The sequence below is a fragment of the Jaculus jaculus genome, chromosome 4 (assembly GCF_020740685.1).
Source record: "Jaculus jaculus isolate mJacJac1 chromosome 4, mJacJac1.mat.Y.cur, whole genome shotgun sequence".
Lineage (NCBI taxonomy): Eukaryota > Metazoa > Chordata > Mammalia > Rodentia > Dipodidae > Jaculus > Jaculus jaculus.
The window spans coordinates 37,479,211-37,767,568 of NC_059105.1; the positions used below are offsets into that span (position 1 = coordinate 37,479,211).

The 288,358-nt window shown below is 41.3% G+C and overlaps 1 protein-coding gene and 1 non-coding gene across 2 annotated transcripts; one reads left to right on the forward strand and one right to left on the reverse strand.

The window, feature by feature from the left end:
* The first annotated feature begins 31,403 nt into the window (after positions 1-31,403).
* Positions 31,404-31,510, forward strand: LOC123460379. Its single transcript, XR_006636944.1, has one exon. It is a non-coding gene; the product is annotated as a U6 spliceosomal RNA (small nuclear RNA).
* Positions 31,511-40,400: 8,890 nt separating this feature from the next.
* Positions 40,401-225,028, reverse strand: Bmpr2 (bone morphogenetic protein receptor type 2). Its single transcript, XM_004653578.3, has 13 exons — positions 224,233-225,028; positions 155,340-155,510; positions 151,160-151,330; positions 90,346-90,456; positions 89,067-89,158; positions 85,337-85,567; positions 83,352-83,466; positions 77,998-78,158; positions 76,120-76,267; positions 66,472-66,608; positions 56,397-56,569; positions 49,582-50,858; positions 40,401-47,883 (listed from the first exon to the last, which is right to left on the reverse strand). Exons 1-13 carry the CDS (start codon positions 224,306-224,308, stop codon positions 47,633-47,635), a joined length of 3,114 nt encoding a protein of 1,037 aa, XP_004653635.2. The 5' UTR covers positions 224,309-225,028; the 3' UTR covers positions 40,401-47,632.
* Between the last annotated feature and the right edge of the window lie 63,330 nt (positions 225,029-288,358).

Genomic DNA, 288,358 nt, shown 5'->3' on the forward strand with positions numbered 1-288,358 from the left:
TTCCTACTAAGTCTTCTTTGCTGGATTTCTCCCTCCAATGTAAGACTAAATCGTCTGCTAACCTATAACTTGCATAGGTCTGGTGAGGTTGTGGTGGTTTGAATGTAGGATGCCACCCATAGCCGCATGTGTTTGTGATTAAGCCTCATTACTGGTGGAGCCTTTGGGAGAAAGAACCTTGCTAGAGGAGATATGTCACTGGGGGTGGGCTCCTCTTGCCAGTGCTAGCTAATTCACTCTTCTTTTTCCTCCCTGCTGCTGGAGAGATGTGACGCCCAGCTGTCTGCTCCTGCCACGCTGGCACTTCTCCTCAAACTGTAAGCCGGAAATAAACCCTTTCCTTCCATAGGCTGCTTCTGGTGGGGTGTTTTGTCCCAGCCACAAGAAGGTAACTGCTACAGAGGCTAAGTTCATCTCCACTCCATGAAAGGACCAGGGGAGTGGCTGCATTTCCATTCACCAACAGCACTGCCAATGACTACTTAGGTAAATTACACAAAGTGAAAACTTGATATGCGGAGTCTTAAACCCAGGTAACCTTTAATTGCTTTATAACATTATAACTTAGGTGTTGCCCTTTTTTTTTTTTTTTTCCCCAGCAGTACCTGTTTTATACACAAATTGCTCAAACTACAAAAGTAGAGGAAAGGCATCCCTCAAAGAAAATAACCAGGGCAGTAGGGCCAGCCTCTGAAACAGTAACAGCCTGTAAGCGGGGGAAATGCCTATAGCCAACCCCCTATCAATGAAGCAAGAGTAGGTCCCCTTCTGTCACCAAAGCTAGGCACACAGACCAGGAGACCAGGAGACCAGGAGACCAGGAGACCAGGAGACCAGGAGACCAGGAGACCAGGGCTCTGTTACTTACCCTCCTTTTTTTTTTTTTTTTTTTTTTAAGAAAATTCACTACATTTTTAAATTTTCTTCCCAAGTTAGAAAATAAGCGTTCAGAGCCTCTCTGATCATATGTCCTAAACCAAAGTTAATCCTTCAGTTGTAATGTCACTGGCTTTAGCGATGTGTTGTGATTAAGCAAAACCCCAGTAGCTTCTAAGTAGAAATAAAAGCATACCGAGCACTTTATCCCACAGTACATGAGCTGCTATTACCATATAGGGGTAAACAGGAGCAGTGCCAGACACCCAGTAAGTTTTCCCAACCCTCTGAAACTCAACTTAGCAACCGCCAAGCAGAAATGACTAAGGAAGGGCTGGAGAGATGGCTCAGCAGTTAAGGCACTTGCCTGCAAAGCCTAAGGGCCTAAGGGCCCAGGCTCAATTTCCCAGGATCCATGTAAGACAGATGCACAAGGGCACATGTGGTTCATTTGCAGTAGCTGGAGGTCCTGACATGTTTATTCTCTTTCTATCAACATCTCTCTCTGTCCTCTGTCTCTTAAATAAATAAAAACAAACAAATAAAATAAATGACTAAGGGAAACTACACGCAGAGAACCTTGCTCCAAAACATGCTTCATGGATGGTTGGGGAAGATTTCCTCTCCTCCTTTCCCTGCCCACCTCCCCCTTTTTAAGCTGTGTTTGTTTGTTTCTGAGGTAGGGTCTCACTGTAGCCCAGGCTGACCCGGTACTCACTCTGTAACACCAGGCTGGCCCCAAACTCACAGCGATCCTTCTAAGTGCTGGGATTAAAGGCATGCACCACCATACCCACTCCTTTTAAATTATTTTTTCTTTTTTGTTTTTTGGTAGGGTCTTGCTCTAGCCCAGGCAGACCTGGAATTCACTATGTAGTATCAGGATGGCCTCCAGCTCATGGCAATCCTCCTACCTCTGCCTCTGGAGTGCTGGGATTAAAGGTTTGTGCCAGCATGCTCAGCTCTTGTTTGTTATTTTTTTTTTAAATTTTTATTTATTTATTTATTTGAGAGCATCAGACACAGAGAGAAAGACAGATAGAGGGAGAGAGAGAGAATGGGCGCGCCAGGGCTTCCAGCCTCTGCAAACGAACTCCAGACGCGTGCGCCCCCTTGTGCATCTGGCTAACGTGGGACCTGGGGAACCAAGCCTCGAACCGGGGTCCTTAGGCTTCACAGGCAAGCGCTTAACCACTAAGCCATCTCTCCAGCCCTTGTTTGTTATTTTTGAGACAGGGTCTCATAGTATACCCCTGACTGGCCAGGAACTCACTGTGTACCACAGGTTGATCTCAAACTTGTGGTAATCCTCCTCCCTCAGCTTCCCCTCCCTTCCTTTTTCCCTTCCTTTCTTGCTTCCTATGTATGTGCAGGCACATGTGTGTATGGAAGGGTTCTTTTAAAATGTTACACAGAGGCTGGAGAAGATGGCTTAGTGGGTAAGGTGCTTGCCTACAAAGCCAAAGGACCCTGGTTCGATTCCCCTGGACCCATGTAAAGCCATGCACAAGGCCCATTCTCTCTCTCTCTACCCCTTTCTCTCTCTCAAACTCAAATAAGTAAAATATATTAAAATGTTGCACAGATGTAGTGTGGGGATGTAAAAATTTACAGCCAAGAGTCCAGGAAGATAGCTCAGTAAAAATGCTTGTCTTGAAAGCTCGAGGACTTGGATCTGTTTGACCCTCTGTATGTACATAAAAATGCTGGGTAGGGTGGCCGACAAACCCAGCGCTGAGGAGGCTGAAGGAGTAAGTAGTGCGGACAATAAGCCTAACCAAATAAACACACATACACATGTATAGGCAAACAATAAATTAAAAATAGAATAAACGTGCTAGGGAGATGGCTCAGCACAGCACGTAAGAGCACCTGCCACACAAGCGTGCGGACCTCAGTTAGATCCGTAGCACCCACATATAAACACCAGCTATAGCCGCCCATGCCTGTAATGCCAGCTCCGAGGATGGGGCAGAGGCAGAAAGATCACCAGGGCTCACTGGTTAGCCAGTCTAACAGAAAAACAGGGAGCTCTGGGTTCAATGAGAGACTGTCTCAAAAGAGATAAGGTTGGCTCTGTACTGCCTGACCTCCCCTGAACTTCCAGCTATTGGTGAGTTCCTCCTTGGCTGGGTCCAACTGGGCAGAGGCAAGGGGAGGCCCCCCAGCCCTCACTTTCCACGTGGGCTCTTTATCCACAAGCCTCAGGTTTTCCTGGCTCCGCCTCCGTTGTTGTAGGTGTGCTGGGATCGCAGATGCATGCACCACTTAGTATGCAGCTTTACACGGGTGCTGGGCAGTTGAACCTGGGCCAGCAGGCTTTGTAAGCAAGAGCCTTTTACCACTGAGCCATCTCCCCACCCCTGCTATACCATTACTATGAGGTATCATTTATTTCTATTTTCAAAACAGATTTTATTTAAGAGAGAAAGAGGTAGAGAGAGAGAGAGAGAGAGAAGAGTAAGGGAGAGAATGGGCACACCAGGGTCTCTGGCCATTGTAAAGGAACTCCAGACACATGTGACACCTTGTGCATCTGGCTTTTGTGGGTACTGAACCTGGGTCCTTAGTCTTTGCAGGCAAGCGCCTTAACTGCTAAGCTATCTCTTCAGCCCATGAGGTATTTTTTTTCATTTTCAACCTCGTTTCTCTAATTCATACTCATAGAGTCATATAATATAATATATATATATATATATATATATATATATATATATATATATATATCTTTTTTTGGTTTTTCAAGGTAGGGTCTCACTCTAGCCCAAGCTGACCTAGAATTCACTATGTAGAACCCATGGCGATCCTCCTACCTCTACCAAGTGCTGGGATTAAAGATGTGTGCCACCACACCCAGCTTATATTCTTAAATTTTTTTATTGACAGCTTCCATACTTACAGACAATAAACCATGATAATTTCCTCCCCTCCCCAGGTTTTCCCTTCACATATTCACACTCCATCATGAGATATAATTTAAAAAATCTATTTTTGTTTAGTTATTTGCAAGCAGGGAGAGATAGAAGAGAGGGAGAGAGAGAGAAGAAGCACACCAGGTCCTCCAGCCACTGCAAATGAACTCCAGATGAAGTCTTTGTGCCTCTGGTTTTATGTGGGCACTGGGGAATCAAACCCAGGTCGTTAGGCTTTGCAGGCAGTCCCTTAACCACAGGGCCATCTCTCCAACCCTGAGTTATTATTTTAAGTATCTGTAAGTTTTGGTATTCTCAGTGGTCCTGAAACCAGTTCCCCACAGGCAGCAAGGGGTGACTCTATTGAAAATTCATAAATGCACCATAGTGTGTGTTTGAACCATTGTGTGACTGCAGCAAAATTTAATTAATTCCATGTTCTTGGACTGGGTCACATTATGTTTTATTATTTATTTATTTATTTGCAGTAAGAGACAGAGACAGAGAGAACGAGAGTGCCAGGGCCTCCAGCCCCTGGAAAGGCATGTGCCACTGTGTACCTGGCTTTACATGGGTACTGGGGAATTGAATCCTGAGATGTTAGGCTTTGCAGGCAAGCTCCTTTAACTGCTGAGCCATCTTCCCCCAGCCCCTGGGTTGCATTATGAACTGAGTTTTGTCCCCCTCAAACATTGGTATGTTTATGTGCTAACCCCCATCCTGTAACTCAGGTTACGACTGTATTTGGAGATGGATTTTAAAGAGGTAATTAAGTTCAAATGAGTGCATTCGTGGGTCCTAAGCCAATGAGACTGGTTTCATAAGAAATTTGGACCTAGACCATGTGATGATACAGGGAGAAGATGGCTGTATGCAAGTCTGTGAGACCTCAGAAAAAACCACTTCTGCTGACTCCCTTGATCTTGGCTTTCAAGTCTTCAGAGTTGTGGGAAATAGACTTCTGTTGCTTAACCTGCATGGTCTGGGGCTCTTTGTCATGGCAAGCCTAGTAACTGTACAGATTGTTTCCAATTTTTTTCCAGTTGGAACGTCTCTGTACTTGTGTGACTCTCTGGGCTCACATCCAAATGTTTTCTTGGGATATATTTCTAAATGAAGCTTGTTGGGTCAAAGGGTGAGTACTTTAGGCTTCTAGTATATTTTGTCAAATTGCTCAGGCCAAAGGGTGTGGTTTCAAGAAATTCTCAAGGTCTCTGGTCTTCCTGGTGGCAGAGCTTTTCCCTTTTTTTTTTTCTTCTAGTTATTTGTTTTCCATTAGGAATAGATGTTGCTTTTCTAATAATAAATATACTCCTTCAAAAGGGAAAGAGACCTGGCATGGTGGCGTACACCTTTAATCCCAGCACTTGGGATGCAGAGGAAGGAGGATCACCATGAGTTCCAGGCCACCCTGAGACTCCCTAGTGAATTCCAGGTCAGCCTGGACTAGAGGTAAACCCTACCTCGAAAAACAAACAAAAAAAAAAAAAAAAAGGAAGAAGAAGAGCTTTACATCATATAAAGGGTTTCTTTATTTGACTGAATTGATTGATGCTATTGTACAGTTTGAGTTCTCCAAGATATAAAAATCTATGCAGATGATGGTAGTGATGTTGGTACAATATCAGGAGTATATTGACTATCATTAAACTGCACACTTAAAAATGGCTCAGACCTAGGGCTTGGATGTAGCTCAATGGTAGAGTGCTTGACTAGTGAGCATGGGGGTCTGGCTGCAATACCTAGCACTGAAAAATAAGAGTTAAAATCTAAGCCAAGTATGGCAATGCAATGCTTGTAGTCACAGCTACTCAGGAAGCTGAAGGAGAAAGATCTCTGTGACCAGCCTTGGCAATATAGCAAGACAAACTTTATGTTATGTGTAGTGGCACATGCCTATAATCATGTACCACTACATTAGAAGGCTGAGGTAGGAGGATTGCTATGAGTTTGAGGCCAGCCTGGGTGACATACTGAGTACCAGGCCAGCCATGGCTACAAAATGAAACTTTGTCTCAAAATACACACACACCAAAAAAAAAAAAAAAAAAAAAGGAAAGGAAGGATAGGTGATGGATAGGCTGATGATGTGGTTCAGTTGGTGCTTACACGAAGCCCTGGGTTCAATCCTTAGTACCACATAAAACTGGGCATGGTGGCACATGCCTATAATCTCAGCATTCAAAAGGTGAAGGCAGGAGAGTCGTAAGTTGAAGGCTGTGCTACAGAGATGGCTTGGAAGCTAAGGTGCTTGCTTGCAAAGCCTGATGGCCTGGGTTCAATTTCCCAATAAAGCCAGATGAACGAAGTCATGCATGTATCTAGAGTTCATTAGCATTGTCAAGATGGGGTACCCATTCTCCCTCTCTCTTTCATAAATAAATAAATAAAAATAATTTTAAAAAAGAAGTTGAACATCATCCCTTACCAACATAATGAATTCCAGACAAGACTGGCCTAGATGAGACCTTGTTTCAAAAAAGAAGATGGATGGAAGAAGAGAAGGAGGAAGAGGGAGGAAAAGGAAGGGAAGGTGTTGTGGACAGCTTCATGTTGCTGGAGTGAACATCGAAATCAGGTACAGTTAAGGGAGGTAGGGATTTACTTCAAGCTTACAGACCCAGGAGGAAGTTCCATCAGTGGTGGAAGAAGCTTCCATACATCCAAGCAGAGAGAAACCATCACCAGCCAGCTAACACCAAAAACAAGCACAAAACTGGAGCAAACAGCAGGGTCCCTGCCAGAGTTCACATCTCTCTGTATACCTTTTGCGTGGAATTCATATTTAACTCCAACACACATTAAGGCTGGAACCCAGGTCTGCCCCCAGTGACACCTCCAGAGATCCAAGTTACAAATTTAATTAAAATCCCTGAGTATGCTGGGTGTGGTGACACACACCTTTAATCCCAGAATTTGGGAGGAAGATGTAGGAGGATCACTGCAACTTCAAGGCCACCTTGAGACTACATATTAAATTCCACATCAGCCTGGGCTAGAGTGAGACCCTACCTTGAAAAACAAAACAACAAAACAACCCTGAGTCTATGGAAGACATACATTCAAACTTCCACATTCTGCCCCCTGGCCCCCAATAGACTCATGACCATTGTAAATTGTATTCAGTCCAACTCCTTAAGGCCATATAGTTTTTGTCAACTTTAAGATTATTCCTAAGTCCCAAGGCACATCTGAGATTCAAGACTGTCTCTTAATTGTGAATTGTGTAAAATCAAACAAGTTATATACTTTCAGCATATAATGACACAGAGTAAACATTTCTGTTGCTATAAGACATAACAAGGAGAGACTGGACCAATGCAAACTCAATAACCATTAGGCAGACATCAGATATCTGCAGTTCAAGTCTGACATCAGTAACCAAGTGACAGTCAGGCTGGAGAGATGGCTCAGCAGTCTCTGAATTTTCCAATTCCACCATTTAAGCTGGGCTGAGTAGCCAGGGAAAACTTCCAACCTGAGCCAACAGCACTCCATGGTAGCCTCTGCAAATTCCCGATACATCCAAAGCATCTTTGGTTGTTCATTGCAAACCATGGTCTATCCTACAATGGCTTCATCATTCTCTGTATCAGGAACATCATGCTCTGCCTCATTTGCTGTGCCTCAGCAGTGGCTTCTGAACCTTGTGCACTTCATGACCCACTTCCATGCATTTTTTCATGTTTCCAAAACCAATCCTAGGTGTGCAATAATGCAGCAACTTTGAGAAAATAAGTTGTGATCTTGAAGAGCATAGGATCTTTTAGTCATCTCCTTTCAAGAGTTTCCATTCCTATTCATTCAGTCTTTCCTGGGTGAAAGTACCGCAGTCATCCTTTCCATTGTTTCAGTGTAAAACAGTTGGCCATCCTTAACAATAGCAACTTTAGAAACTAGTCTTAAACTTAAATTTTTCCAACTTTAAAATTTTTTTCTTTTTCTTTTTTTGGCTTTTCAAGGTAGGGTCTCACTCTAGCCTAGGCTGACCTGGAATTCACTATGTAGTCTCAGGGTGGCCTCAAAATTATGGTGATCCGCTCACCTCTTCCTTCCAAGTGCTGGGATTAAAGGCATGAACCACCATGCCTGTCACCAACTTTAAATCTTGTACCTCTCAGTTCTATGTCTTCCATCCAGCACATTAGTTCATTACTGTCAAATTCAAATTTGATCAAATTCTTAGGGCATGGGCAGAAGAACACAGCCAGTGTTTATGCCAAAGTTCTCTGAAGTCTTTTTCCCCTTTGAATGTTCACAAGGAAAGCCTTCAAATACAATTATGTCTTCAGTTAGCATTTTCAAACTCTTACCAGAATAGCCTATAAAACTTTGCTTACCACTCTGGAGGGCATCTTCAGTTGCAAATACCAAGTCCATTCCCATTTGTCTGGAACAAAAGTTCCAAAATACCCAAACGCACATGTTTCCATTGGAGCAACACCCCACTCCTGGTACCAAATTTCTGTTGTAGTAGCTTCGTGTTGCTGGGATGAACATCCAAACCAAGCACAGTTTAGGAGAGGAAGGGATTTATTTCAAGTTTAAAGATCCAGGGGGAAGCTCCATCAGTGGCAGAGAGAGAACCCATCACTAGCCAGCAAACACCAAAAACAACAAGCACAAAACTGGCAGAAACAGCATAGACCCCATCAGAGCTCAGACCTCTCTGCATACCTTTTGGCTGGAATTCAGATCCACCAGCACACGTGTGGGCTGGACTCCAGGATCCACCCCCACTGACACCTCCTCCAGCCAGGTGGCTAGAGATCCAAGTTACAAGCTTTAATAAAATACCTGAGTCTATGGTGACTTACATTCAAAACTACCACAGAAAGGAAGGGAAAGAAGGAAGGAATTGAAGGAGGAAAGGAGGATGGAAGACTTACAGGAAACATTAATTTGAAGAAATTAAAACTGAAAGCTCATTGAATGAGAAGACAGTTCATAGCTTTGAATATTTGAAGACAACTGATATAAGATTGTTATCCAAATATCTAAGAACTCCTAAAACTGATTTAGAAATGAATAAAATATGGGCTATAGAGGTAACCCAGTGAGTAAAGTGCTTGCCTTGCAAACATAAGGACATGAGTTCAATCTCCAGAACCCATGTTTTCAAAGAAATCTGAATGTGGTGGCCCACACCTGTAATCCTAGCATTGGAGAGGCAGAGTCATAAGATAACACGGGCTCGATGGCCAGCTAGAGTCGACTTGGAAAGTCCTCTGGCCTCCACATGCTTGTGTGTGTGCACGCACGCGCTCTCACACACACAAAAGTTTAAAAAAATGAGAACTTTATTTCTTTAAAAAGATGAGTGGGCTGGAGAGAAGGCTTAGCATTTAAGGCATTTGCCTGTGGAGCCTAAGGACCCAGGTTTGATTCCCCAGTACTCACATAAGCCAGATGCACAAAGTGGCACATGTGTCTGGAGTGCATTTGCAGTGGCTGGAGGCCCTGGTGTGCCTATGCTTTCTATCTGCCTCTTCCTCTCTCCCCACTATCAAATACATGAAGAAATAAATAAAATATTTTTTCATGAGAGAGTGAAAGAATTGACACACCAGGGCCTCCAGCCACTGCAATGGAACTCCAGATGTGTGCACCACCTTGTGCACATGTGCGACCTTGTGCATATGTCACCTTGTGCATCTGTCTTACGTGGAATCTGAGAAGTCAAACATTGGTTCTTAGGCTTCACAGGCAAGCATCTAAACCACTAAACCATCATTTCAGCCCTAAATAAAAATTTTTTTTTTTTTAAAGTGCCAGGCATGGTGGTGCACACCTTTAATCCCAATACTTGGAGGCAGATGTAGGAGGAGTGCAGTGAGTTCAGGGCCACCCTGGGATGACATAGTGAATTACAGGTCAGCCTCCAGCCTCCATCCTGGGCTAGAGCAAAACCCTACCTCAACACACACACACACACACACACACACACACGAATAAAATAACCAGGCATGGTTATGGTATATGCCTGTGATCCCAGACTCTCAGGAGGTTGATGCAGGAGAATTACCACCAGTTTGAGGCTATATAGAGAGTACTAGGAGCTATATAGCAAGATCCTGTCTCTAAATAATAAATACAATTAATTCAATTAAAGTGTCAAAGGCTTGAACAGACTCCTCACCAAACAATATAGAGAGATGACAGAAGACAGACTGCTAGCAAATGCACAATGCCGAGATGAAAAGACACTCGACACCAGAGGTTATTAGGGAAGAGCAAATTCGAATAATGAGATCCTAGGAGGGCATGGGGGTTCGCATCTATAATCCCACACTTTGGAGGCTGAGACAGGATTGCCCCCACAAGTCTGAAGTCTTATCTCAAATCCACCCCTCCTCCCAAAATATCAATGAGATCCCAGTACAAAACCAGACAGTGGAAGCAAAAAACTGACACCTCCAAATGCTGTAACTGGAGGACTAACAACTCTTCTTTATTGCCAGTGGGATTGCGAAGTGGGACAGTCACTCGGTGGCTTCTTACAAAGGAGACATTTTTCTCTCTCTCTCTCTCAACAGGGTCTTGCTCTATAGCTTAGGCTGGCCTCGAATTTGTCATCCTTCCTTAGTCTCTGGAGTGCTAGAATTATAGGTGCAGCCACATCTGGCTCATTTCATTGTCCATTTTTTTTTCTTTTTTGAGGTAGGGTCTTGTTCTAGCCCAAACTGACCTGGAACTTATTCTGTAGTGTCAGGCTGGCCTTGAACTCACTGTGATTCTCTTACCTGTGTCTCCATAGTGCTGAGATTAAATGAATGTGCCACCATGCCTGACCTCGTTATTCTATTTTTTTTTTGTTTGTTTGTTTTTAGAGGTAGGGTCTCACTCTAGCCCAGGATGACCTGGAATTCACTATGGAGTCTCAGGGTGGCCTCAAACTCACAGTGATCCTCCTACCTCTGCCTCCCAAGTGCTGGGATTAAAGGCATGCGCCACCACGCCCAGCTTCATTATTCTATTTTTTGAGGGAGGAAAAGCAGGGTACCATACTGTGGACCAGGCTGGCCTCAGACTGGTGGCAATACTTCTGCCTCTGCCTTCCAAGTGCTAGGATTACAGTTATGAGCCATCACACAGTTTCCTTATTCATTGTTATTATTTTTTCCAGGTATGGTCTTGCTGTAACCCAGGCTGACCTGGAACTCACTCTTTTCCAGTGATCCTCCCACTTCTGCCTACTGAGTGCTGGGATTAAAGATGAACACCACCATGGCTGGAAGCTTCATTATGCTTAGAATACTAATAAGAATAAATTGAGGGCTGAAAAGATGGTTCAGCTTGCCTGCAAAACCTAATAACCTGGGTTTGATTCTTCAGTATCCACATAGAGGCCCTAGCATGACCATTTTCTCTCTCTGCCTCTTTCCCTCTCCTTATCTCTCTCAAGTAAATAAATAATAAAATTTAAAAAAAAAAGAAACGAAAGCCAGGCATGGTGGCGCACGCCTTTACTCCCAGCACTCAGGAGGCAGAGGTGGGAGGATCACCATGAGTTTGAGGCCAGCCTGAGACTCCATAGTGAATTCCAGGTCAGCCTGGGCTACAACGAGACCCTACCTCAAAAAAAAAAAAAAAAAAAAGAAAGAAAGAAAGAAAAAGAGCACTGCCTGTTTACCAGGAGATGGCCACCTCCATCCACCTCCCTGCCAGGGCCCAGATGTCTTGCAGGGGAAGCGGTGACATGAATACTGCTCTCCAGGCCAGTCTGAAAACCAGTTCCAGGGAGATGGCAACAGACACTGAGGTCACTCAAACCTCTCTAAAACAGAGTTCCAGAGCCTACAGAGAAAGCAACACTAAATGAGATCTCTGTCTTGCTCAACAAGGCTCAGGGAACATCAGAAAAGGGGGTACAAAGACTGTAAGAGCCTCAGGGTGGGTAGGAATAGCCTGAAATACTATGTTTCCCCCACCCCTGCAGACACTGACTGAGGCCTGTTGGTCCCCATGATGAACACCAATAACCCCACCAAAGAAGACCCTCAGCAGAATTGGGGTAGAGGAGAGAATGTCTATACGTGCAACCTCTTATAAAAATTAATACTTTTTTTTTTTTACAAAAGAATAAATTGAGGGCTGGAGAGATGGATCAGTGGTCAAGGTGCTTGCCTGCAAAACCTAATGACCCAGGTTCAATTCCCCATGTAAAGCCAGATGCACAAAAGTGGAGCATTCATCTTGGGGCATGCATCTTGGTTGGTGCATACATCTGAAGTCTGTTTGCAGTAGCTGGAGGCCCTGCACTCATCTGTCTCTCTCTCTCTCTCTCTCTCTCTCTCTCTCTCTCTCTCTCTCTCATATCTCTCTCTGCTTGCAGATAAATAAACATTAAAAAAAATCAATGTTGGAGAGATGGCTCAACAATTAAAGCCATTTGTGGGCTGGAGAGATGGCTTAGCGGTTGAGGCACTGGTCCGAGAAGCCTAAGGACCCATGTTTGGTTCTCCAAGACTCATGTAAACCAGGTACACAAGGTAGTACATGCATCTGGAGTTCATTTGCAGCAGCTAGAGACCCTGGCATGCCTGCCCATTCTCTCTCTCTCTACCTCTTTCTCTATCTCTCAAATAAATAAACAAAAATTTTAAAAATTGCTTTAAAAATAATAAATAAATAAATAAAAATTAAAAAATAAAAGGCACTTGCCTGCAAAGCAGGCTGGTTCAGTTCAATTCCCCAGTATCAAGGTAAGAAGTTAGATGAATAAAGTTGGCACATGCATCTGGGGTTTATTTGCAGAGGTAAGATGTCATGGTGTCCCCGTACTCTTTCTCTCCTCACAAAGAAATAAATAAAAATCTTTAGGGCTGGAGAGATGGCTTAGCAGTTAGAAGTATTTCCTGTGAAGCCTAAGGACACAGGTTCAATTTCCCAGTACACATGTAGGACAGATACACAAGGTGGTACATGTGTTTGGAGTTTGTTTGCAGTGGCTGGAGGCCCTAGTGCACCATTCTCTCTGTCTGCCTTTCTCTCTCAAAATAAGTAAATAAATAAATAAATAAATAAAATGTTTTTAAAGGGCTGGAGAGATGGCATAGTGGTTAAGCACTTGCCTGTGAAGCCTAAGGACCCTGGTTTGAGGCTCGACTCCCCAGGACCCATGTTAGCCAGATGCACAAGGGGGCCAATGTGTCTGGAATTCGTTTGCAGTGGCTGGGGGCCCTGGCACACCCATTCTCTCTCCCTCTTTCTATCTGCCTCTCTCTCTCTCTCTATAGCTCTCAAATAAATAAATTTTAAAAAGTTTTTAAAAATCTTTAAAAAATAAATTGTATCAGGACTAGGAAGATGGCTCAGTGGTTAAAGGCAGTGCTTGCAAAGCCTGTAGGTGCAGGGTTCAACTTCCTGAGCCACCCACATAAAGTGGAACAAGAATTCAATTGCAGTGGCAAGAGACCCTGGTGTACCTATACATACACACACATGCGCACACATGAATACACACAGAGACATGTGCATACACAAATAAGTAAAATTGTGTGAGGAAAACTGAAAAATTACCTACTCTAGGTTACAAATATGTTATATATAGCAAAAAGGCAGATGCTCAAGAAAAATTTGTTGAAGGTACGAATTAGCCAATTTTAAAAGAATTTGAAGTAAAATAAAAATAAATAAAAACATTTTAATTGACTAGGAAAAAAATAATTTAACTCCTTTCCGACATACCAGCCTATCTGTGTTCAGTGGCCCGTACCTATAATCCCAGCATGGAGAGGAGGAGGCAGAAGATCAGGAGTTCAAGGACTGCTGTGGCATAGCAAGTGGAGACTAGGCTGGGGTTAATGACACTATGTTAAAAAAACAAGCAAACAGAGCTTAACCTTAGCGGTTAAGGCACTTGCCTGTGAAACCTAAGGACCCATATTCGACTCCCCAGAACTCATGGAAACCAGGTGCCCATGCATCTGGAGTCCGTTTGCAGTGGCATGCCCATTCTCTCTGTCTGTCTGTGTCTCTCTTGCTCAAACAAATAAACAAAAATAAATTTAAAAAAAAAAAACACCAAGCAAACAAAAAGCTGGACGTGGTAATTCTCGCCTTTAATAATAGCACTTAGGAGGCTGTGGTAGGAGGATCGTTGTGAGTTCAAGGCTAGCCTGGGACTACAGAGTTCCAGGTCAGCCTGGGCTAGAGTGAGACCCTGCCTTGAAACAAACAAACATACAAAGAAACAAACAAACAAAAAAACCCCCACAAAACAAAATAGCCAGCCTAGAGAATAATGCATAGGGGTATGTATGATAAAAGTTTCTTATATATGTATTAAAATGTTATAATTAAAGCTATTTTATTATATAATTAATATGTGCTAATAAATAAAGAACAATAATAATAGAATATATACACTGACAATTTTATTTCTAGTTGGTAATTTTTTGTTTGTTTGTTTGTTTTTGTTTTTCAAGGTAGGGTCTCACTCTGGTCCTGGAATGAACTCCGTGGTCTCAGGGTGGCCTTGAACTCATGGTGATCCTCCTACCTCTGCCTCCTGAGTGCTGGGATTAAAGGCGTGAGCCACCACGCCCAGCTCTAGTTGGTAAAATTTTTTAAACAATATTTATTTGCACTAAATATGTCCATATCTACTAAAAATGAATTAAAAAATATTTACTGGGCTGGAGGGATGGCTTGGCAGTTAAGGCATTTGCCTGCAAAGCCAAAGGTTCCAGGTTCGATTCCCCAGGACCCACATTAGCCAGATGCACAAGAGGGCGCATGCATCTGGAATTCGTCTGCAGTGGCTGGAGACCCTGGCACACCCATTCTCTCTCTCTCTCAAATAAATACATAGAATATTAAAAAAAATAGTTATTTGCAAGCAGAAAGAAAGACTGAGAAAGACAGTAAGAGTGTAAATGGACATGCCACAGCCTCCTGCCACTGCAAACAAACTCCGGATGCATGCACCACTTTGCGCATCTGGCTTTTCATGGGTACAGGGGAATCGAATTTATGCCATCAGACTTTGCAAGCAAGCACCTTTAACTAGTTTGTCATCTCTCCAGCCCCCAGCTGATAAAAGCTATTTACTCGTACCAGATACAAGGCCAGACAACTCAATTTTTATGTGTACGCGTGTGTGTACAGTATGTGTAGTATGTATGTCGTGATATTTGGTAGGTATTTGCATACAGATGCATGAGCCCCATGTGCACTTGTGGAGACCAGAGGACAGCATCAAATATCTTCCTCTGTTCCTTACCTACTGTCTCCTTGAGGAGTCTCTCACTAAAACCAAAGCTATCACTTTTCAGTAAGACTGACGGGCAAGTCCCAGCGATCCTCATCTCTGCTTCCCACAGGACAGGGTATGAGGCTATATACTCAGTCGTTCACATAACTTAACCTTCACTTAACATTCTTGTTGCTGGGACAAAACACCCAACCAGAAGCAGAAGCAGCTTGGGGAAGGAAAGGGTTTATTTCTGGCTTACAGTTCTGAGGGGAACGTTCATCATGGCAGGGAAAGCCTGGTAGGAGCAGACAGCAGGATGGCCTGCCTCCACATTGGCAGGGAGAACGTGGAGAAAGTGAGCTCAGTGCAGCAAGTGGGGCTGGGCGACAACACCCCAAGGCCTACCTCAGCAACGCACCTCCTCCAGCAAGGCTGGACCTCCTAAAGGCTCCACTAGCTGAGGATCAAGTATGAGGCTGAATCACAAACACATGAGGCTGTGGGGGATGTTTTGCATTCAAACCACCACAGTGTGGGTGCTGGGAAATTGAACTGAGGGCAAATCAAGCCCGTTAAGGCCTTCATGCTTGCACATCATGCACTCTACCCACTGAGAAATCTCCCTAGCCCCTCAAATCAAAATATTTAAAAGCAATGGGCTGGAGAGATGGCTTAGCGGTTAAATGCTTGCCTGTGAAGCCTAAGGACCCCGGTTCGAGGCTCGATTACCCAGGACCCAAGATAGCCAGATGCATAAGGGGGCACATGTATCTAGAGTTTGTTTGCAGTGGCTGGAGGCCCTGGTGCACCCATCCTCTCTCTCTCTCTCTCTCTCTCTCTCTGCCTCTTTCTCTCTCTGTCACTCTCAAATACATAAGTAAAAATAAACAAAAAAACTTAAAAGCAAAACATACATACCCATGAGACAATGGAGTCAAGGTTTGGCCTAGACTACTGTCACAAAGGAACTATTTTTAAAAAATATTTTATTTATTTGTTTGACAGGGAGAGAGAGAGAGAGAGGGAGAGAGGGCATGCCAGGGCCTTCAGCCACTGCAGACAAACTCCAGACGCGTGCGCCCCCTTGTGCATCTGGCTAACGTGGGTCCTAGGGAATCGAACCTAGGTCCTTCGGTTTTGCAGGCAAATGCCTTAACTGCTAAGCCATCCCTCCAGCCCACAAAGGAACTATTTAAATTGACCTGCTTTGGGGTGTAGCTCAGTGGTGATGTACCTACCTAGCAAGTATGAGGGTCCTAGATTTATCCCCAATAAGAGAGAGAGAGAGAGAGAGAGAGAAGACTATAAACTCCATGAAGTAAACTTTTCATCTCAGAAATGCAGGCTCTTGAGCTTACCAGACAAAGGTGTAGAGCTGGTGGTTACAGCACTGGGGAACCTGGGCCTGTGCAGCGAATCCTTGGGAAAATGAAGGATTTTGTTTTTCAGCCAAAAGAGTGGGGAGCCCTACTGTACCCCACCCGCTTCTTTTACTCTTGTGCCAGTAGTTTGCTGCTATGGGTCTAGGACAGTAAGTTCCCTGTGTTTTGCCACTTTTGGGTAACAATGTACTTGAGATGGAGTTTCGACTGCTCTGGGGATCAAAGGGAACTGGGCTGTGAGCTTCATACATTCCCGACACTGTCTTGTTTGCTCAGTTTGGTTTGTCTGTTTCTCTGGTTCCATCCCCTCACACACAGAGACATGGACAGGGAAATATTGTTCCCTAATCCTAGCTACAAAAGGGCTTTGGCTATCGATTTATATCTTTGAGATGCCAGTGTTAGCAATGGTAGAGCTTCTCTGAAAAATTCAAGGAACTGTTTAAGTTTATAAGGAGAGGTTTTACTTTGTCTGTTTTTTTGGTTTTTCTTTTTCGAGGTAGGGTCTCACTCTAGCTCAGGCTGACCTGGAATTCCCTAGGTAGTCTCCAGGTGGCCTCGAATTTACGGTGATCCTCCTACCTCTGCCTCTGAGTGCCGGGATTAAAGGCGTGCGCCACCATGCCGGGCTACTTTATCTGTTTTAGTTAAATGTAATGTTTTAAGACACACACATTTATTATTATTTTTTTTTCGAAGTAGGCTCTCAGTCTAGCCCAGGCTGACCTGAAATTCACTCTGTAGTCTCAGGGTAGCCTCAAATTTATGGCAATCTTCCTACCTCTGCCTTCTGAGTGCTGGGATTAAAGGCATGCACCACCACGCCCAGTTTACACACACATATTCTTAGGTTCAAAGTCCAAGGGCTGAGGAGATAGATGGCTCAGTGGGTAAAGCACTTGCTGTGCAAGCATGAGGCCTGGAGTTTACATCCCCAGAGCCCTTATAAAATGCTAAGTGTGGTGACATAGGTCTATAATCCAAGTGCTGGTGAGGCAGAGACAGGCAGATTCGCAGAACTTGCTGACTTGCTTCTCTAGCTGAAGTGATGAGCTCTGGGCTCAGTGAGAGACCCTCTGAAAAATTAGATAAGAGGGGGATGGGCAGAATGCTCAAGTGGTTAAAGGCACTTTCTTGCAAAGCCTGATAGTCCAGATTTGATTTCCTAGTACCCATGTAAAGTCAGACCTACCAAGTGGCACATGTGTCTGGAATTCATTTGCAGTGGTAGGAGGCCCTGGCATACCCATACTCTCTCTTTTCTTTTCTTTTTTTTCAATGTAGGGTCTCACTCTAGGCCAGGCTGACCTGGAATTCACTATGTAGCCTCAGGGTGGCCTCGAACTCATGGTGATCCTCCTACCTTTGCCTCTCAAGTGCTGGTATTAAAAAGGCGTGCACCACCTCGCCCGGCTCATTTTAGTTTTTATTTATTTGAGAGAGAGAGTTGGGTATGGTGGTGCACGCCTTTAATCCTAGCACTTAGGACACTGAAGTAGGAAATCGCTATGAGTTTGAGGCCACCCTGAAGCTACATAGTGAATTCCAGGTCAGCCTGGCCTAGAGTGAGACCCTACCTCAAAAACAAAACAAAACAAAAAAAGCTAAAATGAAGGGCTGAGATGTCATAGCAGTTACAGATACTTGCTTGCAAAGTCTATCAGCTCGAGATTGAATTCCCTAGTACTTGTGAAGCCACATGTACAAAAGTGGTGTGTGTGCCTCTCTCTCCCTACAAATCAATAAATAAAAATAAGGTGAAGAGCGATTGAAGAAGATATAATGTGTCCACATCAGGTGTCCACAGGTATTTTCTCTCTCTCTCTCTCTCTCTCTCTCTCTCTCTCTCTCTCTCTCTCTCTCTCTCACACACACACACACACACACACACACACACACACACAGCAAACATTTATGGACAAATACCCTGCACACATGCACATGTGAAAAAGAAGATTTCAAAGTCCAAAGCATTTTCATTGTTTCAAAGCTTAAAAAGAGAGTGATAGAAATGGGTATAGTTTTTCCTTTTTAAAGTTCATTTCCTTTCTGTTTATCCACGCTCTGTCTGGGGAGGAGTTCACTTAGGCTGGGAGAAAACACATATGAAGCCCTTACCTTTGCTCTTGGGTGGAGGTGCGTGAAGAAAGATGCAGAGAGGAGTTACCCAACACAGGCCATCTTGTCACCTTCTATGAAATTGGCAGTTCTTACCCTGATTCAGTTGCACAGGTTTTCTTTTCACTCTCTCAGAATGACACGAGTACATGTTGATTTCCACGATAAGTGTCTGGCTGAAAAGACTATTTGTATTAGAGGAGAGCCTATTCAAAAAAAGTGGTAGTGAACCCTTTTCATTGAAGAGTCACTTTCTGTGTAGAAAGCCACAGGTTTTCAGGTAGCAGATTTATTTCAAGGGGGCACACCTAGATGCTCTATAATGGAATACAAGCTTCGAATTCTAGCCTAAATTTCCCTCATATTTTGTCTAGAAAGTCAGTTTAACAGGGTTAATAGCACCAATAACTTTCACAAACGTGAAATTGTAAATTGTCTGTTTTGTACCAAAGCTACATATGTTGAAAGTCAGAATCAGGTATGGTGTCATATGCTTGAAATCTCAGCGCTTTGTTAGCTGAGGCAGGAGGATTGCCTCACTTGAGTGACATCCTGTCTCAAAAAAAATCAAAACTGGAGATAGGGGAAATTGCTCAGTGGTTAAAGGCACTTGGCTGCCAGCTTGCTGGCCTAGACTCAGTGCAATTCATCAGAACCCACGTAAACCCAGACATAAAATGACACAGGCATCTGTTTTTTTATTTTTTTCAAGGTAGGGTCTCACTTTAGCCCAGGCTGACCTAGAACTCACTATGTAGTCTCAGACAGAGCCAGGAGAATCCAAAAGGTGGTGGGTCTGCTAGGCTGGCTTACATGCAGAAGCAAAAACACAAGGGAGACTCTGTTTCAAACAAGGTGAAAGGAAAGGACAAATAGTTTAAGGTCCTCAGACTTTTACATGTGTGTCATGGCTCATGCATGCCTATATATATATGCACACACACATATCATATCCATCCATACATACATACATGCAAAAAATAAGCTGGGCGTGATGGCGCACGCCTTTAATCCCAGCACTCGGGAGGCAGAGGTAGGAGGATTGCCATGAGTTCAAGGCCACCCTGAGACTACAGAGTTAATTCCAGGTCAGCCTGGACCAGAGTGAGACCCTACCTTGAAAAACCAAAAAAAAAAAAAAAATAATAATAATAATAATAATAAACAAATTGAATTAAACAAAAAGTCAAATATGGGCCATCAAAACTCCTGAGCCAGGAGTGGTGGCACATGCCTTTAATCCCAGCACTTGGGTTGCTGAGGTAGGAAGATCTCTGTGAGTTTGAGGCTAGCCTGAGACTACCTGGTGAATTTCAGGTCAGCCTAGGCTAGTATGAGACCCTACTTTGAAAACAACAATAAGAACTTGGGTGAAAACAAATCAGCAAATTTAACAATAAACAGGGAGAGCATCTAGCAGTAATATGTATGAGAAGGGGGCTAAAAGGAAGGGGGATTTTGTCATTTGGAAAAGAAAAACAGTAGTGGAGAGTTTTCATTAACTTTAAAAATTACATCTAAGCATATCCTTGCTACTTTCTTTGACAGAAGCCACTGAAAGAATAGCTATGAGTTAGAAGAAAAGAGAAGCTGTGGGTGGACTGGAGAGATGACCCAGAAGTTAAAGCGCTTGCTTGCAAAGCCTTTTGGTCCAGGTTCAATTTCCCAAGCACCCACATAAAGCCTGATGTAAAGTGTCAAATGTGTGCACGCCCCCCCCTTCTCTCTCTCTCTCTCTCTCTCTCTCTCTCTCTCTCTCTCTCTCTCTCTCTCTCACACACACACACACACACACACACATTAATAATTTAAAGAGGAAAAAACCGTGGGCGAGAAGCAATACCTGAGTCTTGGCTGCACAGGTGAAGGGCCCGGAGGTAGGTTTCCCAGAGGGTGGGCGCACACGGATGCACACTGCTCTTGCTTTTTTGCTACAAAGTGGGTGGCTTTACTAAAGCCAAGATTTCTGAATGCTTCTCTTGGCTCTGCCCTTCTAAAAGGCTGACTTAAAACCCCTTTTGTCTCATTTTCCTTTCTCAAATGACTTTCCTTTTCTGCTTTTCCTGACCAGTTATCTCCATCCATTTTTGTTATTTGACGGCTTTCATTGCTTTAGGTGGTTGGGATTACAGACACGTGAGCCACTTTGTGTCTGGCTCTATGTGAGCGCTGAGGAGGATCAAACTGGGGTCAGACTTGAACCACTGACCCATCTCCCCAGTCTCAGAATGATTTGTTTTGTTTTGTTTTTGTTTTTCGAGGTAGGGTCTCACTCTAGTCCAGGCTGACCTGGAATTCACGATGTATTCTCAGGGTGGCCTCGAACTCATGGTGATCCTCCTACCTCTGCCTCCCGAGTGCTGGGATTAAAGGCATGTGCCACCACACCCAGCTTGGTCTATTTTTAAATTATTTATTTATTAAGGAGAGAGAGAAAGAAAGGGAGAGAGAAAGAAGGGAAGAAAGAAAGAAAAAGAGAAACGAAGGAAAGAAGGAAGGAAGAGAAAATGGGCACACCAGGGCTTCTAGCCACTGCAAATAAACTCTAGATGCATGTGCCACCTTGTGAGTCTGGCTTTATTTAGTTACTAGGGAATCAAACCAGAGCATTTAGGCTTTGTAAGCAAGCATCTTAACAGCTGAGCCATCTCTCTAGCCCTTAAATAATTAATTAATTAATTTGTTGTTTTTGAGGTAGAGTCTCACTCTCTCTCTTTCTCTCTCTAGCTAGGCTGACCAGGAACTCACTAGATAGTCTCAGGCTGGCCTTGAACTCAGTGATCCTCCTACCTCTGCCCCCCGAGTGCTGGGGTTAAAGACAAGCGTCACCACCCATGCCAGGCCAGAACCATCTATCTCTTGTTGTTGGTTATTTATGGTGCTATAGGAATTGACCCCAAGACCTGTGCCTGCCAAGCAAATCCCCAAACACTCAGCTCTACCTCCAGTCCCTAACTGCGTGCTTTTTGGTTTAAGGTGAGTAGTTTTGGGGACAGGATAAAACAAGTGTGTATGTGTGTGTGTATGTGCTTGTGTGTGTGTGTTTTAATTGGTGACTATCCATAAAGGAGTGCTGGGTCCTATTTATGTGCAGATCTCAAAGAGATACCATGGAAGAGCAGGGAAACAGCATAACAGTGGGCTTCCCAGGAGGAAGAGAAGGGCTCAGCTCAGGAACAGAAGGAACAAGCAAGCTGTCTGCTTCAAAGCAGGAGGCTGGCTCTCCTCTCGTGATTCCAAAATGCCAAGCATTTCCTCCAGGTCTTTGTAATCATGTTATGACTGGGATAAAAACGTTCTTGGAGCATGTACAAACCAAAAGTTCATAAGGATTTGGAAGGTAATCTAAATGGGTAAATCCTGGGCAGTCTAACAGAAATGGGAGTTGCTAGGTTTGGGGAGAGTACAGGTCCCACCTCCAAGGCATTCACACACAAACAACTGTGAACTATTCTGCAAGCCAGACAAAACGCGGCCGGCTAAGTTCAGCTCCGTGCTCATCACACTGCTCTGCTCTTAGAGCATGCAGGCCAAAGTTTTCTCTCTCTTGTGCCACATATGTAAGTGATGAGATAAAAAAAAGATCCCACGTTATTGAGAGGGTGGTCTAGATTAAGGGGCACAATGTGCTAAAATTCTCTATACCTTGGGAGAGGCTATTTCTAGAATTCTGTTCACACTATGAAGTGAAGAATCCTGATTCTGGTATTCTGTTTGAATGCTTCAAATCCGCTTTGGGTTGAGAATATAAAATATATCTTTATAGGCTGGGCGTGGTGGCACACGCCTTCAATCCCAGCACTTGGGAGGCAGAGGTAGGTGGATCACCGTGAGATCGAGGCCACCCTGAGACTACAGAGTTAATTCCAGGTCAGCCTGGACTGGAGTGAGACTCTACCACAACCCCCCTCCCCCCAAAAAACATGTACATATCTTTATAAATCTTTTGGAAACAATGGAGTTGTCCTTTACCCATAGGTCAAAAGTCAATTGTTGAATTAGATATGATCTGTGATAGGTCAGCCCTTTCTCATCATTTAAGGTATTTTGGTTTATGAAGAGAGATATAGTGATTGATGTCTTATTTTTTGTTTTGTTTTGAGGTAATGCACTCTAGTCTCAGGGTGGCCTTGAGCAATCCTCCTACCTCAGCTTCCCAAGTGTTGGGATTAAAGGCATGTGCAACCACACCCAGCTTCTTTTTTAATTTCAAAAATCTTTTGCATGTAAGTAGGTGCTTGTGGGTGTAGCACGTATATGCTGCAGCGTGCATGTAGAGGCCAGAAGCCAATCTCAAGTGTTGGTCTTTGCCATTTACCTGTTTGAGGCAGTCTCTTTCTTCTTTTTAAAATATTTTATTTTTATTCATTTATTTGAGAGGCAGAGAGATAAATAGAGGGGGGATGAGGGAAAGAGAGAGAATGGGCACACCAGGGCTTCTAGCCACTGCAACTGAACTCCAGACTCATGTGCCACCTTGTGCATCTGTCTTACGTGGGTCATGGGGAATTGAACTTGGGTCCTTTGACTTTGTAGGCAAGTGCCTTAACCACTAAGCCATCTCTCTGGCCTGAGGTAAGCTCTCTTGCTTGCCAGTGGGTATGCTAGGATGGCCTATAGGCTTCTAGGGATCCTCCTGTCTCAGCCTCTCATCTTTGCCAGAGGCACTCAGGATTAGAGATATACCCTACTATGCATAGTTTTACATGATTCTGGGATCCAAACTCAGGTACTCATGCTTGGGCCACAAGTACTTCATCCATCCAGCACCTCCCCAGTGCTGCTATCTTATTTTTTGATCTAAAAGTCCCAAATAAACTCTTGTGCCTGGAGAACTTCTTATTTCCTACATCTGAAGTTATCTTAATGGAAATGTAAAGACACAAACAGTTTATAGCAACAGGAAGACATCTTTTGTTCTACTTATGATAATATACAGAGTAACAATGAAGGCTTTTTGTTAGAGTTTGATGGGTTGGGGAGATGGCTCAGTGGTTAAAGGTGCTTGTTTGAAAAACCTGCCAGCCCAGGTTCAATACCCCCAGCATCCATATAAAGCTGGATGTAAAAAGTGGCGCGTAGGCTGGAGAGATGGCTTAGTGGTTAAGGTTCTTGCCTACAAAGCCTAAGGATGCACGTTTGAATCTGCAGGTCCCAGGTAAGCCAGAGTCATAGTGATGCAAGTGCACAACGTCACACATGTGCACAAAGGGGGCGCACACATCTGGAGTTCCTTTGCAGTGGCTGCAGGTCCTGGTGCACCCATTCTCTCTGTCTCTCTCTGCCTCTTTCTCCCACTCTCTCAAATGAATTGTTAAAAAGTGGCACATGGGCTGGAGAGATGGCTTAGCGGTTAAGCACTTGCCTGTGAAGCCTAAGGACCCCGGTTCGAGGCTCGGTTCCCCAGGACCCACGTTAGCCAGATGCACAAGGGGGCGCACGTGTCTGGAGTTCGTTTGCAGAGGCTGGAAGCCCTGGCGCGCCCATTCTCTCTCTCTCTCCCTCTATCTGTCTTTCTCTCTGTGTCTGTCGCTCTCAAATAAAAAATAAATAAATAAAAATTTAAAAAAAAAAAGTGGCACATGTGGGCCAGAGAGATGGCTTAGCAGATAAGGCACTCATCTGCAAAGCCAAAGGACCCAGGGTCAATTCCCCAGGACCCACATAAGCCAGATGCCCAAGGTGGTATGTCTGAAGTTCATTTGCAGTGGCTGGAGGCCCTGGCACACCCATTCTCTCTATCTGCCTCTTTCTCTCTCCCCAATAAATAAATAAGCAAAATATTTTTTTAAGAAGTGGCACATGCATCTGGCACTTATTTGCAGTGGCAACAGACCTTGGTGTGCCCATGCCCATGCATAAATAAATAAATAAGTTTATTTTAAAAGGCTTGGTGGTCAGCCCAAACATAACTTGAAACCAAGTGTATGGGCAGTGACTCGGGTCTGTAATTAACCACCCTTGGCAGGCAGTTTGTGGGAACCCTGATGGAAAAGGAGGGGAAAGGCTGACCATGTGCTCAGTGGTCGAGTGATGCCCTGATGGGTTTCCATCACCAGTACATCTGTGAGATCCATTTGGATAAGCTACCTAAATTAATGTTTGATTAACCGCAGGTTGTTAAACATTACATTAGACTTAAAAATACAGGTTTTTAGCTAAAATAAAATAAAATAAAATAAATGAAATAAAATAAAATAAAAGGCTTGGTGGTTAGAGCCTGAATGAATGTCCTCCAAGGGTCCAAGAGTGCTGGTCCCCGAGTGGTGCTTTGGGCAGTGATGGAACCCTTGAGAGATGTGGTCTAGTGAGAGATGTTGAGGTCACTGGGGTATGCCCTGGAAGAAAGGGTTTTGGGAGCCTGGTCTCTTAGTCTCCTCGGCCTTGTGGCTTGAGATACAAATGGTTTGTCTCATTTTAATGCAATAATAGAGAGCTGGCTAATACACGTCATGATTCTTTTCATAGCTACAATTGTTTTGTGTATGTATGTATGTGTACATGCATGTGGACACGTGTGGGGGGAGGACTTTCATGCACCTGTGCACACATGGAGGCCAGAAATCTTCCTTAGTCTCTACCTTATTTTTTTTTTAATTTATTTATTTCTACCTTTTTTTTTTTTGAAGCACGGTCGCTCACTGAACCCAGACCTCAATTACCGGGCTAAACTAGCTAGCCAGGAATCTTCCCTAGCACCAGGATTATAGGTGCATGTGGCCATGCCTGACTTCTGTGTGGATGGTGGAGAGCCAAACTCAGCTCATTTTCCCGCTGAGTCATCTTCCCAGCCCTGTTCAATGATTCTTAGTGTTGGTAAGAATATAATTTTAGGGGCTGGACACATGGCTTAGAAGACGCTTACCTGCAAAGCCAAAGGACTCAGGTTCAATTCCCCAAGACCCACATAAGGCAGATGCACAAGGTGACGCATGTATCTGGAGTTCGTTTGCGGTGGCTAGAGGCCCTTGCATGCCTATTCTCCCTCTTTCTATGTCTCTGTGTGTGTGTGTCTAATAAATAAGTAAATAATAATAAATCTTTTAAGAAAGAATGTAATTTTAAGGTCAAAAGTAACCTAAGAGGAAAAAATAATACAGTTATAATAAATTGCTTCTCCCCAAATTAAATATTGAGGAAGCCATAGTCAAATAATGTTTCAAAAACTGAAACCTAGTGGGGCGTGGTGGTGCACGCCTTTAATCCCAGCACTTGGGAGGCAGGGGTAGAAGGATTGCTGTGAGTTCGAGGCCACCCTGAGGTTACAGAGTGAATTCCAGGTCAGCCTGAGCTAGGGTGAGACCCTACCTCGAAAACCAAAACAACAACAACAAAAAAAAACCCTGAAAACTTGCCAGGCATGGTGGCACACACCTTTAGTCCCGGCACTCTGGAGGCAGAGGTAGGAGGATCATCATGAGTTCAAGGCCACCCTGAGACTACAGAGTGAATTCCAGGTCAGCCAGGGCTAGAGTGAGACCCTACCTTGAAAACCCAAAAATAAAAATAATAAAAAACTTAAAACCTAACTTTGCTAATAAAATATCTTCATAGAACTTGGCTAAACATTAATATAATCCTGCCAGATTCTGGGATTCCATGAAAGACAGCTCTTCTGATGTGTCATAAACTATAAAAACTATACATTACATTTCACTGTGGAGCTAAAGTAAATAGGGTGGATAGATAGCATCATGTGTAATAAGGTCTGGTTTTAGTACAGATCAAACTTCATCCAGGGGAAATCACTGGACTTTTAAAGTATAAACTGTGCCCTAGGGACTGTCCTGCTGAGTAATCATAATCAATTTTTAAAAAGTGTGAAACAAATTTGACAATAGTGTCAAATTTTTGAAAGAAATGGAAAGGCCTCCAGCTATTATAACATGAGATGAAAGAGCCACCTAGTGGTCAAAGTGGTGCAAGAGTCACTGCGCTGTTGCTACTGTAAAGGAGTAAAAACGCTGTGGTTACAATAGTTTTATTAATGTTTTTTTTTTTCTTGCTTTTTTGAGGCAGGGTCTTGCTCTAGCTCAGGCTGACCTGAAACTCACTCTGTAGCTCAGGCTGGACTTGACCTCATGGCGATCCTCCTATCTCTGCCTTCTGAGTGCTGGGATTAGAGACGTGCGCCACCACGCCTGGCTTCTAATGTAATTAATTTTTAATTATAATAATAATTTATGATGTTACATGCCTTTAATACTAGCACTCGGGAGGCTGAGGGAGGAAGATCACAATAAGGTCAAGGCCAGTATGGGCTAAAGAGTGAGTTTCAGGTCAGCCTGGGCTAGAGTGAGACTGTGCCTCAAAACAATCAAATAATAATTTAAAAATATTTTATTTATTTACTTGAGAGAGAAGGAGGCAGATAGAGAGAGAGAGAAAGAGAGAGAGAGAGAGAATGGTCGCACCAGGGCCTCTAGCCACTGCAAACATGTGCCACCTTTGCATCTGGCTTATGTGGGTACTGGAGAGTCGAACCTGGGTCCTTAGGTGTTGCAGGCAAGAGACTTAACCAGTAAGCCATCTCTCCAGCCCTAAAATAATAATTTTAAAAAATAACACATTTTATGAGACTGGAGAGAGGGCTCAGTGGATAAAGCACTTGCTGTACCAACGTGAATACTTAGGTTTGGATTCCCAGGACCCACAATGAAGCCTGACGCTGTCACAAGCACTGGTAAGCCCAGCGTGCTTACTACAAGAAAGGAGGCTGAGACAGAATTTCTCCAGGCCAGCTATCCTGGCTAATGCCATGGTGACAACAACAAGGAGAGTCCCTGCTTCAAACAAGGTGTAGGTGAAGACTGAAACCCGAAGTTATCTTGTGGCTGCCACGTGTTGAGGCATGCGCACCTATGCTCAAACACCAAAAACAACAAAACAAAACAAACCATTTTACTAAGGAACCTGTTTCCAAACTGACTCTTTTAAAAGCCATGGTGCTGAACCCAGGGTCTCATGCTGAAATACAGCTCCAGAAGCCAAAAGATTATTTTGGTATCAGCAGAGCAGTCAATTAAACCCTGGTCCTTTAGGGCTGGAGATATAGCTCAGCTGTTAAGGTGTTTGCCTGCAAAGCCTAAGGACCCAGGTTCGATTCCCCAGTACTCACATAAAGCCAGATGCACAAGGTGGCGCATGCTTCTGGAATTCATTTGCAGTGGCTAGAGGAGCTGGCATACCCATTTTTTTTTTCTCTCTCTCAGATAAATGAATAAATATAAAGCTGGGTACTTTAGAGACAGAAAACTGATAAGCTTCTTCCACAAAAGGCTGACAATCTAGAGAGGGGATGAAGTAAACAAACACTGTGAGGAGGGAGGATAATACTGGAAAGCATGTGGCTACAGCAGGTGGGAATTTCAGGCTGAAGAGTTTGAACCTGATGATCTGGTGAGAGTACTGACAAGGCCGACTGCTAGTAAGGTCTAGAATTGCTTGGAGTTGGGAGAAAATAGAAAAGAAGACCGAGTGTCTGTCCTTATGGCTCACAGGCTCACAGTTTAAACTCAACTGAGAGAGATGAGCAAGATTTAAGAAGGCAGGGCTTAACGGTTAAGGTGTAAAGCCAAAGGATCCCGATTCGACTCTCTGTGACCCACGTTAGCCAGATGCACAAGGGGGCGCACACGTCTGGAGTTCATTTGCAGTGGCTGGAGGCCCAGACGTGTCCATTCTCTCTCCCTCTCTCAAATAAATAAATAAACAAAAGTATATTTAAAAAAAACTGAAAAGAAAAGATTTAAGAAGGCAGATGTGCAGTCTGGTGGTGCACACTTTTAATCCCAGCATCCAGAGGCAGAGGTAGGAGGATCATTGTGAGTTCGAGACCAGCCTGAGAATGCATAGTGAATTCCAGGTCAGCCTGAGCTAGAGTGAAACCCCACCTCAAAACACCAAAAAAAAAAAAAAAAAAGAAAAAGAAAGAAAGAAAGAAAGAAAAGAAAAGAAAAGAAAAAGAAAGAAAGAAAAGGCAGATGTGAGAGTTTTTACTTACCTTCCTTTTGTGGTCCTGGAGATTGAACCCAAGGCTCTGGGGCTCTGGTGCTTAGTCACATCCTCAGCCTTGTAAAAAAAAAGTTTTATTTGTTTATTTGGCCATTGTGGGTGTCATAGCTTTTCATTAAAGCCATGTTTCAACCCATCTAGAGAATAAACATGTTATTATGAGCACATATTCATACACCATGGAAACAGATATGTTTAAGGTCTATTTGGAGATGCTCAAAACCATGGTTCCAGCCCAGGCCTCTTTTTGTGTGTGTGTGTGTGTGTGTGTGTGTGTGTGTGTGTGCGTGTGTTTGCTTTTGATCTTCACAAGTTAGTAACAGGTGAGGCCTGCATTTGCCACATCTTCTGTTACACTGAAAGTTTTCCATCAGTGTTTGAAATTATGTCAATTTGTCATTTCCGGAATGAGTATTATTCCTTTCAGTTTTTTAAATTAAAGTATTATGTTTATTGAGGGAAGTGCAGAACCAAGGGAAGGAAAATGAATACACTCATGTGATCTGAAAGCCCATGTGGTGGACCTGGAAAAACCATCAAAAGAAAGTTAAAGAGGAAAGAAAAGAAAGTAAAAAGAGCTCCTGCTATGTGAAGGGCAGGAGAATCCTTTCAGTGTTTAATCTGTGTTATAGACCCAGTCTCTTAGAGATTTAAAATCTTGCTAAGTTTCCAGACTGACCTCAAACTTGGTATTCTCGTGTCTGAGTCTCTCAAGTGTTGGGATTCTGGTTTACTAACATCATGCACAGTTTTTTCTTGCTTGCTTTTCTTTTATTTTCTTTTCTTTCTTTCCTTTTTTGTTTTTGTTTTTCGAGGTAGGGTTTCCCTGCAGCTCAAGCTGACTTGGAATTCATTATGCAGTCTCCCGGTGGCCTTGAACTCTTGGCGATCCTCCTACCTCTGCCTCCCAGATGCTAGGATTAAAGGCCTGTGCCACCACACCCGACTTCTTGCTTGTTTTTCTAAAAACAAAATCATATGACTCTTAGAGGATTTTATAGTTTGAATGTGGAACGCCCCCCTAGGCTTATGTGTTTGAACCCTTGGTTCCCAGATGGCAATGCTGTTTGGAGAGGTGGTGGGACCTTTGGGGCGGGGCTAGCTGGAGGAAACAGGTTACCAGATCCAGGACTGAAGGGTTCTAGCCAGTCCCAGTCCAGCCCCACTTCTTGACTTCCTGGTCCAGCAAGGTTTGAGCAAGCGCCACCACAGGATCCCACAGCCAGGGACAGGAGCTGGTTCCCCTGCCAAGCCTGTTCCACCCAGAAACAGTGAGCCAAAATAGATCTTTCCCCCCTGTGGCAGTTTGATGCAGGTGTCCCCCCATATACTTAGGTGGTTTGAATGCCAAGTTCCCAACTGATGGAGATTTGGGAATTAACACCTCCTGGAGGGAGTGTATTGTTGGGTGCAGGTTTATGGGTGTTATAGCCAGTTTCCCCTTGACAGGGTTTGGCATGCTCTCCTGTTGCTATGGTCCACCTTATGTTGGCCAGGGGTGATATCTGCTTATGCCATTGTTTTCTCCCGCCATCGTGGAGCTTCCCCTTAAGCCTGTAAGCCAAAATAAACGCTCTTTTTCCCACAAGCTGCTCTTGGTTGGGTGATTTCTGCCAGCAATGCGAACCTGACTGCAACACGCCCTTAAGCTGCTTCTTCTCAGTCCCTGGTCTCAGCAATGACAAAAACATCTAGTACTGGGTGGGGGAGGGGCAGAGAGCTGGCTCAGTCTATAAAACATTTACCAGGCAAGCATGAAGACCGGAGTTCAGATGCCCAGCCCTCCTGAGGCAAAGACAGAGGGTCCCCAGGGCATGTTGGCCGGCTCTGCCAGCTGAATCTGTGAGGTCTGCGCGCACCATGTCAATGTGGCACAGCGAGGCACCCTGTGTCAATAGGTGAAAAGCAAGTGAAGAAGATACTCTATGTCTGGCGTGCACACACATGCCCATATGCATACAAATGTGCACACACACGTGCATGCTCTGCACACACACACACAAAGGTAAGGTAGGAGCTGCAAAGATGGTTCAGCAGTTAAGGCGCTTGCCTTCAACACCTAACAACATGGGTTCATTCCCCCAGTACCTACGTAAAGCCAGAGGTACAAGGTGACCATGTATCGAGTTTGTTTGCAGTGTCTGGAGGCCCTGGCATGCCCATTCTCTATTTCTTCCTCGCTCTCTATCAGCTGGCAAATAAGTAAATAATTTTTTTTTAAGGAAAAAAAGTAGTGACTGGAAAGATTGCTCAGTGGTTAAAAGCTTGCTTGCAATGCCTGCAGACCTGGGTTCAATTCCTCAGTACCCACATAAAGCCAGATGCACAAAGGGGCTCATATATTGAGTTTGTTTTCAGTGGCAGGAGGCTCTGGCATGCCCATACTCTTTCTCTCTCTCTCTGTGCCTTCCTCTCTGTTTCTCTCTCAAATAAATAAGATTTTTTTTTTAAAAAAGATGAGTGGTCTGGAGAGATGGCTTAGTGGTTAAGGTCCTTGTCTGTGAACTTTAAGGACCCAGGTTCAATTCCCCAGAACGCACATAAGCCAGATGCACAAGATGGTATATGCATCTGGATTTTGTTTACAGTGGCAAGAGGCTCTGGCATGCCATTCTCTGTCACTCTCTCAAATACATAAGTAATACAAAAAGTTTAAAACCTTAAAAAAAGATAAAAAACAAATGACTAATACCAAGGATATCACCAAATGTCACTGGTGAGCCAGTTTAACACTTAAAAATAAAGAAAAAGAATAGAATGTATTTCCTTGAATTCCTTTTCTCTTAGGATTTTTTTTTTTTTTTTGAGACAAGGTTTTACTCTATAGCCCTGCCTAGCCCTGAGTGCTGAGATTATAAGCATGAGCCACCACAACTGGTTCCTTGAGAATTTAAGCATTTTGTGCTCATTTCTGCAGCACATATACTAAAATTGGAATGATACAGAAAAGATTAGCATGGTCCCTGCATAAGGATGGCATGCAAATTCATGAGGTGTTCCATATTTTTATAATTATAGTAATCATTAAATTGTAGAGAAACAGTAAAATATCCAAAGGAAAGAAAATAATTTTTCCCATAGCATCTTACATAAGCCATGGCGAGTTTGTTCCTCACTGCAAGGCCGGCAAGCAGAGGACGGCTGGCCTTTTGTCTGCTCCGTGCATCACAAACAATCTATCACACACACAAAGGATGCTGGCTTCCAGCATGGGTCTTCCTCTTCCCAAGTGAGTGGGGAGGGAAGGAAGAGGCCCAGGGTTGGAAAGTCAAGCTGGGTGATTGAGGAACTGGTGGGAAAGAGATGTAGCAGGCAAGAGAAAAGTGGTTCTTTTTTTCTTTTAAGTTTTTTTTTTCTTTTCAAAATTTTTAATTAACAACAAAAAGAGTGGTTCTTTTTAGAAGATACCCACTCACATGGACTACCTACTCTACCATCTTCAGCAACACTTTGCCGATGCCACTTTAGGACATGTTTTTATTTGTGCTGGTCTTCTTCCTTCCTTCCCTCCTGCCCCTCCTTTCTATTTTTCAAGTACCGAAGATGGACCCAAGGGCCCTATGCATGCCAGTGCTTAAGCTGCATCTGCAAAACCCTGCTGCTCCTTGTAAAGCTGGATTTTTTAAGCCAGCGGCATGGTACTCCAGCCTGGCCCGGTACATGTGTAGCTCGGGCTGATTCTAAAGCTGCTCTCTCTCTCTCTCTCTCTCTCTCTCTCTCTCTCTCTCTCTCTCTCTCTCTCTCTTTGAGGTAGGGTCTCACTCTATCCCAGGTTGACTTGGAATTCACTATGTCGTCTCAAGGTGGCCTCAAACTCACAGAGATCCTCCTACCTCTGCCTGAAAGGTCTGGAATTTGTTATGTAGACCAGGCTGGCTTTGAATTTACAGCAATCCTCCAGTTTTTGCCTTCTGACTTTTGGAGCTATAAGCATGCTTTATCATGCCCAGTTTTATGCTGGTGGACTGTTGTGGACTATCATTCTTATAAAGCCAGCACAGGGCCTCCTCCAAATGTCCCATTGTAACAGTATGTGAAATCAGCTAATCTAATAAAGCATTCATCAGAAAAAAAAAAAAAAAAAAAAGCAAGCCACGTGTGGAGGCACTTTAATCCCAGTACTCAAGAGGCAGAGGTAGGAGAATTGCTGTGAATTCAAACCACCCTGGGATTATAGAGTGAGTTCCAGGTCAGCCTGGGCTAAAGTGAAACCCTACCTCGAGAAAAACAACAACAAAAATAAACTAACTTTTGGTGTAGCTTACCCAGAGAAGCTCTATTCTTGAAGCATTTCTACAGAAGTAACAGGGGAATGGTATCTAAGTAGATATATACTTGGAATGCAAAATTTGAACATGTGACATAAGAAGATAGAATATATCAAAACTGTCAGCGTTTAAGATCTTATAAACGGTGGGCCCCTCTGTCAGCTGCACAGGCTCTGAGATTTTTTTTTTTTTTTGTTAATGTATGTTTATTTATTTGAGGGAGAAGTGAGAGAGAACGGGCACCCCAGGGCTTCCTGTCACTGCAAAGGAACCCCAGATACATGTGCCACTTTGTGCATCCGGCTTTATGCAGGTAGTGCAGGTAGTAGTGAATCGAACCCACCCTGTCAGGCTCTGCAAGCAAGCTGCTTTAACTGCTGAGCCATCTCTACAGCTTCCCACTTGTTTTTTTGTTTCTTTTCACCATTTTTATTAACATTTTCCATGATTATAAAAAATATCCCATGGTAATACCCCCCCCCTCGCACTTTCCCCTGAGATTTTTCATTCTTCTGAGGGTTGATTAGATTGCCACATCAGATCCAGGAAACCTGGTTCCACGGATTCCCTTTAACCCTGACTCAATTTGCTGCTGCCTCCCTGCCTTCACTGACTCAGCCTTGGCACAGGCTCTCGTCGCTTGCCAGTGCTCGTTCACTAGTCCACATGATGTATTTATTCACAGTGCCTCCCTCTCAGCCCCTTCCTTATATTCCAATAGCATCACCTCAGTTGAAACTCCCTGATTAGCAGATAATTCCATTGACTCCCAAGGCAGATTCAAACGCATGGCTCTGCGGTCATAGCAGCCTTCCTGTGACTGCTAGGTGGTCATCTGCCCTTGATGGCCTCTACCCCTGGCCCTGCAAAAACTGAACTCTTAGTTTTCCAGGGTTGTGTGCTTTGTGGCAACTTTGCCTAGAGGTCCGTTGCTCATCGCTTCACTCATTCCTTATATCTTAAGACAATCATGCAATTTATCTCAAAAGGGGAAGTTGGGGGCTGAGAAGATGGTTCAGCAGTTACAAGTGTTTGCTTGCAAACCGTGCTGGCCAGGGATTCAATTCCCAGGCCCCCCCATATATGCCAGAATCAAAAATGTGATACAAGAACCGGGCGTGGTGGTGCACACCTTTATTTAATTCCTGCAGTTGGGAGGCAGAAGTAGGAGGATTGTGAGTTCAAGGCCAGCCCTAGTCTACATAGTGAATTCCAAGTCAGCCTGTGCTAGAACGAAACCCTACCTCAGAAAAGAAAAATGTGATGCAAGCTTCTGGTGTTCCTTTGCAGTGGCAGAAGACCCTGGTGTACACCCCTGCAGAAATAAATAATAAAATGAATAAATAAATGTAAGTGGTGTTTTGCCCCTGATTCTTTAAGATTAGAGTAGGTATCTTTGCCCTGATTTCCCGCACCACCATTGGCTTTCATTCCCATATTTACAATTTGTACTACAATCTCCAAATCTCTTCTTGTGGAGAGCAGGACTGGTTTCATCTCTAGTACAGTGCTTAACATACGTTATTCTTTTGACCCTTTTTGTTTATTATTTTTATTTATTTATTTGAGAGTGACATAGGGAGAGAGAAAGAATGGGTGTGCCAGGGCCTCCAGCCTCTGCAGATGAACTCCAGACGTGTGTGTGCCCCTTGTGCATCTGGCTAATGTGGGTCCTGGGGAATCGAGCCTCGAACCGGGGTCCTTAGGCTTCCCAGGCAAGCGCTTAACTGCTAAGCCATCTCTCCAGCCCCTTTTTTGACCCTTTTTGAGGAGGGGCTTGGTGATCAGTTTCTCTCATGTGCCCAAGGCCAATCATGCACTCCCTCATTTGTGCTTGGACTAAAGGTATGTGCCACCATGTCTGACTCCTAACTTATTTTTAAAATTTTTATTTATTAATTTGCAAGGGAGAGAGAGAGAGACACTCACCAGGGCTTCTAGCCACTGCAAATGAACTCCAGATACACACACTACCTTGTGCAGCCAGTTTTATGTGGGTACTGAGGAACCTAACCCGGGTCATTTAGGCCCTGCAGGCAAGTGTATTGTAACCACTGAACCATCTCTCCAGCCCTTTCAAACTTCTGTACACAGCTTCTATGAAGAGACCCTTCTCTCCTTAGAAACTTTAGTCTCCTTCTTGCCTGTCTATGACAAGAAACGCCTGGATCTGGTGTTTGCTTCATTTAGCTCTATTACCAAATAGTCTACATTTACTTCTCCTGTTGAAATCCTTGCAAAATCCTGCCCAATCATGATTCCCTCAGCTAAAGTCTTCCTTGGTTTTTCAAACACATATTGGGACTACAGCTTACCATTTATTTAGGGCTCAGGTACCACTTTGCCTGGATGCGACCATTTCCTTTTGCTGTGTCGTAGCTATTTCCTCCTTGTATGGCACAACCATTGGCCAGTACAGAGCAGAGGCTGTTGGGGTAACCTACAGAGTACCTTGGTCGCTCAGTCGTAGGAATGAAATAAGCAAAACAGTGATAGATAGGTCTGTGGTTAATGATAATGAAGCGGTTAACATTGTCTTGGAGAAGGAGGGGTCGCCAGCCCCTCACTTAGGATTCTATTCACCGCTGCCTCCCAACTGCAGGTGGCCTTGGAGATTCTGGTACATGGAAGCTAACTGAGGATCAGGCAGCTTTAATGAGATGTCATTTATGCTATGGTGGGCTTTTCAGTCATGTTGCTGCTGGGTTTGAGTTCCCGTAAAGACCCCCAGTAAACTCTGGCTCATCAAACTATACTTGGGTGGAATTGTGTCTCTGGTCCATTGGTATCCTGTCAAGAGAACTGGCATCGCTGGGCATCTCCCTAGGAAAAGCCACACCCCTGTGTGCACCTGAGGAGGAATCACATCACACTTTTTTTTTTTTTTTTGCTATCGCTCAGTTTAGTTTTCCAGTTTTGAGAAATCAACTGTGTCAGTTAATTCAATAAAAGCTAGAAAGGTAGAATGTGGCCTTTAGGGTAAAAGGCACTCGAGCACAGAGGAAGACCCCCAGTGGAAGATCCTTGCAGAAAAGAATCTAAGCTGGGGAGGTAGAGCAGGTAGTTTCAGGTGTAAAGGAGAGTAAGTTTACTTGTGGGAAGTTATTGAACGGTTCATACACAGTTCCCCCAGGCCTCATACTTCCTCTAAGGACACCTGGAATACTATGTAGTCCTGTACTGAAGTGCAGTGGTACTAAAGGAGGAAGGAGAAAGCTAGTTTCCTTTAGGCCATTTCAGGCAGAAATTGAGGTCTAGAGAGAATCAGGAGGTGCCACCCCACATGCCACCTCACCCTGGCACAAGACTGGAACTCTTGGCAGAAATGGAACTTGCCTCTGATGGGAGACTGATCTACAGCATCTTCCCCCGCCCCCAACCGGGCTGCTGCCCAAATTCTAGTGTGCTACCTGGATGGGCTGGCCCAGGTGGGTTGACTCGGATCCACCCTCCAAATCTACAAACCACTGGGGTCTTCTTTCCCTTGCATGCCTGAACCTGGGGCAGAGTTTGGCCTCTTCCCACCATCTCTGCAATTCTCTCTGGCTTCTGTCTCTTTCTCCCTGGGGCCACAGGGACACAGTGAGTCTGGCTTCCTTCTTACCCAGCCTAGCTGGGGCGGTGGCAAGAGTATAATACAGTTCCTTGGTCTGGTACAACTTTTCTATTTGCCTCTGCTTTATAGTTTGGGGTAACTTCTCACTTTGACTACATGCATGATTTTCCTCTGGTCTCTGAATCTACCACATATTCCCTTACACCCCTCTATATCTGCCATGTGGGGGCTCTCACTAACGCCAGGCCTGTTACCTGTGTAAGTTCCTTAAATTCGGGATAACCATGAGTGTAACTCTCTTTATTATTTCTCCTCTAAATTTCTTGATCTCTGCTTTGATATTTTCCCTTGAGCCTCACCACTTTCCTTCTCACCTGCCCTCCATAGGAAAGCGCACAGCAGATGTCATGCGTGCTCCTTCTAAGTTTTTACATAAGCGCCTAAATTCTGTCCCCCACGTGTCTGCAGTTCTTCTCTCTTGAAAGGCTTCAGGTTCTTAAGCCCCATGCTCCCCTTAAATGAACCCCACGATTTGGGATCTCCCCTAAATAAACTTAATAATTCAGATTAAAAAAAATTTTTTTTTGAGGTAGGGTCTCATTCTAGCCCAGGCTGACCTGGGATTCACTATGTAGTCTCAGGGCACCCTCAAACTCATGGCATTCCTCCTACCTCTGCCTCCCAAGTGCTGAGATTACAGGTGTGTGCCACCACACCCAACTTTAATAATTTATCTTTCTTGAGAATGTCTTTATTAATTCTTTATTAAAGGTAGGACAGAACGTAAAACTTTGGGTTCATAAATTCTGGAGGACCCCTCCTGAACCCCCAAATCCTGCATCAATACCTTATAACAATGTGCCAAACTGTAAATTTAGATCTGTGTATCAAAAGGTGGGGAAGAGATGCTTCAAATCTACTATCCCTAAACTAAGTATCTTTTTTTTCCCCCAAGGTAGGGTCTCACTCTAGCTCAGGCTGACCTGGAATTCACTCTGTAGTATCAGGATGGTCTCAAAATCTCAAAATCAGCAATCCTCCTACATCTGCCTCCCGAGTGCTAGGATTAAAGGCGTGCACCACCATGCTCGGCCTTAAGTGTCTTTTAAGATGAGTATAAGGCCTATAGGAAGCTACATTTGTTCTTCCAACAAACATTCTATCACTGTCTGGATAAAATATAACCTCTTAAACATGCTTGTCCTATAGACAGGTACAGCATCCTGCAAGATACTTAGTCTACACATCGGATTAATCTAGAGACAGCTACAATGTGTTGTCCTTGCAAACTCATGTTCCATTTGAAGCAGGTGTTCTAGATGGTACAAACTTGTAGTGTAAGCTACTCTGGAGGCAGAAGCAGGGCAATATAAAAAGAATGGAGATGGGAAGGGAAGAATGGGGAGGCAATAGCCTTCTAAAACCACAAAGATCTGGCCTGCCCTGGAAAGGGGGCTGCCCTGTCGCCCATCACGCAACCCAAGCCTGGCACTGCACCGTTTGTTCTCCACCTGCTTCTGAGTCAGGGTTTCACACCTAGCAGGGCAGCTCCCTTACTGCCATCTATTGAAGTTAGCCCTCAACACAAGGCAAATTAGAAAAAAAAATACAAAAATATAACAAATAAAAACACCCAAAATAGGGCTGTAGCAATAGCTTAGCGGTTAAGCGCTTGCCTGTGAAGCCTAAGGACCCCGGTTCAAGGCTCGGATCCCCAGGTCCCACGTTAGCCAGATGCACAAGGGGGTACACGCGTCTGGAGTTCATTTGCAGTGGCTGGAGGCCCTGGCGTGCCCATTCTCTCTCTCTTTGCCTCTCTCTCTCTCTCTGTCGCTATCAAATAAATAAATAAAAACAAACAAAAAAACTTTAAAAACACCCAAAATAATACAGAACACTGCCAGTGCTCTTGGTTGTCCACCAGAACTAGCTGGTTGAGACCATATTGCTGAAGACACCACATACTTCAATTACAGGACACTGAGAGGTCACGCTGGAACTGAGCTGGAAGCCTCTTCTCTGTTGGCTGCTTGGCTGTGCTATACAGGATGCTGGGGGTGAAAAATCACTAACAGTCCTAACCAACATCCTCTTCCACAATGTCCCCTGACCCTGCCAGGTGTGATTAAGATGTCTCAATGCTATAGGTCAATCCTCATCACTTTGATGAATTTTGAGTCTCCACAGTAGTCACTGCCATCTGTGAAAATAAAGTGGGAACAGCTCTACTATGTGAGCATAAACTTGAGTAGAAGGAATTTGATGGGCTTAACATCCATCCAGCCAAACAACAGTAGTAGCTTTCCTCCTGGGGCCTATGTCCTTCCAAGTCATAGGCTTTAGACTAGGTTTTCTGTTCCAGGTATGAAATCTGTCCCATGGAGTGGGCCTCAAATCCAATCAGAACACAGTTGGTTACCCCCATAACACTCATGCCACTATTGCAGCGGGCACATCTTGCCCAGTTGTGCAGCTTATAGAGTCCACTGTTGGTTAGGACTGTTAATAACCAGAGTTTGATTCCCCAGTACCCATGTAAAGTCAAATGCACAAAGTGGTGCACACCTTTAATCCCAGCACTTGGGAGGTTGAAGTAGGAGGATCACTATGAGTTCGAGGCCAGCCTGAGACTACATAGTAAATTCCAGGTCACCCTGGGCTAGAGCGAGACCCTACCTCAAAAATCCCCCCTCTAAAAAGCAGTAAAGTAGGGCTTCTCAATTCCTTGGCAGCTCATGTAGGGCAAATGGTGTAAAATACTGGGGAGAACCAGGAAACATCAATCAATCAAGAGAGAGCTGACTTTCACGAGATTGGTCACTACCACCTCATCTGCTTGGGTTTAGAAGCATTATAGAGAAAAGTAGTGACATGAATAATGTTTTCACAGCTGGCCAGTTCCAGGGAAATGGTGATACACACTGTGGTCACTCAAACCTCATCAAACCAGAGATCCAGAGGCTACAAAGAAAGCAACACTAAATCAGATCCCTATCTTGCCCACCAAGGCTCAGGGGACTTTGTGGAAGAGGGGGCAGAAAGACTGTTAAGAGCCTCAGAGTGAGTGGGAAAAGCCAGAGGCACCGTCTTCCCCACCTTGAGACTGACTAAGGCCTCTTGATCCCCACAATTCATACCAATAACCCCACCAAAGAAGATTGGGTTGGGGGGAGATGGTCTAAGTACAACCTTTTTATAAATATATATATATAGATAGATAGATAGATTTTTTTGGCCTAGAGAGATGGCTTAGTGATTAAGGCGCTTGCCTTCAAAGCCAAAGGACCTAGGTTCAGTTCCCCAGGACCCACATAAACCAGATGCACAAGGTGGCACATGCATCTAGAGTTTGCTTGCAGTAGCTGGAGGCCCTAGCATGCCCATTCTCTCTCTATCTGCCTTCCTCTCTTTCTCTCTCTGCTCCTTTCACACTCTTTCTCTCAAATAAGTAAGTAAAAATAAATTAAAAAAAATTTTAAAGTAAAATATATATAAAATTTAAATTATGATAATCAAATTAAAAAATAAAGATCACTTAACTACGAAAAACACAACCACAATATTAGGTGACTAGAAATGGTTGCATACCTAGTAGCTTCAGGTGCCCTTAAATTACTAATCCTATTTAGCACTCTATAAGCCATTTTCATTTCTGTTTTGGGGTTTTCCTTGCCATAGCCAAGTCTGAAAGCTATAGTTCAAAGTAAAATGGAAAACACATTAGGATCTCATTTCATCACTTACTAGCTCTGTGACTGGATAATTTAATTTGACCTGGCCTTCCGTTTTTTTCACTTATAAGAGGGAGAATAGATATAATTTTACTTACTTACAAGGAGAAAGAGAGAATGGGTGCACCCCATTCTCAAAACTCTCAAAAATGAATCCTGAAAAATACAAGGTAGACGGGCGTGGTGTGCATGCCTTTAGTCTCAGCCCTCAGGAGGCAGAGGTAGGAGGATTGCCATGAGTTCAAGGCCACCCTGAGACTACATAGTGAATTCCAGGTCAGCCTGGGCTAGAGTGAGACCCTACCTTGAAAAACAAACAAACAACAAAAAAATACAATGACTATTGTCATTAATATGATCTTTAATAAATGGAATAACGCACCATTTTACAGCAAGCCTTTTTATACCTAAAGAACTGTCTTAAAATTTCCTTCTCCAATGTCTCTGTCTCAATACAATCTTTTTTATTTAGGTTTATATATATCAAAGCATTTACTTACACTTATTCATAGAAAACTCTTTAGTGGCTTAATGTCAGCTTTCATAGTGGCATCCATAGATAATACAAAAGTGATTTGCTTTATTTCATACTCACACTGACCCATCAAACACAACTTATACAGCATAGCAAGGTCTCTGACAGCTTATACAAAAGCAAAATAACTGAAATTATTCATAAATTCATATACGATATTCTATCTGTAAGGTAAGAGCAAAACACACCAACAAAAGATACCCGTTAACAAGAAAGAGGGCTCTGAGGATGTGCCAATATTTTCAGCCTTTCATTTTCCAGAAAAAAACATCCTCAGAAATGAGTACTCTAGCTTGTTTCTCCTGTCCATTCAGAAAAAGTATGGCAGCTACACATCTGCATGTTTCAGCTACAACACCCGAAGAGTTAGTGTACTTTACAGTTATCCATGTATATTCATTTGAAAAATTATCAACAGAAAATTAAGGATGATTCCAGCTTACACAAACACACAATATACTTTCTATGGAAACGAAATGACAAAGGTATACAAAAATTGCTTCAATAAATAAATGTGACCAGGAAACAAACAGCCACGGAAGTCAAGCAATTCAACATTAAATCAAAACCTAAGTATATCTGAATTGCATCTGTTAGTCATTTAGTTTTCTTAAGGTCAAGCCTCTTTAAAAATATGTTTCTTTTACATACTGAAGAGGGCTGGTAACAAGGTGAGGAGCCTGAGACAAGAGACTGGTGACAAATAACTTCACGGCTAAGATTTAGACATGCAGCATACCAATTCAGAACTTGAGTTTGTCTAATTCAGAGGAAAACACTGGCTCTGACAGTGTGATAAATAGGTTACCATAGGTTACCTTCTCAAAGCCACCCAAGTTATTACTAAAGCTATAGACTCATTAGTTCACTTTTAGAAGCAAGTTTTATAATGCTAATTACCACTTAAAGAAATTCTATCTCAGAATTACTTTCTTAAGTCCTGTCATTAAAAAAAAACAAAAAAAAAAAAAATGAAGCACTTTGTCCCATCATGTACAGCCGTAGAATCAAAGAACAGAAAGTGTTTAAGCTGGTGCTGTAACTTCAAGGCCTAAATTTGCTGTAACATGCAGCCAGTCAGTTGAGTCACTTCTATTCAGTAATTATACAATGGGGCAAGTTTTCTATGACTAATGAAACCAGATATTATATCCATTTGAATTAAGTCAAATAATAAGATGAAACATTAAGTGAATTGCGTAACAAACGCTTAAAATATTCAACTGCATTTAATTGCTTGTCTGCTACCAACTGAACTTTTTCAGTGCATGAAGGGATGAAAGGGGCCCTGAGTTTTTAAGTAATATTTTGTCTAGTAATTCTAAAAGATGAAGATGTTTCTGAAATACAAATAAAATGGGGAAGACTGTGCCTTTTGAAACTAAAAAAAAAAAAAGGCAATTGTAATTTTAAATATAGAAGTTTTCTAAAAAAATGTTATCATAAACTGGGCATCCAAGTGAAGTAATTTAGTTCTGAATTTTTTTTTCTGATCAACATTAATATGATAGCTTTATTTTAGGAATAATTTTAATATACTGTATAAATTCTTAAGTTTTTTTGGAGACAGGTTCCAAGTAGCCAAGGCTTGCCTCAAACTTGCCATGTAGCTGAGGATGACCATGAACTTCTGATCTTCCTGCCTCCCACTCTCGAGTGCTGGAGTCCAGGCATGTGCCTTCAATGCCCAGTTTTATGTGGCACCAGGAATTGAAGCCAGGGTTCCATGAATGCTAGGCAGGTACTCTACCAATTAGGATATATTCCCAGCCCTTCTTAAGTATTTACATTCAAATGTATCTACCAGCCAACTTTAATCACTTAAAAGTTAAATGAAAATGTTATAGTCCAATCTATGTTGCAAAACAATGTCAAGCATTTCAAAAGTGGTCTACAAAAATATTAATTGATAATACCTTTTTTTTGTTTGTATTTATTTATTTATTTTGGTTTTTCGATGTAGGGTCTTACTCTAGCTCAGGCTGATCTGGAATTCACTATGTATTCTCATGGTGGCCTCAAACTCATGGGGATCTTTCTACCTCTGCCTTCCAAGTGCTGGGATTAAAGACGTGCACACCACGCCCATCTACCTTGTCTTTTTTAGGATTTGTCTTTGAGAGTTAATCTTGCTTTTAGGGTTTAACACAGTAATTGAGAAAAATGTAAAACACTGTGGTTCAATCAACACTAAGGTCATTGAAATAAAGACTAAAAAATTTAATGGCAAAATGAGACATAATTATGTATACATGGCTTTAGTTATAACTAATGAAAACATAAGATCATGAAACACAATTTAATGTTAGTTAATACAAAAATTAAGTGCTTATTTTCTGGTGGTCTGATGGTTGAATCTAATGCCAAATAATAACATCTTAACTCTCGAGTCTATGAAACTATTGTACTATAACTGGAGTAATTAATTTGAATATAACATAGTATATAGTTTTATGTGTTCTTAAATATAAAATAAAGTCATTAAAATTGATCTGAGGAGGAAAAGATAAAGGAACTGAAACTACTTTATCTGATGAACTCAGATGGCAACTGAGAAGCCTGAAGTATACTGCAGAACTTAGGGAGAAGGTGGCCATTCATTCTCTATTTTCCACGTAGGTAAAGAAATAGACTTAAATGAAACAAGACAGAGAACAGATATGAAGAAAACTTTACTGACACAAATTGCAAGTTAGATAGTTGGATGACAGACAGTCAGCTATAAACTGAGGGAACTGAAGAAGAGTGATGAGTGGGTGCTACCACCTCCTGGGCATGCTGGGATTTCCTTTTGAGTGTTAATATGAAAACCTGTAGAAAAGCCTTCTTTCCACCATAACTTCTGTGGAAGTAGTTCAAATAGTGACTTACCAGATTTACACATCAGTGAGCATTGACAGACAGGAGGGGATCACGTAAGGTAGTTTTGAACAAAGCTTATGTTGCTCATAGTCTAAAAGTTAAGATGCAACTTCATCTGCTGAAAGTAAACATACTGAGGCATCTGAATATTTAGAATGGTCCTGGTCTAGAAGAGACTAATGGGGTATATGTGGGGGTGGTACACAATTTCTAGAAAAACTCAACTAGGAAATCAACTAGTATGTGTACAGAGTTTTTTAAGGTATTAAGAAGGTAAGGATATATATAAAAGTATCTAGGAAGTTATGTAATAACATATATATGACTGGTAACAAGTTCAACATAAATTTACAAAATATGATACAAAAAGAAACATAATGTAACTCAAGTTCTAGTAGTTAATGGCCCTCAATGAAATATTCATGCCCATACATATGAACAAAAAGAAACAAAAGTTTACTGACATATCTTTTCCATTTTAAATGGCTTTCAAGATAGACGTACAGCAACTAAAAGTTCAGTATAGCAGCCAAAGCCTATTGGGTATTCTATTTGGCTTTTGGAAGCCAAACTTGAAAACATTTTAAATACAAGTATCTGTTAAAATTTGTGAGAATTCCAACTGAAAGACTACATGCTTCCTCTCTACTTGCATGCTCAGAACCAATAGTTTCTGGAATAAGTAGATACATGTCATGAAGCTATATAAAATTATCTTCTCAAAAGGACATTATCCTTGTATCTTATATTGTAATTAATTCTGTGGTTTAACACATTTTTAACATTCCTAAGAGAAGAAATTTTGAAGATGGGCTCATCGAGGATTAAGAAGATTGAACTTTTATGTTAATTTACTTTTCCCAAATCTAGTATGGAACCACTCAACTCTGCACCTACCTACCTTTACTCTTTCATTAAATTTACTTTACCTTTCCTTCTGCAGTACAAGGTTAGGAGCTAGGTGAAATGAATTTAAGATTCATGATGGCAGATGCAGATTGAATTTTATCTGAGTTAGTAATTGTTTCTTAAGCAATACTGAACATAGACATTTTGTTAGTGTAACTATTAAAATTATTAAGGTATCTGGTTCGGCTATGTACAGACAACTGTGCTGGAGTATAATAACTGAGTTTCTTACCAAATGTTATTATATCCACATCCTGTCACACAGCCTACAGGCAGTGTAATGTGGATTAAAGAGATGTGGGGAGGTAAACCTAGGCTAAAATCACAGCTTTGTCTATCAGTAGATGTGAACCCTGGGCACATTATTAACTAGTTTCTTTTAGCTTTTGTTCACTAGTTTGTAAAATCGGAATAGTAATAAATGCTCATGTGGTTGCTGTGAGGATGAAAAGAAACTGTGTGTATGTATACCTCAACATTCAGTATATGCCTTCTTATAACTTTCTATAGTATAGTGTTTTTATCCAATTATACATTTAGAAAAATATTTTAGGATTCATATTTAAATCATCTTAGTCTAAACTTAATTCAAACTAAGTTCTTCCAATGACTTAATTTTGGCATACAACCAGGACTTTCTTAAAGGAAATAATGTTAGGTCCTTACTACCTATACAATGTCTTTAAGATTATTTTACTGTCAAGAGAAATTTTAACATTTTTAAATTAAATGAACTTTTATTCAAAATGCCCCAAATTAGTTTCTACATGTAAAATTTTGTGACACATTCAATATCAGCTTGAAGAAACAGTATCAGATAAATAAAGTTAACAATTGTATAATTTAAATCATTTAACATGATTCTACTTGCTTATATATCAGAGTTTAAAAAGATGAAATATAAGTTAAAATTTATTAAAATGATCTACACTTTCTACTTTCCTACTTTTTCAAGCATTACTAAAATAATGGGAAGAATAGAAATTATTTAAGCATATTTGGATGAAATGGGAAGTTATACAAATTTATTTTAATATGGTATGTTACAATTTTAAGAGAATTTTATTATTAAGCATCAAAAAATTGAGAAACTTGTAATCAACTAGTCCAAAACCAAAGAATATCAGAATGTAAGATAATTCTTTTGACAGGAAAAGATCAGTTGAACCATAAATGGTCATTTATTCCTAGTGTTTCAAATTGAAGCTGGAGTATAATTTATTTTGATTCAGTTGTTCCACAATTGTTTGAAAAAAAAATATCCTACAATACATTTGAAAGCCATTTAGACAGAGAAATAAGTCAAAATTTACCAGGAAAGATACAAATAATTTGTTTTATAGATAAAAGATAATGACCAAATGAAAAAATTACATTCTAGACAACGAAAACAATATTAAAAGAGTCTGAATCAAGAGAAGGGTTGATAGAACATAAAAAGCATGAGTCCTGTGCACTAGTCAAATCTTAACACATCACTGAGAACTGGTCAGCAACCCAGTTGGATAAATGATAAATGTAGCATTTCATACGATTCACAGCAAATGGCAAGTAAGAAAAGGCTTATATACAAGTAAGTCACAAGTATTTTGGATAGCAAATTGGGAAATTTAGGATGTCTTTAATTAAATGATGAAGGTGGAGGACTACAGATGAGAAAATACTGCTCAGGGGACAAGAACTTAAACCAGAAATTCAGGAATTTGTATTTTCCTCTTAACTTTATCACCTCCCAAAAAAATCTTAGAACTGAATGTATATTAAGTACTCTGAGAATCTAAAAAAAAATGAGATAGAAATAATTTCTTTAGAAAATTCCCTTATTTGACAGAAAGTGCTTTATTAGAAGATGCAGAGGTTGTTGTTTTACATTATTAGTAAGGAAAGAAGCAAAGGAATCCTTACCAATATGATTTCAAGGGCATGCTATCACTGGAAGACACACTACAATATAAATAACAGATGCTGTTTATAGATCAAAGATCATGTGAAAAACTGGCAAAAAGAGAAATTATAAAAACAAGAGGAGAAAACAAACAGTTTTGAAAAGAAAAAGGGTAAATTTCAGTCTGCGCAAGAGTTTTCTAAGTTTGGCAGCAATCCTTCCTTCCACAGGGATTTGGCATGCCAGTTTCCACAGTGCTTTAGGTCATGGGAAGAGGAATCATTTTCAGATAAAGTCATCAGGCTTCACTGGGGAACAGAATAAAAGGTACTATAAGTTTAAAACTTTAAGAGTACTTTTGAAGTTATTATTAATAGGAAATGTAATTTTATCTGTGATGTCCTATTCAGAGAATGAAAGTTATAACACTATATTGTCTTACTCATCTACTTACTTAAAAATTCCATGTAAGCTTAGCTCTATAAACTTTCTGATAAAAATGTATTTCTTAAATAAATGAATATGGAACATGGACATACATAGAAAAATAAAATGGAAAAAGGCTAGTATTTCATTTATTTTGTTCTACGCTCTCTTATGAACTCCCAAAACCAGAACCAGGTATGTTCATCAAAATGCCTGGAAGGAACATTTAGGATTTGGAAGGATAAAAGAAATGGCATTTCAAAAAAGGTTTTGGTAGTTCCTTTTTTAGAGCCCTTTGGACAATATTTATACATTCTCCATAAGGAGAAAGCAAGAACATGTTCATATGATGGAAGAATGGGGGAAAATGTTCATATTATGGAAGAATGTGTGCCCTGCTAGAAAGACCAATAAGAAAGCTGGTTTGTGGTCTACAGACTATTGCACATTCAAACAAAATACAAGAGAAAAGAATGTCCAACAGATAGTACGTTTAAGAACATATCAACACATAAACTAGCTTGTGCCCAGAAACAAAACATGGATACCAGACACCACTGTAGTCGAACCTGTCTTAATTTGCTTCTGTTTTAATGACCTTTAGAAAATGGTCCAAACTGATTATCAGCAATACACTGTTTTTGCTTTTTTTCTTAAAAAAATATTTTGAGACCACTTTTGATACACACACATATAATTCTGTGGTCATAACAAATATAACTTTAGCAAGACTAAACAAAAGTGCAAAACTTAAAAAACAAAATTAAAAAATATGGAAGCATAAGCTAAAATTTTCTGCATAGCTGAAATCTATTTAAAGCAAGTCCTTGTTGCAGGGATGGGAAGGGGTGCTGACAGGAGGATAAAGCAGTTTTCTGGTTTTTGTTTTGTTTTAAATGTCTTTCTGCATGTTTAAATGATGCAAAAAATAATTTCACTCCATAAACTTGCGCACACCTCACAGACAGTTCATTCCTCTATCTTTAGACACCATGGTGGTGGCGGTGCCTCCTTCTGCAAGGTAGACAGCGGTGCTGGATTTGGAATGAACTGCCCTCTCGCTGCCGTTGTTGTTGACCTCACAGTCCAGTGGCTCAGTGGAGATGACCCAGGTGGAAGGGCGCCACCGCTTCAGAGAGTATGGAGTTTTCACACGTTTCTTGATCTTTTCACCTGATCCTGATTTGCCGTCTTGTATTGACTCACCTACTGAAAATAAAAGCACAGGGAATGAATTGTGTATTCAAAAAAGTCAAATCAATATCTATAGAAGCTACTAATGGACATTTCATGAAATACATGATGCTAGGCAGTGTTTTCCTACACAAAATTCAACCAACTTATTTCTTCAAGCCAAGTATTTTAATAATTAATTGAATTATATTATTGGGCAAAGAAGAAAATTTAGAAAAAGACACAAGAATAGAAAGAAAAAATCCAAGTTCTTAGCTGCAATCTCAAATCCTTTTGTTCTGGTAGGGAATCCAACTTGACAGAATCCATTTAATCATTCTAAGTGCTCTCACTACTCTAAGTGAGCCAGGTATGGTGGCCCATGCTTATAATCCCAAGTGTTCAGGAGGCTGAGGCAGGACTGTGAGTTCAAGGACCTTGGGTGCCACTAGGGTGTCACATAGTGAGCCCATCTCAAAAAGACAAACAAAAATCCTGAAAGTGGACCAAATTATAAAGGCAACTAATATATTTTTTAAGAAGAATGACAGAAATAGAGTATAATTTTTCTATTAGTTACTTGTACTCATACCTGACAAGATATTTTACATCTGATATAGAGCAATAAAGGCATGCAAACTGGCTTATACTATAAGCCACTCAAGCAAAGGACTAGATTTTCTTTTACTTTTTTTTGTGATGCCTTGTGTATGCTAGGCTATGCTTTTTTTTTTTTTTTTTTTTTTTTAAATGTAGAGTCTCACTCTAGTCCAGGCTGACCTGGAATTCACTCTGTGGCCTCAGTGTGGAACTAACGAGGATCCTCCTACCTCCCGAGTGCCGGGATTAAAGGCGTGCACCACCACACCCGTATTAGGCTATCCTTTTTTATTTTCTTTTGTAAATGCCGGCATTCTAAAAGATAAACCATTTTATACAATGATGACTGTTAGAGGTTTAGTAAGATTTCCTGTTTTGTGTTGTAATCCTTTTAGGGCAAGAAACTGAGCAACAACCTGTTATTTGTTTAAGTTGCCATGGGGCCCAGAGTACAATACTATTTGGTATATGAGACTCAATCCATAACTTTAAAAAGATGACAGTAAGAAACTAAGAACAACTGTATAGTTTCTTTATAGTCTCTTCTGAATTTTTTTCTGTACTTTTAAGACTTACTAAGGTTAAAATCTACATGCAGATATATGACATTAATACACACAGGAAAATATTTCAGAAGTTAAATTGGCATAATATTACTATTTGGTGCTTTTAAGCTGGTGAGTATGTAATTTCATTTGTTTGTAGTAAGTTTGTGAATCTATTATCAAGTAGCCATCACACAAAACATATTAAATTGGTAATTCTGATTGTGACATTAGCTTTCTATTTCTAATTATCAATGACCCAAAAAACTTCCTTTTTAACAATATAATTATATTTGTGGCCCAATGAAATGTCTTACTTTATCTTCAAAAGTGATAAAGGTGAGCAGAGTGTGGTGGCGCACACCTTGAATCCCAGCACTTGGGAGGCAGAGGTAGGAGGACCGCCAAGAGCTCGAGGCCACTCTGAGGCTATTCCAGGTCAGCCTTTGCTAGAGTGAGACCCTACCTCAAAAAGCAAAAACAAAACAAACAAAAAGTGATGAAGGTAAATAATCACCAGTTGAACACAATCTGATTCTATTAGTTATTTCAATGGTCCTGGAGGTGGGCATGTGATTCCTCAACTTACTCTGTGTACTGCCATCCAGGAGATTTGTGGCTGACAGATCCAGAGAATTTGGTCTCTGTGCTCTTCTGGGCTTTGACGGCCCAGGATCTGCTACTGTGCTTGCAACACCCTGTGTAAGAAGATCTTGTTCTGAACATGGATTGCTGTTGTTGTTATTAGAATTAGTTCGGCCACCTTCTAGTGGCCGTTCCCTCCTGTCTACTAGACGATCCAGAACACCTTCATCGTGGCCAGCTTGTTGCTCTCGTCTCAGTAAAGGTTCATGCTCATCAGGGCTGGAATTAATATTCAGTCGGGTGTCCTCACCAATAAATTGATTCTGCAACATCTCTTGGGCCCTGTGTGCCACTATGCTGGCTGTCTGGCTGGATGGTACTACTCCATTGACATACTGTGTTGTGGAGGCGTGGGAGTTAACACTGTGGTTTCTACCTGCCACACCATTCATGGTTACTGTCACTACATGAGGTTCTGCTGCATTGATTGTATTCATCTTGGCAACTCCAGTTTCGACTTGTTTCAAGTTTGATTTGTGCTTGCTGCCAAATTTTAGCCGGGGTTCCTTGGTGGAATTTTTGGTGTTCAAAGGCAAACTAGTAGGTCTCTTAGGAAGATTCTGCTGCTTAGGGAGAGGATAGATTTGAGCAGGTGGAACATCAGGAATTAAACATGCCTGGCCATTTGCAGCTTGTGTGAAGTCCTGCTGTCCAGTCACTTCTACTGCAAGCTTTATGAGTGGGTAGAGCAAGCTAGAACTGGTACTGCTCAGTGGGTCTGGTCCACTGAACTGTTTAAGAGAGTGCTCCATGAGATTCTCATCAGAGCTTTCCTTGAGGTTCTTGTCAACTTCTTTTGGGTCTAGCTTGTTGGTCTCCAAGTCTTCTTCGGTCAGCTGTAAGCAGACAGGGGTTGGCCCAATTGAATGTGCAGCATTTGTGGCATGTAAATTTGTTTCATCTGGGTATGGCAACTCAGATATAGTGGTCATGCCAGTACTTGGAGTGAGGCCAGTGGTGTTTGTGGTAGTTGTGTTTGCAGACAGGCTGGTGACGCTTGTTTCCGGGCTGGGGATTCGAGCTTGTGCTTGCTGTCGTTCATAATTAATTGAGTTTCGGTTCTTTTCTCCTACAGCCAAAGGTGTGCTGGACATTGAATGCTCAGAGGGAATATTCTTCACAATGCTGTCAGTATGATGGATGGAATCTTCAATGTAGGAGGAAGATGAATAATCTGGATACGGGCCAATTTTTGGCCCACGCCTATTATGTGACAGGTTGCTTGAAAAAAGAAAAAAAAAAGTGTGACATTGAGAATGTTAATTTAAAACAAACTGTCTCTTTCAAGTATAATACCATTGACTTTAAGCCTGAGCTTTTTATTCTTTTAATTTTTTTAGATTTTATTTTTATTTATTTATTTGAGACAGAGAGGGGGAGAGAGAATGGGTGTGCCAGGGCCTCTAGCCACTGCAAACGAATTCCAGATGTATGCACCACCATGTGCATCTGGCTTACATGGGACCTGGAGAATCAAACTGGGGTCCTTAGGTTTCAAAGGCATGTGCCGTAACCACTAAGCCATCTCTCCAGCCCCTAGCTTTTTATTCTTAACCTTTAGAGGTCACTTAAAAAGCCTAATCAGGTATTAATAACTGGCCAGATATAAATTTTGTGTAAATGAAGTCTACTGAAAATCTATAGGGATCTAGGTAAAATTTTTATAGAGGCCATTATTTTAGTTTGTAACTTAGTTCTGAAATCTTCCCTAGAAATTTATAGCATCACCTTTTATATCCCTTATGAACTATATACTTACATAGTTAGTTGTTTTGTGAGTGGAAGAATTATGGAATAGGTTTATCCTGTACTCCTATAGCCCTAGATCCATGATGTCTACTCAACTGATATGTAATAAACTAGTTTCTAATGGGCAAGTAGAGAAAAGAGCATGAGATTTTTGTACTGTTCCAAACTGTCCCCACTTAAGAGGAACAGTCTAATAATGGAATAGATCTCTCTGGGTAGCCAATATTGGTGCAAGTCCTAGACTTATGGTATGAGGCACATTCAGAATTGCTCTCCAGTCATCAAGAGTGCTTTATAGTCAGCATGATTCCTTGGCAGTGATGGCTCACAGACCATCATGTTAAAATATATTTACACTCACTTAAAACCTCATTGCAGCAAGTACCAGAGATAGCTTTCACTGAAACAGTCATGGTATGGGGTCAGTAACTGACGAAAGTGTTAGAGAACACTACCTACACAAGACCTGCATAATAGGAGAGGGGAAATGATGACATTAAAACAGAAGGGAGTGCTAAGTGAGGTGGCCCAGAAAGTCAAATATCCCTAATATGTGGATCCTGGCTACAAATGTGTAGAATAGTATGTGAGTTGGAGTAAAGGTCCCTAGCCGAGGCCAGGAAGCTAGAAAGGTGCTATGAGGGAGGAAGGAGAGGGGAGGGCTTAAGGGAAGAGTATTACAGATATATAAGGGAGAATATTAGATATATAAGTAGAGGGACAGATTAGTAGGGGTAGAATGGTCTAAGTGGGATCAGGGGAAGAAATGGAGGAAAGAAAGGGTGGGAGGAGGGTTAATCAAAATGTAAGATACAGGGCTTGAGAGATGGCTCAGCGGTTAAGGACACTTGTATGCAAAGCCTGATGGCCTAGTTCAATACCCTGGTGCCCATGTAAAACCAGATGCACAAAGTGACACATGCTTCTGGAGTTCATTTCAGTAGCAGGAGGCTCTGGTATGCCCATTCTCACTCACTCTCTGTATCTGCTCCTTTTTCTCTGTCTTAAATAAACATTTAAAAATGTAAGGTGTTATGAATAAGCCATATGGCAACCTACTTCTTTGCTAGCCAATAATATGTTAAAAAGAGAGAGAATTTGGGCAGAAGTATTCTTTGGGCATGGATAATGGTGCACCTAGAAGCCAGAGATTGTTATTAGAAAAATTTCAGTGACAGGGTGAGATACCTTTCTTTGAGTTGTTGACCAGTGAAGCTCCTAATGCCCTAAAACCTTATAGGCCATTGCCAAGGCTTTTGGTTGTCACCAGAACTAGACAGTGAGACACACTGCTGAAGACGCCACATGCTTCAGCTGCTAGTCACTGAGAAATCTCCTCTCTGTTGACTAGCTGTCAGAATGTTAGAAAGAGCTATGCTGCATGGCAGCCTTTTGAGAAAGAGAAGTCACCAACAGTGCTAAACAGCTGTGGACCCTACAAGCCTTATGGCTGACCAGCCAGGCCACATGTGCCAACTGGGCAATAGTGACGTAACTGTTATGGGGGATACTAACTGCTCTCTGATTGGACTGGAGGCCCACTCCATGGAGGAAATACGTGCCTGGTACTGAAAACCTAGTCAAAAGCCTATGGCAGGGGAGGTCAAAGTCCTAGGGGAGTAACGACTACTACTGTCTGGCTAAATACATACATTATGCCCACCAAACTGCCCTCTGAACATTTGTGTTTATTTCCATATGTTAATGCTACTCTTACTTTTGGTTAGAGAAGCTTCTGTTCTCAGATGGCAGTGACCACTGGGTCACCATACTGATGAAAAGAAGTGACAGTGGAGTGTTCAGCACTGAGACATATATATCACACCCTTAAAGGCTCAGGGTCCATTACAGAAGAGGTGGCAGAAAGAATGTAAGAACCAAAGGAATGGGGGGGGGGGGTTACTGCTTACAATACTGTCATCCAGACACAAAGTAGCCTTGATGTTCATGACCTCACAGTACCTGATGATACCTACACAAGGTCTTTAATAATAGGAGGGGGAAAATGATGGCATCAAAATAGAAGAGAGACTAGTTGGAATAAAGAAGGGATTCAGTAGAGAGGATTGGAAGGGCGGTAAAATGGGATTATGATCATGGTCTATATTTATGGAAGTTGTCAATAAACAGTTAAAAAAATAGAAGAGTAGCTAATTGCAAAGAAGGTACTTAGTGGAGTGTGTACAGGGAAGGGGAAACAGTGATGGAAAGGATTATGAATAATTATAAAGTGAGGGAGAACAATAGTAAGACTTTCTTTGGCAAGACATGGTAGCACAAGCCTTTAATTACAGCTCTCGGGAGGCAGAAGTAGGAGGATCACTGTGAGTTCAAGGCCACCCTGAGACTACACAGTGAATTCCAGGTCAGTCTGAGCTAGAGTGAAACCCTACCTCGGAAAACAAAAATTAAAAAAAAAAGACTTTCTTCTTCTTACTACTCAGAAAAAAAATCAAAATCATTCAAAGTAAAAAAGCTTCAGCTGACTATTTAAAGATATTATGAATTTCATATGTTTTACATATTACATGGCATTTAGCTGATTCTTTAAAGATACATGACTTTTAAAATGGCCTCGATATCCATGACCTCACAGTGCCTGACACTACCTAAAGACAGTCATAAGAGGAGGGAAAGATCATGACATCAAAATAAAAGAGAGACTTACTGAAATGGGGAAGAGATATGATGGAGAATGGAATTTCAAAGGGGAAAAGGGGGGAGGTATGGTATTACCATGGGATATTTTTTATAATCATGGAAAATGTTTAAAAATTGAGAAAAAATAAAATAAGATTTAAAAAGATACATGAATTTCATATATTTTACATACTATATGGCATATAATATAGAATGAAGAGAGACAAAAGCAAGATTATCCTCCTGTACTTGTAAAGTGAAAATTTTATGTTTAGAATAGCTAGTCCGCACCTTGCTGTACTTTTTCTTTTTTCTTTTTGTAGGGTCTCTCTCTAGTTCATGCTGACCTGGAATTCACTATGTAGTCTCAGGGTGGCCTTGAACTCATGGCGATCCTCCTGCCTCTGCCTACTGAGTACTGGGATTAAAGGCCTGCGCCACCATGCCTGGCCTTTTGCTGGACTTTTTGAGGTATAAAGGATATATGTTGAAGCTCATGCAATGTGTGTGTGTGTGTGTGTGTGTGTGTGTGTGTGTGTGTGTAGTAGTAGTAGTAGTAGTAGTAGTAGTAGTTCATAATGCAAACTATTCTTAGAAAGGAGAACAGTAAAAACTAGTGAAGAGGGTTGGAGAGATGGCTCAGCAGTAAAGATGCTTGCCTGTAGAGCCTAGACCAAGTTTGATTCCCCAGTACCCACATACTGCCAAATGCACAAAGTGACATGCATCTGGAGTCTATTTGCAGCAGCCAGAGGCCCTGATGCACCCGTATTCTCTCTCTGCTTGAAAATAATAAATATTTTTTAATTAAAAAAAGCTAGTGAAGAGAACAATTCAAGATTGAAGTTTATTTTTAATTTTCATATCCCCGGTAACATTTTTCTCAACATCTTTCTGAAAATTTAAAAATATATATTAGATAAAAGGACATGTTTGGGCTGGAGAGATGGCTTTGTGGTTAAGCGCTTGCCTGTGAAGTCTAAGGACTCCGGTTTGAGGCTCGATTCCCCAGGATCCACATAAACCAGATGCACAAGGTGGTGCATGCATTTGGAGTTCGTTTGCAGTGGCTGAAGGCCCTGGTGCACCCATTCTCTCTCTCTTTCTCTGCCTCTTTCTCTCTCTGCCCATCACTCTCAGATAAATAAAAATAGACATGTTTGTTGTATTTTACCACAAAACATAGAATTACATGATTGATACTCATCATTCTGGAAGTGTCAAGTTGTATGTGTATGTAATTTATTATTATTTTTGTTTGTTTGTTTGTTTTTTATTTTCTGTTTTTTCAAGGTAAGGTCTCACTCTAGCTCAGGCTGACCTGGAATTCACTATGTAGTCTCAGAGTGGCCTTGAACTCATAGCGATCCTCCTACCTGTCTCCTAAAGGCTGGGATTAAAGGCATGTGCCACCATGCCTGGCTTATTATTATTATTATTGCTTTGTCTTGTTTTGTTATTTTGAAACAGAGTCTTACTCTGTAGCCCAGACTGGTCAGAAACTTACTATGTAGTCCAGGCTGACCTTAAACACATGGCAATCTTCCTGCTTCAGACTCCCAAATAAAAATATTTTTATTTATCTATTTGACAGTAAGAGAGACTGGGAGAGAGAGAGTTACTCCAGGTGCATGAGTCACTTTGTGCATATGGTTTTATGTGGGTGCTGGGGAATTGAACCCAGGCCTTGAGGCTCTGAAACAAGCACCTTTAACGCTGAGTCATCTCCTTTTAACATTGTTAAAAAAGCCTTTTCAGCTGGGTGTGGTGGCGCATGAGTTAATCTCAGCTCTTGGGAGGCAGAGGTAGAAGGATCGCTGTGAGGTCGAGGCCAGCCTGTAACTACAGTGTGAGGCAAAACCTTGAAAATACAAATAAATAAATAGTCCTACCAAAGGAAACGAAATGTATCATAAAACAATATTCCTTGTGGAACAGAAAGACTTGTGGGTTGCATTAGTGTAAAAGTATCAGTATATTCTAACAGAAAGAGCACTGAACAGGAGTCTGTAAGATTTAGCGTTCAGTTAAGTAGCAGTTAGATACTGAGGAAAATTCAGAGTTCCATTTATTTAAATAAAAAAGAAAGAGGGGAAGGAAGAACAACAAAGGATAAACTAGACAATATAATAGAAGGAATTATAAATTTTTTACAGCTATGAAAACACAATACTGTCACCACAGTAAGAAAGCTGAAGCACTGATAAAGGCTAATTTCCTTTACTCTATCTTTAGATACAAAAAATCTAGATTTCACCTTGAAGGGGACTCTCGTAAGAAAAAAAATATAACTTTACATGATATGAGTTACCCCATTATAGGCTGTTTCTTCTCAGCTTCCAAACTGACGCCAAACCCCTGGGATCTTACCGCTCATTCTGCATAGCAGTAGACATTGGATTGACGGTTGGGCTCACAGATTTGTTTCTTTCCCATATCATCATAAGCTCAGCCATCCTCTCCTCAGCACACTGGGCAGTAAGCCGGGCCTCTGCATCCTGATCCCAACAATCTTCGATTGTCTCCTTGAGTGACCTCACTGCCTATAACACAAAGTACACGTCAAAAAGTGTGACTTTTAAGAAAATGTACTGAGCCTTTTATCTTAAAACATTCAGTTAAGAGATGGATGTGGTGGCACACACCTTTAATCCCAGAACTCGGGAGGCAGAGGTAGGAGGATTGCTTTGAGTTCGAGGCCACTCTGAGACTACATAGTGAATTCCAGGTCAGCCTGGGCCAGACTGAGACCTTACCTTGAAAAACCAAAACAAACAAACAAAAAAAAAACAATTCAGTTAAAAAAAAAAAATCAGGTTTGGGGCTGCAGAGATGGCTTAGTGGTTAAGGCACTTGTCTAAAAAGCCCATAAGGAGACAAGTTCGATTCCCCAATACCCATGTAAGCCAGATGCACAAGGGGGTGCGTGTCAGGGGTTCATTTGCAGTGGCTGCATAACATGGTGTACCCATTCTCTCTATCTGCTTCTCTCTGTCTGTCTGTCCCAGGTTTTCTAAACCAAGATTTTACAAAGCTATAATTAAATATTTTAGACTTCAGAGATTTATAGAAATGTTTCTCAAAATGTGAAAACATGAGGAATTCTCAAAAGGTGAGAAGCAAGTAAGCAAGCTTTAATTTAACTCCTTGAAGAATTCTCCCCATTAGTTACAGGTATTTTTTTAAGCCATGGGTTTATGCCACAGTTGTTGATTTGCAGCCCTGCTGTTTCTAAAAGAAGCTTTGGAATTTTGCCATTTGGCTATCTTCTGTCTCCAGGTGAGCTTTTTTTCCTTTACATCTAACCAGGTGTACTTCTTACCTTAAACTTAAAATAGTCTCCTTCTATAGTACCAACAACAAACAGCAACAGTCTTCCTTTGGGGAAAACTTAACTTTAACTCATTTTATAAAATAAACATTGGAGCTCAGTATGGTGGTTAACACAGATTTAATTCTAACACTGGTCAGGCAGAGGCAGGGAGATCACAAGTTGGGTAGTTTGGTAAAACATAATTAAGAATCCTCTAGACTTATTTTTGAATTATTTTATTTTATTTATGTATTATTTTTTTTACTGAGGTAGGGTCTCACTCTAGCCTAGGCTCACCTGGAATTCACTATGTAGTCTCAGGCTGATCTCGAACTCACAGTGATCCTACCTCTGCATCCCAAGTGCTGGGATTAAAGGTGTCTTCCACCATGACCAGCCTGAAATTTTTTATTAGGCTTCAAGTTTTATTTATTTATTTGAGAGAGACAGACAGCAGTGAAAGTGGGATGGGGGGGGGAAGAATGGGCATGCCAGGGCCTTTAGCTATTGCAACTGAACTCCAGATGCATGCATTACTTTGTGCATCTGGCTTTACGTGGGTACTGGGAAAATCAAACCTGAATCCTTAGGTTTTGTAGGCAAGTGCCTTAACTGCTGAGCCATCTCTCCAGGACCCTACTTTTTAAAATCTGTTTTGATATTTACACTTCCTTTATCAGTTTCTAAAAGATGTTACAGACTATGGCTAACAGATTTAGCAATGAAAATACAGGATACCAATTTAAACTTGATTCCAAATGAGTAAGAAATGTTTAGTACATGTATGTACATGTATACATGAATGTATATACACACACATATTTACCATGCAATATTTAACTGGATATTTTACCTAAGAGCTTATTTTAGGATAATTTTTGCTGTTGTTGTTATTGTTTTGAGGTAGGGTTTCACTCTGGTCCAAGTTGACATGGAATTGACTACATAGTCTCAGGGTGACCTCAAATTCACAGCAATCCTCCTACCTCTGCCTATTGAGTGCTGGGATTAAAGACATGCACCACCATGCCTGGGTAGGATAAATTTTTAAAAAATATTTTATTTTATTATCTGAGGGAGAAAGAGAGACAGAGAGAGAGAAAGAGAGAGAGAGTGCAAACATGCCAGGGCCTCCTGCACATGAACTTCAGACATATGAGCCACTTTGTGTGTCTAGCTTTTATGTGGTGAATCAAACCTAGGCTGTCAGGCTTTGCAAGCAAGCACCTTTAACCATTCACCTCTCCAGCACTGGGATAATCTTTCTGAAATCTTAAATGTTTACTAATAATTTGCATTGTATAACAGACTAATCCAAACCTTGAATTTGCTACATATGATCACTGCATAATGGACAAGAAAGGTTTTGAAAACCCTCATATGCTGGGAAACCTAGAAATCTATGTATCTATGTGGCAGGAAAGATGTGAGAAGACTAGAAACTTCCACAGACAGGTGATCATTTAGGCTCAGTGAGAGTAGGAAGTGAAGCCAGCAGCAGAACAGAAACAGTCTTGGGTAATCATTAAAGGAAGGCCCAACATAGAGCCAACCTACAAAGATTTGGAGATTATTGTTTTGTTTTTTTTTGCTATCTATGGTGGTTTGATTCAGGTGACCCCATAAACTTAGGTGTTCTGAATGCTAAGTTCCCAGCTGATGGTGATTTGGGAATTAGTTGGGGGCGGGCTTATGGGTATTATAGGCAGTTTCCCCATATCAGTGTTTGGCACACTCTCCTGTTACCTGATGGCCCATCTGATGTTGGCCAGGGGGTGATGTCCACTCTCTGCTCATGCCATTGTTTTCCCCTACCATCCTGAAGGTTCCTTTTGAGTCTGTAAGCCAAAATAAACCCCCTTTTCCTAAAATCTGCTCTTTGTCAAGTGATTCCTGACAGTAACGCGAATCGGACTGCAACACTATCACAATATTCAAAATGTCTGACTGACTGCAATGCTGGAGACTGAAATGAGCTACATTTTCAGCCCAAAAGTTTAAAATTAAAAATCGCAAAGCTGGGAATGGTAACACATGATTTTAATCCCAGCACTCAGGAAGCAGAGGTGGGAGGATCGCTGTGAGTTTGAGGCCATCTTGAGACAACACAGTGGATTCCGGGTGAGCTTCGGCTAGACCAAGACCCTACCTTGAAAAACCAAATAATGCCCATAAACATAGAGATAAAATTTAACAAACTATCTGAGGAAGCATAGACTTTACATGAACCAACCATCTTAAATATGCACATAGTACTAAGGAAAGCATGGACAAAAAACTAAAAGATATAAAGAAAATGAGGTCTCAATGACAAGGGAATAGCAATAAAAAGAAAAAAAAAGTTATATAAAAAAGAATAAGCAAGATTCTTTAGAGCTGAACAATACAAACACAGATCACAACATTCATTGGAGTGGTTCAACAGCAGATATGAGCTGAAAGAATCTACAATTTGAAGATGAGGAAAATAAAACTGGTCAGCTGAGGAACAGAAACAAAAAGAATGAGAACAAAGGGTCAGAGGATTTGTGAGACACCATCAACTATTCAAAATGTGCGTAACAGGAACACCAGAAGGGGAGGACAAAAGGGCAGGAAGAACATTTGAAGATATGATTCAAAGCTCCTCAAATTTAATAAAAGTAATGAATCCACACACAGGAGACTTGATGAATTCTAAAATAGTTAAATAACCAAAGTGCCAAAAGCCAAAGATGAAGATAGAATCCTGACAATAAGCAACTACAAAAAACCAAAAACACTACATAGTGAATTCCAGGTCAGCCTGGGCTAGAGTGAGATCCTACCTAAAAACAAAACAAAACAAAACAAAACTTCAGTAAGATTAATAGGGCTGGAGAGATGGCTGAGTGGTTAAAGGCACATGACTACAAAGCCTGATGGTCTTGGTTTAATTCCTTAGTGTCCATGTGAGGCCAGACACACAAGGTGACGCATGTGTCAAGTCCATTTACAGTAGCAACAGGCTGTGGTATACCCATATTCATTCTTTCTTTCTTTATGCATATACATAGTAATAAATTAAAAAAAAATAAATTACCATGGAATCCAGAAGGCCTGAGTATATTTAAAATACTGAAAGGAAGCAAATGTTAAACAAACTGCATCAAGTAAAATTATCATTCAAGAATGAAGAAACTGAGGTGGGAGAGACTGCTTAGTGGTTAAGACTCCTGCCTGCAAAGCCAAAGGACCCTGGTTCAATTCCCCAGTACCCATGTAAAGCCAGATGGACAAGGTGGCACATGTATCTAGAATCTGTTTATAGTGGCTGGAGGCCCTGGTTACCCATTCTCTCTATCTGCCCGCCACCCCCCTCTCATTCTGTCACATAAATAAATTTTTTTAAAATTTTTATTAACATTTTCCATGATTATAAAATATATCCCATGGTAATTCCCTCTCTCCCCACCCCCACACTTTCCCATTTGAAAATATTTTTTTTAAAAAATGGAAAATTAGAGCTGGAATGAAAAGATAATAAACAATAGAGGTTAAAAGTAATTACACTAACTAGAAAATGTATTTTTTATTTACAGCTGTTTTTCTTATGTAAGAGATTACTGCATAAAGTAATAACAATATGTGTTAGTAGACTCAGTAATAAAATCTTAATTCTTAAGTTGATTTACAGATTGAATATAATTTCATTAAGAATCCAAGGAGGTTTTTCTATAGAAATTGATAGAGGTTTATAAAAATCATATGGAGGGCTACAGAGATGGCTCAGTGGTTAAGGCACTTACCTTTGAAGCCTAAGGACCCAGGTTTGATTCCTTAGGACCCATGTAAGCCAGATATACAAGGTGGCACATGCATCTGGAATTTGTTTGCAGTGGCTAGAGGCTCTGATACACCCATTCTCTCTCTCTCTCTCTCTCTCTCTGCCTTGTTCTCTGCTCTCTCAAATAAACAAATAAAATAAATAAATATGTTTGTTAAAAAATCTTATGGTAATACAACCAATCTAGAACAGCCAGATTCCTGTTCCTGATTCTGAAATTCATATGGAAATGAAAAGAGACTGGAATAGTAAAATGTCTATAAAAAGAAAACGGGGCTGTCTGGCTAAATGTATATACTATGCTTATCAAACTGCCCAATGAGCACTTCTCTTAATGTTCATACCCTTACATTAATGCTACTCTCACTTTTGGTTAGAGAATCTTCTCTTTTCAGATGACAGTGACCTTGGGATGACTCAGAAGGCATCATGGTGCTGGAAAGAAATGACAGGAGTGCTCAGGCTGAGAGTCCTGGCACACCCATTCTCTCTCTTTCCCACAGACACACAAAATAAAAATGATTTAAAACAAAACAGAAAAAAGGAAATAGATGACAAAAACATAAGACAGGTTCTGGGGCTGGAGAGATGGCTTAGCTGTTAAGGCATTTGCCTACAAAGCCAAAGGACCCAGGTTCAATTCCCTAGGACCCATGTTAGCCAGATGCATAAGGGGACAAACACATCTGGAGTTCATTTGCAGTGGCTGGAGGCCCTGGCACAACCATTCTCTCTCTCCCTCTTTCTCTGTCAAATAAATTAAAAAAAAAAAAAAAGGTTCTGGGGAGATGGCTCAGTGGTTAGATGTGCTTGATTGTAAAGTCTGCCAGCCTGTATTAATTCCACAGTTCCCACATAATGCCAGATGCATAAGGCACATATATCTGGAGTTTATTTGCAGTGGCAAGAGGCTCTGAAGCACCAATACACACACACACACACAATCTTTCTCAAGTAAATAAAAAATATTAAAAAAACAACGTAAGGGCTGGAGAGATGGCTTAGCAGTTAAGCTCTTGCCTGTGAAGCCAAAGGACCCCAGTTCGAGGCTTGATTCCCCAGGACCCACGTTAGCCAGATGCACAAGGGGTCGCACGTGTCTGGAGTTCATTTGCAGTGCAGTGGTTGGAGGCCCTGGTGCACCCATTCTTTCTCTCTCTCTCTGTCGTTCCCAAATAAATAAATAAAAATGAACAAAAATATTTTAAAAAATGTGAGTGAGAAATGGTGCACCAGGGTCTCTAGCTATTGCAAACGAACTCCAGACACATGTGCTATAATGTGTATCTGGCTTACATGGGACCTAGAGAATCAAACCTGAGTCCTTAGGCTTCGCAGGCAACCACCTTAACTGCTAAGCCATCTCTCCAGCCCCTCACTCTTTCTCTCTCCATCTCTCTCCCCCTCTCTCTAACAAATAAATAAAAAAAAATAAATCAGAAAAAAAAAGATAGACAGCAATAGAAAGACGGGTATGGTGGTGCATGCTTTTAATCCCAGTACTTGAGAGGCAGAGGTAGAAGGATCACTGTGAGTTCAAGGCTACCCTGGGCTCTAGTGAGACCCTACCTCACAAAACAAAAAAAAAGCAATGGAGGGGTGGAGGAAAAATAGCTCAATTGGTAAAGTGCTTGTCTTACAAGCATGAGAACCTGAGTTCAATCCCTAGGACCCAGGTAAAATGCTGGGTGCGGTGGTGCACTCCTGTAATCCCAGTGCTGGGTAGGCAGAGACAGGAGGCCTCCTGGGCTTGCTGGCCAGCTAGTCTAATTGGTGAGCTCTAGGCCAATGAAAGACACTGTCTCACAGAAGGTGAGTAACATTTTTGAAGATGACACATGCAGATGTCCTCTGGTCTCCACACAAATGAACGCATATGTGCTCTTGTATACATACACACACAATGGAATAAGACTGGTTCATATCAGAATTCTCTCATCAAGACTGGAGAGTGAAGGACAATAAATAATGGTTTCAACATTTGTGAAGATGATTTTTCATTTCTGAAACCATTACTCAGCCAATGTATTACTCATGTATAATGAAATAGAAACATTTGTTTTGGGGTGTGTCTGTGCAAAGCCACACTGCATGTGTGGAGGTCAGTGGACAAGTTCATGATGTCAGTCCAACATTGCTTAAAACAGGGTCTCTGTTTGTAGCTGTGTATGCTATACTAGCTAGTCCATGAGCTTTGAGATTCTGCCTCTCATTTCAGAAGGCACAACAGGATTACAGACATGTGTGTCACTGTGCCTGGTTTTATGCGGGTAGGTTCTGGGGACCTGAACTCTGGATTTTAAGTTTGTGTAATGTTTATTTATTTTACAGAGACAGCATGAGAAAGAGAGAGAGAGAACACAAGAATTGGCACGCCAGGGCCTCAGCCACTGCAATCTAATTCCAGATGCTTGCCTAATCTAGTGGGCATGTGTGACCTTTCACTTGCTTTACCTTTGTGCATGTGGCTTATGTGGGATCTGGAGAGTCAGGATCCTTACATTACCCAGGCAAGTGCCTTAACCACTGAGCCATCACCTCCAGCCCCACATAAAGTGTTTTTAACCAGTCATCTTCCAGGCCTCTAGAAATGTTTTTTTTTTTTTTTTAAGAAATGTTTTTTAAATATGCAATGAGTCATAATGTTAAACACTTAACACATAATAATATGTGTTACTTAAGAAAGAACATCAAAGAAAAAAATTATAAGAAAGTAATAAGAGTTCTAATACTGTTGTTTCTGTGTAAAACCTAGAAAGAAGAAATTAAAAGAAAGATGACAAGAAATCAGAGCATCTATTGGATAATAATTTTTTTTTTTTGAAGTAGAATCTCACTCTAGCCCAGGCTGTCCTAGAACTTTGTAGTCTTAGGCTAGCTTTGAACTCAGTGATCCTACCTCTTCCTCCCTAGTGTTGGGATTGAAGGTATGTGCTAGCATGCCCCCCCGGATAGTGATTTTTAAAAATATTATTTACTTATTTATGAGAGGAAGAGGCAGATAGAGAGAGAGAAGTTGGGTGTCATTGCACACACGTTTAATCCCAGCACTTGGGAGGCAGAGATAGAAGAACTGCTGTGAGTTTGAGGCCACCCTGAGACTACATAGTTAATTCCAGGTCAGCCTGGACCAGAATGAGACCCTACCTCAAAAAACAAAAATTAATAAATAAATAAAATAAGAGAGAATGATTGAGTATACCAGGGCCTCCAGCCACTGCAAACGAACTCTAGATGTATGCGCCACCTTGAGTATCTGGATTATGTAGTCACTGGGGAACTGAACCTGGGTTCTTAGGCTTCACAGTCAAGCACCTTAACCATTAAGCCATCTCTGGATAGTCTTTTTTTTGGAGGTAGGGTCTCGCTCTAGCCCACACTGACCTGGAATTCACTGTGTAGTCTCTGGGTAGCCTCAAATTCATGGTGATCCTCCTACCTCTGCCTCCCAAGTGCTGGGATTAAAGGCGTGGGCCACCACGCCTGGCTTCATTTTTTCTTTAAAGCAGTCTTTGCTAAATATCAGGAACTTAAAGCAACTAATTCAAATTTTTATTTTCTATGAGACCAAGCTCAGTTCTTTGTTATCCAGGGAATGCTTGTATAAACACACTTCTGGTGATTTTATTTAACTTTTTAGTTCAATATGGAGACAAAACCTATTTTATTTAATAGTAAATGGAATATTATAAAACTGAGAAAGGTTTCAAGAGAAATACCTTTTTTCTTAATTTTTAAATTTTTATTAACATTTTCCATGATTATAAAAAAATATCCCATGGTAACTCCTTCCCTCCCCGCCCCCGACAAAGAGAAATATCTTAAGAAAAAAGAGTAAAGTATTAAAATGGTAATCCCTGGAAGATGAAAAATTCCCATAAGATTGTTAAAGGAAGTGGTAAGATGAGAAAATATGCTTTTTTGTTTATTTGTTTGGTTGGTTTTATTCTTGTTCTACCTGAGGCTTACCTGGAATTCACTATGTAGTCTCAGGCTGGCCTTGAACTCCTACCTTTGCCTCCCAAGTGCTGGGATTAAAGACATATGCCACCATGCCCAGTGAACTATATTCACACACATATATATAATTTGTTTTTATTTTTTTTAAGGTATGGTCTCACTCTAGTCCAGGCTGAGGTAGAATTTACTGTGTAGGCGAAAGCTGGCCTTTAACTCACAGCAATTCTTCTACCTCTGCCCCCCCAAGTTCTGGGATTAAAGGCATGTTCCACAATACCAGGCCTATCTAAATTTTATTAGCCACCAGATACATAGGTCTGTAATACTTAACATTTTTGGTATTATTCTCAAGAAAGTTAGATGAAATTTCAAAAATGCTTAAAATATTAACATCTTAATATTCCAACTGTTACCCAATCTAGTGAATTGGATTTAAGTAGTGTATGTGTGTGTGATCCCCCCAGATGTAGGGTCTCACTCTAGCCCAGGAGGACATGGAATTCACTATGTAGTCTCAAGATGGCCTTGAAATTGTGATCCTCCTATATCTGCCTCCCAAGTACTAGTATTAAAGGTGTGTGGGCTGGAGAGATGGCTTAGTGGTTAAGTGCTTGCCTGTGAAGCCTAAGGACCCCGGTTCGAGGCTCGGTTCCCCAGGTCCCACGTTAGCCAGATGCACAAGGGGGCACACGCATCTGGAGTTCGTTTGCAGAGGCTGGAAGCCCTGGCGCGCCCATTCTCTCTCTCTCCCTTTATCTGTCTTTCTCTCTATGTCTGTCGCTCTCAAATAAATATATTTTAAAAAAAATTTTAAAAAAAAGGTGTGTGCCACCATGCCTGGCTAAGTATATATATTTGTAGAAAACGGAAACTGTACTGTGAGACTTTAAATATCAAAAGTGTATATATAAACCACACATGGTGGCTCACGCCTTTAATCCCAGCACTTGGTAGGCAGAGGTAGGAGGATGGCTGTTTGTTCAAGGCCACACTGAGACCACATATCCAGGTGAGTCTGAACTAGGGTGATACTCTACCTGAGGGAAAAAAAAAAAAGTGTATATATAACATTACAAATCTCATGTAAGTTAGGTTTTGGCAATAGATAACTCTAAAAACTATCTATCTATCTATCTATCTATCTATCTATCTATCTATCTATCTATCTACCTACCTACCTACCTACCTACCTACCTACCTACCTACCTGTCATCTATCTTTTTTGACACAAGATTTTAGAGTCCAAGCTGGCTTCAAACTTGTGATGACCCTCTTGCTTCAATCTCCAAATACTTGGAATTACACATGTGAACTACAGCTGGTTTCTATTTTTGCTTTAAGAACATGTGTATCCTCTTTTGTCTTACCAGGCTATTTTCTTTCCAGGCTTCTGGGAACTTGGGTCTCTGTTTTTCCCTAGACACAAGAACCTGCATATCCTCAAAAGTAGGATGATTTCCAACTTCTGTCTGAAAAGCCATCTGGTATTCTGGTACAGATTCACCTGTGTATTTATAGAAAAAAATGACAGTTATAAATTACAGAATATCAGAGATATTTCTGATATCAAATAAACATGGAAATTATACACATTAAATCCTTTCAGGCATATTTGAAAATGTCAAGCAGATTTTCTTGTTGTCTAAGTATATTAGTAGTAATACTTTACTCAGAATGGAATTAAATTTTATTGGTAAGTAAAACAGTGGTTTTCACATGCTTTGGCTGCAATGAGAAATCAAACTGGAGCTGAGCTGAAAGCTCCTCCCTCCCTGTTGTTTAGCTGTCATAGTACTGGAAGGTGCTATGCAGCCTGCTGGGGGAGAAAAGTCATGAATGGGTTTAACCACCACATACCCTGCACACTATATGGTTGACCAACCAAGCAAAAGGTGCCAATTGGTACAATGGTGGCATGTCTATTATGAGGGGAACAAATTGCTCTGAAATTGGATTTAAGACCCACTCCATGGGAGAAATTCACGTCTGGTATTAAAAACCTAATTAAAAGCTAATGACTTAGAATGTCATAAACCTGGAAAGGGGGCAAGCTACTACTACTGTTTGGCTAAATGGATATATTACACCTACCCAAATACCCTGTAAACTTATGTTTATACCCATATATTAATGCTGCTCTTACTTTTGGTTAGAGGAAGCTTCTCTTTTCAGATGGCAGTGACCACTGGGGAGGTCAAGTCTCATCCAAATGCTACAGTGGAGTGTTTAGCACTGAGAAACATCTCTATGACACCCTCCAAAGCTCAGGGACCATTGTGGGAAAGGTGGCAGAAAGAATGTAAGAGCCAAAGGATGGTGTGTGTGTGTGTGTTGGGCACAATGCTCTGAAATGTTGTCTTCCAGATACAAAATGGCCTTGATATTCATGATATTACAGTGGCTGACACTACCTACACAAAATCTGCACACTATAAGGGCAACATGAATGGAGGTTGTCAATAAAAAGTTTTAAAAACTGAGTGAAAGCTCAAAAAATGGTGCTTTCAATGACACACAGAAATTTATTTAACTTATTATTTAGTGCTGGGGATTGAACTGAGAACTGTATGCATGCTAAGCATGTACTTTGTAAGTTATAGTTAGCACTGGGCAATTATATGAGATATGTGCTTTACCATGAAGCTGTCTCCCAGACTGGACAGGTACTTTAAAATGATTTCTATTGCTACTAAATTTAAAAGGAAAAAGATTATAAAGTATACTTAACACTTAAAAAAGATGCTTGAGGGGCTGAAGGGATGGCTTAGCAGTTAATGCATTTGTTTGCACAGCCAAAGGATCCAGGTTCAATTCCCCAGGACCCATATTAGACAGATGCAGAAGGGAGCACACGTGTCTGGAGTCTGTTTGCAGTGGCTGGAAGCCCTGGCACGCCCATTCTCTCCCTCTCTCTCTTCCTCTTTCTTTGTCAAATAAATAAAAAAAATATTTAAAAAAGATGCTTGAATTCTGATCCCATAAGAAGATACAGAAAAATTTGCTCTAATCTAGTTCAAAGTACATTAAATATCACATTTCTGTGATATTTAATGTGTGTGTGCATACATGTTCTTATGTGCATATATACATATGTACATGTATGTGTATGCATGGAGGCTGGAAGTTGATATCAAATTGTCTTCTTTAATCACTCTCTTACTTTATTCTTTTGAGACAAGGTCTCTTGCTGATTTAGAGCTCACCAATTTGGCTCTCCTAGCTGACCAGTAAGCCCCAATGATCCCATTATTTCTGCCTCCTAGTGATGGGAGCAGAGGTGCACACTCAGGCATACGGCTTTTATGTGGCTGCTGGGGATCAGGCCTCAGGTCCTCATGCTTATACAGCACGCATTTAGTGACTACGCCATCTCTTCACCCTCACTGTGACTCCTCCTTTTCCTCCCAGGTATCCCAGGCTTGGCTCGTACTCATTACATAGCTGAGGATGGCCTTAAACATCGGATGCTCCTATTTCCACCTTCTCATGTGCTGGGATTACAGGCATGCCCCACCTTGGTTTGTGTGGTACTGAGGATGGAACTCAAGGATTCATGCATGAAAAGCAAGCACTCTACCAACTGTGCTAAAACCTCAGCCACCAAAATAATTGTATTAGTAAGTATATTGAGCCATGTAGTAGACCCCTGAGACCAATGCTTAGAAAACCAATGCTCTAGTACAAATTTGCAAAGAACACAGAAGAACTAGACTCTTCCTGGCTCCATAACCCTCCTCCACCCTATTAAAATGACAGGATCAATTAGAAGGAAGAACAGCAGGATAGACATTAGGACATTCAGGTTCTAATCTTGGCTTGATCTGTACTTGGGAAAAGTCATTTAACTCTTCTGTGCTTTACTCTTCCTGTCAGCAATTACTCTTCCTGTCAGCAAAATGACATCTGCCTTCCTTATCTCACTGGCATAGGAAGAATGGTTACAATTACTCAGATGAAAATATACTACAAAATGTGACATTTAAGCTTCATGTTTCTAGTTGAATATTCAAAATAATCCATATATTCTTGCCCTCCACTAATATTTTAAAGATTTACAAAAATTAGTTCTATATTTCATCATCTTTGCAGAAGAGCTCAAGTTATTAGACTACTGTCCTACCCCAAAACACAGGAAATATTTTCACACACTATAAACATGTAGAGAGACACTTGGTTTTGATCAGTAACCATCAACACTGAATGTGAGAAACAAAACTAAAGGATTTAAAGATGCTAGTTAGTGGGCTGGAGATACGGCTTAATGGTTAAGTGCAATTCCTGCACAAACATGAGAGCCTGGGGGGGACGACTGACACTGTCTAAGTTCAATTCTTCAGAATCCATATAAATAGCTGAGCATGGCCACACAGGGCTGTAACTCTAGTCCTGTCGGGTGTGGATCCTAGAGAATCACCAGGGCTTGTGAAGAGCAGCTCCAGAATCAGCAAGACTATCATCAAAAAAACAAAACAACAAAAAATAAAAATGGGAGATGGAGGGGGACACCCAATGTTCTTCTGCAATTGCACAGGGTACCACATCAGTTCATATATGTGCATACACCACACCATGCCACACATACTATGCACATGCAAAAACAATGATAAAATATTGAGAATATAAAAAAATAAAACTGCTAGTTTGTACAGTACTTTCTTCCTTGAAACTTTCTTTTTTTTTCTTTCTGGGAACAAGAGGTTTATTTTGGCTTACAGGCTTGAGGGGAAGTTCCACGACAGCAGGGGAAAATGATGGCATGAGCAGAGGGTGGACATTAACCCCTTGCCAACATAGGTGGACAATAGCAACAGGAGAGTGTGCCAAACACTGGCACGGGGAAACTGCCTATAACACCTCCCCCAACAATACACTGCCTCCAGAGGTGTTAATTCCCAAATCTCCACCAGCTGGTGATCTAGCGTTCAGACTACCTAAGTTTATTGGGGACACCTGAGTCAAACTACCACCGCTAGAGTGTAGGAACATAGTCTTGAAACTTTCTTTATAGAATTTCAAATCATAATGGAATTTCAAAGGGGAAAGTGTGGGGGAGGGGAGGGAGGGAATTACCATGGGATTTTTTTTTTATAATCATGGAAAATGCTAATAAAAATTTAAAAAAAAGAAAAAAAAATTTCAAATCATATCATCTGTGAACTGTTAATTTACTAACATATTGATCTGTCTCTGAGGCACCAACATGATACAAATACATAGTTCTGAGGTGTTACTTATTGGTTTTTTCTTCAAATGTTGGTTTAGCAGACTTAAAACTGCATTATTTTATGTGTTTGAAATAAGGTCACATAAATTATAAGTACAAAACTTGGCTAAAGCGCCACATGTTCTCTCTCATATGTGGATCCTAGCTACAGATGACTGGGCTTTTGCGTGAGAATGAAAATACTTAGTAGCAGAGGCCAGTAAGTTAAAAAGGAGACATAAAGGGAAGAGAAAGGAAGGGAGGAGGATACTTAATAGGTTGATATTGTATATATGTAATTACAATGATTGTAATGGGGAGGTAATATGATGGAGAATGGAATTTCAAACGGGAAAGTGTGGGGGTGGGGAGGGAGGGAATTACCATGGGATATATTTTATAATCATGGAAAATGTTAATAAAAAAAAAAAAAACTTGGCTAAAGGAAATTGATGTACAATCTTGTGTAAGTGCAATGGCATTACGAATTAGCATAAAGGGGCTGGAGAGATGGCTTAGCAGTTAAGCGCTTGCCTGTGAAGTCTAAGGACCCTGGTTCGAGGCTCAATTCCCCAGGACCCACGTTAGCCAGATGCACAAGGGGGCACATGTGTCTGGAGTTCCTTTCAGTGGCTGGAGGCCCTGGCGTGCCCATTCTCTCTCACTCTCTCTCTCTGCCTCTTTCTCTGTCTGTCACTTTCAAATAAATAAATAAACATAAAACAAACAAAAAAAATTTAAAAAAAAGAATTAGCATAAAGGAGCTATGGAGATGGCTTAGCGGTTAAGGCACTTGCTTGCAAAGCCTAAGGACACAGGTTCAATTCCCTAGGACTCATGTAAGTCAGACTCACAAGGAGGCACATATGTCTGGAGTTTGTCTGCAGTGGCTAAAGGCCCTTGTGTGCCCAATCTCTCTCTCTCTCTCTCTCTCTCAAGTAAATAAAAATTTAAAAAATATATTAAAAAGAACTACTAAATAAAGTTCCATTAACTATTCATGATTCTAAATCTAGTTGTTCAACAGACTTAGATGTTTAGAGCTAACTTACTTTCCCCACTGGAGACATATAGATGTTAACAATGAACCTGTCATCATGGAAGATGTTAGTCTGACCAGATTTTCTTAAAACTTTAAAATCACTAGATTGTTCATGGGAATTTCTACAATTTTTTCAAACTGTCCATAATAGATCAAATAGCTAACACTATCATTTAACATTTCTTTCCTCTGGCCCCATTTGTCATTTGCTAACTATATCTTTACATCTTAGAAAGTTTTTTTTTTAATTTAAAGATTTTACTTTTATTTATTTGAGACAGAGGCAGAGAGAGAAAGAGAGAGAGAGAATGAGTATACCAGGGCCTCTAGCTACTGCAAATGAACTCCAGATGCATGTGCCACCATGTGCATCTGGCTTATGGGGGACCTGGAGAATAGAACCTGGGTCCTTAGGCTTCACAGGCATGTGCCTTAACCGCTAAGCCATCTCTCCAGACCACTTAGAAACATTTTAAATTCACTTCTCACTTATGTTTTATTTCTTGCCTCTTATTTTATTTATTTATTATTATTAGTATTTTGAGGTAAGGCACTCTAGCTCAGGCTGACCTGGAACCCACTATGTAGTCTTAGGGTGGCCTTGAGCTCATGGAGATCCTCCTACCTGTGCCTCTGGAGTGCTGGGATTAAAGGCGTTTGCCCCCATGTCCAGCTTATATTTTTTAAAAAATATTTTATTTGGGCTGGAGAGATTGCCCAGTGGTTAAGGTACTTGCCGGCAAAGCCAAAGGGCCCAGGTTTGATTCCCAGTGCCCAGATGCACAGGGCGGCACATGTGTCTGGAGTTCATTTGCAGTGGCTAGAGGCCCTGGCACTGCCCAATATTTTTCTGTCAGCCTCTGTAACACATAAATAAAATATTAATTTTTAAAAAGATTTATATGCAAGCAGAGAGATACAGACCTTCAGAGAGAGAGAGAGAGAGAAGAGAAAGAAAAGAGAGAGAGAGAAGGAGAGAATGGGCATGTCAGGACCTCCAGCCACTGCACTTGAACTCGAGACACATGTGTCCCCTTGTGCACATGTGCAACATTGTGTGCTTGTGTCACTGTGTGTTTGGCTTATGTGGGACCTGGAGAGTTGAACATGACTCCTTAGGCATCACAGGCAAGTGCCTTAACCATTAAGCCCATTTCTTCCCAGACCATTTTTCTCTGTTTTTCTTCCTTCCATGTTAAAAATTCAATTCAGCACCTCACACACATTAGGCAAGTGCTCTAACTTAGAGCTGCATTCCAGCTCTAACAATTCTGTTCTTAATTTTCTCATTATTACCTTTATTCTTTTAAATTCTCTAAAAAGAAGTTATTCAGTTGTCTATAAATACATTATTCAAATATCTCTATAATTAAATCATTCTTCCAATGGAAAGCTGCTACCCTACCTATTTCTCTTAATTCCTTTGCTCCCATTCTGACAGCAACTAACTGGAACCACACATTCATTCATTGCATTTTCTCTCAATCTGCCTCTTTATATCCATTTCCACGTCAAGATTATTATGATAGTTAATCTTGATTATCAACTTGACTGAATTAAGAAAACCAAGGAAATTTACTCTGGATGTGAGGGCACCTCCAGAGATGAGATCCTGAGAGCTCTGAAATAATGAATAATTAAGCCTTTGATGTATTCATAACATGATGGCATCACTGGAAGGTGGAGGAGGAAGTAGGTCATGGGGTGGTGGAGGTTGGGGATGTCCGTGGAGGGGTCAAAATAATTCCTTTATTTTCTCAGTTGTCATAGTGATTTTAAGAAGTAGCTAATACAGGTATCTTAATGTAATTCTCTTCATTTCCTTTATTTTTTTTGAATGTGTGTATATGTGTATGCATGTTCATGTGTGTGGAGGCCAGAAAACAACTTTGGGTGTTATCCTTAGGAATGCCATTCACCTGTTTTTAAGACAGAGTCTCTCACTGGTGCTAACCAATTAGGCTAGACTGGCTAGCTTGCAAGCTCTGAGGATCCTCCTGTCTCTGCCTTGACAATGTTGAGATTATAAGCATGCACCTTATGGTGGTTTGAATATAAAATGGCCCTCATACTTTCATGTGTTTGTGATTAAGTTTCATACTTAATCCCCAGCTGGTGAAGCCCGTGGGAGTTGGGCCCTGCTAAGAAAGTATCCCTGGGCTTTATTAGCCTTGAGTTTATTAGTCCAGTCCCACTGGGTGTATAGCTCACTCTCTCTCTTTCCTCTCTGCTGATGTGTAAAGATATGATGACAGCTATCTGCTTTTGCCATGCTTTCCCCACCATAATAAAACTTTTTCTTGAAACTGTAAGCCAGAAATAAACTCCCTCCTTCCATAAGCTGCTTCTGACCCAGTGTTTTGTCCCAGCAATGAGAAGGCACCTGCTACACACCTCTATGCCTGGCATTTTATGTGAGCCCTTGAAATCAAACTCAGGTCATTATGTTTGCAAGGCAAGCACTTTACTCACTGAGCTATCTCCCTAGATCCTTCCTTTTTTATTGTGGCAAAATAATATATCAAATAAAATGTGGTGAGTTAGAGAGATTGCTCAGTGGTTAAGGCACTTGCTTGCAAAGCCTTACAACCTGGGTTTGGTACCCCACTACCCATATAAAGCCAGATGCACAAAGTAGTGCAGCATCTGGAGTGCATCTGCAGGGGTTAGAGGCCCTGGAGCACCCTTTCTTTCTCTCTGTCTCTCTTCTATCTCTCTCTGATTGCAAATAAGTAAAAATGTAAAAATAAAATAAAATAAAATTTCGTGCTCTAATCATTTCTGAATGTACAGTTCTCTGGTACAAGGTAAATTCACACAACTATCACCATTATCCCTCTCTAGAATCTTTCCATCATCCTAAACTGAAACTCTGTACTAGTTGAACAATAACTTAACATTTTTCAATTTTACCTCTTCTAATTCTTTCTTATTTTTCATTTTTATTACTTTTTCAAATTAGCAGACAAAGTAATGTTTCATTGTGCAACTGTTATACATACTTTGTCCTTATTTCTCCTCCTTCCTATTTTTCTCCCCTGCTTTCTCCTATTCATTCCCTCCCTTCCCTTTAATAATCTATCTTCTGCTTTCTTGCCACATGCATTCCATTACCTTCCCTCTCTTTTTGTTCTCCTTCCCCCTTCTCTTGAGATCTCTTCTTCCCCTCTCATGGGTCTCCTTACTAGTTTCATGACTTACCCACCGCCATATGTAAAAATTAAAATCCAGGGGCTGAGGAAATGAATCAGTGGTTTAAGGTACTCACTTGCAAAGCCTGCTGGCCCAAATTCAATTCTCCAAACATCCACATAAAGCCACTCACAAATAGTTCAAATATATAGTGTTAGTTTGCAGAAACAAGAGATCCTGGTGTAACTACATACATACATACATACATACATACGTGCATACATACACACACACATTCAAACAAATAGTTTAAAAAATTAAAATTTATGACACACACATACATATATGGGAGAAAACATGTAGCATTTGTTTTGAACTATCTTGTTTAATGTAATAATTCCAAGTTCCATTCTTTTCCTACATATCAAATGATTTCATTTTTCTTCACAGTTGAATAAAATTCTATTGTGCATATATATATATATATATACCATATTTTCTTTATTAATCTATTAGCTACTATGAATACTGTAATGCAGTAATAAACAAAGAAATGTAAGTTTCTCTATCATAGGCTTTAGAGTCCTTTGGATATATACCCAAAAGCAGAACATTAGGACTATCATTCCATTTTTTTTTTATTAACATCCATATTATTTTACATAGTGGTTATGCGCCACCATGCTCAGCCAGTTAAATGTTTTTATATAATAATCTTAACAAAGGGATAAAAACTATATACTCACTATTTCACTCAGACCCCAAATAAGAAACATAAATGTAGCCTGTTTTAAATGTTTAGAGGGTACATTAGGAAAATGACGACTGATAGAAATCAGAGATCAAACTAAACACAATTAGACAACCTATTTCTGGTAATGAAATTATACTCAGATGAAAACCTAGAGTTCCTTTTAACAAAAACATTTCTTTCTTTCTTTCTTTTTTTTTTTTTTTTTTGGTTTTCCAAGGTAGGGTCTCACTCTGGCCCAGGCTGACCTGGAATTCACTATGTAGTCTCAGGGTGGCCTTGAACTCACGGCGATCCTCCTACCTCTGCCTCCCTTAGAACACAATTCTAAACACAACCACATTCAATCTAACAAGGCCACAGAGAAAATTATATAGAAATGGCTTTTGTGGACACAGATTCTATTTGTATGTGTGGTGTGTTCTCCACCCATTTTAATTTTGGGGGGAGTGCTGGGATTAAAGGCGTGTGCCACCATGCCCAGCACAAAAACATTTCTTGATTCACATCTTTCTGCTAATAATACTTCTGAACACTAGATGGCAATGAATTACAGGTTTAATTTTAAATAAAATAAAATAATTATTGGATAAAATCAACATATCTGAGTAAGAAATAAAATATAACTGTCACTTCAGTATTTATAAATTTATTTTTGAACAGAGTTCATGTATCTCAGGCTGGCCACAAGCTCACTATGTAGCTGAGGATAACCATGAACTCCTCATTCTTCTGTATTCACCTCCCAAGTGTTGAGATTACAGGCATTAGACCATCACATCCAATTTATGCAGCACTGGGAATGGAACCTAGGGTTTTGTGCATGTTAGACAAGCAAACTGAACTACATCCCCAGCCCTTAATCAACCTTAGACAGTAGTTCTTACCTGGGAAAAGGTCTGTACATCTCATAAATATCTCCCAGTAGATTAGTCCAAGTGCATACATGTCTACTTGTTTCAAAGCTGATTCACAGTCCCTCAAGTTCACAGCTCCTTCTAGCACTTCTGGTGCCATATATCTAATTGTTCCAACCTGATAAATAAGAGTGATTCAAAAATAGAATGCAACATATTCTGAAGGTCAGTCATTAGAGCAAAAGTCTAACATAAATTTTAGCCATGCTAATGATATATGATTTGACCATAAGCATGTCACTGAACCTCTTTCTTAAAAAATATTTTATTAGGGGGCTAGAGAGATGGCTTAGTGGTTAAGTGCTTGTCTGTGAAGCCTAGGGACCCTGGTTTGAGGCTCAAGTCCCCAGGACCCATGTAAGCCAGATGCACAAGGTGGCACATGCATCTGGAGTTCATTTGCAGTGGCTGAAGGCCCTGGCATGCCCATTCTCTCTCTCTCAAATAAATAAATAAAAAGAAACAAAAAAAAAAATCTTTAAAAAATTTTATTAGCCGGGCGTGATGACGCACGCCTTTAGTCCCAGCACTCAAGAGGCAGAGGTAGGAGGATCGCCGTGAGTTCTAGCCCACCCTAAGACTACATAGTGAATTCCAGGTCAGCCTGGACTAGAGTGAAACCCTACCTGGAAAAAAAGTTATTTATTTATTGGGCGAGGAGCAGATAGATCAAGAATGGGTGGCCAAGGCTTCTGGCCCCTGCAAATTAGTTTAAGACACATACACCACTTGGTGCACCTGGCTTATGTGGGTACTGGTGAATCAAACCTGGGTTCTTGGCTTTGCAGGCAAGCACCTTAACCGCTAAGCCAACTCTCTAGCCCCAACCTTTCTTTTTTATATGTAAATACTCACTCTGAATAATTAAGCTGCAGCAAGTCTGTGCCAGTAAATACTATTCATCCATCAAAACAATGAACTAGATGTTCCAATGTCTATAATTATTATCCAATCCATTGCCCCCTTGCAATATATGTAATAAAAATAAAACAAAAATTATGAGATAGTGAGAAAATTGCCAAGCAATGTATATCACTTAATGTTTTGTAATTCACAACTTTTTATGTATGTATATATATGTATGAAAAATAGAAAAACAGATCAGGGGCTAGAGGGATGGCTTAGTGGTTAAGGCACTTGCCTGTGAAGCCTAAGGACCCAGGTTTGATTCCCCAGTATCCATGTGAGCCAGATGTACAAGGGGGTGCATATCTGGAGTTCATTTGCAGGGACTAGAGGCCCTAGCATGCCCATTCTCTCTCTCTCTCTGTGTGTGTGTCTGCCTCTCTTTCTTTCTCTCAAATACATAAATAAAAATTTTAAAAAGGATCAGAAAAGAAATGTTTGACATTGTACTGGTGAGTACCAAGGTAGACTGTCCTAACTTGGTAACTTTACTCTTGCTTTAAAAAAAAAAAAAAAAAATCAATTCTTGGCTAGGTGTGGTGGTACATGCCTGAAATCCCAGACCTCAGAGGACTGAGACATGAGGATGGCAAATTCAAGGTCAATCTGAATTACACAGAATCTGTTTCAAACAAAACAAGAGAACAGCGAATGTAATAAATCCTCCTTTATAAAAAGTCTCTCCCACACCCAAAGTTGGAGAGCAAGCAACAAAGAAATTAATTCCTATATACATTCTTCCTGATGTTTACCAAAATGAGCTGGAATGATGGTAATTTTCAAAGTGAAGAGTGAACTTGACAAGGGTCTTTATGTAATGTATTTGGCATTTTGTAATTCTGTACCTTCTAACATTCTATAGTTGGCCATATATAAGGATTATAACTATTGTGAACATCATAATTCAAACTATGTCAGTATGATCCTTTTTTATACACTCACCTCACTTATGGCTGCATTATCTTCTTCCCCTGGGCGCACCAGCCTATTTCCAGTCAGCCTCATAGACAACCCAAAGTCACTAATCACACAGGTTCCATCATTTTTTACCAAGACGTTTCTGCTGTTTAAATCTCGATGGGAAATTGCAGGTTTATAATGATCTGTTTGGATAATTTCAAAGACTTATTAATACTTAAATAGAACTACTAAGGATGAAATTAACATGCAAGCAATAAGAACTACATACATGTAGAAGAAAGTGCTATTTTTATGCCCAATAATTTTTTGATAATAAAAAAAGACACAAGAAATCTGGATCCTGGCATGGTGGTGCATGCCTTTAATCCCAGCACTCAGGAGGCAGAAGCAGGAGGATCACTGGAGTTCCAGGCCACCCAGAGATTACATAGTGAATTCCAGGTCAGCCTGGGCTAGAGTAAAACCCTACCTCAAAAAACAAAAAAACAAACAAACAAACAAAATCTGGTTGTCATAGCTAATGGCTAGAATCCTAGCACATGGAAAGAAGAGGCAAGAGGTAAGCTTGAGATCACATTGGAAGACCCTGTCTCAAATAAAAAACAGAACCTAAAATTTCAATTTAGCCTTATTTTCTAATGTATTTTACAGTGTAGTTGCCTGTTGAATATACAATTAATCAAGTACTGAACCTCCAGATGATCTATAGCAAACATGCTTTCGTGTTTGTTAAATGTTGAACTTTCTTAAAAATGTATTTATTTGCATGCATGTTTATACATGTGAGCTGGGAGGAAGTGGGGATTCTTGCTTCTGCAAGTAAACACTAGACACATGCACCATTTTTTGCACCAGGCTTACTTGGGAATTGAACCCAGGCAAGAAAGTTGTGCAAGCAAGAGTCTTTAGCCACTGAGCCATCTTCCCAGCTTCTGCTTTCTAATAGTTTTTTTTTTTAAATATTTTTTGTTCATTTTTATTTATTTATTTGAGAGTGACAGAGAGAGAGAGAGGGAGAGACACAGAGAGAGAAAGAATGAGCGCGCCAGGGCTTCCAGCCACTGCAAACGAACTCCAGATGCGTGCGCCCCCTTGTGCATCTGGCTAACGTGGGTCCTGGGGAATTGAGCCTCGAACCGGGGTCCTTAGGCTTCACAGGCAAGCGATTAACCACTAAGCCATCTCTCCAGCCCTCTAACAGTTTTAATACACACTTGGTTTATTTATGGTTTTGGTAGGGAGGAGGTTTGAGGCAGGATCTTATGTAGTTCAGGTTGGCCTCAAATTCTATGCAGCTGAGGATTACCTTGAACTTTTGATCCTTCTATGCCTCGACTTCCCCAAATGGTGGGATTTCAGGCTTGTGCTACCACAGCTCTCTCTTGTCTAGAACAAGTATCAATGGAAAACTGTGGTTTTAAAGTTTTATTTTTTTAATATTATCTATTTATTTATTTGACAGAGGGAAAGGGGTGGGGAGAGAGAGAGAGAATGGGAGCACCAGGGCTTACAGCCACTGCAAACAAACTCCAGATGCATGCGCCACCTTGTGCATCTGGCTTACCTGGGTACTGGGAAATCGAACCGAGGTCCTTTGGCTTTGCAGGCATGTGCCTTAACTACTAAGCCATCTCTCCAGCCCCTTAAATTTTTAAGAAATATTATATTGTTCTCCTATATCTTAACAGATCGAACCTGTGACTGCACATCCCAGTTCTGCCTGAGGTTATCCATGGCTCTAAGCCCATCCCAGCTCTTCAAGACTAACTAGAAATAGTTTACAATGGACTTGGAAAACAAGTGAAAGAGCTGGCAGTATCCCCTGGCAAGATATCAAAACTTGTTCTTAGCTGGGTGTGGTGGTGCACACCTTTAATCCCAGCAATTGGGAGGCAGAAGTAGGAGGACTGCTGTGAATTCAAGGCGACCCTGAGACTACATAGTGAATTCCAGGTCAGCCTGGGCTAGAATGAGAACCTTCTACGTAAAAAACAAACAAACAAACAAACAACAACAAACCCCAAAAAACTTGTTCTCTGTCTTTACAGACGCGAAAGTGTGTTCACATGTGAATGAGAATGCAGGTGAGCACATACTAGTTACCATGTGGTCGGAGGACAACACTGGGTTGGACCTAGCCTTTCTACCTTATCTGAGGTAGTTTCTCTCTCTACATCTTGCTTTGCATTGTAACCACTCATGTTATTTGCTGTTGTAACCCCTGTGAGCTGGAGAAGTTCTCCTGTCGCCACCTCTACGCTCTTAACCTGCTAGGATTATAGAGATTCTCTACAAATTCTAGCTTTTAATGTGGGGCCTGGGGAGGATTGAACTTGGGTTCTCAGGCTTGAGCAGCAAGCACTTTATCCACTGAGCCATCTCCCCAGCCCCGAGGTAGGGTCTCACTCTAGCCCAGGCTGACCCGGAATTCACTACTTAGTCTCAGGGTGGCTTCAAACTCGTGGCAATCTTTCTACTTCTGCCTCCTAAGTGCTGGGACTGAAAGCGTGTGCCACCATGCCTGACTGTTATTCTTAATTTTGAGAAGGGTCTTGCTGTTGTAACCTAGATGGCTTCAAACTCTGACCTTCCTGCTTCAGCACCTGGAGTGCTGGGATGACAGGTATGCATGCAATGCCACATCTGACATTAGTATTATTTCTTACTGACTAATTTCTACTCTAAATGATAACATTACATTTGAAGAAAAGAATTTTCTGGAAGGACACATTAAATATTATGAAATATTGCACTTGAAAATATTTGTAAGCAATTAGGTAAAACTGCAAATTCAAAACTGTAATACTGAAAACAATTTAAAGGTAGTAATGTTATTAGCTAATGTTTGAAGTAACAGCTCTGTTTAAATAAAAAGTTTAGCCAATGTTTGACTTGAAAGAGTGCTGAATCATGGAAACCTTAAAAGAGGAATTAGGGTGGTATTTTAAATTCTGCTTTAAGCCAGCTTCTAAAAGGAGTCATGGTATTTAGAAGGAAGGGAACGGAGTCCAGTGGCTAATGTGCTGAAGCACTAAAGGAAGAGTAGCAACTTGCTGACACGGGCAATAACAGGTCAGCTTTGTACTCTGGAAAAGCAAGATGTCAAGATAAATGAGCTAATAAATTATTCAAGAGAAATCATTTATATATGAAGCATCAGCTAGAAAAGATGATCCAAGCTATTATACAGTGAACAAAGTTCTAAGAAACTGATACATTAAAGTCCTCTTCACTAAAGAGGTCAGAGAAACGGGAAAAAAATGATGGGGTTACAGTATGACAAGAAATATGGTACAGGGGATGAAAATCTGAGAAAGCACACAGAATTTTCACAGCCAAGCTAATTTAGGGGTGTCTGTGATGTGGCTATATATTGAAACAAAGCGAGAAAGCAAATATATTTTTAAAAAGATGCTTTGAACTAGAAAAAATGTGCAGACTGAAGCTGAAGACTGTAGTTATGATAAGGAATACAATGCAACTCCAAAACACTGGTCAAGACTGACTCCCTACCATGCAATCTCTCTTTTCTATTTAACAAGACCCACACCATATGAAGCAAGTCACTCAGCAAGAAACAAGGGGCTGGGGAGATGACTCAGTGGTTAAAGGGACTCAGGCACAAAGCCTACTGATCTGAACTGGAGCCAACTCAGTACTCACATAAAGCCAGACACAAGGTGGTGTGCGTCTGTGATCCCAAATGTTTAACTACAAGGGAAGACAAAAGCAAGCTAGGGGAATCCAAAGCTTGCAGTCCAGCTAGACTGGCTTTTGTTTATAGCAGCAAAAGATCCTGACTCCAAGAAACTGGAAGAAGAGTACAGATACCATGAAATTGACCTTTGACCTTTACATGCACACTCTGGCACATGTATTCGTGCTTTACCACACCTCATATTCCTAGTCTCCTTAGCTGGGAAGTATGAATTAGTTCTAGGAAGCAAAACACAAGCATGAGACTCCTTCTTCTTTTTCCTTGTTATCTGCTGTCTTGAATATAGTATGATGGACAGGGAGGTAACTTTGAAAATCAAAGCTGCAGATAAAAGATAGTGATGAAGGACTGTGGGCACCTTGAGCCCAATGATAATACAATGGTGCTGCCAAACACATCCTAGACAGTTTCTCTTTACATTCCTTTTTTTTTTTTTTAATGGGCACTGGGGATTGAGCTCCAGGGCCTCATACATGCTAGTCAAGTGGTCTACTCCTGACCATCAGTCCTCTTTTGATATAGGGTCTCACTGTATGTCTCAGGGTGGCTTTGAATTTGCTATGTAGCCCAAGCTGGCCTTAAACCATGATACTCCTGCCTCAATTTCTTGAGTACTGGAATTATAAGCATGTGCCACCTCACTTGCTCTGTTTTTAGATTTCTTTGTGAAAATGGGGGAAAAAAGCCACTGCAAAGCTCTAGATGCATTCTCTACCTTGTATATTCTCCACCTTTATATAGGTACCTGGGAATTGAACTTGGGTCCTTAGGCTTTGCAAGTAAGTGCCTTAAGCACTGAGTAATATCTCCAGATCCCCCCCACCAATCTTTCTTAATAAGCCACTGTTATCCTCCCCAACCACTCCCCCAAACAGATTTGGCCAAATTTATTTTAGCTAACAGAGCATTGGTTTACTTTAAAAAGGGGGCTGCAAAGATGGTTTAGCGATTAAGCACTTGCCTGAAGCCTAAGGACCCCGGTTTGAGGCTTAATTCCCCAGGACCCACGTGAGCCAGATGCACAAGGTGGTGTACGCATCTGGAGTTCATCTGCAGTGTATGCCCATTCTCTTTCTCTCTCTTTCTGCCTCTTTGTCTGTCATCACTCTCAAATAAATAAAAATAAACAAAAAAGAGACATGCTTGGGTATTATACTAAAGACCAGCCAATGGAATAAAAATCCTTATTACATCAAAACTAAACAAGTAATTATGCACTGTAGTTTATTTACACAAACAAAATAAATACAAAAGAAAGGAAAACAGCTAAGGGATTCTTAACCTAATGTTCATAAACAGACAAGAGGTTTTTCTTGTTTTGACTTCTGTTAGTAGGGATTGAACCGAGGGCCTTGCACATGCCAGGCAAATACTCTACCACTGAGTGACACCCCAAAGCCCCAAAGAATATTTTTCTAAGAATAGCTATATGAATATATTTGGGGAAGAGAGCCTTCATATTCTTAATGGGATCCACGCCTTCTCTGGAGTTTTCTTATTCTTCCTGTTGGATTTCAAATATGTCTCCTCATGCTGGCTCTTTCAAACAATTGGTTAATATTAAATCTCTAGTAATATGAACCATATTTTTCCTTTAAAGATATGATTATAATTTCTCTGTGAATTCTGAACCCACATGGGTAATAATTCATCTTACCTCCTCGTGGTAATTCAGTGTGAAGATAAGCCAGGCCTCTAGTCACAGAATGAGCCAGACGGCAAGAGCTTACCCAATCACTTGTATGAAGACTCAAATATTTGCACAGAGATCCCTATAAAAAGGAAAAATACACATAAAAGGCGAAATTAATTTAACAAGAACAAGTAAGTTAAGCAACCTTATGGAGCATTTACATAGGCTAGGGTTCCAAGTGTTATTACTGTGGTATTTCTGAAGAAACAAGAAGATAGCATGGAAGGAAAGAATTTAAATATCAAATTTTATGTTTCAAATATTTAGTTTATGAATGGTTATTTCCCTTTAAGTACTTCTTTAGTATATCAAATTAACTTGGAAAAAAATACCTCTTTTTAAAACTTAATTAAACCAATTCATTTATTAGAGAGAGAGAGAGAGAGAGAGAGAGAAATGGGAAGGCCAGGGCCTCTAACCACTACAAACGAATTCCAGATGAATGTGTCGCCTTGTCCATCTGGCTTACATGGGTACTAAAGAATCGAGCCTAGGTCCCTTAGGCTTCACAGTAAAATGCCTTAACTGCAAAGCCATCTCTCCAGCCCAGGAAAAATATATCTCTTACCAGTACAAATGCAAACTACACTGTTATGACTTACAAGTAAAGCATAGAAGGCTTTTTTAAGTCTCTATAGTCAACCCTCAGAACCTGCAGGTTCCATCAACCAGATAAAAAACATTCAGAACATTCAGAATTGTGCCTAACATACAAAGGCCCTGGGTTCCATTTCCAACACAGTCAAGAAAAACAATCCCCATCCCCACAAAAAACCTACCAAAGCCTACTTTTTTCCTGTCATTAGTCCCTAAATAATACAGCAAAACAACTATTCTACATTATATAATCAAAAGATTATGTGTATGAGTTATATACAAATACTACATACATTTTATGTAAGGGACTTGAATAGCTACTAATTTTGATATTTTCATGGTATAGTGGCAGGGCGATGGGAAGGGAGCTATCTATAAGCAATTATTGAGATATTGAAGACTGTATGTAGCAGTCAAATTCAAACACTTATCTACAAGTTTCTACCTGCTTCTGATGAGATAAGGAGTTTATACCAGAATATCAATTAATTAATGAATATCAATTAATATACCTTTGGTTAGAAAAATCCTATACAGAGAGAAAGCAATGGGGGGAGGGAGGAGAGGAGGAGAGGAAGGGGATAAAGAAGAAAAGAGAGAGTGTGAGAGGAGAAAGCTGAATAAAGAGATTAGTGATTTTTTTTTTTTTTTTTGAGACAGTGTCTTACTTAATAGTCTAGGCTGGCCTTGATTCACAATTCTCCTGTCTTAGCCTTCAGAGTGATAAAATTATAGGCATGCACTATTATGCCTGAAAGAATGATGTATTTGTTTCAATTCTGGCAATGAGATCCTTACTTCATTGCAGAACATTAATAACTAGTTTACGAACCAGCAACACTCTATTATTCTGGTCTTCCCAAAATTCTGACCAACAGCTATGAAAAATTTCTTTTTTATGGGCTATAGAGATCTTAGTGGTTAAGGTGCTTGCATGCAAAGCCAAAGGACATAGGTTTGATTCCCCAGGACCCATGTAAGCCAGATGCACAAGGTGGCACATGTGTCTGGAGTTTTGTCTGCAGTGGCTGGAGGCCCTGGTACACTCATTCATTTTCTCTCTCTCTCTCTTTCTCTCTCTGCCTCTTTCCCTCTGTCAAATAAATTAAAATAATTAAAAATTTTTATTTAAAAATTTCTTTCTGAAGGCAGGGTAAAAAATTCTTTTTTATGAAGAACTTACACTGAGCTAGGCTTGGTAGTATACACCTTTAATCTCAGTACTCAGGGATCTGAGGTAGGAGGATTGTTGTGAGTTATAGGCCAGCCTGGAGCTACAGAGTGAGTTCCAGGTCAGCCTGGGCTAGAATGAGACAGTTCCTTAAAACTCCACCCCCAAAGTAAGAACTTACATTGGGATAATATTCCATCACAAGCAAATATTCCATGCGTCCATCTGCAGTGAGTCTCTCGTCCCCAACTATAAAGCGAGCAATGTTGTCATGTTCCATCAAAGGCACTCTGTAAATGTTTTTTTCATTTATAAAATTCTGACGGTTTGCAAAAGAAAACACTTTTACAGCAACTGGATGCTCATCCAAGGAACCTTTATATACTGCTCCATATCGACCCCGTCCAATCAACTGCAAGTTTGTTTTAAAAAAGACAAAATGTTAATTCATATTAAAATTGAACAATTAAAACTACCAAATTAAAAAAATACCAAATAATAAAGTAACAATCCCTATGATATGCTACAGCTCTCTATTGCCTTCAGTTAACTCCATTATCAAGAGACAAAATATGTCTGATACGATAGAAAAAGCTCCTATGTGACCTAGATAACAAAAAAATTAGAAACAAAACCAAAAAGACCTAAAAGCACTGAAGAAAAAACAAAAGCAGATCAACTCTAAGAGGTATCAAGGGTTAGAAGAGGCTGTGGCATGATTTTTTTTTTTTTTTTTTATCTTGAAGGCAGGCTAAAATGAGCTCTGAGCAGCAGAGCTTAAATGGAGAGAGGGGCTTTTCTGGCCCTATGAAGCAGAAGGCATAATAATTTGGGAGCAATTAGAGCTTTTGGAAAATAAGGGGAAATTTTGAAATGAAGAAAGTCACAGTGGGGCACTCAATGAATACACGGGATAGAGTCTAGCTAAATATAAAATAACAAAACTGAGCCGGGCATGGTGGCACGTAACCCACTCTCTTCATTATTGGCTTCTGAGGGTTTTCACTGAAATCAACTGAGGATTCAACATTTCTTTAAGGATGTTTGTTCTTTAATCATTATTTCTAGGTTAAAAATTAACATTCAGACAAATTTCCCTCTAAAAATTTATCAAAATAATTTAAATAAAATCCTGAATAAAACTATTTGCGGGCTGGAGAGATGGCTTAGCAGTTAAGTGCTTGCCTGTGAAGCCTAAGGACCCCGATTCGAGGCTCGGTTCCCCAGGTCCCACGTTAGCCAGATGCACAAGGGGGCGCACGCGTCTGGAGTTCGTTTGCAGAGGCTGGAGGCCCTGGCGCGCTCGTTCTCTCTCTCTCCCTCTATCTGTCTTTCTTTCTGTGTCTGTCACTCTCAAATAAAAAAAAAAACAAAAAACTATTTGCACTGGTATTTGTTTCAAGTTAGCAAACTACACATTCTTTTCTTTCCTTCCTTCCTTCCTTCCTTCCTTCCTTCCTTCCTTCCTTCCTTCCTTCCTTCCTTCCTTCCTTCCTTCCTTCCTTCCTTCCTTCTTTTTCTTTCTTTCTTTTTTTCCCAAGGTAGGAAACTCATTCAAGCCCAGGCTAACCTGGAATTCACTATGTAGTTTCAGGGTGGCCTCGAACTCATGGTGATCCTCCTACCTCTGCCTCCCGAGTGCTGGGATTAAAGGCATGCACCTCGATGTTCTTGTTTTGTTTTTTGAATCAGGGTCTCACTCTAGAGCCTAGGCTGACCTAAAACTCACTCTATAGCTCCAAGCTGGCTTTGAATTCATGGTAATCCTTTTACCTCAGTCTCCCCAGTGCTAGTACTAAAGGCATGTGCCACTATGCATGGCTTACACATCTTTCTTTTATCTAAAATTTTATTTACCAGAGAGAGAGAGAGAGAGACAGACAGAGAGTATGGACATGTCAGGGCCTCTTGCAACTGCAAATGAACTCCAGACACGTGCCACTTTGTGCATCTGGCTACTAGGGAATACATAGGTACTAGGGAATTGAACCTGGGATGCCAGGCTTTGAAAACAATCGCCTTTAACTGTTGAGCCATCTCTTCAGCTCTACATGTCTTATTGTACATTTACGAGCTATACTTAAATCATTTATGAACTGGAAGTTCATTTGTTTATTTTTGTTAACTACTTGTTTCATACAGCTTTCAACTAACTACTTATCAATTCTTAATTTATATGTTGATTTTTTTTTTTTAAGTTGGGATCCAGAGAGATGACACAAGGATTAATGGTGTTTGTTTGCAAAGCCTGATGGCCTGGGTTTGATTTACATAAAGCCAGATGTGCAAAGTACTAGATGCATCTGGAGTTCCTTTGCAGTGGCAGGAAACCCTGACATGCCCATTCCCTATGTTCCTCCCTCACTCTCCTTCAAATAAATGAAATGGTCTTTTAACCTTCTCTCTCTTTCTCTTGGTTTTCCGAGGAAGGGTCTCACTCTGGCCTAGGCTGACCTGGAATTCACTCTGTAGTCTCAGGGTGGCCTTGAATTCATAGTGATCCTCCTACCTTTCTGCCTCCCAAGTGCTGGGATTAAAGGTATGTGCCACCACACCTGGCTTTTTTTTTTTCTTCTTCTTTTTTGAAGTAGGATCTTACCCTGGCCCAAGTTGACCTGGAATTCACTACGTAGTCTCAGGGTGGCCTCAAACTCATGGCAATCCTCCTACCTCTGCCTCCTGAGTGCTGGGATTGAAGGCATGTGCCACCATGCCCGGCTCTACTGTATTCCTCTTGCTAGGAAGGTGTATGTATAATGTGGGTGTATGTGTGCATGCATTGCCATAGCATACATATGAAAGTTAGAGGACAACTTCAGGTGTTGGTGCTTGCCTTCCACCATGTTTAAGGCAGAGTCTCTCATTCACAGCTGCGTTTGCCAGGCTAGCTGGCCTCCTGGGTGATTCTCCTGTCTGCCTTCCCTTCTGGCTTTAGTGTGCTGGGATTACAGATAACAGGGATACAGCGTCAAGCTTTACATGGGTTCTTGGGATCTGACACCGGTACTCACGCTTGCGTGGTAAGCATTTTATTCATTGAGCCATCTCCCCAGTCCTAGAAGGTTCTTAAAAATGTTTCATATAGCCAAATCTCTCATATCTATTGTTTAATACTTAAGAGATCATAGTTATTAAGTCATTACTAATAAAGATCATAAAATTAATCACCACAACATCACAGTAAGACTTTTTTATTTTTTTCTTGAGATAGGGTCTTGTTATGTAGCTCTGGATGAACTTGCTATATAGACTAGGTGGCCTGGAATTTGCAGCAGCTCTCCAACTTCTGCATCCTATGTGCAGAAATTACAGGTATGCATTACCATACCCAGCAGCATACTGTGTATATGTGTGTGATATAGTGTTATGTGTGTGTGTGATTTGCACATCCCATACACATGCATGTAGAGGCCAGAGGAGAATGTCTGTATCCCTCTCTTATCACTTATCCATGTATTTCCATGAGATGGGGTCTCTCCTTCAACCCAGAGTAGCTGACCACCATCAGTGAGCCCCAGAGAAGGATTCTCTGGTCTCTGCACCCCACCACCACCTGGACTGGGGTTACAGGCATATGTGGTCATGTCCAGCTTTTTTGTTTTCAAGGTACAGTCTCACTCTAGCCCAGGCTGACCTGGAATTCACTATGTAGGCTCAGGGCTGCCTCAAACTCACAGCGATCCTCCTGCCTCCAACTCCCAAGTGCTGGGATTAAAGGCGTATGCCACCATGTTTGGCATGTCTAGCTTCTTATATGGGTTCTATAGAATTGAATGTGGCAGTCTCTGGCCTGAGAGACCCTCATGCCTAAGTGGCAAGTGCTCTTAACCAGTAAGCCACCTTGCTGACTTCCAGCAAGACTTTTAAAATAGTTTCTGAGATATTACCAAACAATCTAAGAACAACCTTACCTCTAACAGCTTCAGATTATCTAAGTCAAGAGAGGGCTCTGATGCTGCTGCCTCCATCATGTTCATACTGTGAAGACCTTGTTTACGGTCTCCTATAGGAGGAAGAAAAATAATTACTAATGTGTGATTCTCTTAAAATTTTTATCACATTTTTTGTGTGTGGTGTACATGCATATATACGTGCATGTGGAGGTCAGAGGCTGACATGGTATCTCCCTTAATTGCTTTCCTTCTTATAGTTCAAGGCAAAGTCTCTCACTAAACCTGGAGTTCACCCACTCAGCTAGTCTTGTTACCCAGCTTGCCCTGGAAATCCACCTATATTTGCCTACCAAGCACTGAACTGTAGGCATATGATACTATGCTTTGCATTTACACTGGTGCTGGGTATCTGAACTCAGGCTCATGCCTGCATGGCAAGCTCTTCACCAACTGAGTCATCTCCTCAGTTCCTTTATCACTTTCTTTTTTCTTTTTGTTTTTCAAGGTAGGGTCTCACTCTAGCCCAGGCTGACCTGTAATTTACTATGGAGTCTCAGGGTGGCCGCCAACTCACAGCAATCCTCCTACCTCTGCCTCCTGAATGCTGGGATTAAAGGCATGTGCCACCATGCCTAGTTTATCACATTTTTAAAATGTGATAAAATGGAAGTTGCAGAAAGTGGCAAAATATTTACAAACTAGGAACTACTGATAAATGAAGATGAATAATGAGCAGCATGAAAGCTGAATTCTGTGAGGCATTTTCATAACAACTTAAGTTTAAAATCCTACGAAATTTTGTAAAAACGTTCAAGGAGATTTTGTTAGAATTATCCAAGTGAATGAAAGAATGGGTGCTGATTTCCTAAACAATGTATCATATCTAAAGTTCAATGGCTCACTAGATGTTTGATGAGGACTTACCATAATTTTTTTCAGATGTGAAGATAGCATTATGATTGTATATCCTCAAATCCTTATGAAGTATTTACAGAAGCACAGTATACGTGTTTTCATTCAAAATACTTCGTTGGTATGAAAGGGGATAGGGAGTGGGGATTTAAATGAAAAAAATATTGCCCACATGTAATAACTGTTAGAGTTGGGTGCCTTTTTGCATAAATTTGAAATTCTTTGTAAAAACTTAGAAAAGTATGTTGTAGAAGACAAATATGGGAGCTGCTATAATGCAGAGTTTGTTTCTTTTAGCATTTTCCACAAAGATTTTTAAAAGAAGATAAATTCTATATAAATGGCATGTTTAATAAATGACTGGACAAAAGTGTTTAGTTTTTACCTGTCAACATTCTGTATCCGAAACATAAGGCAACTATTAAAACAGCTAACACAGAGACTGATGCCAAAGCAATGATTATTGTCTCATCTCGGTTAAATGAATGAGGTGGACCTAAAAGAAAACAAATTTAGAAACATTGTCATCCTTCCCCTTAAAAGTATTTTGTTAAATATTGACAGAATGCCTTTTCAAAAAGTATCAACATATAATCAAATCAGGAATATTTTTGCATGGAAGGAAAAATTTGAAGTAGAAAGATTATATTTACTAGAGTTATTCAAAATATACTTTTCCATATTATTAAAACAGGGCAGGAGAGTAAATCATACAAACAATAAACATTTATACTATTCTATAAAAAATAAAATTTTGTAATTATATATTACATGTTTTAGTCATATAGGTTACTTTATACAGACTTGAAACACTTGTCAGTTATATACTTAATTATTAAAATACCCATTAAGTAATGAAACAAAACAGGCAAGATAGTTTTTTTTTGTTTGTTTGTTTTGGTTTTTTGAAATAGGGTCTTGCTCTAGCCCAGGCTCATCTGGAATTCACTATGTAGTCTCAGGGTGGTCTCGAACTCATGGTGATCCCTCTACCTCTGCCTCCCGAGTGCTGGGATTAAAGGCATGAGCCACCATGCTGGTCTCAAGATAGTTTATTTAAGTACACAGTATTTAGGATTACAATTTTTTGTTTTGTTTTTTTTAAAGATAGGGTTTGCTATACAGCCCAGGGTGACCTTGAATGTATATATTCCTTCTGCCTCGGCCTCCCAAGTATTGGGATTCCAGCATGGGCAACCAAGCCTGGCTTCACATTTATTTTAAGGTTATAGGTCTAAGCCACTCATTCAGAGGGCTTTAGCAAATTATTTTACTTTTGTTACTCATTTCCTCATTTGTTAAAAAAAAAGAAATAGCTGGGCATGGTGGTACATAGGTTCAAGGCCATCTTGAGACTACATAGTGAATTAAATTCCAGATCAGCCTGGGCTAGACCAAGACTCTACCTCAAACAACAACAACAAAAAGAAAATAATCAGTTATGAGGCTTAGATGGAAGTCTTCATCGTTACAAAAGTGTGAAGTATATCCTCTATGCAATCTAATCAATGGTAGTTAAATTCATCAATACTAATATCATTAATAATGAAGCTCAGTTCTTCCAACTAAAAAAATTTTTTCCCATTTGAGCCCAAGTTTACTCAACTGCAGAATGGAAACAAAGGTTTCTAAATCACTATTTGTAATGTCATTATTTCATTATTTGTGAAATATCCCTTCACATCCATTAGAGTAGTGTTGATGAGGATATAGAAAAATAGGAACCTTCAATCACTGCTGGTGAGAATGTAAAATGGTGCAGTTGTTTTTAGAAAACAGTGAGGCAATTCCTCAAAAAGTTAAATGTGGAATTATCATTTGTCCTAAGATCTCCACTTTTAGGTTTCTAAATCACAGGGCCATCAATATGTGACCCAGGTATGGCCAATCTTTTAAAGACATTGTGACTTGACATTGTCATATGCAAAGCTCATACTTGAGAACTATGTAACTGAGCTACCAAAAAAAAAAAAAAAAGTCTCATCCTGTTTTTAGTAGTTTATGGTTCTGTGTTGGTAAGCATTCATAGCTATCCTCAGCTACTTATCTAGAGGAAACGCCACTTAGGGTGGATGTCCACAGCTTGAGCTTATCTACAAGAGAACAGGTACAATAATGAAGATTTATGGTAAGAAAAAATAATTGAAGTATTTTATGTAGAAAAAGAGAAAAATTTAAGGATGTATGGTGTTTTGAATAGCTAGAGAGAATGACTAGATCCAATTAGTGTATGTTCAAATCAATGAACACTAGCACAGAATACAGAACTTACAGCTTATAAATAAAGAAGTCTGAAGCAGAGTGAGTTTCTCCATGAAATAGCTATTTTGCTAGAGGTTTGCATGCAATGCTTGACCAGAGGCAAGGTTGGATAAATGCTGCTATCCTTACATAATCATTTTAATATTCAATCAGAATCAAGTATACTGTATTTTAAAACTTACTTGGGTTAGTATGATTGCATGTCTTCAAACTAGAACCAACCAATCTACCTACCTTCCTTCCCTCCTTCCTTTTTTTTTGGGGGGGGGGGTTCTTACTATAGCTCAGGCTGACCTGGAATCCACTATGCAATCTCAGGATAGCCTCAAACTCACAGTGATCCTCCTACCTCGACCTCCCAAGTGCTGGGATTAACAGCATATGCCATCATGCCTGGCTAAACTAGAACTTTTCTATGGCAAAGGAAGTTCCTCTATGGCAGCCAATTCCTCTGATGGGTATTCCTGTTCTAAATACATTTATCTCAACTTATGCATAGCTGTATAAATAAGTATCAATAACAATATTTCTTCCACAGAAGAGAATTCATGCCTGGTATTGTACACCTTGCCACAAATCTATGACTAGGGACATAGGCCCTATGGTGGAATCTCTGACTATAGTTATGCTAAATGGACAGCATGGTAGTTTGATTCAGGTGTCCCACATAAATTTAGGTGTTCTGAATGCTAAGCTCCCAGCTGATAGAAATTTGGGAATTAACACCTCCTGGAGGCAGTGCATTGTTGGGGTGGGTTTATGGTTGTTATAACGAGCTTCCTCTTGCCAGTGTTTGACACATTCTCCTGTTGCTATGGTCCACCTGATGTTGGCCAGGAGGTGATGTCCACCCTCTGCTCATGCCATCATTTTCCCCTGCCATCATGGAGCTTCCCCTCAAGTTTGTAAGCCAAAATAACCCCCCCCCCCACACACACACACACAAGCTGCTCTTGGTCAGGTGATTTCTGCCAGCAATGCAAACCTGACTGCAACAGACAACATTATAAGTCTTTTAAGCAACTGTATTTGTTCCCACAGCTTAGTGCTGCTTGCAGTCTCTATAAGAGAAGCTTCTTATATCAATGGGCATGGTTAATACAAAGATGCATAGTTGGCAAAATTGCTGAAAATAAGTGACTACTAATGAGCTCATCTTCAAACAGCACATCTAGACCACTCCTTTCAAGGTTTATAGAACTTCATGAAAGAGGGGGCAGAAAGAATATAACAGGAGAATGGGGAGGGCTGAAAAATGCTGTCTGTCATCTGAATGCAACATGGCTGTTACATTCATGAACTCACACCAGCTGTGGTTTCCAACACAAGACTGAGCCTGCTGATACTTCACCACTGATGAGGGAAGGACATGAGACTCCAGACCTCCCAGACTACCTAAGTGGCAGCTAATGGCTGCTAGGAGAAGGGGAGTCAGGTTCATTCATCAGTGGTGCAGTCACTGGTAAGTTGCCCATTTCACATTAAATAATCTTCTACCCACGATCATACAAGCAACCCTAACGTAACTCAATGGGTTAAAAAAAAGGCATAAAAATTAGATGGGAGTTAATGAGGAATGAAAAAAGGTGTTGATGGGAGAGGATAAATGAGGGTAGCTGGAAGAAATAAGATATACATTTATATACATGTATGAAATGTTAAAAATGGAAAAAATGAATAAAAAGATTTAAGGAAATTAGTATTTCTAGAGAAGAATCTGTTGCAGCATTGAAATATTCTTAAGTTCAGGAAAATTATTAGATATTAATAGACCCTAACATATTGATAATTGTACTTTTAATATACATAGTAACTTATAGACAGAAAAGTTGCATATAAAAATTCATCCTGGGTTAAAGATATAGTTCAGTGACAGAGTGCTTGCCTAGCATGTGCAAGTCCCTGCGTTGAAAAAAAAAGAGAGGGGGTCTGGAGCTAAGATGGCTTAGCTGTTAAGGTGCTTGCCTATGAAGCCTAAGGGCCTAGGTTTGATTCCCTAGAACCCACATAAGGCAGATGCACAAGGGGGCGCAAGCATCTGGAGTTGGTTTGCAATGGCTAGAGGCTCATTCTTTTTCTCTGTCTGCCCCCCCCCCAATAAATAAAAATAAAATAAAATATGAAAAAAGAGAGAGGAAAGAAGGGAGAGATAGATATAGTGAAAAAACAAGAACACAACCACACAATAACAACAAAAGCTTACTTCATCTTACTTTAATGGGATGAAAAATTAGACCTCTTATATATTGCTTCTGGTAAGACTATGAAGTGATAGAAATGTAATAACCAATGTAGGGGGTTCTCAAAAAGTTATCAGAAGAGGGCTGCAGAGATGGCTTAGTGGTTAAGGCATTTGCCTGAGAAGCCTACGGACCCAGGTTCAATTTCCCCAGTACTCATGTAAGCCAGATGTACAAGGTGGAGTTTGTTTGCAGTGGCTAGAGGCTCTGGCATGCCCATGTTCATTTGTTTCTCTCTCTCTCTCTCAAATAAAATGTTTAAATAAGAAAGTTATCAGCTGGGCATGGTGGTGCACACCTTTAATCCCAGCACTTGGGAGGCAGAGGTGGGGCATCGCCATGAGTTCAAGGACACCCTGAGACTGCATAGTGAATTCCAGGTCAGCCTGAGCTAGAGTGAAACCCTACCTCAAAACAAACAAACAAACAAAAGTTATCAGAGGAGGATTACTGTAAATATGAGACCAGCTTGGGACTATAGAGTGAGTTCCAGGTCAGCCTGGGCTAGAGTGAGACCTTCCCTCAAAAAATAAATTAAAAAAAAATTAATTAATTAATTAAAATAATTTTTCTTAGCCAGTCATGGTGGGGTACGCATTTAATCCCAGCACTCAGGAGGCAGATGGAGGAAGATCGCCATGAGTTCAAGATCACCTTGAAACTACATAGTGAATTCCAGGTCAGCCTGGGCTACAATGAGACCCTAGCTCAAAAGCCACACAACCACCAAAAAGTTATCAGGATTTCTGTAAGACCAGTAATTCTATCCCTAGGCAATAGATTTTCAAACAAAAACTTCTACACAGATGTTCACAGCCCTACACTGCACAACAGCTACAAGTGGGAATGTAAATGCTCATGCACTGATGAATCAGTAAACAAGATACAGCGTATCTATACAAATGACATGCAAAGAGTAGCATGTTCTAAGATCCCACTTCTATAAAATATCCCAAGCAGGCAAATCCACAGAGACAAAAGTAGACTAGCAGTTGCTAGGCATGAGCAGAGGGAAAAGGGAGTGAGTACTTACTAGATACAGGATTTCCCTTGTGGGGTGATGACAATGTTTTGGAACTACAAAGAGGTAATGGTTGCCCAGCATTATGAAGGTACTAAATAGTGCATTTTACCCTGGTTAATTCTGTCTTAAAATTGTGCTACTATTTTTTTAAAAAAAATAATCATTTTAGAATTTATTAAATCCACTCATATTCAATACATTTAAACACAAAATAAAATAATTTATGACTTTTTAACATTAATATTTTAAGTGCTTACAGATCACCTTCTCTTATCATTAAAACTATCAAATACAGTACCCCATCCATGGGGTACATTACAAGATGCTCAGTGGACACCTGAAACCTCTAATAGCACTACACCCTACATAGTTGGTTCTCCTTATTCATAGGTTCCATGGTATGAACAGGTTGGAAAAAGATAGGATTCGTGTCTCATGTGGGATAGCATGACACAGTGTTCGATTTCATCATATTACTCAGAATAACACACAATTAAAAACTTATGAATTGTTCATTTCTAATTTTTTTTCCTGTATAATAGACCAAAGTTGATTGTAAGCAACTGATAGCTTAGACAAAACCAAGAATAAAGTGTGGGGAGGGGGGAACAACATTAAAAAATTTTTGAGCTGGGTGTGGTGGTACACACCTGTAATCCTAGCACCTAGAAGATGGAGGCAGGAGGATCAGGACTTCAAAGACATCTCTGGCTACACAGTGATTCATGGCCCCCCTGGGCTACAGCGTGGGACACTGTCTCAAACACAAAAGTGGGAGTGGGAGGGGGGATAAGAGAGGACAAAGAGAGATGAATACAGCCAGATACACAGGAGGCGCATGTGTCTGGAATTCACTAGCAGTGGCTAGAAGCCCTGGCTTGTCCATTCTCTCTCTGTTTACTTGTTTCTTTCTCTCCTAAATAAATAAATATGTTTTTTTTTAATTTTTATTAACATTTTCCATGATTATAAAATATATCCCATGGTAATTCCCTCCCTCCCCACCCCCACACTTTCCCGTTTGAAATTCCATTCTCAATCATATTACCTCCCCATTACAATCATTGTAATTACATATATACAATATCAACCTATTAAGTATCCTCCTCCCTTCCTTTCTCCACCCTTTATGTCTCCTTTTCAACTTACTGGCCTCTGCTACTAAGTATTTTCATTCTCACACAGAAGCCCAGTCATCTGTAGCTAGGATCCCCATATGAGGGAGAACATGTGGCGCTTGGCTTTCTGGGCCTGGGTTACCTGACTTAGTATAATACTTTCCAGGTCCATCCATTTTTCTGCAAATTTCATAACTTCATTTTTCTTTACCGCTGAGTAGAACTCCATTGTATAAATGTACCACATCTTCATTATCCACTCATCTGTTGAGGGACATCTAGGCTGGTTCCATTTCCCAGCTATTATAAATTGAGCAGCAATAAACATGGTTGAGCATGTACTTCTAAGGAAATGAGATGAGTCCTTTGGATATATGCCTAGGAGTGCTATAGCTGGGTCATATGGTAGATCAATCTCTAGCTGCTTTAGGAACCTCCACACTGTTTTCCACAATGGCTGGACCAGATTGCATTCCCACCAGCAGTGCAGAAGGGTTCCTTTTTTTCCACATCCCCGCCAACATTTATGATCATTTGTTTTCATGATGGTGGCCAATCTGACAGGAGTGAGATGGAATCTCAATGTAGTTTTAATCTGCATTTCCCTGATGACTAGTGACGTAGAACATTTTTTTAGGTGCTTATATGCCATACGTATTTCTTCCTTTGAGAACTCTCTATTTAGCTCCTTAGCCCATTTTTTGATTGGCCTGTTTGATTCCTTATTAGTTAACTTTTTGAGTTCTTTGTATATCCTAGATATTAATCCTCTATCAGATATATAGCTGGCAAAGATTTTTTTACCATTCTGTAGGTTGCCTCTTTGCTTTTCTCACTGTGTCCTTTGCGGTGCAAAATCTTTGTAATTTCATTAGGTCCCAGTGGTTAATCTGTGGTTTTATTGCCTGAGCAATTGGGGTTGTATTCAGAAAGTCTTTGCCAAGACCAATATGTTGGAGGGTTTCCCCTACTTTTTCCTCTAGCAGTTTCAAAGTTTCCGGTCTGATGTTAAGGTCTTTAATCCATTTGGACTTAATTCTTGTGCATGGCGAGAGAGAAGAATCTATTTTCATCCTTCTGCAGATATTTATCCAGTTTTCAAAACACCATTTGCTGAAGAGGCTGTCTCTTCTCCAATGAGTATTTTTGGCATTTTTATCGAATATCAGGTGGCTATAGCTACTTGGGCTTACATCTGGGTCCTCTATTCTGTTCCACTGATCTACATGTCTGTTTTTGTGCCAGTACCATGCTGTTTTTGTTACTATGGCTCTGTAGTATAGGTTAAAATCAGGTATGGTGATACCACCAGCCTCTTTTTTGTTGCTCAGTATTATTTTAGATATTCGAGGTTTTTTATGATTCCAAATGAATTTTTGGATTGTTTTTTCTATTTCCATGAAGAAAGCCTTTGGAATTTTGATAGGGATTGCATTAAATGTGTAGATTGCTTTAGGTAAGATTGCCATTTTCACGATATTGATTCTCCCAAGCCAGGAACAAGGGATGTTTCTCCACTTTCTAGTGTCTTCTGCAATTTCTCGCTTGAGTGTCTTAAAGTTCTCATTGTATAGATTCTTTGCTTCCTTAGTTAGGTTTATTCCAAGGTATTTTATTTTTTTTGATGCAATTGTGAATGGGAGTGATTCTCTGATTTCATCCTCTGTGTGTTTGTTGTTAGCATATATGAAGGCTACTGATTTCTGTGTATTTATTTTGTATCCTGCTACATTGCTGTAGGTTTTGATTAGCTCTAACAGCTTGCTAGTAGAGTCTTTAGGGTCCTTTATGTATAGAATCATGTCATCTGCAAATAATGATAACTTGATTTCTTCCTTTCCAATTTGTATCCATTTTATGTGTGTCTCTTGCCTTATTGCTATGGCTAAGACTTCCAAAACTATATTAAATAGAAGTGGAGACAGTGGACACCCTTGTCTTGTTCCTGATTTTAGTGGAAAAGCTTCCAGTTTTTCCCCATTTAGTAATATGTTGGCTGTAGGCTTGTCATAAATAGCCTTTATTATATTGAGATATGCTCCTTCTATTCCCAGTCTCTGTAGGACTTTTATCATGAAGGGATGTTGGATTTTGTCAAATGCTTTCTCTGCATCTAATGAGATGATCATGTGATTTTTGTCCTTCAACCCATTTATGTAATGTATTACATTTATAGATTTGCGTATGTTGAACCATCCCTGCATCTCTGGGATAAAGCCTACTTGGTCAGGGTGAATGATCTTTTTGATATACTCTTGTATTCTGTTTGCCAATATTTTGTTGAGAATTTTTGCATCTATGTTCATGAGGGAGATTGGTCTGTAATTTTCTTTTTTTGTTCTATCTTTGCCTGGTTTTGGTATCAGGGTGATGCTGGCCTCATAGAAGGAGTTTGGTAGGATTCCTTCTTTTTCTATTTCCTGGAAAAGCTTAAGAAGCAATGGTGTTAGCTCTTCCTTAAAAGTCTGGTAAAATTCAGCAGTGAATCCATCCGGGCCTGGGCTTTTTTTAGTTGGGAGATTATTGATAACTGCTCGGATCTCCATGTTTGTTATAGGTCTATTTAAGTGATTAATCTCATTTTGATTTAATTTAGGTAGGTCATATAGATCAAGGAAATCATCCATTTCTTTCAGATTTTCATACTTTGTGGAGTATATGCTTTTATAGTATGTCCCTATAATTTTTTGAATTTCTCTGGAATCTGTTGTGATGTTACCTTGTTCATCTCTGATTTTATTAATTTGTGTCTCTTCTCTCTTTCTTTTGGTCAGATTTGCTAAGGGTTTATCAATCTTGTTTATCCTTTCAAAGAACCAACTCTTTGTTTCATTAATTCTTTGGATTGTTCTTTTTGTTTCTATTTCATTAATTTCTGCCCTAATCTTTATTATTTCTTCCCGTCTACTACTTTTTGGTTTGCCCTGTTCTTCTTTTTCCAAGGCTTTAAGGCGAAGCATTAGGTCGTTTACTTGCGACCTTTCTAATTTCTTAATATAGGCACTTAAGGCTATAAATTTACCTCTTAGAACTGCCTTCATTGTGTCCCAGAGATTTTGGTATGTTGTGTTCTCATTATCATTTGACTCTATAAATTTTTTGATTTCCTTTTTGATTTCTTCATTGACCCACTCATCATTTAGTAATGTATTGTTTAGCTTCCATGATTTTGTGTATGCTCTATAGCCTTTCTTGCTACTGATTTGTAGTTTAATTCCATTGTGGTCAGATAGAATGCAAGGAATTATTTCAATTTTCCTGAATTTGTTAAGATTTGCTTTGTGTCCTAATATATGGTCTATTTTAGAGAATGTTCCATGTGCTGCTGAAAAGAATGTATATTCTGCAGCCTTTGGATGAAATGTCCTGTATATATCTGTTAGGTCCATTCCTTCTATGACCTCATTTAGTCCAGATGCCTCTCTGTTTATTCTTTCCCTGGATGACCTGTCAATTGATGAGAGTGGGGTGTTAAAGTCACCCACCACCACCGTGTTTGGTGTTATCTGTGACCTTAGTTCTAATAGTGTTTGTTTGACGAATTTGGGAGCCCCCATGTTAGGTGCATATATGTTTAGGATTGTAATGTCCTCCTGTTGGAGTGTGCCCTTAATCAATATAAAGTGACCTTCCTTATCTTTTTTGACTAACTTCGGACTAAAGTCCACCCTGTCTGATATTAGGATAGCAACCCCTGCTTGTTTTCTAGGCCCATTTGCTTGAAACACCGTCTTCCAACCTTTCACCCTAAGATAATGTCTATCCTTTGTAGAAAGGTGAGTTTCTTGAAGACAACAAATTGTAGGATCCTGCTTTTTAACCCAGTCTGCAAATCTATGTCTTTTCGTTGGGGCATTGAGACCGTTGATATTAAGAGATATTATTGAAAGGTGTGTATTTATGTTTGCCATTTGTGTGTGTGTGTGTGTGTTACTTGTTCTACCTGTGCTCTCTTCTGTTAACTGGTATTTGAGTATGGCTGGTTTTTTCTAGGTTCCTTATATGTGTGCTTTTCCTTTTGTTCAGCATGGAGGATTCTATCAAGTATTTTCTGTAGAGCTGGTTTTGTCTTCAGATATTCCTTTAACCTGCTTTTGTCATGGAATGTCTTTATTTCTCCATCTATTTGGATGAATAACTTTGCAGGATAAAGTAACCTTGGTTGACAGTTGTTATCTTTCAGAACTTGGAATATATCACTCCAGGCCCTTCTGGCTTTAAAAGTTTGTGTTGAATAATCTGCTGTAATCCTGATGGGCTTGCTTTTGTAGGTAACTTGATTTTTCTCTCTAACTGCTTTCAATATTTTTTCTTTGGTTTGTGTGTTTGGAAGTTTGAGTATAATGTGGCGAGGAGAGTTTCTTTCTGGGTTTTGTCTGGCTGGGGTTCTAAAGGCTTCCTGTATCTGTATTGGCACCTCTTTCCCAATTTGGGGAAAATTTTCCTCTATGATTTTGTTGAAGATGCCTACTATGCCTCTGGAGTGGAATTCTTCTCCTTCTACTATGCCCTGAATTCTTATATTGGATCTTTTCATAGTGTCCCGAATATCTTGAAATTCCCACTCATACTTTTCTATAAGTTTGTCTTTCTCTTTGTTGGACTGCATTAGGTCTGCCACCTGATCTTCTAGCTTAGATATTCTGTCCTCTCCCTCATCCATCCTACTGGTGAGATTTTCTACAGAGTTTTTTATTTCATTAACTGTGTTCTTCATTGCTAGTAATTCTGACTGGTTTTTCTTTATTATTTCTATTTCTCTATTTATGTCTTGTATTGCCTTCTTTATTTCATTAAATTGGTGTCCTGCCTCTTCTTTGATTCCTTTGATTTCCTCTTTGATTTCTTCTATTGTTTTCATGTGTTCTTTGACCTCTTTGAACATATTTATAATTATTCTTTTGAACTCTTTCTCAGGCATTTCCTCTAACTCTTTCTCACTGGAGGACATTTCTGATGCATTAATACTTTTAGGTGGATTTATATCGTCTTGCTTTTTAGTGTTTCTTGTGTTATAATGTATATATTTTTGCATCTTGGATTAAGTTAATGCTTGGATTTTCTAGCTAGCTGTGTATTCTTAGCTGTATCAATTGATTTGATGTAATATATTTTCAGGGTAGGACCTTAAGGTATTAGGTGTGGCTCTTAAGACTCTCAGAGTATCTACAAAGATGTTCTTAGGGGTTGAGTTTCCCTGCTATAGGAGTATTCAAGCAGGCTGAGTGGAATAATATACTGGTAGATTCTAAAATTTAGCTAAACACTGTACCCATTCCATCAAAAACAGCCCCGAGTATGTATGCAAGAGTAGTTATTATAATGACCAGATCCTCTATCAACAAAGAGGTTTAGATTTCTGGTCTGTTGAGGTATCCAAGTCAGCTTGTGACCAAGTGAGACCCTTCCCTGGTGCAATCCCAGTTACCTTGGGTGATTGTGGTCTCAGTCAAGTTGCTGCCTGGGTCGTCGGGCTGCTGTTCTGATTTCTGGAGTTGGGCACTTGCTTTTCCTACGGGGCAAACTGAGCCGCTGCTGCCGCCTCTGCAGCTGTTGTAGGTGCCACCCCCGGAGCCCCCACCGCTGCTGAAGCTGCCGTTGCCGTGTCCACCGCTGCTGCTCACCCCGAAGCCGCTGCTGCGGGATCTGTCACCGCTGCCGCTCCTGGGTCCGCTGCTGCTGGGGCCACTGGTACCGGTGCTGGAGCCGCTGAAGTTGCTGCCGAATTCTGCTCCTGCTTGGGTCCCGCCGTCAGCCCAAGTTGGCGTGGCCGGGTCCCGGGCCGCTGCTGTGTTCGCTGGAGCTGGGTTCAGGCGGCGGGGGAGGGGAGGGAGCCGCGGCTGCTCTGGTTGTATCGTTTCTCCACATGTGCTTTTACCTCGCGGTCTGCTCCTCCCTCCGTTGCTCGCTGCCGCTCCCCCCTCACGTTTCCCGAGTTGCGGAGAGCGTGGTGTGAGGGGAAAATCCCGCACCTGGCTTGTCCTGCGGCTCGAGCCGAGAGTCCGGCGGTTTTCTGCCGCTCCGCGGTTGCGGCAGGTAGCCGAGCCGCCCCGGAGCCGCTGTTCCCGCCTGTGCAGGCTCTGGATGCTCTATAACTCTTCCACTTCTCTGCTGCCGCCTCAACTTCCTATACACCTCACTTTTTAGTAAAAGTGTGTATTTTGCTGAGTTTTTTTTGGTCTTTCCCCCCCCAGGCTGTTTTGGCGTGGTACCTACGCCGCCATCTTAACCGGAAGTCAATAAATATGTTTTAAAGTGGGATAAATATGTTCAAAAATATTGTTTACATGTAAGAAACTTTAAAACATAAAAATTATTTTCAGGAAACACAAAAAATAAGTAAAATAAAATTTTAAGAAGAAAATATTTAGACACTTTTCAAAGTCAGAACAAGAACTTGGCACTCATTGATCCATTTCTTCACTTATTTAGATAGGATCTCCTTTAGCTCAAGTAATAGGAGAGGCCTGGAACTCAGTATGTAGCCAAGGATGACTCTAAACTTCTGGCCTTCCTGGCTCCACCTCCTGAGTGTACAGGTGTGTAGCACCATACTTGGTTTATGTAGCACCCTGCAATGAAACCCAGGGCTTCCTGCAAGCAAGGCAATCACTCTACCAAATAAACTATATTCCCAGCCCAGCACTTTGTTTTAAATATTATCAAATAATACTCATATTTTGTTTTATTAGAGTCAAAAGAGGAAAAAAGGTAGAAGATGAAAAGTGAAGGATAAAAAGAAGAAACATGGAGGTAACAAAAATAGTCACATTTAAAACCGAGGCTTAGGGCCTGGAGAGATGGCTTAGTGGTTAAGCACTTGCCTGTGAAGCCTAAGGACCCAGGTTCAAGGCTTGATTCCCCAGGACCGACGTAAGCCAGATGCACAAGGGGGCGCACACATCTGGAGTTCAGTTTGCAGTGGCGGGAGGTCCTGGCGCGCCCATTCTCTCCCTCCTTCTCCCTCCCTCCCTCCTTCCCTCTCCCTCCCTCTCTCTCTCTCTGCCTCTTTCTCTGTCTGTCGCTCTCAAATAAATAAATAAAAATAAAAATAAAACCAAGGCTTAAAGAAGACAGGAAAAGGAAAGACCAAAACTCAAGGGTGAATGCTGACTTGAAGCAGCAGTTTCTTGTCATATTTAGCATTCTGTTAGGTAGAGGTTATCAAAAAAACCATCTAGGGCTGGAGAGATGGCTTAGTGGTTAAGCGCTTGCCTGTGAAGCCTAAGGACCCCGGTTCAAGGCTCGGTTCCCCAGGTCCCACGTTAGCCAGATGCACAAGGGGGCGCACACGTCTGGAGTTCGTTTGCAGAGGCTGGAAGCCCTGGTGTGCCCATTCTCTCTCTCTTCCTCTATCTGTCTTTCTCTCTGTGTCTGTCGCTCTCAAATAAATAAATTTAAAAAAAATTAAAAAAAAACATCTATTTTTAGATTCCTCTGAAACTTAAATTAAGAATCTTTAGTCTTGCCTTTACTATTAATTATAACAGATTTTGGGGGGCTGAAGCGATGGCTTAAGTGATTAAGGCACTTGCCTGCAAAGCCAAAGGATCCAGGTTCCATTCCCCAGGACCCACATTAGCCAGATGCACAAGGAGGCGCACGCATCTGGAGTTCATTTGCAGTAGCTGGAGGCCCTGGCACACCCATCCTCCCTCCCTCCTCCCCTCTCTCTCTCCCCCTTCTCTGTGAAATAAAGAAAAGAGAAAGGAAGGAAGGGAGGGAGGGAGGGAGGGAGGGAGGGAGGGAGGGAGGGAGGGAGGGAGGGAGGGAGAAAATGTCTCACATCAATTATAATAGAATTTTTTGAGGTCTACAGAACAATAACCTGAAAGTTCTGCATTCTTATGCACTACTCTTTACTCACGCCCACAACTTTCTCCTATCATTAGTATCTTTCATTAGTGTGGGCTAGAGAGTAAATTGTGTTCGCTGTCCTCAAAATTCATATCCTAATGTAATGAGATTGGGAGATCAGGCTTGGATTAAGTCATGAAGGTAAGGACTTCATGATGGGATATGTGTCTTATACGAAGATCTATCAAGGGCTGGAGAGATGGCTTAGCAGTTAAGGTGTTTGCCTGCAAAGCCAAAGGATCCCAGCTTGACTCTCCAGGAACCATGTCAGCCAGATGCACAAGGGAGCACATGCATCTGGAGTTTGTTTGCAGTGGCTGAAGGCCCTGCATGCACATGTGCACGCACTCCCACCCCCCCTCAAATAAATAAAATAAAATAAAAGAAGAGCTATCAGACCGTATCACAATAGCCTGTAATCCCAGGACATTGGGGATAATAATGCTATCCTGAAGGAAGAAGCTGATGTTGTGCTGATTAAAAGATACACATGGACCGGGCATGGTGGCACAAGCCTTTAATCCCAGTTTGGGAGGCAGAGAGGTAGGAGGATTGCTGTGAGTTTGAGGCCACCCTGAGACTCCATAGTGAGTTCCAGGTCAGCCTGGGCTAGAGTGAGAACCTACCTCAAAAAAAAAAAAAAAAAAAAAAAAAAAAAAGAAAAGAAAAAGAAAAAAGAAACAAGAGAGAAAGAAAGGAAAGAAAAAAGAAAGAAACATCACCAAACCCAAGTCAAGGAAAAGCACATTCATGGAAACCCATGTTTTTTTTTGTTTGTTTTTGTTTTGTTTGGTTTGGTTTGGTTTTTCTGAGGTAGGGTCTCACTCTAGCCCAGGCTGACCTGGAATTCACTATGTAGCCTCAGGGTGGCCTCGAACTCACAGCAATCCTCCTACCTCTGCCTCCCAGTGCTGGGATTAAAGGCGTGCGCCACCACGCCTGGCTGGGTTTGACGGTATTTCATGTTGAGCAGTCTAACTGGTATATGAATGTGTGGTGTTGGGGATCAAACCCAAAGCCTCACACATGATCTACTACTGTGATACACTCCTAGTTCACGTCTATTTTATATGGAATGTCTATGACTTCTTTTTTATTTTTTACTTTGTGAGAACACGTGTGTTTGTGTGTACACAAGTGTGCATGTACACAGGAGGGCCTCTTGCCACTGAAAACAAAATATTAGACACTTGTGCCACTTTTTGGGTCCTGCTTTATGTGAGTGCTGGGAAATTGAAGCTGGGCTGGCAGCCTTTATAAGCAAGCACCTTTTTCAATTTAGCTATCTTCCCCTCTCTATTTATATATGATGCTCTAATGTAAAATACCTAAATGCAAGAAGTATGCTAAAATGTTAGCAAAGATTTTGGAAAATATGTATTATTCATAGTTTCTAAATCTCTAAAGTAAATGTGCTATTCATTTTGAACAGGAGAAAAGCAATAACCATCATTAGTTTTTAAATATTTTATTTTTATTTTTTTACAATCAGAGAGAGAGAGAGACAGACAGACAGACAATGGGCACACCAGGGCCTCCACCCACTGCAAACTCCAGATGAATGTGCCACTTTGTGCATCTGACTTTACGTGGGTACTGGGGAATCGAACCTAGCTCAATAGGTTTTGAATGCAAGCGCCTTAACTGCTAAGCCATCTCTCCAGCCCAATAGCCATCATTTTGAAAGGACTAGATACTTGTTCTCTAGGAGTTAATAATGTATTAGGTTTCCTATGTAAGCTGTGCCCCTTATTAGTTTGGTAAGTCATTCTTGCTTTGATATCAATGATGAATTATCCTCTAACATCATTTGGGGGATCCCAGCTGTCCTGGAAGTTACAGAGTTTAGAAATACTGGTATCTGGTATGAAAGATTTACTGCATCAGAAACAAAAATTCTACTTAAATTTGCCACTCTTCTTTGAGAAGCCTACACCCATGTTCTTGTGTCTTATACTTTCTTCCTGAGTGTGCTTAAAATCCGTATTAAAAATCTTTTAATGAACCAACTCTGCTTCAAGGAAAATTCTACTCTATGTTAAACAAAATTTACAATAAAATGATTGTTTCCAACCTATTTTTCTTTTTATTTATTTATTTGAGAGAGAGATACAGAGATAGGCAGGGAGTAAGAGAGAATGGGCATGCCAGGGCCTTTAGCCATTGCAAATGAACTCCAGATGCATGTGCCTCCTTGTGCATCTATCTGGCTTGCATGTCCTAGGGAACTGAACCTGGGTCTTTTGGCTTTGCAGGTAAGTGCCTTAACTGCTCAGCCATCTCTCCAGGCCTATTTTTCCTTTATCTATAAAATCTAAACATATCACAGCTATCTAATCGACTTCATGGCCATCTCACATTGTCAATTTAAATCCTAGTTTTATCCAATGGATAAAAGGTTTACCATGCATTTGGAATCTTCTTTCTCCTTATTTCCAAATCTTAAAAGATAAAGTTAAAGTAGGCACATAATTAAGATCCACTGAGGGATGGATGAACATACATCTCAAAATCAAGATAATCAAATGACGTCTTCAGAGCAAACTAAAGAAGTAAACAAGGGAAGGGGAATAAATGATTTAGAAGAACAGCTAAACTGTTTGGCATAGTGTGGGTTGTTGAAAACCATAGACACAGACAGAAGAGACTGACATGAAGCCAAAAGGTCTGGGATGGGGCTGGAGAGATGGCTTAGCGGTTAAGCGCTTGCCTGTGAAGCCTAAGGACCCCGGTTCGAGGCTCGGTTCCCCAGGTCCCAAGTTAGCCAGATGCACAAGGGGGTGCACGCGTCTGGAGTTCGTCTGCAGAGGCTGGAAGCCCTGGCGCGCCCATTCTCTCTCTCCCTCTATCTGTCTTTCTCTCTGTGTCTGTCTCTCTCAAATAAATAAATAAAAATTAAAAAAAAAAAAAGGTCTGGGATGCCCTTTAGGGTTGATCCTGTAGCCAAAACAAGCAAACTGCCAGCAGACTATATGGATGAAATGCAGCTGTACATCAAAGACTACTCTTCAACTGTCTCTGTTCCAACAGCAACCTGTTCTTCATCATCTACATATATTGACTTTCCCAAGCTACAAAGTACTGACTAGCATAAAAATATAATCAGGTGCTAGCTCTTCTTTTGCAAAAGATCCACATTTTAGCCAGGCATGGTGCATGCCTTTAATCCCGCACTCAGGAGGCAGAGGTAGGAGGATCAGTGTGCGTTTGAGGCCAGCCTGGGCTAGAGTGAGACCCTAGCTTGAGAGGAAAAAAAAAAAAAGGCTACCAAGTTGCATAAGAAGCCATCACAGGCCGGGGGTGGTGGTTCACACCTTTAATCCCAGCACTTGGAAGGAAGAGGTAGGAGGATCGCTGTGAGTTCAAGGCCACCCTGAGACTACAGATGAATTCCAGGTCAGCCTGAGCTAGAGTAAGACCCTACCTTGAAAAACAAAAACAAAAAAGAAGCCATCACAGGGCTGGAGAGATGGCTTAGCAATTAAGGTGCTTTCCTGCAAAGCCTAAGGACCCGGGTACCCACATAAGCCAGATGCACAAGGTAGCACATGTGTCTGGAGTTTGCAGTGGCTGAAGGCCCTGGTACACCCATTCTCTCTCTGCCTCCCCTCCACTGATAAAAAAAAACATTTTTTAATTAAAAAAGAAGCCATTTCATCCTGTAGTAGAACTCAATAGATTTTATAATCATTATACCTTCTACTTAAAGAAGGAGACTTGAGCTAGCTAAGATGACAACAGCTAGTCTTTTTTTTTTTAATATATATATTTGAAAATAGAGATAGAAGAGAGACAGAATGGCCTGCTAGGGCCTCTAGCCATTGCAAATGGATTCCAGATGCATGTACCACTTTGTGCATCTGTCTTTACATGGGTATTAGGGAATCAAACCTGGGTTGTTGGACTTTGCAGGCAAGTGCCTTAATCGCTGAGCCTTCTCTCCAACCCCATAGCTAGTCTTAACAGTTGAAATTTTAAGAGGTGTGATTTAAACATGCTTCAAAAAAATAAATAAATAAGGGTTGGTTTTATCTGACATGAGAGGCACAATAACCTTGAGTGGCACCTTTTCCTGTGCATGTGAAATATAGACAAACTATGAGAAATGTAGACACTGCATTCTAGATCTGGGACATTCTTTTTTTTGGGGGGGGACGTTTCTGAGGTAGGGTTTCACTGTAGCCCAGGCTGACCTGGAATTCACTCTGTAGTCTCAGGGTGGCCTTGAACTCACAGCAATCCTCCTACTTCTGCCTCCCAAGTGCTGGTATTAAAGGTGTGCGCCACCACACCCAGCTGACCTGGGACATTCTTTAGGGAACTAATGGCAAAGCCAAAGATTATCTAAACCATTGGTGAAAAGCTGGCACTTTAAAGCTTTATGGATGGCCAGCCAGGCCAAATATACCAACTGGTGCAATGGTAGTGTGTCTGTAATAAGGCAAGTCAACTGCTTTTGATTGGATTTAAAGCCAACTTCATGGGAAGGAATTCATGTTGGTACTAAACATCTAGTTAAAAGCCTATCTTGGGTGTGGAAGCTAATACTATTGTTTAACTAAATGGATATATTATGCTCACCAAACTGCCTTCTAAATGTTTATGGTTATTCCCATATATTAAAGGTACTCTCTCTCACTTTTGGTCAGAGAAGCTTCTTTTCACAGATGGCTGTGACCAGTGGGGAGACTCAAAACTGTCAACATGCTGAGAAGTGACAATTTTTAAAAACATTTTATTTATTTATTCATTTATTTGGCAGAGAAAGAGGGAGGGAGGGAGACAGAGAGAGAGAGAAAATGGGCACGCCAGGGCCTCCAGCCACTGCAAACAAATTCCAGGTGTATGTGCCCCCTTGTGCATCTGGCTAATGTGGGTCCTGGGGAATCGAACATGGGTCCTTTGGACTTGCAGGACAACGCCTTAACCGCTAAGCCCAGAAGTGATTAATTCTTGTGTTCAGCACTGAGAGACATCTTTATCACACCATCCAAGGCTGCAGGACCATTGTGGAAGAGGTAGCAGAAAGAATGTGGAAAGAAAGAAAGGATGCAGAAGGAGTGCTTTAGAATGCAGTCTTTCAAACACATAGTAGCCACTGCATTTGTGACTTCACAATGGCTGACACTACCTACACAAATCTGCCTAATATGTGGGCAAAGAAAAACAAAAAGATGGCATCAAAACAGAAGAGAGACTAGTTGGAAAGAAGGGGTTCAGTGGAAGGAGAAAGGGGAAGGGGTATAAAAGAAGGTGGCGGGAGAAGATTATGAGCAGGGTACATTGTGTATATGGTATGTAAGATAGCCTAAGTTGCTAAAAGTGAATGCAAAGTGTGAGAAACACACAGACTCAAAAGTGTACAGGACTTTCCTGAAAATTATGAGGTTTCATGCAATATCTTGAAGCATCTACCTTGGTAGCTTATAGGACTTTAGTATGCTTTCTGATTTTTGGCTATGTGCCAGACACATACAAACATTTAAGTAAGCTGTTAATATACCATCTGATTCCCCAAATCTCCACTGACTATATTAGAAACCTCAGTGGCATACTTGTTTCCATTTGAAACAAAAAGCTTTAGGGAGACATTTACTTCAAAATAATTCTGTGGTACTAAAGAATAAAGAATGACGCAAAAAGTCTTCTTTTCTAATCTCATATCTACTACTACAGACTTAATATTCTGTCTCCTACAAATTCCTACGTTGAAACTGAAATTTCTACTACGATAGTATTTGGAAGTGGATCTTTTGAGAGGTAATTAAAGCATCAACATGGAGTCCTCCTGAATAGTTAGTGCCCTTAAAAAAGGAGGACATCCAGTATCTCTGCCACGTGGGGATACAATAGAAGACAGTCATTTGCAAACCAGGAAGTGCGCCCTCACCTGACACAAGATCTGCTGGCACTCTGACTTTAGCCTTTACAATCTCCAGAATTAAATCACCTTGTCTATGTTACTTTGTTGGAGTCACTGAAACTAAGATATCTAGGTAAAAAAATTTGTCCTACAGTAGTATATTAAATATTACCAACTATGATGAATAGTGATTTAACTTCAAAATTTAATTAAAGTGCTGGAGATATGACTCAGCAGATAAAGATGACTGCTTACAACACTTGTCCACCAGGGTTCAATTCCCCAGTACTGTGTAAAGCCAGATGCACAATGTTAGTGCATGAGTCTGGAGTTCGTATGCAGTGGCAAGGGGCCCTGGTGCACCCATTCTCTCACTCTCTTTTCACTCTTTCTCTCTAATACATAGATAAATGTTTAGGGCTGCAGAGATGGCTTAGTGGTTAAGGTGCTTACCTGCAAAGCCAAAGGACCCAGACTCAATTCCCCAGGACCCACCTAAGCCAGATGAACAGGGTGGTACATGAGTCTGGAGTTCGCTTGCAGCTGTTGGAGGCCCTAGCATTCCTATTCTCTCTCCTCCTGCCTCTTTTTTTCTCTTTCAAATACATAAATAAAAAATAAATAAAATAAATATTTAAAAAAATAAAATGATTAAATTATTGCAATGAGTATTATAAAATAAGTACTATTATTATTGATAATAATACACTCTTAATATACTACAGGTTGACAGTGCTAAAGTAGCTTAGTGGAAAGCACTCAAAGTTTTATTCCTACTTTAGACCTATAATCAAACTGTGTAACTTATCTGGCCTTTTTCTGTTGGTTTTGAAAAAGGGTCGTACTATTATTTGTCCAAACTGATCTAACTCCTGAATACAAGTGATCCTCCTGCCTTAGCTTCCCAGGCAGCTGGAACTATAAGTACGTCCTGCCATGCCCAGTGTGGGCTCTTGTTTTCTATCCAGAAAGCCAAGTGATTTATAAAATGCCAGCATTACTTCTAGCTTGCCAAGCTCCAGCCAAAGAAGAAAGAGGGTAAGTAAGGAGCTTTCTATAGCATGGTTCATACAAAAAACAGTGGCTGCAAATCAGATGGTGTTAAAGCATCTACTAAGCAACTGGCTATAAAAGCTGCTCACAGGAGAGGGCTTGGTAAAGGATAGAGGAAAAAAACTTCATCAAGAGACCTGGAAGTTTAGCACACTGTGGTATCAGTCCACTGAATTTCAAGTTTTCAAACTTCTACTGTGTGTGATAAGAGAAACTGTTCAGGAACTAGAAGAAAGATTTGTGTATCCTCTTCAAGAAGGCAAAGGACAATTATCTGAGCAACCTGTTTAAAAACACCAACCTGGGCAGGCAAGATGACTTAGCAGTTAAGGTGCTTGCCTGTGAAGCCTAAGGACTCACATTTGATTCCCCAGTACCCACATAAAGCCAGAAGCACAAGGTGGCGCATGTGTCTGGAGTTTGCAGTGGCTAGAGGCCCTGGTGTGCCCATTCTCCATTCCCCTGCCCTGGCTGCCACTCTCTGCTTCTTTCTCTCTCTCAAATAAATGAATAAATTTAAAAAAAAAAATTTAAACACCATCATGCGCTATTCATGATAAAAACAACACTTCTTCCAAAAGATATTCAGCTTGCTCATCACACTTGTGGACATGCTTAAGGATACAATATCATGGGGCTGATGATAAGGTCATGGTAAAGTATTTGCTTTATGTACTCAAGGCAGAGAGAGAGGTAGGTAGGGAGGGGGGAGAGAGGTCATTACAATAGAAAATATTTTATTCTCAAAATAAAATAAAAGCCGGGAGTGGTGGTGCATACCTTTAATCCCACCACTCAGGAGGCAGAGGTAGAAGGACCACCATAAGTGTGAGACTACGCAGTGATTCCAGATAAGCCTGGGCAAGAGTGGACCCTACCTCAAAAAAACAAAACAAAATAAAACAAAACAACAATAACAACAAAAACTGTTTAGGTGTGGTGGTACATGCCTTTAATCCCAGCACTTGGGAGGCAGAGGTAGGAGGATCACCGAGAGTTTGAGGCCACCCTGAGACTACATAGTTAATTTTAGGTCAGCCTGGACCAGAGTGAGACCCTACCTTCAAAAAAAATTACCAAAATTTCTAGGGGTTGAGGGTACAGTACAAGAGTATAGCATAGCACTTTGTCCTGGCATATGAGTCTCCACTACTGGTGAAAAAAATCTCTTCCTGTTATTGGTGGTTCTAAACATTACATATTTTCCCATAAAGCCAAAGGCACATTAAATGCATGACTGAGAATGGAAAAATACAGCATTAAATTCATTGACTCAAAACTGGAGTATGAAAAAGTGTGAAAGAGATTTTTAAACATTTAATACCATCATGGTTAAACATTTAAATTAAAAACATTCCAGGTTATTTTGAATGATCTAAAAACTTGAGATCACTAAAAAACATCTACAAGGAAAAAAAAATGCTTCAATATGTATACGCAATAAAAGAAGCCTTTAAGTGGAAAACTCTACAGTTATTTTTAAAAATCCTTTTTATGTCATATATATAATATATGCTATATGCAAGTTGTATTGTTCCTGAACTCTAATAAACACTCTTTTTCCTCCCTATTAGTTTTTCCAGTTTAATATTCTGCCAAACATAAACATTACTATGTATGCCTGTGTGCAATGGCTGGGCTTGTACAAGCCAGCACTTCCTGAATGCAGAACAGACAGGGAACTGCTGTCTGCCTCATTGGAGCCTGGGATGTTTCTGTTTACAAATCCTGGAGCCAGGCGGGGGCCACTACTGGAGGCATGCTGTCTGCTTCCTTACTATACTCAGCCTTTGTGTGGGTCTGTGTCAAAGAAAGAACAACATTGTTACATGTGTAGCAACCAGCAAAGAGAAGTTTAAATAAAACACAGTAGTGGTTATGTCAATTCCTTAATCTTTTACTACACTGTGCAACAAGGAAAATTGGGGCTTAGATTTTTTTATTGTTTTTTAAGTAATATAACTTTTTATAAAAGTAGAGAAACACATTTTAAATGTCAAAACAATATAATCAGAGTTAAATGAATTCCTTAACTAATAATCCAGATTGCTAAAATATTTCTGTAATATGATATACTATATAATGTTATGTTTCCAGCAAATATTTTTTATAAGAAATAAACATTGATGATTTAATTAATATATTTGGAATGGTACCTATATAGTAACCATAATCATATTAATGTTTATGCCTACTTTCCTAAAAACTTCTCTCTGCTTTGTTTTCCAAACAAATTTTTAATACTGAATGTTTAAGACCAGCTTAAATTTAACTCGCCTCATTAATCATTCTGAATAGTTTTTAGATTATACAAAACAAACATAACAATAAACAAAATCAGACCATGCCTTGCTAATTATCTGATATTGTATCTGATTTATAAAAGGAAACAAGAAGAAAGAAAAGTGTTCTAAGAGAGAAAAGATGTAAAATGCCTACTCTCCATATCTTTTTAATTTTTTAAGAATCTATTCAAAATAGTTATTTTTGTGATTAGAAGAGACTAAATTTCAGCATCTTGCTTCTTTTTAATATAAAAACATTTTTCTACAGTGTTTAGTATAGAACCTCAGGGCCTAGCGCATGCTAGACAAACACACTATCACTGGGCTATATGCCTAGCTTGTTTATTTTAATGAAGAAGAAATTTCAGTAACTAATTACATCTAATTGGAACAAAGTTGCTGCATTAAAAAGTATAAAACCATATTTAAGTAGATTATTTCACTAAGTACAAAAGTAGATGAGGATTAATCTGTAGGCTATTCTGCATTTTAAAAGACCCGTTAAGTATAAAGAAAACAATATTAAATAACTTCCCATGTATTTCTGACATTAATTCTACCAGGTCTTAATTGTCTCGATTATGTTCAATTTTATTTTTGAGACATGATCAAAGAGTGTATTATTCCCTACAGCAGCTTTTGAAAATAATTACTTAATATATCTCAGAGAGTAACAATTGAGTAAGAAAAGTCAGTTTGAGCCTAAATTAACATTAAGAAGAAAATGGAAATCCAATTACTGTAATATTCATTATTTAAAACAAAACAAAAGCAAATTAAAATTCATAAAACTGAGCAGCACTTTAATATCAGCACTTGGGAGATAGAGATAGGAGGATCTCTATGAGTTTGAGGCCACCCTGAGACTACATAGCAAATTCTAGATCAGTCTGGGCTAGAATGAGACCCTACCTCAAAAAACAAACAAACAAAAACTTTCTCATACTACCATTTCCCATCAATAACTCCCTTTAGCAACCTTCTGAGAATTTTTTCCTCTTTTAGGGATTACCATTTTAATGTCAAATACTTTACCCTCATTTCCAGTGATGTTGCCAAGAAATAAACAAACAGGCTGTGCCCACTCTTACTATTTGTAATATTTTGGCAGTAACAAGCAACCAAGGTGGCCAGTTAGTTCCCACCTGTGGCAAGAACACAAAAGATAAAAAGGCTTGGTAATTATAAGATAGAGTGGAAGCTGGGCATGTTGGTGAACGTCTTTAATCCCAGCACTCAGGAGACAGAGGTAGAAAGATTGCTGTGAGTTTGAGGCCATCCTGGGACTATAGAGAGAGTTCCAGTTCAGCTTGAGCTAGAGTGAGACCCTACTTCAAAAAGGTAAAAAAGAGAGAGAGAGAGAGAGAGAGAGAGAGAGAGAGCGAGCCATGCGTGCTGATGCACACCTTTAATCCCAGCACTCAGGAGGCAGAGGTAGGAGGATTGATGTGAGTTCGAGGCCACACTCAGAATACATAGTGAGTTCCAGGTCAGCCTGGGACAGAGTAAGACCCTACCTCAAAACCCTCCCCTCCCAAAAAAAGAGAGAAAGAAAAGAAAGAGGACTAGAAAGATAACTTAGTGGTTAAAGGTGCTTGCTTGTAAACCTTGATGGCCCAGGTTAGATTCCTCAGTACCCACATAAAGCCAGATGCACAAAGAGGTGTATGGGTCTAGAGTTTGTTTACAGTGGCAAGAAGCCATGGCATGCCCATTCTCTCCCTGTCTCTCTCTCTCTCTTTCTGTCTCAAATACATAAATAAGTTTAAAGAGAAAGAGAGAGAGAGAGAGAAGGCCTAGAGAGATGGCTCAGCAGTTAAGATGCTTGCCTGAAAAGCCTAACAACCTGGTTTCGGTTCAGCAGTACCCATGTAAAGCCAGACACACAGGGGTGCATGCACCTGGAGTTTGCAGTGACTACAGGACCCATTCTGTGTGTGTGTGTGTGTGTGTGTGTGTGTGTGTGTGTGTGTGTCTGTCTCTCTTCTCTCTCTCTCTGTGCTTGCAAACAAAATTAAATAAATATTTTAAAAAGAGAAATAAGAGTGGAGAAAAATGTCTTAAATAAAATAGGTAGAACTTTATAAACACTGCTCAGAAAATCATCCTTAATTTCTAAAACCACCAAAATCCTTATTTATATATTCTACCAGTCCTCTTAACCCCAAAGCACCTATTATAACTTGTTTGACGATCTTTTGAAAGGTTCCTACTGAACATTAAGATCTGATTTCTATGAAAGAATATTAAATTGTCTCTATTAGGTCATTATTATTTTCTCTAAAACGGTAATTAAATATTTGCTCCGTTTCTACAAACCACATTTGTTAGATAGTGAAGGTAAAGTAACAATATCTTCATTCTGAGGCCAAGGGGAGCTCAGAATAACTACTGCTGTAATTTACCCTTACTGACACACTTTTCCCTAGTCCCTTTTCCCCTTTTTTTGTTTTGTTTTTCAAGTCAGGGTCTCATTCTAGACCAGACTGGCCTAGAACTTACTGTGGTCCTCCTACCTCTGTCTCTGGAGTGCTGAGATTAAAGGCATGCACCACCATGCCCTTTTTTTTTTTTTAAATAAATCTTTTTCTTTTTTAAAACTTTATTTGCAAGCCGAAGAGAAAGAGAGCTTACACTATCTTTTAATCTTTCTTATGGTCTCTTCTTTCTTCCTGTACATATTCCTGTCTGCAAACTTGTCTCAGAGGCACCCCTATGTCCAGCTTGGAAGCATGGGAAGACTGTACAAGAAGTTCTATTTGTAGTCTAACTCTATTCAGTTTTTAAAATATTTAATTAAATTTATTTATTTGAGAGCAGGAAAGAGTCAGAGAGAGAGAGAGAGAACAGGTGCGCCAGGGCTTCCAGCCACTGCAGACAAACTCCAGATGCATGCGCCACTTTGTGCATCTGGCTCACATGGGTACTGGCAAATCGAACTGAGGTCCTTTGGCTTTGCAGGCAAGCGCCTTAACCACTAAGCCATCTCTCCAGCCCCTCTCCTCAGTTTTAAACTCAACAAATGAAAGTTGTATAACTAAAAACAATAAAAGCCCAAACAGTGAGAACTGTGATTCTTAACACTATGGATACTTTTTGGATGCTAATTCTTACATACAATAACTTTTTAAGTGAGTAATTTATAACATATACATAAAATATATGATAATATATCACTGCTAAAACACATCTGTTAGCACCTATGTATTTAGTACCACATGCGGGTACCTTTGAAATTTAGAAACTAACTTTTTGCTTTTCAAAATTCTCACTTCTCTATGCTGTCATGGCCTCAGGGAAGATGGAGTGTACTTTGCCCCTTGTCTTTGGACTTGGCCATGTGAATTGATCAGGCCAATGGGAGGCTGGAAAATATAAAGTGAGCAGAAATCTAAAACATGCTTGAGTAGTTGCATTTGCATTCCTTGTGATCAGGTAGGAAATCCATTATGAGAACTTGTCCTAAGTAGATGCTGTCCCTTGATCCTGGGCCCCAGACAAAAAAGACACAAACTGATCCAAGAGCCTGGACTGGAGCCACGCCCAGATCTGCCAAGTTCATTTTGTTTAATAAGTGATTTTTAATATTTTATTTATTTATTTGAGAGAGAGAGAAAAGCAGATAAAAAAGCAGATAGATCTGCCAAATTCTAACAGATGTACAGAACTATTATCATGAGGAATAAGTGTTTTCTGCTAAAGACACTGGGCTTAGAACTAGCTTGTTTATGAAACATCATCAGTAGCTGATAAATACATAAATTTATCTACTTCTATCCATATAACATCTGATACAGATGTATATATATGTATCTTTGATTTTTCTAAAGTCAGTTATTTAGAAATGTCTTAGAACAAACATTTCTTGGTCCTGTCCATGTTTTTCACACAACTATAGCCCCATTTTCAAGGCTGCAGACATAACCCAGTGATAGACTGCTTGTCTAGCATAGACACATTACCATCCAAACATAAGAGTCTACAGTAGTAAATAGAAACACATTATTATCTACCAAATTATTTTTGGTTTCTTAAGCATTGGGAACTAAATCTGGAGTCTCATGCATGCTAAGTTAGTGTACTACCACTGGGCTATATCCATAGATCACAGAATAATTTTTTAATATTTTAATTATTCATTTGCAAGCACAGAGACACAGACACACAAAATGAGAGAGAGAGTGAGAGAAAGAGAGAAAGGGAAAGAGAGAGAGAGAGTATATGGGCATACCAGGGCCTCTATTCACTGCAAACGCTAAGTGCATGTACCACTTGTATCTGGCTTATGTGTGTACTGGGGAGTAGAACCCAAGTCATTAGGGTTTGCAGGCAAGCACCTTAGTCACTAAGCTATCTCTCTAGCCCCAGAATTATTTATTTATTTATTTATTTTGATTTTTCTCACTCTGGCCCAGGCTGACCAGGAATTAACTATGTAGACTCAGGGTGGCCTCGAAATCACTGCAATCCTCCTACCTCTGCCTCTTGAGTGCTGGGATTAAAGGTGTGTGCCACCATGACCGGCTAGCCCCAGAAAAAATTTTAAAATAATTTTATTTCTTTATTTGAGAGAGGGAATGATAGATGGGGGGTGGGGCAGACAGTGTATGGGTATACCAGGGTTAGGGCCTCTTGTCCCTGCAAACAAACTCCGGACACATGCACCACTTTGTGCATCTAGGTTTACATGGGTACTGGAATCATTAAAATGCTTTATTTATTTGAGAGAGAGTGAGAGTATGGGTGTAACATTTGCAGCAGGGCTTCCCGCTAATGCAAATGAACTCCAGAAGCATGCACCACTTTGTGCATCTGGATTCATGTGGTCACTAGGGATTCAAACCTGGGCCATCAGGCTTTGTAAACAAGTACCGTTCACCACTGAGCCATCTCCCTAGTCCTAGAATCAATCTTAACCTGGAAATTCTTGGATCAGCTAGAACCTAGTGAATGGAGCAGTGAATAAGGAGAAAGAGGGAGATAGAGAGTGGTAGTGGGAGGGAGAGAAGGGTTGGGTAAGATAAGGAAGGAAAGTGAAGGAAAATGAAAGAGAGGGTCTGGATTTTGATATAGGGTCTGGAGATGGAATCCAAGTTTTCCAGCTTAAATGTTGAGCACTTTTTCCACCATCTCTCCAGCTCCCCCACACACATTCTTTTCTTACAGACAGAGACAAAAGAGAAAGAGAGAGAGAGAGAATGGGTGCACCAAGGCTACCTACTACTACAAACGATTTCCTGCTACACGCACCACTTTGTGCACTGGGCTTTATATGGTTACTGGGGAATCAAACTTGAACCATCAGGTTTTGCAAGCAAGCACCTATAATCACTGAGCCATCTCCACAACCTCCCACCCACTTTTTGAAACAGGGCCTCTCTTGCTGTTTTGCTGCTACTGCATGTAAATTTAATCTCCTGGCTCAACCTACATGTTTATTGTGACGATTAATCTATATTGTCAACTTTACTGGATCCAGAAACCAAGTAAGATGTATGCCTTTGTGGCAGATCTGTGAGTGCATTTTCAGGACAGATGAACTTATCGGGGAGACCATCTTCCAGAGTGGGCAGCGATTCTGGGGTCAGCCCATATATAAACAGGTTCTAAGAAAAAGTGTGGCTTTTGTCTAACCACTCTTGCTCCTTGCTGGTGAGCGCATCTCTCCTGTTGCTGCCATCCTTTGCTGACACTGGAACCTATCTTCTTCAGTTGTCCAACATGGACTGAAGACCAGCAGCTCTCCAGCAATGCCACGGGTCTTCAGCAAGAGATTGGGACTGCCCAGGCATCCAGCCTTGAGGACTGAGCAGCCACCAGGTTCTTAGTCTCTTGAGCCTGCAGACAACCATTTTTGAACTGCTCAGCCTAAATCATGTAAACCAATCTAATAAATTCCCTGTGTAATATATATCATGCTGTCAGTTCTGTTCCTTTAGAGAACCCTGATGTATGTGTGTGTGTGTGTGTGTGTGTGTGTGTGTGTGAGATAAAATCTTAGAATTTCAGGCTGGGGAGATATCTCAAAGATTAAGGTGCTAGCCTGTAAAGCCTAAGGATTGGGGCTCGATTTCTCAGCACCCACCTAAGGCCAGTTGTACAAGGTGGCACACGTGTCTGGAGTTCATCTGCAGTGGCAAGAGGCCCTAGCATGCCCAGTCTACTCCCCTTTCTTTCTCCTTCCTTTTTTCCTTCTTTCTCCCAAACAAATAGATAAATAAATAAAATGTTTTTCAAAAATCCTGGAATTGGAGCTTTTGGGTGTGGAATTTAGCCATAACTCCAAACAATGGCTTGCCTGTGAAGCCCAAGGACCCATGTTCAACTCTCCAGATCCCACGTAAACCAGATGCACAAAGGTGAGGCAAGCTCAAGGTCATACATGTCCACTAGGTGGTGCAAGCGTCTGGAGTTCAACTGCAGTGGCTGAGGCCCTGACGCACCAATTCTCTCTCTCCCTCCCTCTCTCTCCCTCTCTCATGCTAAAATTAAAAAAAAAAAAAAAAACTTGGGCATGGTGATGCCCACCTTTAATTCCAGCACTTGGGAGGCAGAGGTAGGAGGATCACCATGAGTTCAAGGCTACCCTGAGACTACACTGTGAATTCCAGTTCAGCCTGGGCTAGAGTGAGACCCTACCATGAAAAAAGAATCCTCCCCAAAATGGGCTGGAGAGATGACTTAGTGGTTAAGTACTTGCCTGTGAAGCCTATAGACCCTGGTTTGAGGCTCAATTCTCCAGGACCCACATTAGCCAGATGCACAAGGAGGTGCATGTGTCTGGAGTTCATTTGCAATGGCTGGAGGCCCTGGCATGCCTATTCTCTCCCTCTCTCCCTCTGTCTCTCCCTCTCTCTCTGCCTCTTTCTCTTTCTGTCACTCTCAAATAAATAAATAAAAATGAAAAAAAAAATCCAAAAAAATAAATATGAAAATGAGATGCAATTCCAGTATTTTCTGGATGTATGTTTCTGAGTTTTCCTTTTCCATGAGTAAATTAAAGAAAAGAATGTATAATATAAAATGCATTTCAACACTTTCAAACAGTTATTTTTTTTAATTTTTTTTTTTTTTAATTTGAGAGCAACAGACACAGAGAGAAAGACAGATAGAGGGAGAGAGAGAGAATGGGCGCGCCAGGGCTTCCAGCCACTGCAAACGAACTCCAGATGCATGCGCCCCCTTGTGCATCTGGCTAACGTGGGACCTGGGGAACCGAGCCTCGAACCGGGGTCCTTAGGCTTCACAGGCAAGCGCTTAACCGCTAAGCCATCTCTCCAGCCCTCAAACAGTTATTAAACCCAAAGCATACCAATAAAGTAGAACCATCACAGTATGTGTAATACCAACCATGTTCCTAGGAGGTCTGTGAGGTTAACTAAAATATTTGTCCCATTCAGTCTGTAATCACATGGATTATATTCCTATGCCATTACCAAACAATTTCAATACCTGACAAACCACACCAGCACCATGCACTGTATTCACACAGAGCTAATCATTTTATATTTATTGCTTAAAATTTGTCTATTTTGTTAATCTTTTCCCCCTTTAACATTTGTATTGATTTTTTTTGTTTTGTTTTGTTTTTGTTTTTCGAGGTAGGGTCTCACTCTAGCCCAAACTGACTTGGAATTCATTATGTAGTCTCAGGGTGGCCTTGAACTCACAGTGATCCTCCTACCTTTGCCTCCCGGGTGCTGGGATTAAAGGCATACACTACCACACCTGACTTTATTTTTTTAATTTTTATTTAATTAATTAATTAACTTGAGAACAACACACAGACAGAGAAAGAGGCAGAGAGAGAGAGAGAATTGGTATGCCAGTGTCTCCAGCCACTGCAAATGAACTCCAGATGCATGTGCCACCTTGTACATCTGGCTTATGTGGGTCCTGGGGAATCGAGCCTCCAACTGGGGTCCTTTAGGCTTCACAGGCAAGCGCTTAACCACTAAGCCATCTCTCCAGCCCCTTTTTTAAAATAAGGCCATCTGTAATACCATTAAGAGCTTTCCTAGATAATCCAAGACAATTTCCCATCTCAAAATCTTTCAGTAACACCTAAAACAAAACAAAAAACTAGAAAACTTTCCAAACAAGGCAACATTACAGTTTCTAGGTTTCTTTGGGAAACCATTTTTCCAGTCACCCAAATGTTGACTCTGCAACTTAAGAGTATAGAAAGAATGTACAGGAAGCATTTTGCTGGTATAAAGTGTGGCAGGTACTGTTTTGGAATTAGCAGCAGGAGTTTATAGAATGTGGTTTCTTGAGAGTAGCAACATGGTTTTTGAGCAGTTATCTTTCTGAGCAGTTATGTTAACTCCCTTTTTGGCCTGGTTCTGTGGTAAAGCTATAGAAGTCAATCCCAAAGCTCTAGCTAGGATGTAAATTGTGTTTCTCTATCCTAGTAGTCGTCAAAATATAGTCCCTAGAATCAATAGTGTTAACATCACCTAGGAAGTTGGTAGAAATGCAAATTATTTAGACCTACCTAAGATATATTCAGTTATGAAACTCCAAATGAAGCCAGCAATGTTTTTTTTTTAATTTTTATTTATTTATTTATTTGAGAGCAACAGACACAGAGAGAAAGACAGGGAGAGAGAGAGAATGGGCGCGCCAGGGCTTCCAGCCTCTGCAAACGAACTCCAGACGCGTGCGCCCCTTGTGCATCTGGCTAACGTGGGACCTGGGGAACCGAGCCTCGAACCGGGGTCCTCAGGCTTCACAGGCAAGCGCTTAACCGCTACGCCATCTCTCCAGCCCCAGCAATTTGTTTTTAAATTCATTCAGGAGATTCTGATTATGGTAAAGTTTGAGATTTGCTATGCTTTGAAAATGATGTCTCCTGCATAATTCATATTGAAATCTAACCTCTATTATGAGATATCCAGGACCAGAGGAACTCTTTAAGAGGTAATTAAGGCTCTGCTTTATAAATGGAATAGTCCATTCATGTAATTAGTGGATCAGTGGATTAATGAGTGGGTATGCTGTGAAAGTCTGGCTAGGTCTCTAACAAGCTTCCTTGTCTCTTACCATGTTTTGCCCTACACAGGCTTGGGACTCTGCCAACAAGAAAGCCATCACAAGATGAAGCCCTTTGAACTTAGACCAGAACTGTGAATCAAAATAAGCCTTATTTCTTTATAAGTTAGCCACTGTGTGGTTTTGTATTATGAAGAACAGGAGATGAACTCAGACAAGAATCATTATTCAAGTCCTCTTTAACAATTCTGTACCTATTTAATACTTTTTTGTCACTTTGACATAAACTAGCCAGTTTGACCAGTTCAGGAGAGTATAGGAAATCTAAGTTGATTACAGCTGAATGCAACCCAAGTAAACTCTTCAAAACTTGAACATTTGGCTTTAGAGCAATTTTTGGCTTTTTAAAAAATGAGTTATGGGCTAAAGGGATGGCTTAGCGGTTAAGGCATTTGCCTGCAAAGCCAAAGGACCCAGGTTTGATTCCCTAGGACCCACATTAGCCAGATGCACAAGGGGATGCATGCATCTGGAGTTTGTTTGCAGTGGCTGGAGGCCCTGGCACACCCATTCTCTCTATATATCTGCCTCTTCCTCTGTCGCTCTCAAATAAAGAAATAAACAAAAAAATGTAAAAAAAATGATTTATGCTATCTAGACAGTTTCAGAGCTTCTCCTTCACATTATCTTATTTATTTTTGAAGTATAACAGGTTGTATGGAAAGTTGATCATATTTATTAGTGATATAAAACTGAGCTACTAGGCTGGAGAGATGGCTTAGCAGTTAAAGCACTTGCCTGTGAAGCCTAAGGACTCATTGACTCTCCAGGTACCCTATAAGCCAGGTGCAAAAGTGACAAAAGCACACAAGGTTGTACACGCACACAAGGCAGTGCCCACATCTGGAATTCAATTGCAATGGTCAGAGGTCTTGGCTTGCCAATTGTCTCTTCTCTTGCTCTTTCACATTAAAAAGGGGGGGGGGCATGGTGGTGCATACCTTTAATCTCAGCACTCAGGAGGCAGAGGTAGGAGGATTGCTGTGAGTTCAAGGCCACCTTGAGACTACACAATGAATTCCAGGTCAGCCTGAGCTAGAGTGAGACTCTATCTCAAAAAAAAAAAAAAAAAAAAAGGAAAAGGCCACCCTAAGACTACATAGTGAATTTCAGGTCAGCCCTGGGCTACAGCAAGACCCTACCTCGGTGGGGGGGGGTAGGGGGGTGGAGGGATTTCAAAGCCTGGGATGGAGGAATGTCTTAGCAGTTAAGGTGTTTGCCTACAAAGCTAAAGGATCCAGGTTTGATTTCCCCAGAATTCAGTAAGACAGATGTACAAAATGGCACATGTGTCTGGAGTTTGTTTGCAGTGACTAAAGGCCCTAACATGCCATTTTCTCTGTCTCTCTCTCACACTCTCCAATAAATAAAAACAATAATCATATTTTTTAAAGGTCAGTCTGTTGGGCTTGCCTAAAAAAAAAAAAAAAAAGCTGAGGTACCAACTATCCCAAGTAAATAATGATATTCAAATTCTTGCTGGTATTACCTCTGAAGTATGATTCTGAGATTAAAGAAGCTTCTAGTTTTTAGGCTACAAATTCATTTGCTGGTGGTATTCTTTAGCTATTAAGTATCTAGAGTAAGTTCTTTTCAATGTTGGGGAAAATATTCTTTAAAGCAAAATTTAATTATTTTCTTTATTGACAGAACAAGGTTTATTCAAAAGTAAAGACACAGAGAAATAGACTCACCATGTGAGGAGGGAATTCTAAAATTGGAGATCCCTTAATTATGTTCAATCTAGGTACAGAGGCTTACAAATGTCAAGTATTTTTGAGTGAAGTTCTACTTATAGAACTTAATTAAAAAAATATTATCTCATGGTGATAAAAAGTTCTAATTAGAAAGAATACAGGCCTTTTCTAAAATGATAAAAAGAAAAAAAGCACTAATTAAGTGGAAATATCTATTAGTAAAAATATGGAAACCAACTGTGATAATAAATCTGTAGGACACGCATACTCTCAAAAATATAAGAACTATGACAATCCATTAAAATAATACTTTTTTGGTGTGTGCGTATGCGTTCATGTTTGTATATGGGCTTGTGCATACCATGATGTACATGTGAAGGTCAGAGGGCAACTTATGGTGTCTATCCACACATTTCACCTTACTTGCCTTGAAGCAAAGCCTCTCTTTACCACTGTGTTTCCCAGGCTAGCTGACCCATGAGTTTCTAGGGATTCTCCTGCCTTTGGTTCCTATCTCACCACAGGTGTGCTGAGCCAGCTACTCCAGTGTCTGGCTTTACGAGGGCTCTGGGGATCTGAACTCAGGTGCTCATGCTTGTGTGGCAAGCAATTTATCCATGGGCACATCTCCCCTGATTATTTGTTTTTGTTTGTTTTTGAGTTAGGGTCTTACCCTAGCTCAGGCTGACACAGCACTCACTCTGTAGTCTTTAGGCTGACCATGAACTAACAGCGATCCTCTTACTGCTGCCTCCTGAGTGCTGGGATTAAAGGTGTGCACCATCATGCCTGGCTATGATTACTTCTTGAGTGTGAGATAGAACTCAGAATTATCTCCTATAAACCTATAATATGTCTCCTTTTATATGGTGTAAGAGAGTGTCCAGTAAATGTTGTTCATTGGTGAATGCCATTCTTTCCTATTATCAGACATTTAAATGCACACTAAATCACACTGTATGTGGAGTTCACATTTAATTATGGGCACTTTGCTTTCACTCAAGTGGCAATTTTATGTAGTATAATTTTTCCAATCATACAAACCATGTGGAAATAACTGCAAAACTCCATATAGATACATTTACACTATTAGAATTTTGAAATCTACTTACAACATCACATTTTATTGTGTAGTGACATGGTTTGGATGTGACCTCTAATGATCATGTGTTGGAAACTTAATTTCCAACTGTATGCAGATATATTTATACCATTAGCACTTTGAAATCTACTCAATATATTACATTTTATTGTGTACAGCCATTGTTTGAATATAACTGCCAATGTTCATGTATTAGACATCTAATTCCCAATGCACCAGTGTTGAAAGATGAAATCGTTTTTTAAAATATTTTTATTTATTTATTTGTGAGGAGAGAAAGAATGGGCCTGCTAAGACCTCTTGTTACTGCAAATGAACTCTAGACACATCTCACTTTGTACATCTGTGTTGCAGTCCGGTTCACATTGCTAGTAGAAATCACCCAACCAAGAGCAGCTTCTGGGAAAAAGAGATTTATTTTGGCTTACAGGCTCGAGGGGAAGCTCCACAATGGCAGGGAAAAATGATGGCATGAGCAGAGGGTGGACATCACCCCCTGGCCAACATAAGGTAGACCACAGCAACATGAGGGTGTGCCAAACATTGGCATGGGGAAACTGGCTATAAAGCCCATAAGCCCACCCCCAACAATACACTCCCTCCAGGAGGCATTAATTCCCAAATATCCATCAGCTGGGAACCTAGCATTCAGAACACCTAAGTTTATGGGGGACACCTAAATCAAACCACCACAATCTGCCTTTACACATGAGTACTGGGGAATTGAACCCAGGCCAACAGATTTTGCAAACAAGCCCTCTTTTTTTAATTTTCTTTTTCCTTTTTTTTTTGAGGTAGAATCTCACTCTAGTCCAAACTGACCTGGAACTCACTCTAGCCTCTATTGGCCCTGAACTCAAGGCAATCCTTTTACCTCTTGAGTTTTGGGATTCAAGGAGTGATTACATCATGAGGACTCTGCCCTTATAAATGGATTAATGCAGTTATCTTAGGAGCAAATTTCTGATTTAAATAAAAAGAAGAGTTTGGGGGCTGGAGAGATGGCTTAGCAGTTAAGCGCTTGCCTGTGAAGCCTAAGGACCCTGGTTCAAGGCTCAATTCCCTAGGACCCATGTTAGCCAGATGCACAAGGGGGCGCACGTGTCTGGAATTCGTTTGCAGTGGCTGGAGGCCCTGGCCGCGCCCATTCTCTCTCTCTCCTTGCCTCTCTCTCTCTCTGTCACTCTCAAATAAATAAATAAATAAATAAATAATTTTTAAAAAAATTTTAAAAAAGGGGCTGGAGAGATGGCTTAGCGGTTAAGCGCTTGCCTGTGAAGCATAAGGACCCCGGTTTGAGGCTCGGTTCCCCAGGTCCCACGTTAGCCAGATGCACAAGGGGGCGCATGTGACTGGAGTTCGTTTGCAGAGGCTGGAAGCCCTGGCGCGCACATTCTCTCTCTTCCTCTATCTGTCTTTCTCTCTGTGTCTGTCGCTCTCAAATAAATAAATAAATAAGTAAATTTTAAAAAAATTTAAAAAAAAAAGAGTTTGGGGCTAGAGAGATTGCTCAGTGGTTAAGGTGCTTGACTGCAAAGACTTACCACACAGGCTTGATTCCCCAGTACCCATGTAAAGCCAGATACACAAAGTGACACATGCATTTGAAGTCTGTTTGTAGTGGCTGGAGGCTCTGGCATGCCCATTCTCTCTGCTTGCAAACAAATAAATATTTAAAAAAAAAAAAAACGAGTTTTAGCCAGGCGTGGTAGCACATGTCTAATTTCAGTACTCGGAAGGCAGAGGTAGGAGGACTGCCATGAGTTCAAGACCACTCTGAGACTACATACTGAATTCTAGGTTGGCCTGGGTTAGAGCAAGACCCTACCTTGAAAAACCAATCAAAACAAACAACAACAAAATGATGAGTTTTGCCAGGTGTGGTGGTGTATGCCTTTAATCTAAGCACTCAGGAGGTAGAGGTAGGTAGGTTGTCATGAGTTCAAGGCCACCCTGGGATGATATAGTGAATTCTAGATCAGCCTGGGCTAGACCAAGACCCTACCTCAAAAAACAAAAACAAACAAAAGGATGGGTTTGACCCCATTTGTTTCATTCTTTCACAGGATAATGTCAGGGTCCCGTGCTTCTTAATGGGCACCTTGACTGTAATAATATCCAAGTAAGGGACACACCTCTGGTCCCTGTGTGAGGGCATTTCCCAGAGGGATTGAGTCTGAGGGAAAAGCAGTGCCACTTTTGCCTGCCTGCTTGCCTTTGTTCCTTGTTGACTGCATCTACCCTGTTGTTGCCGTCCTTGCTGACACTGGGACCCAGATTCTTCAGCCTGTCAACGCGGAGTGAAGACCAATGGCTCTCCAGGAACCCTCCAGACCATCGGTGCCAGACTGGGACTACTAAGGCACTAAACTTTGTGGACTGAGCAAGCTACTGGGTTCTCAGCCTTCAGACCAGCTACTGTTAGACTACCCTGTCCATACCATATACGCTAATCTAATAAAATCCCTTTGTAATAGATACTCCTTCAACTAGTTCTATTCCTCTAGAGAATTTTGTCTACATCAGTGGGCCAAATAAAATTCTATTGCTTATGAATTACTCAGTATCAGGAATTCTATCATAGGAACACAAAATTGGGTAAGATTGTGTGTGTGTGTGTGTGTGTTTGGCTTTAGCCAGGCTGACCTGGAATTCATTATGCAGTCTCAGGGTGACCTTGAATTCACAGTGATCCTTCTACCTCTGCCTCCCAAGTGCTTGGATTAAAGGTATGCGCCACCATGCCTGGCTATTTCATTATCTTTTTCCTGTCCCCAAATATCTCCATCCCTAAAGTGAAACAGGTATGTTTTCCTCAAAATTAGTATCCATGCCGGGTGTGGTAGTGTGCACACCTTTAATCCCAGCACTCAGGAGGCAGAGATAGGAGGATCACTGTGGGTTGGGGGCCATCTGAGACTACACAGTGAATTCCAGGTCAGCCTGGGCTAGAGTGAGACCCTACCTTGAAAAACCAAAAAAAAAAAAAAAAAAAAGTTAATATCCTTACTACAGCTCTAGCATTTCAAAATTCTTTGTGCAAGTATAAAAATCTATGTTTTTAATTGCTCTCCTCCACGGTGGTGCATGCCTTTAATCTAGTTCTTGGGAGGCAGAGGTAAAAGGATCTCCGTGAGTCCGAGGCCAGCCTGAGACTACATAGTGAATTCCAGGTCAGCCTGGGCTGGAGCAAGACCCTACTACGGAAAACAAAAAAACAAAAAACAAAACGACAACAAAAAAATGTAAGAGCCAAAGGAATGTAGTACTCCTTACAATGCACTCCTCTAGACACAAAATGGCCTGGATGTTTATGACTCTGCAGTGCATGAAACTACCTACACAATACCATCATAATAGGAGGAAAAAATGATGACATCAAAATATAAGAGAGACTGATTGTGAGGGGGAAAGGGTATGATGGAGAGTGGAGTTGCAAAGGGGAAGGTGGGGGAGGGAAAGAATTAGCATGGGTTATTATCTACAATTATGGAAGCTGTCAATAAAATATTAATTAATTAAAAAACAAAACACCAGGGCTGGAGAGATTGCTTAGTGGTTACAGCATTTGCCTGCAGAGCCTTCAGGACCCACATAAGCCAGATGCATAGGGGAACACATGCAGCTGGAGTTCATTTGAAGTGGCTGGAGGCCCTGGCGTGCCCATTCTCTTTCTCTAACCCCCCCCCAACACTTTCTCTTAAATAAATAAATAAATAAATTGAAAACAAAACACCACAAGTATTGGCTTTGGGGGTTACAAATGCATTTTAGCAAGTCAGAGAAGGGAAAAACAAAGAATCCAGGAGTAATAAAAATTAACTATTCATCGTATATATGTAAGTACAATGATTGAGATGGGGAGGTAATATGATGAAGAATGGAATTTCAGAGGGGAAAGTGCAGGGGAGGGGGAGCTATTACCATGGGATATATTTTTTATAATTATGGAAAATGTTAATAAAAATTGTGAAAATAAAAAATATATATTTAAAAAAATAACTATATCTTATTCATTGCTGCTCAGTTTTATAAGAACATGCTTGGGAAAAATAAAGCAAGATATCCACTGTTTCAGGAATAAACAACTTTTTCTGGTTATAAAACATATTAAAAAATAACATCTTTGTTCTGTTTTTCTAGCTACATATTAAGACACAGGAAAAGGAGTATAATTAAATAGGAAAAACTTCAAATAAAAATTCAGAACATAATCTCATGTAAATAAATAAAAACTAGCAGAGGGCTAGAGAGATTGCTTAGTGGTTAAGGTGCTTGCGTGCAAAGCCTAAGGACCCATATTCAACTTTCCAGATCCCATGTAAGCCAGGCGCACAAGGCGATGCATGTGCAAGGTCGTGTGTGGGCACAAGGTGGCGCATGTGCCTGGAGTTCAATTGCAGTGGCTAGAAGCCCTGGCAATTCTCTCTTGGTCTCTCGCTCTCTCTCTCATTTAAAAAAAAAAAAAATAGCAGAAAAGTATTCTTTCTAGAAAAATAAAAATAGAGCTGGAGAGATGGCTTAGCGGTGAACCGCTTGCCTGTGAAGCCTAAGGACCCCGGTTCGAGGCTCGGTTCCCCAGGTCCCACGTTAGCCAGATGCACAAGGGGGCGCACGTGTCTGGAGTTCGTTTGCAGAGGCTGGAAGCCCTGGCGCGCCCATTCTCTCTCTCTCCCTCTATCTGTCTTTCTCTCTGTGTCTGTCGCTCTCAAACAAACAAACAAATAAATAAATAAATAAAAAGAAAAAGAAAAATAAATTTTTCTTTTGACACAAGGTCTCATGCAGCCCAAGCTGGCCTTGAAGTTGCTATGTAGCCAGGGATGACATTGAACTCTTGTTCCTCCTTCTTCTACCTCCAGAGTGCTGAAATTACAGGTGTATACCACCATATCTGGTGTATGTAGTGCTGGGACTCAACCCAAGGCTGAACACTTGCTAGGCAAGCATTCTACTAACTGAGATACATCTCCAGCCCAACTATTAGTCTTTTCTTTAAAGACCTTAAAGACAGTTCTCTCCTAGGAAAACATGTAGTCTGGCTTGGCATGACCCTTCTTCCTCAGCCTCCTGAATGCTGGGACTGATTATAAGCTCATACAATCACACTGGACTAGAATCTTCAGCATTAAAGAATCAATATTTTCCTACGATACATACTTTCATCTCTAAGGATAAAAACATCTTGCTTTTACTATTGATAATAAGCACATGCTTTCAGCCATCCTTATTTCCCATTTTCTGTTTGTTTACTTTAATGCTATCACATGAACAGCAAAAATGGAAACATTACAAACTCATAATAGCTTATAACCCTGCCTGTGGCTCTATGTAATATCAGCTTCACTGAATGTAGGCTTTTTTCCTAACCTAGTATGAGATAAAGATATTTGCTGCCAGGCTAGAATTTTTAATCTTACTAGCACAAAAAAAATTAGAATGTTATTTATTTATTTATTCATTTTATTTTATTTTAATATTTTATTTATTTATTTATTTGACAGAGAAAGAAGGAGAGAGAGAAAATGGGCACACCAAGGCCTCTAACCACTGCAAACGAACTCCAGACGCATGCGCCCCCTTGTGCATCTGGCTAACGTGGGTCCTGGGGAATCGAATCTGGGTCCTTTGGTTTTGTAGGCAAATGCCTTAACTGCTAAGCCATCCCTCCAGCCCTATTTCTTTAAAAAAAAAAAGTTATTGATTGATTTGAAAGAGAGAGACAGATATATATAGAGAGAATGAGTACACCAGGGCCTCTTGCCACTGCAAATGAACTCCAGATGTGTGCCACCTTGTGCATCTGGCTTATGAGTACTGGGGAATCAAACCTGAGCACTTACATTATCTCTCACTCTTTCTCTAATTAATAAAAAAAATATAGAAGGGCTGGAGAGATGGCTTAGTGGTTAAAACACTTGCCTGTGAAGCCTAAGAACTGTTTGACTCTCCAGGTCCCATGGAAGCCAGACACACAATGCCACAAGTATGCAATGTCGCACATGTGCACAAGGGGGCGCACGTGACTCGGATTCATTCACAGTGGCTGAAGGCCTTGGCACACCATTCTCTCCCTCCCCCCTCATGAAGTAAATAAATAAATAATGTTTTTAAAATGTAAAAAAAAAAAAAAAACCTGGGCACTTAGGCTTCGCAGGCAAGTGCCTTAACCATTAAGCCATCTCTCCAGCCCAAGAATGTTATTTCTTAAATCTTGGCTTAGAGACAATTCAAGCTTTGTTTCTCACCAGCCTGGCCCAATATCAAAGTAATGGATAATATAAGTAAAAGAAAATAAAAGGCATTCTACACTTATATCCTGATGTTTACCAAGAACTTCCAAAGGTATATAATGAATAAAGTTTAACTAACACACATGCACAGGGGCTGAAGAGATGGCTCAGCAGTGAAGGCACTTGACTACTTCGCAAAGCCTGAAAGCCTGAGTTCAATTGCTAAGTTCAACTTGTACCCAAGATGCACAAATTGGCTCATGTGTCTGAAGTTCATTTGCAGTGGCAAGAGACCCTGGCATGCCCATTCTCTCCCCATTCTCTACACCCTCCTCTCTCCTTATAAATAAATAAAAATTTAAAAAAAAAACAGGGCTGGCTTAGCAATTAAGATACTTTCTTGCAAAGCCTAAGGACCCAGGTTCAATTCCTCATTAACCCATGTAAGCCAAATGTACAAGGTGACACACACGTGTCTGGAGTTCATCTGCAGTGGTTGAGGCTCTGGTGCACCCATTCTCTCTCCCTCCCTCCCTTCCTCCCCCCCCCCTAATACATAAATAATTAAAAATAAATAAATATTTTTAAAAATGTAGACATTTCTGGGGGTGGGGAGGGAGGGAATTACCATGGGATATATTTTATAATCATGGAAAATGTTAATAAAAATTTAAAAAAATGTAGACATTTCTTTTAAACCCTAGGAATTTACAAACATATGAAAGTTTCTTAAAGGCATATCAAAATTAAAGAATACTATAGATATAAATTCTTTTTTTTCTTTTCTTTTCTTTTTTTTTTTTTTTTTTTTGAGATAAGGGTCTCACTCTAGCTCAGATTGACCTGGAAATGACTCTAGTTCCTAGCTGGCTTAGAACTCATGGTGATCCTCCTACTTCTGCCTCTCAACTGATTTTTGCAGCCAGGAATGGTGATGCCTGCCTTTAATCCCAGCACTTGGAAGGCAGAAGTAGGAGGATTGCCATGAGTTCAAGGCTACCCTGAGACTACAGGGTGAATTCCAGGTCAGCCTGAGCTAGAGTGAGACGCTACATCAAAAAAAAAAAAAAAAAAAAAAAAGTCCAGGCATAGTGACTGTGGTGGTTTGATTTAGGTATCCCCCATAAACTTAGGTGTTTTGAATGCTAGATTTCCAGCTGATGGACATTTGGGAATTAATGCCTCCTAGAGACAGAGTATTATTGGGGGAGAGCTTATGGGTATAATAGCCAGTTTCCCCCTTGCCAGTGTTTGGCACACTCTTCTGTTGCTATGATCCACCTATGTTGGCCAGGGGATGGTGTCCACCCTCTGCTCATGCCATCGTTTTCCCCTGCCATCATAGAGCTTCCCCTTGAGTCTGTAAGCCAACATAAACCTTTTTTATTTTCCCCCAAAACTGCTCTTGGTTGGGTGATTTCTGCCAGCAATGCAAACTTGACTGCAATAGTAAAATTGGTACCGAGGGTGGTGTTGCTATTAGACACTTGACTGTGTGGCTTTGGCCTTTTGGAGCTGATTTTCTAGAGGAATGTGGGAGGATTTGAAACCTTGGCCTAAGAGGCACCTTGCAGTGCTATTAAGCACAGCTTGATGGACTATTCTAGTCAGAGTTAAAAGACCTGAATGCAGTAAGAACTATTGACTGTGAAGTTTGGTTTGTGAGAGCGAGAAAGAGCTTTGCTTGGACTGGGCTAAAAACATAGTTTGTGTGAGAGGCTTGCTGTTATGCCTGTGTCCTAAAAATTTGTGCAGGGTTGCTTTGTGTAGAAATGGACTGGTGTGAGCAGAGGGATATGGCACAGAAAGAAATCTTTGGGCTAAAACTGCTGCCTGTTCAGCTGCAATTGTATGAGAGATTATAACCACTGAGATTGGGCCAGTTGACCTGCACTGGGGCAACTGGAAGAATGTAGACCCTTTGGAAGGGGCCTGAGTGCTCAAGGAGTGTCCTGTTCTTCAAAGTCTGCTTTATTCCCCCTGGATTAGCAAATTGGCACCCTACCTGGTATTGTGCAGTATAAGAAATGAAGGAAAGAGGGCTGGAGAGATGGCTTAGTGGTTACGGCATATAACTGTGAAGCCTAAGGACCCAGGTTTGATCTTCTAGGTCCCATGTAAGCCAGATGTACATGGTGGCACATGCGTCTGGAGTACATTTGCAATGGGTGGAGGCCCTGTGACGCCCATTCTCTCTCTCTCCCTTCCTCTCTCTCTAATAAATATATAAATAAATAATTCTTTTTTTAAAAATGAAGGAGAGAGTCATTGAGTTTGCAATGTAGTCTTGTGTTTTGGAAATAGCCATAGGCAGTATAAGCAGGTTTGCTGGATGTATGCATGGAGACACAATGGAGCCATGAGGATGGACCATGGGTTGCAGTGAAGACCCAGTGGAAATGCCAGGACCACGAGATGGCTGCTGAGGAAAGCTGCTCGCCCCCGATGAGCTTTTCCAGGATTATGAGTAGCCTAGCTGGAAAGGCAGAATTGGAATTTCACAGACTTGTTGCTGATGAGAATTATCAAACTTGAGACTTGTTACTGACTAGAGTTGTTGGACTTGGAGTTACAGAGTTTGATGTTTGCCCTGTTTAAATCTTGTATTTGTTGAACTTTTTTTTTTTTTTTTTTTTTTTTTTTTTTTTGCTATGCCCAGTGCCATCTTTTGCAGTGTGAACATTTATTCTGTGCCATTATGGGTTTTTAGGGATTTTTTTGGTATTATGGCTCAGAAGACCTTGGATTATGAAGATGTTTGAACATCATCAAGATTGGTTAAAAATATAGGGACTTTTAAAGTTGGACTGAATGCATTGCATATTACATCATGAATGGTTATCCATTTATGGGGGCTGGGGCAGAATGTGGTGGTTTGATTCAGGTGTCCCCCATAAACTTAGGTGTTCTAAATGCTAGGTTCCCGGCTGATGGATATCTGGGAGTTAATGCCTCGGGAGGCAGAGTATTACTGGGGAAGGGCTCATGGATATTATAGCCAGTGTCCCCTTACCAGTGTTTGGCACACTCTATTGCTACTGTCCACCTTTCATTGGCCAGGGAGTGATATTAACCACTGCTCATGCCATCATTTTCCCCTGCCAACATGGAGCTTCCCCTTGAAGTCTGTAAGCCAAAATAAACCCTTTGTTCCCCTAAAGCCATTCTTGGCCGGGTGATTTCTGCCAGCAGTGCAAAAGTGACTGCAACAGTTACTAACACTTATAATCCCAACACTCAGAGGAGGCTGAGGTAGGAAGATCATTTAAGTTTGAGGCCAACCTGGACTACAAACTGAGTTCCAAGACAGCTTGGGCTAGCGTGAAGCCCAGCCTCAAAAAAAAAAAAAAAAATTAAAAGCATAATCATATCATAAATGGATAATGAACATAAGAAAACAAAGAATATTATGAGTGTCACTAATAAAATACTAAAAGCCAGGGGCTGAAAAGATAGCTCAGCAATAAAGAGCACTTCGTGTACAAGCATGAGGGCCTAAAATACCAAGTGAGTGAGGACTCAGGACCCATATGGCCATGTGTGTTTTTAATCCCAGTCCTATAGGAAATTAGGGACCCAAGAATCACCAGAGCATGGGAAAATTTGTCAAGCTCCAGGATCAGTAAGAGATTCTTGCTCAAATAAGAATGGGAGGAAGACTAATGGAGCAGGACACCATAGCTACCGTAGGCAAGTGTGCCCAGCTGCAGGTGAGCTTGGTGGCACACGAACACATACACCTGTGCATACACCACACCACACCCCCAACACACACACACAAGTGAAAATCACTCCTCGTAATAGTCCCAGATATTTTACTTGCATAAAACTACTTGGATAAAGATAGGATAAAACATATACTCTCCTATGTCACAGATGGACATATGAACTGTTTCAACCACTGGAAAAGCAATTTGACAATATATGAGGGACTTTAAAACTATTTCTATTGGGTACAGAACTTTCAATTCTTGGATTTATGATATACAGAACTCTAAATATAAAGATGTTCACTATAATAAAGAACTGAAGCCAACTTAAATGTCTTAAAACAAGAGGATAGACAAAGAAGTATCAAATTGATATGAAATAGTATATAACTAATAAAACTAACAACGATGAAGCCAGGCACAATTTGCCTGTAATCCCAGCATATGGGGGTAGAGCCAAGGGAAACAGGAGTTCATGACCAGCCTTGTGAACACAGCCAGTTCAGGTCAGTTTAAGATACATGAGACTACTTCAAAAATAAACAAGTGAAAAATAAATATTCTGGAAATTCTTATATCATACTTAATGAAAAAGTTGGGTATAAAATATATGTATATTACTAACCCAACTATACAAATACTTAAGAGACTGAAAAGAAACCATTTTCTCCTTTTTACTTATCTCCCCCTCTTGCTTAGATGCTGAGGACTTGCTATGTTACACAAGTTGTTCTCAAGCTCTTCAGCTCAAACAACTTCCCATCTCATCCTCCTGAGTAGCTGACACTAACAGGCACCCATTACTGCACTAAGTTTAAGTAATTTTTTCAAATGAACAAGTAAGAATTATTTTAATTACACAGTTAACTAAAAGTTCCCATTTAAAAGATTCAAACAGCTTTAAAACTAAAAATAGGTAAACTTTTTGCACATGATTTTCTACCATTTTTAAGTGATATGTACCATGTTTCTATAGTAATTAAAATTTATTTTAGCAGGACATGGTGGTACACACCTTTAATACCATTTGGGAGGCAGAGGAAATTGGATCACTTTGAGTTTGAGTTTGAGTTTGAGGCCAACCTAGGACTACAGAGTGAGTTCCAGATCAGCCTAGGTTAGAGTGAGACCCTGCCTTGGGACAAAAAAAATTATACACACACACACACACATACATATTCCATATATATATATACATATACATATATATTCTAGGCAAATTTGAAATATTTTAAACTTAGCATAAAAAATAATGGATTTCATTATGATATGTATGTCATTGTACTTTGTTTATATTCACTATTTCTTTCCCCTCCCTCATCACTGGTTTCCTTTCTTACCCTTTGGCTTTATATACATACATACACACTTGTCTCTCTATATATGTAGATATACAGGTAAATATAGGAAAACCTGCAATACCTTAAAGAAGAAGAAAAAAGTCACAATCACCAAATTTTTTATGTACCTGGCAAGAAAGGAAGGAAGGAAGGAAGGAAGGAAGGAAGGAAGGAAGGAAGGAAGGAAGGAAGGAAGGAAGGAAGGAAGGAGGGAGAAAGAAAGAAGGAAGGAAGGAAGGAAGGAAGGAAGGAAGGAAGGAAGGAAGGAAGGAAGGAAGGAAGGAAGGAAGGAAGGAAGGAAGGAAGGAAAGAAAGAAAGAAAGAAAGAAAGAAAGAAAGAAAGAAAGAAAGAAAGAAAGAAAGAAAGAAAGAAAGAGAGAAAGCAGGCAGGCAGGCAGGCAGGCAGGCAGGCAGGCAAAGGCAGGCAGGCAAGCAGGCAAGCAAGCAAACAAGTTCTGCTGGTCTGGGGAGATTGCTCAGTGGCTAATGGCATTTGCTTATAAAACCTGGTGACCCAGGTTCAATTCCCCAGTACCCACATAAAGCCAGATGCACAAAGTGACACACATATCTGGAGTTCATTTGCAGTGTCAGGAGGTCCTGACATGCCTCTCTCTGCCTCTTTCACAGATGAATAAAAGTATTTTTAATTTTTTTTTTAATTTATTTAAGAGCAACAGAGAGAAAGAGGCAGAGAGAGAGAATGGGCACACCAGGGCCTCCAGCCACTGCAAACGAACTCTAGACACGTGCACCCTCTTGTGCATCTGGCTAATGTGGGTCCTGGGGAATCGAGCCTCGAACCGGGGTCCTTAGGCTTCACAGGCAAGCACTTAACCGCTAAGCCATCTCTCCAGCCCAAATAAAAGTACCTTTTTAACTTTATTTATTTATTTTATTAACAACTTCACTGATTGTACACAATATCCCATGGTAATGCCCTTCCTCCCCTCACTTCCCCCCTTGAAACTCTATTCTCCATCATATCCCCGCCCCCTCTCAATCAGTCTCTTTTTTTTAATGTCATGATCTTTTCCTCCTATTATGATGGTCTTGTGTAGGTAGTGTCAGGCACTGTGAGGTCATGGATATCCAGGCCATTTTGTGTCTGGGAGAGCACGTTGTAAGGAGTCCTACCCTTCCTTTGGCTCTTACATTCTTTCCGCAAATAAAAGTATTTTTAAATGCTCTTTTTAAATTCATATTTCAATTTATTACTTTATATTTCAACACTTACTCTATTTAGATTTTAGTTAAACAGTACTCACAAGCTAAATGTAATTATAAGAAAATTTACAAGAACAAAAACAAACCTCATTAATGAAAAAATTGAAAATTATGCTTTCAAAGCAAGCACTCTGCCCACTGAGTCATCTCTCCAGGCATCACTTTAAAGTTAAAAAAAAAAAAAAAAAAAAAAACTTTGGGGATGGAGAGATGGCATAGTGGTTAAGGTGCTTGCCTACAAAGTTGAAGGACTCACATTCAACTCTTCAGATCCCACGTAAGCCAGTCACACAAGGTGACACAAGTGTGCACATGGGGGGGGTGCACATGTCTAGAGTTCAATTACAGTGGCTGGAGGCCCTGGAGTGCCAATTCTCACCCTCCCTCTCACTCACTCACTCACTCATTCTCACTCTCTCATAAAAAAACAAAAGGCCAGTCTGTTGGGCTTGCTGCAAACAAAAAAATTTTTTTTTGATAACTGTGGTGATTTGAATCAGATGTCCCTCATAAACTCATATGTTCTGAATACTTGGTTCCCACCTGATGGCAATTTGGGAGGTGAAGCCTTGCTGGATGTGTCTGGGGTGGCCTAGGGCCAGCTCTCCATTGCCAAAGCTCAGCTCACTCACTTCTTAAAAAATTTTATTGACTTCCGGTTAAGATGGCGGCGTAGGTACCACGCCAAAACAGCCTGGGGGGGGAAGACCAAAAAAAACTCAGCAAAATACACACTTTTACTAAAAAGTGAGGTGTATAGGAAGTTGAGGCGGCAGCGGAGAAGTAGAAGAGTTCCAGAGCATCCAGAGCCTGCACAGGCGGGAACAGCGGCTCCGGGCCGCTCGACTACCCGCCGCAACCGCGGAGCGGCAGAAAACCGCCGGACTCTTGGCTCGAGCCGCAGGACAAGCCAGGTGCGGGATTTTCCCCTCACACCGCGCTCTCCGCAACTCGGGAAACGTGAGGGGAGAGCGGCAGCGAGCAACGGAGGGAGGAGCAGACCGCGAAGTAAAAGCACACGTGGAGAAACGATACAACCAGAACAGCGCGGCTCCCTCCCCTCCCCTGCCGCCTGAACCCAGCTCCAGCGAACACAGCAGCGGCCCGGGACCCGGCCACGCCAACTTGGGCTGACGGCGGGACCCAAGCAGGAGCAGAATTTGGCAGCAACTTCAGCGGCTCCAGCACCGGTACCAGTGGCCCCAGCAGCAGCGGACCCAGGAGCGGCAGCGGTGACAGATCCCACAGCAGCGACTTCGGGGGAGCAGCACCGGTGGACACGGCAACGGCAGCTTCAGCAGCGGTGGGGGCTCCTGGGGTGGCGCTTACAACAACTGCAGAGACGGCGGCAGCGGCTCGGTTTGCCCCGTAGGAAAAGCAAGTGCCCAGCTCCAGAAATCAGAACAGCAGCCCGACGACCCAGGCAGCAACTTGACTGAGACCACAATCACCCAAGGTAACTGGGATTGCACCAGGGAAGGGTCTCACTTGGTCACAAGCTGACTTGGATACCTCAACAGACCAGAAATCTAAACCTCTTTGTTGATAGAGGATCTGGTCATTATAATAACTACTCTTGCATACATACTCGGGGCTGTTTTTGATGGAATGGGTACAGTGTTTAGCTAAATTTTAGAATCTACCAGTATATTATTCCACTACCTTAAGGTCCTACCCTGAAAATATATTACACCAAATCAATTGATACAGCTAAGAATACACAGCTAGCTAGAAAATCCAAGCATTCACTTAATCCAAGATGCAAAAATATATACATTATAACACAAGAAACACTAAAAAGCAAGACGATATAAATCCACCTAAAAGTATTAATGCATCAGAAATGTCCTCCAGTGAGAAAGAGTTAGAGGAAATGCCTGAGAAAGAGTTCAAAAGAATAATTATAAATATGTTCAAAGAGGTCAAAGAACACATGAAAACAATCAAAGAAGAAATCAAAGAGGAAATCAAAGAGGAAATCAAAGGAATCAAAGAAGAGGCAGGACACCAATTTAATGAAATAAAGAAGGCAATACAAGACATAAATAGAGAAATAGAAATAATAAAGAAAAACCAGTCAGAATTACTAGCAATGAAGAACACAGTTAATGAAATAAAAAACTCTGTAGAAAATCTCACCAGTAGGATGGATGAGGGAGAAGACAGAATATCTAAGCTAGAAGATCAGGTGGCAGACCTAATGCAGTCCAACAAAGAGAAAGACAAACTTATAGAAAAGTATGAGTGGGAATTTCAAGATATTCGGGACACTATGAAAAGATCCAATATAAGAATTCAGGGCATAGTAGAAGGAGAAGAATTCCACTCCAGAGGCATAGTAGGCATCTTCAACAAAATCATAGAGGAAAATTTTCCCCAAATTGGGAAAGAGGTGCCAATACAGATACAGGAAGCCTTTAGAACCCCAGCCAGACAAAACCCAGAAAGAAACTCTCCTCGCCACATTATACTCAAACTTCCAAACACACAAACCAAAGAAAAAATATTGAAAGCAGTTAGAGAGAAAAATCAAGTTACCTACAAAAGCAAGCCCATCAGGATTACAGCAGATTATTCAACACAAACTTTTAAAGCCAGAAGGGCCTGGAGTGATATATTCCAAGTTCTGAAAGATAACAACTGTCAACCAAGGTTACTTTATCCTGCAAAGTTATCCATCCAAATAGATGGAGAAATAAAGACATTCCATGACAAAAGCAGGTTAAAGGAATATCTGAAGACAAAACCAGCTCTACAGAAAATACTTGATAGAATCCTCCATGCTGAACAAAAGGAAAAGCACACATATAAGGAACCTAGAAAAAACCAGCCATACTCAAATACCAGTTAACAGAAGAGAGCACAGGTAGAACAAGTAACACACACACACACACACAAATGGCAAACATAAATACACACCTTTCAATAATATCTCTTAATATCAACGGTCTCAATGCCCCAACGAAAAGACATAGATTTGCAGACTGGGTTAAAAAGCAGGATCCTACAATTTGTTGTCTTCAAGAAACTCACCTTTCTACAAAGGATAGACATTATCTTAGGGTGAAAGGTTGGAAGACGGTGTTTCAAGCAAATGGGCCTGGAAAACAAGCAGGGGTTGCTATCCTAATATCAGACAGGGTGGACTTTAGCCCGAAGTTAGTCAAAAAAGATAAGGAAGGTCACTTTATATTGATTAAGGGCACACTCCAACAGGAGGACATTACAATCCTAAACATATATGCACCTAACATGGGGGCTCCCAAATTCGTCAAACAAACACTATTAGAACTAAGGTCACAGATAACACCAAACACGGTGGTGGTGGGTGACTTTAACACCCCACTCTCATCAATTGACAGGTCATCCAGGGAAAGAATAAACAGAGAGGCATCTGGACTAAATGAGGTCATAGAAGATATGGACCTAACAGATATATACAGGACATTTCATCCAAAGGCTGCAGAATATACATTCTTTTCAGCAGCACATGGAACATTCTCTAAAATAGACCATATATTAGGACACAAAGCAAATCTTAACAAATTCAGGAAAATTGAAATAATTCCTTGCATTCTATCTGACCACAATGGAATTAAACTACAAATCAGTAGCAAGAAAGGCTACAGGGCATACACAAAATCATGGAAGCTAAACAATACACTACTAAATGATGAGTGGGTCAATGAAGAAATCAAAAAGGAAATCAAAAAATTTATAGAGTCAAATGATAATGAGAACACAACATACCAAAATCTCTGGGACACAATGAAGGCAGTTCTAAGAGGTAAATTTATAGCCTTAAGTGCCTATATTAAGAAATTAGAAAGGTCGCAAGTAAACGACCTAATGCTTCGCCTTAAAGCCTTGGAAAAAGAAGAACAGGGCAAACCAAAAAGTAGTAGACGGGAAGAAATAATAAAGATTAGGGCAGAAATTAATGAAATAGAAACAAAAAGAACAATCCAAAGAATTAATGAAACAAAGAGTTGGTTCTTTGAAAGGATAAACAAGATTGATAAACCCTTAGCAAATCTGACCAAAAGAAAGAGAGAAGAGACACAAATTAATAAAATCAGAGATGAACAAGGTAACATCACAACAGATTCCAGAGAAATTCAAAAAATTATAGGGACATACTATAAAAGCATATACTCCACCAAGTATGAAAATCTGAAAGAAATGGATGATTTCCTTGATCTATATGACCTACCTAAATTAAATCAAAATGAGATTAATCACTTAAATAGACCTATAACAAACATGGAGATCCGAGCAGTTATCAATAATCTCCCAACTAAAAAAAGCCCAGGCCCGGATGGATTCACTGCTGAATTTTACCAGACTTTTAAGGAAGAGCTAACACCATTGCTTCTTAAGCTTTTCCAGGAAATAGAAAAAGAAGGAATCCTACCAAACTCCTTCTATGAGGCCAGCATCACCCTGATACCAAAACCAGGCAAAGATAGAACAAAAAAAGAAAATTACAGACCAATCTCCCTCATGAACATAGATGCAAAAATTCTCAACAAAATCTTGGCAAACAGAATACAAGAGTATATCAAAAAGATCATTCACCCTGACCAAGTAGGCTTTATCCCAGAGATGCAGGGATGGTTCAACATACGCAAATCTATAAATGTAATACATCACATAAATGGGTTGAAGGACAAAAACCACATGATCATCTCATTAGATGCAGAGAAAGCATTTGACAAAATCCAACATCCCTTCATGATAAAAGTCCTACAGAGACTGGGAATAGAAGGAACATATCTCAATATAATAAAGGCTATTTATGACAAGCCTACAGCCAACATATTACTAAATGGGGAAAAACTGGAAGCTTTTCCACTAAAATCAGGAACAAGACAAGGGTGTCCACTGTCTCCACTTCTATTTAATATAGTTTTGGAAGTCTTAGCCATAGCAATAAGGCAAGAGACACACATAAAAGGGATACAAATTGGAAAGGAAGAAATCAAGCTATCATTATTTGCAGATGACATGATTCTATACATAAAGGACCCTAAAGACTCTACTAGCAAGCTGTTAGAGCTAATCAAAACCTACAGCAATGTAGCAGGATACAAAATAAATACACAGAAATCAGTAGCCTTCATATATGCTAACAACAAACACACAGAGGATGAAATCAGAGAATCACTCCCATTCACAATTGCATCAAAAAAAATAAAATACCTTGGAATAAACCTAACTAAGGAAGTAAAGAATCTATACAATGAGAACTTTAAGACACTCAAGCGAGAAATTGCAGAAGACACTAGAAAGTGGAGAAACATCCCTTGTTCCTGGCTTGGAAGAATCAATATAGTGAAAATGGCAATCTTACCTAAAGCAATCTACACATTTAATGCAATCCCTATCAAAATTCCAAAGGCTTTCTTCATGGAAATAGAAAAAACAATCCAAAAATTCATTTGGAATCATAAAAAACCTCGAATATCTAAAATAATACTGAGCAACAAAAAAGAGGCTGGTGGTATCACCATACCTGATTTTAACCTATACTACAGAGCCATAGTAACAAAAACAGCATGGTACTGGCACAAAAACAGACATGTAGATCAGTGGAACAGAATAGAGGACCCAGATGTAAGCCCAAGTAGCTATAGCCACCTGATATTCGATAAAAATGCCAAAAATACTCATTGGAGAAGAGACAGCCTCTTCAGCAAATGGTGTTTTGAAAACTGGATAAATATCTGCAGAAGGATGAAAATAGATTCTTCTCTCTCGCCATGCACAAGAATTAAGTCCAAATGGATTAAAGACCTTAACATCAGACCGGAAACTTTGAAACTGCTAGAGGAAAAAGTTGGGGAAACCCTCCAACATATTGGTCTTGGCAAAGACTTTCTAAATACAACCCCAATTGCTCAGGCAATAAAACCACAGATTAACCACTGGGACCTAATGAAATTACAAAGATTTTGCACCGCAAAGGACACAGTGAAAAAAGCAAAGAGGCAACCTACAGAATGGGAAAAAATCTTCGCCAGCTATATATCTGATAGAGGATTAATATCTAGGATATACAAAGAACTCAAAAAGATATCTAATAAGGAATCAAACAGGCCAATCAAAAAATGGGCTAAGGAGCTAAATAGAGAGTTCTCAAAGGAAGAAATACGAATGGCATATAAGCACCTAAAAAAATGTTCTACGTCACTAGTCATCAGGGAAATGCAGATTAAAACTACATTGAGATTCCATCTCACTCCTGTCAGATTGGCCACCATCATGAAAACAAATGATCATAAATGTTGGCGGGGATGTGGAAAAAAAGGAACCCTTCTGCACTGCTGGTGGGAATGCAATCTGGTCCAGCCATTGTGGAAAACAGTGTGGAGGTTCCTAAAGCAGCTAGAGATTGATCTACCATATGACCCAGCTATAGCACTCCTAGGCATATATCCAAAGGATTCATCTCATTTCCTTAGAAGTACATGCTCAACCATGTTTATTGCTGCTCAATTTATAATAGCTGGGAAATGGAACCAGCCTAGATGTCCCTCAACAGATGAGTGGATAATGAAGATGTGGTACATTTATACAATGGAGTTCTACTCAGCGGTAAAGAAAAATGAAGTTATGAAATTTGCAGAAAAATGGATGGACCTGGAAAGTATTATACTAAGTCAGGTAACCCAGGCCCAGAAAGCCAAGCGCCACATGTTCTCCCTCATATGGGGATCCTAGCTACAGATGACTGGGCTTCTGTGTGAGAATGAAAATACTTAGTAGCAGAGGCCAGTAAGTTGAAAAGGAGACATAAAGGGTGGAGAAAGGAAGGGAGGAGGATACTTAATAGGTTGATATTGTATATATGTAATTACAATGATTGTAATGGGGAGGTAATATGATTGAGAATGGAATTTCAAACGGGAAAGTGTGGGGGTGGGGAGGGAGGGAATTACCATGGGATATATTTTATAATCATGGAAAATGTTAATAAAAATTAAAAAAAAAAAAAAAAAAAAAAGGGATACAAATTGGAAAGGAAGAAATCAAGTTATCACTATTTGCAGATGACATGATTCTATACATAAAGGACCCTAAAGACTCTACTAGCAAGCTGTTAGAGCTAATCAAAACCTACAGCAATGTAGCAGGATACAAAATAAATACACAGAAATCAGTAGCCTTCATATATGCTAACAACAAACACACAGAGGATGAAATCAGAGAATCACTCCCATTCACAATTGCATCAAAAAAAATAAAATACCTTGGAATAAACCTAACTAAGGAAGTAAAGAATCTATACAATGAGAACTTTAAGACACTCAAGCAAGAAATTGCAGAAGACACTAGAAAGTGGAGAAACATCCCTTGTTCCTGGCTTGGAAGAATCAATATCGTGAAAATGGCAATCTTACCTAAAGCAATCTACACATTTAATGCAATCCCTATCAAAATTCCAAAGGCTTTCTTCATGGAAATAGAAAAAACAATCCAAAAATTCATTTGGAATCATAAAAAACCTCGAATATCTAAAATAATACTGAGCAACAAAAAAGAGGCTGGTGGTATCACCATACCTGATTTTAACCTATACTACAGAGCCATAGTAACAAAAACAGCATGGTACTGGCACAAAAACAGACATGTAGATCAGTGGAACAGAATAGAGGACCCAGATGTAAGCCCAAGTAGCTATAGCCACCTGATATTCGATAAAAATGCCAAAAATACTCATTGGAGAAGAGACAGCCTCTTCAGCAAATGGTGTTTTGAAAACTGGATAAATATCTGCAGAAGGATGAAAATAGATTCTTCTATCTCGCCATGCACAAGAATTAAGTCCAAATGGATTAAAGACCTTAACATCAGACCGGAAACTTTGAAACTGCTAGAGGAAAAAGTAGGGGAAACCCTCCAACATATTGGTCTTGGCAAAGACTTTCTAAATACAACCCCAATTGCTCAGGCAATAAAACCACAGATTAACCACTGGGACCTAATGAAATTACAAAGATTTTGCACCGCAAAGGACACAGTGAAAAAAGCAAAGAGGCAACCTACAGAATGGGAAAAAATCTTCGCCAGCTATATATCTGATAAAGGATTAATATCTAGGATATACAAAGAACTCAAAAAGTTAACTAATAAGGAATCAAACAGGCCAATCAAAAAATGGGCTAAGGAGCTAAATAGAGAGTTCTCAAAGGAAGAAATACGAATGGCATATAAGCACCTAAAAAAATGTTCTACGTCACTAGTCATCAGGGAAATGCAGATTAAAACTACATTGAGATTCCATCTCACTCCTGTCAGATTGGCCACCATCATGAAAACAAATGATCATAAATGTTGGCGGGGATGTGGAAAAAAAGGAACCCTTCTGCAATGCTGGTGGGAATGCAATCTGGTCCAGCCATTGTGGAAAACAGTGTGGAGGTTCCTAAAGCAGCTAGAGATTGATCTACCATATGACCCAGCTATAGCACTCCTAGGCATATATCCAAAGGACTCATCTCATTTCCTTAGAAGTACATGCTCAACCATGTTTATTGCTGCTCAATTTATAATAGCTGGGAAATGGAACCAGCCTAGATGTCCCTCAACAGATGAGTGGATAATGAAGATGTGGTACATTTATACAATGGAGTTCTACTCAGCGGTAAAGAAAAATGAAGTTATGAAATTTGCAGAAAAATGGATGGACCTGGAAAGTATTATACTAAGTCAGGTAACCCAGGCCCAGAAAGCCAAGCGCCACATGTTCTCCCTCATATGGGGATCCTAGCTACAGATGACTGGGCTTCTGTGTGAGAATGAAAATACTTAGTAGCAGAGGCCAGTAAGTTGAAAAGGAGACATAAAGGGTGGAGAAAGGAAGGGAGGAGGATACTTAATAGGTTGATATTGTATATATGTAATTACAATGATTGTAATGGGGAGGTAATATGATTGAGAATGGAATTTCAAACGGGAAAGTGTGGGGGTGGGGAGGGAGGGAATTACCATGGGATATATTTTATAATCATGGAAAATGTTAATAAAAATTAAAAAAAAAAAAAAAAATTTATTTATTTATTTATTTATTTATTTTAATTTTTTGGTGGGTAGGGTCTCACTCTAGCTCAGGCTGACCTGGAATTCACTATGGAGTCTCAGAGTGGCCTCGAACTCACAGCAATCCTCCTACCTCTGCCTCTCGAATGCTGGGATTAAAGGTGTGCACTACCACGCCCGGCTTTATTTTGGTTTTTCAAGGTAGAGTCTTACTCTGTCCCTGACTGACCTGGAATTCACTATGTAGTCCCAGACTGGCCTTGAACTTACAGCAATCCTCCTACCTCTGCTTCCCGAGTGCTGGGATTAAAAGCATGCGCCACCATACCCGGCAGCTCACTCTTCCTGCTTACCACCAAGTGCTGCAGCAAGAAGTGATCTCCAGCCTCTGCCCCAACATCCTTACTCTGCCAGCTCCCATTTGCCAGAATCCAGCTCACTCTCTTGCTGCTGTTTCCACCTGTTTTGGCAGAAATGATGTCCAGCCTCTACTCATATCATGCTTTCCCTGCCATCATAAAGCTTCTCCTCAAGACTGTACACCAATAAAAACTTTCATCCCATCAGTTGCCTTTGGTTGGGTATTTTGTCTCAGCCACAAGAAGATAACTACAACAGACAGTAATATAAACACCATGGTCTTGTATTCTTAAGTATTTCTTCTAAGTATCTTATGAAAATATGGGTAAGCTCTTATGTAAAACTACAGTATTACCAGCATCAGAAAGTTTAACAATGAAGCAATACCTTTTTTGAATCATTCACTTAATTGACACAGCGACCTTCAATACTCTATTTTTTTTTTTTTTTGGCCATTTATGATAGGGCAGTTAGGTACGGCTTAGTCGTCAAGTCTTTTAGCCCCTTTAATCTATACCTTTCCCAAAACTTCAGTTGGTCTTATATGACACTGATATTTTTGCTTTTTTAAAAAAATTTTTATTTATTTATTTGAGAGTGACAGACAGAGAAAGAAAGAGGCAGAGAGAGAGAAGAGTGGGTGCACCAGGGCTTCCAGTCACTGCAAACGAACTCCAGACGCATGCGCCCCCTTGTGCATCTGGCTAACGTGGGTCCTGGGGAGTCGAACCTTGAACCGGGGTCCTTAGGCTTCACAGGCAAGTGCTCAACCGCTAAGCCATCTCTCTAGCCCAACACTGATATTTTTAAAGAAAACTCCCTGTTTGATAACATCTTCCTAACTTATGGTTTGACCAATGTTCTGTCATGAATGGATTTAGATTATGAATTCTTGCCGGAAATACAGTAGGTTCATATAGTAATGTTGCATCCTTCTCTTTGGATCATAATGTCCATCTGCCATTCATTAATTATAGTATTTAAAAAATTTTATTTTGTTTGTTTATGAGAGAGTGAGAGAGGGAGGAAGGGAAGGAGGGTGGCATGCCAGGACTCCAACTACTAAACTCCAGATGCATGTGCCACCTTGTGCATCTGGCTTACATGGGTCCTGTGGGTCATTTGGCTTTGCAGGCAAGTACCTTAACTGCTAAGCCATCTCTCAGCCCTAATTGTAGTAATTTTTAAATATTTCATTTATTTTTATTTATTCATTTGAGAGATAGAGAAAGAATAAGAGAGGGAGGAAAGAAGGGAGAGGGAAAGAACAAACATGCTAGGGCCTCCAGCCACTGTTTATGAATTCCAGACATATGCGCCACTGTGTACATCTGGCTTACATGTGTCCTGGGGAATCAAGCCTGGGTCCTTTAGCTTTGCAGTCAAGCACCTTAACCACTAAGCAATATCTCCTAATTATAGTAATTTGGATGATCCAATAAGATGTTGTCCAATTTCCCCACTTATAATACTAATTTTTCTTTCTTCTTTTCTCTCTTTCCTTCCATTTATTTATTTATTTATAAGCAGAAAGACATAAAAGAGAGCGATAGAGAACATAGGCACACCAGGGCCTCCAGCTATTACAAATGACCTCTAGATGCATGTGCCACAGTGCTTTATACGAGTACTGGGGAATCAAACTCAGGCTTATGTTTTGTAGCCATCTCTCTAGCCCTTCTTTCTTCTTTTTATTAAATTTACCACTTTTATTCTATGATGGAAGACGGAGCTCCTGCCTATAAGAAGGTAAGGACAGCATAAAAGCCCAGAGAACAGAGTTCCTGCCCATAAGAAGGTAGAAGCTGGGTAAAGCCCTTTCTCCTTTTTCATTCTTTCCTTCTTTCTTTCCTTATTTCTCTCTCTTCTTTCCTCCTTTCTCTCCCTCCTTCTCTCCCTCTCTCTGTTCCTTCCTTTCTCCTTTTCTCTCCCAGACAGGGTCTAATGTATCCCAGGCTAGCCTCAAGTTGACTATGTGGCTGGAACTGGCCTTGGACTTCTGATCCTCCAGTCTCCACCTAGTTAGTGCTGGGATTACAGAGGTGCACCACCACATCCAGTTTAAATCAATCTTAATCCCTCCTCAACCCTTTCCCCAACCCCTCCCTGCAGTGCCAGGAACTGAAAGTAGGCCCCTATATAGCACTCTACTACTGAGATACATCCCCAGCCCAATTAAAACTTTTCATTTGCAATTAAGTTGGACATACTTTAAAGCCATCCAAATATGCTCACTCCTCATTGAAACTGCCCCTAGATTTGAGATTGTCTTTGACAGTACTCCTCTGACTGAATCCGTAGTATGAGGACTATGGAATGATGACTTGCTAATTCTAGTTCTCTGACATTTACTAGTTAATACTTGACCTTCCAGTGGGTTACAATTTCTTACTGTATTTAGTTGTTTGTTGTTGTTGTTGTTGTTTGTTTTTCAAGGTAGGGTCTCACTCTAGCTCAGCCTGACCTGGAATTCACTATATAGTCACAGGGTGGCCTCAAACTCATGATGATCCTCCTACCTCTGCCTCCCGAGTGCTGGGATTAAAGGTATGTGCCACCACGCCCGGCACTTGTGTTTAGTTATTTTAGAATGCAAACTGACCCACACTTAGCCAACAGAAATACTTTAAACTGGCTTTTATACGTTATGGTGAGTCTCCATCAAATTTTTGGGCACTACTTACTCTTTGGCATAAGGTGTTTCCAGTTTGTCTTGCATATATTTTGCTCTCATCCTGGATAAGTCATTTTCTCAGGGAGCAATAGATCCTTTTAGTGGAGAACAGTATTACAGACTAAGATCGGGGCATTACAAATGTTCATTGCTACTGGGTACTTTTGCTTCTCTTCCTTTTTAGTGAATAGAAATAAGATATATATATATATGGTATGGTATGGTATAGCTTAGTACAGAGTGCTTGACAAGCATGAAAGAGTCCAGAGTTTGATGCTCATCACTGCAAAGCAAAAAACCAAATACAGGGAGAGGGATGAGGGAACACAGAGGGTGAAGGATTACATACAATAAAGGTATTATGAATAAGCCATATGGAAACCAACTTCTTTAGCTAGTTAAAAATATAATTAGCTGAGCATGGTGGAGCATGCCTTTAATCCCAGCATTTGGGAGGTGAAGGTAGGAAGACCACTGTGAGTTGGAGACCAGCCTGAGACTACATAGTGAATTCCATATCAGCATGGGATAGAGCAAGACCCTCCCTCAAAAATATATATATTATTAGTAGACGGGCATGGTGGTGCATGCCTTTAATCCCAGCACTTGAGAGGCAGAGGTAGGAGGATTGCCATGAGTTCGAGGCTACCCTGAGACTACAGAGTGATTTCCAGGTCAGCTTGAGCTAGAGTGAGACCCTACCTCAAAAAAGCAAAAAAAAAAAAATATATATATATATATATATATATATATATATATATATATATATATATATACACACACACACACACACACACACACACACACACATATATATATATATGTATAGATAGATAGATAGATACACACACACACATATTTTTAGAGAGATTCAAACTTACTTGCTAATATATTAATGCCTTGTCAATTTTGCTAAATGTGTTTAGATTAAGTGTTGGCTACATATAATTTTACAATGCTAGAACTCTCATTTTCACTCTATCCATCTTGAATGATTATTTTATATTCTCAAGCTCTCTACAGAAAGAAGTTACAAACAAGTTACTGTGACTACTTACTGAGTGGTGTTGTATCAGGAGGTGGAAAATTCTCCGTAAAGTTGACATTACATAAATCTGTGCTACAGCAGCAAAAACGGTACGTTCCATTCTGAATCGAGGGAGGGGTGGTAGTTACTACGCATTCTTCATAGTGACACTCTTGGGGATCGCCAATGTGAGACCAACATCCTACAAATCAGTATTACACTACTTAGAAGATGAAGATAAAGAAAACAGCAAACTAAGAAACAATCACAATAAATTGAGAAAGTAAGTATGCATAAGTTATTAAAGTCGAAAGAAAAAAGTCAAAGGGTACAAAGGACATTCCATAGGGCAAAAGCCACCTATGACATGATTACTCACCACTGTTACAAAAATTATTAGGGCAATAGCAAAGTTGCCAACTAAATTCTTCTATATTTAGCTAAATTAGGTTTGAAAAATTATAACATGTAATCATAACAAGAATTTAGTAAGACACACTCCTACAGTGTGAGAATAAATGGGAATTTTGAAGAGATACATGTCAATTTTTATTCAGCACCTTTAAAATAGTCAGATGTTTTACAAACTAATAATTCTACATCAAGGAAACAAAAACAATCAAAACTATATGCTCGAAGTCTGGGTGTGGTAACACAAGCCTTTAATACTAGCACTTGGGGTGCCAAGGTAGGAGGACCTCCATGAGTTCAAGGCCAGCCTGAAATTACATAGTGAATTCCAGGTCAGCCTGGACTACAGTGATACCCTACCTCAAAATATATATATATACACAGATGCTCAATATTGTTTACTTCAGGATTACAAATATTACACTGAAAACATGTTCACAGTGTATAAGTAAACTGATACAGACGTGCATACAGTGAAATATTGTGTAGAGCTTTAAATGTTTTTAATATTTTATTTTTATTTATTTGAGAAAGAGATACAGAAATAGGCAAGTAGAGAGAGAAAGAGAATGGGTGTGCCAGGGCCTCCAGCCTCTACAAATGAACTCCAGATGTGTGCACCCCCTTGTGCATCTGGCTTATGTGGGTCCTAGGGAGTCAAACCTGGGTCCTTTGGCTTTGTAAGCAAGTGCCTTAACTGCTAAGCCATCTCTCCAGACTCCATTTTTTTCTTTTTTAGTAGGGTCTCACTCTAGCCCAGGATGACCTGGAATTCATTATGTAGTCTCAGGGTGCCTTCAAATTCATAGCGATCCTCCTAACTCTGCCTCCCGAGTGCTGGTATTAAAGGCATGATCCACCACACCCAGTGAGTTTTATATTTTTTAAAAAACTTTTTCAGAGAATATTTAAAGACATATAGATTTTTTCTATCATGTTATCCTGACATTGAAAAAAGAAAATGGATGCATATACTTGAGGGTCTGTGGAGCCTGCATGCTTTTCTAAGTTCTACCTCAAAAAAATGTAACATTTCCTTTTCTTCTTTAGCCAAATTCTTAAATATGTTTGCCCAGACTCTGGGGATTTCCTACCATTTTTCTCAATAAATCTTCTTTGTCCTAAAACAAATGGCAGTATGTCTTAAGGTAATAAACTAATAGAATAAAAATATTTACAGGCTGGAGAGATGGCTTAGCTGTTAAGGTACTTGCCTGCAAAGCCTAAGGATCCAAGTTCGATTCTCTAGGTTCCACATAAGCCAGATGCATAAGGTGGCGCATGCATCTGGAGTTTGTTTACAGTGACTAGAAGTCCTAGCGCACCCATTCTCTCTCTGTGTCTCTAATTAATCAATTAAAATATTTATTTATTTATTTTTCTTTTGTTTTTCGAGGTAGGGTCTCGCTCTAGCCCAGGCTGACCTGGAATTAACTATGTAGTCTCAGGCTGGCCTCAAACTCATAACAATCCCCCTACCTCTGCCTCCCCAGTGCTGGGATTAAAGGCATGTACCACCACACCTGGGTAAAAGAAATATTTTCAAGAGCAGGAAATTGTAGACTTTGATTTTTCTAAATATTTCAAACTTCATTCAAGAATGAATAAACATGGGCTGGAGGGATGGCTTAGCGGTTAAGACATTTGCCTGCAAAGCCAAAGGATCCAGGTTCAATTCCCCAGGACCCAACTTATCCAGATGCACAAGGGGGAGCATGCATCTGGAGTTCATTTGCAGTGGCTGGAGGCCCTAGTGTGCCCATTCTCATATTCATTCCTCTCTCTGTCACAAATAAATAAAAATAAAATATTTTTTAAAAAGAATGAATAAACATTACATTAAGAATGATTTTAGGGCTGGAGAGATGGCTTAGTGGTTAAGCGCTTGCCTGTGAAGCCTAAGGACCCCGGTTCGAGGCTCGGTTCCCCAGGTCCCACGTTAGCCAGATGCACAAGGGGGCGCATGCATCTGGAGTTCGTTTGCAGAGGCTGGAAGCCCTGGCGTGCCCATTCTCTCTCTCTCCCTCTATCTGTCTTTCTCTATGTGTCTGTCGCTCTCAAATAAATAAATAAATAATTTTTTAAAAAAAGTTGCTCCACACAAATAAGGGACAGTTAATTTAAAAAAAAAAAAGAATGATTTAAGCTAGGAGTGGTGGCACACGCCTTTAATCCCAGCACTTGGCAGGCAGAGGTAGGAGGATCCCTGTGAGTTCTAGGCCACCCTGAGAATACAGAGTGAATTCCAGGTCGAGCAAGACCCTACCTCAAACCGCGCCCCCACCCCCAAAGAAATGATTATAGCTCTCTCTCCCAAATAAATAATTTTTGGTTTTTCAAGGTTGGGTCTCACTCTAGCCCAGGCTGACCTGGAATTCACTATGTAGTCTCAAGGTGGCTTTGAACTCATGATGATCCTCATACCTCTGCCTCCCAAGTGCTGGGATTAAAGACATGTGGCACCACAACTGGCAAAAATAATTTTTTTTTTTTACAAGGGCTAGAGGGCTGAGATAGCTTAGCAGTTAAGGTGTTTGCCTGCAAAGCCAAAGGACCTAGGTTTGATTCCCCAGGACCCACATAAGCCAGATGCACAAGGTGGTGCATGTGTCTGGAATTTGTTTGTAGTGGCTGGAGGCCTGGTGTGCACATGTATGCTCACTCACCTCTCTCCCTCTCTCTCTCTATTTCTCTCTCAAATAAATAAACAAAAATAAATTTAGTAAAAGAATGAGGTGGCACATGCCTTTAATCCCAGCACTTGGGAGGCAGAGGTAAAGTGGATCGCCATGAGTTTGAGACCACCCTGAGATTACATAGTGAATTCCAGGTCAGCCTGGGCTAAAGTGAGATGCTACCTCGAAAAAAAAAAAGAATGAGGGCTGGAGAGATGGCTTAGTGGTTAAGGCACTTGCCTGCAAAGCCTAAGGACCCATGCTCAACTCTCCAGATCCCACATAAGACAGACACACAAAGGTGAGACAAGTGAAAGGTGGCACATGCCCACTATGTGATGCAAGCAACTGGAGTTCGATTTTAGCTGCTGAGGCCCATGTGCACCAATTTTCTCTCACCCTCTTAAATTTATATATATATACACACACACATATATATATTTTTTTTTGAATAATTTTAGGGGAGGTCCCCCAGTCTAGCCCGGACCTACATGGGCTGAGGTAAGCCTTCAGCACAGAACAATTCTTATGTTCACAAAATGGGGTACCAAGAGTGAACCTTCATAGTTTCTACTGGGCATAGTTTCTTTTTAGAAATGAAGGAAGAATTCCCCCCCATACACTATTTTTTTGGATTTTCGAGGTAGGTGTCACTCTAGCCCAGGCTGACCTGGAATTTACTCTGTATTCTCAGGGTGGCCTCGAACTCACAGCAATCCTCCTACCTCTGATTCCTGAGTGCTGGAATTAAAGGCGTGCACCACCACACCCGGCTAGAGTCCCCCATTTTTGAGCCATTCTTTTGTTGATTCTTCAAATTGCATACAATTTTATAAATATTAAAGAAAAAGTAATGACTTTAATAAGATAAGCTAAAAATAAGTTTTCCTTTATAAATGGAGCCCCTGGGTGAAAGAGGACATAAACAAATCTCCATTTTTTAAATGTATGCTTTTGCTGGAGAGGATTTTCAATTTATGTACATGTCTACTAGATAAACCTCAATTCTTAGAAACAACTGGTAGAGAGCTTGCTTCACATGCATTAGACTTTGGATTTGATTCATGCCCACTACCCCTCAAAAAAATACCCCACAAAGCTATTTTTAAGAAAAGTATTACTTGCCTTGTTTTACAAGATTTATGTCCCCTTTTGATTTCTCCCACAGGCCATAACATGTGCTACCTTTTGAGCACAATATTGTCCCATTTTCGTGAGAGATTCGACTCTCGCCTATCCCAAGGTCTTGTTGATATGGATCTTTGAATGCACACAGCCGCTCTTGATTCTGGGAAGCTAAAAGATAGGAAATAATACAATGATAAATTGATTTATAATAACTTTTATAAAACGTTAAATATTAGGCTAATTTTAGTGACAGTATAAACTTCCCTACTAAATCCTTCAAATTCAAATTGAATAAACTGATAATTTTAATTTATCTCATAACTTCCTTTGGTTGAATTATTTGTAGCATTAAAACAAGAAGCTAATTTTAACACTTATTTCCTAAACACAGTCACCTTATACTCAAATTATACTTTTCACTTCTTCAACTCCTAAATATTTTTGGTGTCCAAAGAAAGAAATATTACCAAAGCAATATCCAAGTTCTAAATCAACCTTTAAAACAAACCTAGAGGCCTAGTAATTCTGGAAAATTCGACAGTATCCATTTTTACCATTTTACAGTCAGTTATTAAGTATGACAAGGCAAAGATGGGAGAATAACTAAAAATGACTGCATGGTTTCTTTTTGGAATAATATAAAAACATATGTATGTATGCACACACGCACATATGTATGTTATAAGATTGTGGTAATGGTTATACAACTCTAAATTTAAAAAATATCTGGGATTGTTCATTCAAAATAAGTGAATTTCTTGGCATACAGATTATGTCTTATTAAATTTGTTTTTAAAACTAAGACTATTACTGAGTAAGAAGAAACTGACATTACATATTGCTTTAATTGCAGGAGATGGACACATGGCAAAGTGCATATGTGGAGGTCAAAGGTCAATTTGCAGGTTGTCCGCCTTATCTGAGGCAGGGTTTCCTGCTCTGGGGTTCACTCACAGGAAATTCTTGTGTCTCTACCTTCCATCTCTCTATCAGCCAAGCGTGCTAGGACTACAGAAGCCTACCTTGGCTTCTAGCTTTTTATGTGATGTCTGGGGACTGAATTTGGTACCTCAGCTTGAGTGGTGAGTCTTTATCCACTGGGCCATCTCTCCAGCCCAACAGTGCATAATTTAACTAGTCAGATAAGGGACTTGGAAGATGACTCAGTCAGTAAAGTGCTTGCCTGGCCAACAAGAAGACCTGAATTTGATCCCAGAATTCATCGAAATGCTGGATGTGGTGGTGTGTACGTGTAATCCCAGCACTGGGGAGATGAAGACTAGCGGCTCCCTGGGCCTCACTGACCAATCAGTCTTGCTTAATTGGTGAGCTTCATGCCAGTCAGCGACTCTGTTTCCAAAGAAGGTGGATAGTATTTCTGAGGAATGACTGAGTGTGTCCTCTAGCTTCCACACACATGAACATGACAGGAATACATATGCACACATACACACATTTAAAAAATAACATTAAGTAAAATAGGTGAAGAAATGTGCAATAGTTCTTTATATGGAAGGGATAGCCTCATGAATTTTAATGCCAACCCATCTTTCTCCACAAACATAATGATTTAACTCATAACTGTATAACATTTGCCATATAAATTATTGGTTAACAAACATTTACCAACACTGCTGAAACTACCAAAGAAGTAAAAGGTTATCAAAGCCAGGCGCAGTGGTGCACACCTTTAATCCCAGCATTTGAGAGGCAGAGATATGAGAATTGCTAAGAGTTCGAGGCCACCCTGAGATTACATAGTGAATTCCAGGTCAGTCTAAGGTAGAGTGAGACCCTACCTCAAAAAACCAAAAAAATAAAAACTAAAAAATAGGGCTGGAGAGATGGCTTAGCGGTTAAGTGCTTGCCTAAGAAGCTTAAGGACCCTGGTTCAAGGCTCAATTCCCCAGGACCCACATTAGCCAGATGCACAAGGGGGCGCATGTGTCTGGAATTCATTTGCAGTGACTGGAGGCCCTGCCATGCCCATTCTCTCTCTCTCTCAAATAAATAAATAAAAATAAACAAAAATTTAAATTAAATAAAATAAAATAACCAAAAAAAAAAAAGGTTATAAAAAGCCAGATTTGATCTTGTTTTAGTTTCTTACAGTAGATGCTCCTAGAGTGTTTAAGTAGCCATAATAATATTTAATGGGACCAATGTATTCCTTACATGTTCTGAATCGGGCATATGAAATGGGTTTGGCATTAATTCAGCACTTTAGCAGATAAGTTATTAAAATAATGCTTCTGAGCAAACTTAAGAACTCTGAAAAAAAATGAAAGCACTAACAACCACATGTCCAAACCAATTTACATAAATAAACCTGTCACACTAATTACTATGTAAAGTACTTTCAAGGTATTGGGCTGGTAACAGAGGGGTCACAAGTAATGGGGAGTTGCAATTCTCAAGCATCTTATACTACAGAAGCATATTCAGGGAGACCAAATCACAGACCTTAACAGGTGAAAAGTAAATGTGGTTTGATGTGTCCATTTTAAACAACTTTAGGAAAACCTCTAGAATCAATCCACCAAGCAACATGGTGCTAGGGCGAATATTACTGGAGTGGTAGGACAAGTGTTTCATTTGGGAAAAAAAAAAAGCAAATCTGAAGAGGAACATCAGAACATAAGGGTTCTGTTTAAATGTTTAACTATAATGGCTGCACAGCAAAAAGAGAATGGAAACTCCAGGTGGTATACCTTCCAGCATGTTGCTGGCCAGGAAGGCCCCTGATGTCCCCCCGCAAACATTACAGGCTATTGCCAAAGGTCTTGGTTGCCCACCAGAACTAAATAGTAAGAGCCTACTGCTGAAGATTCGACATACTTAGGCTGCACATCACTGAGAAATCAAGCTAAAACTAAGCTTGAAGCTTCCTCCCTGTTGATTAGCTGTCAGGATGCTAGAAATAGCTATACAAACTGTTGGAGAAGAAAAGTCATCAATAGCTTAATCAGCAGTGGACCCTACAAGCTGTATCAGCTGGCTAGCTAGGCCAAATGTGCCAACTGGTACAATGGTAGCATGTCTGTTAGCAGGGAAACCAATTGCTCTGATTTGATTTAGGCCTGTTCCTTGGGAGGAAATACCTGCCTGGTACTCAATGGGAATTTGATTCCCTAGTACCCATGTAAAGCCAGATGCACAGAGAGGCATGTGCATCTGCAGCTCACTTGCAGTGGCTTAGAGGCCCTAGTGTTCTCTCCCTCTCTCTCATTCCTTCTCCTTGCAAATAAATAAATATTTTTTTAAAAAATCTGAGGCTGAGGCTGAGGCCAGGCGTGGTGGCACACACCTTTAATCCCAGCACTGGGGAGGCAGTGGTAGGAGGATCACATGAGTTTGAGGCCACCCTGAGACTACATAGTAAATTCCAGGTCAGCATGAGCTACAGTGAGACCCTACCTAAAATAAATAAATAAATAAATAAATAAATAAGATCTGAGGCTGGGGGGCTAGAGAGATGGCTTAGCAGTAAAGGCTCTTGCCTGTGAAGCCTAAGGACCCATGTTTGATCCCCATATAAGCCAGACACACAAGGTGAAGCAAGCACAAGGCTGTACATGCACACTAGGTGGCACCAGCATCTGCAGGTCAAATGCAAGGGCTAAGGCCCTGGCATGCCAATTCTCTTTTTCTCTCTCTCTCAAAAAAAAAGCCAGGTGTGGTGGCACACGCCTTTAATCCCAGCACTGGGGCGGGGTGGGGGGGGGCATAGATGTACAGATGCATCACTACTGTTCTACAAACAGAAGAGACCACTGTGAGAAATAAAGGTTGCTCTAAAGTATAGGTAAATTTAGCAATTACAATTTTCTCTATTTTTATTAGTATACCATCATGTTTTACATCATTTTAAAAAGGAAATATAAGAATTACAGTAAAAATAGTTTTGATTATTTCCTGTGAGGAAGAGAGGGAGGGAGGGGAAAAGGGAGAGAGGGAAGAGTCAGGCCAGGGCTTCTAGCCACTGCAAACAAACTCCAGATGCATGTGCTACTTTGTGCAGCTGGCTTTACATGGGTAATGGGGAGTCAAACCTGGGTCGTTAGGCTTTGCAGGCAAGTACCTCAGCCACTGAGCTCTCTCTCAAACACTACAGTAAAAATATTTACTCCTACATTTGTTACTACTTGCCTGTTCTGGTATTCCTGTCCAAACACCACAGAAAACCACTATTCTCAGCTACTCAGGTATCCTTCAACATTTATTACCACACATTTCCAAGTCAACTAGTTCTAAAAAGTAGATATAACCATTTTTCTGATATTAATACAGAGACTATTATTCTCTAGTTCTCTGAAGATAGCTTCAATTATTTGTTAGTAATTATTTAATCCTGGATTTTTCAACAGAAAGGAATATAAGTAGCCCATCAAATAAAGTACACTGGCTTCAGAGTGGGTCAACTACCAATTTCCTCATCTGCTTCTGTTTGTTTCTTTCTTTTCTGAAGGTGTTCTTCTAGGCCTCTTACTCAATTTTGTATGACAACGTCTGTTCTTTACTTTCTTTAATACTTCTTTTGGATTTTAGTTAATATCCTTTAAGATATCAGTAAAATGGTGTTACCTCCTACCTGTTTGAAAGTACTCTTAAAGTTTTTTTCTCTTAACTGCCTAGATATTCTAATGTCCAACACTTTAAACACTGAAGGGTTTTTTTGTTTTTTTGAGGTAGGGTTTCACTCTAGCCTAGGAATTCCAGGTTGACCTGGAATTCACTATGTAGTCTCAGGGTAGCCTTGAACTCACAGCAATCCTCCTACCTCTGCCTCCTTAGTGCTGAGATTAAAGGCATGCGCCACCATGCCTAGCTAGTCTCTTTTATTTGAATTGGAATATTTATTTCTTACTTCGTGAAAATGTCCTTACTTTACTGACATAGCAAACAATTTTTAAACTTTATTTTTATTTATTTACTTGAAAAGGAGAGGGGCTGGAGAGATGGCTTACCAGTTAAGCACTTGCCTGTGAAGCCTAAGGACCCCGGTTTGAGGCTCGATTCCCCAGGACCCACGTTAGCCAGATGCACAAGGGGGCGCACGTGTCTGGAGTTCGTCTGCAGTGGCTGGAGGCCCTGGCGTGCCCATTCTCTCTCTCTCTCTTCCTCATTCTTTTGTTTTGTTTTTTTAAGATTTATTTATTTATGAAAGAGAAGGGAAAATGGGCACGTTAGGGCCTTTTGCCACTGCAAACTCTAGATGTATGTGCCACTTTATGCATCTGACTTTATGTAGGTACTGGGAAAACTGAACCTGGGCTGACATGCTTGCAAGCAAGTGCCTTTAACCTCTGAGCCATCTCGCCAGCCCTTCCACCTGACTCTTCGAGACAGTGTCTTGCTGAACCTAGTACTCAACAATTCAGCCAGTGAACTCCAGTGATTCCCTGTATCTACCTCCCCAGCAGATCACAGGTGCTCACTACTACACCTGGCAATCTGCTTGGTGGTGAAGATCCAAACAAGTACTCAGGCTTATATGGCATTTTACCAACCAAGTCATCTCCCTGGTCTCTGTTTTAATAGTCTTAGTTTAATTACAAATAATTCCATAGAACCAAGCAAAGTGGAGGGTGCCAACAGTCCCAGCTACTCAGAAAGCTGACAACAGATCACTTGAGGCCAAGAAGTCAAGTCAAGCCTTGGGAATGTAGTCAGATATAGTTTTTTAAAAAAAAAAAAAATTCCAAATACTCTAATTTTAGTTACTTTTGCTTAATAGACATAAGTAGTACTATACAGACAATCATCTTTGCCATAGCTATATAAAAACATGAGTGAGTTTGCAAATAACTAAAAATAGGCAAAAAGAGAAATGTTAGGAATGTAAGAACATCTTGCCTGGTAATAGCTGGCAAAAGGTTTAGTGAACAGGCATCTACATAAACTATAACCTTAGGAAAGACATGAAGACAGTTCACACAATCATTGTGGAAGACTTAAAAGGAGACAGAGGAAAAAAATTTTAGCAAAGAGATATGAGAATTACTTTGTGAATACAAGGTACAATTGCAACAGGACATTAGTCCAATATTTTGAGAAAAGCCTATCCTTTTTGTTTCTAAGATATAACATGCAAGCTAGATTCACAAATCTAAAACTCTAGTAATTAAACATAATTACAGAGTTCTTTATTCAGGTTAACTTTTTAAACATATTTTTATTTATTTATTTGCAAGCAGAGAGAGAGAAAAAAAAAGACAAGAAAGAATGGGTATGCCAGGGTCTACAGCCATTACAAATTAACTCCAGATACATGTGCCACTTTGTGCATCTGGCTTTTACATGGGTACTGGGGAATTAGACTGGGTCATTAGGCTTTGTAGGCAAGCACCTTAATCACTTAATCACTGAGCCATCTCTCTGCCTCACCTTCCCATCTAATCCTAGAAGTAGTATGGATGAATGTAAATTTCACTGATCTTTTGCTACCAATTTTTTTGTTTTTTGTTTTTTTGAGGTAGGGTCTCACTCTAGCTCAGGCTGACCTAGAATTCACTATGTAGTCTCAGGGTAGCCTCGAACTCACAACAATCCTCCTACCTCTGCCTCCTGAGTGCTGGGATTAAAGGCATGTGCCACCACGCCTGGCTCTAGCAATTTTTTAAAAACTCTCCTCTTCTTTTCTTCTCAACCTCCATGGCTCCTCTCCCTCTATTTTGGGAAGTCCAGGCTGGCCTTAAACTCATGGTGATCCTCCAGCCTCAACCTCCGGAATGTTCGGATTATAGACACAAACCACCATGCCTTGCCTTCGAAGGGTTCTTTTAGATCTTCCTGGCCATTCTATATCTAAACAATCCAAGACTCACATAACACTTATTTTTCAGTAGTTGTTGTATATTTATCTGTACTAGAAAAGTCTAAGTGTCTTATCTCTACTCTGGAACAAAGTTCAGGGACCAATTCTGGGTATGCTTGTGTGCCTGGCTTCTGTTTATCTAAGTGTTAAAATGAACTATCTAAAATAAACAACACAGGAACCTTGCAAAAATGGGGCAAATAACTGAGTAACTTAAGCAACAAAATCCTTTTCTCAGAACACAACTGCCCTAGGACAAACATAACTGATTTCAGAGCATCACAATTATTCCGTTATGAAACATATGAAAGAAAAAAATCTTAATTTGACAGAAGTGACTCTATAAAGTTTAATATAAAACCAAAAGTGTAAATTCAATTACAATAAACCAAGCAAGGAAGACCCTTATTTCCAATGTTATGGTGAATTCTTTTATTTTTTTTTTTCATTTTTATTTATTTATTTGAGTGTAACAGAGAGAGAGAGAGAATGGGTGCACCATTCCAGCCACTGCTAACGAACTCCAGACACGTGCACCCCCTTATGAATCTGGCTAGCGTGGGTCCTGGGGAATCGAGCCTCGAACTGGGGTCCTTAGGCTTCATAGGCAAGTGCTTAACTGCTAAGCCATCTCTCCAGCCCAATGGTGAATTCTTTAATAAAGCAGGTAACCTTTTCAAAACTGAAATATTATTACTTCTTTGTGCAATGCTGAGGACTGAAGGTAAGACCTTGCACATACCAGAAAAGTACCCTGCTATTGATCTATTGTATACCCAGATTTCAAGAGATCAAAGCGTCCTTCTGCTGGGCAGTTCCATGATGTCAAAGAAACAGCCCACTAAGAAAAGATGAAACTCTTCAGAAGTGCCTCTGAAGGATTGCCCTGGGCTTGATTTTGTGTTTGGGGTCAGGTGTGGGGGGGGGGGGAAATTCAGAGAACTCAGCACACAATCATCCTCAACTGTGTAATGTATTATAACAGAACCAAGTCAAAATTATACAGAGGAAAAGCCCTAGAAATCTAAGCCTGGAAGAAACAAAGCACAAACTCCCATAAGTTTTCTCCCCATGGCATTACACAGATGTACTTAATTCCTCCAAAACTGAATTCTTGCAACACATGAAAGAAATGCTGTCTAGCCGGGCGTGGTGGCACACGCCTTTAATCCCAGCACTCGGGAGACAGAGGTAGGAGGATCGCCATGAGTTCAAGGCCACCCTGAGACTACAGAGTTAATTCCAGGTCAGCCTGGACCACAGTGAGACTCTACCTTGAAAAACCAAAAAAAAGAAAAGAAAAAAAGAAAAGAAAAGAAAAAGAAATGCTGTCTAACTAAGGAAGCTCATGAGCAACTAGAGTGTCCAAAAGTTTCTATTGGACAGTTGGTCACGTAGGCATCCTTGGACTAGCACGTACCAAAATTCCAGATCCCCAGAAGAGTATCATATTGCTTGCACAAACTATTTAGGCATAGTAAACTACTCTTATCACTTATGGAATAATGGGAACACTCCCAAAATACAAATTCCTATATGCCAGACAACGACCATCTCTGCAAACATGGCTTTCTAAGGATGGCAATCTAAGGTCTGCTATTTTAACTATTTTTGGCACAGTTGTCTAAAACAACCAAAAACTGATAATACACATGTGCACACATACACACCTCAATTTTAAGCTGGCAAAATGTGGTTAATCCTAGCTCCATAGAACAGCAATAAAATATATTGTTCTTCCCTAACTCAAAGCACCAATTAAACTACACAAAAGTAGATAAGACAGACCCAAACCTCTAAGAGGCTTATATATCCTGGAATTGGCATAACAAACAAAAAAAATTGAAGAATGAAATATCTACGAAGTACCCTTTTGTGCCAGACAGCACTCTAGTTCTGGGGATGTGGCAGGAGTAAGATAGTGCCATTCCATCAAGGTGTCTGTGTTCTAGTGATATGAATATGGGCTGGAAAAAATGTCTCAGCAGTTAAAGCTGCTTGCTTGCAATGCCTGACAACCTGGGTTTAGTTGCCCAGTACCCACATACAGCCAGATGCAATAAATAAATAAATAAATAAATAAATATTTAAAAATAGATGTTAAGGGCTGGAGAGATTGCTTAGTGGTTAAGGTAAAATAAACAACACAGGAATTTTGCACTCCTTTAAAAATGTCTTATTTGGCTGGGAGTAGTGGCACAGGCCTTTAAACCCAGCACTCAGGAGGCTACAATATAGATGAATTTTGAATATATTACGTTGGGTAAAAGAAGGCAGACACACAAAAGGCCACATACTGTTATAATCCCATTTAGATAAGTCCAGAGATTGAGAGATGGTTTAGCAGTTAAGAAGCTTGCCTATAAAGCCAAAGGACCCAGGTTCAATTTCCCAGGACCCACATAAGCCAGATGCACAAAGTGGCGCATGTGCCTGGAGTTCATTTGCAGTGGCTGGAGACTCTGACATGCCCATTCTCATTCTCTCTCTCCCCATATCTCACTCTAAGATAAATAAAAATAACAATTGAAATTAAAAATAAATTAAAAGGCCAGAATATGCAGGGGTAGGGCAAAAAAGGAATAAAAGTTATTGCTAACTGGTATGGAACTTCTTTGCAAGACAAACATGTCCTAAAATGGGTTGTGGTAGTAGTTGTAGAACTCTGTAAATATGCTAAAAAGTACTGGACTCTTTGAATTAACTAGGTGAATTATATAATAGGGAGACTATAATTCAATAGAGGAGTTACAGACAAAGAATGTGGCCAGATATGGTGGTGCACACCTGTAATCCCAGCACTTAAAAGGTATGGTAGCTACTCTTGATTGTCAACTTCATGGGATTTAGAATCACCATGGAAACAAACCTCTTGGCATGTCTGTGAAGGATTTTCTAAATCAGGTTAATTGAGATAGAAAGACCCACCCTAACAGTGGGTGATACATTCCATGGGCTTTATTCTAGATCAATAAAAAAGAGAAACTGAGCAGAGGAGCAGCATTCATCCCTATTTCCTGACTGGATTAAATATGGCCAGCTGCTTCATGTCCCTCCCACTGCTATGCATTTGCCATGATGGTTGGCCTGGGCTAGAAGAGTAAGTCCCTTAAAAAAAAGGGGGGGGGATTTTTCTAATCTAATCTAATAGGTTTCCTTCCTTCTCTCCCTCCATTTCTCCCTTCCTCCATGTCTCTGTGATGAGGTCTTGCTATGTTATCTTTCCAGGCTGATCCTGAATTCAGGATATGCTCAGCATCAGTATACACTTTTTAAACCTAACCTGCCTTAATTGCCCTAAGATGTTTGGCATTAGTAACCATATACCCACCCCTTAGCTTTTTTTTGGTTCATTGGTTTTGGTTGTTTGGTTGGTTATACTGAGGTAGGGTCTCACTCTATCCCAAGTCAATCTTGAATTCATTACATATTCTCAGGCTGGCCTCAAACTCACAGTGATTCTACTATCTCTGCCTCCTGAGTGCTGAGGTTAAAGGTGTGTGCCACCATGCCTGGCCACCCCTTTGCTTTTAATCCGATTCTTAAATTCTGATTTTCTAGCCAGGCATGGTAACTACATAGTGAGTTCCTGATCAGCCTGGACTACCTCAAAAAACAAAAACAAAATATAATTTCCTTACATTTTTAGCTATTTATTTGCCTCTTACGCAAGAACCTTCACTTCTTACCCGTGATGGTTTGATTCCCCATACTTAGGTGTTCTGAAGCTAGGTTCCCAGCTGATGGAGATTTGGAAATTAATGCCTCGTAGAGGGAATGTATTGTTGGGGGCAGGCTTATGGGTGTTATAGCCACTTTCCCTGTGCAAGTGTTTGGCACATTCTCCTATTGCTATTGTCCATCTGATGTTGGCCAGGGGGTGATGTCCACCCTCTGCTCATGCCATCGTTTTTCCCTGCCATTGTAGAGCTTCCCCTTAAGTCTGTAAGCCAAAATGAAACTCTTTTTCCCACAAGCTGCTCTTAGTTTGGTGATTTCTTCCAGCAATGTGAGCCTGACTGCAACACTATCTGTTAATAATCTCCAAGGGTTCTTCTATTCAGAACTCTATTCTACTCAACCCAATACTCCATCTCTGGGGTCATATAATGGCTTCACAGTCCTCCATTTTCTAAAGACTTACAAATCTCAATTGTAGAGACTTTTCCCTTGTGTTCCAAACAAGCATTTTCTATTTTTGTTTGGAATTTCCATAACCATCCAGCATGCAGCACTACCTCATCTGTAAATTCATATTCTCTGGAAAATCCTGACTAATACAAGCCCTGAGGATCCAAGAGGTTATCTCCATCAGATAAGGCAGCCCTCTTGAATATCCTAAGCAGATGCTCCCTTCCCAGCTGTCAGATGGCTAGATATTTTTCAGCCTCAGGGAACTATGGAATAGGGCCAGGTCCAACCTTAAAGCAAAAAGTAGACTGAACACTTCAGAAACATTTTATCACTGTACTTTAAGGCAGATCTCTGTTGCCTTTGGTGTATTTTGAACTAAGATTAGACTCTGAGAAATAACAAATGCACACATCTGTTGCATGTTAGATAACATCTAATCTAAGAGCAGTTGAGATTTAAAATTATAAAATATATACAAAAATATGAAAAAGAGAAGAGTCAAGACCGACTTTAAAGAAAGATGGCTAAGGATTTAGCTCAGTGAATGAATGCTTGCCTAGCAAGTTCAAGGCCCTGGGTTCAGTCCTCAGCGCTGGAAGAAAAAAAAAAAGAAAAATCACAAAAAGAAAGATACCCTGAGTTTCATTACAAGCAAAGGGAAAAAAATGAATGCATGAAGCCATGATTTATATACTTGTTTCATTATTACTTATACCTATTAACTTCAGGGCTACTTTCATGTGGAGCCAGAAAATTCTTTGCTGTGGCAGCTGTCCCATACACTATAAGAAGTTTAGCAGCATCCCTAGCTGACTTCATGAGCTCTTAAGAAGCCACCGTTTTCTTCATGAAAGGAAGGGGAAGGGAGCAAACAATTGCTACTTAAAATCTACCTCAGGGCCGGCTGGAGAGATTGCTTAGCAGTTATGGCACTTGCCTGCAAATCCTAAGGACCCAGATTCTATTCCCCAGGACCCACACAGGCCAGATGCACAAGGAGGCACATGCATCTGGAGTTCGTTTTCAGTGGCTGGGGTCCTGACACACCTATTCTCTCTCCCCCTTTCTCTCTCTTAAATAAATATTAAAATCTACCTCAACATAGTTCATTATGTTATTTTTATGGCTTTTATTAACAACGCTACACACATTCCTCCACACCAACAACAGAGGGGGGGGGGAGGGGGGAGGGAGGGAGGCAGGGAGAGAGATACTTACACATAAATAGAATACACCCTAAAGAAACAGAAAGGTGCAGAGGAAGTAGCTCAGTGGTTAAAGGCACTGCCTTGGAAAACCTGACAGCCTGGAACTCAATTCCTCAGTACCCATGTAAAGCCAGACGCACCTAGTGACACATGTGTCTAGAGTTCATTTGCAGTGGCAAGAGGCCTTAACATGCCCAATTCATATTCTCTTTCTCTCTCCCTCCCCCCCTTTCTCTTTCCTTGGCAACAATAAATTAAAAAAAAAAAAACTTTGTAGGAAATAGAAACTAACAAAACTTACTGTTGCAAAGACTATTGAATACCCTCATTCTATTACAATTTTAAAATAGATATTTTACATGTACATTTTTAAACACTTTTTTTTGTTCATTTTTTATTTATTTATTTGAGAGCGACAGACACAGGGAGAAAGACAGATAGAGGGAGAGAGATAGAACGAGCGCTCCAGGGCTTCCAGCCACTGCAAACGAACTCCAGACACGTGCGCCCCCTTGTGCATCTGGCTAACGTGGGACCTGGGGAACCGAGCCTTGAACCGGGGTCCTTAGGCTTCACAGGCAAGCGCTTAACTGCTAAGCCATCTCTCCAGCCCACATGTACATTTTTAAAAGGCATTTTGGTAACTATGATAATTTGAATGTGAAATGTCCCTTATAGCTTCATGTGTTTTGAATACTTGGTCCCCAGCTGGTGGCATTTTGGAAGGTAGAGCCTGGCTGGAAGGGGTGTGTCACTGGGGAAGGACCCTGAGGTTTATTAGTGCAGGCCTACTGAGTGTTCATAGCTTGCTCACTCTTGCTGCTACCTCCTCACTGATATAACAAGATATGATGCCCAGCCTCTGCTCTGCCATGCTTTCCCTGGCTTCATGAAACTTCCCCTCAAAACATACCATAAACTGGGCATGGTGGCACACACCTTTAATCCCAGCACTTGGGAACCTGAGGAAGAAGAAGGATTGCCCTGAGTTCGCAACCACCCAGAGACTACAGAGTGAATTCTAGGTCAGCCTGGGCTACAGGGAGACCCTACCTCAAAAAAACAAAACAATAACAACAACAACAACAACAAAAATACTATAAACTGAAAGAAACCCTTTCCTTCCATAGGCTGCTTCTGGCTAGGTGTTTTGTCCTAGCAACTAGTTGGTAACTAAAACTAATCAAATTATGGACTAGAGAGATGGCTTAGTGGGTGAAGTGCTTGCCTACAAAGCCAAAGGACCCAGGTTTGATTCCCCAGGACCCACATAAGCCAAATGCACAAGGTAGCACATTCATATGGAGTTCATTTGTGGGGCTGGAGGCCCTGACCCTCCCATTCTCTATCTGCTTCTTTCTCCCCACACCCCGTAAGTAAAATAATTTTTTTTTCTGGTTTTTTGAGGTACCGTCTCACTTTAGCCCAGGCTGACCTGGAATTCACTCTGGAGTCTCAGGGTGGCCTCAAACTCACAGCGATCCTCTGCCTCCCGAGTGCTGGGATTAAAGGCCTGCGCCACCACGCCCGGCTACTAAAATAAAATATTTTAAAGAATTTTTTAAATAATCAAATTATAAGTGAACTAAACTGACATTCAAAGAGTTTCAAGCCAATTCCTTAAGTTTACTGAAAAGTACTACAAACAAAATTTATACCTTGGCAGCACCAAAATAATGTGAAAAGTTGTGTAATGCTATTAATTTTAGTTTTTATTGCTTTGAGGACAAGTATGAACTGCAGAATCATCAATTTGGCAAACTGTAAAAAACATGGGTTAGATTACTTGACCAGTCTTCTGGGAATATCTCCAAATCAATTGTATATGAAATATCTGTCCCAAGTTCCTTCTTTTTGTTGTTGTTGTTATTCTGGTTTTTTGAGATAGGGTCTTGCTCTAGCCCAGGCTGACCTAGAATTCACAATGTAGTCCTGGGCTGGCTTCAAACTCACAGCGATCCTCCTATCTCTGCCACCCAAGGGCTGGGATTAAAGACATGTGCCACCATGCCGGCTTCTTATTCATTTACTTCTTTAAGTTCATGTTTTGAGTGCTTTGTCCCTTTATAGACGATGGCATCTAGTTGGAGGACAGCACTTACTTGCAAAGCTTGCTAGTCTTGTTTCAACTCTCCAGCAACCACATAAAGCCAGATGCAAAGTGATGCATGCATCTGTGATCCCCATATGCTGGGATCCCTACAGCAATGGGAGGCAGAGCCAGAAGAATCCAAAGTTTGTGAGTCAGCCAATCTGATGCTTGCTTGCAGTCTGGTAGTTCATTTGCAATGATAAAAGATCCTGTCTCAAGGAAGATGTTGAAGAGATAGTTCTCCTCTGACCTCCCACATGTGTACTGTAGCATGTGTGCCATCACCCATACACACACACACACACACACACACACAAATAAATTTGAGGAGGAGAGAAACTGTTGTTTCTATCTACTCATGTGCACTCAGGAAGGCCATGGCAAGTTGGTAGTCAGATGGCTGCCATCTTAAGACAGAAAGAGAGCCTGCAAAAGAACCTGGCCATGCTGGCACCTGTCTTGGACTTCTAGTTTCCTTTTCTTTTTTTTTTTTTTTTTTTTTTGGTTTTTCGAGGTAGGGTCTCACTCTAGCCCAGGCTGACCTGGAATTCACTCTGGAGTCTCAGGGTGTCCTCAAATTCACGACGATCCTCCTACCTCTGCTTCCCGAGTGCTGGGATTAAAGGCATGCACCACCACGCCCGGCTTATCCTTTGCTTTTTAAATTCATTTACTCAGCCTGAGCTAGAATGAGACCTACCTCGAAAACAAGTACAACAACAACAACAAAAATTCATTTACTCATAAGAGAGAGGAGAGACAGAAAAAGGGAGGCAGGGAATGAATGAAAACGTCTCTTGCTGACACAAACAAACTCCAGATGCATGCTCCACTTTGAGATATTGGCTTTATGTGGGTAGTACAGAATTGAACTCAGGCCAGCACACTTTGCAAGCAAGCAACTTTAACCACTGAATCATATCCCCAGCCCAAGAACTTCTAATTTTCTAAATGGTGGAAAAACAACAGAAGTCTGTTATTTAGCCCACCTGTTTTATGGTATTTTTAAAAATGCTTTATTTATTTGGAGAAAGAGAATATGAGCACACCAGGGCCTTTAGACACTGAAATCGAGCTCCAAAAACATGCACCGCCTTGTGCATATGGCTTGCATAGGTATTAAGGAATCAAACCTGGGTCCCTAGGCTTTATAGGCAAAGAGCCTTAACAGCTAAGCCATCTCTCCAGCCCTCTATGGTATTCTTTAGGACAGAAAAGCAAACAAATATCTATTGTGTTACACATATCTAGGGACTACAGAATAGAAAGATACTGATCATGAGTCACAGAAAAAAAATTCTGCCCTCAAGGACCCCATGGAAAGATGAGAAAAACAAAGCACAATGCATTCAGTACTCAATCAAACTAAGACAACTTTGAGAATCCTAACACTACCACATTCCTCTAGATACTGTTGAAGGAATATTAAAAAATATTAACACCACAGTTATATAGCTTGAGCTGACCAGTGACAGATAAGAAATGGTTCATACAGCAGAAATGGAAATCCTGAACAAGAGAAATATTATAGGTGAAAGTTGGGAAAACTGGATTAAGTTCCAGGAACCATAAATACCTCAGTGTTTCTAGACTTCAGAGTAGAGAAGGAAGAATACTAGAAAATGTCAAAAATGTAAGCAAGAACCAAAGCCAGCCATGCTGGCGCTAGCCTTTAATCTCAGCACTTGGGAGTCAAGAGGTAGGAGGATCACTATGAGTTCAAGGCCACCCTGAGACTACATAGTGAATTCCAGGTCAGCTCTGGGCTAGAACGAGACCCTCCCTCAAAAAAAATAAAAATAGCCGGGCGTGGTGGCACACGCCTTTAATCCCAGCACTCGGGAGGCAGAGGTAGGAGGATTGCCATGAGTTCAAGGCCACCCTGAGATGACAGAGTTAATTCCAGGTCAGCCTGGACCAGAGTGAGACCCTACCTTTAAAAAAAAAATAAAAATAAATAAATTAAAAAAAATAAAAAATGTAAGCAAGAACCAGATGATGGGGCTAGAGAGATGGCTTAGCAGTTAAAGCGTTTGCCTGCAAAGCCAAAGGACCCCAGTTCAATTCCCCAGGATCCACGTAAGCCAGATGCACAAGGGAGCACATGTGTCTGGAGTTCATCTGCAGTGGCTGGAGGCCCTGGTGCGCCCATTTTTTTCTCTCTCTCAAATAAATAAATAAAGTACCAATATAGTTCACAAAGTTAAAAAAAAAAAAAAAAAGAACCAGATGATGGATGTGTCATGATAAAAATTGCAACTTCAGCCGGGCGTGGTAGTACACGCCTTTAATCCCAGCACTCGGGAGGCAGAGGTAGGAGGATCGCCGTGAGTTCAAGGCCACCCTGAGACTACAGAGTTAATTCCAGGTCAGCCTGGGCCAGAGTGAGACCCTACCTCGAAAAAACCAAAAAAAAAAAAAAAAAAAAAAATTGCAACTTCATCTTGTAGGCCACAGGGAACCACTGACAAATTTTAATCAAGGGAATAAAATGAATAGCTTTATTTCAGGAAAATACTCTGACAGTGTACGAAGAAAGAGATTTGAGGAGGGAAAGAGAAAACTTACCAGTTACAAAGCTTCATCACTAATACTACAGAGAGAACAGATGAAGGCAGGAACAGAGATGGGGTAGGTTAGTGGTTACCATGGCTGAATATTATACTCTTATAAACTCTGATCTGCTAATGGGAGAGAACTATCACCCTTCTTTAGGCATGTGAAAATTACACTGCAATGAAACCTGGGGAAGATTGTGATGAACAGGAGAGATAGAAACTGGCTAAACAGCTGCAGGTAACAGGATATCCAAAGTGAACAGTTTTGTCCTGGGCATAAAAGCAGGAAATGCCTTTGAGCCTGTAAGGGAAATCTAGTCTTTTCTTATCTTTTTCTTTCCTCCAAGAATACCCTCTTCCAAGAAGTGCCTGGACATCCGGCATGGGAGCTAGACTAACCAGCTCAGCCTCTATCCAGCAAATTCCCATAGAAATCCTCAATCAGAGACATTAGGCAGGCTTTCTCATTTACTCTGACCCCTTCCTCATTTCTGTGGACCCCCCTCCTGCTTTGAAGGAGCTCTGCATCTTTCTTTCTTAAGCTTTATAATAAAATCTTTCTGAACTTTGTCCCCTACGGTCTGTGGATTTCATTTGTCAAATGTATAAGACAAAAACCTGAAGGCCACTGACTCAGTGGAAGTTTTGCATGAACATGACCATCCAACACCTTAACTCCTGGGTACAGCTCAACCAAGACCTGAATAATTCCATTGTTTTCAAAGACTCCCCAAATTCCCATATCAATGAGACTGTTTTATGGGAAACTGCAGGGGGTCTAGGCAAGTGATGGGTGGTGGCATACAAGATCCCCTCACTTGAGAGACAAGAGACAGGAGGATCAGGAAGTTCAAGGTTATCCTCAAGTGTGAAGCCAGCCTAGGTCCTCACCTTCCATATTGCTTGAGACAGGACCTCTTATGTGGGTTCTAGGGCTCTCAGAGCCTCACACTAACACATCAAATATTTTACTGGGCCAGTCCCCCTAGGCCAGGGATTACTTTTGTCAGAATTGTTTTTCTCCACATAGAAGTATGTATGTCACTTCTGGACTGTTTCTAGCGATCTTCCTCAATATTGTTTTTTTTTTTTTGCCTCCTTCAGATTTTTTGGGTTTTTTTATTTATTGTTTCATGTTTGCTTATTTATTTGAGAGAAAGAGGAGGGAAGAAGGGAGGGAGAGAGGGAGAGAGAGGTGAAGGAAGAGGGAGGGAGAGGGAGAGAGAGAGAATGGGCACACCAGGACCTCTAGCCACTGCAAACGAACTCCAGACACAAGCAACACCTTGTGCATCTGGCTTATGTGCGTTCTGGGGAATCAAAACCTGGGTTCCTTGGCTTTGCAGGCAAGTGCAAACCGTTAAGCCATCTCTCCAGCCCTGTTTTTTGTTTGTTTGTTTGTTTCATTTTTTGGTTTTACTAAGATAGGGTCTTGCTCTAGTCCAGGCTGACCTGGAACTCACTATGCAGTCTCATGTCGGCCTAGAACTCACAGTGATCCTCCCACCTTGGCTTCCCGAGTGCTGGGATTAAAGGCGTTTACCACCATGCCTGGCTCCCTTGAGATGTTTTAAAATACCAAATTTTCAGGCTCACTAACCCCTGTTTATTGCTTTCTCCTAGCTCCTATACACCAAACCCTCCTCAGCATATTTCCAGGTGTTTCCCCTTCATACCAATCCTCTAGGTGAACCCAATTCTAAGTCTTAAAATGAAATATTGAGGCTCCTAACTCTGATACCCTGGGGGTGTTGTAGGTTCAGAGCAACTGACTACCTGGCTAAGGTCCTGGTCCTGGTCCCGACCCCAGTCCCAGTCCTAAATCTTCATTCTCATATTCCTTAGGCCTGCAGCTTATAGAAAAAGTTTTTAATCCTAATCAGCAAGACATTAGCTGTTTTTTTTTTTATTTTAATTTTGGGGGAGCTCCTTTTAAGGAGAGGGCTTGGATTCAAGCAGGGAGCCTGGTTCTGATTGCACATGGTCACTCTGGGCCCTGCTAACCCTGCAGAAACCAACTTCCTGCTCCATGCTAACTCTGGGTCCTATCATTCTATTACAAGAAGATATTAAATTCAAGCCTGGCTATATTAACTTTTAATGTTGACTTGCCAATTCTGCTTTTGGAAGAAAGCATGAACTTAGAGACACCTTTACTAATAGTCCCATCACCTGGTCCTATCTTTGTGCCTACTTTCGTACTAATATCTAGTGCCTTATCTCCATTATTTTATAACATACAAATTTCATGGAAGATCAGACATTGACAATGACTACAAGAGCTCTGTAGTGGGTACTTCCAGTTACCTGCAGACTGTGGTGAATAGCTGCCCTTCTTGTGTTTCTTTTCAAGTGTCTCCTATATACTGAAGATTCAGAAAAGTATGTAATAAACATTAAAATATGATTATGGCATTATATGTTGCTTACTATACACTAACCTAACAATTTCTTGAGTATTCCTTCTTGCCTAACCCCATCCCCTCATCCAAAAAAAAAAAAAAAAATCAATCGTTTCTTCCTATTCTTACTTTCCCAAAACTCTATGTATCACAGTGAAGCTGTCTTTTGCTGGAAGCTGAGAGTGGGGGCAGGAGACAGGGAAGGACTTTGGTCTGACTGAAATCTCTTTCAAGTACCATTCAGTCTTAAGCAATGCAAAACTTGTTTACAAGGGCAGCTTTGCTACCAAATACTATAAACATTACTAAGAGTACTAGTTTATGAGACTAAAGATTCTGGGGAGGAATTGTCCAGTGATGGCTGGGTGTGGTGGCACATGCCTTTAATCCCAGCACACAGGAGGCAGAGGTAGTAGGTGGATCTCAGTGAGTTCAAGGCCACCCTGAAACTACATAGTGAATTCCAGGACAGTAACTTCACACTGCAAACATATCCTTGTCTGGTTTAAAAAAGAAACGTATAAGCCAAGCATGGTGGCATATGCCTTTAATCCCAATACTCGGAAGCCAGAGGTAGGAGGATCGCTGTGAGTTCAAGGCCATTCTGAGACTACATAGTGAATTCCAGGTCAGCCTTGAAAAACCAAAAACATGGAGGGGTTGGAGAAATGGCTTAGCAGTTAAGGCCCTTGCCTATGAAGCCTAAGAACCCAGATTTGACTCCATAGAACAACCCACACAAAAGGTGACACAGGCATATGGAGTCCAAATGCCCTGACACCCGATTCTCTCCTTCTCTCCCTCCCACTCTCTCTCTTATAAATAAAATAAAATAAAATAAAATAAAATAAAATAAAATAAAATAAAATAAAATAAAATAAAATAAAATAAAATAAAATAAAAAATAGAAAACATGAGGTTGTTCCTTTGGCCACATGCATGTGACTCTATAAGAACGGTGATATTGTAGACATCAAGGGAATGGGTACTGACAAAAAAGCAATGCCCACAAAGGTTATGGGAAGAATGGGAGTGTCTACAATGTTACTCAGCATGCATTGTTGTAAACAAGCAAGGGCAAGATTCTTGCCAAGAAAACTAATGTGCATACTGAGCAAAATAAACACTTTAAGTGTTGAGATAGCTTCCTTAAAGGGGTGAAGGAAAATGATCAGAAGAAGGAAGCCAAAGAGAAAGGAACCTGGGTGCAATCAACCTGCTGTGCCCAGAGCTCACACTTTGTGAGAACTAAAAGAAAAGAGCCTGAGTTATTGGAGCCTATTCCCTCTGAATTCGTGGCTTAGTAGATGTCATAACTAATTAAAAGACCAAGATTTTTTAAATTTTTTTTAGTTTAGGGGGAGAGAGAATTGACACGCCAGAGCCTCAGCCACTAAAATCGAATTCCAGAAGCTTGCGTGGGCATGTGTGACCTTGCAACTTGCCTCACCTTTGTGCATCTGACTTATGTGGGATCTGGAGACCCAAATGTGGGTCCTTAGGCTTCACAGGCAAGTGCCTTAACCACTAAGCCATCTTTCCAGCCCAAGACCTAGATTTTTAAAACCAAAAAATTATTCTCGCTCATTATACACTTATTTAATAAACATATTCCTTTTAAGAGGTGGCTTAGTGGTCAAACACTTGCCTGTGAAGCCTAAGGATCCATGTTTGACTCCCCAGATCCCACATAAGCCAGATGCACAAGGTGACACATGTGCAAGGATTGCACATGTGCACAAAGTGGCACATGCATCTAGGATTTGATTACAGTGGCTAGGGGCTCTCTCTCACTCTCATAAAACAAAAAAGGCCAGTGTCTTGAGTTTCCCTCAAAAAAAGACAAGAAGAGAAGTGAAGCGAAGCGAAGCTGGGTGTGGTGGCTCACGCCTTTAATCTCAGAACTCGGGAGGCAGAAGTAGAAGGATTGCTGAGTTTGAAGCCACCATGAAAATTACAGGTCAGCCTGAGCTAGAGTGAGACCCTACCTCGAGCCCCCCCAAAAATAATAATAATAATAATAATAATATAATAATAATAATAAAATAAACAGAAAAGAAAATAGGGCTGGAGGGATTGCTTAGCAGTTAAAGTGTTTGCCTGCAAAGGCAAAGGACCCAGGTTCGATTTCCTAGGACCCACGTTGGCCAGATGCACAAGGTGGCACATGTGTTCTGGAGTTTGTTTGCAGTGGCTGGAGGCCCTGGCACGCCCATTCTCCCCCACCCACCCCCGACAAATAAATAAAAATAATTTTTTAAAAAAGATATTCCCGGGCTGGAGAGATGGCTTAGCAGTTAAGCGCTTGCCTGTGAAGCCTAAGGACCCCGGTTCGAGGCTCGGTACCCCAGATCCCACATTAGCCAGATGCACAAGGGGGCGCACGCATCTGGAGTTCATTTGCGGAGGCTGGAAGCCCTGGCGCGCCCATTCTCTCTCTCTCTCTCCCTCTATCTGTCTTCCTCTCTGTGTCTGTTGCTCTCAAATAAATAAATAAATAAATAAAATTTTTAAAAAAAAAAGATATTCCCTTTAACTTTGCAGGACTTATTGTACCAGCTAACTTTTTATTTTAATCAAGTGCTACTGTTTGTTTTCTTATTTTGGTTTTATGAGATAAGAGTCTCACTCTAGCTCAGGCTGACCTGGAATTCACTATGTAGTCTCAGGCTGGCCTCAAACTTACAGAAATCCTCATACCTCTGCCTCACAAGGGCTGGGATTAATGGCATGCACCACCATTTTCTTTATAAAGAGTCTTCTTATAACAGAAGCACACTTCAACATGACATTTATAACCCATTTTTAACAAAGAAACCACCACCAAAGAGGACAAAAATTGAAAAACATAGCATTAAGTAGACCATGGAAAAGAGTAATTTTTTTATTGTGAGAGTTGAAACAAAAAAGAAGACAGGGGAGGGAGAGCTAATCAAAACCTAAGAGGATGAAAATAAATCATATGGAATCCTCCGGTTTCGGACAATGGAAAACTCAGGAGCCATAGATCGTTGTTAGTAAATTTTCAGTGCCAGGGATGGGATACCTCCAGTGAGTTGTTGGCCAGGGAGGTCCCTGATGCCCCGAAAACATTATAGGCCATTGCCGAGGCCCTTGGTTTCCCACCAGGAATAGATGGTAAGACCCTACTGCTGAGGACTCCATATACTTGGGCTGCAAGGCCACTGAAAAATCCCGCTGGAACTGAGCTGATAACCTCCTCCATGTAGACCAGCTGACAGAAAGCTGGAAGAAGCCATTCTACATGTAGTTCAATGGAAGAAAGAGAAGCCACCACTGAAGATACTCAACAGTGGATACTGCAAGTCTTATAATTGGCCAGCCAGGCCAAATGAGCCAACGGGTGCAACAGTGGCACGTCTGTCATGGGGGAAACCAACTGCCCTCCAATTGGACTGGAGGCCTGCTCCATGGGGGGGAATACATCCCTGATACTGAAAACTTAAAACAGAGTTAGTCATGAGCCCTAGGGGTATAACATCTGATGTCTGGAAAAATGTATATACTATGCTTATCAAATTGCCCAGTAAGCACTTCTCTTAATGTTTATACCCTTATATTAACGCCATTCTCACTTTGGGTAGAGAATCTTCTCTTTTTAGATGGCAGTGACCTTGGGATGACTCAGAAGGTATCATAGTGGAAAGAAGTGATTGGAGTACTGACTAACATCTCAATAGCACCTTCCAAGGCTCAGGGTCTAAAGCAGAAGAGGTAGCGGAAAGAGTGTAAGAGCCAAAGGAAGGGTAGGACTCTGTACAATGTGCTCCCTCCAGACATAAAATGGCGTGGATGTCCATGACCTCATAGTGCCTGACACTACCTACACAAGACCATCATAAGAGAAGGAAAAGATCATGACATCAAAATAAAAGAGAGACTGATTGAGATGGGGAGGGGATAGGATGGAGAATGGAATTTCAAAGGGGAAAGAGGGGAAAGGAGGGTATTACCATGGGATATTTTTTATAATCATGGAAAATGTTAACAAAAATTGAGAAAAAAAACAAGGAAGACACTGTTGATCTGTTTGATCTGAACTGAGACCATGTCAGATTGGAGCAAGACAGAAAGATGAAAAATTATGGGAACAAGCTCCCAAAATCTGGTTGAAGTCTCTTTCTGCTGAGAGTTAAGAATTCAGGCACAATTAACAAAATTTGCTATGACAGTTGTCTACATAGAAACAAAATTCCTTTCATATACAGAAATTTCAAGTATGAATGTAATGACAGCAAAAAATATTAGTTTCTTAGCAACCCATAATTTGTGACATGAAAGGCACTAAAATCATATATCAGGCTACTGCTAAGACAAGTGTGAGTTTCTCTTGAGAAGCACACACCATACTTGCATATGACTTGTCTTTCCCCATGCATAAATCTTTTTTTAAAATATATTTTATTTATTTGAGAGAGAGAGGGAGGGCAGAGAGAGAAAAAAAAAGAAGGAAGGGAGAGAATGGGTACACCAGGGCCTCCAGCCACTGCAAACGAACTCCAGGAACATGTGCCCTCTTGTGCATCTGGCTTACATGGGTCCTTGGGAATGGAACCGGGATTCTTTGGATTTTGCAGACAAATGCCTTAACTGCTAAGCCATCTCTCCAGCCCTTAAATCTTTTTTAAAAATATTTGAGAGAGAGAAAGGAGAGACACAGAAAGGTAATGGGTGGTTCAGTAGCTTGTGCATCTGGCTTACTTGAGTATTCAGGAAATTTAACGTAGGCTGTCAGGATCTGCAAGCAAGTGCTTTTAACAGCTGATCCATCTCTCCAGCCCTCCCATACTTAAATCTATGTTAAACTCTCTTCCCAATAAACTCCAACTCTGCTTCATACTGGCGCATCTGAAATTCTTTGCTGTGGGGAAATGAAGGATCTGGGCTCTAGCTACATGGAGTCTTTGAAAAGAACCGTTCAGACTGCTGCAGGCACAATGACATACGCCTGAAGTCTCAGTTACTTGAAAGGCTGGAAAGGGAGGGCCATTTGAGCCCAAGCAGTTAGCAGCTAGCCTGGCCAACATATATCTCATTAGATAGATAGATGATGATGACAGATGATAGATGCTCACACAGATAGATGCATGTGTGGTGAGATGGCTCAGTGGTTAAAGGCACTTGCTCGTGAAGCCTGCCAGCCAGATCTGATTCACCAGCAGCCACATAATGCAGGGGCAAAAGACCCTAGAGTGAGTGTATGTGTGTGCACACACACCAACAGAAAATATATATCACAGAGCATAATTATGCGATGGTGAATAGGACTATTTCCACCATGAGAAAAAAAATCACAAAACCTCTAGATATGAGAAAATTTACATGAGTATATGAATACTCAAAGTTCCCAGACACAAAAGACACTTTTTTGTTTCTTTCTTTGTTGTTTTTGTTCTTCAAGGTAGGGTCTCACTCCAGCCCAGGATGACCTGGAACTTACTCTGTAGTCCCTGACTGGCCTCGAGCTCACGGCAATCCTTCTACCTCTGCTGGGATTAAAGGAATGTGCCACCACATCCAGCCAGGCACTTTCTTTATGACTTCAAATAGTAACAAACTGGAGACACATTCTGTACTTAAAGAAAGAAAATTCATCCCATTTGGCTCAAAGACTTTAGATAGCACTATAACAAATGTGTTGTTTCAAAATGAGGTTAGTGGGTAATGGCAGAACTTTAAATATGCTATGATCCATTTCCACAGATAGTTAAATAACGGTCTACCAAGTACAATATAGATTCACTATACAGAGTATTCAGAAAACCTGTTTACACACCTAAGTAGACTTCAACATAATTCCACTTGTCAAAACTGTCATCAAAGATATTACACAAAAAGCTACAGGGCAATATTAGTACAGTAGAATACCAAATAACACATAAATTGTGGAATTACATCTTCACTCTAAGAATCTACCTCTGGAACCATACTCTAAAGTGAAGAGCAATGTTAGTTCTAAGTTACCAGCCACAAATGTTTCTGCATCTATGATACTGTCTGTAACGTGACAATCAGACCTCAGACCAAGGTTTCAGAACTGAAGTGAAAATAAGCCCACATATACAAAGATAAAACAAAAAAAAAATGAGCAAAATGGGCTGGAGAGATGGCTTAGTGGTTAAGGTGCTTGCCTATGAACCCTAAGGACCCAGATTCAATTCCCCAGTACCCACATAAGCCAGATACACATGGAGGCATATGGTTATAGAGCTTGTCTGCAGTGGTTAGAAGCCCTGGTGTACCCATTCTTTCTTTCTCTCTTTCTGATAAATAAATAAAAATAAAAATAAGTTTTAAAATGAGTAAACTAGCCGGGGAGTGGTGGTGCATGCCTTTAATTCCAGCACTTGGGAGGCAGAAGTAGGAGGACTGCCATGAGTTCAAGTCTACCCTGAGACTGCATAGTGAGTGCCAGCTCAGCCTGAGCTACAGTGAAACCCTACCTTGAAAGACAAAAAAAAAAAAAAAAAACCAGTAAGCTGAGATTTAAACATCTGTAGTAATACTATACAAGGGAGAACAGCTTTTACAACAGCTTTAAAATAAATGTATAGCCAGGCATTGTGGCATACCCATTTAATCTCAGCACTTGGGAAGAGAGGGAGGAGGCAGAGGTAGGGCTAGAGAGATGGCTTAGTGAGTAAGGTGCTTTCCTGCAAAGCCAAAGGACCCAGGTTTGATTCCTCAGGACCCACATAAGCCAGATGCACAAGGGGGCTCATGCATCTGGAGTTTGTTTGCAGTGGCTAGAGGCCCTGATGCACCCATTCTCTGTCCCTCTTTCTCTCTCTCTCTATTTGCTTCTCTCTCTCAAATAAATAAAAACAGAATACAAATATATGCACAAAATAAAATTGTTTAAAGGATGTTACAGTCAGGTTTGCATTGCTGGTAAAACTCACCCAACCCATAGCAGCTTGTGGGGAAAAAGAGGTTTATTTTGGTTTACAGGCTCAAGTGGGAAGCTCCATGATGGCAGGGAAAACGATGGCAATGAGCAGAGGGTGGACATCACCCCCTGGCCAACATCAGGTGGACAATAGCAACAGGGGAATGTGCCAAACACTGGCGTGGGGAAACTGGCTATAACATCCATAATCACACCCCCGACAATAATACATTGTCTCCAGGAGGCTTTAATTTCCAATTGCCATCAGTTGGGGAAACTAGTGTCCAGAACAACTAAGTTTATGGGGGACACCTGACTCAGATCACTGCAAAGGATAAGTGAATCTGCCTAAAGAATTACCCAAAATGTGCTCATATATTTTGGTGATTTTTTTTTTTTTTGAGGCAAGCCCAAAAGACTGGCCTCTTTTTTTTTTTTTTTTTTTAATTTATTTGAGAGCGATAGACACAGAGAGAAAGACAGATAGAGGGAGAGAGAGAGAATGGGCACGCCAGGGCTTCCAGCCTCTGCAAACGAACTCCAGACGCGTGCGCCCCCTTGTGCATCTGGCTAACGTGGGACCTGGGGAACCGAGCCTCGAACCGGGGTCCTCAGGCTTCACAGGCAAGCACTTAACCACTAAGCCATCTCTCCACCCCTTTTTTTTTTTTTTAAATGAGAGAGAGAATTGGCACACCAGGGACCCCAGCCACTGTCATCGAACTTGAGATGTGTGTGCCACCTGTGTGCAAGTGTGACCTTGTACATAAGTCACCTTGTGCATCTGGCTTATGTGAGACTGGGGAGTCAAATATGGGTCCTTAGGCTTTTCAGGCAAGTGCTGTATCTCTCCAGCCCCATTTGGTGATTTTATCACTTCATTCTTGTGTAAGAATTCCTCTTCCACCATCTTGAATGTTTTTAGAATTGTAAGTGAAATATACCTGTCTTGATCAATGTTTTATTCTGAAAATGTATTACTTATAAAAACTTCCAGGAAAAAAAAAAGTGCTCACCGAATGTGGTGGCGCACACCTTTAATCCCAGCACTCAGGAGGCAAAATTAGGAGGATCATCATGAGTTCAAGGCCACCCTGAGACTACATAGTGAATTCCAGGTCAGCCTGGGCTACAGCAAGACCCTACCTCAAAAAAACCAGACCAAAAAAAAAGACTTGCAAAAAGAATAGTTTTTATAGGACCTTCACCCAGTTGTCCCCTAACAGTAACATCTTACATAACCACAGTATAATTATGAAAACCAAGATGTTTCTTTAAAGCAAGGTCCCATGTAGCTGAAGCTGGCATTGAACTCACTATGTGCTGAAGATGACCTTGAATTTCTGACCCTACTGTCCTATCTCCCAAGTGCTGGGATCATGGGTGTATTCCATCAGATTATGTAGTATGGGGATTGAATCCAGGGCTTTGTACATGCTAGGCAAGAACTATACCAACTGAGCTATAGCCCCTGAAACCAGATTGTGTTCATATAATTAAATAACTTGCTGATCTTATTGAATTTCATCCTTTTCTCCATTAATATCCTTTTCCTAGTCCAGATTCAATCCAGAACATCACAAAACTCATACTTAATTAATTCTATTATAGGATACTTCCTCAATTTTTCTGTTTTTCATGACTAAGGCTTTTTCAAAGCTGGCAAATAATTTGCCAGATGTTGCTCAATCTGGTCACTCTGCTTTCTTATGATTAGAATGAATTAAACTCTTCTGGCAAGATCATCACAGAAATGTTGTATCCTCAATGTCTTGTGTCAGGAGACGTGAGATATGTTAAACAAAATTTAGGGCTAGGGAGATGGTTTAGCAGTTAAGGCGCTTGCCTACAAAACCAAAGGACCCAGGTTTGATTCCCTAGGACCCACGTAAGCCAGATGCACAAGATGGTTCATGCATCTGGAGTTTGTTTGCAGTGACTGGAGATCCTGGCATACCCATTCACTCTCTCGTAAATAAATAAAAATAGGGCTGGAGAGATGGCTTAGCGGTTAAGCGCTTGCCTGTGAAGCCTAAGGACCCCGGTTCGAGGCTCGGTTCCCCAGATCCCACGTTAGCCAGATGCACAAGGGGGCGCACGCATCTGGAGTTCGTTTGCAGAGGCTGGAAGCCCTGGCGCACCCATTCTCTCTCTCTCCCTCTGTCTTTCTCTCTGTGTCTGTAGCTCTCAAATAAATAAATAAATAATTTTTAAAAATGTTCTAAAAAAATAAATAAATAAATAAATATAAAAATGTTAAGAGCCAGCCATGGTGGCACATGCCTTTAACCCCAGCCCTTGGGAGGCAGAGGTAGGTGGGTTACCATGAGTTTGACGCCACTCTGAGACTACATAGTGAGTTCCAAGTCAGCCTGGACTAGAGTGAGACCCTACCTGGAAAATATATATATGTATTTTAAAATTATAGAAGGACAATCTCTTGGATTTACCTTCTGTATCAGACCACAATTGACCAGACCAAATAAGAACAGTCACTCACTGGTAGTTGCTATGTAATTGAACTGATCTTTAACACAGGTTAGTTTTACCCAAAACAAGAGATTCACAGCAATCAATTACAAGGGGCAATTTACCTGAGCTAACATGATAGCTGTTTTAACTCTGTAACTCTGTGATAGGACAACCTTGCTTATTAAGCTCCCTGCTTTTTCCTTTTATAGACTTTTTCTGCCTTTTATTTAAAGCCTGCTTCCTCTGCTCAGCTCATCCAAACACCTTTGTAAATATTTTCTTTTTGAGTAAATGTGCAGTATGTGTGCATATATGTATGTATGTTTGTGGGGGGAGACACACACATCTTGGGGTTGCCCATATAGAGGAGGTTGATGGTCAGTGTCTTCCTCAATTGCTCATCTTCTATTGACATAAGATCTCTCACTGACCCCAAAACTTAACATTTTAGCTAGTCTTGCTAACCAACAAACCCTAGGGGTCTTCTACTGGCATGCACTGCCATGGCTTGCATATGATGTGGGCACTGGGGATCCAAAGTAAGGTCCTCATGCTTTGGGTAGCAAGCACTTTGTAAATCTTTGAATGTGGTGCTGCCTGGTTCATTTTTTATTTTGATTTATTAGAGACAGAGAGTGACAGAATGGGTGTGCCAGGGCCTCTAGCCACTGCAAACCAACTCCAGACACATGTGCCACCATGTACATCTGGCTTACATGAGCTCTGGGGAGTCAAACCTAGGTCCTTAGGCTTTGCAGGCAAGTGTCTTAACCACTAAGCCATCTCTCCAGCTCCTGCCTGACTCTCGAACTAATTTCCCTTCTCATTGCTGGGACAAAATACCTGACAAAAATCAGTTTAAGGGAGGGAGGATTTATTTCACCTTATCATTCCTCCATAGCCAATATGAAGAGAAAGGCATGGCAGCAGGGGCTTGAGGAAAGCAGTCACATTCAGAGCACAGTGAGAAAGCAGACAAGGATGAACGCTGTTCCTCAGCTAGCTCTCTCCTTTTTATATACTCCAGGACCACAGCCCATGTAGTGATACCACCCACACAATTAAGGTGAGTTTTACAATTTGGCCTCTATACCCATGACCTTACAGTGCCTAGTACTTCCTACACAAGACCCTCATGATAGGAGGAAAAGATGATGACATCAAAATAAAAGAGAGACTAATTAAGAGGGGGAAAGGATATAATGGAGAGCGGATTTGTGAAGGGGAATGTAGGGGAAGAAAGGGAATTATCATAGTCTATTGTCTATAACTGTAGAAGTTGGCAATTTAAAAAAGGTTTTTTTAAAAAAAAAAAAAGAAAGAAAAATGATGGGTCTTGGGGCAGGAGAGATGGCTTAGTGGTTTAGGTGTTTGCCTGCAAAGCCAAAGAACCTCAGTTTGATTCCCCAAAACCCACGTAAGCCAGATGCACAAGGGGACGCATGCATCTGGAGTTCGTTTGCAGTGGCTGGAGGCCCTGGCGTGCCCATTCTCTCTTTCTCCCTCTCTCTGCCTGTTTCTGTCTCTCAAATAAATAAATAAAAATAAGAGCTAAAAAAAAGGTGGATCTTCCCACCTCAATTAACCTAATCAAGATAACTTCGTACCTTAAACTCAATTTGTTGAAACTTCATATGCTCAAAGATGTCAGTGTGTCACATAGGGAAGTGTCCTCAGGTTTCTCCAGTTTCTAATTAGTAAGTATCTTATGGGGCAAATATTTTGTTGCAAATACTTTTTGTGTTTGGTTGAGTGGTTGGCTTTTGTGCCTCTGTGTGGTGTCTTCACTCCCTCAACACCCCAGGCGCTGTCCTACAGCAGCCACAATGCTGCGCGTCCTGCCCCACTGCTCTTCTTTCAGTTCTCATTTTTAGGTGGAGTCTGACTGGCACTCTCCCATCCAAGTCCTAACCAGGCACCACCCTGCTTACCTTCCAAGATCAGAAGAGACTGGGCACGTCCAGGGTGGTAGGGCCGTAGACATGACTGGTACTCTCTTAGGGTATCAAAACTTGCTGTTTTACATGGTCCTGGGGAATTCCCAGATCTCTGCTTCTCTTCGTGAGTCGGGGGTTACAAGCACACGTTTATGTAGGATCTAGCGATTTCAAACTTGAGGTGGTTTCAGACCTCCTTAGGCCCTCATGCTTGGGCAGAAAGCAGCACCCCTAACCACGCAACCACCTCTCCGCCTGCTTTGCTGATTTTTTTTAATCATACTTTCACCTACTAATTCTAATTCTAATACTAATTCTCGAACATGGCTGTTCAAGTTCTAGTCTGGATCACAGGTCCTCAAGGAGAGATAAAGATCAATCTTCTCTAGCAGGCTTTGCCCATTGGTCTCCCCGTTTCCTGGGCCCTAAACTTCCTGGGAATTTTGGCTGGCTACCCACTTTGACTTCTTCAGAATTTTGGCAGGCTCCCTTTGAGTTTGTACAATTTCATCTTACCCCTTCAGTATCAGAGACCCCCCAGAAGTGTTCGTGTATCCCTCTCATGATCTGTACCTGTCCAAGGTCTAATTTCCGTATGAATCACCACTCAGACCAGACTGGTTCCGAACCTATAAAAGCCGCAGCAATCCCCTCCCCCTACCCTGTAGGGAGCTCTGTTCTCTTTCCAATAAATCTTGCTTGGATTCCCTTCTCTGCTTGCCCTCTTCTGTCCCAGACCACTTTTCTATGTGACGACACCACAAACCAGAGTCACTGACTTGGGAGTCCTAATTGAATGTCACTGTTGAATTGGAAATGGGAAGAAAACTCATTGTTTCCTTGAAAAGCACTCACTTAGTTCCCGATAATAAAGAATCAACGCAAGGAATTCCAGACATGTCAAGACATAGAACACTCTACCCCCAGTGTCCTAAAATGATAATGTAATATAAATAAGATAAAGACACAGATAAAAATACTTATACAACCATTGTTTTATGACTTCCCATGTGTTTCCAAGATAGTTCAAGTGGAATGTGAAATAAAAACATGGGTAATCTTCCTGTTTCCTTGTAGGTCCTACGCCCTATTTCCTGCTTCTTTCAAACCTTGGAGATAGACAACTGATAACTTACTGTGCCTGGAAAGCCCTCATTCTCACAAGAATCTGACTTTTTATTTATTTTAAAAACACTTGCTGCAAGCATCCTATCTACTGGGCACAGTGATAAAAGCTTTATATACACTTATCTAATTGAATTAGAGCTGTGAAAAAGACCCATTAACTCTACACACTGATTTCTCCCATCCCTACATCCCAGCTTTTATACCGCATTATAGCAGTATAGCCAACAGCTGATGATAATGGAAGGCTAACAGTAAAAATGTGCCAAGAAGCCAAGTGTGGGGATGTACACCAACACTCAGGAAGCTGGCAGAAGGACTGCTGTGAGTTTAAGGCCAGCCTAGATTACACAACGAGTTCGAGGCAGCCTAGAATGCAGAATGAAACCCTTCTTCAAAAAATTTTTTAAACAAAGACATGATGGAGGCTGCATATAACAACACAGGAGGAAAGGTAAAGATAAGGGAAGTCATATTTCTTCCTCTCAGTCTCTCCTTTTACTCACTAATAAGCTGAAGGTAGAATATCTTAACAAGGGAAAAAATAAGTGAGTTTTATACAGTTTCCACTGTTTGAATAAGAACTATATGTGTAACTATAAGCAATAAAGTGTGATTTTCTGAGTTCATTGATTCCAATGAGGTCTTTTTGTTGTTGTTGTTGTTTTTAAGGTAGGGTCTCACTCTAGCCCAGGCTGATTTGGAACTTAACTCTGTAGTTCCAGACTGGCCACAAACTCACACTGATCCACTCACTTCAGCCTCCTAAATGCCGGGATTGAAGGTGTACACCCCCATGCCCAGTTAGTTAAATATTGTATTATGTGTGTGTGTGTGTGTGTGTATGTATGCATATGTATGTATGTATGTATGTGTGTATATATGTATGTGTGTATATAATGTTGAAGAGTTGAACTTTGGGCCTTGTGCATGCTACCAAGTAAGCTCTCTGTCACAAAAGCCATGCCTTCAGCTTTCCTTCCCCATCCTCCACCCCCAAGTAGGGTTTCACTAAAGCCCATGCTGACCTGGAATTCACTACGTAGTCTCAGGGTAGCCTAGAATTCAGAGATCCTTTCCAAATGCTAGGATTAAGGGTGTATACCACCATGCCCAGCTAGCTTTCCTTTCTTCCTTGCCCCCACACCTTCCTTCTCCCCCCCCCCTTACTCCTTCTCTGTGTGTGTTTCTCTCTTTTATTTTGAGATAGTGTCTCATGGAGCCCAGGCTGGCCTTGAACTTACTATCTGAGGATGACCTTGAACTCCTGAACCCCTGATCCTCTTGTCTTCATCTGACAGGATCACTTTTAGTTTGTGTGATGCTGGGGATTGAACCTAGAGCATCTGGCTGCAAATAGGGCTGGAGAGATGGCTTAGTGGTTAAGGCACTTGCCTGCAAAGCCTAAGGACCCAGTTTGATTCCCAAGTACCCATATAAGCCAGATGCACAAGGTGGTGCATGTGTCTGGGGTTTGTTTGCAGTGGCTACAGGCTCTGGTGAGCCCTTTCTCTCTCTGTCTCTTTCTCACAAATAAATAAGTAAAATATGTTTTAAAAATAAAATAAATGAGTCAGGCATGGTGGCGCATACCCCTAATCCCTGCACTTGGGAGGAAGAGGTAGGAGAATTGCCATGAGTTCGAGGCTACCCTGAGACTACGTAGTGAATTCCAGGTCAGCCTGAGCTAGAGTGAGACCCTACCTTGAAAATCAACATACAAACATTGTATTGGTTCATGTGGATAGTCAACTTGATTGGATTAACAAATGTCTATGACATTAGTAAAGCACACCTTTGGGTTGTCTGTGGGGGTTATTTCCACAGAAGGTGAACTGAGGGAAGAAGACTCACCCTGAATGTGCCAGCACCTTACCATATGGAAATCCCAAGTGAACACAAAGGGGAAAAGTGAAAGCTAGTCAAGCACTGGCATTCCCTTTCTCTGCTTCCTGTTCCACCTAAAGAGAGCAAGCAGCCTCATGTTCCCACCATGACAGCTGTATGCTAAGAGCCCAGAACCACTCTACTGCCGTACCTCCATGCCATGGTGGACAATACCCCTAACCACTGAGCGGGAACAGCTCCTTCCTCATGTCAGCTGCTTCCTGTCAGCTCACAGCAATGAGAAAAGCAACTCTAGAACACAAAGAAAGTCTCTCTCTTAAGTAAGTATACCTATACAAAATCTTGCTTTCTTAAATAAGACATTTACTTTCCAGAAGTACCATTTCTAATCAGAGTTCTAACTTAAACAGGAAAAAAGTACTGCTTTGTTTAAAATTACACAGGAAGGAAAAAAATATAAATTTTGTTCTCATTATTGTTTCCTGCTAACAAGAAAAAAAAAAAAAAACAGGGCTGAAGAGATGGTTTAGCAGTTAAGGCACTTGTCTTCAAAGCCTAAGGACCTAGGTTCGATTCCCCAGTACCCACGTAAAGCCAGATGCACAAGGTGGCAAATGGCCTGGAGTTCCTTTGCAGTGGATAGAGGCCCTGGCACGCCCGTTCCTTCTCTCTCCATTCCTCCCTCCCCCCCTCAAATAAATAAATAAGCAAATAAATACTTCTTTTTAAAAAGCAAACAAACAATAAATGAATGGTAGGAATGCTACAATAGAAAATGATAGCTTTTGCTCTATGTGGTCTGGCTCAGGTCTTGGCAGCGTCGGTAAGTACAGGACCCACTATGGTACCTCCCTCCAGAAGATGGTGAAGAAAACTGCAATCAGCCAGCACACCAAGTACACTTGCTCCTTCTGTGGCAAAACCAAGATGAAACGACAGGCTGTGGGCATCTGGCACTGCAGTTCCCACATGAAAACAGCAGCTGGCAGGGCCTCGACCTACAGCATGACTTCTGTTGCCAGTCAAGTCTACCATCAGAAGACTGAAGGAACTGAGGACCAGCAGAAGCCCGTTCAGTTGAGACATCCCTAACCTGCAATAAATGTGTTAATTTATGTGACCAAAACAAAGAGAAAAAAAAAAAAAAAGAAAAGGACAGCTTTTGGGTTGGAGAAATGGCTTAGTGGTTAAGGCACTTGACTGAAAAGCCAAAGGACCCAGGTTTGATTCCCTAGTACCCATGTAAGCCAGATGCACAGAGGCACATGTGTCTAGAGTTCTTCTGCAGTGCTGGAGGCCCTGATGTGCCCATCCTCATTTGCTTGTGTGGTGTTCCCCCCCCCCAAATAAATAAATAACATATTTAAAAAGAAAAAAAAAAAAGCTGGGCGTTGTGGTGCATGCTTTTAATCCCAGCACTCGGGAGGCAGAGGTAGGAGGACTGCCATGATTTCAAGGCCATCCTGAGACTCCATAGTGAATTCCAGATTAGCCTGGGCTAGAGTGAGAACCTACCTCAAAAAACCAAAGAAAGAAAGAGAAAGAAAGAAAGAAAGAAAGGAAGGAAGGAAGGAAGGAAGGAAGGAAGGAAGGAAGAAAGAAAGAAAGAAAGAAAGAAAGAAAGAAAGAAAGAAAGAAAGAAAGAAAGAAAGAAAGAAAATGAGAGCTTTAAGGGTTTAAGTTAACTACAAAGGTCTTCTAAATCTATCTGATACAACAAACACTTAAGTTACTGTGTAAAAGTGCTTATCCCATGCCTCTACCCACCTCATTTCCTTTCTCAACTGCTCTTCTATGTCTCAGGGAAGCCAGGGGTTTTGACCAACTGAATGTCTGGCTACAATCCAGTATTAGCTTAATGAAGTCCTGGCAACAAGACTACTAGGCATTACAGATTTCCCCTAAAAGAGGCAGGACCCACAGGCAAAATCTTTCTAACAATAGAGCTCTTTACAAAAAGCATTCAAACTCTTTCTGCCTCATGTTCATTTTAAGCAACCATTGTGATTTCCAACATTTCACTGCATCATAAATCACAAAGCAATGTTTTAAAAAATGTAGACAGCCTGGAAACCTTGCAACAACAAAAATTCAATTATATATGTTTGGTAAGAAGCTCGTTTAATTAGTATGCTGAGATTCCTTGGTTGGTGATACCTAATTCCTAAATCTGAAATGTCTCAATACATTTTTGTCCACTCTATTTGTTAAAGATTGCCTCTTGGCTCATACTTTTTTTTTTTTTTTACTTTAAAAATAAAACTCTAAAAATAATGCCATTTATATCATGTTAAGATACTACATAATAAAGACATCTTATTGATTTATACCAAAGAAAAGGCTGACTAAATACATATAATACATTAAAGGATTAAAATCTATATGGAAGATGAAGCTATTTTAAACAGCATACAAATTTGGTAAATTTGGCCTTACTATACATGACCTACAAAATTTATTAACAAAAACAAGCCCACTTGATATTATTCTCAGTTCAGAAGACATTTCCTTTGAAATGCTTCAGCAATGTTCTTAGTACACTGTAATTATATACACCACCAGAAAAATTTGCATCCACTGGACTAAAAAGTATGTAAAAAAATTAATTCATTATGTCATTCAATTTCATGACTACATCCAGGGAAAGAAGAAATGTGAGGTGCTACTGGCAATCTTCACTGGTTCTCCTTCACTCACTACTACTGAATTGGGTGGCAGGCAAACAAAAGACATTTGCATACTGGATAGGATGAATGACATCTAACTGAAAGAAAGCTGCCACCCTCTGCTTGGCTTAGACAATAAGAATGTTATAAAATGTACATTTCATTATATGTTCTTACATAATTTGAAATTTTTGTCACAGATGTATATTATTTGAACTAATTTTTTTTTAATTTTTTAAGTTAACATAGCAAGTAATGGCTTTCACTATGGTATACCTGCATGTCCCTTTGCTTTATTATTGTCCATTTTCCTTCCCCACTGCCTTCCCCAATCTGCTGTTCCCCTCTTGCTGGTGCCCTGTGATAGTGCCCCCTTCTATTTTCATGTCACTTGTGTTCTATTGCTCTTTTCTTCATCACTCCCCTCTCTCGGTCTCTTTTCTATTTTCATGACCTACACATATATACATACAAAAAATTGTAATTCAGAGTCCACACATGGGGGAAATATGCAATATTTGTTTTGCAAAGTCTGGTTTATTTTGTGTAACATCTATTTTCCTGGAAATATAATGATTCTGATTATCTTTATAGCTACATAAAATTGCACATGTACCACATATTTTTATCTACTTGTCTGCTGATGGACATCTAGGCTGGTTCCATTTCTTAGCTATAGTGAGTAGTGGAGCAATAAGCATGAATGTACACAAGTATCTCTTCTCTTTTCTTGATGACAACCATTCTAACCGGGGTAAAATGAAATCTTAGAATTTTTTGTTTGTTTATTTTTTTGAGGTATGGTCTTGCTCTAACCCAGGCTGACCTGGAATTCACTATGTAGTCTCAAGGTGGCCTGGAACTCACAGCAATCCTCCTACCTCTGCCTCCCAAGTGCTGGGAGTAAAAGTATGTGCCACCATGCCCAGCTTCTTAGAGTAGTATTTTTTTTATTTTAATTTATTTATTTGAGAGCAACAGACAGAAAGAGAAAGAGGCAGATAGGGAGAGAATGGGCACGCCAGGGCCTCCAGCCACTGCAAAGGAACTCCAGATGTGTGCACCTCCTTGTGCATCTGGCTAACATGGGTCCTGGGGAATCAAGCCTCGAACCAGGGTCCTTAGGCTTCACAGGCAAGTGCCTAACTGCTAAGCCATCTCTCCAGCCCTCTTAGAGTAGTTTTTATTTTACATTCCCCCATGACTAAGAGATACTAAACACTTTTGCAACTATTTATTGGTCATTTGCATTTCTTCTAATTGTAGTTTTAAGTTATCAGTTTGTAATTAATTTATCTAGATTAACTATAACAGGGTAGTTTAAAAGTTAGTATTAGAAAATACGGTAGAAACCAGGTATAGTGGCACACACCTGTAATCCTAGCATTTGGGAGGTAGGAGAATCAGGATTCCAAGGTCATTCTTGGATGCAGTGTATGTTGAGGCCAGTCTGGACTAAATGAGAGGGGGGAGCAGACAAGGAAGAAGGGAGGAAAACAGAGAAGAAAGAAGGAAGAGAGGAAGGGAGGAAGCAAGGGAAGAAAGGGGCCATAAAAGTAGTGCTAATTAACTTAAATAAAAGTTTAAATTAGGGCTGAAGAGATGGCTTAGTGGTTAAGGTGTCTGCCTGCAAAGCCAAAGGATCTCGGTTCGGTTCTCCAGGACCCACATAAGCCAGATGCACAAGGAGGTGCATGCATCTGGAGTTCGTTTGCAGTGGCTGGAGGCCCTGGTGTACCCATTCTCTCTCTCTCTTAAATAAATAAATTATATATATATATATATATATATATATATATAGTTTAAATTAATTGCATGAATGTTAGAATATAAAATACTAAAAAAATGTTTTAAGCCGGGCATGGTGGCACACGCCTTTAATCCCAGCACTCAGGAGGCAGAGGTAGGAGGATCACAGTGAGTTCAAGGCTACCCTGAGAATAGAGTGAATTCCAGGTCAGCCTGGGCTAGAGTAAGACCCTACCTCGAAAAACCAAAAAAAAAAAAAAAGTTTCACAGGGATGGGGAGATGGCTCAGTGGTTAAAGGTGCTTGCTTGCTTGCAAAGCCTATAGGCCTGGTTCAATTCCCCAGTTCCCACATAAAGTCAGACACACAAAGTTCATATGCCTGGAATTTGTTTGCAATAGCAAGGGGTCCTGATATACCCATATTCTCTTTTTCTTTCTCTTGCAAATAAATTGCCATGAGTTCGAGGCCACCCTGAGACTACATAGCTAATTCCTGGTCAGCCTTGGCCAGAGTGAGATCCTACCACAAAACAAAACAACAACAAAAAAAAAAAAGTGAAAATTCTAATTAGATGCAGTATAATCTTTATGCTCATCAGCTGTGAAAAGACAGCAATGTATGCTATTATTTTTTAAAATCTAGGACTACATCTCTGTTATTATCCTAACAAGAACTTTTAGTCAAGGCATAAAGTAAATATCAATCAATCTGAATTTAATCCTACAGTAAAAGAATGCTACATTAAACATCAGAGTAGATCCACGGGAAAGGTGAGGAAAGGATAATCTATATTATAGACTTGCAATAAAGTATCCTTTAAACCTGCCTCAGTGTGCAAAATATACAAACAAAACATTATACATGGGAAGAGCAGCAAACTCAAGAGTAACTCCTGGGAATTTAATCTCTATCACTGATTTTAAAATAGCACAAGAAAGTCTGCCCAGCAGCAAAGAACAGCTTTTTTTTTCTGCTTTGTTTATTAAGCAAATACTGGTAAAAGCTGTTGACTGGATGATACTCAGTGTAAACAGTATGTGTGTGTGTGTGTGCATGTATGTATATGTATATATGTGTGTGTGTATATATATATATACACATATATACATATATATATATACATACATATATATATATAGGATGATACTCAGTATAAACAGTATGTATATATGTATGCATATATATATATATATATATATATATATATATATATATATGGCATCAGTTTTACTAACTGATATATACTTTATAAAACAGAGTTACAAATACATAGAATGACTGCTGAAGACACCAGAAGATTGGAATCCAGAGGACAATCAGTCCTCAGATAATTAGCCCATCTAGTGCTGGAAGGTGCTACATGAGCTACCAGGGGAAAGTGGCCAACATCTGTCCAAGCAACTCAAACAACCTGGCATGATGCTCACAGAAGTACAATAGTGGCACACAGCCATGGTGGGTAACCAACTGCTCTTGGATTGGCTAACAGATCGGCTCAGTGGAAAGGAAACCATATCTGGGACTGGGAAACAAATCAGAATCATATCCAGATAATGATTCTGTTTTCCATTGTCAAGCTCCCACTAACCTTACATGATAAAAGTGTCTAAGCCCTTATAATTCTCTCTAAATTAATAATGGTTATCCCATTTAACTGGCACTGACTTCACTCTCCACTGGAGAAATCTGCTTCTCTTGTTCTGATGGGAGCTGGACTTGAGGAGATAAATGACCCAGTGCACTCCACCCCAGCCCCAGCTGAAACCACAGAAGAACTGGGGAAATGAGCAAGAATGCTGCTCTCTCATTTAAGCAGGTATCAGCACAAGGGTGATGGAGAAAGATACTGAGGACACTCAACACTTACCAAACCAGACATCTAGATGCTCCTAAGTGCCCATCACTGAAGTAAACTTAAAATGCTTCCAGCATGGCTCAAAGAATTTTGTGGAAGAGGGGGGCAGAAAGATTGTTAGAGCCACAAACTGGGACATTTTGCACAGAGACACTGCCTTTCCCCCATAACTGACTGCTGCCCCATAATGCATGACCCACAATCCCCATGGGGTTGACCTGCATCCCCAATGAAGAAGGCCTCTTCAGAAAAGGGTCAGGGAGGAGGGAAAGGATGGTACCAACATGTGATGTTTGCATACAAAATATGTCCATATCTAATTATAAAAAAACTTTAAAATATTTTTTAAAATACATAGAATGTGACATAAATACTGTATATAAATCTGCAAAACTTTATATGACATTCTTATAAACAAATGTAATATAAATTATTAACATTTCCAAACCTTAGGAAAGGATCATGTATGTGTATATGGCATATATGTCACAACAGTCCCAACAGGGTCTAGTGAAATCCCCAGCCAGAGTCGCTAATTAGATCTGACAGCATATCTTTAGCAAAAAATATGAATACTCACCTAGAATAAAAATTGTAGAGGCCAGGGAGATGGCTCAGTGGGTAAGAGCGTTTGCTGTGCAAGCATGAGGACCTGGATTCCCAGCACCCATGTAAAAAGCTAGACGTGGTGCACGCCTTTAATCCCAGCACTTGGGAGGCAGAGAGGTAGGAGAATCATTGTGACTTCCAGGCCAGCCTGGGATAGAGTGAGGCACTACCTCCAACCAACCCCCCCACCACCACCACAAAAATAAATAAATAAAAATAAAATTAAGAACTGGGGACTTTGCAGAGTTAAGTGAACATCACATGCCTTAAACAAGACCCTAGAAAGATATTCGACCTCACTTAAAAAAGGCATAACTTGGGCTGGAGAGATGGCTTAGCGGTTAATCACTTGCCTGTGAAGCCTAAGGACCCTGGTACAAGGCTCAATTCCCCAAGGCCCACATAAACCAGATGCACAAAGTGGCACATGCACCTGGAGTTTGGCTGCAGTGGCTGGAGGCCCTGGCACAGCCACTCTCTATCTATCTGCCTCTTTCTCTGTTGCTCTCAAATAAATAAATAAAAATAAAGAAAAAAAGACATAACTTAATCTACCAAATAAAATAAAATTTTGTGCTACTGAACAAGTAAACAGATGTGGAGAAAAAACAGTTTTCCCTTGTATAGGATGCTAGTCTTATGAGAGAGAAGATATTCAGCCTCAAATATCTTTTCACAAGTTGCTTTTTTTTTTTTTTTTTTTTAATTTATTTGAGAGTGACAGACACAGAGAGAAAGACAGATAGAGGGAGAGAGAGAATGGGCGCGCCAGGGCTTCCAGCCTCTGCAAACAAACTCCAGACATGTGCGCCCCCTTGTGCATCTGGCTAACGTGGGACCTGGGGAACCGAGCCTCGAACCGGGGTCCTTAGGCTTCACAGGCAAGCGCTTAACCGCTAAGCCATCTCTCCAGCCCACAAGTTCCTTTTTAATTACAATGGGAAGAGTAGTTAACTCCCCTGGAAGATTTCACTTAAATCAAGCAATCAGAGTTAAGATCACCTGTAATGGGGCAAATTGATATGGTATGTTCGCTGATATGCTCAGAACCCATTATCACATCTGTGGCATTACTGCTAAAAATGCATTAACCTGGGTTTAATCACAAAGAAACATCAGACAAACCCAAACTGTGGGACATTCTACAAAAATAACTGATCTGTGCTCTTCAAAATGTCAAGGCATAAAAGACAGAAAGGCTATGGAACTGTCAGAGGTTAAAGGAAAATGAAGAGATATAAAACTTAATCCAACAGATGACCGTGTACTGCTCTCCTAGACCAGAAAACACTTTCTTCTGCTATAAAAGATTAGAATAATTGATGATCTTTTGAGACCTCAAGATTAGGAAATGGCATATTAGTGTTAATATGCTAATTTTGATCACTTTGTTGTGGTCAGCCTGAACTAGAGTGCGACCCTGCCTTGAAAAACCAAAGAATAAATTAATTAAAATAAAATAATTGGATGCCTCACTGTGTGTAACCTTTCATTTGGAATTATAACTTGGAATAAATCACACTTTGTTTTAAGGAAATAAATAAATAATAAAATTTTTAAATACCCGTAACATGAAATTGATTACATTAAAGTACACAATTTGGGCTGGAGAGATGGCTTAGCGGTTAGAAGCACTTACTTACAAAGCTTAAGAGCCGAGGTTCAATTCCTGAGTACCCATGTAAAGCCAGGTACACAAAGTGATGGATACATCTGGAGTTCCTTTGCAGCAGCAGGAGGCCTTGAAGCTTCCTCTCCCTTTCTCTCTCTCCTCCTATCTTTCAAATAAATAAATATTTAAGAAATAAAGTACACAGGGCTGGAGAGATTGCTTAGTGGTTAAGGTATTTCCCTATGAAGCCAAAGGACCCAGGTTCAATTCCCCAGGACCCAAGTAAGCCAGATGTATAAGGGGCACATGTACCTGGAGTTCATTTGCAGTGGCTAGAGGCCCTGTGTGCCCATTCTCTGTCTGTCTCTCTTCCCTTCTCTCTATCTGCTTGCAAATAAATAAAGAAAATTTTAAAAAATAAAGTACACAATTCAACTATTCAAACTAATCATTAGATTTATAATTTATTAAAATTACAAAAAAAGGAAGAAACCAGTTCGAAAGCCAGCTAGAAATGTTGCAATAGCAAATAGGCCAAAAAAAAAAAAGGAGTTAAAAGTAATTGTTTCTCCTGTTAAGGCAAATCTCATAAAATCTGTTTTTGGTGTGTGGATAACACATGTGGTGTATGCATATGGATTTGCAAATGTACATTCCCCATGCACACGTGTGGGAACCAGAAGATATCAGGTGTCATCTTCGGTCATACTTACACCTTATTTCCTTGAGACAGACTCTCACCTGAACCTGGAGCTCCCCATTTTTTGGTTAGACTGGCTGACCAGGGAGGCCCAGATAACCCACTTGTCTCTACCCACTTCGATGCTTAGAGTTACCAGGATGTGTGACTATGCTCAGCGTTCTTACACTGATGGTGGGTATGGAGCTCGGGTTCTCACGCTTGGGCAACCAAGTACTCTTCCCAGCTGAGCCAGCTCCTCAGCACCAAATCTCAAAGAATCTTAACTGTTGGATTAAATTGGTAGAAAACCCTACAGAGTGATATTTCAATAAGCAAAGTCCAAGTGTATGAAAGTGAAGGGGGGTAGAATTAGGGTGACTGGATCCCTAAAGGTAAAAAGGGCAGGAAAGTTGTTCTTATCTCTTGCCTAGTTCCAAAGAACTGTTTTTCCACAAACATTCAGGACCCCTCCTTGAGCGAGGTCTTTCATAGGATTTAAACACTGTGGTTGGTCAATTCAGCCCCCAGAACTCTGTGCCAGCTAATCTCCTCCTGAGTCAACCCCTAGTCCTAACCAACCAGCTGACCCTCTGGCTCACCTGAATCAAAAAGACAGCCCACCACCCTAAGGTTATAAATACCTTTGCAAGGTGAGGGGGCAGGTTCTTGCTCTCTAATCACTTGGGAACTTCTACCTGTAGGTGAGTTTTTCCCTTGGCTGAGCCTGGGCTGTCTTAACAAGCCCAGCCAGGAGGCCCCCCAGCCCTGACTCTCCACATGGATTCTTTATCTTCTCCAGCACCCCACATGGCAGGAGCTCCTTGAACTTTTCCCTTTTCCCTTTTCTCTTTTCTTTCCACAAATTTTTTCCAGATCCCTATCTGGTCACATGGACTCCTGAGCTCCACATAGCCCACCTGGGCTTTTGGGCTGCACTTGGTGAACTTCTCCCCATTCTGTTTCCCCTTACCTTCCAGCCTTCCCCTTTCTGCACTCCTTTGTAAAATGTGAATAAAATATGGTATTTTATAAATCATTCTCTTGAATCTGGAATTGCCAATTATTTTGTTAGTTTGCAGATATGAACTCAGGGCTTGGGATTCCAGGAAGCACCCCCAAACCTTAATTTCCTCGTTACAATACCAACGTACAAATTAGCATCCAACCTTTCCAATAGGTTAATATTTAATATTAGGTATAACTTCAGAAGTCAGGGTAGGGATATACACACAAAATACAACAGGGCTTCTGGAGTTCTGATAATGTACTGGGTGTTAGCCAAGTGTTTTCATTCTGAAAATTCATTGTGCTATGTATTTAGGGTATACCTTAAATCAAATATGGAAAAATTTAGTTCTTAACGGTAAATCTCCAGTGTTTGACCTATTTGTTTTTCTTTATAAGGCTATAACTATTAATATAGAAAAACAGCATTTAGCCAGGTATGGGGGCACATGCCTTTAATCCCAGCTATCAGGAAGCAGAAGTAGGAAAATTGCTATGAGTTCAAGGACATCTTGGGACTACAGAATGAGTTCCAAGGCAGCTTGAGCTACTGTTAAGGCCATACCTTGAAACAAACAGAGAGAAAGAAAAGAAAAGTAGCATTTATTTTTCTAAATTAAAGGTCTGACAAATCTGCCCCACCCCTTGAATATACTAGGTCACAAAACCCTCAATTCAATGTAACAATTAAACAACAACAAATGAAGCTGGGGGGAGAGTACGGGCCTAGCATGCAAGAAGCCCTAGGTTTCTCCCAACACTGTAAGAAAGGAAAGGAAAAAGAGCAAGAAGAGAAGGAAGCGAAGGAAAAAGAAAGAAAGAAAATAAAAATGAACCTTTACTATATTGGGCATAGACTAAAGGAGCTCTTCCAAAATGGAAAACCTTTCTCTAAGTTTAGTCTACAAACATGTACAATGTTTTAAATGATGGGAAAAGGCAAAAACACTAAAACTGTAACTCTTACGAATGTTTAGAGATCTACAAATTAAGCTAACAAACTAAGTATAAACTGTTGCTGCTGAGGTATCAGATTAGGAAGCCAGGCCATTCCAGCTATGCTGGGTCTTAAGGCAGTTAGCCATAAAAATCCTCATTTCACTCAAATTCCACCCAATTTTGTCTCCAGTTATTCCATCACCATATGGGACTTTCAACCTATAAGAAATTTTCATGGATTTAAGCTCTTAATATTCTAGCTTAAAAAATCAGTTGTGCCGGGCGTGGTGGCGCACGCCGTTAATCCCAGCACTCGGGAGGCAAAGGTAGGAGGATCGCCTTGAGTTCAAGGCCACCCTGAGACTACAGAGTTAATTCCAGGTCAGCGTGGACCAGAGTGAGACCCTACCTCGAAAAAAAAAAAAAAATTCAGTTTTTTTTTCTCATTTATACAGCTGAAATAGTGACAATGGCATAAACTACGAAAACTGGAAGAAAATAGAATTTGGGAGGGGAGAAATAAGTCAGCACACAGATAACGAATAGCCACAGACAGAAAAGTGTTAACATGAAAGCATACACTCAAAAACCCATCAGTCCCCAGGAAAGAGGTGGATTCTGACAGCACTGCACATGGAGCATAGCTGGCACTCACTGGGCATGTAAAATCCCCCCCACGTGTTGAAGGTTTTATGGGGAAGAGTATTAGCCTGTGACCCACCAAGTTAAGTTTCTTCTGACAGATTCAAGTTATCTCCTGGACAGTGTCTGGTGGCATACACTGGCTTAAACCTTACAAGCACTCAATGAGACAGAAATTATCAACTGGAAGCCGGGCATGGTGGCACATGCCTTTAATCCCAGCACTCAGGAGGCAGAGGTAGGACAATCACCCTCAGTTGGAGGCCACCCTGAGACTACATAGTGAATTTCAGGTCAACCTGGGCTTGACTGGGGGGTGAGGGGGAGATTGGGCTGGAGGGATGGCTTAGCAGTTAAGTAGTTTGCCTGCAAAGCCAAAGGACCCAGGTTTGATTCCCCAGGACCCACATTAGCCAGATGCACAAAGGGGTGCATGCATCTGGAGTCTGTCTGCAGTGTCTGGAGGCCCTGGCATGCCCATTCTCTCTCCCTCTTTCTCTGTCAAATAAATAAATAAAGATATTTTTTAAAGAAAGAAGAAGAAACTATCTTTGGATATGAAAAGTGATATCAACTACAGACAGTTAAGTTCTTGTTGCTGAAAAATAGCCACGTCTCAGCATCCTCCACCTAATCCACCTCCGGTGCAGTGATAAGTCTGCACTCCGAGCATGCCCCTCCCCTACACACAAGACATACAGCCACTCCCAGCCTTGCTGTCCCCTACTTCCCTCACTGCCCCCAAACTCACCCCTTGCCCAACCCCCAGTCCAAGAATGAAAACTGGCAACTCCAAATAATTTCAATATGATTGGAAAATAAGGATGAGAAATCATTGGATTGACAGAAAGGAAAAAAAAAGCTATATAAGAGACAGGAATGAGCACTTCCTTATAGGACAGTTGGGGATAAAGGACTATCAATAAAAATGACAACCAGGCTGGAGAGATGGCTTAGTGGTTAAGCACTTGCCTATGAAGCCTAAGGACCCCGTTTTGAGGCTTGATTCCCCAGGACCCATGTTAGCTAGACACACAAGGGGCACACGCGTCTGAAGTTCGTTTGCAGTGGCTGGAGGCCCTGGCGCGCCCACTCTGCGCTCGCTCTCGCTCGCTCGCTCTCTCTCTCTCTCTCTCTGCCTCTTTATCTCTCTGTCTACTGCTCTCAAATGAATGAATGAATAAATAAATAAATAAATAAATAAGACAGCCATCCCAAAGTGATACAATGAGTATATGCCTATGTTACAGAAAAAAAGATTGCATGCCCTTTAAATGAGAATACAAATTACACATGGCCCATGTCTTTAAATACTGCAACAGCAGTCTTTTCAGAACAGGGCAAACAGGAAAATCTTCATCTTCAAAGAGTCTTATGAGTAATTAGTAGTCTCTGCATAATTGAGGGAGTCTGGAACATAGACTCTATCTCTGTTCTTTGAATTACTCCAGCTAAAGCATTTTCCATGCCTATAGTTTCCCATAAATAAAAAAAGTACATTCTTGCTGGGCATGGTGGCACACACCTTTAATCCCAGCACTCTGAAGGTAGAGGTAGGAGGACTGCCCTGAGTTCGAGGCCACCTTGAGACTAAAGAGTGAATTCCAGGATAGCCTGGGCTAGATGAGACCCTACCTGGAAAAAACAACAACAAAAAAAGTACATTCTAGGGCTGGAGAGATGGCTCCGCAGTTGAAGCACTTGTCTGCAAAGCCTAACAACCCAGGTTCAATTCCCCAGTACCCACATAAAGCCAGATGTACAAAGTGGTGCATGTATCAGGAGTTTGTTTGCAGTGGCTAGAGGCCCTGACATGCCCATTCTCTCCCTCTCTCTCTCTCAAATTTATAAATTAAAATCAAAAAAAGAAAAAGAAAGAAAGAAAGAAAAGGAAGAGGAGGGAAGGAGTGAGGGAAAGCACTTTCACCATCTCCTCAACCATCTATATTTCCCTTATAGCCCTCTCTCTACATAGTATACCCCATTTGTCAGATCACAAGTCTTCAGAACTAAGTACAGCAGCTGAGTCGATATTAAATAAGGAAGAATATATATACCAATAAGCAAAGACTTCCTAATCACTTCCAGCTAAGCCTGTTTAACATTGGCTCACATGTATTTATCACATATTTGGTCGCTGTGCCCTTGTTACCTGGGTGCTCTCCCAAAGAACACCATAAACAAACCAATTCCCTTAACTAAACCTCAAAGGATTTTAAGCCTTTCTCATTACCTGTTCAGGCATAGTAATGTACCCAATGTCCAAGCTGTTACTTTCTTTAAAAGATACATTTTTAAGCGATGCATGGTGGCACACGCCTTTAATCTCAGCACTCAAGAAGCAGAGGTAGGAGGATCATTCTCATGACTTCACACCCACCCTGAGACTACATAGTAAATTCCAGGTCAGCCTAAGCTAGAGTGAGACCATACCTCAAAAAAAAAAAAATTATTTTTTTAAGCCGGATATGGTGGCCCATACCATTAGCCCCAGCACTTGGGAGGCAGAGGTAGGAGGATCACCATGAGTTTAAGGCCAACCTGAGACTGCACAATGAAATTCCAGGTCAGCCTGGGCTAGAGTGAGAGCTTACTTTGAAAAACAAAAATAAATATAAGTACACACACACACACACACACATATATGAATGTATATTTTATAATTTATTCATAAGGAGAGAAGGGTACACCAGAACCTCTTGCCTCTGTGAACAAACTTCAAACATATGTGCCACTTTCTGCACCTGGCTTTATGTGGGTACTGGAGAATCCAACCTGGGCGATCAGGCTTTGTAAGCAAGCACTTTAACCTCTTAGCCATGTCTCCAGCCCCTAAACTGTTATTTTCATTTTCCTGTTGCCTATTTACATTCTTGTATATCTTACTCCAAATCTGGACATTTAATTATTTGTTTATTTACTCACTTATTTAGCACTGAGGTCTTGGTACATTTCACATGTTAGTCTCAAACTCATGAGTGGTTCTCCACACCTCAGCTTCCCAAGCAGCAGGAATCATACCTAGACAAATTTGCATACTCTAACCCATATACCATCATGTTTATGTTCTTAAGTTGCTCAAATACTGGAACCATGATTCACATTTATGTCCCTTAGCATAGTTGTAGATAGTATATATAATGAATATATGCTAAATCAGAAACAACTGGTCAACAGCTGGAGAGATGGCTCAGCAGTTAAAGGTGCTAGCTTGCAAAGTCTGCCAACCAGAGCTTGATTCTCCAGTACCCAGGTACAGCCAGATGCACAAAGTAGCACATTTGTCTGGAGTTCATTTGCAGCAGCAAGAGGCCCTAAGGCACCCATACTCTTTCACTGTTTTTCCTCTCTCATAAATAAATGAGTGCAGGGATCAGAGCCATGTGCCACTTGACTTGAAAAAAAAAGTATCCCTAGCAAAGCTGAAAGAAGAATCATAAAGCACTTAGCACAAATCACAAGAAGGTATTTGATAAAATAAATACATTAGTAACTACTAAAGATATATATCAAGCTGGGAATGGTGGTGAACCCCTTTGATCCCAGCACTTGGGAGGCAGAGGTAGGAGGATTAACTGTAGTAAATTCAAGGCCAGCTTGAGACTAGAGTTCCAGGTCAGCCAGAGCCAGAGTGAGACCCTACCTTTAAATAAATAAATAAATTTTAAAGTATATACCAGATAGTCAGGAAGAGTGATATATACCTGAGCCAGATACATACTTGAGACCCTGTGTTGAAATAAAACTTTTTTTTTTTTTTTTTTTTTTTGGTTTTCCGAGGTAGGGTCTCACTCTAGCCCAGGCTGACCCGGAATTCACTATGTAGTCTCAGGGTGGCCTCGAACTCACAGTGATCCTCCTACCTCTGCCTCCCAAGTGCTGGAATTAAAGGTGTGTGCCACCATGCCCAGTGAAATAAAATTTTTTTCAAGTGCTGGGGATGCAGCTCAGTGCAAAATTCTTGTCTGACATGCTGAATGCAGTAAGTTTAGCCCAGTGAGGGTGCAGAAGAATATGCCACACTTGGAGTGGGTGTGTGCATAGTGGTTAAGAGTATTTGCCCAGCATGTACGAGGCCCTTGGTCTGATCCCCAACACCACACACACCCTAAAAAGGAAAAATTTGTACCTTTGAGGTATTCTGAGGACTAGAGGAAAATGTAGGAAACGGCAGTCTGCCCTGTCTGTGCCTGACACATAGCAGCCACACTACCGAAGTTACTATGGTTACAGCAGCAGTTTCACTTCATCTGCGCCTCTCAGCAGCATCTCCATGTAGTTATACATTAACAAATAAACGTCAGCATCTAACATAGTTCTCTATATCATTTTATAAATGTTGAGTTCCTTTAAACAAGAAAATATTCATTAGCTGTAGATGACTGCTTCTCCGACACAATTCTCAGTATAATTACTAAGGACATGACTCTGCTGAAGCTCACAGGAATCTCAACACCTAACAAAAAGATGCCATCTCCTAAACAACAAATTCTGTAACTAGTGACCTGAATAAGTAAAATGGGCTGCAAAGATTTCAGGAATCAGTTCACCTAATTTACAAAATAATGAATGTGGCCCCAAAGTGCATCTTCTTAATAATCTTAGTACTCCTATTTGTTAACTTCCTCTAGACACTGTCATTTATTTCATTATCCAGTGTTCTCTTTTCAAATACAATTGCTTTCTTTAAGCATTAGCCCCACACCAGATGTTGGGGTACACGTCTAAAATCAAATATCTGGAAGGCTAAGACAACAGGTTCTAGGTTGCACCAGACTATACAGTAAAATCTTATCCAGAAGAAAAAAAAAGGGGGGGATGGAATAGCCACAGGACTTTTCAATTTCAAAACTACCTTTAAAGCTGGATGTGGTGGTGCATACCTTTAATCCTACACTCAGGAGGTAGAGGTAGAAAAAAATCACTCCATGAATTCAAGGCCAGCCTGGAACTACAAAGTAAGTGCCAAGTCAGCCTGGACTAGAGTGAAAAACAAAAACACATTAAAAAAAAAAAAAATAATAGCAGGAGAGATGGCCTGGCAGTTAAGGCTCTTGTCTGTAAAGCCAAAGGACCTCAGTTCGATTCCCAAGGACCCACGTAAGCCAGATGCACAAGGCGGCCCATGCGTCTGGAGTTTGTTTGCAGTGTGGCTGGAGGCCCTGGCATGCCCATTCTCTCAAATAAATAAATTTTTTAAAAAAAAAACTACCTTTAAAATATGTGAATTTACATCACAAACCTACAAAAAAGCTACACCAAGATAAGACAGTACAGGTGGAGAACAACAAACAAAAACACGATAGAAATTTAAGTAAATTCCTCTTCCTCCCTCCTCAACCAGACTCTCATAATTCTGTCCCTAAAAATCTTTTGCTACCATTACTCTTACCTCATCTGACCACATCCTGAGAACTACTAGAATGAGCTATTAAGATGATAAAAGCAGTACAGCTTATGCTCTGCATTTCTACCCATTAACTGTGGAGAGTATCTCTAACCCAAAGTTGTTCTGAGACATTAATGGAATTTACATGTTCAGACACTGTGAATCACTGACATTAGTCATCTCTGCCCACTTGATGATCCTTCAACTATTACAAACTAGAAACCCAAACTAAAGTTCTTAGAAAATTTTAACTGAAGTAAGTACTGAAGATGTAGCTCAGTGGTAGATTATAAACTCAGCATGGTTAAAGCCCTGGGTTTGATTCCCAGTACCACAAAAAAATAAACAAGACTCTACATAAGAACCACAAATGTATGGGCTCCAAATATAAGTCACTTATTTATGATGAAAACATAAAAAACCTATCCTGACACATTTGGAGTATAGTTTATGCGTTTTGAATTAACTGTTCACTAACGATTCTTTCACCTCAAATGTAACACCTTTTTATTAAGGACTTAAGTGTTGAAAAGATAACTTGACAATGTAAGAGGTAGTAAAGCACAGCAGTTACAAGCACAGACAGCAGGGACTGGGAGAATGCTTGCCTAGTATGTGTTAGGCTCAGCAGTTAAAAGGTGCTTGCTTGCAAAGCCTGACAGAACAGGTTCAATTCCTTGGCCACCACATAAAGCTGGACGGGCATTTGTAGCAGCAAGAGACCCTGATGCACCCATACACACGCATGCAGGCAAACTCTAGAGGGCACACCAGGGCCTCTAGCACTGCAAACAGACTCCAGATGCACACACCCCTTTGTGCATCTAGCTTTATATGAGTTCTGAGAAGTCAAACTCAAGTCATTAGGCTCTGCAGGCGAGTGCCATCACCACTGAGCCATCTCTCCAGCCCTGATAAAGGCTTTTCTAAGATAACTCCTAACCAGATGACATAAAAGGTAAATAGTTCTAATTGCAAAACTATTTATATCAAATACACCTTCCACTAAATAAGAGAAAGAAACCATTAGAACAGTTAAGCTGGGCAAAGCCTGACAGCTTGGGTTCAATTCCCCAGGATCCATGTAAAGTCAGAGACACAAAGTGGCACATACATATGGATTTTGTCTGCAGTGGGAGGAGGCTATAACATACTCATACTCACTCTTTCTGTCTGCCTCTTTTTGCCTATCCCTCAAATAAATAAAATATTTTTTAAAAAGAAAAGAGGTGGGCTAGAGAGATGGCTTAGTATTTAAGACACTTGCCTGTGAAGCCTAAGGACTCATGTTTGACTCTCCAGATCCCACATAAGCCAAGTGCATAGTGACTCAAGCACAAGGTCACACATGTGCATAAGGGGGTGCAAGTATCTGGAGGTTAACTGCAGTGGCTAGAAACCCTAGCATGCCAATTCTCTCATTCTCTCTCTCTCTCTCTCTCTCTCTCTCTCACACACACACACACACACACTTTTTAAAAAGGCAGTCTGTTGGGCTTGCCTCAAAAAAAAAAAAAAAGAAAAAAGAAAAGAGGCAGGGGGAAAAAAAAACCACTAAAATCAATAATGGCGAAGCTGCATATACCATGCCTCAATATGCTGGCTTTTAGTTACAAACAAATAGCATTTTATCTATTTTCATCAATAAGGTAATGTAAAATTAAAAAGCGGTTAAGTGCTTGTCTGTGAAGCCTAAGGACTCCAGTTTGAGGTTCGATTCCCCAGGACCCACAATTGTTTGCAGTGGCTGGAGGCCCTGGAATGCCCATTTTCTCTCTCTCTCTCTCTCTCTCTCTCTCTTTCTCTGTCACTCTCAAATAAATAAAAATGAACAAAAACAACTTTTTTAGGAAGGGAAGAGGATACTTAATAAGTTGATATTGTACATATGTAATTACAATGAATGTAATGGGGAGGTAATATGATGGAGAATGGAATTTCAAATGGGAAAGTGTGGGGGTGGGGAGGGAGGGAATTACCATGGGATATATTTTATAATCATGGAAAATGTTAATAAAAATTAAAAAAAAAGAAAAAAAAACAACTTTTTTAAATTAAGAAACCTATCAGGGCTGAGCATGGTGGCACACGCTTTTAATCCCAGAACTTGGGAGGCAGAGGTAGGAGGACTGCCATAAGTTCAAGGCCACCCAGAGACTACATGGTGAATTCCAGGTCAGCCTGGGCTAGAGTGAAACCCTACAATGAAACAACAAAATAAATAAATAAAACAAGACAACTGCCTTGTTTCAACACCACCTCCCCGACTACTCCCATGCAGTGTTGAGATGGACCAAGAGCCAAGTGCTCCATTCCAGAAGTGAATTCCTCAGAAATCGTAGTAAATGGCTAAAACAATGAACAGCTGTACAAATGGAAAAGTTGGTGCTAAATGCTAAAATGAATTTATAGATTAGCATTCTTGATAACACTTCATCAAGCTAACACATGGGTTTTAGCCAAAGGACTAAAACAATTTTAACAGTCACATCCCACATAAAACTGTTTTAAAAGTAACATGAATGAATTCTTTTGACTGGCTTTAATCTTGCCTTTCTTATCATTATAGTACCGCCCTTTATGTAACCACTAAGCATAAAAAGTTACTCTTCACACTAGACTGTCCCCTAGGGATTCTAATCACTGAGAGCACATGGAAGCATTGAAAAACAGAACCTCAATTAAATATGTCATCATCACAACTCTTCATCTAACTGGTGCTATTTCTCAAAACTGAAGCTTGGGGGCGGGAGGAATGGCTTAGCGGTTAAGGCGTCTGCCTGCAAAGGCAAAGGACCTTGGTTCAATTTCCCAGGACCCACGTAAGCCAGATGCACAAGGGGGAGCATGAGTCTGGAGTTCGTCTGCAGTGGCTGGAGGCCCTGGCATGCCCATTCTCTCTTCCACTCTCTTCCTCTTTCTCTCTCTCAAATAAATACACAAAAATGAAGTAAAAAAAAATTTTTTTAACTGAAGTTTGGCTAGTTTTTAGTAAAACGCCTTATTATACACCAACATTTGATTATCAAGCACAAAACCCAAAATATCTGCTAACATTTACATTCAAACAAAATAAGAGGCTACAACTAAGACATAAATAGTGCAATCTGAGCAATTAATTATTCCGGATAATTCAATGTCATAAGGTTTTCAGATATCTGAAATATTCCTTTTGCTCTTTTTGTTGAGACATGGTTTCATATAGCCTGTACTGGATGTGAATTTGCTACATAGTCTGGAACTTCAGGTCTTCCTGCTTGCACCTCCTGAGGGTGCCACTACGCTCAGCTTATGCAATGCAGAGGATCAACCCCAGAGCTTCATGCCTGTTAGGCACTCTACCAAGTGAGCTACATCTCCATCCCCTCCAAATTGATTTTGTTGTTATCTTTATATTGGTTCTGAATATCTAACCCCAGCTTGTGACTGTAAGGCAAGCAATTTACCCACTGAGCCATCTCCTAGCCCTTTGGTTGCTATTTTCAGACAGGGTCTCACTAAAGTACCCGGGCTGGCCTTGATTTCCCAAGTGCTGGGCTTATAGGCCTGCACCACAATGCATAGCTTCCAAGTACTCTTACCTAGGGCATGCCTGAGGCCCTAGATTCAGTGTCAAATAGGAAAGAAAGAGAAGAAGGGAAGAAGAGAATATGTGAGGGAGGGAGGAAGAGAAAGAGGGAGAAAAGAAGAGAGGGAGGAAAAGACAAGACTAAAAAAGAAAACAGAAGAAATACAATAGTATAGATCATCTAGTTAGTCTGTTTAGAAAACAGAGATGTCAGGGTAACTATGAAAGAAACTTAGATACTCTAAAGGCTCAAGAGACGTTCTCCTTTACTACCCCAGTATATACACTTACTCATTAATTTGTAGCCATTGTAAAATTACATAGAATAAGACAAGCTAAATTTAACTTTTTTTTTTTTTTTTTGCTTTGTTTTTGTTTTTGAAAGTAGAGTCACACTCTAGCCCAGGCTGACCTGGAATTTCAATATGCAGTCTAAGGCTGGCCTCAAACTCATGGTGATCCTCCTACCTCTGCCTCCCAAGTGCTCGGATTAAAGGAGTGTGCCACCATGCCCAGCTATCTTCTTCTAAAACATTTGATTTTCTGAAGTTTTTAAAAATATTTTATTTATTTACTTGAGGGGGGGAGAATAGGCACACCAGGGCCTCCAGCCACTGCAAAGGAATTCCAGATGCATCTGACACCTTGTACGTAAGCCATCTCTCCAACCTGATTTTCTGAAATTTTACTTCTTTGTAAAATTAAAAGTACAATTAAAGTTCAGCAAGACAAAGATTAATAATATATGAAGTCATAAATAGTAAGGGCTTTATTGCTTAGAATTTTTTTTGCTTTGTTTTTCTCTTTCTCTTTTGATATAGGGTCTCAGGTAGCCAATGCTGGCTTCCTACTCATTATGTAGCCAAGGATGACCTTAAATCTCTAATTCTTTTGTTCCCACCTCCTGAGATGTGGGACTACAAGAACACGCGACCACCCTTAGTTTATTATACAGGATATTTTATTTTATTTTGCTTTTCTGGTTTTTCAAGGTAGGGCCTCACTCTAGCTCAGGCTGACCTGGAATTCACTATATAGTCTCAGGGTGGCCTCCTGGGAATTGAATCTGGGTCCTTAGCCTTCATAGGCACATGCCTTATCTGCTAAGCTATCTCTCCAGCCCTGAAAAACTGTACTTTGCTAAAAGCTGCTAACAGGGAAAACAGATTACAGGTGAAAAGATGGGTTTTAGATTAAGACGGGAGCAGTACAAGTAGTGAAGCAGACTTAAGAGTGTTTGCCATCAGACTGAATGAAATGTGAAAAAGGAAGAGAAGAAACAGACTTTTCTTATTTGAAGATTAAACAAGAAAGAATAGAATTGCCATTTGCTGAAGGAGGTAAGATTACTAGAGGAACTAGAAAGGAAGCTCAGTTCAGGTTTAGACAGGTTAAGTTTGAGCATGGCTGGGAAAATGTTTCAGTGGTAAAAAGTAAAGTCTACCAACCTGGGTTCAATTCTCAAGCTATCATTGTAAGCCAGATGCAAAAAGTACAGCAGCAAAGGACCCACATATGGCCCCACACACACACAAATACAATTTTTTTTTTTTTAAGTTTTAGACATTCAGGACTAGGACTGTAGCCTAGTGGTGGTTGAGAGTTTAGCTCCCGAACATTTGTAAGGCCCTACATTCAATTCCCAGTACCACACACACAAAAAAAAAGAAGAAGAAGAAGAAAACTTTTGTTAGATATTGATGTAGAGATGGTAGATATATAGATGGCTACTTGCTCCTGGATTTCAAGGAAAGAGCTTTAGGATAGAAATCCATTTGGAACTTGGCCTCTAGGTGCACTCTAAAGCCATGAGACTAGAATAGATGACAAAGAATCAATACAGAGACAATAGAAATGGTCCAAGGATGAAATCTTGGGACTATAAAACAGAATGGTGCACACCTATAATCCCAACACCCAGAAGGCTGAAGCAAGAGGATTACTGTGAGTTCATGACCCTTCCAACTCCTTTATATGTTTTCACATTTAATCACATAGAAGTGTGTATAATTACTTGTGCTTGTTATAGTGCTGCACAGGACAGGGTGCTAAATTACCACACCTTTCAAGAAAGATGCTAAGTAATCACATCTTACCTCTCTCATCTTCCCAGATACTATTATTCTTTACTGATAATGTTAAATCCCATGGCAATACCCTATACTTCTTTAGTTAATGAAATTGCTTCTGGAATCATTAGACGTACTACTTAAAGAATATCCTGTATGTTTTAAGTAACTGTCTATTTATGGCCCCTATCTCCAAAAGAATAATAAAACCTCTAATTATAAATATAAAAGCATAAGCAAATGGGGCAATGTCTAAAACTATCAGTTAACTAAAAAAGCTAATTTACAAGAATGAATATGAGAAAAATTAATGTAAATATCAAAAAAATTTCCTTTAATTTTTACCCACAAAGCCCTAAAAAAAAAAAAATTAAGCCGGGCATGGTGGTGCACACCTTTAATCACAGCACTCGGGAGGCTGAGGTAGGAGGATTGCTGTGAGTTCAAGGCCACCCTGAGAGTACATAGTAAATTCCATGTCAGCCTAGACTACAGACAGATCCTACCAACAACAAAAACAACAAAACAAAACACACCTGTTTAAATTGCAAAATCTAAGGACAGGCATGGTGGCATATACCTTTAATCCCAGCACTCTGGAGGCAGAGGGAGGATTGCCATGAGTTCGAGGCCACCCTGAGACTACATAGTGAGTTTCAGGTCAGCCTGAGCTAGAATGAGACCCCACCTCGAAAAACCAAAAAAAAAAAAAGCAAAATCATATATATTTTGTTACATTTTTTTGTTTTTGTTTTTAAATATTTTTAATTTTATTTGAGACAGAAAGAGGCAGAGCAAGAGAGAAAGAAAGGTAGAGAATGAGCACACCAGGGCCTCCAAATGCATGTGCCACCTTGTGTACCTGGCTTACATGGGTTCTGGAGCATTGAACCTGGGTGCCACCATGCTCTGCCTTATTTTACTACAATTTTTAAACATATGAAAAAACAATGAATTGTACAGCTTAAATGGGTGAACTGGATGACATATGAATTGTACCTCAATACAGCAGCTTTTAAAAAAATTAGGCATGGCAAGGTTGCTTTAATTCCAACACTTGGAAGGGTGAGGTAGGAAGACTGCTATGAGTTCAAGGCCAACCTGGGGCTACCCAGTGAGTTCCAGTCAGCCTGGGCTAAAGTGGGACCTTACATAAAAAGAAAAGAAAAGAAAGACTTGCTTGAAAAGCCTGACAACCTGGGTTCGATTCCCAAGCTATTCGCGTAAGCCAGATGCAAAAAGTGGTACATGTTCTTTGCAGCAACAAGAGACCCTTATGTGCCACCTCCTCCCCTACACTTACACACACACACACACACACACACACACACACACACGCGCGCGCGCGCGCGCATGCACACAAATAAATACACTTTTTCGAATGTAATAATTGGGGACATAGTTCAGTGGTAGAGTGCTTAACCAGCATATAAGAACCTAAATTCTGTTTTTGTTTGTTGGGTTTTTTTCGAGGTAGGGTCTCTCTCTAGCCCAGGCTGACCTGGAATTCACTATGGAGTCTCAGGGTTGCCTTGAACCCACGGCGATTCTCCTACCTCTGCCTCCCAAGTGCTGGGATTAAAGGTGTGCACCACCACACCTGGCAAGATCCTAAATTCAATCCTCAGCACTGCTGAAAAAAAATTTAAATGGCATTAATTAAATCTCTTTGGTTTAGAACGTATAATGCCTGGATAAAAGACCGAGCGAAAATGACCTAGGCATCAGTTATTTCAAATTTAAAATGAGATACAAGATTGCAGGAGTCTAATCTTAACTAACTTCTAATTACTTAAAGTCCACTTTAAGGTCCTTTCTAACCTTAAAATTCTAGGGTGCCAGCTATGTTTAAAGCACCCGTTTCATGTTTGGTGTACATCATCCTTATATTTTCATTAAAGCATATTTCTGAAAAGCTTTTTGTTTTTGTTTTTGTTTTTCAAAGTAGGGTCTCCTTCTAGCCCAGCCTGGCCTGCAATTCACTGTCTCAGGCTGTACTCAAATTTGTGGCAATCCTCCTACCTCTGCTTCCCCAGTACTTGGATTAAAGGAGTGCACCACCATGCTCAGCTATGAAAGCCCTTCTTTACACTTCTATTGTGCTAACTCAATAAACATAGTAGATAAATTTTAGAGTGTCTCAAGTTTTCTTCCAATGTAAACAGAATTTGAAATACCAGGGTTAGTCTGTTTCTCAGTGGGAGAATGCTTGCCTAGAATGCACAAGGCCCTCTGATCATCAGCACAGAAGAACAAAAAAAAGAATGTATACATAAGATATGTAATAAATAACCAAATATATCTTTCAAATTCAAAATGCTTAATTATATTTACTAATAATTATGTATAGCACTGGCTTTTCTCATCCCATATGCAGAGAGACTGCAAATGAGTACTGTGTCATCCAGGCCAAACTCCTCACATTACAAATGAGGATATGGAGGCCAAAATGGAATTTGCCCAAAGTAAACAACTAAGCAGAGCTTCCAATTTTGGTTGCCTGTTTCACTCGGAAATAATTTACTTTCAGAGATAATTAAAGCCTAGGAGAGGAGTAGCAAAGAGAAAACCAACAAGGGCAGCAATAACAGGGGCTAAAGTGATGGTTCAGCTGGTAAGTGATCCCCCAACAGGTAAAAAGCCATGCACACCTGTAACCTAATGCCAAGGGGGAATAGAAATAGAATAATAATAATAATAATCCTATAGCTCACTGGTCAGCTGGACTTAAAAAAAATCCAAGAGTGAAAAACTAAAACTCAAGGAAATTAGGCAGAAAAAGGATAGAGGGGGACACGGAATGCCTTCTGAGGTCACTGCTACCCAGGCATGAAGACATATGCCTGGGATCCCTGAACTCTACTAGATTAATTCAAGCTCAAGGCAAGACAGAACTACACAGTGAGTGCCAGGACAGACAGACAACCTGGTTACTAGCAAGACTGTCTCAAAATAAAATAAAATAACCAAAGATTCTGATTGTCATAATAATATTCTGTGGGAACAGGGAAACAAGGAAGGAGTTCAGGATAACAAGGTCATGAAATTTTCACTGTTCTCTGAAGGATAGCAGAGAACTATTTAAAAGGAAGATAAGGCCAGCACTTGGGAAGCAGAAGTAGGAGGATCACTTAAGTACGAGGCCAGCCTGAGACTACATAGTGAATTCCAGGTCAGCCTAGGCTAGAGAGAGACCTTACCCTCAAAAACCAAAATAAATAAATATCAACAAACAAAAAATTTAACTGTAAATTAAAAGTTTAATGTTCTAAAAAAAAAAGCTTAAGGCCAGACATGGTGGAACACGCCTTTAACCCCAGCACTCAGGAGGCAAAGGTGGGAGGATTGCCATGAGTTCGAGGCCACCCTGAGACTACCTAGTGAATTCCAGGTCAGCCTGAGCTAGAGTGAGACCCTACCTAAAAAAAAAAAAAAAGCTTAATGTTCTATGTACATTTGAATACTGAAATAAGTACTTTGTAGTTAGTCCTAGATAAATATTATAAGGAATTAAATACTGGGGAAAAAGAATAATGTATGCTTTTTCAAAGTTTTATTTACTTATTTGAGGCAGAGAGAAAGAAAGAGGGAGAGAGGCAGAATAGGCACGCCAGGGCCTCTAGCCACTGTTGGGTAGCTGGGTATGGTGGCAGCACCATACGCATTTGGCTTACGTGAGTACCTACATACAAAGTCCGATGTACAAAGTGCCATGCATCTGGAGTTCATTTGAAGCACCTGGAGGCCCTGGCATGCCCATTCATTCTCTATCTGTCTATCTGCTTGCAAATAAATAAATAAAATATTTACAAAAAAAGACTCCAAAGACCTTAAAAATATAAAAAATAGGGGGCTGGGGAAATGGCTTAGTGGTTAAGGCGTTTGCCTGTGAAGCCCAAGGACCCCAGTTCAGTTCCCCAGGACCCACGTAAACCAGATGCACAAGGGGGCGTATGCATCTGGAGTTTGTTGTTGCAGTGACTGGAGACCCTGGTGCACCCATTTCACTCTTTCTCTCTCTCCCTCTCTCTGTCTCAAATAAATAAATTTACAAAATATTTATATGTATATATGTATGTGTGTGTGTGTGTGTGTGTATGTATATATATATATATATATATATATATATGAATGATAAAGATGGGCAAAAAGACACCAGGGACAATATCCTAAAAGATAGGTGGCAGAAAAAAAAATGATGCTAAAGGTTTGCAAAGTACCTACCCTTGCTTCCAATATCATGCAACCTAAGCACTATACTGTGATTATGGTATGAAATGGTTGAAGGGGGGCTGGAGTGATGGCTTAGCGGTTAAGCACTTGCCTGTGAAGCCTAAGGACCCCCATTCAAGGCTCAATTCCCCAGTACCCATATAAGCTAGATGCACAAGGTGGCGCATGCATCTGGAGTTCGTTTGCAGAGGCTGAAGGCCCAGATGCGCCCTATGGTGGTTTGATTCAGGTGTCCCCCATAAACTTAGGCGTTGTGAATGCTAGGTTCCCAGCTGATGGAGATTTGGGAATTAATGCCTCCTGGAGGGAGTGTATTACTGGAGGTGGGCTATGGGTGTTATAGCCAGTTTCTCCTTGCCAGTATTTGGCACACTCTCCTGTTGCTACTGTTTACCTTATGTTGGCCAGGGGTGATGTCCACCCTCTGCTCATGCCATTATTTTCCCCTGCCATCATGGAGCTTCCCCCTCAAGCCTATAAGCCAAAATAAACCTCTTTTTTCCCACATGCTGCTCTTGGTCAGGTGATTTCTACCAGCAATGCAAACCTGACTGCAACAAGCCCATTCTTTCCCTCTCTCTGCCTCTTTCTGTCTGTCACTCTCAAATAAATAAATAAAAATAAACAAAAAGGAAAAAAAAAAAGAAATGGTGAAGGGGAATAGGTCTTAGTTTTCTTTGTATCACACTATAATACTTAGAAAAGAACTGTGCAAATAGGATATTTGTTGACTGGATACTTCAGTTCTCCTTCCATGCTTTTTAGCCTCTTAATTAACCTTTTTGCCACCTAGGTCATGTATATTTGAATAGAAACTGTCTAAATTCTAAACATTTGTCAGAGACTGTATTAATCTTAAGAGCAAGCATAAATACATGTTATGTACTAATAATTTTAAGACAATAATTTTTAAAATGTTCCTGTCATTTATACAGGCTTATTTCTAACCCCCCACCATTAAGTACGTATAAATTACATACAATTTTTAAAGATCCCTATCACAGACACACAAGAAAAATGTGTTTTAAAACTCAAGTCTAAAACCAGGCGTGGTAGTGCATACCTTTAATCCCAGCACTTGGGAGGCAGAGGTAGGACTGCCATGAGTTCAAGGCCACTCTGAGACTACAAAGTGAATTCCAGACTAGCCTGGGCAATAATGAAACGCTACCAAAAAAAAAAAAAAAAAACCTCAAGTCTAGGTAGGTGTGGTGATGCATGCTTTTAAACCCAAAATTCTGGAGCTGAAGTAGAAGAATCACCCTGAGTTTGAGGCCAGCCTGGGACTAGAGATTGAGTTCCAGGTTTGCCTGGGCTAGAGTGAGATCCTACCTGGGGTGGGGAGAAGGCCAGGTGTGGTGGTATATGGCTATAATCCCCGTGCATTCAGGAAGCTGAAGCAGGAGAATGGCAAGTTTGAAGCCAGCTTGGGCTACCTAGAGAGACTGTCTCAAAACAAGGAAAAAATAATACAGCTAACACAAATAAATACATAAATAATAGAGTTGTAGAACCTGGTTCTTAAATCCACTTCTCAAAGATACATAAAAGTTGTGGGGGGAGGGCAGCAGGTTGCTGTTAAGATGCAGATTCCCAGACTTGGGTTCAGTAGACTTAGGATGGTGTCCAGGATCTGCATTTAAAACATGAGGTAGCCATCACCACAATACTAGAGCTGAGAAAACTAGTTAAGTTTGCTAGGTTGTGTCTCACAGCACACAAGTCTCATTAACTCAGCTCTGGTCTTCCCACCTCATCACTTAAACTACAGTTGAAGAAACCACAACAAGGAAAGAATGTTACTAATATAAAGTATGTATCAAGGGCTTTATTTTAAAAAATATTTTATTTATTTGCAAGCAGAGCAGTACTTGGAGAGGGACAGACAGAGAGAATGGGTATACCAGGGCCTCCAGCTGCTGCAAAAGAACTCCAGATGTATGCACCACTTTGTGCATCTGGCTTTATGTGGGATTCAAACCCGGGGTATTAGGCACTACAGGCAAGTGCCTTAATCACTCAGCCATCTCTCTAGCACACCCCCCTTATTATTTATTTATTTGATTTTTTGAGGTAGGGTTTCACTCTAGCTCAGGCTGACCTGGAATACTATGTAGTCTCAGGGTGGCCTTGAACTCTCAGTAATTCTCCTACCTCTGCCTCCTGAGTGCTGGGACTAAAGAGTGCACCAGGTTAATATTTTTATTTATTTACTTATTTACTTATTTGAAAGAGAAACATAAACAGAGAGAGAGAGTATGGGCATACCAGGACCTTTTGCCACTGCAAACAAGCCCCAAGCACATGGGTCACTTTGTGCATGTGGCTTTCCATGGGTACTAGAGAATTGAAACCAAGAGCTACCAAGTTTTGCTTGAAGCAAGCACCTTTAATTACTGAGCAATTTTTCCAGCCCCCAAATCCGTTTGTTTGTTTACTTGCTTCTTTATTGCAAGCAGAGACAGAATGGGTACATCAGGGCCTTCAACCACTGCAAACAGACTTCATGAGTATGCTCCACTTTGTGCATCTAGCTTTACATGGGTACTGAGAAATTGAACCTGGGGTGTTAGGCTTTGCAGGCAAGCACCTTAACTGCTGAGCCATCTCACCAGCCCCCAATCCTTTAATATAATTCATTCACCAGCTGGGTGTGGTGGTGCACACCTTTAATCCCAGAAGCAGAGGTAGGAGGATCGCTGTGAGTTCAAGGCCACCTGAGAGTACATAGTGAATTCCAGGTCAGCCTGGGCTAAAGCAAGGCCCTACTTGAAAAGCCAATAAATAAATCACCAAGTATTTCTCTTTTTGTTTTGGTTTTTTGTTGTTGCTGTTGGTGTTTTCCTGAGGTAGGGTCTCCCTCTGGTCCAGGCCGACTTGGAATTCACTATGCAGTCTCAGGGTGGCCTCAAACTCACAGTTATCCTCCTACCTCTGCCTCCTGAGTGATGGGATTAAAGGCGTGCACCACCACGCCCGGCTTTACCAAGTATTTCTTTTTTTTTTTTTTAATCTTATTTTATTTTTTCTCAATTTTTAAAAACATTTTCCATGATTATGAAAAATATCCCATGGTAATACCCTCCCTCCCCCCTTTTCCCCTTTGAAATTCCATTCTCCATCATATCCCCTCCCCATCTCAATCAGTCTCTCTCTTATTTTGATGTCGTGATCTTTCCCTCCTCTTATGATGGTCTTGTGTAGGTAGTGTCAGGCACTATGAGGTCATGGATATCGAGGCCATTTTGTGTCTGGAGGGAGCATATTGTAAGGAGTCCCATCCTTCCTTTGGCTCTTACATTCCTTCCACCACCTCTTCTGCATTACACTCACCAAGTATTTCTTAAGCATCTTCTATGTGCACAGCAAGATAGCAGATTACAAAGCAACTTAAGAGGCCTGAGGCTCAGTGATAGTGTTTGACTGACATACAAGAAGCCCTAAATTCAATCCTTAATGCTACAAAAATAAAATATATGGAGCCAGGGATGCCTTTAATCCCAGCACTCAGAAGGCAGTGGTAGGAGGATTGCCTTGACTTCAAGAACACCCTAAAACTACATAGTGAATTCCAGGTCAGCCTGGGCTAGAGCAAAACCCTATCTCAAAAAAATCAAAGAGAGAGAGAGAGAAAGAGAGAGAAGCATTTATAGCTTCTGTCAGTAGAAGACTGTAAATACATAAAATTGTTTTCAAACAGCAAGAATGCATGCATGAGTACGTTCCAAAATAAGTGGTATGGCCAATTATAAGTAAGTGATTTACTCTGATGTCACTCATTATCTAGAATTTGTATCAAAGACCAAGGCTGGAGGAATGGCTTAGTGGTCAAGGTGTCTGCCTGCAAAGCCAAAGGACCCAGGTTCGATTTCCCAGGACCCACGTTAGCCAGATGCACAAGAGGGCACATGTGTCTGCAGTTCTTTTGCAGTGGCTGGAGGCCCTGGCGCGCCCATTCTCTCTGTCTTTCTCCCTCTTTCTCTGTCAAACAAATGAATAAAAATAAAAAAACTTTTAGAGCAGGGCATGGTGACGCACGCCTTTAATTCTAGCACTCGAGAGGCAGAGGTAGGAGGATCACCATGAGTTCGAGGCCACCATGAGTCTAGATAGTGAATTCCAGGTCAGCCTGGACTAGAGTGATACCCTACCTTGAGGGGGAAAAAAAAAGACCAATATTTAATTTATTGTCTTATATTGTTTTTTTTTTAATTTTTTGTTTATTTTTACTTATTTGAGAGCAACAGAGAGAGAGAGAAAGAGGTAGATATATAGAGACAATGGGTGTGCCAGGGCCTCCAGCCACTGCAAACCGAACTCCAATTGCGTGCACTCCCTTGTGCATCTGGCTTACGTGGGTCCTGGAGAATCGAGCCTCGAACCGGGGTCCTCAGGCTTCACAGGCAAGCGCTTAACCGCTAAGCCATCTCTCCAGCCCTCTTATATTGTTTTTAGTGAAGTTAGCCTTTGACTAGAGTTGCAGTTTAATGGTAGAATGCTCTTGGATACTCAGAACACAGAGAGATGGCTTAGCAGTTAAGGAGTTTGCCTGCAAAGCCAAAGATTCCGGTTCAATTATCCAGGACCCACGTAAGCCTGATGCACAAGGGGGGCGCATGCATCTGGAGTTCCTTTGCAGTGGCTGGAGGCCCTGGTATGCCCATTCTCATTCTTTCTCTCTTTCTCTCTCTCTCTCTGTCTCTCTCTCTCCCTCTCTACCTCTTTCTCTCAAATAAGTAAATGAAAGCCAAGCATGGTGGCACACTTCTTTAATAACAGCACTCAGGAGGCAGAGGTAGGAGGATCACTACGAATTTGAGGCTGCCCTGAGACTCTGTAGTGAATTCCAGGTCAGCCTGGGCTAGAGTGAAATCCTACCTTGAAAAACCAAAAAAATCAATAAATAAATAAAATATATTTTAAGAAAAGAAAAATTTGTCTTTAATGCAAGAAAGGCATGGCCTACGTCTCACCTTAGATTTCAACAGAACACATGAATAATGCATACTCCAGGTGACATTCCAGGAGAAGTTTTGTAGAGACAAGAGCAATTATAATTTCCATGCAAAGGTCCATGCAAATGGTATGAGAAGCCCCCTTCCCAATCCTAGGTAGTGGACTGAGGGTTGAAACTCTTCATCCTCTGCAATATACTATGCATCCATATGTAATTATAGGGTAAATGTACAATTTAGTACACTTTGTCTTTGGGCTTGGCAGTATGGCTTGGTTGGGCCAAAAGAATATTAAAGAAGCAAAATCTGGAGAATGTGCCCATGGAACTGGTGGGCTTGCCCTCTGCCACTAACTTGAAGCAAGCTTCTTCAAGGTAGATGTCACCTCATTCCAACCTGGGGCCCAAATAGAGCACCCATATTCTCTCTCTCTTTCTCTCAAATAAATAAATATTTTTAAAAATCTAGTCAAGACAATTATTTAACTCATATGTAAAACCTGAATTCTTATTAAAGTTAGTAATTCATCTCTTAAATTTTTATTAAAATAACAAATTAAGGGCTGGAGAGTTGGCTTAGGGGTTAGTGTTTACCTGCAAAGCCAAAGGATCTCTGTTCAACTCTCCAGGACCCATGGCATATGTGTCTGGAATTCGTTTGCAGTGACTGGTGGCCCTGGAGCACCCATTCTCTCTCTGTCTGCCTCCTTCTCTCAAATAAACTAATAAGTATATTAAAACACCAAATTAATTTAAACAAATACCTGTTAACTTTTTATAAATTTTCATTTTTTGCATACCAGCTATTCTTTTTTAAAAAGATTTTTACTTACTTACTTGAGAGTGAGAGATGTAGATAGAGAAGAAATGGGTGCACCAGGGCCTCTAGCTGCTGCAAAGGAACTCCAGAAGCATGTGCCGCCTTGTGCATCTGGTTCTATGTGGTTACTGGGGAATAGATCCTGGGTCCTTTGACTTTGCCTCTAAGTCATCTCTCCAGGCCCCAACTACTCTTGAAATTAAGGAGCCTAAGAACCAGATGGAGTAAGTGGAAAAGAGGGATCCAAATGAAATGGTCTATTCAGTAAGCCAGGCAAAGTAGTTCACCAACTATAATCCCAGGATTTGAGAGGCTGAGTCAGGAGTATTACCGAGAGCTCGAGTTCATCCTGGGCTACACGGTGAGTGACAGTGCCGCCCGCCTAGGCCACAGAATGAAATCCTGTCTCAAAATAACCACCAAAAAAAAAATTATCTGAGACCCTCCAAAAAAGGTGCAAAATGTATCTTCCAGTATATTTTACCTGGTCATCTGCACTATTTGCACCTGCTGGTTACATCACTGCATCAGTATATCCCAAATCCTCACAGGTCCTCTCTAGTCACCTCACACTCAACTAAACTGCACTAGCCATGAGGCAAAGTTTTATGCATTCAGAACCATGACATTTGCATGACTGTAAGTGTCCAAGCTTCTTCAAAGCTGATCTGAAGGTGTTACTCTATCTCACATTCACAATTAGTGAGGTAGGTAAGGATGCATGCTACCATCCTGGTTCCATCACTTACTGTGTGGTGAGTTACCTTACATCTTCTGTACTTATTTTTCTTTCTGTAAAGGTGGAATCATAATAACCTCCAGCACAGAATGGTCACACATCTCAAAGGAGAAAAGATACGTAAAGCTACTTGAATATCTACTGGTGTATAAAAAGTATTCAACACATACTACGATTGTTACAGCTCAGAAATCCAACTTCACAAATTCCATCATCAGGTGCTGTGTAACACTAAAGAAAAAAACCCTAAAGCCACCTTTACACAATGCTTCTTTTAATCTGTCACTTTTTAAGTGAAAATGCTGTAAGAAATTTATTTTTAAATCAATGTTATTTTACTTTTATTAGTTCTGGTCACAAAGTGATAATAAGCACATCACTACAAATCAGAATCTACATTCTAATAGGGTCAAGAATATCAAAAAATTTTTCTGGGATTCTGCTCACAGAATGACTGCTTACGTGTAAAGGCCATTTTTACTCTTCATATTTTACAGGAACCAACCACATGACTTATGGCTAAGAGAATTTCAACAGCTAACAAAGAAATTTAGAGAAAATTTTCTGTCTTGCTCCAAAAAGAACTGATTAAAAATATTGCTTATCAATTTTAAATTTTCATTCAACTCAGATATCAAATGATTTTAACACTAGACAGGTATATTATGAAAACACTAGGTGATCATCAATAATAAACATTAATCAATAATATCAAAAATATTGAAAACTTCAAATTTCCTTTCAGCATTTTCCCAGTGCAGAGTTTTCAGACTTTTAAAGTAAGTACTGCTAGTAACCTCTGTGTCTAATAGAGCAATAGGAAATTTGCTGAATGTGGTATCATATGCTTATAAAAGTAAAAGAATGAAAAGCCATCATTTTGTCTTTTCATACACACAATCCATGTAGCCACCCTAAGCCAATTTTAAAATCCTGAAAACTTCTAAAAGCAAATCACCGAAAGACTGAAAATAACTGCAATGAGAACATAAGGTTTTTAACAAAGGCGAATGAGAATTAAAAAGAAATATGCAAAGGTAAAGGGGCCTGACATTATTTCCTTTCACACGTTGGTAAAATGTCAAAGAACTTTCAAGAGTCAAATCTCCTAGAGGTCTGGTATGAGGTCAAAGTTGTCTCAATGACAGGAAAGCCAACAGACGCCAGATGACTAATACTAAAGTTATCAAAATACTTCTATGCCCTAGAGTAATTCCAAAAGCACATCAAGTACAATGCCTATGTAAAAGGACGGTATATAATTGCTGAGATATTTGGAAACAAAATAATACTAATGGTAGTAGTAACAAACAAGTATTATACAATGTGTCAAGAATCTCAGACTGGTTTACGAACAATTACTGTATTCGTTTGGTAGCATTTTCGAATAATGAAAGTAACGTGGATTCCCAGAGTGATCTAAATCTAAAAATAAGGTTCAAATGTGCGTTTAGACGTTGTTCTTTTTTTTATTGTAAGTCAAATCTGCTTCTTTGCAGTTAAAAAAAATAACTAAACATCCAGTTTTGTTTCCAAAAAAATCTCCTAATAGACACTGATCACTGGCGATTTAAATATTATTTTTAATCTTTGCATTACCTCACAGCTAAAAATGTCAAGATACCACACCCAATATGTCTTTTTTCCCCCCTGGAGGAGGGGGAAGTGGGAATATGGGAGCGGGGGTATGAAAACAGTGAAGGTGATTTCCGTGGCAGGTCGCGGCTCCCCCCACCACCACCCCGTCCACCAGCCAGGCAAGGGGACGCGTGGAGAAGGGCGAGCGCAGGCCTCGGCCTCGGCGGGGCTCCCTCCCTCGCCGCCCGCTGGGGACGCGCCACCCGGGCTACTCACCGGCCGCGGTGCTGACCAGCAGGACGGCCCAGAGCAGCCAGGGCAGCCGGCGGGGCGGCGGCAGCGAGGAAGTCATCCCTGGGGCCGGCCGAGCAGCAGCAAAGCAATATGGAAAGTAAACACGGGCGCAGAAAAGGCGGCCAGGAGGCTGGTCTCCCCTCTCGTCTGACTTCTCCTGCCCGTATCACAATGCAGTCTGAAAGGACAAATGGCAGAGGAGGGGACCTAGCTGCAGAGCTCGCATTCCGCGGCAGAACGTCGCTTCATCTCGCTCCCTCGTGGCTGGGGGGCTTCACTCGCCTACGACCGGGTGCTTCGGCCCCCCAAACTGAAGGCATGTCTGTGAGGAGAAGGCAGGAGCTCGGAAGAAATCCCTTGCCCGCTTATTACTTCCCTCGTAGTTTCACGATATCAAAAAAATAGCCAGGTCTGGGTGAAAACATATCCAAGGGTGCAGAGAAGAAGGTGGAGAAAGCGAGCGAGCGAGAGCGCGGGCAGGCGGGGACTCGATCCCGAGGCACCGAGGATCAGAACAAGTGTCCGGCCGCCGGGGAGGGCGGAGCGGGGCCGGAGGCGGCGGGGGCGCCGGGCAGCCCGGGTCTCATCGCTGGCGGCTCGGGGGAGCGTGGGATTCCGTTTCAAGTTTCGCTTCGGTGCCTTCCTTCACTCCGACTTCGACCTCAACAAATCCTCTCCTCCGCCCGGACCCGACAGGGCGCCTGCCTCCACGGGCGAGCCATCCTCAATCCTGCGAGGGTCGGGCAGGCCTGGCCTCGGGGCGCGAGGGGGCGGAGGGGGGGGGTGGGGAAGGGACGGACGGACGGACGGACACACGGACCGGCAGGAGGGACGGAGGGTCGCGTGGGCCCCGGCGGCGCCCGCCCGTCCGCAGGCACGCACGCACGCACGCACGCACGGCGGTGCGGGGCGGCTCCCGCGCGGTCGGGCTCTGTGGCTCTGGGCGGCCGCACGATCTCGCCGGAGGTCAGCGGCCCCGGGCAAGCGTCGTCTCGTGGCGTGGCGGGCTCCCGGGAAACGGATCGCGGACACCCCCCCGCCCCCGCGCAAGAAGAAGAAGAAGCCGCCGCCGCCGCCGCCGCCTCGCTGTCCGCAGCTCTGGGCTCTCCGGGCGGAGCTCGGGGAGGGGAGGACGACGCCGCGGGGCCGAGGGCGGGGGGCGGCAGATGGACGTGTCCCGAGTTTGAGGGGGTGCGCGAGCCGAGTCCACGCGACACCGTGCGCCCCCCTCCGGGAAGCGCTTCCAGTGGCTCGGAGCGGAGCAGACCAGACACAAAGGGGGGAGTCGCCGCAGCTGCCAGTCTGAGGCGCTGCCCGGTCACCGGAGTCGCCCCGCCTCCTCCTCCTCCTCCTCCTCCGTCTCCGGCTCGCGCTCGCTCTCTAGCCGACACTGTCTGTCTCGGGCCTGTGGTGCAGCGCGGGCGACCGAGACGGCGGCGGCGCGGCAGCACCGCACTGCGCCTGCGCGCTGGCGGCCCCGCCCGGCCCCGCCCCTCGCTCCCAGGCTGGCTGAGGCGCCGCGTCCACCTCCCACCACACGCATACACGCACACACACACACACAAAAAAAAACCCTCAGCCCTGGCAGGGGCGGCGTCTGTCTAGTTAGAGCGGCGGAGGGCAGGGTGGGGCCCGGCAGCGTGGGGGGCGGCCATGGCCCCGCTTCTCCACACACGCGTGCCTGCTAGACACCGAGGGTATGGGCCGTGGGTGCGCGCGCACGCGTGCGTCTGCCTGCGTGCACGTCGGTGGGTGCGCGCGCGCGTGTGAACGAGCGCGGCCACGCCTTTTGTTCAGCGGACGGCCCCGTGAAGTCTTCGCCGCTCCTCGGAGATGGAGCTCGGGCTGAGAGGCGTCGCGCGCTCTCCCGACACCCTCGGGCCGAGCGCGGCCCGCTTCACGCCGCTGCCGGCTTCCTCCGCCCGGAACCCGGACCACTCCGATGCGCACCGGGTGGCCCGCCAGAAGCCGTAGACCCCTCGCGTCCTTGGGTCCCCTGTCTTGGCTGCTCAGACAAAAGCCGCCATGGGCAAGACCACCTCCCCCAGACCGAGCGGGTGGGCTGTGGTCACGGTCGTGCTGTCCTCGAACGCCCGTCCCCCTCGGCAGCTGCGACGCCCGGCTGCCCTACGTGCACGTCGGCGCCACGCCGCCCGCCCCGCTCGGCTCCCGGGGTCGGGGGGGCCGCGGGCCTTGAGGGGCTCTGCAGGGCCTGCGTAGGGAAAAACTGCAATGGAGGGGTGCAGCCTTGGGGAGAGCAGCCCCGTCCGGTCTTCTCTCCCAAGGAATTGAGAAGGTCCCCGGAGAAGCCCCTCCCAAAACCATCCTTTCGTTTTGTTGTCTTTTGACATACTTGGTTGGACTCAAGCAGTCAGGTTAGGGGAGGGAACTCCTGCCACCCTGCCTCTCCTATACGAACCCCTTGCGGACTAGCCGATTTGGGTGGGATTTTTTTTTTTTTTTTTTTTTCCTTGCTGGAAGCGAGGGAGAGGGGGTGACGTGTATTGGCGCCATGATGGGAAGTCTGAGTTTAATGCTTAGCTTCGAGCTGGAAAAATTGCGTGGGAGGGCGATCTTAAGACCTGAGGTCTAGGCCTCCCTTCTACCACTAGGCAAGAAGGGCGATATTGTGAAGGCTGGTTTGGCCGGTCTTGCATTGTGGCTAAAGGCAGTTCCAAAGATGTATTCATAAATAGACTCCTAAAGTCATACTCTTTTTCCTTGCTTATTCAAGTCTTCTTATCTCTTTATCTGGACCTGCTGTGAATAAATCCCCACATTCCTTGAACTGGTTTCTGTTATCATAGTAAATATCTGCTAATTACGTGTTATGGTAATACCTGCCCAGGACTCTTGTTAGCTGAAATATTTTTATATTGTTTATCCTTCAGGCAGAGATAAATTTTTCTACAAAGTAAAAATCTCTTTTGAAAAAGAAGGAACATCCTTTGACTCTTTAGTTTTGTTGCTAAATTTTGTTTTGCCTAAAGGCCTGAAATAAGAAACTGGCATGATTTTAACATTGAGCTTTCAGGAGATGAGATCTAGCTCTCAGAGAAATGAGAATCACTATGTTGAAGATGTACAAAGTTTATTAATTGGTGGAATACTGTTTCTCTTCCTCAAAATGAAGTCAAGTACTCTATTATGCAATTATCACTTGTATAAAATGCTTACAAGAAACATTAAGTACCCTTATACATGTTACAATTGTGTAGGGAAAAAGCCATCTGTGAAAATTCAAATAAAAAATTCACGCTCACTAACTTGGTAGGAATAATTAGTAGACAAGTAGATTTGCAACTCTTCAGTTGCCCTATAATGTCTGAGTTGAGATGTGACTGGTCACTCACAGTGAGAAAAAGTATTAAAGAAGAAATAGAATTTTTCAGAGCCTCTGCTCATTGTAATCACCGAAGGATGCTAGCTAGATTAGTGAGATGCTTCCCTGAGACATGCTTTCAAGATTGCCACAGAAAAGATCATAAACGTTAATTGCTAGTGGTTCAGTGTCTTGCTCTGGCTAGTAAGAAAGCTTCCACCCAGAAGCAATGTCCAGTCACATTTTATTGGCCATTGAAATCACATGGCCAAATGTAACTTCAGGAGAGTAGGAAAAGGAGAGTCTGAATAGTGTGAAGAGCTTTAACAAATCACCATCATGTCCAAGGTTGAAATAATCCTTAGTACACCAATTACCAAAAACCTGTAAGTGGGCATATGCTTTAATGAATGGGGTTAACTGAGATAAGGAACCCAAGGAGCAACGTATAAATCCAAGTGGACAGACCAGTATCATCTGAAACACTGATGGATCTTCACTGTGCATTTTGGCTCCTCATGGATTATATCTTTCCTTTGTGTTAGAGGATTGACAAAAGCAAAGCAGGACTTTGGGTTAGGAAGGGAGAGGATTATTATTGCAATTACCTTCTCATTGCTAGAAGAAAACATCCAAATAAAAGCAGCATGTGGAAGGAAAAGGTTTACTTTGGGTTATAGTTTTGTAGGGAAGTTTAACCACAGTGAAGAAATTATGGCAGAGCACACAACTGGAAGTCATACATCTCCCCACAGCAGCTTGAAGGATGTGGTCTGAGTGAGCTCGCTCTGACGCCAAGATGGTTGGACTAATAAACCTCAAGGTCCAGCCTTGTGACACACCTCCTCAAATAAGGCTACACTTCCAAAGGCTCCACAACACTCCCAATTTGCCATCAGCTAGGGAACCAAGTATTCAAAACACATGAGCCTGTGGGGGACATTTTACAAAGTAGATTATAGTATTTTTAGTTTTGTGTTTGAAATTTTTTTTTAAATTTTTTTTCCTGTGTACTCTTTTTTTATTTTTTAATTTTTATTAGCATTTTCCATGATTATAAAAAAATATCCCATGGTAATTCCCCCCCACAAACACTTTCCCCTTTGAAATTCCATTCTCCACCATATTACCTCCCCATCATTAATTTTTATTAAGAACTTCCATAAGATCCATGCGTGATGGCACACACCTTTAATCCGAGCACTTGGGAAGCAGAGGTAGGAGGATCGTTGTGAGTTCAAGGCCACCCAGAAACTTCATAGTGAATTCCAGGGCTACAGCAAAACCCTACCTTGAAAAATAAAAATAAATTAATTTCAAAAAAGAACTTCTGGGCTGGAGGGTGGCTTAGCAATTAAGGCATTTGCCTATAAAGCCAAAGGAGCCTGGTTCGATTCCCGAGGACCTACATTAGCCAGATGCACAAGGGGGCACATGTGTCTGGAGTTTGTTTACAGTGGCTGGAGGCTCTGATGCGCCCATTCTCTCTCTCTCTCTCTCCCCCTGTCAAATAAATAAACAAAAATATTTTTTAAAAAAAATTTAAAGAAACATAAAAAAGAACTTATATAAGTATAGACAATATGCCATGATCATAAAGCCTCTTCCACCACCCTCATTTTACCCCTCCTATATCTACCCACCACCAAATCCCTTCTTTCCAACTAGTTCTCTTTTATTTTGAGTCATCATTTTATTTTCTCTTATTTTGCAGCTCTGGTATCATCAGCTACTGTGAGGTCATGAACATCAAGGTCACTTTGTGTCTTCTTGAAGACAGCATTATAAGCAAACAGTCCTCCCCCCTACCTGTGGCTCTTACATTCTTTATTTTATTTATTTATTTATTTTATTTTTAATTTTTTTAGTTTTTCAAGGTAAGGTCTCTTTGTAGCCCAAGCCAACCTGAAACTCAGGGTGGAAGGATCTACCTACCTCTGCCTCCCAGAGTGCTAGGATTAAAAGCATGAGTCACCACACCTGGCTTCTTACATTCTTTCTGCCATCTCTTCCTCAATGGTCTCTAAGTGTTGGAGGGTCTGATAGAGATGTCTCAGTGCTAAACACTCCACTGTCACTTCTCAGCACAATGGTGCATTTGGGGGTCTACCCCAAAACTTTTTTGAAAAGAAAAGCTTTCCTAACCAAAACTGAGAGTAGCATTACTATATGGACATAAACATAAGTATTTAGAGGGCAGCTTGGTGGCATAATGTTGCAGTCAGCTTTGTGTTGCTGATCGAAAACACCCAACCAAGAGCAACTTGTGGGAGGAAACTGTTTATTTTGGTTTACAGACTCAAGGAGAAGCTCCATGGTGGCAGGGGCAAATGATGGCATGAGCAGAGGGTGAACATCACCTCCTGGCCAAGATCAGGTGGACAACAGCAGAGGAGAGTGTGCCAAACACTGGCAAGGGGAAGCTGGCTATAACCCCCATAAGTCCACCCCCCAAAAATACACCGCCTTCAGGAGGCTTTTAATGTCCAATTGCCATCAGCTGGGAACCCAGCATTCAGAACACCTAAATTTAAGGGGGATACCTGAATCAAACCACCACACATAAGATGCAGGGCTCCTTCCTGGTCAGGTAGTGCCAAGGGAAGGACCAGGCCTGCTGGTTCCTCCCTAGGGGTTAAGAAGGATGATGAGCGTTGGATGACCCAGACCTCTCCTGGTCACCGGAGGAAAACCACACTGAGTCGGGAGTCTTTTCGATGTAGGAACTCACAGAAAAAACTCACTTTATTACTCTGAGCAGTTGCCTATATCATCTTGGGGATGAAGGCGGGGATTTTAGGATGGGGACAGAGGTAAGGGCCAATAGTAAACTGTAACTATTGAAATGGTAATTACAATTACCACGTGGAAGTGGCAGGCCAGAAGCCATTAGGCATCTTGCTGAGTCCTAGCTGGCCAGAGACAGGTCGCCAGACTTTAGCTAGGCTCAGGAAGTTCCACTAGACCTCATGCCTGGGCCTTTCAGAGCCCAACAATAATATATGCATTTAGTCAGACAACAGTAGTAGTTTTCCTCCTGGGGCTTATGACCTCCCTGCCATAGGCTATTGACTAGGTTTTAAATAGCAGACATAGATTCCTTCTTGTGGAACAGGCCTCCAGTCCAATAAGAGAGCAGATATACCAACATTGCACCAGTTTACGTTAATCTAGCTGCCCAGCTATAAGTTTTGCAGAGCTTGCACTGTTGTTGACTTCTCCTGCATAGCTCTCTCTAGCATCCTGACAGCTAGTCAATAAGGACAAGGCTTCTAGCTGAGCTTCAGTGTTTTGTATGTTTGGAGACAAGGTCTTGGTATGTAGGTGTGGAAGGTCTAGGACTTGCTATATAGACCAGACTAGAATGAACCTACAGTGGATCATCCTACCTTGGCCTCCTAAGTACATGGTGGTGCACACCTTTAATCCTAGCTCTCAGAAGGCAGAGGTAAGAGGATCACCATGGGTTCAAGGCCTGGAACCATAGAGTAAGTCCCAGGTTAGCCTGGGTTAGAGTGAGACTGTACTTCAAAAATAATAATAATAATAATAATGAATTATCCTCTCTTCCTTTGCATTACCTCTTTCATCATCCTCTAGTGTTGTACTTGTCACACTGCATTTTGACTACTTGCTTTCATTTCCTCCCTAATTAGACCTCAAAACAACTTAAAAGGGAAACTATAGATTTTTTAAGTTTTTTTTATTGTTTTTTTTTGTTTTTTTAAGGCAGGGTCTCGCTCTAGCCCAGGCTGACCTAGAATTCATTATGTAGTCTCAGGATGGCCTCGAAGTCACAGCAATCCTCCTATCTCTGCCTCCCGAGTGCCGGGATTAAAGGCATGCACCACCACGCCCAGCTAAAGTTTTATTTTTGATAGATAGAGTTATATACATGCATCTACATATTTACATATGTATATAATATGTATGTGTTTTGATCATATTCATCTCCCATTGCCTTCTCCTATCTCCCTCCCCTTCCCACTGAAACCCCTCTACTTCCTAGCTAGTCCCACTTCTACTTTGATATTTTGATGTCTTTTTTTTTGTGTGTGTGATCCACTAAGTTCAATTAGGGTTGCTTACATGAGCATGGGTGAAGGGTTATTTACCAAAACGTGGGCAATGTATCAGTGTTCATACAACTGAAGAAAATGTCTTCCCCTCCCAGCAGTGATTAACTGTCAGTAGCTCCTCAAGAATGAAGTCTGGCCTGGAGAGATGGCTTAGTGGTTAAGCACTTGCCTGTGAAGCCTAAAGACCCCAGTTTGAGGCTTGATTCCCCAGGACCCACGTTAGCCAGATGCACAAGGGGCGCACGTGTCTGGAGTTTGCAGTGGCTGGAAGCCCTCGCAAGCCCATTCTCTCTCTCTCTCTCTCTCTCTCTCCTCTCTCCTCTCTCTCCTGCCTCTTTCTCTCTCTCTCTCTCTGTTGCTCTCAAATAAATAAAATAAATTTTTAAAAAAAGAATGAATAAAGCCTACTGAAGGAAAGTTGGTGGGCTAAAGTAACCATTGCTGCTGTGAGTTCACATGTGCACCATAGCCATGTTGTGTCTGGAAGACAGTGTCCCAGTAATCACCACCCACTGCAAAGCAAAGCTTCTCTGACCAATGCTGACAGCAGCATTGGGTGAAAACATAAATATTTAGAAAGCAGTTTGATGGGTACAACACAAACATTTAGCAAAACAGAAATTGTAGCTTTCCAACAGGGCGTTATGGCACTCGCCTTTAATCCCAGCACTCAGGAGGCAGAGGTAGGAGGATCACTATGACTTTGAGGCCTCCCTGAGACTACATAGTGAAATCCAGGTCAGCCTGAGCTAGAGTGAGACCTTACCTCCGAAAGAAAGAAAGAAAGAAAGAAAGAAAGAAAGAAGGAAGGAAGGAAGGAAGGAAGGAAGGAAGGAAGGAAGGAAGGAAGGAAGGAAGGAAGGAAAGAAAGAAAGGAGGGAGAGAGGGAGGGAAGGAAGGAAGGAGAGGGAGGGAGGGAGGGTGGGAGGGAGGGAAAGAATGAAGAAGGGAGGAGGGAGGGAGGAAGGGAAGAAAGAAAAAGAAACTGTAGCTTTCCCTTAGAGCCTATGACTTTCCCCAGCCATAGGCTTTTGAGTAGGTTGACAGAACTAGGCATGAATTCTCATCCATAGAGTGTACCTCAAGTCAAAAAGCTCTTGGTTACTACCAAAATAGTCATGCCACTATATTGTACCACAGATAATATCATATTAATCACTATATACCTAGCAATAAACTCAGTAGCTGGCACATAATGGGCCCTCAAATAGACTGAAATGAATTTAACTAGAATTGTTTAAGATGTCCTTATGATATTGTGAATAAGAATGGTAGTGAGCCGGGCGTGGTGGCGCACGCCTTTAATCCCAGCACTCGGGAGGCAGAGGTAGGAGGAGTTCGAGGCCACCCTGAGACTACATAGTGAATTCCAGGTCAGCCTGAGCCAGAGTGAGACCCTACCTCGAAAAACCAAAAAAAAAAAAAAAAAAAAATGGTAGTGAGTTCTTAGAATTCTTGCAATCAGTGAAATCTCATTAACCATAGAGTGGGCTAGTTAGAATAACAGTTGATGTGTAATCATTTTGCCTCTAGATACACATTTTAAGACTACTTTAGCCGGTCATGGTGGCACATATCTTTAATCCCAGCACTTGGAAGGCAGAGGTAGGAGGATCTCCATGAGTTTGAGGATGTCCTAAGACTACATAATGAAGTCCAGGTCAGCCTAGGCTAGAGCAAAACCCTAACTCAAAAACTGGGGAGGGAAAAATAAACATAGTGTGTCAAAATAACACTGAATTAACTGTAATGAGCCTATACAAGTGAATAAAATATCCTTTAAAGTACAGAGCTAGCTGGGCGTGGTGGTGCATGCCCTTAATCCCAGCACTCGGGAGGCAGAGGTGAAAGGATCACCATGAGTTCAAGGCCACCCTGAGACTACATAGTGAATTCTAGATCAGCCTGGACTAGAGTGAAACTGTACCTCAAAAAACCAAACAAAAAAGGAGGGCTGGGAAGATCACTAGGTGGTTAAAGCACATGCTTGCAAAGCCTATTAGGCTAGGTTCAATTAGCACCCATGTAAACCAGATGCACAAAGTGGAACATGCATCTGGAGTTCATTTGCAGTGGCTGGAGGCCCTGATGTGCCCATTTCTCTCTCTCTCTGTCTGTTGCTCACAAATAAATAAATAAAAATACCCCCCCCCAAAATGACTAGCTTTTAATGACTAGTTTTTAAAATTTTGAGAGAATTTAGATGTCTAGAAATAAACAGTTGGATATTTACAAATAGAAATAGAATGGACTACTAAAAAACTATTAAAATTATATTGGCAGGGCCTGGAGAGATGGCTCAGAGGTTAATATGCTTGCCTGCAAAGCCAAACAACTGGGGTTTGATGCCCCTGTACCTGCTAGATTCACAAAGTGGTGCACACATCATCTGGAGTTTGCAGTGGCTTGAAGCCCTGGCATGCCCATTCTGTGTGTCTCTCTTCTCTCTGTCTCTCCTTGCTTGCAAAGAAATAAATTTTAAAAGGTAATATTGACAACAAGTATAGGTACTGGGAAGATGGCTCAGTGGTTAAAGGCACTTGCTTGCAAAGCTTGCCAGCTTGGATTCAATTTCCAAGCCACCCACATAAGCTGGACCCCAAAAATGGTTTAACCATCTGGTGTTCATTTGCAGTGGCAAGAAGCCTTGGAGTGCCCTCTACACACACACAGAAATATAATTCATATATGTATTTATATATACATATATACATTTATACATTTATAAATACATAAGTATGATAGTGTAAGGACATGCTCATGATAATAAAGTGTCAAACTGGAAAATATAAATATTAAACAAAATAATCTCTGCTGTATGTATTTTAAACTATCTTTATAAATATAGACCTAGAAACCAGGCCTGCTGGCACACACCTTTAATCCCAGCACTTGGGAGGCAGAGGTAGGAGGATCACCATGAGTTCAAGGCCACCCTGAGAATACAGGGTGAATTCCAAATCAGCCTGGGCTTGAGACTCTACCTTGAAAACCCAAAAAATAAAAAATACAATTAATTAATTATATATATATATATATATATATATATATATATATATGTAGAGAAAGAGAGAGAATTATGGAAAAGCAGGGCTGAAGAGATGGCTTAGCTGTTATGGCATTTGCCTGCAAAGCCTAAGGACCCAGGTTCAATTTATTACATCCCATGTAAGCCAGATGCACATGGTGGCACATGCATCTGGAGTTCATTTGCAATGGCTAGAGGCCTGACGTTACCCTTCTCTCTCCCTCCCTCTCCCTCTCTCTCTCTCTCTCTCTCTCTCTCTCTCTCTCTCTCAATCTCAAGTAAGTAAAAATAAATAAATAAATAAAATTTTTAAAAATATGGAAAAGTACCCATCAATACAACAAAGTTGATGAAGACTCCACATTCTTGGGCTGCAAGGCCACTGAGAAATGCTGCTGGAACTGAGCTGATAACCTCCCTCAAGTAGACCAGCTGACAGAAAGCTGGAGGAAGCCATTCTGCATGCAGTTCAATGGTAGAGAGAGAAAAACTTTATATTTGGCCAGCCAGGCCAAATGAGCCAACGGGTGCAACAGTGGCATGTCTATCATGGTGGAAACCAACTGCCCTCTAGTTGGACTGGAGGCCTGCTCCATGGGAGGGAACACATCCCTGATACTGAAAACTTAAAAAAGGGGCAGTCATGAGCCCTAGGGGTGTAACGTCTACTGCTCTCTGGCTAAATGTATATACTATGCTTATCCAACTGCCCAATAAGCACTTCTATTAATGTTCATACCCATATATTAATGCTACTCTCACTTTTGGTAGAGAATCTTCTCTTTTCAGATGGCAGTGATCTTGGGACAACTCAGAAAGTATCATGTGCTGAGAAGAAGTGACAGAGGACTGCTCAGTGCTGCAATATCAGTATCACACCTTCCAAGGCTCAGGGACTAATGCAGAAGAGGTGGCAGAAAGAATGTAAGAGCCAAAGGAAGGGTAGGACTCCTTACAACGTGCTCCTCCAGAAACAAAATGGCCTGGATATCCATGACCTCACAGTGCCTGACACTACCTACACAAGACCATCATAAGAGGAGGAAAAGATCATGACATCAAAATAAAAGAGAGACTGATTGAGATAGGGAGAGGATATGATGGAGAATGAAGTTTCAAAGGGGAAAGTGGGAGGAGGGAGGATATTACTATGGGATATTTTTTATAATTATGGAAGTTGTTAATAAAAATTTGAAAAAAAATTTGAATGTGGAAAATAGCCATCAATACAACAAAGTTGTCCTATCTGTGTGATATTTTTAGATTTTCCAAAACAAATATGAAAGATTTATAATCAGGAAAAATGGTAAGTTGTTTTCAAAAGAATAGGATTTTTTTAAAACAAGATTTAAAATTTTTTGTTTTAAATTAATTATTTTTATTTGAGACAGAGAGAGAGAAAAATGAGTGTGCCAGTGACTCTAGCCACTACAAACAAACTCCAGATGCATGTACCACCTTATGCATCTGGCTTACATGGGACCTGGAGAATTGTACCTGAGTCCTTAGGCTTCTCAGGCAAGTGCTTTAACCACTAAGCAATCTCTGCAGCCCAGGAGTTTTATCAATTTTGTTTTTCTTTTTGTAATGTTAGATATCAACCCCACCCCACCCCCAACCAGATCCGAGAGAAGTCTGCAGGGTGGCTGAATTCCAAAATCTGGCAGGCATTTTGTTTACTTCAAAACAGGTACCTTCCTATATTAAAAATTAAGCATCCCCCATCCCACATTAAGCTTATAATCAGACAGTATGTTATCAATTAGTTGATTCTAATAGTTAACCTAAAGAACATTTGTTAGTGAGGAAGAATAAATATGAGCATGTCAATAGATTTTCTGAGTTTGGGAGTGTGGTAGTTTGAATGTATGCCCCCCACACCACCAATAGACTCAGGTATTTTATTAAACCTTGGATTTCTGGGCTGGAGAGATGGCTTAATGGTTAGGTGCTTGTCTGCAAAGCCAAAGGACCCTGGTTTGATTCCCCAGAACCAGCCAGGTATAGTGGCAAGCCAGGTGAGTGGCTTAGTGGTTAAGGCGTTTGCCTGCAAAACCAAAGGACCCAGGTTCGATTCCCCAGATTCCACGTTAGCCAGATGCACGCATCTAGAGTTCGTCTGCAGCCCATTCTCCCTCTCTCTCTCCCTCTTTCTCTGTCAAATAAATAAATAAACAAATCATTTTTTAAAAAAAATTAGGGCTATCCAGGCATGGTGGCACATGCCTTTAATCTCAGCACTTGGAGACAGAGGAGCACCATGGGTTCGAGGCTACCCTGAGATAACATAGTGAATTCCAAGTCAGCCTGAGCTAGAGTGACACCCTACCGCAAAAAAAAAAAAAAAAAAAAGGCTGGGGCAATGGCTCAGTTGATGAAGTGCTTGCTGCATGAGCAAGAGGCCCTAAGTTAGGATCTCTAGCACCCAGTAAACGCTAGACAGGCATGCTGGCACCCTTATAATACCAGCAATCGGGAGCCAGAGACAGTGATCCGTGGGGCAAACTGGCCAGCTAGACTAGCCAAAACTTGAGCTCTGGGTTGAGAGAGAAGCTCTGTTTCAATCAATAATGAGGTGAGTGATCAAAGAAGACACTTGATACCAACCTCTGGCCTCCACATGTGTGCACACACAGGTGTATGTGGGCCCACACACATGCAAACACACAGACACATATACACGTATCACATACACACATGTAAAAAAGAAACATTTAAAATAAAGTAAGTCGGGCATGATGGTGCACGCCTTTAATTCCAGCACTTGGAAGGCAAAGGTGGGAGGATTGCTGTCAGTTCAAAGCCAGTCTTGAACTATAGAGTGAGTTCCAGGTCAGCCTAAACTAGAGTGAAACTCTACCTTGAAAACAACAACAACAAAAAAAAATCAAAGTAAGTAAATCTATATGATTTGAATCCTTAGGTAAGCTGTCTTATTGAAAAAATATGACTTGTTATATTTTACTTTTCAGTGTGGCATGATTTCCCCTAATCATAGCTGAAATATGGATCTTTCCACTTAATATGGATCCTCCTATGTGAAACTAATATATTATGTACCTTTTATGACCCCTTAAAATGTCTGAATCACATTTTACTACTTGTTTAGAGCCATGGTGACTTACACAATTGTTAATCAATCAAGCAAGTATTTATCAAACCACTTCTGGAATATTACTTTGAAAAAATACTTGTTAGCCCAGTGTGGTGGTGCATACCTTGAATCCCAGCCCTTGGGAGGCAGAGGTAGGAGGATCGCCATGAGTTCCAGGCCACCCTGAGACTACATAGTGAATTCCAGGTCATACTGAGCTAGAGTGAGACTCTACCTTGAAACACAATAAATAAATAAATAAATAAATAAATAAATAAATAAATAAATAAATAAATAAAATGTGGTGTTGTTATTAATCTTCCACAGCTCTGTATTTTTTTAGTATGATGAGCATAGCAGTTATATTCAAGTGATCAAAGTACAAGGTATTTTTCTTTATTTCATCCAATTACTTAATGCAGGAAAAACTTATTTCTCAGAGAAGATGAATAATATCAGAGAGCAGTGACTAAATCATACATGCTACATACTCAGAAGCATCCAATGAATAATCACTGAGGAGCAAATGAACCAACCAGGGACATTAAACAAGGCAAATACTTGATCCTGTGTCAGCTTATGTGGATCTTGAGGCTTTGAAAAAAATCATTATGAGTATTTTATTTATTGCACATTCTACAAATGTTTGATGCTCTTCCAATGATTTCTCCAGCTATCAGGCACATATACATTTTTCTCACTTATAGACTAAGGCTGTTACCTAAGTATTTGAAACACACTAAAAGGCGGGAAGAAAAAAAAAACAAGGCCTTCCTATGGCCTTGCATTCTAGTTTTTCTGACTTTTGATAAATATTTATCTGGCCCTTCATACTGACCTCCAAATAACTGCACTGGACTATCTACTTGCAAAAATTATACAAATAATTTCAAGGGCAGTATTTGTATAACAATGAAGCTACTGTAATACCCACACTTATGAACTTCACCCTGTGTAAAATCAGTACATATTCCTCCTTTTTAGAAGATCCTAAAACAAAGAAATATCCAAATCAAAACTTGTTTTCTTATTTCTTTGCTTTTTCTTTTTTGTTTGTTTATTGTTGTGGAGAGTCTCACTGTAGCTCAGGCTGGCCTTGAACTCAGATGATTCTCCTACCTCAGCCTCCCAAGTGCTGGGATTAAAGGGGAGCCACCATGCCCTGTTAGTTTCTTCTTCTTTCTTACTCTACAATTTCCCTGATTAAAACAGATTAGATATTTAGAACTGAATAGATGATTTTTTTCCCAAACAGGACTAATCATGCTTTAAAATTTAAACTTAGGACTGAAGAGATAGCTTAGTGATTAAGGCACTTGCCAGCAAAGTCAAAGGACCTATGTTTGATTCCCCAGTACCCACATAAAGCCAGATGCACAACGCAGCACATGCATCTGGAATTTGTTCATTTGAAGTGGCTAGAGGCTGGATGTTCTCTCTCTTCCTCTCTTTCAAAAAAAGAAAATATATACATACATATATATATGTATATATATGTATACATATATATATACACATACATATATATGTATATATATATACATACATATATATATACATATATATATGTGTGTGTGTGTGTATATATATATATATATATGTATATATATATATATATATATATTTTTTTTTTTTTTTTTAATTTTTAGGTAGGGTTTCGCTAGAGCCCAGGCTCTTACCTCTGCCTACTGAGTGCTGGGATTAAAGGTGTGTGCCACCACACCTGGCTTGAAATTTAAATTAAAAAATATATAGATTGGCGAGTAAGAGGTAAGAGGATCGCCGTGAGTTCGAGGCCACCCTGAGACTACATAGTGAGTTCCAGGTCAGCCTGGGTTAGTGGGAAATCTTACTTCAACAAACCAAAATAATAATAATAATAATAACTTCATCTTCAATGTATCCCTTCTCCCTTAAAATAAAAGACAAAAATTCTTTTTAACAAGACCACACACTGTAGCTCACTATGTAACCAAAACCCTGACACTTATCCCTGGCACCTTTGATAATCTTTTATTTCAAAACCATTATTGTCTTCTACTGACTTACTCATTTCTTTTCAAGGGATTATTTCTAGTATACAGTTCTCATATTGATCAATTTTTATTATTTATTTATTTATTTATTATTTTTTAATTGACAACTTCCATAATTGTAAACAATAACCCATGGTAATTCCCTCCCTTCCCCCAATTTCCCCTTTGAAATTCCACTCTCCATCATATCCCCTCTCATTCAGCCTCTCTTTTATTTTCATGTCATGATCTTTTCCTCCTCTTATGATGGTCTTGTGTAGGAAATGTTAGACACTGTGAGGTCATAGATAACCAGGCCATTTTGTATATGGAGGAGCACGTTGCAAGGAGTCCTACCCTTCCTTTGGCTCTTACATTCTTTTTTTTTTTTTTTTTTTGGTTTTTCGAGGTAGGGTCTCACTCTGGTCCAGGCTGACCTGGAATTAACTATGTAGTCTCAGGGTGGCCTTGAACTCATGGCGATCCTCCTACCTCTGCCTCCCGAGTGCTGGGATTAAAGGCATGCGCCACCACGCCCGGCTTTGGCTCTTACATTCTTTCTGCCACCTCTTCCACAATGGACCCTGAGCCTTGGAAGGTCTGATAGAGATATTGCAGTGCTAAGCACTCCTCTGTCAATTTTTCAATATGTATCTGCCACCACCTAAAATATGCTCCCTATATGTATTAATTTGAAAGCAAGAATAAAGAATGAAACTATTAGGCTTGTAGGCTTTATTTTGTATCTTTCAAGTATTAAGAATAATCTTTCCTATATGGAAAACATATCCAAACAGGGTGTGATGGCACACACTTTTAATCCCAGCACTTGGGAGGCAGAGGTATGTAGATCACTGTGAATTTGAGGCCATATATATATATACTATATAGTGAATTCCAGGTCAGCCTGGGATAGGGTGATAGGTGAGACCCTACCTTGAAAACAAAACAAAACAGAAGCGGGGAGTGGCTAGAGAGATGGATTAGTGGTTAAGGCACATGACTGCGAAACAGGACCCAGGTTCAATTCTCCAGGTCCCAAGTAAGCCAGATACACACGGTGGCACATGTGTCTGGAGTTCAATTGCAGTGGCTAGAGGTCCTGGCATACCCATTCCCTCCCTCCCTCTCTCTCTCTCCCTCTCTCTGTCTCTAATAAATAAATAAAATAAAAAATAAATCTAGGGCTGGAGAGATGGCTTAGCAGTTAGGCGCTTGCCTGTGAAGCCTAAGGACCCCAGTTCGAGGCTCGATTCCCCAGGACCCACGTTAGCCAGATGCACAAGGGAGCGCATGCATCTGGAGTTTGTTTGCAATGGCTGGAGGCCCTGGCACGCCCATCCTCTCTCTCTTTCTCTGTCTCTCTCTCTCTCTCTCTCTCTCTCTCTATCTGCCTCTTTCTCTCTCTGTCGCTCTCAAATAAATAAACAAATAAATCATATATATATATATATATATATATATATATATATATATATCTGAAAATAAATATCTTTAGGAAAATGCACTAATTATAAGCTATTACTAAAATGGCTTCACAGTTTAGGATTACTCATCTGCATTGTTTGCCAAGTTTTAGTAAAATATCTGTAATGAATACTTTTTTTTCTTTTCACAATTTTTTTGTTTGTTTGTTTTTTGGTTTTTCAAGGTAGGGTCTCACTCTGGTCCAGGCTGGCCTGGAATTGACTATGTAGTCTCAGGGTGGCCTCAAACTCATGGCAATCCTCCTACCTCTGCTTCCCGAATGCTGGGATTAAAGGCGTGCGCCACCACACCTGGCACTTTTCACAATTTTTATTAACATCTTCCATGATTATAAAAAATATCCCATAGTAATACCCTCCCACCCCCCCATACTTTCCCCTTTGAAATTCCATTCTCCATCATATTACCTCCCCCATCTCAATCATTGTACTTACATACATACAATACCAACCTATTAAGTACCCTCCTCCCTTCCTTTCTCTTCCCTTTATATCTCCTTTTTAACTTACTGGCCTCTGCTACTAAGTATTTTCCTTCTCACACAGAAGCCCAGTCATCTGTAGCTAGGATCCATATATAAGGGAGAACACATGGCACTTGGCTTTCTGGGCCTGAGTTACCTCACTTAGTATAATCCTTTCCAGATCCATCCATTTTACTGCAAATTTCATAACTTCATTTTTCTTTACCGCTGAGTAGAACTCCATTGTATAAATGTGCCACATCTTCATTATCCACTCATCAGTTGAGGGACATCTAGGCTGGTTCCATTTCCCAGCTATTATAAATTGAGCTGCAATAAACATGGTTGAGCACGTACTTCTAAAGAAATGAGATGAGTCCTTAGGATATATGCCTAGGAGTGTTATAGCTGGGTCATATGGTAGATCAATCTTTAGCTGTTTTAGGAACCTCCACACTGATCTCCACAATGGCTGTACCAGATTGCATTCCCACCAGCAGTGTAGAAGGGTTCCTCTTTTTCCACATCCCCACCAACTTTATGATCATTTGTTTTCATGATGGTGGCCAATCTGACAGGAGTGAGATGGAATCTCAATGTAGTTTTAATCTGCATTTCCCTGATGACTAGTGATGTAGAACATTTTTTTAGATGTTTATATGCCATTCATATTTCTTCCTTTGAGAATGCTCTACTTAGCTCTGTAGCCCATTTTTTGATTGGCTTGTTTGATTCCTTATTATTTAGCTAAAAAAAATATTTTTGTAAAAGATAAAAAATAATCTGTTCTAGGTAGCAGAAATCGAGCTGGTTTTGGTGGGTTCCACTAGGTTCATATGCTTATCTAAAAGGAGAACACTTAATATAAATAAATGAATAAATAAATAAAAGAAGAACACTTTTCAGAGCAAGACTTGATGAAAGTAGCAAAACTGACTAACCAAGTTTCTAAACCCATTACACCAGAGTTATCATATGTAGTCGGGCATGGTGGCGCACACCTTTAATCCCAGCACTCAGGAGGCAGAGGTATTAGGATCACCGTGAGTTCAAGGCCACACTGAGACTATGTAGTGAATTCCAGGTCAGCCTGGGCTAGAGTGAGACTCTACTTCAGAAAAACAAAACAAAACAAAACAAAACAAAACTTCTCATATGTAGTCAACACAAGCATGTGTATAAGCAAGAAGCCATAAATGATAGGTAGAATGTTCTGGTATTCATTTTCACTCTTTTCTTATAAAATGGTGAAATTTATCACTAAATTGTGTTTTCTATTTCAGTTTGTCTTCTTGTACAGCCCAGTACTGATTTTCATTTATGTGTCCTGGCTGGGATATAACGTGGCTTCTGAGATAGTGCCTTTATTATCTGCAAAAACGGTGAGGAGATGCTGCTCTGGGCTTTGTTCTTTTATCCCAGCAATATTTTCTAGACTTACATATTCTGAATATTTGTATCCAACAGAGATTTTATTTTTAATTTATTTACTTACTTTTGGTGTCTGTGGTATGCAGACATGTGTGTATGCATGTTTGTGGCAGGGTTTTCCTGTCTCTGTTACTCCAGTACTGAGTTTACAAACATAGCACCACACCTAACATTTTTAAATTTATTTTTATTTATGTATTTGAAAGAGAGAGACAGGGAATGAGTGTGTCAGGACCTCTAGACACTGCAAACGAACTCGAGACACATGCACCACCTTGTACATCTGGTTTATGTGGGTATTGGGGACTTGAACTCAGGTGCTTAGGCTGTGCAGGCAAGCGCCTTAGCCACTGAACCATCTCTCCAGCCCACACCTAACATTTCACATGTGTTCTGGGAATTGAACTTAGAATTAGGTTATTATAGCTGGGAGAGATGACGCACGCCTTTAATCCCAGCACTTGGGAGGCAGAGGTAGGAGCATCACCGTGAGTTCAAGGCCACCCTGAGACTGCATAGTGAATTCCAAGTCAGCCTGAGCTAGAGTGAGAACCTATCTAAAAAATTAAAAATTAAAAAAAAGTGGGTTCTTAGAATTGAATTGCAAGGCAAGCACTTTACCAACTGACTGATCTCTCTAGGCCCCTATCAATTTGTTGAGGTGAACTAACTTGTATTTTGTAGATTTCACTTTTACTTGATCCTTGGAAGTGACCTTCTTGCTGTGTTTTTTGCCTGCATACTCTTCTCTATTGCCAGAGTCTCTCACAGAGCTGTCATCATGGTTGATGTGACCAGCATTCTCTGTACTCGATTGACTGATGAGAAACATAATTTGCATACTTGGACTTTTTCCAACTTTGTACCAAAAAAAAAAAAACAACCTCCTTTATTCTTTCTACAACATTAGTTAATACCTTCTTTTCTGTATCTCCACAGGGGTTTTACTGATGAACCATTTTAATCTCCCTTTGTGAGGCATACAATAACATTTACAGAACGGTGTTGCAAATGTTAATTTAGGAAGACAGACTGTGAATTGCTTCAAGTCTTGGACATTAGCACCAAGATTTAGTATAAATCTGACACATATTGATCCTTAATAGTTGCACTACTTATATGAATGAGGAGATAAGTGAATACATATGCAAATACTTTCTGGAGCTGGAGAGATTGCTCAGTGGTTAAAGGTGCTTGCTTACAAAGCCTGACAGCCCGGGTTCAATTCCTCAGTACTCACGTAACGCCAGTTGCACATGCATCTGGAAATGGTTTGCAGTGACTAAAGGACCTGGCATGCCCAAACTTTCTCTCTCTGAAATAAATAAATATTTTTCAAAAGATGTCTTCTAGGGCTGGAGAGATGGCTTAGCAGTTAAGCGCTTGCCTGTGAAGCCTAAGGACCCCGGTTCGAGGCTTGGTTCCCCAGGTCCCACGTTAGCTAGATGCACAAGGGGGCACACGCGTCTGGAGTTCGTTTGCAGTGGTTGGAAGCCCTGGCGTGCCCATTCTCTCTCTCTCCCTCTATCTGTCTTTCTATGTCTGTCACACTCAAATAAATAAATACATAAATATATTTTTTTAAAAAAATGTCTTCTAGCCGGGTGAGGTGGTACACACTTTTGATCCCAGCACTCGGGAGGCAGAGGTAGAAGGATCGCCATGAGTTCAAGGCCACCCTGAAACTACATAGTGAACTCCAGGTCAGCCTGAGCTAGAGTGAAACCCTACCTCGAAAAAACAAAAAAAACAAACAAACAAACAAAAAAAAGTCTTCTAAACCAGGTATGATGTCATATGCCTTTAATCCCAGTACTTAGGAGGCTAAGGTGGGAGGATCACTGTAAGTTTAAGGCCAGCCTGAGCCTCTAGGAACTAGAGTGAGTTCTATATTAGCCTGGGCTAGACAGTGAGACCCTACTTCAAAAAAAAAAAAAAATCAAAACCTAGGAGCTCTAGAGCTGACTTAGCAGTTAAGGCACTTGCATGAGAAGTTTAAGGACCCATGTTCGACTCCCCAGGTCCCACATAAGCCAGACATACAAGATGATGCAAGCACACAAGGTTGCACATGTGCACAAGTTGGCGCATGTGTCTGGAGTTAGATTACAGTGACTGGAGGCCCTGGAATATCAATTCTCTCCCCCTTTTCCTCTCTCTCTCTCTCTCTCTCTCTTTCTTGTTCTCTCCCATTAAAAAAGGCCAGTTTGTTGGGCTTGTCTCAAAAAAAAAAAAAAAAAAAGAACAACTTGCATGCAAATTGTCCACACTAACACTGTCCACAAGAAGCAACCCAAATGTTCATTAACTGATATAAGGATAAATAAAAAACAGCATATCCATGTAGTAAAATATTACTTAGCCATAAAAAGGAACAGCAAGACTCTCACTTTGGGTAGAAAATCTTCTCTTTTCAGATGGCAGTGACCTTGGGATGACTCAGAAGGTATCATAGTGCTGGAAAGAAATGACTGGAGTACTGAGTAACATCTCGATCACACCTTCCAAGGCTCAGGGTCTAATGCGGAAGAGGTGGTGGAAAGAATGTAAGAGCCAAAGGAAGGGTAGGACTCCTTACAACGTGCTCCCCCCAGACATAAAATGGCCTGGATATCCATGATCTCATAGTGCCTGAAACTACCTACACAAGACCATCATAAGAGGAGGAAAAGATCATGACATCAAAATAAAAGAGACTGATTGAGATGAGGAGGGGGTATGATGGAGAGTGGAGTTTCAAAGGGGTAAGTGGGGGGAGGGAGGATATTACCATGGGGTATTTTTTATAATCATGGAAGTTGTTAATAAAAAAATTTTTAAATAAAAAATAAGAAACAGCAGCTATATGCTACAACATGCTGTAACATGGACAAGCTTAGAAAATATGCTAAATGAAAGAACATAGTCACCAAATATCACAAATTACGGATGTTCCTTGACAGAGTATGGGGTATCTCCCAATGAACCCACTTTAAGTTGAAAATATTGTTAATTAAAATTGTATTTAATATACATAGCCTAGCTGTGGTAGTTTGGATGTAAAATAATCTCCCATAGAACCAAGTGTTTGTGATTAAGCCGCCTAGGTAGTCCCCAGCTGGTGGAGTCTTTGGGAGGTGAAGCCTTGCTAAAGGAGGTGTGTCACTGCGGTAGACCTTGGGATCTTATAATCCAGCCCCTTGCCAGTGCTAGTTAGCTCACTCTTGCTGCTTCCTCCCAACCAATATGGCAAGAAGTGATGCCCTGCTCTCTCTTCTTGCCTTGCTTTCCTTGTCACGATGAAACTTCTACTTGAAACTGAAAGGCAAAAACAAGCCTTTCCTCCTGTAAGCTGCTTCTGGTCAGGTGTTTCATCAAGAAAGTAATTGTTTCACAAGCCTACATTACACATGCTCAGGACACTCACATTAGCTCACAGCAGGGCAAAATCATCAAACACAAAGCTCATTTTATTATAAAAGGGTTGACTAGCTCATGTGATTTGCTAAATATTATGGGACATGTGAAAAAGCAGAATGTTTATACAGGTATAATTTTTTTTTTTCAGTTAAGCTTCTTTCTCTCTCAGATTCTCCTATATAGTCCTGGTCAGCCTGGCATTGGAGAGGAGTTGAGAGTCAAGGCAGTGTGACTCTGTCCCAGCATGGTGGTGCGCACCTTTAATTAGAGCCCTTGGGAGGTTGAGGTAGGAGGATTTCTGTGAGTTCAAGGCCACCCTGAGACTACAGAGTGAATTTTAGGTCAGCCTGGGGTAGAGCAAGGCCCTACCTTGAAAAACAAACTGATAAACAACACCAAAAAAGCAATGTGCTGCTACTGGGTAAAGAGTTCTTAGTTGGGGTCTGGAGAGATGGCCTAGCAATTGAAGACACTAGGTTACAAAGGCTGATGGCCTGAGCTCTGCTCCCCAGAGATAAAGCCAGATACACAAAGGGACACCTGCAAGAGGCCCTAGCACGCATGTACTCACTCTTTCTCTATCTGCCTTTCTCTTTCTAAAATAAATTTTTGTTTTTTAAAGTTTCATGCTTGGGAGCCAGGAGTGGTGCCGCACATCTTTAATCCCAACACTTGGGAGGCAGAGGTACGTGAATCACTGTGAGTTCAAGGCCACCCTGAGACTACATAGTGAATTCCAGGTCAGCCTGGACTAGAGTGAAATCCTACCTTGAAAAAACAAAAACAAAAAAAAAAGTTTTTTGCTTGGTGCAGTGGTCTTAACAATTGGGAGGCTGAGGCAGGAGGATCACAAATTTGAGGCAAACCTGAGCTAGCTATAGAGTGAGATCTACATCCTTGGTGTATTTTAGGTTGGGTCTCACTCTAGCCCAGGCTGACCTGGAATTCACTAGTCTCAGGGTGGCCTTGAACTCATGGTGATCTTCCTACCTCTGCCTCTCAAATGCTGGGACTAAAGGCATGCCCCACCACACCTGGCTTTTTTTTTTTTTTTTTTAGTTTCTGTGAGGTAGAATCTTACTCTAGCTCTGGCTGACCTGGCACTCACTCTGTAGTCCCAGGCTGGTCTTGAACTCACAGAAATCCTCCTACGCCTGCCTCCCCAGTGCTGGGATTAAAGGTGTGTGCCACCACACCTGGCTGAAATCCTCATCTTAAAAATCCAAGGGTTGGGGGACTGGGGAAATTGCTTAGTGGTTACTGCATTGGCCTGAAAAGCCTAATGACCCAGGTTCGATTCCCCAGGACCCACATAAGCCAGGACACAAATGTGTCTGGAGTTCATATGCAGTGGCTAGAGGCCCTGGTGTGCCCAATCGCTCTTTCTATCTGTCTCTTTCTCTCTCATAAGTAAATAAATAAAAAATATTTTTTTAAATCCAAGGGTTTCCAGGCATGGTGGCATATGTCTTTAATCCCAGCACTTGGGAGGCAGAGGTAGGAGGATCGCTGTGAGTTTGAGGCCACCCTAAGACTACATAGTGACTTCCAGGTCAGCCTGGGCTAGAGTGAGACCCAACCTCAAAAAACCAAACAACATCATCATCATCATCATCATCATCATCATAATACATTTTTAAAAATAAATAAAGTAACTAGAGCCAGGCATAGTGGTGCACACCTTTAAACCCAGCACTCAGGAGGCAGAGGTAGGAGGATCACCATGAATTTGAGGCCAGCCTAAGACTACCCAGTGAATTCCAGATCAGCCTGGGATAGAATGAGAACTTACCTCCAAAAAACAAAAACAGAAGAAGGAACTATAGGTCTTGAGGGGATGGCTCAATTGTTAAAAGTGCTTGCTTACAAAGCCTGCTATCCCAGATTCAGTTTCCCAGCCACCCACGTAAAGCTGGACAGGCATTCAATTGTAGTGGCAAGAGACTCTGGCGCATACTTTAGAAAAAAAAAATAATAACAGCTGGTGTGGTCGGGTACACCTTTAATCCCAGCACTTGGGAGGCAGAGGTAGGAGGATTGCTGAGAGTTTGCGGCCATCCTGAGAATACAGAGTAAATTCTAGGTCAACCTGAGTGAGAGCAAGACCCTACCTCAGAAATAAACTAATTAATTAATTCAATGAAAACGTGCTAGATGTGGCACATGCCCTTAATTCCAGTACTTGGGAGGTAGAAGTAGGAGGTTCACTGTGAGTTCAAGGCCAGCCTGAGACTACATAGTGAATTCTAGATCAGCCTGGGCTAGAGCAGGACCCTACCACAAAAAACAAAAATAAAAAATAAATAAAAGAATGAATGAAAACAAACAGAATTAAAAGTAACTAGAAAGGCTGGAGGGATGGCTTAGCAGTTAAGGCATTTGCCTGCAAAGCCAAAGAACCTCGGTTCGGTTCCCCAGGACCCCTGTAAGCCAGCTGTACAAGATGGCACATGCATCTGGAGTTCCTTTGCAGTGGTTGGAAGCCGTGGTGTGCCCATTCTCTCTCTCTGCCTCTTTCCCTCTCTCAAATAAATAAATTTACAAAAATAAAATATTTTAAAAGTAACTAGAGCTTGGACATGGTGGCACATGCCTGTAATCCCAGCACTTGGGAGGCAGAGGTAGGAGGATCACTGTGAGTTCAAGGCCACCTTGAGACTACATAATGAATTCCAGGTCAGCCTGGCCTACAGCGAGACTCTACCGCAAAGAAGAAAAAAAAGTAAATAGATAACTTAAAGGCATTTTATCAGTAATAAAATTACTAAGAGCCATACTTGAAGGGGCTAGGGCCATGGCTCAGTGAATAAAAAGCTTGCTCCACAGGCAAGCTGAGTTCAGAATCCTAGTACCCACATTAAAAAAAAAAAAAATAGAGCCAGGCATGGTGGCTCACCCCTTTAATCCCAGCACTTGGAAGGCAGAGGTAGGAGGAGCACCATGAGTCAAGGCCACCCTGAGACTACATAGTGATCAGCCTGCGCTAGAGTGAAACCATACCTTGAAAAACAAAAAACAAAAAAACAACAACAACAAAAAAAAACACCTGCTGTTTGTAATGCCAGCCATGCCTGTGGGTGAGAGGGTAACAGAGGTAACAGAGATAGGAGAATCCTCTGAAAACTCAGAGGCTAGCCAGCCTGGCTAAAGCAGCAGTGAACACTGGGAGACCAGCCTCAAACAGTGGAAACGAAGGACACACACTCAAAAGTTGTCCTGTGACCTCCACACACATCCCATGACACATATGCATCTGTATTCACACACATGATCACATGGAACACATACCAAAAGACGAATAACTGAGCCACGTTTGAGAGAGGCAGCAGATTCTTTTTTTTTATGATACCATTATGATTTTTAAAAATTTATTTATTGATTTTTTTTGTTGTTAACAACTTCCATAATTGTAAACAATATCCCATGGCAGTGCCCTCCCTCCCCCCACTTTCCCCTTTGAAACTCCACTCTCCATCATATCCCCTCCCCCTCTCAATCAGTCTCTCTTTTATTTTGATGTCATCATTTTTTCCTCCTATTATGATGGTTTTGTGTAGATAGAGTCAGGCACTGTGAGGTCATGGATATCCAGGCCATTTTGTGTCTGGAGGAACACGTTGTAAGGAGTCCTACCCTTCCTTTGGCTCTTACATTCTTTCTGCCACCTCTTCCGCAATGGACCCTGAGCCTTGGAAGGTGTGGTAGAGATATTGCAAAGCAGATGCTTTTCAAAAACAATCTCACTTTTATCCAGCAGGCTTGGTGGCAGCTCACACCTTTAATCCCAACATACCAGAGGCAGAGGTGGGAGGATCACTGTGAGTTCGAGGCCACCCTGAGACTACATAGTAAATTCAAGGTCAGCCTGGACTAGAGTGAGACCCTACCTTAAAAAAAAAAAAAAAAAAAAAAAAAAAAAAAGCTCACTTTGAGAAGTGGGACAAAATCAAGATGATGAAATTGGATCCCTTTTTTCCCATGGCCCTTTACCTGATATTATCAGCATATTTTATAAACAATTTAGTTTGTTGAGAACAATGCCTGAGATCTTAAGCTGCTTTAGGATACATAAAAGGAACAAAAAAATAAACAAAGTCTTAACTATAGGTCTGAAATTAGATATAGAATTGGTAAACTTTGCTTAAATTCCAAGTAGCCCCTAAAAACTCTTTAGTGGAGTATTAAGCAAGAAACAGAGCTGTGGACTGGAGAGATGGCTTAGCGGTTAAGTGCTTGCCTGTGAAGCCTAAGGACCCTGGTTCAAGGCTTGATTCCCCAGGACCCACGTTAGCCAGATGCACAAGGGGGTGTACATGTCTGGAGTTCCTTTGCAGTGGCTGGAGGCCCTGGCACGCCCATTCTCTCTCTCTCTTTCTCTCTCTCTCTCTCTGCCTCTTTCTCTCTCTGCCTGTTGCTCTCAAATAGATAAGTTTTTAAAAAATGACAACAAGAAAAAAAAAAAAGAAAGAGACAGAGCTGTGACAAGAGAATTTCTTATAGTAATAGTATGATACTACTTGCAACCCCTCACTGAGATATAATCTTTTGGGTGACAGGCTTATATTAATTTTTTTCTCAAGCAACTCCCAGCCGGTAAAGCTAGCATCAACCCCAGGTAATGATTACAGCAACCAAGATGATGAAACTGGCGTCCAATGCTGCCAAAGCTGTTCTCCGCGGGGCAGAGCCCGTGGGCATTAGGGCTAGAGGAAGGGAAGTTAATGAGGTCAGAATGGAGACAAAGGGACAAGAGAGTTGTGAGTGAAGTCACGGGCTCACTAGGCTATACTTAGAAAACCAAAGTATGTTTACAAATTACATCACAGCACAGCAACAATGGGAAGGTGTTTGCCTTCTAGAACAGTTCCAGGGAGATGGATGTCTAGAACATGTTATAATAATCAGTAATGTGAAAGTTAGATAACTTCTGCAGATTATAAAGCATTTTCATTTTTTTGTTTGTTTGTTGTTTTTGTTTGTTTGACTGCTTGTTTGATGGCATGAGCAGGGGGTGGATATCCCCCTCTGACCAAATTAAGGTAGACAATAGAAATAGAGTGTGCCAAACACTGGCAAGGGGACACTGGCTATAATACCCATAAGCCTGCCCGCAACAATGCACCACCTCCAGGAAGCATTAATTCCCAAATCTCCATCAGCTGGGAACCTAGCATTCAGAACACCTAAATTTATGGGGGACACGACACCTGAGTAAAACCACCACACTTGGCATGGTGACAAACATCTATAATCCCAGCATTCCAGAGGCAGAGGTAGGAGGATTGCTGTGATTTCAAGACCAGCCTGGGCAAACGTAAGACCCTACCTTGAAAAATTGAAAAAAAAAAAAATAATAATAACATTTTTGACTTGATGGTTAGAATGCTGTCTTAAGTTCTCCTAAGTAATATTAAACACACCAGGCTCTCAGTTTATCTGTACAATGAGAAATGTAGTGACTGGAACCACCTCATCATGTCATAGATTAAGTAAAATAATATGTATATAGTGTTTGGCACAATGAAAGACATTTTACCTTTGCTATTCTAAAGACTGTTTATGCCAGGCTCGGCGGTGCACGCCTTTAATCCCAGCACTCAGGAGGCAGAGGTAGGTGGATCACCGTGAGTTCAAGGCCAGCCTGAGACTACACAGTGAATTCCAGGTCAGCCTGGGCTAAAGTGAGACCCTACCTTGAAAAATGGAAAAACAAAAACAACTATAGACTGTTCATGAAACATAAAAAATAAAAAAGTTGGGCTAGGAAGATGTCTCACCAGTTCTTTTTTTCATTTGCTTATATATGAGAGAGAGAGAAAGGGTGTGCCAAGGCCTCTAATCACTGCAAATGAGCTCGACATGTGCCATGTGCATCTGACTTATGTGGGTTCTGGGGAATCAAACCTGGGTCCTCAGATTTTGCAGGCAAGTGTTTTAACCACTAAGCCATCTCTCTAGCCCACCAGTTTAATTTTTGTTGTTGTTTTAAAAATATTTTTATCAGGGCTTGAGAGATGGCTTAGTGGTTAAGGCACTTGCCTGTGAAGTCTAAGGACCCAGGTTCAATTCCCCAGAACCCAGGTAAGCCATATACACAAAGTGGTGCATGCATCTGGAGTTCATTGGCAGTGGGTGGAGGCCCCGGTGCACCCATTTCTTCCTCTCTCTCTCTGCCTCTTTCTCTCTCTCACTCAAGTAAATAAATAAATAAAATATTTTAAAAAATAAAACAGCCAGGCATGGTGGACCCACATTTTTTTTTTTTTTTTTTTTTTGGCACACGCCTTTAATTCGAGCACTCAGGAGGCAGAGGTAGGAGGATCACAGTGAGTTTGAGGCCACCCTGAGACGACACTGTGAATCCCAGGTCACCTGAGCTAGAGTGAAACCCTACCTCAGGAAAAAAATAAATTAAAAATAAATAAATAAATAAATAAATAAATAAATAAATAAAAAATATATATATATATTTACCTATTTATTTATTTGCAAGCAAAGAGGGACAGAGAGAGAGAGAGAGAGAGAGAGAGAATAGATGTGTCAGGGCCTCCAGCTGTTGCAAATGAACTCCAGATGCACATACCACTTTGTGGCCCTGGCTTTACATAGGTACTGGGGAATTGAACATGTGTCATTAGGCTTTGTAGGCAAGTGCCTTAACCACAGAGCCATTTCTCTAGCACTTTTTTTAGTACATATACTTTTTATTATTTGTTTATTTATTTGACAGCAACAGACAGAGAGAAGGAGGGAGAGAGAGAGAGAGAGAGAGAGAGAGAGAATGGGCGCACCAGAGCTTCCAGCCACTGCAAACAAACTCCAGATGCATGCGCCCCTTGTGCATCTGGCTAAAGTGGGTCCTGGGGAATCGAGCATCCAACCGAGGTCCTTAGGCTTCACAGGCAAGTGCTTAACAACTAAGCCATCTCTCCAACCCTGTCTAGCACTTTTCAATTTTTAGTTTTACTTTATTTATTTAAAAAAAATATTTTTATATATTTATTTATTTGACAGTGAGAGAAAGGGAGAGAGAGAGAAACAGAATGGGCACACCAGGGCCTCCAGCCACTATAAATGAACTCCAAATTCATGCGCCACATTGTGCACTGGCTTACTTGGGTATTGGAGAATAGATCCTGAGTCTTTAGGCTTAGCAAGCAAACACTTTAACTGCTAACCATCTCTCCAGTCCCTAATTTTATTTTTTTTTTAAGCAGTCTTACTGGTTAACTGTGCTTGCTTGCAATACCTGCTGGCCCAGGTGTGATTCCCCACCACCCATGTAAAATCAGCACAAAAGCGCTCCAAAGCTGGGCATGATCACACCCTTAATATCAACACTCAGGAGGCTGAGGTAGGATGATCGTCAATGAGTTCCAGGTCAGCCTGAGCTAGAGTGAGACCTTTCCTTGAAACCCTCCCCCTAAAAAAGTGTGCCAAGCACTTGACATTCATTTGCAGTGGCAAGAGCCTCTGGACATGCATGTGCATGCGCATGCACACACACACACACACACACACACACACACACACACGTAGCAATAAATCAATTTCCAGGTATGGTGGCTCATGCATTTAATCCCAGCACTTGGGAGGAAGAGGTAGGAGGATTGCCATGAGTTCAAGGCCACCCTAAGACTACATAGTGAATTTCAGGTCAGCCTGGGCTAGAGTGAGACCCTACCTCAAAAAAGTTTTAAAAAGTTAATTAATTAATTAACATTATTTTTAAAAATAAATAGATGAATAACCAACATTAACAAAATAATAAATAAAAAGAAATAGTTGTAGTTTTTAAAATATTTAACATTTTTATTTTAGGTTGGCTTATTTGCCCAACAATTGCTTTATCACTTTTCATGGAAAAATATTGTCAACAATAGGCTAGAGAGATGGCTTAGTGGTTAAGGAGCTTGCCTGAAAAGCCAAAGAACCCAGGTTCAACTCCCCAGAACCCACACAGCCAGATATACAAGGTGGCACATGTGTCTTGGAGTCCATTTGCAGTGGCTAGAAGCCCTGGAGTGCCCATTCTCTCTCTCTATCTCTCTCTCTCTGCCTCTTTCTCTCTCCCTCTCAAATGAATAAGAAAAAAAATTGTCAAAAAGCCAGGCATGGGGGTGCATGCCTTTAATCCCAGCACTCAGGACACAGTGGTAGGAGGATTGCCATGAGTTAGAGGCCACCCTGAGACTCCATAGTGAATTCCAGGTCAGCCTGGGCTGGAACAAGAACTTACTTGGGGGAAAAATGTGTGTGTGTGTGTGTGTGTGTGTGTGCGCGCGCGAACAAGTTACAAGCATTTTTATTTTCACTAATAGTAATGAAATTGTGGAATACTGGGAAATCATTCAACCTGTCAGCCTTCTGTGGAAAATAGACATAATGAAATACATTCCCTCCATAGAGCTGTTATGAGAGCTAATTAATATCTTTAAACTACTGAGAAATTCCCATATGAAAGACATTTGATCTTTATCTAGGAGCAAGAAAGAAGGCATGTATGGGAAGACACTGCTTATGCAGAAGCTAACCGTGGATCTCGCTTGCATAACTTGAATTTCTACTTGGCAAATGTAATTTAGCAGAAGAATGCTGCTATAATTTTTTTAAATGTATGTTTCAAAAGCTTATATTAGGGGGTTGAAGGCTCTTGCCTATGAAGCCTAAGGGCACAGGTTCGATTCCCCAGAACTCACGTTAGCCAAATGCATATTGTGGTGTCACCAGCTACCCAGCAGGTACACCTATTCCCCCCCTCCTTCTGTCTCAAATAAAAAAATAAAAAGTTAAACCATGTGTAGTAGCACACGCCTTTAATTCGAGCACTTGGGAGGTAGAGGTCGGAGGATCACCATAAATTCCAGGCCACCTTGAGACTGCAGAGTGAATTCCAGATCAGCCTGGACCCTACCTTGGGGGACGGGGGGGGGGGGGAATTTAAGACAGGCATGGTATTGCACGCATTTAATCCCAGCACTCTGGAGGCAGAGATAGGAGGTAGGAGGATTACTATGAGTTCGAGGCCACCTTGAAACTACAGGGTGTTTCCCAGGTCAGCCTGGGTTAGAGTGAAGCCCTACCTCAAAAAAATAACTAAGGGGCTGGAGAGATGACTTAGCGGTTAAGTGCTTGCCTGTGAAGCCTGAGGATCCCAGTTCGAGGCTCGATTCCCCCAGTACCCACATAAGCCAGATGCACAAGGTGGCACATGCATCTGGAGTTTCTTTGCAGTGGCTGGAGGCCCTGATGTGCCCATTCCCTATCTCTGTCTCTTTCTCTCTCTGCCTGTCGCTCTCAAATAAATAAATAAATAATTTTTTAAAAAAAATTTGAGAAAAGATATATTATTTTCGTTTCCCCTTGTAATATTTATGTAGGACCAACTACCCATATACAAAATGCTTATTCCAGTATTCAAATGTACATAGAACATTAAAGTTTGTGTGTGGCATTTAAAGTTTTTATTTGATTTTTATTTATTTATTTATTTTGTTTTTTCAAGGTAAGGTCTCCCTCTAGCCCAAGCTGACCTGAAATTCACTACACAATCTCAGCTGACCTCGAACTTTAGCAATCCTCTTACCTCAGTCTCCCAAGTATTGGAATAAAAGATGTGTGCCATCATGCCTGGCCTATTTATTTTTATTTAAAAAAAAAATGTTGGGCCAGGCATGGTGGCACATGCCTTTAATTCCAAAACTTGGGAGGCAGAAGTAGGAGGATCACCATGAGTTCAAGGCCACCCTGAGACTAATTCCAGGTCAGCCTGGGCTAGAGTGAAACCCTACCTCAAAAAACCAAAAGTGTTGGGGCTGGAGAGCTGGCTTAGTAGTTAAGGTGCTTGCCTTGCATGTCTCCCATTGTGCAGAGCAGCTTACTTTATTTTTTGCTTTTATTTTATTTTGTTTTGTTTTATTTTTTCAAGGTGGTATCTCACTCTCGCCCAGCCTGACCTGGAATTCACTATGTACTCTCAGGGTGGCCTTGAACTCACGTCAATCCTCCTACCTCTGCCTCCCGAGTGCTGGGATTAAAGGCGTGCGCCACCACACCGGCTTGGTTTACAGTCTTGAGGGGAAGTTTCCTGATGGCCGGGAAAAGATGGTAGAATAGAGGCTGGACATCCCATGCCCTCTTTGCTCCCACAGGTAGAAAACAGCAACAGGAGAGTGAGGCAAGTTCTGGCAATGGGGAGTTGGCTATAACACCCCACTGAAAATGGCAAGATCTTCCCATGGCCGTCCTCATGGGTGACACAGTAGACACAGAGGGACCCTCCAGATGCTGCCTCCCCAGTGCTAGGATTAAAGGCATGTGCCACTACACCCGGCAAATAGGTAACTTTCTATTTCCAGCTCCATTCCATTTTTCTTTTGATATATACTTATGCCAATATGACATTAGCCTGATTACTGTCACTCTATATTTTTGTTTTTGTTTTTTAAGGTAGGGTCTCACTCTAGCCCAGGCTGACCTTCAGTTCACTCTGTAGTCTCAGAGAGGCCTCTAACTCATGGCCCTCCTCCTACCTCTGCCTCCCAAGTGCTAGGATTAAAGGCATACGCCATCGCACCCAGCTGTCATTCTGTATTTTTAAAAATATTTTTTATTTATTTATTTGAGAGAAAGAGAAAGAGACAGAGAGAGAGAGAAAATGGGCACACCAGAGCCTTCAGCCACTGCAAGTGAACTCCAGATGCATGCAACCCCTTATGCATCTGGCTGTGGGTCCTTCTCTCCAGCCCCATTCTGTATTTTTGAAACAATGTGAATTCTGCCACTTTATTGTTTTTCAAGAGTGTTTTGGCCTTACTGGTTCTCTTCCATTTTCACGTGAAATTTAAGAGTAACTTTTCATGGCTGGGGAGACGGTTTAGTGCGTAAAGTGCTTGCTGCACAAACATGAGAACCCGAGATTTGATCCCAAGTACCCATGTAAAAGCTGGGCTTTGGCCGGGCGTGGTAGCACACGCCTTTAATCCCAGTCCTTGGGAGGCAGAGGTAGGAGGACTGCCGTGAGTTCGAGGCCACCCTGGGACTACATAGTGAATTCCAGGTCAGCCTGGGCTAGAGTGAGACCCTACCTCAAAAAACAAACAAACAAAAAAGCTGGGCTTTGTAGTATGTGATCCTGGGACTGCAATCCCAGCACTGGGGAGAAGACAAGTGAATCCCTGGGACTTCCTAGCTATGTGGTCTAGCCAAATTGATGAGCTCTGGCTTTAGTGAGAGACACTATCTCAGAAAAAACAACAACAACAAAAAAAAAAAACAATAATAAGATAGAGGAATGGAGATATCGCCCAGCAATTAAAAGTTCTTGCTTGCAAAGTCTGACACCTGGGGTTTGACTCCCCAGATCTCACTGAAGGTCAGATGCATAAAGTGGTACATGTGTCTGGAGTGCATTTGCAGTGACATGAGTCCAAGTCATGCATGCCCTCTCTCTCTGTTTGCAGATAAAATATTTAAAAATTAGTCGGACATGGTGGCACACGCCTCTAATCCCAGCAACTCGGCAGGCAGAGGTAGGAGGATCACCGTGAGTTCAAGGCCACCCTGAGACTACATAGTCAATTCCAGGTCAGCCTGAGCCACAGTGAAACCCTACCTCAAAAAAACAAAATAATAATAATAATAATAAATTTAAAAATAAACAAGGTAGAGAACAGTTGAAGAAGACATCCCAAGTTGACCTCTGGCTCTACCTGCACACATAAATCCACCTGTATCTTATATACATACACATATTCATGCACATTACACACATACAAAGATTAACATCTATTTCTATAAATAAAGCATCTGGGCCTAGTGATCCATTCCTACAATCCCAATACTCAGGAGACTGAGGCAAGGAGACTGCAAATTCAAGGGCAGTTTGGCAACATAGCAAGACTCCCTTTCTCTCTCTCTCTCTCTCTCTCTCTCTCTGTTTTTGTTTTTTTGTTTTAATTATTTATTTATTTATTTGAGAGCGACAGACACAGAGAGAAAGACAGATAGAGGGAGAGAGAGAGAATGGGCACGTCAGGGCTTCCAGCCTCTGCAAACGAACTCCAGACATGTGCGCCCCCTTGTGCATCTGGCTAACGTGGGACCTGGGGAACCGAGCCTCGAACCGGGGTCCTTAGGCTTCACAGGCAAGCGCTTAACCGCTAAGCCATCTCTCCAGCCCTCTCTCTTTGTTTTTTGAGGTAGGGTTTCACTCCTGCCCAGGCTGACCTGGAATTCACTATGTAGTCTCAGGGTGGCCTCGAACTCACAACGATCCTCCTACCTCTGCCTCCCTAGTGCTGGAATTAAAGACGTGCACCACCACGGCTGGCTTTATTTAGTTATTTATTTTTTTAATGAGAAAGAAGAAAAAAAAAGCCCAACTGAGATTGCTCTTATATAGATTTCATCAATACTATTACTCATCACTTTCACTCTGCCAATATCATTGATAAATCTCTTTCAGATCTCCTTTTTTAGCTTTGTAATCTAGCAACAGGCTATTAAAAGATACAAATTTGGGGGTTCCCTGAATACTTATTTTCTGTTTGTTTGTTTGTTTGTTTGTTTGTTTGTTTGATTTTTCGAGGTAGGGTCTCACTCTGGTCCAAGCTGAAAATACTTATTTTCTATATCCAACTTGACATAAAAGACCTGAGTGATTTAAGTCTTGAAGTGGAAGTACAAACTGTAGTGGGAATTGGGAATTTAGCCCAGTGCAGAGCTCTTGCCTGCTATACTGCAGGCCCTCAGTTCATCCTATGATAAAATAAAATGAGGAAAAAAAAATAATAATAAAATAAAATAAAATGAGGGCCTGTGGTGGTTTGATTCAGGTGTCCCCCATAAACTTAGGTGTCTTTGCTATGCCCAATGTCATCTATTGCAGTGTGAATATTTATTCTGTGCCATTATGGGTTTTTTGAGGATATATATATATATATATATATATATATATATTTTTTTTTTTTTTTTTTTTTTTTTTTTTTTTTTGGTTTTTCGAGGTAAGGTCTCACTCTAGCCCAGGCTGACCTGGAATTCACTATGGAGTCTCAGGGTGGCCTCAAACTCACAGCGATCCTCCTACCTCTGCCTCCCGAGTGCTGGGATTAAAGGCGTGCGCCACCACTCCCGGCTCTGAGGTTATATTTTGGTATTATGGCTCAGTTAAAAGATCTTGAACTATGGGGATGTATGAACATCATTGAGATTGATAAAAACTATGGGGACTTTTAAAGTCAGACTGAAAGCATTGTATTTTACATCATGTATGGATATCAGTTTATGGGGGCCAGGGGCGGAATGTGGTGGTTTGATTCAGGTGTCCCCATAAACTTAGGTGTTGTGAATGCTAGGTTCCCAGCTGATGGATATTTGGGAATTAAGGCCTCCTGGAGGGAGTGTATTGTTGGGGGTGGGCTTATGGGCTTTATAGCCAGTTTCCCCATGCCAGTGTTTGGCACACCCTCCTGTTGCTGTAGTCCATCTTATGTTGGCCAGGGAGTGATGTCCACCCTCTGCTCATGCCATCGTTTTCCCCTGCCATCGTGGAGCTTCCCCTCGAGCCTGTAAGCCAAAATAAATCTCTTTTTCCCAGAAGCTGCTCTTGGTTGGGTGATTTCTAACAGCAATGCGAACCGGACTGCAACAGGGCCTGTGGAGATGGCTCAGTCAGTACAAGTTTGCACTATGCAAGCATAAGGAACTGAGTTTGTATCCTCAGCACCCACAGGAAAGCAATATGCCTGTAATCCCAGGGTTTGGTAGGCAAAGTCAGGAAAACACCTGGAGCAAACTAGCTAGCTAGACTAGCTGGATCTTGTAGGGAGCCAGTGCAGACACCATTCTCGCCAGTCTTGAGGTAAATACTTCCTCATTTAGACAGCAACCTCCCTTGAGGTTGTGCATGCACTTGATGCACCTTGTCCTGAGCCTATCCCGTGGCTCCTGTGGGTGGGTGAGCCTATGGCAGCCAATCAGCAGGCGTCCCATAGTATTCTGCCCTATAAAAGCAGCTACACTCCTGGGCCCCTCGCCCCTCGCCATCAACTTTTCTGTTAACCAAGAGGCTCTCCAATAAAGTGTGATCGAGAAGGATCCTTGTTTGCTGGTCGTGCTTTTCCTGTGGGACAGGGGCTCGCCGCAGGATCTATGAACACGAGTTCAGTGAGAATCACTGTCTAATAAATAGGTAGAAGCTGGGCGTGGTGGCGCACACCTTTAATCCCAGCACTCAGGAGGCAGAGGTAGGAAGATCACTGTGAGTTCGAGGCCAGCCTAAGACTACATAGTGAATTCCAAGTCAGCCTGGGCTAGAGTGAGATCCTACCTTTAAAAAAAAAAAGTGCTGGAGAGATGGCGTAGCGGTTAAGCGCTTGCCTGTGAAGCCTAAGGAGCCCAGTTGGAGGCTCGATTCCCCATGACCCACGTTAGCCAGATGCACAAGGGGGCGCACGCGTCTGGAGTTCGTTTGCAGTGGCTGGAGGCCCTGGCGCGCCCATTCTCTCTCTCTATCTGCCTCTTTCTTTCTGTCACTGTCAAATAAATAAACTAAAATAAACAAAAAAAATTTTTTTAAATAAAGAAACAAAGTAGAGATCTACTGTCAAATTCTGCCTTCCACATACAGGCATACACACATGTATGTGCACCTGCACACCTATACAAACTCGTATGCACACTCACATGCAAAGCACACACATATACATGAAAATATAGATAGATAGATATAGATTTTTGTTTTGTTTTGTTTTGAGATAAGCTGTCTCTCTAGTCCAGGCTGACCTGAAATTCAATATGTAGTCTCAGGCTGCCCTCAAACTCACAGGCAATCCTCCTACCTTGACCTCCTGAGTGCTGGGATTAAAGGTGTGTGCCACCACAACAAACTCTCATGCAAATACTTTTTTTTAAAAAAAAAGCTGTAGTTTTTTGTTGTTATTATGTTTTTTTTTAATTTAATTTTTATTAACATTTTCCATGATTATAAAAAAAATCCCATAGTAATAACCTTCCTACCCCCCCACACTTTCCCCTTTGACATTCCATTCTCCATCATATTACTTGTTTTGTTTTTTATTTGTCTGAGAGGGAGAAAGGCAGGTAGAGAGAGAGAATGGGTGTGCAAGGGCCTTCAGCCACTGCAAACAACTCCAGATGCATGTGCCACCTTGTGAATCTGACTTACATGGGACCTGGGAATTGAACCTGGGTCCGTTGGCCTAACAGGCAAGCTCCTTAACCTTTAAGCCATCTCTCCAGCACTCATGCAAATACTTTTAATTTAAAAGATTAAAAATTAGCCAAGTATGGTGACACACACCTTTGATCCCAGCATTTGGGAGACGAGATAGGAGGATTGCTATGAGTTCAAGGTCAGCCTGGGTACAGAGTGAGTTCCAGGTCAGCCTGGGCTAGGGTAAGACTCTTCCTACCTTGAAAAGACACAAAACAACAACAACGAAAATTCAGGTAAGTTTCCCTACTTACTTATGCAAAAGTTGAGGAAAAAAAAAGCTCACAAGGATTCTTTGCTTCCAGTCAAGTCTTTGTAAGAGGAGCAGCCTTTTGGCAAATAACACCTACTCACTTGAGAAATTGTCCTCATAAAGCAGAGGTGGGGAGAAACCAGCCCTTGGGTGTTTAGGCTACGCACAACAGCTGTGTGATCAACTGCCTGCAGTGATTCCAGCCAAGCAGTAAACAAAGGGTGAGTCTCACTGTGCAGGACTCAACTTGATATGAAATCGAGGGGATTTAAAGCAATCATCCAGTATTGCATGATTTGAACCTTTGTTTTCTCTTTCTCTTTTCTTTCTTTCTTTCTTTCTTTCTTTCTTTCTTTCTTTCTTTCTTTCTTTCTTTCTTTCTTTTAATTCATGAGAGAGTGAGAGAGGCAGATAAAGTCAGAGAGACAATGGGCACATCAGGGTCTCTATCCACTGCAAACAAACTCCAGACACGTGTGCCACCATGTACATCTGGTTTATGTGGATACTGGGGAATTGTACCTAGGTCCTTAAGCTTTGCAGGCAAACGCCTTAACCATTAAGCCATTTCTCTAACCCCGGAGCCTTAGTTTTCCAAAACACTATATAATCTTTTGTAATCTTTGCCTTGAATTTTCTGTCATTAGGTGTATCTCTTCCTGTGGATTCTTCTGAAAAGCTCTTACCCTGTCCTACTGAGGGTCAGATTTGTTCCAGAAATGCAATAAAAAGGACTCTAGTTCTCCTCAGGTTCCAGAATTCTAGTCCAGCTCTGGTCAGAGAGTGATCTTTGGACAAGTGACCAAAATATGTTCTTATAAAATATATGTGTATCTGTGTGCATACATGTGTATACATGTCCAGGTGTGTGCATGCATGTGTGTATATATGTTTACTTGTGTGTGTATATGTACATGTGCGTGTGCATGCCTGTGGAGGCCAGGGAATAATCTTGGGTGTTATTCCTCAGGAATACTGTTCACCTTTTTTTGAGACAAAGACTTTTACTGATCTGGAGCTCACTGATTAGAGTAGACTGGCTGGCTAACAAGCCCCTGGGATCCATATGTCTTTGTGTCCCCACTGCTAGGATTACAGACATGAGTTGCCACACTTGGCATGTTTACATGGGTTCTATGGATGGAGCCTAAGGACCTTGGTTTGAGGCTCAACTCCCCAGGACCCACATAAGCCAGTTGCACAAGGTGGCACATGCATCTGGAGTTCGTTTGCAGTGGCTGGAGGCCCTGGTGTGCCCATTCTCTATCTATCTGCCTCTTTCTCTCCTGGTCTGTCTGTCTCTCTCAAATAAATAAATAAAAATAAACAAAGAAAACTTGAACACATTGTGTTTAATGAAACAATCCAGACAGAGAGGGCCATATCTTACTGTCAAGTAGGTTCAATAGAGGAGGATTGTTCTTTATATCCAAAAACAAAACAAAACAAAAACAAAAACAAAGGGTTGGAGGGATGGCTTAGCGGTTAAAGCATGTGCCTGCAAAGCCAAAGGACCCTGGTTTGATTCCCCAGGACCCACATTAGCCAGATGCACAAGGGGCACATGTGTCTGGAGTTTGTTTGCAGTGGCTGGAGGCCCTGGCATGCCCATTCTCTTACTCTCTCTCCCTCTTTCTCTGTCAAACGAATAAATAAAAATAAAAACAAAACAAGGGGCTGGAGAGATGGCTTAGCAGTTAAGTGCTTGCCTGTGAAGCCTAAGGGCCCAGGTCAGCCTGGGCTCCAGGCCGTAGCATGTCCATTCTGTCCCCCTGCCCATCTGCCTCTCTCTAAAATAAATAAATAAAGATAGATAGATAGATAGATAGATAGGTGAGTGTGTGTGTGGGGGGGGTTTAAAGTGTGTTATATAACAGAGTTACAATGTCTCTAGGGCTATGCATTAATCAAGAATGGTTACTGCTGCAGTCCAGCTCGCATTGCTGGTAGAAATCACCCAGCCAAGAGCAGCTTCTGGGAAAAAGAGTTTTATTTTGGCTTACAGGCTTGAGGGGAAGCTCCACGATGGCAGGGGAAAAGGATGACATGAGCAGAGGGTGGACATCACCCCCTGGCCAACATCAGGTGGACCATAGCAGGAGAGTGTGCCAAACACTGGCATGGGGAAACTGGCTTTAATACCCATAAGCCCGCCCCCAACAATACACTCCCTCCAGGAGGCGTTAATTCCCAAATCTCCATCAGCTGGGAACCTAGCATTCAGAACACCTAAGTTTATGGGAGACACCTGAATCAAACCACCACAGTTACCATGCTGGGCTGGGAGTGTAGCTTAGTGGTAAAGCAGTTTTCTAGCATGTACGAGGCCTAAAGTTCTATTTCCAGCCCTAATGAGGGAAAAAAAAATGCCTCTCAGAGAAGTCTGACATCTACTAGACCAGAGCCTGAACCTTGCCCTTTAATGAGAGCTTAGAAAGCTCCGGCTCTGCTGCTAACAGCTCTGTAGCTTTCAGATGATCTTCTAATCTTTTTTGTTGTTGTTGTTCATTTTTTTTATTTATTTACTTGAGAGCGACAGACACAGAGAGAAAGACAGATAGAGGGAGAGAGAGAGAATGGGCGCGCCAGGGCTTCCAGCCACTGCAGACGAACTCCAGACGCATGTGCCCCCTTGTGCATCTGGCTAACGTGGGACCTGGGGAACCGAGCCTCGAACCAGGGTCCATAGGCTTCACAGGCGAGAGCTTAACCACTAAGCCATCTCTCCAGCCCTGATCTTCTAATCTTTCTGGGCAGGATCTTTCCTATATTAGAGTGACTCTAACTATGAACTACCCATATGTGACTTCCTATTTCTCTTAAGACTTCTTGGGGGCTCGGGAGATAGGTCAGTGGCTATTACTTGCATGCAAAGCCTGCTGACCTGGTTTTGGTTGCTCAGTACCCATGTAAAGCCAGACACACAAAGCGGCACATGTTTCTGGAGTTCATTTGCAGTAGCAAGAGGCCCTAATATGTCCATGCTCTCTGTCTACCTCTCTCTCTCTCTCTCTCTCTTAAATAAATAAATATTTTTTTTTAAAGGAAGACTTGGGCTAGAGATGGCTTAGCAGTTAAGGCACTTGCCTACAAAGCCAAAGAACCCAGGTTCAATTCCCCAGGACCCACATAAGCCAGATGCACATGGCACAAGCATCTGGAGTTCATTCGCATCATTGGCTAGACGCTGGCAGGCCCATTCTCTCTTTCTCCCTCTTTTTCTCTTTCTTAAATATACATATGAATACTTCTTGGTTTACAAATTTTGCCTGATAAAAAACAGTAGAGGGGAGCCAGGCCAGGCATGGCGGCACATACCTTTAATCCCAGCACTTGGGAGGCAGAAGTAGGAGGATTGTTGTGAGCTTGAGGCCATGCTGAGAATACACAGTGGATTCCAGGTCAGCCTGAGCTACAGTAAGACCCTGCCTCGAAAAACAAACAAACAAAAAAACAGTACAGGGCTGGAGAGATGGCTTAGCGGTTAAGTGCTTGCCTGTGAAGCCTAAGGACCCCGGTTCGAGGCTCGGTTCCCCAGGTACCACATTAGCCAGATGCACAAGGGGGCGCACGCGTCTGGGGTTCGTTTGCAGAGGCTGGAGGCCCTGGCACATCCATTCTCTCTCTCTCCCTCTACCTGTCTTTCTCTCTGTGTCTGTTGCTCTCAAATAAATAAATAAATAAAAACTTTTAAAATTTAAAAAAAAAAAAAAAAAACAGTACAAAGTGATTGCCTGTGAAGTCTAAGAACTCATGCTCAATTCTCCAGGTCCACATAAGCCAGATGCCCAGTGGAGCAAGCATGCCCACAAGAGGGTACACGTATCTGGAGCTCAATTGCAGTGGTAGAGGCCCTGGCAGGCCAATTCTCTCTGCTGGAGAAATGGCTTATTGGTTAAGGCATTTGCGTGCGAAGCCTAAGGACCCCATTCAATTCTCCAGGTCCCACGTAAGCCAGATGCACAATGGGATGCATGCATCTGGAGTTCATTTGCAGTGGCTGGAGTCCCTTGCACACTCATTCTCTCTTCATCTCTCTCTCTCTCTGCCTCTTTTTTTCCTCTCTCAAATTAAAAAAAAAAAAGAAGTCTGTTGGGTTTGCCTCAAAGAAAAAAGTAAAAAAAAATATTAGGGTCACTGTGTGTGCAGTGCAGTATGACTAGAGAAAGAAAAAGAAAAGCTTCCTTTCTGCAAGGTGGGATTTCTCTTTTGAGTTTCCTTTTATTTTTCAGAAATATTAGATTTCAAAAAAAAACTCCACAGTTTTCTATACTGTTCCACCACTCCATCCAGTTTGTGGTGTGCTATTAGATCTTGTTCCTGTGGGGACAGAACTACCTCTGAGTATTCAGTTAATAGATATATAAAAGAGAAAAATAATATTTGTTTTGCCTACTTGGTTAGAGTGAGAATCACCTGAAATGGAATCAATGAACATTAGAACTGTAAGTGTCCTTAGATACCTCTAGGCCCACTCTATGTTTTACAGATAGTAAAGTTGAAGGCCTAAGAGGCTAGAATATGGCAAAGGTTTAAGGACATAAAAATGACTCTGGTAGGGCTGGAGAGATGGCTTAGCGGTTAAGCGCTCGCCTGTGAAGCCTATGGACCCCGGTTCGAGGCTCGGTTCCCCAGGTCCCACGTTAGCCAGATGCACAAGGGGGCGCACGCGTCTGGAGTTCGTTTGCAGAGGCTGGAAGCCCTGGCGCGCCCATTCTCTCTCTCTCCATCTATCTGTCTTTCTCTCTGTGTCTGTCGCTCTCAAATAAATAAATTTAAAAAAAAAATAAAAAAAATTACTCTGGTAGCTAAGTGCAGGCCTTTAATTCCAGCACCTGGGAGGCTGAGGCAGGAGGATTTCCATGAGTTCAAGGCCAGGCTTGGGCGATGGAGGCCAGCTACAGAGTGAGTTCCAGGCCAGACTGGACTTGGGTGAGACCCTGCCTGGAAATAAACAAACAACAAAAAAAAGTGACTCTGGAGATGTCTAGGATACAGCACAGGCAGTCTGGCATTTTCCCCTCTCCTTATTTCATTGTCTCATGTAATTGACAAAGTACTCCAAAAGAATGGAGCATCTCTGTCAAGGTTCTTTTTTTTCGATGGGTGGTCTCACTCTAGCCCAGGCTGACCTAGAATTCACTCTGTATTTTCAGGATGGCCTCAAACTCATAGCGATCCTCCTACCTCTGCCTCCTGAGCACTGGTATTAAAGGCATGCGCCACCACGCCTGGCTTCAAGGTTCTTTTGAAAAAACATTTTTGCTGGGCATGGTGGCACACGTCTTTAATCCCAACACTCCAGAGACAGAGACAGGAGGATTGCCATGAGTTTGAGTCAGCCTGAGACTACAGAGTGAATTCCAGGTCAGCCTGGGCTAGAGTGAGACTCTACCTTGAAAAATATATACAGGGCTGGAGAGATGGCTTAGTGGTTAAGCGTTTGCCTGTGAAGCAGAAGGACCCCAGTTCGAGGCTCCATTCCCCAGGACCCACGTTAGCCAGATGCACAAGGGGCCACACGCATCTGGAGTTCGTTGGCAGTGGCTAGAAGCCCTGGCGCACCCATTCTTTCTTTCTCTGTCTGTTGCTCTCAAATAAATAAATAAAAAATAAACAAAAACATTAAAAGAAAAACAATATATACATAGGTGGGGCAGACAGTACATCAGGGTATCTTGCCACTGCAAATAAACACCAGATGTTTGAACAGCTTTTGTGTCTGGCTTTACATGGGTGCTGGAGAATCAAACATGAGCTAATAAACTTTGCAAGCAACACCTTTCACCACTGAGCCATCTCTCCAGCTCATGAGGTTCTCTTTGTTGCAAGCAGATCCTTTTAGTGCAAGCAAACCTTCTGTGACAATTAATCTTCATTTTCAGTTTGACTGGGTTAAAGTCTTCTAGGAAACACATCTCTGGGTGCATTTGAGAGTGTTTCCAGAGAGGCTTAATTAAGGGTAAAAGAACCATCCTGAATGTGGGTGGCACAATTCCATGAGCTGAGGTCTCTGGCAATGAAAAAGAAAAAGAAGCAGGGTGTGGTGGCACACGCCTTTAAGCCCAGCTCTCAGGAGCCAAAGGTGGGAGGATCACTGTGAGTTCAAGGCCAAACTGGGGACTGCAGAGTGAGTTCCAGGTCTGCCTGGGCTAGAGTGAGACCCTAGGAGGTAGTGGGGGGAAGTGTGTGACACACTGGCATTTATCTTTCTCTGTGTCCTGACTGATGTGATCGACTGTCTCACTTTGGCCACACTTTCCTGTATATATCCCCATCCTTTTTTTTTTTTAAAATCTATCCCCTTTCTTTTGGTTTTTAGTGAAGGTAACATTTTAAGTTAGCATTCTGGTTCAAGTATTTGACAGATACAAACTAGATCTTGTCTAAATTTCCAGAGGAAGGAATCAGATTTGTTCATCTTGAGTTGGGCGTTCATCCACATCTGGTCCAATTAGCTATTATTGAGAGACAGAAAACTAACATCTTATAAATTTGGTATGGGCTAACTCAGAATTAACTAAACTTTGAGAGTCCTTGGGAGACTGCTCTCACTTCTGACATCAACTACAAGCTTGGGGGGTCCTCTCAAGCCACTGCAGGTGTGACAGGTCCCAGAAACTGTCAAAGAAGTCTCTGAAAACTATTATACTCACTATACTTAAAGGGAAAGGGAGAAATGAAAATTAGCCAAGGGAAGAACCGCATGAGGCAGTATCTGGGAAAAGGTGCTGTTGGCTCATCCTGATCCTTGTGTGTGACATTGTGCGTAACACGCTGCCAACCAGAAAAGCTCATCTGAGCCTTTGTGTGTAGAATCTTCACTGAGGTTCATCACATAGTTATCTTGCAGCTAACAAGCAGCTTCCACCACTCTAGAGGTCATGCCAGCACCATTATTCATCCAAAGATCAGAGCTGGTGGAGCATGGCCCTTGTTCCAAATCACATTGTTAGGCTGTCCAGTGGCCAGTGCTACATGCAAAGATTTTTCTGTCAGGCAGGACATTGCAAAGGTCTACAGATTCCTCCCATTAGCCAAGAGCGAATGCTTCATCTCTCTTTAGGTAATGTCAATTCTTCATTATACTGACCTGCTTCTATTTGTGCAGGAGATTTCCTCAAAGGAACAGGCCACTTCAGCGAAGGAAACGAGCCCCGGAACGGATATTCCACTGTGTTATATAGGGACCTAACCCCGGTTTCTGTGCTCAACCTTGATGTTTCAGTAGTTTGACATAATAAAAAGGTATCTTTCTGGCCCACAGTCCAGTGTGGGTTGGTGGAAGGACAGGAGGAGAGAAAAGAAGGGAGAGACGGGGAAAGGTGGACGAGAAAGGGGCAGCGCAAGGAGGGAAGGAGCTCCACTCCGCACAATCATTCAGGGACTCGGGGTTCTTGTGTTTCTTGGCTCTGTGCTTCTCTCGTTCTCTCTCTGTCCAGGAGAAGGGATGACAAACGAGATCATGATTATGTTCAAGAGGTTTTTTTTTTTTAATTTTTTTTTTAATTTATTTGAGAGCGACAGACACAGAGAGAAAGACAGATAGAGGGAGAGAGAGAGAATGAGCGTGCCAGGGCTTCCAGCCTCTGCAAACGAACTCCAGATGTGTGCACCCCCATGTGCATCTGGCTAACGTGGGACCTGGGGAACTGAGCCTCGAACCGGGGTCCTTAAGCTTCACAGGCAAGCACTTAACCGCTAAGCCATCTCTCCAGCCCTGTTCAAGAGGTTTTTATAGACCTACCAATGCTACTCACCATGCCTGCTCATATCCCACAGGCCAGAGCAGGGACATGGCCAAACCTAACTGTAGTGAAGGCTGGAAAGTGGACTCTGGATGTGGCCAGGAGGGAGAGGCAAACACAATTGCTGGTGGGAGGCACCAGACTTTACCACATATAAACAAACTACCATGTGACAGCAGCATTAGCTAAGTCAGGCCTGGCATGGTGGCTCCTACCTCTGATCTCAGTATTTGGGAGTACGCTGCTACAAGTTTAAGGCCAGCCTGGGCTATAGACCCTGCCTCAAAAAATAAATATAGGGCCAGGCGTGATGGCACACGCCTTTAATCCCAGCACTTGGGAGGCAGAGGTAGGAGGATCTCCGAGAGTTCGAGGCCACCCTGAGACTCCGTAGTGAATTCCAGGTCAGCCTGAGCCAGAGTGAGACCCTACCTCGAAAAACAAACAAACAAACAAAAAATCGAAAAAATAAATATAGGGGCTAGGGAGATGGCTTAGTGGTTAAAAGTGTTTGCTCACAAAGCCAGTACCCACAGAGAGCCAGATACACAAGGTAGTACATGTGTCTGGAGTTCATTTGCAGTGGCAGAAGGTCCCATCCATTCTCTCTCTCTCTCTCTTTTTCTTCTTGTAAACAAATAAATAAATATATAAAATTAAAATATTAGGGCTGGAGAGATGGCTTAGCGGTTAAGCGCTTGCCTGTGAAGCCTAAGAACCCCGGTTTGAGGCTTGATGCTCCAGGATGCACGTTAGCCAGATGCACAAGGGAGCTCATGCATCTGGAGTTCATTTGCAGTGGCTGGAAGCCCTGGTGCACCCATTCTCTCTCTCTCTCTCTCTCTCTCTCTCTCTGCCTCTTTCTCTCTCTGTTACTCTCAAATAAATAAATAAATAAATGAACAAAAAAACTTAAAATATTAGCTAAGGGCTGGAGAGATGGTGTCATGGTTAACTTCAATTTGCTTGCAAAGCCTGGTGGCCTAAATTCAGTTCCCCAGTACCTATGTAAATCCAGATGCACAAAGTGACACATGTGTCTGGAGTTCTTTTGCAGTGGCACTAGACCTTGGTGGGCCCATTCTCATTCTCTCTCTTTGTCTCTCATTCTCTACTTGCAAATAAATAGTCAAAAATATTAGCCAGATGTGGTACATGCCTTTAATCCCAGCATTTAGGAGGCAGAGGTAGGAGGATCACTGAGTTTGAGGCCACCCTGAGACTGCATAGTGAATTTCAGTTCAGCCTGGGCTAGAGTGAGACCCTACCTCAAAATCCTAAAAAAATAAAAATAAAAAAATAGTAGCAATGTCGGGTGTAGTGGCGCACAGCTTTAATCCCAGCACTAGGGAGGCAGAGGTAGGAGGATCACTGTGAGTTTGAGGCCATCCACAGACTACATAGCGAAATCCAGGTCAGCCTGAGCTAGAGTGAGACCCTCCCTGAAAACAACAACAACAAAAAGTAGCAAGTCAGATCCTATTTTTCTTTCTTTCTTTTCTTTTTGTCTTGTTTTTCAAGGTAGTGTCTCACTCTAGTCCAATTAGTGGAATTCACTGTGTAGTCTCAGGCTGGCCTCAAACTCATAGTGTCCCGCCTACCTCTGCCTCCCCAGTGCTAGGACAGAAGGCATGTGCCACCACGCCCCATGTATTTTTCTTTCTTTGAAATTCCTAAAACATTTATATAGCACTATATCATACAATGTCTTAATTGTTTTTTCTTTTTCTTTTTCTGAGGCAGTCTCACTCTAGCTCAGGCTATAGCTCACTCTGTAGCTCTAGGTTGGCCTTGAACTCATGGGGACCCTCCGTGGTGCTGGGATTAAAAGTGTGTGCCACCACATTTGGCTAAATGTCTTATTTTTTTCCTTTACATCAAAAGCAGAGATCACACTCTTCAATTGCTTTGGTATTTATCACTGTACAGCTATAAATACAGCAACTATAAATAAATTGAAAAATCATGCTGCATGAGTTTGGTAAAGACCCAAGAAACTGAAATTTGCAAACCTTTAAAGTCTGGAGGCAATTAAGTGTGGTTTAGTTGCTATGACACACAAGTTAATGATTTAAATATATATAAAGATTTTTTTAATATTTTATTTTTATTTACTTGAGAGAGAGGAAGAGGGAGAAAGAGAAAGAGAGAGAGAAAATGGGCACACAAACTCCAGATGCATGTGCTACCATGTGCATCTGGCTTATGTGGGTCCTGGGAAATTGAACCTGTGTCCTTTGGCTTTACAGGCAAGTGCCTTAACTGCTAAGCCATCTCCCCAACCCTATAAAGATGTTTATAATAGCAAAAGAGCAAAAACCAACTTAAAGGCAAATATTCATTAACTAGATATATTGACATGGAAGATACTAATACATTGGTGAATCTCTCTCTCTCTCTCTCTCTCTCTCTCTCTCTCTCTCACACACACACACACACACACACACACAGAGAGAGAGAGAGAGAGAGAGAGAGAGAGACTCCTATCTACAAGTATAAATTATTTTTTTTTTAAGTAAATTTATGTCAGGCATGTGGCACATGCCCTTAATCCCAGCACTTGGGAGGCAGAAGTAGGAGGATTGCTGTGAATTTGAGGCCACCCTGAGACTACATAGTGAATTCCAGGTCAGCCTGAGCTAGATTGAGACCCTACCTCAAAAAAAAAAAAAAAAAAATTAAAAACAAAAAGGGGGCTGGAGAGATGGCTTAGCGGTTCAGCGCTTGCATGTGAAGCCTAAGGACCCTGATTCAAGGCTCAATTCCCCAGGACCCACGTTTGCCAGATGCACAAGGGGGCACACGCGTCTGGAGTTCATTTGCAGTGGCTGGAGGCCCTGGCCTCTATTTATCTCTCTATCTCCCTCTCTCTATCTCCCTCTATCTCTCTATCTCCCTCTTTTTGCTCTGTCTGTTGCTCTCAAATAAATAAATAAATAAAAATTGAAAAGAAAAGAAAAAAAGAGATAATGGGTACTCCAGGGTCTCTAGCCACTATGAATGAACACTTAATGCATGCACCACCTTGTACATCTGGCATTATGTGGGTATTGGAGAATCAAATTCAGGTCCTTAGGCTTTGCAGGCAAGTACCTTAACTGCTTCACCATCTCTCCAGCCCCATCCCTTAACTTAATAAACCGAGTTTTAGGCCAGAACAGATTAGCATTTGTTCTATGAACTCCAGGGTCAACATGAAATTTTTTAAGCACTCCCATAGGCAACAGAGGAACCTGCATGTCCTTGCCTGTGGCTCTATTCATCTACCCTTGTTTCCTGGCAGAAGCCAAGATTTGACATCTAAAAGAACATTTTCCCACTGATTTTTTATGCTAGCCCCCCTCCCCAGAACTAGGGGCGGAGCTTTCAAGCTGAGGTCTGAATTCGGAGAGAGCCAGCACGCGCATGAGGACGCACGCAGCTTTTTGCCTGGTTCCCGTCCTCCGCTCAGCAGCGTAAGTACAAAGTTCTAAAGGTAAAAGGCTTCCATTAATACAAAACCAGTGGAAGGCAAAGAGATTTTTGTTTATTTGTTGCTTTTTAAAAAATATTTTATTATTTATTCATTTGAGAAAGAGAGCAAGACACGGGGAGAGAGAGAGAATGGACACGCCAAGACCTCTAGCCCCTGCAAGCAAACTCCAGACGCATGCTCCGCCTTGTGCATCTGGCTTACATGGGTCCTGGGGAAATCAAACCAAGGTCCTTTGGCTTTGCAGGCAAATGCCTTAACCACTATGTTGCTGGGCTTTTGTTTGAAAGATTAATTGATGATTGATTGATTGATGACAGTGAGAGGGATAGGGAGAGAGAGAGAGAGAGAGAGAGAGAGAATAGGCACACCAGGACCTCCAGCCACTGCAAATGAACTCCAGATGTACGCACCACCATGTGCATCTGGCTGACTAGGACCTGGAGCATCGAACCTGGGTTCTTAGGCTTCATAGGCATGTGCATTAACCACTAAGCCATCATTCCAGCCCCTGTTTGTTTGTTTGTTTGTTTGTTTGGTTGGTTGGTTGGTTTTGGTTTTCAAAGGTAGGGACCCACTCTAGCCCAGGCTGACTCGGAATTCACTATATAGTTTCAGGTGGCCTCAAACTCACAGTGATCCTCCTTTCTCTGTCTCCCAAGTGCTGAGATTAAAGGCGTGGGCTACTACACCTGGCTACAAGAGATTTTTTTAAAATTTTTATTAACAACTTTCATGATTATAAAAAATATCCAATGGACCGGGTGAGGTGGTGCACACCTTTAATCCCAGCACTTGGGAGGCAGAGGTAGGAGGATCACCATGAGTTTGAGGATACCCTAAGACTCCATAGTGAATTCCTGGTCAGCCTGGACTAGAGAGAGACCCTACCTCAAAAAAACCCAAAGCAAATCAAATAAAAAAAAAAAAAAAGCCCATGGTAATACCCTCCCTCCCCCCCCACTTTCCCCTTTGAAACTCCATTCTCCATCATATCCCCTCCCCATCTCAATCAGTCTCTCTTTTATTTTGATGTCATGATCTCTTCCTCCTAGTGTGATGGTCTTGTGTAGGTAGTGTCAGGCACTGTAAGGTCACAGATATCCAGGCCATTTTGTGGCTGGAGGGACCACATTGTAAGGAGTCCTACCCTTCTTTTGGCTCTTACATTCTTTCCACCACCTCTTCCGCATTAGACCCTGAGCCTTGGAAGGTGTGATAGAGATATTGCACTACTGAGCACTCCGGTCACTTCTTTCCAGCACCATGATACCTTCTGAGTCATCCCAAGGTCACTGCCATCTGAAAAGAGAAGATTCTCTACCCACAGTGAGAGTAGCATTAATATAAGGGTATGAACATTAAGAGAAGTGCTTACTGAGCAATTTGATAAGCAGAATATATACATTTAGCCAGAGAGCAGCAGACGTTACACCCCTAGGGCTCATGACTACACCTGTTTTAAGTTTTCAGTATCAGAGATGTATTCCCTCCCATGAAGTGGGCCTCCAATCCAATTAGAGGGCAGTTGGTTTCCACCATGATAGACGTGCCACTATTGCACCCGTTGGCTCATTTGGCCTGGCTGGCCAAATGTACGGCTTGCAGTGTCTACTGTTGAGTATCTTCACTGGTGATTTCACTTTCTCCCATTGAACTGCATGCAGAATGGCTTCTTCCATCTTTCTATCAGCTGGTCTACGTGGAGGAGGTTATCAGCTCAGTTCCAGCAGGATTTCTTAGTGGCCTTGCAGTCCAAGTATGTAGAGTCTTTAGCAATAGGGTCTTGGGAACCAAGGGCGTCAGCAATGGCCTATAATGTTTTGGGGGCATCAGGCCCCTCCCTGGTCAACAATTCACTGGAAGGTATCCCATCCCTGATACTGAAAATTTTCTAGTAGCAATCTACGGCTCCTGAGCGTTCCATTGTCCAAAAAAGTAGGATTACATATGATTTATTTATACCTGCAAGAGATTTTTAACTGCTGTTAAGATATAACTACAATTTCTCTTTTTCTTATTTTTCCTTTTCTTTTCTTTTTTTTTTTTTTTGTCTCTCTCTCTCCAAATGTGCTTATTAGATAAAGTGAGGATTTTGACTTCCTGGGCTATATTCTAGCACCTATATTCTAGGTGTGCAAAAAAGAAGTAAATTTGATTATTTTGTTTTTGTTTTTGTAGTGGTGCATGCCTTTAATCTCAACACTTGGGAGGCAAAGGTAGGAGGATTGCCATGAGTTCAAGGCCACTCTGAGACTACATAGTGAATTCCAGGTCAGCATGGGCTACAGTGAGACCCTACCTTGGAAAACCAAAACAACAACAACAATGTGTGTGTGTGTGTGTGTGTGTGTGTGTTTATTTATTTATTTATTGGAGAGAGAGAAACTCCAGGGCTACAAATGGACTCCAGAAGTATGTTCTACTTTGTGCATTTGCCTTTATGTGGGTACTAGGGTATCAAACTCAGGCCAGTAAGCTTTGTAATCAAGCACCTTTAACTGCTGAGCTAAACCTACAGGATCCTTCAGCACAAATTCTTTTACCAAGTTAGTTGCTGGAGATAGGATGATACACAAGATGAAAGTAAGTCTTCTCTCAGAGGTTTCTTGTCTGTTGGAGGAGGCAGACACGACTCAGTAAAGAAATACTTGAGGACTAGAAGGATAGCTTAGCAGTTAAGACATTTGCCTACAAAGCCAAAGGACCCAGGTTCCATTCCCCAGGACCCATGTTAGCCAGATGCACAGGGGAGCACATGCGTCTGGAGTTTGTTTGCAGTGGTTGGAGGCCCTGGTGCACCCATTCTGTCTCTGTGTCAAATAAATAAATAAATGAAAATTTAAAAAAGAAAGAAAGAAATGTTTGAGAGGCAGAGGCAGGAGGATCACCATGAGGTAAAGCCAGTCTGAAACTACTAGTTCCAGGTCAGCCTGGGCTAGAATGAGACCCTACCTCGAAAAAAAAGAAAAGAAAAAAGAATGGTGCCTGGAAAAGCTGCTTTGGGGAAGTAACACAGGGTACCCTGAATAATAAGGGATGAACGGGAAGAAGAGTAGGCATGTGTACACCAACAACGGAGGGCATATTCTAAGAGATGAGCCACCCTTGTTGTCATTGTCAGTGATATTGGCATTGTGGGAATATCACAGTGCACTTATGCCAACCTATAGAGTATGTCTCAGTGCACACCTAGTAAAGCCTATTTCTGCTGGGCTATAAGCCTTGTACGTAAGGTTACTATACTGATGGCTATAGGCATGTGGAACTTAATATTAAGTACCTGTGGGTATAAACATATCCAAACAGAAAAGGGACAGGAAAAGTCAGGCATGGTGATACATGCCTGAAATCCCAACACTCAGGAAGTTGAGGCAGGAGAATAGTAAGTTTGAGACAAACCTGGGCTACATAGCAAGCTCCTCTACTGAAGGAGGATGAGGAGGTGCGGGGAAGGCAGGGGAGAAAGAAAAGGAATAATGAAAATACCGGGTGAACATGCTTAGGCTGTGGGTCACTGAGAACTCAAGCTGGAGGGAGCTGGAAGTCTCTCCCCATGACTAGCTCTCGTGATGCTAGAAAGAGCTATGCAGCCTGTTGAGGGAGAAAAGTCATCAGGAGTCTTAACCAGCAGTGGACCCTGCAAGTTGTACGTCTGTCCAGCCAGGCCAAATGTGCAAACTGGTGCAATGGTGGCAAGTCTATTATGGGGGGAACCAATTGATTGGACGTGATGCCCACTCCACAGGTGGGAATTCCTGCTTGGTACTGAAAACCTACTCAAAAGCAAAAGGCTGGGGAAATCATAAGCCCGAGGGGAGAAACTACTACTGTTTTCTGACTAAGTGGATATATTACGTCCACCGAACTGCTGTCTAAGTACTTTTTGTTTTGTTTTGTTTTTACTATTAATGCTACTCACACTTTTGGCTAGAGAAGCTTCTCTTTTCAGATGTAATTAACAACTAGGGTGATTCAAACTTCACCAAAGTGCTGAGAAGAAATGGCAGTGATGAGTTTACATTAAGTGAGACATCTCTTTCATACCCTCCAAGGCTTCAGTAACCATTGCAAAAGAGGTGGCAGAAAAAAAGGTAAAATCCAGTTGACAGCCGTACCACCCTGAATGTACCCGATCTCCTCTGGTCTCAGAAGCTAAACAGGGTCGAGCCTGGTTAGTACTTGGATGGGAAAAAGACTAAGAGCCAAAAGAAAGGAAGGAGTGCTTTGCAATACTGTCTTCTAGACACAAAATGGCCATGGTTTTCATGACCTCACAGTACCTGATTTTCCATACACAATACCTGCATATTAGAAAAGACCAAAATGATGTCATCAAAATAGCAGAGTACTTGGAAAGAAGGGAATTCAGTGGAGGGGGGATTCAGGAAGGGGAATTGGGAGGATAAGAGAGGGGACTATGATCATCCTGTATCATCTATATGTATGGAGGCTGTCAAAAAGTTTAAAAGAGGCCAGGAATGGTGGTACATACCTTTAATTCTAGCACTTGGAAGGCAGAAGTAGAAGGATCGCCAAGAATTCAAGGCCATCCTGAGACTACATAATGAATTTCAGGTCAGCCTGGGCTAGAGTGAGATCCTACCTCAAAAAACATACACAAGGGCTGGAGAGATGGCTTAGTGGTTAAGCGCTTGCCTGTGAAGCCTAAGGACCCTGGTTCGAGGCTCAATTCCCCAGGTCCCACGTTAGCCAGATGCACAAGGGGACGCATGCGTCTGGAGTTCGTTTGCAGTGGCTGGAAGCCCTGGCGCACCCATTCTCTCTCTCTCTCTGTCTTCCTCTCTGTGTCTGTCACTCTCAAATAAATAAATAAAAAATGAATAAAAAAAATACTAGATGAGCCCTTTGCTCTCTCCCATTTTGAAGCCTGTGGAGGCATGCTGAGAACAGGACTTCTAAATGGCAAATATGTCTGGAAGGCTCTGGTAGTAAGGCTTTTTTTTTTTTTTTTTTTTTTTGAGGTAGGGTCTTAGTCTTAGGGTGGCCTTAAACACATGGCAATCCTCCTACCTCTGCCTCCCCAGTGCAGGGCTGGGATTAAAGGTGTGCACCACCACGCCAGGCATTATAAAGGCATTTTGCTGGCTCTAAGTGGGGTGTCCAGAACTGGAGGGAACACACAACTCTTCTTAAAATTGAAGGTGTTTATGCCTGATGTGAAACTGAATTCTGCTTAGGCAAGAGATGTGCTTATGTGTACAAGCAAAAAAAAAAAAAAAAAAAAAAAAAAAAACAGTGACTCCCGGTGGCTAAACTAATAAAACTAGAGTAATAATCTGGGGAAGTAAACTGAGCCCTTAGAAACAGTGGTGTGATTTGTGACATTTTGAAATAACCTTCCTGCCAAAGCCATTCCACACATAATCTGTACCCCTCAAGAATTTAAATTGAAGAAAAGTAAAGCAAAATAGATTTGTGCTCTTTTGTTTTTAAGTGCCTTCAAAAATTACTAGGTAGGGACCTCATGAAATTACAAAGATTTTGCACTGCAAAGGAAACAGTGAAAAAAGCAAAGAGGCAACCTACAGAATGGGAAAAAATCTTCGCCAGCTATATATCTGATAGAGGATTAATATCTAGGATATACAAAGAACTCAAAAAGTTAAATAAGGAATCAAACAAGCCAATCAAAAAATGGGCTATGGAGCTAAATAGAGAGTTCTCAAAGGAAGAAATACGAATGGCATATAAGCACCTAAAAAAATGTTCTACGTCACTAGTCATCAGGGAAATGCAGATTAAAACTACATTGAGATTCCATCTCACTCCTGTCAGATTGGCCACCATCATGAAAACAAATGATCATAGATGTTGGCGGGGATGTGGAAAAAAAGGAACCCTTCTACACTGCTGGTGGGAATGCAATCTGGTCCAGCCATTGTGGAAATCAGTGTGGAGGTTCCTAAAGCAGCTAGAGATTGATCTACCATATGACCCAGCTATAACACTCCTAGGCATATATCCTAAGGACTCATCTCATTTCCTTAGAAGTATGTGCTCTACCATGTTTATTGCTGCTCAATTTATAATAGCTGGGAAATGGAACCAGCCTAGATGTCCCTCAACTGATGAGTGGATAATGAAGATGTGGCACATTTATACAATGGAGTTCTACTCAGTGGTAAAGAAAAATGAAGTTATGAAACTTGCAGTAAAATGGGTGGACCTGGAAAGGATTATACTAAGTGCTAGGTAACCCAGGCCCAGAAAGCCAAGCGCCACATGTTCTCCCTCATATGTGGATCCTAGCTACAGATGATTGGGCTTCTGCGTGAGAAGGAAAATACTTAGTAGCAGAGGCCAGTAAGTTAAAAAGGGAAGAGAAAGGAAGGGAGGAGGATACTTAATAGGTTGGTATTGTATGTATGTAAGTACAATGATTGTAATGGGGAGGTAATATGATGGAGAATGGAATTTCAAATGGGAAAGTGTGGGGGTGGGGAGGGAGGGAATTACCATGGGATATATTTTATAATCATGGAAAATGTTAATAAAAATTATGAAAAGAAAAAAATAAATAAAAATTAAAATAAAAAAAAATTACTAGGTAAACCGGGCATGGTGGTGCACACCTGTAATCCCAGCACTCAGGAGGCAGAGGTAGGAGGATTGCTGTGAGTTCAAGGCCATCCTGAGACTACAGAGTGAATTCCAGGTCAGCCTGGGCTAGAGCAAGACCCTATCTCAAAAAAAAAAAAAAAAAAAAAGAAAATTAAAGAATTACTAGGTGAGGCCTGGCTTAGTGGTTAAGGTGCTTGCCTTAAAGCCTAAGGACCTAGGTTCAATTCCTCAGGACCCACATAAACCAGATAGATGCACAAGGTGGTGCATGCATCTGGAGCTCATTTGCAGTGGCTGCAGGCTCTGGCATGCCCGTTCTTTATCTACCTCTCTCTCTCTCTCTCTCTCCCTCTCTCTCTCTCTCTCTCTCTCTCTGCCTCTCCTTCTCTCAAATAAATGAATAAAAATAAATAAATAAATAAAATATTTTTTTAATTACTAGGTGAGGGCTGGAGAGATGGCTTAGTCTAAGGACCCAGGTTTGATTCCCCAGGACCCACATGCCAGACAGATGCACAAGGGGCACATGTGTCTGGAGTTCATTTGTAGTGGCTACAGGCCCTGGCATGCCCATTCTCTCTCTGCCTGTCTCCTCTCTCTCTCTCTCTCCTTGCAAATAAATAATTTGTTTTTTTTAATTACTAGGTGAGGCCTGCTGAGGTGGTATACGCCTTTAATCCTAGCACTCAGGAGGCAAAGGTAAGAGAATCACCCTGACTTTGAGGTGACCCTGAGACTACATAGTGAATTCCAGGTCAGCTTGAGCTACAGTGAGACCCTACCTTGAAAACAAAAATGAAACAAAACCAACAAACAAAAAAATTACTAGGTGAAAGCTAGACACAGTAGCGCACTTCTGTAGCACCAACACTTGGGCAGCAAAGGCAAGAGGATTTCTTTTTTTTTTTTTTTAATTTTTATTAACATTTTCCATTATTATAAAATATATCCCATGGTAATTCCCTCCCTCCCCACCCCCACACTTTCCCATTTGAAATTCCATTCTCCATCATATTACCTCCCCATTACAATCATTGTAATTACATATATACAATATCAACCTATTAAGTATCCTCCTCCCTTCCTTTCTCCACCCTTTATGTCTCCTTTTCAACTTACTGGCCTCTGCTACTAAGTATTTTCATTCTCACACAGAAGCCCAGTCATCTGTAGCTAGGATCCACATATGAGAGAGAACATGTGGCGCTTGGCTTTCTGGGCTTTTTTTTTGTTTTTTTTTGAGGTAGGGTCTCACTCTAGCCCAGGCTGACCTGGAATTCACTATGTAGTCTCAGGGTGGCCTTGAACTCACGGCGATCCTCCTATCTCTGCCTCCTGAGTGCTGGGATTAAAGGCTTGTGCCTCCACGCCCAACTTGGCAAGAGGATTTCTGTGGCACACAGTCTAGCCTAATTTGAAAAATATTTTATGCACTGATTTGAAAGCAGAGAAAGACGGAGAGAAAAGAGATGGACACCGAGAATGGACATTTCAGGGCCTCCAGTCACTGCGAATGGACTCCAGACGGCATGTACCACTTTGTGCATCGGGCTTTATGTGGGTACTGGGGAATCTGTCCAGGATTGTTAGGCACTGCCACCAAGCACCTTAACTGCTAACCCATCTCTCCAGGCCTAAATAAAGGAGAACTTTTGACCAATATATAAAACAGAAAAGGGAGAAACGAAGTCTGGGCAGAGTAGTCCCTAGGCCAGTCTTTTTTCTTTGTTTCTTAGGCAGCTTGCCAAAGCAGTTTGAAAACCATTTATGTCAGCAGGGTATGGTGGCACAGACTTGTAATCCTAGCACTTAGAAAATAGAGATAAGAGGATCAGGAGTTCCAGGTCACCCTCAGCCACATGGCGAGCTCAAGGCCATCCAGGAATACCTGAGATCTTGTCTCAAAATTCTCAAAATCAAAGCAAGCCAAACTGAAATAAACAGAAAGAGCAAATCAGGGCTCAACAAACTATGTTCTTAAGCCTGTTCTTACTCGAACCAGGTGCCAAGAATGGCTTTTCCAGTGTTAAATGGCTGAAAACAAAAAGAATACCATATGATATAAAAATCCAGTCCAGTCGGGCATGGTGGCTCACACTTTTAATCCCAGCACTCGGGAGGCAGAGGTAGGAGGATCACCATAGTTGAGGCCACCCTAAGACTACATAGTGGATTCCAGGTCAGCCTGATCTAGAGACCTTACCTCAAAAAACAAAAAACAAAAAACAAACAAACAAAAAAAAATCCAGTCCAATCATGTTTCAGCGTTCAAAGCCACTCTCATACTTGTCTTGGCATTGTTTATAGCTGCTTTGACACTAAGATGGCATCTAAATAAAGTAGTTGTCAGGGTTTGAAACGTGTCCCCCATAAACTTGTGTGTTTTATTCAATGCTTGGTCTGCAGTTGATGGCGATTTGGGAGGTGGACCCTTGCTGGAGGAGGTGTGCTTTTGGGGGTGGGCTTAGGGGTGTTGTAGCCAGCTTCCCTTTGCCAGTGTTCAGCTCACTCTCCTGCTGCTCTTTTATTTTATTTTATTTTATTTATTTATCTGATAGACAAAAAGAGGCAGAGGGAGAGAGAGATTGGCCATGCCAGGGCCTCCAAACACATTTGCCACCATGTGCATCTGGCTTACGTGGGTCCTGGGGAATCGAAGCAGGGTCCTTTGGCTTTGCAGGCAAACGCCTTCACCACTAAGCCGTTTCCCCAGCCCTGCCGCTGCTCTTTTCCACCTGCCCTGGCGGAGGTGACGTCCAGCCTCTGCTCATGCCATGCTCTCCCTGCCGTCGTGGAGCTTCCCCTCGAGACTGTAAGCCAGAATAAACAGCTTTCCTTCACAGAGCTGCTTCTGGTTGAATGCTTTGTCTCAGCAATGGGAAGGGAGCTGTAACAACAGTCATGCTAGAGATCACATAATCGGTGAAGCCTAAAAGTAGTATTTGGAAAAATAAATAATTTTGAAAAGTTGGTCAACCACTGGTTTACAGGTTTTTCTTTATTTTCTTTGGGTTTTTCAAGGTAGGGTCTCATTCTAGCCCAGGATGACCTGGAATTCACTATGTAGTCTCAGGATGGCCTCAAACTCACAGCAATCCTCCTACCTCTACTTCCTGAGTACTGGGGTTAAAGGCGTGCGCCATCACACCCGGCTTATTTTATTTCATTTTTGGAGGTAGGGTCTCTCACTCTAGGCCAGGCTGACCTAGAATTCACTATGTAGTCTCAGGGTGGCCTTGAACTCAAAGTGATCCTCCTGCCTCTGCCTCCCAAGTGCTGGGATTAAGGAGTGTGTCATCACGCCTGACTGTATTTTATTGTTTTTTTGTTTTGTTTTGTTTTGTTCTTAGCAGGGTTTCACTCTAGCCCAGACTGGTGTGGAACTTACTCTGTAGTTCAGACTGGCTTCCAAGACATAGCAATCCTTCTACCTCAGTCACATGCTGAGATTATAGGCGTGAGCCACTGCATTTAACTTATATTTTATTGTTTAACTTTATTTTTTTAATTTTTAATTTATTTATTTATTTATGAGAGAGAGAGAGAGGGAGAGAGAGAGAGAGGGAAGGAGGGAGGGAGGGAGGGAGGGAGCATGCCAGGGCCTCTAGCCACTGTAAATGAACTCTAGATGTATGCGCCATCATGTGCGTCTGGTTTGCATGGGTACTGGGGAATTGAACCTGGATCCTTAAGCTTTGCAGGCAAGCACCTCAACCACTAAGCCTCCCTCCAGCCCTAGTTTGTTTGTTTTTTTAATTTATTTGAGAGAGAAGGAGAGAGAGAAAAAAGAATGGGCGCTCCAGGGTCTCCAGCCACTGCAAATGAACTCCAGATGCATGCGCCACAATGTGCATCTGGCTAACGTGGGGGCTGGAGAATGGATCTTGGGTCCTTAGGCTTCGCAGGCAAGTGCCTTAACTGCTAAGCCATCTCTTCAGCCCTAATTTTATTTATTTATTTTTATGGTACCAGGGACTAAGCCCAGGGTCTTGTATATGCTAAGAAGTGTTTCACCACTGAGCAACATCTCCAGCTTAGATGAAAGAAAATATTTCATGATACGCTTTCTAATACTGCTAAAGTGTGATCAACAGAGTTTATTTGATTTCTTCTTCCGGAGGGCATTAAAGTTAGTTGGGTTGTGGTTTGAAAGAGGTTCTGTCTGTATGGTAGAAAAATGACTAGCTTCGACTTCCAGGATCCTCTAAAGCTCCCTCCCTTCCAGGCCTGGATGCTGTGGTTTTACCCTTGGGCTCCAGCCAGTCGCCTACAGATGGCAAAAGGGGGGAAAAAAAAGAAGCTAACTGCCTGGCAGTGTGCCAAAGTCTTGCCCCTACTCCCAAGTTTGGAGCCTGAAATTCCTGGCAGTAAAAGAAAGGATTTCCTTCAAAACACAATTACAGTAACACTCTGGCCAGCCAGTCCCTAAGTTTCACAGGATGGGAAAACATCTGTGATTTGGGAAGCGGAAAGAAAACTCAATCCCAAGAATTGATGAGAGATAAAGAAAAACTCTAAGAAAGTTGATGAGAAAAAATAAAACAGTGAAGGACAAGTAGAAATGGAATAGAAAATCCATTGGTATCTATTTGGGATCTGAAGTTAGTGCAGATCATTTAAGATCAGACTATTTGCACTAAATACAGCCAGCATTTCACAGTCCAATGTTTTTCCAAAACATGACAGTGGTAGAAGCTGGAGTCATCGCTCTGTCTCTATAATTCTTCTGTGATTCCAGTTGTGCTACCAAATGAGGGTGACACCTTAGAACTTCAAAACCATGGGGTGATTTCTCAGCCTGAAGCATAAATAATAATTTTTAGGAATTCAGAGTTGGCAAGGAAGTGATGACTCTCAAAAAAAAAAAAAAAAGAGCTGTTTCTTTACAATCTTCTGTTCCATCTTGTTTCTTTCTTTTTTTTTTTTTTTTTTTTAAGTTTTTCAAGGTAGGGTCTCGCTCCAGCTCAGGCTGACCTGGAATTCACTATGTAGTCTCAGGGTGGCCTTGAACTCATGGTAATCCATTTACCTCTGCCTCCGGAGTGCTGGGATTAAAGGCGTGCGCCACAATCCTGTAACAATCTGTAGCTTCTGGGCCATGCTTCTATCTTGTATCTTCCTTTTCTTTAACAGTATTCTAACAGGAGCTGGGGGTCTGGGATAGGGTGTTGAGGGTGGAATTTACCGTGGAATGGGCTTCAAGGACAGGTATAGCACTGTTGGCCACGACTACCCCACTGGGTAGAACTCAGCGACTTTATTGCCAAGGTTGATAGAGTCTACATTTGTGACTAGAAATAAACGAAAATGTGTGTGGTAATTGGCTGGTAGATGCTATACCAAGTTTCCTACACTCTACTGGAATACTTAAGTTTTAGGTGATAAGTAAAATGAGGCAATAATACTTTAATGTTCAGTTTACCAGAAACTTTAAAAAAGTCTTTTTTAAATATTTTTACCTTTTTAAAATAATTTTTTAAATTTATTTATTTATTTATTTGAGAGCGACAGACACAGAGAGAAAGACAGATAGAGGGAGAGAGAGAGAATGGGCGCGCCAGGGCTTCCAGCCTCTGCAAACGAACTCCAGACGCGTGCGCCCCCTTGTGCATCTGGCTAACGTGGGACCTGGGGAACCGAGCCTCGAACCGGGGTCCTTAGGCTTCACAGGCAAGCGCTTAACCGCTAAGCCATCTCTCCAGCCCTATTTTTACTTTTTTGTTTATTTTTATTTCAGAGCGAGAGAGCGAGTGAGCAAGAGAGAGAGAGAATGGGCACACCAGGGCCTCTACCCACTGCAAACAACTCCAGACACGTGCACCCCCTTGTGCATCTGGCTAACGTGGGTCCTGGGGAATCAAGCCTCCAACCGGGGTCCTTAGGCTTCACAGGCAAGCGCTTAACTGCTACGCCATCTCTCTAGCCCTAAAAAAAAATGTTTTTTAAAAGACCTTAAACTCCTGTATTTTCATTTATTTGTGAGATAGAGAACACACACACCAGGGCCTCTTGCCACATTGAACTCCAGACTCATGGGCCACTTTGTGCATCTGGATTTACATGAGTACTGGAGAATCGAATCCCAGCCAGCAGACGTTGTCAACCAATTGCTCCCGAGCCCAAGAAACTTGTGCAGCACTCTATTTTTTGGTTTTTCGAGTTAAGGTCTCACTCTAGCCCAGGCTGACCTGGAATTCACCGTGTAGTCAGTCTCAAGCTGGCCTCAAACTCAGACAATCCTCTTCCCTCTGCCTCCCAAGTGCTGGGCTTAAAGGCGTGCGCCACCACGCCCAGCCCAACACTTTCACATACATTATTTTCTCTGACCGCCCATGCAGGGCTCTGTTCTGACTGCCAGCTTGTGGTCTTTTCATCATACCCCGCTGGTTATTACCACGTTGTCGACCCAGCAGATTTTAGGATATAAATAGACACATTTGTTGTCTGGCTGATTCTTTTCCTGGAGTCAGGCACATTTACTCCCACTAGAAACCAAAGCCTTCCCTGCTGTTTGGCTCCAGTGGAAAAGGCAAGCTCCCCAAGGTCCCAGGAACACACATCATGGATTTCTTCCCACACTGCTGACACAGGATGGCTTTCCAGGTGAGTACCAAGTTTCTAGAACACAAAGAAAGGCAGTTTTGGTGTGGCAAGATGTGATACAGTGGAATGCAACTGTACTTCCAACTCTGTTACCTTCCAAGGAGTTGGTCTTTGCTGCTACTTCTGTTTTCTAGTTTCTTCAAATGTGCAGTGGCTTGTGGTTAGTAAAGAAAACCATAAACACGATTTTAAACATATTTTCACTTATTTATAAGAGTGAGTGAGAGAGAGATTGAGAATAGGTGCCTTAGGGCCTCCAGCCACTGCAAACGAACTCCATGAGCATTTGGCTTACATGGGTCACAGGGAATTGAACCTAGGTCCTTAGACAAGTGTCTTAACCACTAAGCCATCTCCCCAGCCCTTTGTTTTTGAGGCAAGGTCTCACTCTAGCTCAGGCTGAACTGGAAATGACTGTATCCCAGGATGGCCTCAAACCCCCATGGCAATCCTCCTATCTCAGCCTCATTGCTGAGACTACAGGCGTGAGCCACCATGCCAGGCTTCATGATTGTGCTTTAAAAAATGACTTCTGGAGGCTGAACAGATGGCTCAGCGGTTAAGGCGCTTACCGACAAAGCCAAAGGATGCTCCAGTGCCCACATAAAGCCAGATGCACAAGGTAGCGCATGTGTCTGGAGTTTGTTTGCAGTGGTTAGAGGCCCTGGTGTGCCTATTCTCTCTCTCTCTCCCTCTCAAATAAATAAATATTTTAAAGAAAGACTTTTGGGGCTGGGGAGGTGACTCAGTGGGTCAGCATGGGGGCCTGCTATGCCCTGAGTTTGATGACTCACGTAAGCAGCTTAGGCAAGGCCACACATACCTACACCCCTAGTTCTGTGAAGATCAGAGACGGGAATCTGGTCAGCTGGTCTGACCAAAACAGTAGCCACTCTGCATTCAGTGAGACTCGGTCTCAAGGAAACAAAGTAGAAGAGTGACCAAGGACACCTGGCATTCTTCTTTGGCCTCCAAACATCTTCATATACTATGTATAACATACACATACCATATGCACATGCTACACACACACACACACACACACACACAAAAACTTTTTTTTTTTTTTTTTTTCGAGGTAGGGTCTCACTCTGGTCCAGGCTGACCTGGAATAAACTCTGTAGTCTCAGGGTGGCCTTGAACTCAAGGCGATCCTCCTACCTCTGCCTCCCAAGTGCTGGGATTAAAGGCGTGCGCCACCACGCCCAGCTTACGATAACTTTTTATGATGGCCATTTCAAGCACACAGCTATAACAATGGAGCACTGGCATGGTGAGCATGTATAGATAACAATGTTTTTCCGCTGATAACATTTTGCTATGCTTGCTTCATCTATATAGACCCATGAATTTTGCTGAACTATTTGAAAATTAGACATTAGGATACTTCTACCCAACAGATGAAACCTTAATAAATGAGAATAGTCTCTTACATAACCATAGTACCAACCATTACCACATCTAAAAAAATTACTAGGGGGCCGGGGAGATGGCTTAGTGGTTAAGCACTTGCCTGTGAAGCCTAAGGACCCCGGTTCAAGGCTCCATTCCCCAGGACCCATGTTAGCCAGATGCACAAGGGGGTGTACACATCTGAACTTCGTTTGCAGTGGCTGGAGGCCCTGGCGCGCCCATTCTCTCTGCCTCTTTCCCTCTCCTTCACTTTCAAATAAATAAAAATAAACAAAACAATTTTTAAAAATTACTAGGAATTTGCTGAAATCATTTACTACCCAATGCCTATTCCAGCTTTCCTAATTACCCTCAAGATAAGATCTTTTGTGTCTTAGAACCAGGTTAAATCAAGCGTTAACAATAGTTGACTGTTTAAAATCCATTTAGTCCACAAGGGTCAGAAAGTCTCCCTGAGAAAGGGCTATATATACATATATA

Bases quoted from the DNA above. Each gene is read 5' to 3' on its own strand.
- Bmpr2 (XM_004653578.3), bottom strand. From the start codon at position 224,308: ATGACTTCCTCGCTGCCGCCGCCCCGCCGGCTGCCCTGGCTGCTCTGG. The intron at 155,511-224,232 runs GTGAGTAGCCCG...CCTATCTTTTAG, and splicing joins GCTGGTCAGCACCGCGGCCG to CTTCCCAGAATCAAGAGCGG. The intron at 56,570-66,471 runs GTAAGACAAAAG...TTTGTGTTATAG, and splicing joins CCTGGAAAGAAAATAGCCTG to GCAGTGAGGTCACTCAAGGA.